The sequence below is a fragment of the Cryptomeria japonica genome, chromosome 9, assembly GCF_030272615.1.
Source record: "Cryptomeria japonica chromosome 9, Sugi_1.0, whole genome shotgun sequence".
NCBI classification, from domain to species: domain Eukaryota; kingdom Viridiplantae; phylum Streptophyta; class Pinopsida; order Cupressales; family Cupressaceae; genus Cryptomeria; species Cryptomeria japonica.
Genome location: NC_081413.1, coordinates 544,316,285 through 544,604,642, shown reverse-complemented (window position 1 = coordinate 544,604,642; position 288,358 = coordinate 544,316,285). Strand labels below are relative to the sequence as shown.

General features: G+C 37.4%; 1 protein-coding gene across 1 annotated transcript; it reads right to left on the bottom strand.

The window, feature by feature from the left end:
• Positions 1–59,496: 59,496 nt before the first annotated feature.
• On the bottom strand, positions 59,497–263,210 carry LOC131061011 (thioredoxin-like protein AAED1, chloroplastic). Its single transcript, XM_057994517.2, has 9 exons — positions 262,872–263,210; positions 220,721–220,862; positions 220,501–220,546; positions 181,201–181,260; positions 121,145–121,181; positions 115,908–115,987; positions 115,471–115,562; positions 114,771–114,831; positions 59,497–59,905 (listed from the first exon to the last, which is right to left on the bottom strand). The coding sequence occupies exons 1-9, from the start codon at positions 263,074–263,076 to the stop codon at positions 59,843–59,845; spliced, it is 786 nt and encodes a 261-aa protein (XP_057850500.2). The 5' UTR covers positions 263,077–263,210; the 3' UTR covers positions 59,497–59,842.
• Between the last annotated feature and the right edge of the window lie 25,148 nt (positions 263,211–288,358).

The following is a 288,358-nucleotide window of genomic DNA, read 5'->3' as shown; positions in this document are numbered from 1 at the left end:
TGCAATATCAAGGAATTGGGTGTGAACCACCTAGTGTTGTGGCTACTAAGTCTGAATGCAAATCTCCTCTAGTGGTGCAAGCATCTTTTGATATCAATAATCCTAAGAGTGGTTCCAACAAAGAATCTATTGAGCGTATCACCAACCCTCTTGAGAACTCACATAGCCTTACCATATCATCCACTCATTCCATTTCCACTTCTCTCCCAGACTTGGATCAACAAGAATTACAAAAGCCCTTACTCATTGGGGATGACAAATCAAGCTTTGAAAAGAAAAATCTAAAAGTCAAAAATAAAGAAAAGTCCTTTAGTCCAAATCAAAATCAAAAGCTATTGGACTCTGCAAAAATAAAGGTCAAAGATAAAAATCCTATGAAAGAAAAAGATCAAGAGATGATCTCCCCTAATACCAAAATAACTGGGGGCAAAAGTTCTACAATTCTAAGTCAAAAAACATACTTGTTGATCCTAAGTCTCCATCATGCTATCCTACTCTCACTTCTTTTCACAATCATAAGCCTTCATCACTCATCCACTTGTTCTACAGATCCATCCCCTTATGGTGATACATCGTGGACATTTAATGGAGCTTCCTCAAGGGACTTTGTTATCAGGGATGCCTAAACTTCTTTAGGTGACACGCATATGGGCTTGTGTAGTCCACCCGCTAGTAATTCTATCTCAGTTCCCTTATCAAGGAAGACAGTCACTCAAGCTACACATCATTCAATCAAGGAACGATGCAGCTACAATCATAAAGTCAAGCCTCACACATTTGAGGTAGGTGACTTGGTTCTCAGAGAAAATCCTAAAAATCAACAAGACAGAGAGAAGAAGGACAAGTTTGAACCGAACTGGCTTGGTCCTTACATCATCATAGCAGCATTTGGATCTGGAGCATATCAACTCTCAACCACAGAAGGTGAACCTTTGGAGGATCCTATCAACAACATGCACCTTCGCAGGTTTTACACATAGCTCTTCAGAGTATCCTAATTAAAAAATACAAAAAAATCAAAAAATTCAAAATACAAAAAAAATCATAAAAATTAAAAAATACAAAAAAAATAATAAAACATAAAAAAAATCGTTACTTGGTGAAAACCTGGCAAACAGGCACCTTGTGTGTATATGGTGAAAATGGATAACAACAATATTGAAAGATTAAATGAATTCAACCACAAAACCCTAGCCTAACAACAACAAAGACCCACCATAACATATGAAGATTACCTAAGACAATGGAAATCAAATGAAATCACAAAGATTATACCATCACATGTCCAATAGGGTTTGAATCTCCATTCTTCCTATCTCCATTGATCTTCCTTGATATATTTGCTCTCAGATTTTATGTGTGCACAAGAGCTCAACAAAGAACGGAAATGTGGTTGCAAGTAGGATTGCATATGAAAGTTCGAAAGCATAGTCAGGGTTGAATGCATAGTGAGTTAGTTAGTGAGGATGCATAGATTGATTAGGGTTGATAATGAAGGAAGTATCTTCTTATATAGAAGACACTATATGAAATGGAGGGATAAGATTGAGAGGTGTAAAAGATAAATGGTCGGCTATGATTAGAGGGTAGGTAAAGAAAATAATAAAATAATGAAAGGGTAGGTAGTGTAGGAATTAAGAGATGAATGACATGTGTCATGGGTAGAAAAGGTTAGTGAATTAATTAAATAAATCGATCAATTAAATAAATAAGATATTTATTTAATTCAGGAAAAGGATAATTTAAATAAATAAATGTATTTATTTAAATGAGAAATAAGGCTAGAAGAGGATAAATGAATGAATTAAATAAATAAAGATTTATTTAATTAATAGAAGAATTAGGCTAAAGTAATTAATTAAATAAAGATATCTATTTAATTAGACATGACAATTTTAGGTGTCTACATTTTGCCTCTCTTTGAGACAATGCAGCTTGTTGCGTTGTTTCAAAGAAGATAATATGAACTGATACAAAGTTGCCCCAAGATGGGAATGATATGCCCCCTCGAGAGATTGGATGAAAATATCTGAAAAGATCGCAGATAATCTCTCGATAAGAAAGAAAGGCTAGAATGGATTGACAAGATAAAGTGACAGAGTCACGGGATAAAGAAGATTGACTCGGGAGACGAGGGCTAGGGCTAGGGCTAGGGTAGTCTATAAAATAGACCACGAGGGGGAAACATCCTCATTGTTATCCACACATCCAAGAGATCAGAGTGCAGAGAGAGAATAGAGCAGCAACAGTCAGTAGCGATGGCATTGGTGCATAGATTTGATTGCGTTCACTGATTTCAAAGGCCAACAGATGTAGGAGAGCCAGTAAGTACCGCAAAACCTCCTTGTACTTTGTCGCAATAAATGTTGTCATAAATGCATGTTAGGTAGCACAATAAATGCATTTTATAATATGTCAAAAAATGTCAAAAACGTGTAGGCGCATCTGGGTTGGCTAGGCGCGTCTGTGTTTGTGCCAGTCGCATCTATGAATTTAGCAGTGTTTATGTCAGATGCGAACTCGTCTATGTTGTGCAGACACGTTTTTGTAATGTAGGTACATCTGTGCAGGATAGGTGCGTATGTGCAGTCTTTAAGCACGTTTATGTCATGAAGGCGCATTTATGTCTTCAAGGTCAAATTGGCAGTTCTGTGATGAACATACGCTGTCGATTGGATAAGCTGCTGAGAGGATACACTCAAGCAGGTCCTCTAGGGAAGACTAGGATAGCAGACAGGGCTAGGATTGACAATTCTGTGATAGAACATACGTTGCCAATTAGGAAACTACTCAAGAGGATACACTCAAGCAGAGGCCCTAAGATAGGATAAATCGAGGCACTTTGTGATGAACAGGGAATACCAAGACATAATACTTTGTGATGAACAGGGAGTATCAATAGGAGCAATACTTTGTGATGAACAAGGAGTGCAAAACACGTAGTACTTTGTGAGTACTTTGTGATGAACAGGGAGTACCACTAGGAGCAAAAGCAGCACTTTGTGATGAACAGTGAGTGTCACTAGGATAGAAGCAACACTTTGTGATGAACAATGAGTGTCACTAGAATAGAAGCAACACTTTGTGATGAATAGTGAGTGTCACTAGGATAGAAGCAACACTTTGTGATGACCAGTGAATGCTACTTTGACTGACATGATCAATTTGTTTGACTATAGGAGTACTTACCTATGTTGGAGTCACGGGAGAGATTACCATCGACTCAGAGGTTACGACCAGAGTTGACATTTGAGGACTGAGCTGCCATTGAGGTTATGGATCTGAGATATATTCTGTATGTGCCCGAGTTTCGGGTGAACATGGGGTTGCTGACTGCACTGGCTGAGAGGTGGCATTCAGAGACATGCACTTTTCATTTGCCTATGGGTGAGATGACAGTCACCTTAGAGGATGTATATAGGATACTGAGGATATCGATTGATGGGGAGTTAGTACCCTACGATCGAGATGGAGACATGGATGCACTGAGACGAGTGTTCCAATATCTAGGACTGGAGATGAGGGTGAGACACGTGGCATGGGACACGATGATAGCGACCGGACTGGCACTACCAGCAGTGTTAGGAGGAGTGATTAGTGGGTTCTTATGTATCAGTTTTGTACCATTTTGTATGATGATGTAGACACCTTCGGGTGATTGTAGCCATATGATTTTTGACATCATTGTATCATGACACTTATGATTTTGAAATATATATAAGATGATTCTTTGCAGTAGCTATATGCATGTGTACCTATGTGATGAGATGTTTCATGATGTATGTTTCTATGTGATGGTTATGATATGGATGCAAATATATACATGATGAAATGCAATATTTTTCTTCTTTTATGTTTTATATGTTATGCATATGTGAATGTGAATGTATGAAATGCAGATGGATATGACGATGCAAATAACTATTTACATGATGAGAATGTAAGATTGCTTACATGTGTTGTGTGTAGGATATGGTGCAATTGTGATATCTATATGTATGTATGAAATGCTTAATATATGGTAATGCAGGTGCAACTACATGAAATAGAAATGTTTTTGGTGTGTCATTATACTCAGTCGTGTGATAGCAAGTGACGTGGACTCAAGAAGGATGATGGAAGTGAATCAAGAAATGGGGATGGAAGATAGAAGATATGAAAGTGAAAGAGCTTCTTGTGCGTTATCATCATTGAGATTTATTATGGCAAGTAGGTTATGACAATCGAGGCATATGTTCGACCTAGAAAGTCATAGTACCTGTTTGCATAGAGATAAGACATTCACAAACAAGGAATGCCCCAGTTCACGCTAGACTCACAGTGTCCTCATATCCTTGGACAAGTCATAGCATTACTAAGAGACAATCCACAGACAACAAAAGAAAAATAGGTGACGATAGCCCATCCTTGCCTTTCTAGTCACAGACATCCTGGAGATAGAATCTCTAGTCAGAGACATCCCGGAAAAGCTAAAAGACATGTCACCAAAAAGATAAAATCAAAAGAAAACCAAGACTCGACACCAACATCCACTGTAGTCCTCAAGTTTAGTGTCTCTTGTCACTTGTATAAGTCTTATTTGATTCTGGTCACAATGTTTACTTTCACAAAAAGGATAGGTAGCACTGAACCATATGTTGTCTGAGTCTATTGAAAGATTTGATTTTGTTGAAGTCCATTGTTGCTGTTGCGTCTCATCTGATACTGGCTGAATCCATGAAACTGATACTTTATTGTGAAGAAGACAAAAATTTATTGCGGATTGGCGATGCAAGTGTTGCTTTATTACAAATTGTGCGTGAATAAACTGAAGGAAACTGGAAGAAACTGTACTCCTTGCAACGTGTGATGCTCTTAGTTCCACACTCATTACAAGACGTAGGATTTGCCTTAGCCACAGATAGGAGCTGATTTATTATGGATGGAAAGGGGTGAAAAGGGAGGTTTATTATGAATGGCTAACCAATCTTGGGTAGATCAATAACAAGCCATGATGGGAATGGGTAAGTTTTATTGTGGATGAATAGGCTATGAGTGTGTGCAAAGTGAAGGATGAAATGGAATCCTGAAGGAGGGAGGAGGAATGTCTCTACGCATGGCGCCGGTGACCCGGTTTTCACCATGGTACTTGCCCAGGGCGCCACCGAAGTGTTTTCACTGTTGGACGAAATGCTTTTATTTATTTATTTATTTTTTTGGTTGTTACAAGGCGCCTGTTTGCCAGGTTTTCACCAAGTAACGATTTTTTATATTTATGATTTTTTTTGTATTTTTGACAATTTTTTGATTTTTGATTTTTTTAATTAGGATACTCTGAAGATCTATGTGTAAAACCTGCGAAGGTGCATGCTGTTGATAGGATCCTCCAAAGGTTCACCCTTTGTGGTTGAGAGTTGATATGCACCAGATCCATATGCTATTGTGATGATGTAAGGACCAAGCCAATTTGGTTTGAACTTTCCCTTCTTCTCTTTGTCTTGCTGATTTTTAGGATTTTCTCTGAGAACTAGGTCACCCACCTCAAATGTGTGAGGCTTCACCTTATGATTGTAATTGCATTGTTGCTTGACTGAATGATGTGTAGCTCGAGTGACTGTCTTCCTTGATGAAGGAACCGAGATAGAATTACTAGTGTGTGGACTACGTAGGCCCGTATGCATGTCACCTAAAGAAGTTTGGGCATCCCTAATAACAAAGTCCTTCGAGAAAGTTCCATTAAAGGTCCATGATGTATCACCAGAAGGGAAAGGATGTGTGGAACAAGTGGATGAGTTATGAAGGCTTATGATTGCAAAAAGAAGTGAAAGTAGGATAGCATGATGGAGACTTAGGATCAACAAGTATGCTTTTTGACTTGAAATTTTAGAACTTTTGCCCCCAGTTATTTTGATATTAGGGGAGATCAACTCTTGCTCATTTTGCTTCATAGGATTGTTATCCTTGACTTTGATTTTTGTTGAGTCCAGTAGGTTTTGATTTTGATTTGTACTAAAGGACTTCTCTTTATTTTTGACTTTTAGATTTTTCTTTTCAAAGCTTGATTTGTCATCCCCAATGAGTAAGGGCTTTTGTAATTCTTGTTGATCAAAGTTTGGGAGAGGAGTGGAAATGGAATGAGTGGATGAAATGGTAAGGCTATAAGAGTTATCAAGAGGGCTAGCGATACTCTCAATAGATTGTTTGTTGGAACCACTCTTAGGACTATTGATATCAAGAGGTGCTTGCACCACTAGAGGAGATTTGTATTCAGACTTAGTAGCCACAACACTAGGTGGTTCACACCCAATTCCTTGGCATTGCAAATTTTTTGTAGATTGTTCCTATTGACTGAATGTCTTTGGAGATAGTGGGAGTTGATCAACATGAAAGATATACTCACCGCATCCCAGGTCTTTAATCTTGAACTTTTATTTGATCTCTGCTTGTTTTGATGTAAAAGCTTTCAAGGATTTTGGATCCACATATGCTGATGAAGGAATAGCTTCTCTATTAACTGGGATTGTTATTTCTGATCTAGGTCGCAGATTGTTGCAATATATGAATGGATTTGGGTTAGCTTTGACAGTCACTTCAACTCCATTGTGTGGAAACTTGATACATCGATGATATGTAGATGGTACTACGCTCATCTCATGAATCCATGGGCGTCCCAACAATGTGTTGTATGTGAGATCTAGGTCTAGGACTTGACAAACCACATCTTTTGTAACCAATCTAACTCTGAGAGGCAAGGTGACTGTGCCTTTGGATGAACGCTCTTCATCATCATATGCATTGATGGTAATTTTGTTTGTAGAATTCACATCTTTATCAGAATATCCCAATTGTTTAATAGTGCTCAATGTGCAAATGTTTAGACCTGCTCCTCCATCTATCAGGACTCGTTTTATTTGATGTTTGTGTATGAAGGCTTCAATGTGTAAAGGTGCATTATGTGGCTGACTTACGGAGGCGTCATTAGCTTCTGTGAATGTAAGAGAGTGTGGAATGGAAAGGTATCCCACCATGGCTTGAAACTGGTCCACATTCAGATCAGTGGGGACAACAGTGTCTCTCAAGATTTTATCAAGAATGGCTTTATGTGTGGGGGATATACGTAAGAGCTCAAGGATTGAAATAAGCGCAGGTGTCTTCCCTAACTGTTCTACAAGATCATACTCAGGCTTGGTTGATGAGGAAGTAGTGTTTTTAGCTGGAGCACCTTGCAAAGTGAATTTCCCTCGATGAGTAGTGACATTACATTCAGAAGATTCAATGCCTTTTAGGACAATCTTGGGTCTTTGGGTAGAATTCTCAGGTGTTTTGTCCTTGATGATAATGGTAGAGACATAATTGTCCATCGAAATATGATTGATAGTTGAATCATAGTTATAGGATGCTCTGGTATAGTTGGTTTGGTCATCTGTGGTTGCAACTTTTCCCTTGTCATGTTTTGGGAATGGTTCCTTAAACATCTCATGTTCTTGGTTAGATGAGTGTCCTTCAATCTCAATGTCACCTCTATCAATGAGATTTTGTATGATGTTCTTCAATCGATGACAATTTCCTATTTTATGTCCCTTGCTTTTATGAAATTCACAATACTCATCATCATTCCACCAATTTGGTTTAACCTTTGGTTCATATGGAGGAAAATCTGGAATAGTGATTACTTTGTTTGCCACTAGTTTCTTGAAAACTGACTCAAGTGGTTCTCCCAATGGAGTGTACTTCCTTCGTGACTTTGAAGTTGTTTGAGTATTCACTTGATTGTTTGTAGAGCTTGATCAAGAAAAAATGATTTTTGGCCGTATTGTATTGGCATCAACAACACCATCATTGACTGTGTTCTTGTTTTTGTTCCAAAATCTTGGCTTATCTTTTCCTTTAAAGTCATCTTTGTTTTCCTTGAATATCTTAATGACTCCTTGTTCAATTAGGACCTTTTCTGTCACTAAGCCTTTTTCAATGATGTCCTTAAAGGAGGACTAACAAGCTTTTCTTAAGTCATAACCAATGTCTTTGTTAACATTTTGGGTGAACATTTCTACCATTTGTTTTTGTGGAATTTCACAAGAGCATCTGCTAGCTAGATTCTTCCATCTTTGTAAAAATGATGAAAAAAATTGTCCATCCTTTTGCTTGGTGTTGCATAAGGTAGTGACTGATATGTCTGTCTCTATGTTGTATGAGAAATGTTGGATAAATGCCTCTGCTAAGTCACCCCAAGACTTAATTCTAGGTGGGAGTTGGGAGAGCCATTCCATAGCTTGATCACCTAAGCTTTGTGGGAATAATCTCATCAAATATGTCTGTTCTGCTGCTACCTCAATGCAAGTTGTGAAAAACTATCTTATATGTGCCTTAGGATCCCCTTTTCCTCTATACTTATCAAACTTAGGTGTCACAAAGTGTGTAGGAAATGGAGGCATTGGAATGCTTTTGTCAAATGGATAGGGACATATGTCTCTCATTGTGTAAGTTGGCTTCAGTGTATTTATGTCCTCCATTTTCTTTTGTAAGTCCCTGATTTTTTGCTCCAAATTGTTCTTAGGTGGAGATCGACTTCTTGGACCATACCCCATGCTTGAAGCACCATGTGGAGGAGGAGCATGTTGCATATATGGATGATATTGATCATACACATGTTCATATGGAGGAGGTCTATAATGATGCTACGTATATGGACCACTTGGTATAGAGTCATGATGAGGAATGGAATATCTGCTTTGTCCAAATTTTGAGCATGCCTTTGAATATCCAATTGCCTTGGTGGTTGGTTCTTAGCATTGGTATGTGATTGAGTATATTTTTCTGCATAAGACTTCCATAATGGTCGGTGAAGGTGAGTATCATATGCTTGACCATGTGTATGTGGGACCTCTAGTTTTTGAAACAAAGATGATGGTGACTCAGGCACAAGATGTGGTCCTCTATTGCCTCCACTATTAGGCCTCCTTTGATCCATGTTGGAGTGAGTTTGTTGCAAAGGTCGATTTTCCATTGTTTGAGACATGTCAAAATCATGAGGTATCTTGGCTCCACTTTGTGCCATCATTTGTAAGAAATATTGTCTATCCCTCCTCATTATTTCCTCAACCAATCGATTGAAACGGGGATCCATAATGGAGTCTTCCACTTCTGCTCAATGTATTGAAATGTTGTCCATATTGTCATTGTGTGTATCATTGTTGTTTAAACAATGTCCATGTGCTCAACATTTTGAATGTTTCTATAAGCATCCATGTCAGGTAATGTAGTATGATCAGAATTGAAAAAGATATCATTGTCATACTCATAGGCACTCATGTTTCTGGACTCTTGAGCCTCTTTAGTTTCTCTCTTAGATTTTTGGGAACGGGTTTCAACCATGAACTAGGTATTGACCAAGATGTGTGAGACTAGATGTAAATGGAAAGAGTATGGAAGACCAAGAGTTTGGATGGAATGTAAATGAATCTGAGGTGTACTTGCAATGTCCAAATTGTAAGACCAAGTATGTATGTAGTAGAGTAGGTGTGGCTTCCAAAGAGGTGACAGTTTCTCTTGATGAGGTAAGTTGACCTTGACTCTAAGTAAGACCAAATGAGACCCAAAGGTGATAGACCTTGATGAGGGACCACTTAGCAAAGTGTTGTTGTATGTAGTGTGTTGACTAAGTATGATGAGGACAAGCAAGCGACCTTTTGACTCAAGTTTAGACAAATATGAATGTAATGTAAGGTGTAAAGCAATGATGGACTTTGTGAGATCCAAAGATAGGTTGAATGCTAGAAGAAAATCTAGAGAAATAACTCAGGAAGTTCAAGAATTCTGAAACTGATTACTCTTGTTTGTTGAACTATAAATTTTTCCAATTTGTGAAGTTGTTGTTGTGACCCAATCTGAATTTTTGACTGTTTTTCCGTGACAAGAGGACACAATGTTGATGAAGACTCAATGTTTGCAAGCGTTTAGACTAAAAAATGACTCAAAGAAAAGTGTGTTGTTTGATGTAAAAAATTGTTTTGCATACACTTGAAGACACAAAAGACACAATGTTTTGCTGTTTGGTCTTGAATGTTTGATTGTTCAAAATAAGCCAAGCACAATTCTTATGGTTGGCCAGGACAATAGTTGTTGATCCCACATGGAGTTTCCCCGGAGGCTACGCTATTCAGAGCGGATACTTAGATGCTTGACCCCACTGGCTCCACCCTCGGTACTCACTTCTCGGGGCAACCAAGCATCAGTCCCCACAAAAACTCCTCGTGGTGAACTTTGTATCTCTACTAAGAACCGTATGTGTGTGGGCCGCTACTAGAGGTTCGACCTCCTGCCCCAACAACTAGAAGGATTTTGGCTTCTAAAACAAAAAGGTGCTAGTAAGGGCATTCGCTCATGTGGCCATACATGCGGCACTTTCAGCTCTGTAAATACAAAAGGCTCCCAACCGGTAGGGGTTACGCCCTACAAATGATCAAATAAATTTGATCAAACGGGTTTATGGGGAGACATAGTGTCGGTATGAACTAATCAACACACGTTATCCATAGTTTTCACCATGGATACAGTTGTTTATAGTGGTTCAGAAGAGGTGGGTTTTCCTCGCTACCACTTGGGTCGTTCTCTCCTCACTAGTAGTCCTAATGACCACACGGGGATACAGGCCCTCTAAAGATGAAACAAAAAGAGCCTATTGCCCAAGACACAAAAGACAATGGTTCAATTTTAGTGCACCAATTGAAGTTTTTGCTAATCTATGAAAACAAGGTACACAATAAAAATAAAAAACCCTTGCCAAGGTCTTGCAACAAAGATCTATTAGTAGTTTGGATTGTTTGAAATAATCACCCCTTCCTGCAAGCACACAAGTTAGGTAAATTTTAAATCCAAAAGACTTTGTGAAATAGGGGCCTTCAACAATGCATTTTGTTGACCAATTCAAAGAACTGATTCATCATAAAAAAAGACCACTTGTAAAATTTTAAGAGATTTCCAGAAATGTAAGAAAATCCAAAAAATTTAATAATTTGCTCCAAAAATTAATTTTTTATGAAAAATCATAAAAAATTCATATAAAATACAAAATCAATCCAAAAAATGTGAAATTTTTATTGGAGAGTTCCAATGGTCTTCCAAACTTCCATAAATTTTTTTTTGCAACAAATCCAAGCAATTTGTGAGATTTGAGTAAAATAATGCAAAACCCTAATTTTCAAAGATTTGATTTTTGAGGTATGATTTTGTATCAAATTTAAAATAAAAAAGAATATATATTGTGTATAATTTTGAGATATTTCCAAAAATGTAAGAAAATATAAAAAATTCGCTAATTTTCTCTCAAAATTAATTTTTTATGAAAACTCATAAAAAATTTATATAAAATGAAAATTTGATCCCAAAAATATGAAATTTGAAATTAACACCTCTAATAATGTTCCTAACTTGCGAAAAAATTTTTATCCCAAAATTTGAAGTTATTTGTGAGATCTGATCAAAATGAGGAAAAAACCTAATTTTTAAAGATTCGATTTTTAGGGAAATATTTTGCATCAAAATTAAAATCACAAAGAATAGATCCTATGTATAATTATGAGATATTTCCAAAAATGTAAGAAAATCCAAAAAATTCGCTCATTTTCTCTCCAAATTAATTTTTTATGAAAATTCATAAAAAAATCATAGAAAATTAAAATATGCTCCAATAGATCTGAATTTTAATTTTGAGAGCTCCTGATACTGTCTTCAACCTACAAAAAAAATTTGGTGCAAAATTTCCAAACCATTTGTGAGATATGATCAAATCTCTCCAAGATCTTGATTTTGTGTCCAAAACCCTAGCTGCACAAGGTTATTCTCCAAATTGTTTTACAAAACAACAATATAAGGTTAGAAAAATCTACAAAAAACACAGATCTAACAAAAATCCAATTCCCACTGGGCGTGCCAAAATGTTTATGGTGAAAATGTGTAAAACAATGTTGAAAGACTAAATGAATTCAACCACAAAACCCTAGCCTAACAACAACAAAGATCCACCATAACATATGAAAATTACCTAAGACAATGCAAATCAAATGAAATCACAAAGATTATACCATCACATGTCCAATAGGGTTTGAATCTCCATTCTTCCTATCTCCATTGATCTTGCTTGATATATTTGCTCTTAGATTTTATGTGTGCACAAGAGCTCAACAAAGAACGAAAATGTGGTTGGAAGTAGGATTGCATATTAAAGTTTGAAAGCGTAGTCGGGGCTGAATGCATAGTGAGTTAGTTAGTGAGGATGCATAGATTGATTAGGGTTGATAATGAAGGAATTATCTTCTTATATAGAAGACACTATATGAAATGGAGGGATAAGATTGAGAGGTGTAAAAGATAAATGGTCGGCTATGATTAGAGGGTAGGTAAAGAAATTAATAAAATAATGAAAGGGTAGGTAGTGTAGGAATTAAGAGATGAATGCCATGTGTCATGGGTAGAAAAGGTTAATGAATTAATTAAATAAATCGATCAATTAAATAAATAAGATATTTATTCAATTCAGGAAAAGGATAATTTAAATAAATAAATGTATTTATTTAAATGAGAAATAAGGCTAGAAGAGGATAAATGAATGAATTAAATAAATAAAGATTTATTTAATTAATAGAAGAATTAGGCTAAAGTAATTAATTAAATAAAGATATTTATTTAATTAGACATGACAATTTTAGGTGTCTACAATTTTCTCTTATATATTTTTTCCTTTTCTCATATTTTATTGTTGGCAGAAAATAGGGTTTTGAGACACCACATATGTCATTTGGATAGTTTCTAGACACATATATTCATTATATATCCCTTAAATAACCTTAAAACACCTCTAATATGTTTAAATAAGCTATAAAAGAGTAAAATATTATAGAATTATAGCCAAATTCATGGGAATAAGATAACTAAGAGTTATTATGAAAGGGTGTAATGGAAAGGCATTATGAAAAGGCATTAAGAGGCTATATAAAGAGGGAAAAGTGGTAAATACGACTATGAAATAGTGTGGAAACATATATGAAATAATATGGACCAAATATATATGTGGAAAATAAAAAAGTGTGAAATATGTGTGTGTGTGTGTGTGCGCGCGCTTTGTTGTCATTGATGTTAAACAATGTGGCCCAGATATGTTTTGGTTCAGACATCAGCTGAGTTGGATACCTTGTTGAAGTATTTGTAGTTATGCTTTTAACTGGAGGTCGGTATGATGGGTTTTATGGTTTGATGTAGATAGGTTGCATTGGTAGTTGATCCAATTGATGTTAGCTTGTTTTTAATGGTGAGGATAGTTGGAAGCTTTGGCTATGTGTTCCAGGTGTTGTTTGTTTTGTTCCGGACTCTTTCATTTGTGATATAACTAGTTCATGCATTATGTCATGATATGGGAGTTAGATGTATCATATATTTGTTGTTTTGGTGATTGCATGTGAAGTATTCTTTTGGTTCGGTGTTGCACGTTGGATGTTGGTTTAGGTCCGGTTCATGTTTTATGTGTTTCATATTTTGGTCTGGTTGTATGTCTTGGGACTAAATTGTGCATACACGTTACAATATTTTATTTGGTCGACTTGGTGAGGATATTTTTTTGTTTCCGCTTGGTATATATATGTGATGATTTGTTGAAAATAAATATATAAAGATGAAGATGAGAATATAGAGTTTGGTTATTCAATGAAGTAATGCGTATGATTCAGTGATAAGTTTGTTAGAGACTTGATGTGATTTGAATTGTTGTGTTAGATGGTATTGCAATGCAAAAGTGATAGTTGATGTAGTTGCAATGATCAAGAAAATCTGGTGGTCCGGGTATTTCAATAAGGTCAAAGATTGTGCTATAATGGTGACTGTAATCAACATATTGAGATGCTTTTATTCATACAATTCTTTTTTTGAAAGTTGTAAATTTGTATGTTGCCCTGTTGCAGTTAGCTTTAGGTTTTGCAAGTCCTCCTTTTGCATCTTTCCATGTTGCAGTTAGCTTCAGGTTTTGCAAGTCCTCCTTTTGTATCTTTCCTTGTTGCAGTTAGCTTCAGGTTTTGCAAGTCCTCTTTTTGTATCTTGCCCTAAAAGAAGTTAGCCTTGGTCTACAAGTCTAGAGTAGTGAGCTCCCTCTTTTGTAAATCATTTTTGTGAGCAAGTGCTCATTGTGGTTTTCCCACATATAAATTTTGGTGTTCATGTGCAATTGATGTGAATTATTTTATGATTGTTTAGGAAAGTTTGTCATCTGAAATAAAGTTGCTAATTGATAGTTTAAGGTTTGGAATATGGTTTATGTTGATTCAACCCCGCCCCCCCCCACTCTTAGCATCTGATGTGTGTTCAACAATTGGTATCAGAGCAAGGTTCCCTTTGTGTAAGCTTAACTGCTTGAGGTAGATTCAGAGTCTTGAACATTATGTTTGAAAAAGAGTTGAATGATATGGATTCTTTAGATCAAGGTGATTGGGATGATGTTGAAGGCATTCTTTATATGGAAGGTGAACTGAGATCTGCTTTGGCTGATCTGGATGAGTACAGAGACAAATATAAGAAGGTAGTTGAGAAGATTAATTTCTTAAGGGGATCATTGGACAAAGGAAAGAAGGTCATTGATGAATATGAAACGAAGCTTGATGAGAAGACCAAAGAATGTTCAAAATTAGAAGTCAAAAATTTGAAAAAGGAACTCAAAGATGCTAAAGATCAGATTAGTAATGACTTAAGTCTGAAAGGTGGAAAAGAGATACATGAATTTGTCTTGCAGTTTCAAAATTATGGAGAGTTTGGTGAATGCTCGAAGATCAATGAAGAAAAGGGCAACATAATAAAGAATTTACTGAGGATAAGAAGATTTTTCATGCCTAATTAGAATATCTAGAAGTCTATGATGGACCAGACACCTCCTCCTATTTCTTCTAGGTATTTATCGTTCAAAGAAAATTCTTTTTCAAGTAATCAAGTAGGGCATAAAGAAAGTGGATGTAGAAATCAGATAAGGAATTACTCTTTCATTGAAAATTGTCATTATTGCAACAAGTTTGGAATGAGTCTAGTGTTCATGTAGAAGCATAATGAATATGAAAATAAATGTTAGATCTTTCAATGGATGTTGCTATGTTTATAATGGATATGGGCACAAAGCTGTCAAATGCAAGATGAGTAATAATTTCAGAAGAAATGTGAATGGGAGTACGATGTTGAATGGTCTGGTATGCTATAATTGTAATATTGCTGGACATATTGCAAAAAAAATTCAAAAAGGTAGGAATGCTAGTTTGAAGAATGCGATAGACTCTAATGGAAAACAAAAGAAGTTGTGGGTAAAGAAATCAAACGAGAAGACTGAAGGAAGTGTTGAAGGTGGTTCAACATCTATTGTGGATGCAGTTCCTCCTTTCGGTAATTGACTCAGACAACATGGTTAGAGGGGGAGCTTCATTGAAAATATCTTTCGACCCCTCTTGGTTTGATGTCGATTTTCCTCTCATCATGGCAGATTTGTGGTGATTTTCTATAGGTTTTGAGCATATATTGTAGTCTGGATGTAATTCTTGAAGGTTCAACAAATGATGTATTAGCTATTTGAAAACCTAACTTGTGACTATTTATTTTGGCAATTACAATCATTTGTGCACTTTTGATTTGAGAAGCGAAGGTGAGTGAAGGAGAAAATTCAAGAAAAAGTGTGAGAAAAAGGATTTCAAAGCAGTGATTTGGCAAAATGGCAAAAAATGTAAGTATCAATGATGAACCTAGACCTGAGCATGAGTTGAAATATTTCATTCTATCGGATGTAGACCTTGTTAGAGCTTTTTATGGAATCAATGATTGTGTTATTCATGAGAAAAATATTTGTCAGTATATTCATATTGTTTTATAAGAATATGATCATGAGAAGATTAGGGCTTTCAAGCACAATTATTTGGCTAACAATTTGCAGAGGTTGAATAATGAATTTGGTAGCCTAGGGAACAAGGGTTTGGATACTTGGAATTGCTTTATGATGTTTGGCGATGAAGATGTTATTAGAATCTCTCTTAATAGAATTCATGGTGAATATATCTGACTTGATAAAACATACTTGATTTTGAAGGAAGTGCTACAACTTGTGATAGGGTTATGTGCGACTAGAGAAGTATCGATGTTGAAATTTGTAAAGAATATTGAGGTGAATCGATTGACCGAAGTAGTTCTAGATGTAAGAGCGTTAATAATTGATACTATCAAGGATGTAGACTTCGGGTATGCAACAATGGGAATATAATACAAAGTGTCACAAGAATAAATAAGGTTCTTATGCATCTACCAGAGTATATGTGGCTTACAAGATGGTTGAGGAGAATGTAGAGTATGATTTGTGTGAGATTTTATGGCCGCAGTTGTTCGACAATATCAAGATGACAAAGAGTGGTATGTGTCCATTCCAGTATGGTTCTATGATTGTTTGTTTGGTTTTCTATTTTCTGAATGATTTGCCTAGTGTTGAGAATATTGCATGGATGGGTGATATGATTGTTGGATGTCAGATTAAGGGTTACTTATATGGATTGGATGATAGCTTGACAATATGCAGAAATTTCTTTGATAAGCTCCAAAGTGCTTTGATCTTGAGGAACCAAATTCCTACTAAGGTTTTGGATTGGTATGAGAATGACATTGTGTTTTTGGTAGATAAAGATAGTTGCTTTTTAGAAGCTGTGGTTTCGAGATTTTCTTGGATAACTCCATTATCCTATGAAGCGTCTGAAAATGAGCGTATGAGATTAGTAGAAAAACTTCTGAAGATGCTAAAGGATTTAAATACGAAAAGGTTCAGAACGAGAGAGGAGATTCTAAGAAGAACCAAAGTGATGAAACTAGAGAACAAAGAAGAGAAATCTAGAAGACTATTTGTAGAGGCTTCTGCCTCTAGTTCTAAGATTCAGAGAAGAGGAAAATAGTTTTGGAGAAGAAGGATATTGAACCAATGACTATAGATAGTGATGATGAAGAAGAAGAGATGAAAGAAGAACACAAAGTTGTTCAAAATGAGGAAGTGGAAAAGGAGCAAAAGGAGTCTGAAGAAGTGTTTGATGATGATGAGATTACAAAAGAAAAGGTGCTTAAAATGATTACAAAGCCTAGTGGAGTGTAGTTTGTTGGTGATTCTTATCATAACTATATTTCTTATGAGAAAGATGTCATTGAGAAAGCATTTGTGAAATATTTGGTTCAGAATGATTTGGTTGGTACTGACATTGGTGATCATCTTCCAAAGGAGCTTGTGGAAATTCTTGTTAAGAAAATGGCCAAAGATGATGACAATGGTGTGAAGGAAGATTTTACATAAACAAATTTACAAGAGAAGATGTTAGAATGATGTAATAAGGCACATTAGGTGATAATTCTTAATTTATGAATTTCAAGAAGTCTATGGAAGCAACTAAAATCTTAGACGAATTATGTTTGAGGTGGCCTACTGCCACACAAAAGTTCAAAAATGAAATTAATCGAATTGAGTCTCAGTTAGTGGAAATGGCTAAGAATTACAAAATTTATGAAGATGTTTATGACAAAGAAAGAGAAAGGCTAGGGAATTTAATGCTTAGTTAGCATTGAGAAGAAGTCAAATAGATGATTACATAAGGATGTTTGGAGAATTGAGAGCTAACATTAAATTAAAAATTTCCTCCTACTCAAGGATGTTGGCTGATGTAGAAAGTGTGAGAAGGATGCTAAAAACATAAATTCTTTTGATGATGAGGTAAATAAGTGTATTGACTATGAATGTTAGAGCAGTATTCTGGCTACTGATACTTGTGCTTGGAATGCTTTGGTAATCAGATTGAAGAAACAATTCAAAGATATTTGATCAAGTAATGTTGAATGATTTCGATGTTTATAATGTCTTTTGTTTTGGCCTTTGTCTTTGATGGGAAAGGGGGAGACAAATATAATAAAAAATGTTTTATATTTGTTTTAGAGACATTCTTGTTAGGGGGAGTTGAGTTGTTATTGGTTGCTATCCAAAGGCTTATTGTGTATGAAAATATTTTTGGTTGTTTGCCATCAATGAAAAAGGGGGAGATTGTTACATATGTGTGTTTTGTTGTCATTGATGTCAAACAATGTGGTTCGAATATGTTCTGGTCCAGACATCAACTGAGTTGGATACTGTGTTGAAGTATTTGCAGTTATGCTTTTGACTGAAGGTCACTATGATTGGTTTTATGGTTTGATGTAGACAGGTTATGTTGGCAGTTGATCTCATTGATGTTAGCTTGTTTTTTATGGTGAGAAAAGTTGGAAGATTTGGCTGTGTGGTCTAGGTGTTTCTTGTTTTGGTCCATACTCTTTCATTTGTGATATATCTGGTTCATGTATATGTCATGATATAGGAGTTAGATGTATCATGTATTTGTTGGTCTTGTGATTGCATTTGAAGTATTCTTTTGGTCCAGTGTTGCACATTGGTTCTGCGATTGGATGTGAATTATAAAACATCACAAAAAACTCTCCAAAGTACATAATCAAAACACCTCAATGGTACAAAAAAGCCTCATTACAATACATGATACAAAAGATCATAACACATGTATCTTGAGATACATTGTTAGAAATCTAAACGACATAGAACATATAAGTCGAATAGAAAGAAAACATATATGCTAGTAGACATTAAAATTTTTTTTTCTTGAAAAAGTTTCTATAAATCTATTTGTTATGCTTTGGATTCTCTTTCATAGCTGATTCCATGATCTTAATGTTATAGCATTGTTAACAAATTTGGATTCTTTAAATTTTAATATATCTAGTAGCATTTAGTTACACTTTATTGCAACCTATTTTTTTTAAAGAATAAAGTTTGGATATAGAACTAACATTTTTATCTCAAATCAGGATTCCCTCCAAGAATTTCTCAATAGATCAACTTAGATTCAAACTTATAAAGAGTTTCAAACTTGCCAAAAACTTGCAAATTGTATGTAATTTAATTTTATTCTAAAATTTTAGTTAACTTTACTCTCAAATTTGATTGGATTATTTTTAATCCAATTTTTAAAAATGAGAAGGGTTTATAAAGAGAATTTTCATGATTATCGAAATGTACTTTGTTCCTCATTACAACTTTATTATTGTATTATTAATTATTTCTTAAATATATGGAAATGTACTTTGTTCCTCATTACAACTTTATTATTGTATTATTAATTATTTCTTAAATATAATATTTTAATAGGTCTAATAGATTTATACATTGAAAAAATCATAAATTTCAATTTATTTATTATTTATAAAACCTAAAAGTTTGGAAACATTCTAAACCTTACTTCACATATATGTTTTTAAAAATTGAATTTCATATTTTCTTGATTAAGTCAGGCCTAAATTTTTTTTTCCTCATTAATATTTTGTTTTCTATTAATTATAAGGAGAAGAAAATACAATCAAAGTGTCCACTGTCAAAGTGCAATATATAGTCTAATTAGAGATCCTAGATCAGCCAGTTCACAAAAAATACATGAGTGATACTGTGTATTACAATTTCTTCCACAAAAAATATTAATATATCACTGTGTATTACATTTTTCCTCCACCTACAACAAAAAGGTATACTACTCAAAACCTTTAGGGATTTGTGTCCCCATTGTCACAGATGTCAACCCATGTGGTCCATCCAGAGGGTCCCTCCATCCATCTCAACACCGTACCCCATATGAAAGGATCAACATATGGATGATTCACAGACACTACAACTGGTATCTATGGGTTAATCTGACGTACGATCCTTCCATCCCTTCTATTGAGCTCTTTGATGAAGTTTTCCAAGCCTTCTCCAAAGAAAGACCTCTCCTGAGTGGTTTTGAGATATCTCTCTGGTGTACACTCTGACTATTCCATCTTGAAGCAAGGTTGAAAATTTCTTTTTAGTGATCCTCAGAGCTATAGTGACCTACACATTAATATCACAAAAAATTAGTCTCCTTAGAGACTCAGTAAGTTATCTAGTTCTACAACTGAAAATATCATTATTCCTAAATTTCCTCATAATCCACAGAATCTCAAGAGAAAACAAAAGACCAAAAAAGGTTGCCATATTTTTTAATACCAGAAATGTGACCAAGAACAATATTAAAGGATTGAACATTAACTCCAATGAACAACCCAAAAGCATTCCAAATTTCCTCAGCAAACAAATATGCTCAATAGTCTCGGGAACTCTACAAATAGAACAAATGGGGGGTCACCATTGGGGAGATTGGTGGGGAGCCTATGAAGGATGAGATTACATTGAAATTATTTCTTCTTTGGGTCCACATGTTTGCGCCAAATAGAATCAAAAGTTTTATGTCACTGGGAGGAGGAACGGGTTAAGGACTAGTAGGAGTTAACATGTTCAAACACAAAATCATTATTAACTAGGGTATTATAGACAATTTTATCTTTGATGTTAGGCAAGGGGGTACCGTTCGACCAAAAATAGTCAGCAAATCTCAGATTAGAGGAAACACAAGGTTTGGGTAGGCCAAGGGGGGAGAAGGCTTCCCTGAGGATAGTATAAGTCTTCCATCGGGAAGGAGGAACACCGTGAGAATGCACAATGTCATTCCAACTCAACAAATCTCCATCCTTAATAATGTTCGAGAATTTATCCAATCCCTTGAGGCCCAAGCTTTAGCTGAGCAACCTTGCAACAATGGCAGTGTTTTGCCCTTGTGTTTTAAGTTCCACCACACTGATCTTTCTCCCCTAATTTCCTTTCTAGGCCCAATAATATCATTGCCAGAGATGCAAGATCTGACCACATCCCATGCTTTCCATAAAGATTTAAAAATAGCAGAATCCACTGGTCTGTCTTCAATATGTCCTGCAATTATGTCACTAAGAGAGATTCTTATCCAATTTGGGATTCTCTTAGGGACATAACTGGATATATTATATTTGAGTAAGACATTCCATGGTTCATCACCATGCAGTTACTTGAATATCCATTTAGTAGCCAAAGATATTCCTTGCCATCTCAAATCCTTGAGACCGAGTCCTCCTTTTCTCTTACTCATGCAACACCATTTCCAATTCACCGCATGTCTCCTTTTCCCTCCCTTACCATCCGACCACAAAAAGTCTTTGATCTGCTTTTGGATATGACAAAACTGATAATTGCAGAATAACCAAGTAGAGGAAAAATAAATGTTGTAGGATGAAAGAATCTTTTGACATACTTGGGCCCTTCCTACTAAGGATAGATACCTCCTATTCCATTTCCTCAACTTTCCATCTATCTTATCTTTGATCCATTCCCACATTCCTTTCAAGTTAGGGAAAACAGCAAATGAGATACCAAGATATCTAACCTGAAATTTGCCCCCCTCCCCCCCCAACTAAATAGAGTACTTACTAAATGAGCTAGGAGGTTTCTCATCCCAACCCATCATGATGGATTTGGGCAAGGAGAGTCTACTTCCCGAGGCTTCACAAAAAAATTGACCTTTGGACATTATAATCTTAATGTTATCTTCACTCAATTCTATAATAATAGTTGTATCATTTGCAAATTGGACGTTAAAAAATTCATCACCATTTGGAAGTTGTATTCCTTTAGCTTTGGGAGAGATACTCCGATCTCTCAAAAGATAATATAGGGCATCAGCTACAATAACAAAAATGGTAGGAGCCAGAGGACATCCCTGTCTGATAAACTTGGACAATTCAAAGGGCTCATATTTCTTACCATTGACTTCCACACAAGCCCCGACCCCATTCATGAGAGCTTTCACTATTTGGCATAAATAAGCTAGAAACCCCAAAGATTCAAACATCATATTCACAAAGCTCCATTCAATCCTATCATATGCTTTCTTAAAATCCAACAGAAGCATGGAAACTGACTGCCCATAATTTTTACCTCATTCCATAGTTTCCTAGCAGGTTATCAGATTTTCCAAAATGTACCTACCCTTAACAAAGCTACACTATGATAGATTGATCACTTTAGGTAGAATATTTTCGGTAGTCACATAAATCTGTCCACTTAATTAAATGAATACTTAGTATTTATTTGATTATTTAACCATCAATTAATAATTAATTAAATTAATATTTAATTAATTCATCTTAACCCTCTTCTCCTATTAATTAAATAAATTATTCAATTTATTTGATTTAATTCACTTAACCAAATTCATACCATTAATTAAATAAATAAATCATATTTGTTTAATTAAATCTTCTCTCACATTTAAATATTTATTTAAATCCCCCAAAATCCCACCTCTTACATTTAAATAAATTAATATTTATTTAAATCCCCCAAAATCCCACCTCTCACATTTAAATAAATAAATCATTTATTTAAATCACCTTTATCCTCCACCCACTTGTATTTTCCTACAAAAGCAAGTTGCACAACTATTTTAAATAAATTATTTATTTAAAATCCTATTTATCCTCACCCACTTGAAGCCTTTAATGGTTTCCCTTAAAGTATTCAAACTTGATGGCTTTAAAGTCTTCAAACTTGATGGCTTCCTTCTATAGTCTTCTTAAGACTTTAATGGTTTTCCTTAAAGTCTTCAAGCCTTTAATGGTTCCCCTCAAAGTCTTCAAGCATTTTAATGCTTTATCTTCCTTTTTCTCATTTAAATAAATTAATATTTATTTGAATATTTATCCAAATACAACTTGCACACATTTATTGAAATAAATGAATTTTTATTTTAATAAAATCCTATTTTCCCTCACCCACCAAATCCACTTGCAAAATCTAATCCCCTTCTAGATTCTTCTAACCCCTTCCTAATTAGCCTAATCCATCCCCTAATTATTGTCACATTCCTAAGCAAAATGGAGTCACTTCTCAAAGCCTAAAAGTCTTTGATAACCATTAAAGGCTTTCAACCTTCAACCACTAAATGTCTCAAAGTCTTGGATAACCTTTGAAAGCTTCCAACCTTCAACCACTAAATGGCTCAAAGTCTTTGATAACCATTGAAGGCTTTCAACCTTCAACCACTTAATCCCCAAAGTCTCCAATAACCATTAATGGTTACCTCAAACCCTCCCACATGGTTGAAACATTTGTTTTGACTCAACCTCTACCCAACCCAAGGGTCTCATCAAACCTTTAATGCTTTGACCATGATTATCTCTTAATCATTTGCACAAAGGTTTATCCTTGCATTAACTCCTAATCCAGTGGGTAATCCTAATTTAGGCTTGACCCTCACCTTCTAGATAACCATGAGGTCTCCTCAGGCATTTAATGCCTCCAACCTCTTCTCTCAACCCAATCTTATGTTGACACTTGTCACCATTTCATTGGTGCAAATTGTGCACATGGATCCCCAACTTTCAAGCTTGACCCTTGATTAAACCTTTCAATCCTGGCCATCCATTGCTCCATTTTTCCTATAAATAGAGCCCATTCCTTCATAATCCAGATCCTGAAAACTTGTATGCATTTAGGCTATAGACATTTTTAGAGAGCATTTAGCATAGCATAACTAAAATCTTGTCTTTTTGGTAAAATCAATCATTTTAGCATCAATAGCATAGTATTTAGCTTTTCATTTTATATTTGAAGCTTAATATTAAATCTCAATCCTCCATAAGCATCCATAGTGCAAAAAGCTGCTGAGAGCTACACTCATTCGGGACTTGGAGAGGAGAGGAACAAGGGAGGAGCAACTATGAGCATCTTGATTAGCTATTTCATTCTATGTTTATATGCTTTCTATTTCATGCTTAATATCTCTCTTGATATGCCTGTTTAGGATAATCTTTTGTTGCTAACACTAACGTTTGTTTCTTGTGCTCTTGTGTGTGTTGCCATCAAACAGATTTTCTAATCCTTTTTGCAGAGCATCATTTGGTGAACCCGACGTGAATCCAAACACCAAAAAGATCAACTTTTTTTTTTTTTAACCAATAACATGTTTGAATGTTGAAAATGTCACACAGGTTGCGCTTTTGACACTGATTTGGTGCGTTTGACATTATTTTGGCGCTATTCACCCTGTTTCAGTGCTTTTTCCTTCTCTGTCTTTCCCTTTCTTTTAGTGCGTTTGTGTTAAATAGTGCCTCTGTTCAAACGCAGACTAGCGCTATTGTAACAAAACGTTGTACAAATCACCTTGTAACAAAAAAAAAAAAAACCAAAAAAAAAAAATTAGGCTTGTAGAAGCCCACCAAATAGGCAGATTTTACTAACTATTTTTCTCTTTTGTGCAGATTTAAATTAGATTACAAAGTAGATTTATATTTTTTACTAACTTGTTTTTGAAGTTGGTTTTAAAAATGAATTCACTTTTTATTTTGGTTTAAAATTAACTTCACATTTCAAATTTGGGCTTTTAAAAAAAGAATCACACATTTGTTTGGGGCTCTTAAAAAGAATTTCATTGTTCCAAGGTAAAAAGAACCACAAACTTATACAAAAACAACTTTATTTTTTTTTGCAAGTTAGGAAACAAACTTCGTTTTGGTGCTTAAATTCAACAAAGCAAATTTTATTTTTTGCATCAAGATAAAACTCACAATCCACACTTCCATTTTTGGTGCACATAAAATTCACAATCAACTTGTCTCATTTTTAAAGCAATTTTACTTCATGCAAACGTGTTTTTCATTAAGTTGACCAGGATTTTCAAATTCTAGTTTACTCAAACAATTGCCTTTGAAAATTAAAAAGAACACCATTATTGTTGGAGCAACATCTCCAAATAGTTAGATCACATTGCAATGATAGATTAAAAAGAACAAGTGTTTTTCGTGCTTGGCACACTTGTGCAAAGAGTTGGTCGAGTGGTCCTACTTCTAACACACACTATCCTCTCCCTTAGCTTTCGTGGTCCTAGGTGCAAGAGAAAAGTGTTAGTAACACTCAAAATTTTATCTTTTTAAGAGAGGCCTGCCAAGAGACACATCACTCTTGGGAACGACCTTGAGCGGTAAATCCTTCGAGCCGCTATAGAAATCAGGTGTGAGCGAAAGCTGTAGCCTTGGGTATAGCTGTTCCTACAGTGTAACTGGCCGAAAGGACAAATGGGCCCCACCACCAGTTACAAGGCTCTTAAGTGAGTCACTGCAGAATGAACTTATGTCCAAAAACATTGAACATGACTAAACACTTTTAAGTAGTAGCCCACCCGTTCTATTGATTGAAGATATTTGCGATATAATTTAGTGCAAGAGCATAGATGGTTTTGCTCCCAAGATACTCACCATACATATTTCCTTGAGTAGAAACATAGCTTTTTGAAAAGTCACTTGTGGCTTGATAAAAGTGGTGACTCCCCCATCATAGGGATCATCTATTTGTTATGCTTGTGCAAGACTTAGTATATCACATCCTTACCTGCCAAGGCGGGATTCATAAGGTATGTAGTACCAAAGTCGAAGAAATATCAAGATGTGGGCTAAATTTATCACAACTGGCCATTTGACCTTAGAGATAAAAAGTGTTTGAAGTGTGTTCGTTTTACAGACCCAGTGCAAATTGAGCCAACTTCAGGCTTTGGAAATACACCTTAAAATACATCTAAAGGAAGGGTCATATACAAGTCCAAAGATTGGGTTGATCTAGACCCATACTCATTTGTGCCTTTGAGGCAACATTTTGGTGTTTGTGTGCTTGCTTTGTTTTCTTGTCAAAGAAACATCAAATCAGAAAATCAATCCCAAAAACAAAGTATTCATCCAACCAAACATCTTTCAAAAACAACCAAAAACATCAAAAACAAAGTGCAAACAACAAAAGAGTCAAAATTTTTATGACCATTCTTCACATCTTGCGAAAGAAGAAGTGTCATCAAAATATCAACTTGAAAAGAAGACAATTAAGCTCAAAGGCTTTGATCAAATGAAGGAAATTCTTCTATATCAATAGACAAATCTTTGTCTCCCATAGAGTTTTCTTGCGTCACATGTGTCTCTATCTTCAAGGCAAAACAAACGAATTTGATTCCGAATCATTGAACCGTAGAGCTTTTATGCAATATAGAGCTCTGAGTTATCACAAAAACCAAGGAGGAAAGATTAATCCCAACTTCTTCCCAAACATCTGTATCACATACAACACAGCTCGAGAAATACCACCAACACCCGAAAGGGAAGAGGTAGAGTTTGTCCCATTTGTAACACAAAGTTTTTATTGAAGTTGAAAACATTTCATCCATTATCTCACTCATACATCATCACTTCATCATCAATCCGTCCCAACTCTCAAAACATTAAGAGGTTCTTGTCCCAAGTTCTCTTTTAGATATTGCTTGAAATCAAACACATCACATCACTTTTTAGATTGTTTCTACATCTAGGATAAGCTCATCCTAAGAGACACATCTACGCAGGTTAAAACTAGTTCATGAGTGAATCCTCTCATTACTAAGTAGTTAAATCTGTAACACATCTCAGATTTCTCTACACCTTATCACATCAAAACTTATCAAACAAACAAGCAATTCAAAGAAGGAATTTTGGTTACATCCACCTTAAAAGTGCTAGAGATCCACGTGCAACACAATTCACCAACCATCAACCTTTCATTTCATCAAAAACTCATCATTATTTTCATACAACTTCAACAACAGCTTGCAAGCAAAATGGCTCAAACCCGATCACAGTCAAGGCAATGAGAAATAGAAAGGGAAGAAGAAGAAGAGGAAAATCTCAATGAATTTCAAGAAGCACTTGGAGGAAATGCAGATGATGAAAACCCAAGTACTCCCACTCCTGCAACAATAGAAAGGGCTCAGCATAACCCTCTCTTTAACAGATTGTTTGACGAAATACTCAGGAGTAATGCGGATGCTCACTTCTTAAGACTCGCTCAAGAAGGAGCAAAACTCCCCTCTGACTTTGATCTTGCCCAATTAAGACAAGCATCAGAAAGACAAAGTCGCCATGAAGAGGAAAGAGGTAGAGATCCCATCAGATATAACATTCCTCGAGGTAACCCACCACCTCCTCCTCCAAATGAAATGGAGATGTTGCGGCAACAAGTCGAGAATCTCGCCCAACAGCTTCATAGTGGTGTCAAGACTAACCAATTCTCACTCAATGACATTTGTCCCTATCCTTTTGATAGGAATATTTACATGCCACCATTTCCACGAGGATTCGAAACACCCAAATTTGAAAAATATAGAGGAAAGGGGGATCCCTGTGATCATGTCCGAGAATTTCATTCTGCTTGTCTTGAAGTGGCATATGAAGACACATACCTAATGCGCCTTTTTCCCCAAAGTTTGGGAGGAACAACCACATCATGGTTTTCCCCACTACCGGGTGGCATTAGAACATTTGAGGAACTCACCCAGAAGTTCCTATCTCATTACTCTCATAACATTGAACGTGACATCACCATGGCTGATCTGTGCAACACCAAACAAAAACCAGGTGAACTATTCTCAGTATTCCTGCAACGATGGTGCCAAATGTCTAGCAGACGTTCTCTTCAGTTACCTGAACGAGAACTAGTGGAAATTTTCATTTCCAACTTAAACGAAGAAATGGAATTTCACCTGGATGTCAAAGACACAGACTCTTTTAACGATATGATCACCAAGGGTTTAAAATGTGAAAGGGCACTCATCAAGAAAGGACTCATCAAAATCTTTAAGGAACCAAAAGATGGTCCTCGCCCACGCTTCAATAGCGATAAACCAAACTTCTGGAATAAAAACAAGAATATCGTCAATGATGGGGTTGTGGATGCCCAGACTATCCAAAATGCACAACCTGTGGTTCGATTTGCAGGACAAAATCCTCCACCTCAGAATAACACAAATGTTCCTTCCAATCAAGGTCGCATCACATCTCATGATGAACCAAGACCTCATCCACAAAAACAAAAATGCGCATATACTCCCTTAGGGGAACCCATTGAAACAGTGTTGCGACAACTCATTTCTCAGAATTTGGTCACTCTACCTAAACTATCCAACTACGAGCCTTAGGTCAAACCAGCATGGTGGAGAGATACTGAACACTGTGAGTTCCATCAAGGAAGAGGACACAAGACAAGTAATTGTCACCGATTGAAATATCTCATTCAGGATCTTATTGATCGAGGAGAAATTGAGATTGAAGGACATGACCCCAAAACAACAAATAATGATCATCTGATGTTCAAAAATCCACTTCCATCACAAGATCAAAGGGGTCCTTCCACTTCCCGGTGAGGCACTGATACCACTGATTATACTCAGGCTACGTATAACTACACTGTAAATCACCTGTATGATGCCAATGAACAAGTTGCAACTATAACCTTCAAAAATCCGAACTCCAATTGCAATGTTGTTACGCGTCGCGGCAAAGTTACCATAAAGGCAGCTCCACAAGGCACCACCTCCATCCCAAAGCAATACAATCTTGTGGAACAATTAGACAAAACCCCTGCGCTTATATCCATTTTAGAGCTTTTGCGCCTATCGCCATCTCATAAAAAAATCTTGGATCAAGCACTCGAAGAGGCGTCAGTCCCTGCAAACCTGAATACGGACCAGTTTCAAGCCATGGTTGGAAATCTAAAGTCATCACCTTGTCTCACTTTTTCTGAAAGTGACAACTCTTCTTTCCAACAACCTCATAATGCTTCGCTACACATTGAAGGCTTTATCAACCAACACAGGATCAAGCGAGTCTTGATAGATAATGGAGCAGGCCTAAACATTTGTACACTATAGTTGGTCACAGCATTGGGATATGCAATAGAATCAGTGGATCCTCGCAAGAAGATCACCATCAAGGCCTATGATGATGCAGAATGTTCATCCAAAGGAGCTGTGGTACTACCAATCCGAGTGGGCCCTGTGGTAAAGCACATCATCTGTCAGGTTCTGGACCTTCCTCTGCCATATAATCTATTATTAGGGAGACCTTGGATACATGCCATGCAAGCTGTTCCATCTACCTACCATCAATGTATCAAGTTCCCACATAACGTTACAAAGATCACAATCTTGGGCGATGCAAATCCCTTTGCATTTTGCCATAATATCAACCATCAACCAGAAATTACTGTTCCTAATAATAGGGAAGCCATTTCCTTCACATCATATGTAAGTCCTGCCTCTCTTGCTAGTTCGAACACCCCTATACCCAAGCAAGAAAAGCTTAAGATGAAAGTAGCAGAGGAAGGTCCTGGAGAATACAACTTGAGTCAGCGCTTTTGTGTGGGACAAATGCCCACTTCTCCTAGAACACATGGTAAACCACAGCAGTTACTCCAGCAACCACTAATCACGCTAGCATGTGCCTTGATGCCTTTCATCCTTGGAAAGAGTCAAGAGGAAGAGACACAAGATGAGGACCTAGCGGAATGGATCTATAAAGATCCCATCACCATTGATAAACCGCAAGTTACACTTCCTACGGAATAGTATGGCAAAGGCCTCCTCTTTATGCAAAGAATGGGATATGATGGTCAGAGTGCTTTGGGATACTGCAAACAAGGACGACATGAACCTCTGCTACCAGAATTAAAGCCCAAAGGTAATACAGGCCTAGGCTTTGAAAAAGAGATCCTTCCTAAACTCAGATTCAAAGGCAAACCCAGCAAACCATTTTGCCCACCTACTACAAAGAGGACACCTTTCATAATCAAAGCACCATCAAAAACTATCCCCACTGCCCCATCGAGGCTCACAAACCCACCGCAACCATCTACAATACCAACCATCCCACCAAACGAACCAGTAATCCCATCAACAACACCATTTGTAGCAACAACTGTATCAGAACCCGCAGCAGCATCTATGGCACCAGCCATTCCAACAGAAGCCACTAAATCAACACTGCTGATACTTCCAGTGACAAATCCTTTAATCCCCATCACGGTTCCTGCAGCATCGATCACTACAAAGATACATAAACCAATCACACCTGCCGTGTTTAACTCCAAAGACATCCCAGTATGGTATAGCAATCGGATGCTGGAGAGTGATTCAGAGACCAACTCACATGAGTGGGAATTTGATTCTGTACAACTTAACACTTCAGATGAGGAAGACACATCACCACCTCCACCACGCAAAGATATCCCTATTTACGAAGAAGCACAGATAAAGACCATTTGGGTTCCTGAGCTGGAAACATCTTCCACAGACCCTACGTCTCATCCTACGCCTGATTCTGACAAGGAGAGTACCATCAACGACCTTCATCATAATGTCTTAACCCTCACTGATACATCTAACGCACTTAACCTAATCGATGAAGTAATGCCCATTATCCACCCTGAACTCATCGAATTGAACCAACCAAATCCCCCATGTCTTGACCTCTTCCAAAACGATGAGGCCATCATTGACTTTTTGGAATTAAGGGATAACCTACCAAGCGGGGATCACAAAGCTGGATTTGCCATTGAACTTAATAGCGCAGCATACTTCGGGGCGGATGCCAAACCTTTCAGCTGCAAAAATATAACATTAAAACATGGATCTTCTAGTGAAAACCACACTGTGGCACTGTTTGATCTGACAAAAGTAAAAAGAAAGAGCGTATCCAATGGTGAAAACCTCTCTGAGGTGCCTGAGGATGAAGGGTTTGACATTCTCCCTGATAGTACACAACAGGAACGATCAACGATTCTCATCGAGGAAACCAAAGAATACAATGTGGGGACTCTTGAAAATCCTCATCTCATACATCTGGCATCTCTTCTCACTCCAGAGGAACAGCCTAAATTTATAGAGTTCTTCCAGAAGTGTCAGATCAACTTTGCATGGTCATATGCAGACATGCCTGGGCTTGATCCTGATTTAGTCATGCATCACCTCACCGTAGTAGAAGGAGCCAAACCTGTCAAGCAGAAGCTTCGTAAGATGCATCCTCAGATTGCAGTGCTAGTCAAAATAGAACTCAAGAAACTCCTAGATGTTGGTTTCATTAGACCAATTGATTATGCAGAATGGATCTCCAATATTGTGCCTGTCGGCAAACCAAAAGGGAGCATCCGCATTTGTACTGACTTCAGAGATCTGAATAAGGCCTGTCCTAAGGATGACTTCCCCCTTCCAAATATCGACATCATAGTGGATCTGACAGCTGGACATGCCATGCTTTCACTCATGGATGGCTTTTCAAGATACAATCAAATAAAGATCGCACCAGAGGACCAACATAAGATAGCCTTCGCATGTCCATGGGGCACATATTGCTGGAATGTAATGCCTTTCGGTCTAAAGAATGCAGGAGCGACCTATCAAAGAGCAATGACCACCATCTTCCATGACATGATGCATACTATGATGGAAGATTATGTGGATGACTTACTAGCAAAATCACTCACTAGAGAAGGTCATTTGGACATATTAGAGATAATCTTTGATAGACTGGAACAATATCATGTTCGCCTCAACCCAAAGAAATGTGTCTTTGGAGTAACCTCCGGGAAGCTTCTAGGATACATTGTCTCAAGCAAAGGTATTGAGGTTGACCTAGCAAAGGTAAAAGCAATCATGGACATGCCACCTCCAAAGAATATCAGTCAACTAAGGACACTACAAGGATGGCTTCAATCCATCCGAAGATTCATTGCACAACTGGCTGATAAGTGTCACCCATTTACACACCTGCTACACAAGAACATCCGCTTTCAGTGGGATGCCCGATGCCAACAGCATTTCAGACGCTTAAAGACTATCTCATGAATCCACCATTGCTGATGCCACCAGATCCAAGTAGACCATTGTTACTCTATATCTCGGCAACAAGTACAACATTGGGTGTACTACTGGCACAACATAATGCAGAAGGCAAAGAGTGTGCTGTTTACTACATCTCTTGCACACTAGTAGGCTATGAACTCAATTACACCCCTATTGAGCGAGCTTGCCTAGCAGTAATCTTAGCAGCCACAAAATTGAGACACTATCTGTTAACACACAAGGTACAACTCATTGCAAAGATTGATCCACTCAAGTATTTACTTAACAAAGCAGCATTGATAGGCCGCTTGGCCAAATGGGTGATGATTCTAAGTGAATATGACATTGAGTATGTAGACCGTAAAGCTATCAAAGGTCAGGTTATTGCAGATCAGTTGGCCGATGCACCACTCACAGGCGATCATCCTCTTATTTCCAATTTTCTAGATGAGGAGATATTCATGATCACAGCAGCACAACCATGGAAACTATATTTTGTTGGTTCATACACTAGGCACGGCTCGGGGGCAGGCATTCTGTTTATCACACCTCAGGGTCATAGCATCTCGAAGTCTTATAGGCTCACATTTCCATGCACAAACAATATAGCCGAGTATGAGGCCTTGATCACAGGACTCAGGTTAGCCATCCAATGGAAATTACAAGAACTGCAAGTATATGGCGATTCCCAACTAGTCATTTGACAAGCAACTGATGAATATCAGACCAAAGATGATAAAATCATGCCATATAAGCAAATGGTGGACACTCTAAAGACATCATTTACTACTATCACTTTTGAGCAGATACCAAGAGATCAGAATCGAGCTGCTGATGCTATGGCTACCATCGCATCTCTCCTAGATCTTCCACAGAATTCAACACGTTATGAGTTCTTGGTCGAACAGCTTTGGATCCCCGCTTATGATATCCCTGAATCCGAGATGATATGTCGCCTTGTCGGTCCTAAATCCTGATGGTACGGTGAGTTCTACACCTATCTTCGCGATCATACCCTTCCTCCCAACCAATCGAATAACCAACGAAAAACCTTCATTCGCCAAACTGCTCGATATACCATTATTGCCGAAACCCTATACCGACGCGGTCTTGATGGTACTCTCCTTCGATGTTTGGAACAAGGTGAGATAACAAAGGCTTTGGAAGAGGTACATGAAGGAATTTGCGGGACTCATTCAAGTGGTCCATCACTCGCCAAGAAACTCCTGCGAGCTGGATATTATTGGCCATCTATGGAAAAGGATTCCTACTACTTTGTCAGAAAATGCAAGAAATGTCAAGTTCATGGCGACCTGATACATGCACTAGCTCAGGAACTGCAACCAATCATGACACCATGGCCTTTCTGTCAATGGGGCCTTGACCTTGTGGGTAAGATTCATCCATTTTCATCCAATGGCCACAAATTCATTATTACCGCCACTGAATATTTCACAAAGTGGATCGAAGCTGTTCCACTTACCCAAGTCACCGGCAAGCAGATCGCCTCATTCATCCTCAACTACATCATCTGCCGATATGGTGTGCCCATGTCCATCATCACAGATAACGGTCTCCCTTTCAAAAATCAGGATGTCCGTGAACTTTGTGAGAAATTTCATATCCAACACCGCTTTTCCACCCCCTATTACCCACAAGGCAATGGTCAGGCCGAAGCATCCAATAAAAACATATTAAGAATCCTCAAAAAGACAGTCAATGATGCCGGCCGTGATTGGCATGTTCAACTAAATCCAACGCTATGGGCATATCGAACTAGCATTCGAACCCCTATAGGTGCAACTCCTTATTCATTGGTCTGTGGTGCAGAAGCTATCTTGCCTATTGAGGTCGAGATACCATCACTATGGGTTTCCTTGCACAATCTCATTGATGATGAAGCTTACAGAGTCTCACGTCTTCAGGACTTAGAGTTACTTGATGAGAAACGACAAGTTGCATACAATCACCTCAAAGCCTATCAGCAGCGCATGAGCAGAAGCTACAATCATCGAGTTAGACCTCGTACATTTGAGGTAGGTGATCTTGTTCTATGAGAGAATCCTCGCAACCAACCAAACCGAGAACATCAGGGCAAGTTTGAATCAAACTGGCTGGGCCCATATGTTGTCACTGCTGTGTTCGAGTCCAGGGCATATCAGTTGGCTACATCAGAAGGAGAACCGCTTGCAGATCCAATCAACAACATGCACCTCAAACGGTTTTATACCTAAGCTGTACAGAGCATCAGGCTCCCCTACATACCAGAAAATACCAAAAACATTCAGAAAAATGTCCTGAAGAAAATACAAAAACATTCAAAAAAAGTAAAGAAAAATCATGCATCCAAACGGTGAACAACCACTCCGGTGGCACCTTGGGTAAGTACGATGGTGAAAACCTGGCAAATAGGTGCCACTCGTAAAGGCTATGGCTCCATTGTCTTTCAGACTTGTTGCGATCACATCTACTTCATACATACATCCATCCATCCAAAAAACATGGCTTGTTATTCCTCTGCAATTATGATAGTACTCCATACATCTTGCATCCCGCTTTTCCATGGTCATGTCTAAAACTGGGGGCAATGCCTTTAACCTATTGATGGAAGTGGATTCTACATTGTCTTATGATTCATTAAGTTCTTCATTCAAACAATCATCAAAAATCCAAAAACATTTAAAAATATCTCGCAAAAATACCAAAAACATTCAAAACAATTCAAAATCCAAAAACATCGACAAAACCATTGAAAAATCACACAAAAACATGGCAACACCTTGTACATACCCATCCATGCAAATACCAAAATAAACATTGACAAACTACTCACACAATGACCATTTACCAATCAACCACACAATCAACATCAACAATCAAACTATCTTCAACAAGGATGCATCCTTCCTTACCAAAACAAAGACAAAAGTGACGTTTTCTTTGACAAAAAAATTATGTTAAGCTATCAAATACTTGGTTGATTCGTGAGTAATTCATTTGTTTATCTGTATCGGGATCTTTCAGCATTGTTTTGTATCGTTTGCGCATTATTTCCGATGAAGTTCTGGGGCATGTACTAATGGTGTCTACGTGGGAAGTTCACTAAGCTATGTAATCTTATGCCAAATACAGTCATAGATCATTACGGCTTGCTGACTACAGCATATACCTCGACCATATGAGCATGAACCATTACCAAGGATCCATATTCTTTTATTCTTTATGTATATACTATTTGTTTACAGGTACAATGCTCATTCTTTGGTTCCTCCTCATCCAATTTGGATAAAGGTTTTTATTTCTTAGTACGGTATGCACTTGTCTCAGGATATGATCAGCCTAAGATCAAGGAGGATGATCCAAGTCATGCATGAACGGAGATAATCCTTGTCTGTTCCACAAGCAATACTCAGGTCAACTTGATCCATTATATCAAGTTGCTTGTATTAACTTGCTATATCAAATCCATGTAAGAAATACTCTGGTCATCTTGAATCATTATGTCAAGATGCTTGTATTCTCTTCCAACATTTTAAAGCTCAATGATGAAAATAGAGCACTATGGATCGTCATTCCATCTCATCTATATATACTGCATTTCGTTGCATTCCAACCATCCATACATTCATAATAGTTGCATATCATGCATACATAGTCATAATAATGCATACTCTATTTTCCTCTTCTTCCATAGGAATGAGTCATAAGTCCTCCATATCTTCTATCTAACATCAAATCCCCCCACACCCTCCCTATCTTGATCATCAACATAAATCTGTCCACTTAATTAAATGAATACTTAGTATTTATTTGATTATTTAACCATCAATTAATAATTAATTAAATTAATATTTAATTAATTCATCTTAACCCTCTTCTCCTATTAATTAAATAAATTATTCAATTTATTTGATTTAATTCACTTAACCAAATTCATACTATTAATTAAATAAATAAATCATATTTGTTTAATTAAATCTTCTCTCACATTTAAATATTTATTTAAATCCCCCAAAATCCCACCTCTCACATTTAAATAAATTAATATTTATTTAAATCCCCCAAAATCCCACCTCTCACATTTAAATAAATAAATCATTTATTTAAATCACCTTTATCCTCCACCCACTTGTATTTTCCTACAAAAGCAAGTTGCACAACTATTTTAAATAAATTATTTATTTAAAATCCTATTTATCCTCACCCACTTGAAACCTTTAATGGTTTCCCTTAAAGTATTCAAACTTGATGGCTTTAAAGTCTTCAAACTTGATGGCTTCCTTCTATAGTCTTCTTAAGACTTTAATGGTTTTCCTTAAAGTCTTCAAGCCTTTAATGGTTCCCCTCAAAGTCTTCAAGCATTTTAATGCTTTATCTTCCTTTTTCTCATTTAAATAAATTAATATTTATTTGAATATTTATCCAAATACAACTTGCACACATTTATTGAAATAAATGAATTTTTATTTTAATAAAATCCTATTTTCCCTCACCCACCAAATCCACTTGCAAAATCTAATCCCCTTCTAGATTCTTCTAACCCCTTCCTAATTAACCTAATCCATCCCCTAATTATTGTCACATTCCTAAGCAAAATGGAGTCACTTCTCAAAGCCTAAAAGTCTTTGATAACCATTAAAGGCTTTCAACCTTCAACCACTAAATGTCTCAAAGTCTTGGATAACCTTTGAAAGCTTCCAACCTTCAACCACTAAATGGCTCAAAGTCTTTGATAACCATTGAAGGCTTTCAACCTTCAACCACTTAATCCCCAAAGTCTCCAATAACCATTAATGGTTACCTCAAACCCTCCCACATGGTTGAAACATTTGTTTTGACTCAACCTCTACCCAACCCAAGGGTCTCATCAAGCCTTTAATGCTTTGACCATGATTATCTCTTAATCATTTGCACAAAGGTTTATCCTTGCATTAACTCCTAATCCAGTGGGTAATCCTAATTTAGGCTTGACCCTTACCTTCTAGATAACCATGAGGTCTCCTCAGGCATTTAATGCCTCCAACCTCTTCTCTCAACCCAATCTTATGTTGACACTTGTCACCATTTCATTGGTGCAAATTGTGCACATGGATCCCCAACTTTCAAGCTTGACCCTTGATTAAACCTTTCAATCCTGGCCATCCATTGCTCCATTTTTCCTATAAATAGAGCCCATTCCTTCATAATCCAGATCCTGAAAACTTGTATGCATTTAGGCTATAGACATTTTTAGAGAGCATTTAGCATAGCATAACTAAAATCTTGTCTTTTTGGTAAAATCAATCATTTTAGCATCAATAGCATAGTATTTAGCTTTTCATTTTATATTTGAAGCTTAATATTAAATCTCAATCCTCCATAAGCATCCATAGTGCAAAAAGCTGCTGAGAGCTACACTCATTCGGGACTTGGAGAGGAGAGGAACAAGGGAGGAGCAACTATGAGCATCTTGATTAGCTATTTCATTCTATGTTTATATGCTTTCTATTTCATGCTTAATATCTCTCTTGATATGCCTGTTTAGGATAATCTTTTGTTGCTAACACTAACGTTTGTTTCTTGTGCTCTTGTGTGTGTTGCCATCAAACAGATTTTCTAATCCTTTTTGCAGAGCATTATTTTCCGCTCTCATGGCTAGAATTTCAGCTAAAATCCTATAGGGTACATTTAGCACTGTGATAGGTCACCAATTTTTTATTAGTGATCTATCCCCTTGTTTGGGAATGAACTTAATGAGGCTACAATTTATCTCTTCCCCCAGACAACCCTTATCAATGGCTTCATTATGAACCTTGATTAAATCCTCCCCAATGCATTCTATACACTTTGTAGAATTCCACAGTTAGCCCATCTGGGCCAAGAGCTTTGTCATTGCTAAGTGATCTAATAGCCTTATTGATCTTTTCTATCGTAACCTCTTTGTTAAAGGTCTCTGATTCTTCCTTCGAGATGTTATTAAAAATGATCCTTCTAATTTTTTCTTTGGCCCTAAGCTTATCCAGATTATTATCCTCTGAGGTGAAAAGTTGCATGTGAAATTGTGAAAAAGCTTCTAAAATTTCTAATTGTTTAGTGATAGTAGCACCACCCTTACAAATACTGTCTATATTCTCCCTAGTCTCCTTGCATTTGAGGAGTTGAAATAAATACTTAGATCCTTTGTCTCCACCCTCTAGCCAATTTAGTTTGGCTCTGATTTTGGCTCCATGCACCTTGATGTTTTGAATTCTTCTGAGATCATCCTTTGCCTGACATAAGGCATCTAAGGCATTGGAATTGGAAGGATCTTCTTGAATGGCTTCCTCATCTCTAAGGAGCTCCAAATGGGCTTTGATTTCCCTCTTTCTTGTATCTTTAGCTCTTTTCCTCCCCATTATTTGGAAAAGATTCCTCCAACTACTTACACACTCATTCTATCTGTTGATAGGGTTACTGTTCTTGACAACCTAAGTGTTGTACACCCTAATGATAAAGGTAGATTGCATCAAATACTCATCTTGCACCATCCTAGAATTGAGGGCAAAATCCTTCAGATCTCGATCCCCCCTCACAGGGGGTTTGTTGTGCCCGATATCTGTTAAGATTGGGTGATGGTCCAAGAGGGTAAAAGGTGAGACTTTGACAAGAATGTCTCCATCTCCTCTAATGTTCTTGAAAAACTCAAAATTGAAATAAAATCTGTCTAATCTGCTATAAATCCTTTTGCTCCCTTGTTGAAAATTACACCAAGTATACGAAATGTCCTTGAAATCTCTCTTCCTGCTTGCTGAAGAAGCCATAAGTCTGAATTTATGAATCATCTTATACTAGAAAAAGCTTTCATCACCTTTCCATTCAAATTTTGACCCACCATTTTTATCTAGGGGGTTTCAATCATATTAAAGTCACCTCCTACTATCCATGCAATCTCCTCCAATTGATACATCCACCTCCAGAACTCAATTCTTTCTCTGTGATCATTGGGGTCATACACAAAGCATACTCCAAAGATTTGCTCTTTATATTCAATAATGAACCATACAAGTATGTTACAAGGTGAACATCCCCATCTAGACACAAACTTTCCCTACTTGCTATTGAGCAAGATAACCACACCCCCTTTCCCTTTGGAGTGATTTGTGGCATAGTATTCTACATCCTTCCATATACATTTCATATTGATATCAAGATGAAATCCAACTGCTTTAACCTCCCACATGAGTAGGATATCCAGCTCTTTGTGGATTCTCAAAAACCTCTTAACTATGTACTTTTTGTTCGGGGATTCTAGGCCCCTAACAGTCTATGAAGCAAGTTTTAAATCCATAATATATTAGGGGCCAATGTCCATTGGGGCTCTAAAGCTCTTAAAGCAGTTGGGGAGTGATCCCTTGGCGGCTCTCTTAGCCTAATTGAAAGTAAACCCACCACTGGGCCTCCCTCTCTTCCTTTTAAATTCAAAAGTCTGGTCAACTCCTAACTTAGGATTGCTCCGTTTCTTAGTTTTTTTCTTTCCTTTCTTTTTCCTATTAGCATTTCTCTATTCCATCAATTTCATAGCGTCATCCATAATATTATCATCTGCCATAGCCTTATAGGGGACAGTAGCCCACACAATAGCTTTTCCTTCATCAAACATTTTATCCTCCTTAGGGTAGACCTCCATACCCTTTTGTAATTCCCCATCACAAGTTTTCTCAGTACCTCCATCAACGGCTACCATCACTCTACTGAATTTCAGACCAAGAGAGAAGGGTGGGGGTGGGGTGGGGGGGGGGGGGTAGGAGTGGGTATGCTAGGCATCAAGTCTTTAGATCCATGTCCTGGAACATCAATGGCCCTTATAATTTCAAACAAAGCTTCATTTGGGTCAACAAGGCTCGAGGAGGTGTCCTTATTAGAAATAACATTTGATACCCTAGCTACCCTCACCTTCTTCGACTTGCTCAACACCTCAACACTGCCATGAGAGTTGTTATCAGGTGTACTGCTCAAGATTATGTTGGGGGAGTTTGAGAGATTTAGGGTGGGGCTAGGGCCATCGAGATTTCGCTCAGCCTGATCAGCAGAGAGGTTACCCTCTATAACCTTTTGAGCTCTATCTCTGGAATCCACCATGTTTTTTCAAATTTTCTAGTATAATTTGTTGGGTAAGTGCACCAAGATGGTAAACAAGAAAAGTGGCCACATGCCAAAAAAAAAACCAATTTTTCATAACCCATGCGAGTTCTAAAAATTCAAAAACAATTTAAAAAACAAAAAGTTCCTCAAAGTACGGGTTTTGAGGAACGTTTTGTGTTTTAATAAAAAATTAAAAGTACGGGTTTTGAGAAACATTATTTTTTTGTGTATGCCATGGGTTTTGGCCATTTTCAATGCCAAAACCTGTGGAACAACAACAAGAGAAAGCCAAAAATCTACAGAACCCACAGGGGTTTGTAATTATTTTGGATTTTCCCAGCATTGAGAGCAATTTTCAACAATGGCACCCCGTCGAACATGTAAGATTTGATTGGTTTGATTATTTTTATTTGCATTTTAATTGAAATCGGTTTTTTTAATTGATTTAAGTTTTGCTTTTATTAATTTGATGTCAGATCCTTCAAGCAATCTCTAAAAATGAAATAGACAACAAAGACCTCCTCTTGCACAAGCAACACAAGCAAACCCTGTGAACATTGCACATGAGCAACAAGAAAACCCTCAAGATGTTTCTCCACAACCACAAAATCCTCAAAATACTTCTCCTCAACAAAACACAAGAGGATCTCATCAATCGCCTTACACAAAATAGTGTCCAAATTTCTATATTGGTGAATATGTTGAGGTCCTCTAGTCTTGAGGACCACTCAACCCTTGTCAGAACACTAGAAAACAATGACCAATAGTGCAAATAAGGTATATAGGGAGGTTACAAAATGGGGTTCATGGAGGGATAGATGTTGAACATTTTATGCAGATGGGTTGTCATATGATTGAGTGAAAAAAGGGTGTAGTTAAAGCTGACATATGTGCTCTTTTCACTGATCCTATTACTAGTAACAACCTACAACTAAATACGACTCAGTTTCCTATACATTGGTGTGTTCATGCTAGGATGAAAGAAGCTTTTTGGGATAGGTGATATGTGGTATTTGACCAACCACCTTGTAATAATTGGGAGGTGCCTCTATATTTTTTGAGAAAGTTGTATTGTGAGTTTATCCTCGGCGAGAAGCCGAATTACTTTGATATCTGACAATTTCAGGGTAGAGGGAGAGGCTTTGTGTAGGATAGACCTAGGGCCCATAGGGTGGTAGAGCCACAACATAGGAGGTGTATGGATCCTAAACCCATGGTTCATGTCACTGTCCCTATATCCTTGAAGGAGTCTATGGAATTACAGACTCTTTAGGTAGCTACATCATTGATTGATGTCATTGTTCAACATGGCACACAGTTGGTCGGAGAAGAGGATGTACCAGCACCTACGACACCTCCTTCATCGGCAACACCTCCTTCATCAATAACACCTCCTTCATCAGTGACACCTCCTTCATCAGCGTCACCTCATGCATCATTTGGCATGCGCCAACCCATTCAACATATGTGCCCCACTTGCCAAGGTGTATGTTCTGGTGTAGACACTGACGTCGACAAGGATGGTTCAACATCTCATTCATGTACATGTTGCGGGAGTAGATGTCATGCTTCCACTACAGAGAATGCAACCCTCACCGATGAGCCGATCACTATGTTGTACCTTCTCTATCAGACACAGGTGCGTTTAATTCTGTTTATGACATTTTATCACTTAAGTAACTAAATCTTATAAAAAGAAATGAATTTTATTTTTAGAACAATTTAAAGTGACATATAAATAAAATGCATTGCAGGGTGCAGCAGGTGGTGGGAGTACACCACATACTTTTCAGTCAACTCCATGGTCACGAGTAGTTTTGCCACCATGAGGTAAAGATTTGTAAATTTGTTAAAAAAATAATAATACATTGGTTTCAAAATATCTCTTGTTAATTATATGTATCATTACTTAGTGTTTTATAGGGCTTATGAGGGGCTGAGATGTCCCAACTTGATGATATCACACTTTCGGCCATTGACTTTGGCCAAGACAACTATGCGGTACCATTTAGATTTATATATTTTTTACTTAAGTGATATATTAAATACATGCTCTTTTCCCTTATGTTAATTTTTTTATGTTAGTTTACCCCACCTGCCTCAAGGACATCTCGTGTGAGAAAGCCATCCTCTAGCACTCCGAGGCAGAAAAAGATATCCTCTCGAACACCCAAATGACATAAGGTAATTCAGTACAATTTAAATTCATTTGTTGAAATGTATTATGATTAAACATGTATATGTAGATATTGATAAATGCACTTAATTTATTTGTTCTATATATAGAAACATATGGGGTTTACATAATTAATGAATGAAATTGATGTCGATGAGGTTCAACAGAGGGAAGAGGTGATATCTTCATATTCACTTTGGATTGCATTCTTGCTTGTTCAAAATAACTAAATCCTTTTATGTCTATATCATATGTTATCATTTTTCATATAGGAAATGGTAATAGCTACATTAGATTCGACTAGGTCTCCTAAGGTTACAAGAGAACTATACAAGGCTTCAGTGTGCATTTTTTCTACATATGCTAAAAATATTTGTTCTATCTAGTTTGTCAACAACTTTGGGTTATTAACTTGTACAATTGTCTTTAACCTATTACAACCCCTTCTAAACTTCCTACTGATGTTCTACCATTCCATTTCAATAGAAGTCCTACATGTATAATATGGGATCCAACACGACCAAGGGAAAAGGTATGTTTGTCTTAGATCAAGTCTTTTTCACTAAGTGCACAACAGAGTTGAAACCCTCTAGTTAACTCCTTTTGGATCACTTACCATGGATATAGGAAATGACCATAACTGATTCATCTGTGAGTTTGCCTCCTACGACCACAACACATCCATCTGAGGCTCCGGTATGCTTTAGTTTTTTAGTCTATTCATTTTTAGTTATAATGTGTTATTTGACATATATATTATTAACATGTATTAATGTTGTTTTACTAGTTACAATCCCCTTCAGGACATCCCACAGATCCTCAGCCTCACCCAATTGCAGAAGACAGAGATGAGGTAATCAACATTTCAACTTCAAACAATTTAGAGTTCAGTATTTAGTTATTTTGATGTTATATTGCGAAAATATATCTGATTCGATATTTGAATTGTCCTTGTGCAGCCACCTACAAAGCCATGTACTACTTCGAAGAGGCTCAATTTTGATGATCCACCACAGTCATAGATATTGATAAAGACATAGTTATAGTTTTGGTCATTGAAGGACCAATTTTTTATATATTCGACATTTAGATATATATATATCGACTTTGATAGACATGGCACATGCCACATTTTTGTAACTATTATTGATTTGGCATCTATGCCATTTTTTGATATGTACACGATTATTGTTCATTTTGATATATATGAAACTTGATATTTGATCCAATTTGTTCACTGATATATATGAAACTTGATATTCTTGAAACTTAGTTATTTTCTATTGAAATGTGATCAAACTTGTTCATTGTGTATATGTCTTGAAATGTGATCCAATTTGTTCATTTTTTGTAACTCATATGGTGTATACTTTTAAACTATATATTGCTCATATTGTGTATACCCAAGTACCGACACCGGTAATGCTGATATTGTGTATTTTGATTGAGTCCTTCGTGCATGAAGAGATTGGAGTGAAGTTATCATTTCATAAACTCATGCTTATGGAGTGAAGTTCATCATTTCAAGAATCAATTAAGACAAGATTTGAGCGCACAAAGCAGATTTGAAATTTATCTAAGGATGAGTCGGCTTAGGTAAGGTTTTCATTTAAATTTTATTTCATAAAAAGTCAGCCTTAGGGTAAGTGACACACCTATTCATCCAAATTGCCTATAAAAGAAGAGTTGAAACAATCATTTTAACATCAAATGAAACCAATTATCTCTTCTTTCGTAAAAAACTGTAAGTGAGAGGTGGCAAAATAGTGCATTTTTCGTTATGCTCATTGTGGGAATGAATTGTCAGCGTGAGCTCTTCTGGGTGGTCGGGTTTATGCTAGGTGTGCCCTTGTCTCTCTCCCCAAGACGTCTGATCGTTCCGAGCCACCTCGTAGCGACGTTTTCCCTTGAGCACTCAAAGTGGAAAAACCGATCAAACTTTGACGTCGCGTAGCTCAGAGTCCGTGGCACTTATGGATGATCCGTTTGAACCTATGGGGTCGTGTTGTCTCTGCCTAAGAAATCCTCTCTCGGTTTCATACAAATCGATTCCGTTTTCTTGTGGTGAGATTTTTTCTATTGCATCAAAAACCGTCAATGAGAGGTGGCAAAATAGTGCATCTTTCATTCTACTTATCGTGGGAATGAACCGTCAGCATGAGCGCATCTAGGTGGTCACGTTTATGCTAGGTGTGCCCTTGTCTTGCTCCTATAGACGTCTGATCGTTCTGAACCACCTCATAGCGACGATTTCCCTTGAGCGCTCAAAGTGGAAAAAATGGTCAAACTTTGATGTTGCGTAACTTAGAGACCGTGGCACTTATGGATGATCTATTTGAACCTATGGGGTTGTGTTTTCACTTCCTAAAAATGCCTCTCTCAGTTTCAGACAACTCGATTTTGTTTTCTTGTGGTGAGATTTTTTCTGTTGCATCAAAAACTATCAGTGAGAGGTGGCAAAATAGTGCATCTTTCGTTTTGCTCATCGTGGGAACGAATTGTCACGAGCACGTTTGAGTGGTCGGGTTTACACTAGGTGTGCCCTTGTCTTGTTCCCGTAGACGTTCGATCATTCCAAGCCACCTCGTAGCGATGTTTTCCCTTGAGTGCTCAAAGTGGAAAAATGGTCAAACTTTAACGTCACATAACTTGGAGACCATGACACTTATGGATGATATGTTTCAACAATAATTCAAAACTTTTCCGAAACATTTGGAATTTTTTTTGCATATTCAGATACCCATTTGCAAGTTATATAAAATATGTCAGAATCAGACAGAGTTATTTATAATCAAATAGTACAAATTTATAATCAAATGGTACAAGTTTATTACAAATGTATTTATAATCAAATGGTACAAATTTGGGCTCTCAAAATTTGCAAATCAGCTCCATGGGCACTTTTATATATAAAATTTGGCATCTAATATAAATGATCAAGTTCATTACTATTTATATTTATAAAATTTTGCATCTAAATATGCAAATTACAACGTGTTGTTTTTTTATACAAAAATTAGCATCTAGATATGCACATTACAACTCATTGTTATTTTTTTATACAAAATTTAGCATCTCGATATGCACATCACAACTCATTGATGTTTTTATATACAAAATTTGGCATCTACATATGCACATTACAGCTCATATGCATATTACAAATCATATGCATGTAGATCACATCCAAAAAAGCAAAGTTACAACGTTTCGCAAAAGATATATACAAATTTGTCAAAATTATTCTACTATATTGTAGAATTATTCTTCTAGATGGCCCAAAATCAATCAAGTGAACCTTCTGGATCAGCTCTAACCCTTAGTGTCTCAAGTATTGCCTCGTGGTCAGATTCACGAACTTTCCACAAATCCTTGTTAAGAGGTCTACCATGATATTTAATCAAATGAATATTTGTTGCAACAAGAAGGTTTGAGTAATGAAGAATATGTCTACGTGTCTCAAAGTTCTCAAACAACCAGGCATTATAATTTTTGATAGGGTACCTGCATTTTATAGAAGGATAAGTTAATGCCAAATCAATATAACAACTGGTAAATAAATGAGTTTAAGAGGTCTCAATACAAATTGACACAACAATGGTACCTTCTAAGCCATGTCCCTGTCACAACAACGGATCCTATTGAGTACTCAATACTCTCTCCATCAACCACTGTAGAAGTCAATTTCTTTTTGGCCTCAATACAACGACACAAAAAGTAACTTGTTCCTTCTTTGTTGTTCTCATCCACAATAACTACATATACATGACCTGCATTTAATAGAAGGATATAAGTTAATACCAAAATCAACATAGGTTAATACTAATAAACCGAGCTTAAAATTAAAGCAAATTGCAACCCTTTACCTGGTTCAACTATGTTTGATACATGGTCAAAATCCACTGATGCTTCAATCTGGTTCATTTGTAGTGCTCTAGGAAGTTGATATATATCTAGGGTTTGCAAAGGTCTACAAGACCATTGGTCAACCCACTCTTTTGATTCACATTCATCCCACACAAAATGCATACATGAAGAGCAAAATCATGCAATCTGTCTAGTATAAATAACTAGTGATGTTGCATTTTAACTTCTAAATGAATGCATGTCACTTGATTCGGTAAGTGGACAACAATCTAGATAGTTTTCAATGTTAGATTCACGTATTAAACAAAAATATCTAGAAACCATAGACTTACCTGCATTACCTGGTCCCATCGTAGAGTTACACCATTGCACAATTGTTTATGCATCTATTAACATTGCACCACCTTCATACTTCAATTCCTCTCGAGTAAGAGCTCTTTTCACACATGCTCCCACACCATCATGCTCTCCCTTTCCATGCCCTGCCTCAATGAAATTCCAAAAATGTTTCACACCACTTGTCACATGCATCCTAGTCAACCAGTAGAACATCCTTGCATTCTTGAATTGTGCGGTGCAATTGTCCGACCATATTAAGTGTTGGTTGTATATTATATCTCTTTCCCTTAAACTATCATAGAAGACTGTAAAGCATCCTTGCACAAACTCTGAGGAATGAGCATGATCATCGTTGATATAGAAGTGATATTCTCTTATAACCTTTCTATCCTCCTCGGTGCTATCATGTGCATGCATGAATTCTATGAGTACAAAAATTGTAACTTGCGTAGAGTGGTAATACATAGATTGTACTTCATTTTACGGCTTTAGTGTATAATTCTTAGAAAAATCAACAATAAAGACAATAGTGTCGAGGGGGAAAGTGTCCTTACACAACTTGAATTTCTCATCTAACCACCTAGCTCTATGTGTGTGACCTATGTACTCATACACTAGTTTCTCTTGAAACATCTTCATAAAATCAGCTACACATATATCCCTTTTCACTAACTCACACCTCTTTAATTCTTTTCCATCTTTAACACCATATGTGACTGACTTGTATTTTCCAATAGAAACTAGTTCCTTACCAATTTCATGTGTGCTATCTAGATGTAGCCATCTTTGCAACTGTTGCAAACTGCCACATGTAGGACAAAAACCTCTCAAACACATCATCTTATAGTAAATGCACTTGTCATCTCGTCTACATAGTACACTTGAAATAAATTCTCTTGGTGACTTAAGAGGTGCTTGTAGACCACATTCCTGCAAAACATCATTACTATGCAAAGTACAACATATATAGCGATAAATATCATAATGCATGGAAAATTCAACATGGACCCTACAACAACATATAGTATGTGCATGATTAATCGTAACATAAAATGGTTTTGTCATCTAAAAAAGATGACTAATTTTAATGTGAGGAAAGCTTTGAAGAAACCTTTCATAAAATTGTGTTTGAGTTATATCTAGACAATGTTTTGGATGTGGCTCATGATTAATAATTCCAATTCGCCTTCTAACAACATCTCTTTGGTTGGGTGAAACCCTTGTGTTGTCATGCCAATATTTCTCAATTAACGTTCTTAGTGCATCAACAACAACCTTGTCCTTGTGTGGGAGTCTACCCTAGAATTCCCAAAGAGAATTATTGTTAGGGTCCTCGATTTTCTCTCGCCTCTCTAAGGCATAGTGTAATGTGGTTCTACTTATCCTTAATGACTTGCTTGTTTTGCTTATTAAATGAGATTTTTTCATGTCCTTTCCCATTATGGTTGATGTGAGGACACGATGAGTAACATTAGCATCTTTAGTGAGTAATTTCAAACCAATGGCTTGTTATGCATCAAAAATATTTCTCACAATGGTTCTTTCACTATTATTTTTTGGGTGTTCTTAACCCCAAAATTTTCATTGTCTCTCTGAATTTCAGATTTTTAATCATTTCAACAACTAATTGACATCTTCCACTTTGATTTAAGTTTTCAAAATAGTTATTCCAAATTCTTCTAACTGTTCTTCTACAAGTTCTTTTGAAAATTTTATCATGCATTGGCTTCACAATATTTTTCTCAATATCTATTAGGAACTTTGGTTTTCTACGAATTATTCTAAGAGGTGTTAAGATTGGTGCACGCTCTTCATTTTCATTAGGTGCATTATGTGCATTGATCACATCAAATTCAAATGGTATATCTTCTTCAATTTCATTAACATGTGCATTCACCAAATTATTTTAAAATGGTGTATGTTCATTGCATTCACTAGGTGCATTCATCATATGCATTTGAATTGGTGCATGTTGAACATTTTGATTGGGCGTATTCATCATATCAATTTCAATTGTTGAATGTTCATCACTTTCATTAGGTGCATTAGATGACGTACCTTCACGTAATCTTCTCATACACTCCCTTTGTCTTTCCTTTGCTGCCTCTCTTTGTTCATTTGTTCATCTCTTGTTCTTTCCCATTGTCCTACATATAACATCGTGATGACAATCCACAATCAAATAGAAAAAAATAACAAATGATCATCATTTTGTTATAATCTAAAGTAACAATAATAAAATAACTTTAAAGAAAACCAAAATACAAGATAAATCAATCATGATCAAAGCAAAAAACACAAATGATCATCATTTTGTTATAATCTAAAGTAACAATGATAAAATAACTTCAAAAACAATCTAATATACAAGACAAATCAATCATTTCAAAGAAAAAGTGACAAAAAAATATGAAAACCTGATTGTTACTATCCCAGAAAATCATGTGGAAAAGCAGTGGGGCCTTCAAATAACTTGCAATGCTGGTTTTTAGGCTGTTGGGACTAAAATATATTAAGATTTTCCCATAACCCGTACGGGTTATGGAAGCCTTTAATGTGAATGTTCACAATTTCTCATAACCCGTACGGATTATGTAGAACTACATGTTTTTAGGAACCAAATAGGAAGTGGGGAGAGATATAGGGAAAGAAAGAGAAGAGAGAGAGGATGAGAATAGGATTAAGAGAAGGGAGGAGAGAGAGAGAGAGAGAGAGAGAGAGAGAGAGAGAGAGAGAGAGAGAGAGAGAGAGAGAGAAGGATAAGGAGAGGGGGAGGGAGAGAGAGGGGGAGAGATAGAGGAGAAATTGGGAGAGAGGGAGAGGGAGAGGGAGAGGGGGAGAGAAGATGGGGAGAATAGGAGAGAGAGAGAGAGAGAGAGAGAGAGAGAGAGAGTAGGAGGAGAGGGTGATAGACACGAGGTAGAGAGAACGAGAAGGAGAAAATGGTGAGAGAATCGAGAGAGAGAAGTGTGAGGGGGAGAGAGATGAGATAGAACTCGAGGATAATTAGGGCTCAGAATAGATAGAGATAGTGATGGGGGAAGGAAGATGAGAGAGAGAGGAAAAGAAGAGATACATGCATGTATACAAACATATATACATATATGTATATATAATTATAGATATGCATATATACATACATAAACACATATTATATATGTATGTCTATACATATGTGTAGTAAATGCTAGGTTTACAAACATACATTATTATGTCTTCATAACTCGTACGGGTTTTGTGAAACACAAAATAATGGTTTTTTTTCTACATAACCCGTATGAGTTTTGAGAAACACAAAATAATGGTTTTAGTTCTACATAACCCGTACGGGTTATTTAGAACTGCGAATAGTACTTTTTGTTTTTCAAAACCCATGCGGATTTTGGCTTGGTAAGAGGGTTGGAAAATGACCCTAAGGCTTGCAAGCCCATTTTCCCCCCATTTTTGTCCCTTTACACGTTTTTCATCGTGCAACATGATTTCTTGACTTCGTCGTCATCAGGTTTACAAATGATCAAGTGGGTATCTCTAAAACTACCACCATAATCTCACACATCTTCTTAGTTTTCTGACCATATAAATTTTTCTATTTTTGGACAACATTAGCATAGTAAACTTTAATTTTCTTTATCAATTCCTTGACAATCCTCGCAGACATATGTCTACCATTTTTTTTAATAACTTTTGATATACTTGACCAAATTCAAAATAATTACATATTATTGTTCTACACTAGATTATATACACTTATAAAAAAAAGTTTGGATTTTTTATTATTTTGATGCAAGTTATGCCCAGCGCAAGAACATGTACCAAATTTTTAGGATGCAGTCACTTCAAAAAATCATAAAAAAAAATACTCAACGGAAAATTACAAAACAATATACAACTTCTAGATCTCACTCTTACCTATCATCCTACCAAAGGGTTTTGCAAAATACTAAATCTAACTATATATTTTGTGTAGCGCACGAAAACAGCTATGTTATGTTTTTTTTGAAAAAATCAGGAACAATTTTTTGTGCGTGAAAGGTTTGATCGTCTTAATCTTATCCAATTTTAAAAAAAATTAGTAGTTTAGAAACTATATTCAGAGTACTAAAATTCTTATTCTTTTCTCAACTCTTAGTTTTGAGTGCATGGCCTTCAAATATCTCTTTGAAGTCCAGGTTTACCCGTTTTCAGAAAAAAAAAATGGCCACTTATACCCTCCTTTTTGTTCACCATCTTGGTGCACTTACCACATTGTGCATTAAGAGTCCTATGGGGAGGGGGACTCACCTTGTCTCTAGTGATAGAGGGAGCCTTGTCCATAGGAGAACCCCCAGTTTGGCAATTATCAAACCCCTTAGAGAGCCTCCTTATAGCCTCACTACAATCATTTAATTTATCAATCAAGGATTTGTCATTCCCAAGATCCAAAGCTCCTGAGGAATTATTGGGCTTCAGGATCATTATTTAGACAATTATTTTCCCTCGAATATTTATTAGTGTTAATAGAATTATCAACCTCCTTATTCGAGGCTCTGACCTCATTGGGGGTATTATCTTCAATACTATTCACTTTATGATGGTCGTCTTTAAGGTTTGAGGGATTAGAGCTCGTCGAGGAATCAACTATCTTCTTTTTATTCTTAATCAAGGGGCAATTTTTCCTATTATGTCCCTCTCTTTTATAGACAAAGCAAGCATTAATTCCTCCAAGGAATTCCATGGGGAAGTGTATAATTCATCCTTGAATTCAATTTTAATATCCTTCAGAAGATCCTTTCTCGGACAAAAGACAATGAGTAATCTAACATTCATGTGCAGGAGCAGGGTGGAGGTTTCATCCATTTTAATAACCCTACCAATAGGGTCAAGGGCATTGGGAGTGGCAAACCACAAGAAGGGAGAAACATATTGAACAGTGACCCATCTAGGGCTTGATAGGGCCAAAATTTCTTCTGCATTTACATTAGGGTCCCAAGAGATGACTCTAAAACACCCCAGCCCTATATTCCAATATTGCTTTTCAACAACTTTCATTTGACTGGAGTGATCTTTAAAGAAAATAAGGAAAAGCCCTCTTTGCATCATATGACAGAAAGTAAAAGTAAGCACTAATTTTTTAGCCCAAACATTATGAAGCCATGAATTTAGATAGTTTCTATAGGGCATTTTATTCACATCAGTGATAGCTATAAAATGGCAACATGTTTTAATCTAGATATTTCCCTATCAATAACCGTGACCATCTTCTCATTAGGAAAAACAACAAAATTAGAGGCAGAACCAAGCTTACCTCATCCTCCATTGGTTTCGACCCCCTCTTCCTCTAGCAGAGATTTCAGAGAGAATCTGGCACCGACCGATAGGTTAATAGCCTCTTCGAGCACTTGCTTAAATGACTTGTCTCCTCCGGAACTCTTGCTTGTAGATCCTCCCTTGTTGGAGTCATTTGGTGGTCCACTTCCCATACAAAAACCGATAGCGAGAATATCATTAAATGCGCTAGAATGTAATTAACAGGGAGGGTTGTCCACAACAATGTCTATCCAGCCCCTATGATGCACCAACATCTTATGCATATAATACATTTTATACATATATTACATGTTACACATACATATAACTGCATGGAAACGTCTACCACATCTTATGCATACATTACATGTTACCCATACATTACATGTACACACACACACACACACACACAACTTCATATTGCCTGCCGGTGCATCGTAGGGGCTGGGTAGACATTGTCGATCGTCCACACCCACATGACATGAGGGATCGCACGAGCGGACAACCCTACTTAGTTATCGTGACTCCCACTTGCAAAGCGCCCTCTCCCTCGTTAATATTTTAAAAAACATGTCTTAGTTATATTTAATTTTTTTTTAAAATTGTGCTTTGAAATTTAATTAGATGTGCAATGACTATTATTCTTTATGTTTAATTGAATTTTTTTAATTTTGATTAGTGTCTATTTGTAATCTGTGATTTTTATTAATATAGATTAAAATTATAAGAAATATAATAAATCATAAACAATATTTAATATATTACAAATTTTATTAATACATTTTTGATATTTAATAGATAAATCTTTTAGTTTTATTATTTTTGCAACTATCTAAGAATGCTAATTACATTGTCATTCACTTACACTAATTTTTTAAATTAATATCTATTTAAAATATAAAATTTTCACTAAAATGGATTTGATATTTTTTTAAACATAAAAATTACAAGCAACATTCAGAATATTACAACTTTTATTATTAATTTTCTCATATTTTATACACAAATCCTTCAATTTACTACACAAATTCACTACAATAAGATTTTTAGTGTTTTCACAAATATTTAATTAATTTGGATCAACCATCATGATGGCCACATTCTCATTACTTTATTTTTAATTAATGTCACGATCATGATCATCAAAGAGAATTTCTTTCTCTCATTTGATAGATGAAAGATAATTTAATCATTCCTATAAATTAATGATAACAAGGATAATTTAATTATCCCATATAAAATGAATGATATCCATCTTAGGAGTCAAAATTTCTTAGAATATAGCTAGATTTTTCATCTCCTGGAATTTTTTTTAACTATTTGATCTTCTAGAGTGCAACCCATCTCAATTCATGATCCAACTTCAGCCTTTCCAACGACTAAATTACATGTTGTGCATACCACCATCTACAAGTCTTTGATAGGTAGTTTAATCTATCCCAACTAACTTGGCCTAACATTGTTTTTAATATCCATGTTTCAAGGTTAATGACACATCCTATACTTGTCATCTTTAAAAAGCTAACGAATCTATAGATAAAACATGTTATTTAGATATTGTAGTTTTTTTTAATGAATAGTGTATGTATTACTAAATAAGAGATAGTGTTATTTATATTTATATTTAAATAAGAGTGTTATTTTTATTTGAAGTTCAAACGGGAATATAGTCTAAACAAAAAATAACAGGTTGTTAAGTGACAAAGCAAGAACTCCTCAAAAGAGGTGGTGAATCTCGATCAAGTTTCTTCCATACATCAAAAAAGACTAAATTTTTCATGAGAATATTCCAACCATCATTATCATCTTGAATATCTTTATAATAACTCGAAAGAATAATAACAAGAACCACCAAATCAAATCTAATCTTTATTATTAGAATACAATTTCTGAAAGAAATATCTTTAAAAGTTTTCACATTATTCTATACATTCATACAATAACTAACAATAAAATACATTGTCGATTTAGATGTTCCATATAAAGGAGTCTTTCAATAAGTCGAAAGATGGCAATATCAGACTGCTTACGTGGCTAATAATTGAAAATCTGTAACATTAGAATGTACTACAGCCAAAAATTATTTATGTTTGACACAAATCACCTTCATGATATTCAAGACATAATTTTAAACCGTTTGCAAGTTGACTTAATATGCTTATGACGTGGGGAGAGATTGATCTTTTTGAATTTTCATGGTATGATATTATTCTTTGGTTGAAAAATACTGTGACATATTGAGAGAAAATTATTCTGTACATGCATCATATGTATTTATTTTATTTTGTCATCTTTCCAAGTTAATCAAGGCTACCTACTTTATAAGATAATTCTTTAAAGTTCTATTTTTTGTTTTGTTCAAAAATTTCAGGGGACATAAAAGACAAGCGAAAGAAAATAAATTAGATGTAGAGAAAAAATTAATAAGATCCAACATTAGATGTTAATATTAATTGAGAAAATTTCTTTCTATTTTTTTTTAAAGGTAATTCGTATTAGATTCAATTAAGACATCAATAATTTGTTGGTAATTATTCAATTCAAAAAGACGAATCCCAAATTAAGGGTTGCAACGAAGATTACTAAAAACGACAAGAAATTGCAAGAAAAATTTCAAGGGGAAGCTCAAGAAAAGAGGAAGACAATCTCACCAAAGAAAGATTCATGTAGTGTAACAAAGGAGGTTGGAATGACATTACCAATGCAAGATCTAGAAAATGAGACCAACGAAGTTAAGAAGAAATACTTGGAAGACGAAGATTTGATTGTGACCCCAACCCAATCTCAAGATAAATAAGCAAATTCCACTTTGCAAGGGAGACTCCATTTGCTGCATGGACAAATCCAAAGGACTTATGGTACTAAAATGCTAACCTTTCATAATCTTATTGTTTCCAAATTTGATTCTCCATTTAAGGCAAAATTGTAATGGTATGCCCTTAGAGATATCTATTTCAACTCAAATGTGACGAAAGGTTGGACAAGACAAAGCATTAAATTCTAGAGGCATGACTAGATAATAATTGAGAGTATTTCTTGATTGATTCTAAACAAGGATCAACCAATATTATTATAAAAATAAGGTAATCTTACCCCCTAGGAAGCACAAAAATATTTTATGAAAGGGGATCAAAATTCAAGTACCATGTCTTTACCAATAAGAGTACCCTCTATCAAAACCATTGGCCCTAAGCTAATGTTTTATCCTATTAAAGAATGGATTTATACAAAATGACAAAGAACCCCTAGGCATAGGAGCAAATATTAATTATTTTCAAAAGAGGTAACTAGTTTTGAGATTCCTAAGAATGACTCTAGAAAAAAAATCTTGTGATTGTGAAACATGCATATCAAGGCATCCTAAGAAAAGTTATGTTCTTTATCCAAAACATTAGGTCCCAATACCATCATTTGAGTCATGTTGGAGTTACAGATTACACCAATGTGCATAGGGAAAGCAATTTTCTTTTCAACATATTCATCTAACACCTTCATCTTACCAAGCATTTGGCCAAACAATCTTTCTAATGTTAATACTTAAATTTTTTATTCTAAGAACATGCCAATCGTTTAGCATGAGCAAGTGCCTTGTGATACAATTTACCTCCTAAATAAATTCCTCGATAAACTAATCATCATAAGAAAATGAGATAATTTGGGTCCAATCTTTCCCTCCCAAATGTGGTTGAGGTGGGAAAACAACCATGAATATGATGAGTTCAAGTTCCATAGTATATTCAACTTGTGAAAGTTTGAGGAAAAATGAGAGAGAAATTTGTAAGAAGCACTTATCGATAATTCTTGAATAGCTATTCAAAATCTAATATTAATCCTCGACCAAAAAAGAGTCCATTAAAATCCAAGCTTACTAAGTATGACATTTGGTCTAAACTTCATATTTTTAACAATGGAAGGAAAAATAGAGGAAATGAGTTTTAATTTCCTCTATAAGTGTTGTTATAGAATCTAGTCTTGAATAAGAGATTAAGTGTTAAAAATTCTTCATCCTCAAGATCTCTACAAGAAGAAGGATCCATATTCCCAATAATAGGGGAGCACCAAAGGATACATTGAAATCAACACCCGACTACTTGAAGATAAATCAACACATCTTATATTGCTAGCTATTACAACAAATCATATTGTAGGCAATATATCATTAGCAATTATAGTAATGCATAATAATAGCGTTAAGCTAAAGAATAAATTTAGAATTGATAAAGAAACCCACCTTTTTAATATTTTAAGCAAATGTGTGAGGAAAATATTGATTTCATCGATTTTCTTCATGCATTCACACAATGTAACATTATCTTTCAGAATTAATATGATGCTTACATTTTTTCATTCAATTGACATAAATAATTATTAAATATGAAGCACTAATTATATTTTCTCAAAATATGTCAACAACTAAATTTTTAACATATATAAATCTTCATCCAAATTTCCTAGTCTTAATTGTGAAAAAACAAAAAGCTTCCAAAGTAACACTTTCTAAACATTTTCTTAAGTAAAGAAATTCAAATGACTATAGTTGACATCTTTTTATAAATATTTATACAAATTTAATCCAAGGAGAAAACACACGATAATATTTAAAAGACACGGTAATGAATTATTATCACTCCAAATGTCAAATGAAGCATATCCTACTAAATACTATAAAATTATTTTTACTATATAAAAATACAATATTGGATTCTAATTACATTTTGCTATATAACAATACAAAATGGCTCCAAATTGAGAGTCCCTGGATCAAAAAATCTTCAAAGTTGATATCAGAGAAAATTATGCCTATGTTTATTGGAGAATCACTTTGAAAGGCACAAACAAAAGCACTTGTAGTAAGTGTAAGACAAAACAATAAAAAACCAATGATGCCAACCCTAAAACTCTACTTGCTTTTAGATAATAAATAAGAAAGCATCACCACTGACTATAGCCAATTTTTCCAAACAATCCATTTTATGAATGAGTCCTACTGATTGGTATCATAGTGTTGAGATTTGGTCTAACAAAAACGTAGCAGACAAAAACATAGTGTTGAGATCTATGTGTGTGAACTTTGTATTTTTGTTTTTTTTTCTAATTTTGTTTTTGGGAAACTTCGTAAGTCTATGAATTCTCTCAAATCTTAGCAAAGAGCTTGGTATTCAAGCATGGAAGACAACCCAGAATTAAAAATACAAAGAATTTTCATCAAATAATGAAGGCCTAAGGTGATCATATGTAAGAAATCAACGTTGATATGCATGTTGAATAAACTACATAAAATTCAACCAAATTTTCAATAAGACTGGAAATCATCACATATGATGAGTCTCCCAAATGAAGAAGAGATGTTATGCTCTTCATGTGACCCGATATTAAAAAAGGTAGGCATATGCATTTCAAACTCCTCCCAAAAAATCAGGATAGTTGATGTCAATAAATATATTAAATTAAATGATAATAGACATAAAAGGCCACCTTAGACTGTTGGGATTGTAAGGTTTAACCACCATGAATGCCTTTTTAAGTGCAAATTAGCCAAGAGACATGCAATCAGAATGAAGGGGAATGTTAAGCCACTCTTGTGAGGAGAATGTGAAGTCACGTTCAATGTATTAGTTGAAGCTTCTTGGTTTGAACTAGGGGAAGAAATACAACATTAAGAACAAAATTTAATGTAGATTTTATTTACTATTTATTTCTATTTTCCCTTACGATTAGGACAGCTTGTCACTATTGATATCGTACATCAAGGTATTCCCTAGCATAAGTATTTGCATTAATAAATCTAAGGTACACTACTCCAAGATTATGAGAAAGCACCCTGCTCGGTTTCTAATAATGCCCTCTCTTTTAACTTTTGGGTGAAGAGAGCACAGTGCTAATGGGCTAGCTTGGATGTAGTTAGTAAATGGACTTGCTTCAAAATCAATGCTAGCATAACTACAACTGAGTTTTTTTCATTTTGAGCTTTCCATATATTGTGTTAAGTCAAATCTAGATCTGATGCAGCAACACCTAGGTGTTTATATGCTCCTATTTGCCCATCATGAGTTATTTCAAATTTTCAATGTCATGTCAAGATGTAATAAGGTCCTTGAAGACCAATTTGTAATGTCTAAGTTCAATATGTGGTCCTACTTGTCTCATATTGTCAAAATTGTCTTTATAGGGCTGAAGTGTGTCCAAGGCATCAAATGAGGTATTTTATCATGTATGAAGGCTATTTGGGCCTAACTGGATGTATTCATGATGATTTTAAGTCATATAGGTCTCATTTTGGGTTTATAGTCAAGTTGCACAAAATTTGTCAAAATTGACAATGTTGTCAATGCAAAATTTGTTGTAAAAAAAAAGTGCATTAGGAAGTGGTTTGTTGGTAGTTGGTGTTCAAAAGGTGGTTATGAACGTTGGGGGGCTGTAAAAGCCTTTAAATATCTTCATTTCCACGGCCAAGTGCTGGTTGGATCATGTATTGAGGCATAAGCAATAAAATTTCAAAAGTTTACCTTGCATTTTTCTTGTTTTCTGGGCATAGCAGTCTGATACCAAGCATTTTTCACTGTGAAATCCTTATCGTGGACAACTGAAACGTCTTGGACTTGAAAGAGAAATGAGTCTCTGAATTTTTGGCTTTGGTTTTATTCATTTTCACTTTGTTTTGAGCAAAATATCATAAATTTTGTAAAATCAGTCACAAACCTTTGCTAGGGTAACCGGTGACATTAAAATATGTAGTTTTTGGTCATCCCATCATCAAATACTCATGCAAATGGATGGGATGACCCTTGTAAATGTCTATTTTCAGTTTGTCTTACTTGCAGTGTGCCACATATAAGCTTGCACGTGCCAAAGGGTGACACATATCTGAATTTTGTGTCTCAGTCTGATTTTTTCAGTGGAATTGATGTGTTAAGAGTGGTGAATGTGCAAAAGATGAATCTCCAAGGTTTGGTGAGTGTTTGGGAGTATGTGTGGGGTTATTTCAGACCAAAGAGAAATCATTGTGGCCCTTGGATGGCCAAGAAACTCATCATTCTATGACTGTCCTAAAGTGGGGATGTGACTGACCGAGAGAGTTGTTTGACTGAGATTTTGTGAGTATGATGCATTGAATGGGTTTGATGATTGGTTTATGATTGGAAAAGGTGTGTGGATGTTTTGAGAAGCCTTTGAAGGTGTTTAGAGATCTTAGAATGAGGAAATGGCTCAGTTCCTTATGACTGTCCTAAATGTGTATGACTGTTATAGAAAGGCAAAATTGCAGCAGTAGGTCTTCTTGAGATTTTTGGGTGGAAGGGAGGGAAAATAATGGTGTTTTTTCAATGAGGAGGAGTCTCCTTGATGTTGTTATGAAGCCATTGGGGTTGGTGTACACCTATTTAGCATTGTGAGTTGAGTTTATGGACAAGTTGGAGTCCTAAGTGAAGACAGGCTTGTATGAGTGGGCTATAAGGATTTGGTGTGATCTAAATGTTAGAATATTTCAAGTTGACCTTGAACGTATGTAATGGGCCTAATTTGACATGTTTCAATGGTTGGACAAGGTGGGAAGACATGGATTCCCTTTTGGAGTTGTTGAGACCTATTATGTATCTAGTAGCCTTGTGAGTGCCCTGGAAGGCTTGTGAAGAACAATCACCTATTTGAGTAGGTGAGTTGGGAGAAAGATCTCCCTAGGTTGTGTTGTGTTGTTGGATACTCTGCATCAAGATCTGTCTTTGGTATCACATGATCCATAATATTTAGGCAGAGTGGATTTTGCAAAGTTAGTTGGAGTTTTAGTTTAATGTCTTGAAAGAAAGTGCAATGTTGAACATCATATAGAATCTATCAAGGATTGCCGCAAAATTTATTGATAGCTGAGATCCAAACCTCACCCATGTATTCATATTTTCAATTAGAATGCTTCTTTATTTTTTCCTTTCTATATTGTTGTGTAGGTGCAGTGCATGGTGCACAAAATTTCTTCTTCAATTAAATTTGATAATAAACATGGAGGCATAATCTGGTTCATAAAACCCAGTTACAAGTTACATTTTGGAAATGCTTGGAAATAAAAGTGTAGTGTACATCAAGTTCCGCAAATACTTGGGAATAGCTTAGACATAAAAACAAAGAATTGCAGTTGCATTCTTCAAGCCTAAGGCATGTGATAATCATTTTTACAGTTGACAGCTGCAAGTATTATGTGTTTCCAGGTAATAAAAATTTAACTTTATAAAATAAAATTGTTCGATCAAAATTTATTCAATTTCTGCAAGTCACCTTGTAATTTGCATCATCATGTCAACAGATGGTTTATTCAATGGCTATTATGTGTGTGCACATGGTGGCAGGAGGAAAGGCTGTGTGAGTGTGTGTGTGTGTGTGTGTGAGAGAGAGAGAGAGAGAGAGAGAGAGAGAGAGAGAGAGAGAGAGAGATCCCTTATCATGCCAACAAAAGGGAAACCCGTCAAGAAGTGCAACATGCCTTCAGAACATCTTTAACGTCTGGATCATCTCCTGCTTCTCTATCCTGTATAAGAAATCATCATATCAGTTAATCTAAAGATAAAAGTAAATTTTATGAAATGCTACTGTACACGAAAAAGCTAGATTAAGTGTGCTTTGCTCAGTTTATTGATTTGTAGTTCAACACAATATGTTAAAGATAAATGTATTCCCAACAAGGGAGAAAAGAAAATACAAAAAATGTTTAGAACCATGATTAAACATTCATTGGCAAAATAGGCCTTGCCAATATAAATAATAGAAACAATATTCTCCAATTAATGTTCTATATTAAGCGTTTGATTCCAAATAGAAGTAGCATTATGGAAGTTCCTGAACTGGGTATCAATCATTCTGTTGAATCATGGCAGTAATTTTCAGGAACTACAATATAAATTCCTTTCAGCACATGTTACCTTGCTAATAGAGTAGTTAACTTTAAGCAATGGCAGTGGTAATCCTTTTCACTACCATCTATTTTTTCATGATGTAGCATATGTTAAATGAATAAGGCAGATATATATAAATTATTGAGCTCAACACGAGCATTTAATGAAAAACCAAACATTCCTCGTACCATTACACCTGAAGACTCAATTCATGTGACCTTTGAGACGTTTCCAAAAGACATGAAATCCCTTGTCCTTTTAGACCTGATTGTTATAAAAACAGATCCCTTGTCTTTTTAGACCTTGACTGTTAACTTGGGCTGGACATACTTGGTAATTTTCATTAGTATCTACAGATTCCTGTTTAATAACTTTCTGATGTAGCATGAAATGACAAAGTGCTGATAAATTGGTGGCTCACTCCAATAAATGCAGCCGTTCTCCTGTTATATTCCTGTAGTTCCCAATGTATCAGCCACTTGGTTGGCATGTTTTGATGTGTACATGAGATTAATAGATAACATACTTGGAATTAATCCATATCCAAGAGATTATCATTGATTTATTTCTATCAACATGGAGTTGTATGGTTAGTTTTAAGTTTTGTTTTATCATGGTTTGTTTGAAGGGTCATTCAACTAGGTAATCTGGTCATGTTATAGCCACCGTGCTATTTTTGAAAAAAGTATTTCCCCGAGTCAATTGCTCACATAGGTAATACATCTTCATTACGATTTCTACAGATATCACTAGCTCTTAATTCTCTTTAATTAATTGTATTCAAAAAGATTCTTTGGGATAGCCATGATGTTGCCACCTTGAAATGTGTACTGTACAGTGATTTCGAATTCTCTAGTTGTATGGGAATGCCATGTTTGGAGAAATGTGTCTTCCTTTGCACATGTTACATTTTCATTGATTTCATGTAAGCACATGTCAGCTATTTTCTTCACACTAGACCGTAGTTTCAAAGAACATTAAACATCCCTTAGATCTTTTCTGAATATTATATGTTATCTTTCAAGCCAAAGTCCCCAGTGAACAAGAAATGGTATCAGAGACCAAAAAAGTGAGACTGTTCTCTTAAATTTGGTATAGTCTTTCACTTGTTAACATCTACTTACCATTTCAATTTCCTGGGCAATTTATGTCAAACCAAACAATATTTCATTGCCATATGACCATTCAAAAAATAAGTGGCCAATTGTTTCTGATCTATTTAGACAAAGTACACACATGGAGACTCCAGCCCATCTTTTATAAAAGATATTGAGTGAGTCTCTCTACTGACTGATCAACCAGCAAACCTGCTACTTTATCAGCCAAACTGGATTGTGCAAAACCTTACTGTAATAGCTACCCTCAGTTACTTCTGATTTTCTCATAACACACCAAAACATTCAATAAAGCACCAAAAACCAGAAGAATCCAAACAAAATGGTGTTCATCATATTCTCAGTAAAACAAAATACATCATTAACACATGGCCAAAAGGAATCTCAAACCAGTCTGTAGTCCTGTGAATGCCATACTTTTCTCTGAGTTATCAAATCCACCAAACGGACAAGCAAGTTTGCTGATTAACATGGGCTTTTGGTGTGGTGAATATTTAAATCAACCATAGAGACATTAACACTTTCCCAGAGCAGCACAATGGAGAGAACCACCAAGAAAACCCACACTTCTCAAACTAAACTTTGAGTCCTTTCTATTCAAACCATAGTTACGAGGCTTGGACTTAGCTCGGACTCGGCAAGCATGACTTAGACTCTGCGAAGACTTGGCAAAGTGAAAAACCAAAGAAATTCAGAGATTTTTAAGGATTTCAAACTTGTTTCATGCACCCTTTATTAAATAAACCTTAAGAAATAATAACATCATCAAATAGAAGCTAATTTGATCACATACACAAGCATACATTGTAGTTGGCATAAAATGCCTATTGTTATGTTTGATAATATTGGTTACTCAGCAATGTATTAATTGTCCAAATTAAGTTTGTTGCCACTCTTGGGTAGTTAATGTGTTGATTGGTTGACAGTTGTGTTCCTCTTGGCAACTGTCTGGTTCTTTAAAAAAGTTGTGTACCGCCAAGGAAGGGAGTAGGAGAGAGTTAGATGAATTGTAATCCTTGGCTGACCACCTCTGGTCTTCTTCTTTGCAAAAATTTCATGTGCGAATAGAGATATATTTTACTCCTATATCTGGTATGCATTGTTATTCTTGTATTTAATTTATCAGATAGCGGCATACATACATCAATCACATAAGTATAAACGCAAGTTGTAGCTAAAGGAAATAGCACACTCAGATATATAAATATTGTCAAATGTATACAAAAATTACAGAATATGAAATCCATGACATTAGAAGTTCCAAACAAATATCAAAACAATAGCTAGAAGTCTATGGCTCAAAGGAGCCTGCATCCTTCCTACGAAGGCATCTAAGGTAGGTCCTAGATGGTGTAGCAGCCATAATATTTTTTTAACTATGAATATGCACAGATTTGCAACAACAGATATTTATTATGTAGATTTTTATGATCATGATTCATCATGGGCCTATTACTTTCATAGACTTATAGTTTGATGGGGTTTGGGGGGCAACACCAAAATGAGGTTGAGGGTAGCACCCCTTGTGGGGGGTTTGAGGGTGAGAGAGAGAGAGGTAGAGAGATAGGTCTAGATCTTGGGGGAGAAAGGAGAGAGTGAGATAGAGAGGTAGAGAGAGGGGATACAGGAAGAGTGATAGGGAGAGAGATAGGTCTAGAGTTCAAGGCATATAAAGTGAGTGAGATAGAGAGAGTGAGAGAATACTAATAGAAGCCTGTTGATTACTAAAATTTGACTATTTGAAAATTTATAAGATCTTTTAAAACCTAGAATTTGCATTATAACTTCTAGATATTTAAAACCATTCTCAAACATCCTACCAATATATACATGAAATTTAACTTAATGTATAAGCAAGGAAAAACACATATTGAAATGTGACTTATACTTAAATGTTATATTTCATCAGTATTCCACCGGCGTTGGGGACGGGGGGACGGGTTTCCGGGACGAGGGGACCGAGGGCCTAGGTTTGGGGACGACAACGGGGGGTGGTGCTGATATAGTTATACATATACATATAGTACTTGAAAAACTAGTTTTGAAAAGATGTATGATAGTATAACAGTATAAGAATTACATTTCAAACGAAACTATAGGAAATTTGAAAGACTAAATCTAAATTTGAAATACCTCCAAAAAAGTCACTTTTTAAAAAAAAATTAATTTTAAACATTGCATATACGTGGGGGCGACGGGAGACGTCTGGGCGTCTCCCCGTCCCTCGAGAGATGTCTACACATATCTCGAGGGGCAAGGAGATGCCCAAACATCTCCCAAGGAGACGTGGCTTGGGAGATGCAAAGACGTCTCCTCGTCTCCGGCGGCGCTTGGGTGGTGGTGGTGGGGGATGTCGCGTCCTCGTCCCGGAGATGTCCCCGTCTCTGAGATGCAGCCAAAAAGGGGGGGGGGGACGCGTCCCCGTGGAACACTGTATTTCATGTATATTCTAGGGGCATGTTGTAAACCAAAACAGCATTGAAATTTTGAGACTTCAAAAAATAATTGAGTTTGGCTAAGTCCAGGTGACGAGACTCGCCCAAACTCGGTTGAGTTTGAGTTCGAGCCTTTGGGACTAGCCAAGCTTGACTCGACTTGCGACTTGTTGAGTCTGGGCAAGTCCGTGCGAGTCTTGTTTTTATTGTCTTACTCCTTTGTAGCCTTCACCTTTGAAAAAAAATGCAACAACCTTCAAAACCACTTAGAGAAAAAAAAAATGGTGAGAATGCAAGTTTTGTGTTGAAGAAATGAGGTGAAATGACAAAAATAAGGGATGGTAGGGAGAAATTAGGGTTGGAGGGGCTTTTACAAGTTTAAAATTGCTTTTTTTCATTGTGGGACACTTTTTTGGATGCCCACGATGTCGAAATCGCCCAAGTTCACCTAGGGTTTGGTCCGAGCACCCGAACGAAACCCTAGGTAAATCGAGGGCTAAACCCAAACCCAAATTGCATCGAACGAAACCCTAGGTAAATCGAGGGCTAAACCCAAACCCAAATTGCACCCAGCTTTGTACCCAACCCGGATTGAACCTCGGGCGAACCTAGGGCTAAACCCGAACCTAATCGCACCCAGCTTTGTACCCAAACTTAACCAGGAAAATTTGTTAACGTAGATTTCATGTTTGTGTTAGCCTATTAAAAAAAAATGTTTACTTGCCTTGCTAGGTCGCTATTTTTAACTAGATAACGTAAACAAGAAGTTGTAGGAATTGTTTGAGTCAAAAGCATAAAATCCTTTTGACTAGTGTTCAAAGAACACCTTAGCTTTTTACGCTAAGCAAAACCAAAATGATACACATTTATATTTTATTCAGCGTGGATGAGAACCACCCAAGAATCATTGTAAATGTGTGGTTCACATAACATCGCTTATATTATTTAAATTATGGAATATAATACTGTCAATATTGCTGATGTTATTGCATAAATGAAAAGATGATATGAGCTGATGATAAACAATATCTAATACAATTAATTATTAGAAAGATTTAACAAATAATTCAATAATATTATAATGTATACAAATATATGTGTATCTTGACTCTTCATTTTTATAAGCATTTGTGAACATGATGAGGGCAATGGTGAAAGTATTGTGGGAGGGGTACAAAGTATGAGCATCCTTCTAGATGCACCACCTTGAAGTGGGACAAGATGAGCCCACAGAGGCCAAAGGAGTACAAAGGGTACGGTCTTTGGGTCCAGGTGTTAGTTTTAGGATAAAAATGAAATAAGCAGAAATACACAACATAATGGACAATTAACACAACAGTTTACCCTGGGAAAACCCTCCTAATCGAGGGAGAAAAACCTAGCAAAATATATATCTCATATATATAGATATTAGAAGAACAAGAGCAGAAATTTGCTTTACAAGTCTGGCCTTACTCAAGGCTGAATTATTACAAAGAATAATAGCATCACTCCTTGATGTTGAATATGATCTTCCTTGATTAGTTCAATTTGCTACTAAGGTGTGAACTTGAAGTTGATTAATTTGAATTGGATACCAAATGAAGGAGATTGGCATGAGTATATATACATAACTTGGTGTTTCTTCATGAATAGTCGGCCTCATCAAGGAGACGACTTTACAAAATGAAATGAGGCGACTTTCCCATGAGTTGGCCTTAATATAAATAAATAAAATTATTATATGTTTAAATAGCAACTCCTCCTTGAGTCGGCCTTATATCTTTCATTTGATATTTATTATTAATTTCGATTTAAAAGAGAAAAAAATCTCCTGCAGCTATTACATCAACACTCCCTCTTAGCTAGGGAGATATCTTTCCAGATGTCCATGTCATGGAGTCTCTCAACATGACACCCACAATGGCTACACCCATTTGTGGAAGAAGGTTCATCACAGAGTCACTCAACATGACGTCCACCATGGCTACTCCCAGAGGGTGGAAAGAACCACATCTCTGTCTCAGAGATGGACAAGGACTTTCACCTCCAATTTCTTCGTCTTAGAGAAAGAATGCATAACAAGGACTTTCACCTCAAATTTCTGTCTCAGAGAAAAATGCATTAACAAGGGCTTTCACCTCAAATTTCTTCGCCTCAGAGAAAAATGCATTAACAAGGGCTTTCACCTCAAATTTCTCCGCCTCAGAGAAAAATGCAGTAACAAGGGCTTTCACCTCAAATTTCTCCGTCTCTAGGAAAAATGCATTAACAAGGGCTTTCACCTCAAATTTCTCCGTCTCAGAGAAAAGTGCAGTAATAAGGGCTTTCACCTCAAATTTCTCCGTCTCAGAGGAAAATGCATTAATCAAAGGCTTTCACCTCAAATTTCTCCGTCTCAGAGAAAAATGCATTAACAAGGGATTTCACCTCAAATTTCTCCATCTTGGAGAAAAATGCATTAACAACAGATAACACAAATCACTGATGCTAAGCCTCCCTATTAACAAGGGCTTCAAGTACTAGTATCAACCTCCTGACCTTCTTGTCCAAAGTTGCCTCTGTTGGTTTGTTAGACTCCCTCTGAATGTTAATTCTTCCTCTTCAAAGGATGTCTCCAATGAAGTTGTGCCACCAACTTCAGACTATGCAAATATGACTAATATAAAAAATTGTACATCAACTGAGACACATGTACTTGGAAATGAGATATCTAATCAAGCTCTGAAATTATTTTGTTCAGAAACACAACTGAAGTTGATTGTATGCATTCATAAACTTCATACAATCTTCTGTTAATATGTCATATCTTTTTTACAAAATCGTCCAACATCAGAATGTTGTTTTTGTAACTAGGGTGAAAATAAATAGGAGATGGGTTCTAATTGCCGCAAGGCAACATTAGAACCCATCCAAAAGGACTGGGCCCTTTTCTTTGTAAATCGCACCTATTCATTTAGGTGGCGTGGAAACTTAAATAGGGCTGGGCCCTCTAATCTTTGCCAAACGTGTAATACTCCAGCTCAGCGCCCAAGGATAGGGCTTCACCAATATGTAACATGCAAACCTCATTGTAGGGCCAAACCTATAACCGTTACTTTGTAGTGTGTGAAGGATATAGGCCCCAAGTTGGGCGGCAATAAATGTGGTTCAAATAAACCTTGGCGCCAAAACCTCCTAGCCGACTTGGAGGGTGATTAAGGGAGTTTAATCATATATAAATGCAAGCAAATGAAGTATCATTTAAAAATCAGATACCACACACAATCAGCGAACTATCTCTGCTCCATATGCGAAATCTGATTGAAGGAGTACATCATCTGCTGTGCTGGTATGAATACACCTTGAGGATAGCGAACTTGTTCTCCATGACAGCAAAGACAAGAAGATGACTGCGAAGACAATTAGAGGACAACAAATCACCATTGAAGGGCAGTGAAGCACAATCAAAAGGACAACGGATTTCTGTGTAAAGGCTTGCAAATCAGCACTGTGATTTCATGTATTCTAAGGACTGAGATAAGTCTGATCTTATCTATTATCTCCTGCTGTTGTATTGTGCCCTAGCTGGGTAAGTGAATCTACATTTTTCAGAATAATAACTAGATCTGAGGATCTGTTGTTGCTCGGTTTTTTCCTCCAAGAGGGAGGTTTTCCCAGGGTAGCTTTTGTGTTGTGTGATCCTTTATTTGTATGCTTTACTGTGCAACTTTAGTTTTCTGTTTATTGTGGTTAATCTGATCATGAAAACTAACATGGTATCAGAGCCTAGGTTTGCATGTGCAATGATCAGATTTACAGCCTGGACTTCTGTGTGACGGCTAGGGTTTTCAGATGATTACATGCACAGTCAAGGTCCTTCATCTGCATCAATGGATTCCTCATCCTCTTAGCATCTTAGAACCTTCAAAGGTGATGAATCTCAATTTATTTCAAGGGAGATAGGTAAGTGAAGTTGTAGGTGAATTGAAGCTACCTTATTTTGATACTTGCTATCATCCTTATATATTCCTGCTATCATATACCTGCTATCACTTATATATTCAATGTATTCATGGCTGAATAGTGATAGTGTATATATATGGATGTGTATTAACTATTAGGATCCAAGTATAAGTAAATGTCTTCTATCTATATGTCTGAATCTGTGTGTTGAGGGTTTGTAAGGGTTGGTGTTTTGTTTTACTATATCATGTCTCTAAGGTAACCTAATGTCTACTCTTGAAGATAATGTTTTTCAAGTTATGTCTCTTTGAAGAAAGCATTCCTGCATGACCTGAGAAGCCCTACCTCAATCAGATCTTGTCATCGAACTAATTATGAAAGCCTACCTTTCATCTCTCTCTTTTAAGATGCTATGGGTCCACTTCGTAAGTAAGAATGAATCATCAGGTCTGTGAATTCCTTATTTAGATAGGGTTTTAGAGGGAGTCTTGATATCTTTTAATATATCATTTTCATTCTTGGGTTCTAATCATTATGGTTTAATAGAGGAATTGATAATATATATTCCTTGTCTATGGCAAAATGTTTATTTATCATGATACTAACCTCGATACACTGGGTGTATCATCCACCCTCTGCGGAGTGCAAGGTGGTAGTGCTCGCTCACCCTCTGCGGAGTGCAAGGTGGCGGTTATTTCCACCCTCTACAGAGTGCAAGGTGGCGGTTATTTCTCACCCTCTGCAGAGTGCAAGGTGAGTTCACCCTCTGCGGTGTGCAAGGTGACAGATTGTCCTTCTCTGGGAGAAGTTTATGTATCCTCTGCGGTTGTGCATGATTTATGTTGTATGTTCATATGAGTATTTTTCTTGCAGGTGTGCATGAGGAAAGGTCTCTCATCCTCTGTGGGTGTGCATAATGAAAGATCTTAAATCTTGGTGATATATGCAGGTTCTAGGAAAGCATATAGCTATAAGGTTTGATTTCATCCTCTCTTGGCATTCAGTGGAAAGGCTCATATTGCAATGTATTTGTGTGCTCAGATCATGATGTGTATTTTATATTGCTTAGGGCTGGGCCCTATTCTTAAACTTTGTAAAATTTCAGGCCATGGGATTATCCATGTGAATATGGTTTTGTATTTATTTTCCTCCCTAGTTAAGAGGGAGTGTTGTTTTTGTAACTAGGGTGAAAATAAATAGATGGGTTCTAATTGCCGCAAGGCAACATTAGAACCCATCCAAAAGGACTGGGCCCTTTTCTTTGTAAATCACACCTATTCATTTAGGTGGCGTGGAAACTTAAATAGGGCTGGGCCCTCTAATCTTTGCCAAACGCGTAATACTCCAGCTCAGCGCCCAAGGATAGGGCTTCACCAATATGTAACGTGCAAACCTCATTGTAGGGCCGAACCTATAACCGTTACTTTGTAGTGTGTGAAGGATATAGGCCCCAAGTTGGGCGGCAATAAATGTGGTTCAAATAAACCTTGACGCCAAAACCTCCTAGCTGACTTGGAGGGTGATTAAGGGAGTTTAATCATATATAAATGCAAGCAAATGAAGTATCATTTAAAAATCAGATACCACACACAATCAGCGAACTATCTCTGCTCCTCCATATGCGAAATCTAACTGAAGGAGTACATCATCTGCTGTGCTGGTATGAATACACCTTGAGGATAGCGAACTTGTTCTCCATGACAACAAAGACAAGAAGATGACTATGAAGACAATTAGAGGACAAAAAACCACCATTGAAGGGCAGTGAAGCACAATCAAAAGGACAACAAATTTCTGTGTAAAGGCTTGCAAATCAGCACTGTGATTTCATGTATTCTAAGGACTGAGATAAGTCTGATCTTATCTATTATCTCCTGCTGTTGTATTGTGCCCTAGCTGGGTAAGTGAATCTACATTTTTCAGAATAATAACTAGATTTGAGGATCTGTTGTTGTTGGGTTTTTCCTCCAAGAGGGAGGTTTTCCCAGGGTAGCTTTTGTGTTGTGTGATCCTCTATTTGTATGCTTTACTGTGCAACTTTAGTTTTCTGTTTATTGTGGTTAATCTGATCATGAAAACTAACACAGAAAACTAAAAGAACACGTCCCCTGTCCTACTCACGTCTTCAAAAAGATTCAAAAATGAAAGCTTCACAACAGTAAGCACCATACACTATTTAATAGGCTGATAATGGAAACATCATAAACAAATAGGAAGGATCTGCAGTATTACAAACATGCATAACACATTCAACTCATCTCCTTTCATAGTTCATTGCCAAAAGGATAGATTATATTGTACAAAATAATATCCATTTCAAAAACACAAACTCATCTTCCAAAAATTTAAGGCACCACACACACAAAGGCACACACCCGTAGTCATGGCGTAATACACAACTCCACATTACACCCGTCTGAGCTATAAACATTCTAAGTTCTTACAACCTTGACACTTGCTTGAAGTTGTTACATACACAAAGATAGTTGATATATTTTTTCTTGGCCGCTGAGCACATCATCGACCAGCACAACTCTTATAATAAAATTCCCATCCACTTTTAAACCCAAAACAATTTAAACTTAGCCGCCTCCAAAGCTATCAATGATGATGTTCATGAGCCACTAGAAATATAATATCCCCGCAATTTTAAACAAATGTTATCATTCAAAAAATAAAACCGACAGCCTCCTACCTAGCCTCATATGATGCAGATAATGCGTTGATTAAATGAGCATAATAGCCCGACACACAAAAACGTCTCCTTTGAATATAAGAAATAAACACCTGTAGAAGATAATAAAGGCCGACACAAGAAAATGAAGTCGTTGCTGTCAGAAATAGAGAGGAGAATCGAAAAAAAATGATCTTCAAACTACCTCACTTCATAAAGATATTAGCCATCCCTTAAAGGAAATCATGCCACCACTTGATAAAAATACAATGCCATTTAAATAGCCTCCCTCAAACAAATGTCAAACCATTCAACATTGAGATGGCTTAGTTGAATTTTCAAATAGACACAACATGATGGCGATAATTGCAAAGATCTCATATCTCACTCTATTCCTTAAATGTGATAGCCTGAGGTGAACCCAATGGCAACCTTGTCATCCACAAGAAGAAGGTTTGTAGCATTCACCAAAGAATCATATGCTGCTCTGATACCATTTAGTTTTAGGATCAAAAATGAAATAAGCATAAATACACAACACAATAGACAATTAACACAATAATTTACCCTGGGAAAACACTCCTACTCGAGGGAGAAAAACCCAGCAAAATATATCTCATATATATAGATATCAGAAGAACAAGAGCAAAAATCTGCTTTACAAGTCTGGCCTTACTCAAGGCTGAATTATTACAAAGAATAATAGCATCACTCCTTGATGTTGAATATGATCTTCCTTGTGTTGACGTGGGTAAAATCGCATTGCTACGAATCTCTCTGGTCAACGCAGAATAGAATGTACTCGCCGAGTCCTATCCTCTCTTGTATAAGGAAGCCCTAATGTTGTTTTAAATCGATCAAAGGGGACAACCTCAAGGTTCCAAATGTCAGTTCTTGACTGCGGGATAAATCAATGGTCAATGTGTTTTTTGGGAGCATAAGGGGACTTACGTTTGCAACAAGCTGGTATGTATTCTAAGTTGATGTGGGAAGAATAAATGCAAAAGGATAGGGTTAAGAAACCTAAAATTAACAAGACTGGTATGCGGGTAGACGAATTCAACATAACCAATCCCTGCTTGGCCAGAATAACTCACAACCTCGCAGGAATGATGCAATCTTCAAGGGGACTTGGAAAATTTTAAGACTGCAGGTGCACGACTAAGCACCCAATTTTGGCGTAGCTCAGACGAACACCTGCAATTGAACTAAACATGATTTAAAGGCTCAGGGTAACCATACACAAGGATACACAATCAACATATCCTCAATGGTATGAGCCTGAATCCATCAAATACCTACACACCCAAAAAGAAAGATCTATCTAAATTGGTGAAAGAAAACCATGCAAACAGACTAAAACCAAGATGCTAAACACCAAATCAATGTCCATTATATTGATTCTAGCTGCCTATTACAACAATTTCTGCAACATTTCTATGCTACTACTAAAATTTAACCTTCTACAAAACCTAACCTATTCTAACTGAAATCTAAGAGTCTAACAATAATCTAACCCTTTACAAAAGAAAGGCCTCTGCCTTTTATAGATTTTACAATTTGAATTGGTGGCCAAGATTGATTGCATCCAGGGGCCCTAGTTTGCCTTCTAGAAGCTGGCAGCTTTAACCCATGCCAACTCAATTCTCAGTTATCCACCCAACCACTGTCCAACTACCTACCACTATTTGGCTTTAATTTAGTCAATTTGGCAGTTAGACAGAACTTATCCACAACTGACTTGTTTCCCCTTTGTTTCAAAATATCTTGAACGGGGCAGTTTTTTTTACAATAAACAATTTCAGTTTTCAAAACTAAATTTCTGGAATTAAATCCAGCTGTGCATTTCTGAGAATACATAGACTTGTAACATTCTGTGTGCTCTTTGTATTCAATCTCATTGATGGACTTCAACTCATCGTCCGATGGTGGCGCGCTTCCCATGATTGGTGTTGATCCTTTGCAATGCGCTCTGCCTTAGCAGTGTCTGGCTTTGTTGTTTTGATCCTGTGCTCCTCGACATCGATCACGATCAAGTCTTCACTCTGCGCTTCAAGTTGCCGTCAATTTGCACACAATCAATTTCAATCCTGAATTAATTATTTTTGAAAAATTAAATAAATTAATTTAACAAACATTAAATTCATCTTAGGCAATGTCGGGCTTGTTGAAGAAAACTTGGCCCCTCTGGATTAAATGGTTTGACTCTCTTTAACTCAACGTTCTATCATGCCATGACAAAACTTTGACCTTGGGGCAAAAATAATGTGAGATTTCCTATAAGTGCCCCCCCCCCATATTTTCATTTCATCTTTAACTTTGAGGGAGAAATTCGGGTTATTCTAGGTAAAACGTGAGATATCGTTTAATAGTTTGGATGCCCATCATGTCATATAATTCGGCCACTTCGCCTAGAATGGGTGACTAATGGTGAAATTCGGCCCTCTCACATGTTTTGTGCGATTTTACTGTTCTTGCAAATTTGATATAAAAGGCCGAATTTTGGCTTCATATGCCCTCTTGTTTTCTTTTTTGTCCCTTGGGAAGAAACTCACTTTTGAAAAAGTCACCTCTAACTTACCACTTTACCATTCAAAGGGGGCAAAATCGGTCTTTTGAGGCATAATGTGAGAATTGATTAAAACAATGCCTTTGTTTTTTTCTTTTTACTTTTACCCCTTTCACTTTGGCATGCATCCTAGGAAAAACTCAACATTTTGAAAGAAAAAGGGCGACTTTAGTTAATGCCCTCCTTTCCCTTTTCGGCCTATGAGCTGATTTGCACGATTCAAATATTTCTAAGATGCTCATTCTTTGGAATTTCGGGCAATTTGAGTGAAATGCGAGAAGTTTGTGAATGCCCTCTAAGTCAAATTCGGCCAAATTAGGCACTTTGATAGATTTAATTTTATGCCTGTTTCCTTTTCTTCAACAATTTCGGGCAATTTGGGTTAGCAAGTGAGATCTTCCCTTTAAGTTTTTAACACCCCCCTTCACAAACTTCGGGCATTTCAGGCGTTTTGAGAGATTTAATTTTTCTAAGTTATAACGCCCTTCTTGAAATTTCGGGCTGTCAATGCATTTTGTAGGAATTCTTAGACGCCTTTTCGGCGTTTTTGATTTCCGGCCTAATTTGGTCTTTTTGCACGAATTTCCCTTTTTTAATTTCCTTTCAACTTACGAGCCAATTTTGGTTTTCGGCAACTTGGGTCCTGTTGTGACGTTTTCACACATCGCCCCATTGCAAATGGGGACCCTTGCCTTTTTGCTTTTTAGGTTTTGTTTTTTGGTCTTTTAGGGTTTTGTTAGTTAGCCTTTGCAATTTTGAGTGTCGCCAAGGGGATCACATGGATAGCAAGTCCGGCTTGAGTGATGTCTTGATCCTGAAATTTGACTAAGTCTGGAAATTGAAAAACCTCAAAAAACTAGATTTTGCAATATAACTCCTGGAGGTTTGAAACCACTCTCAAACATCCTGAAAGTATATATGGAATATAACTTAAAGTATAAGAAAGAAGAAACATAAAAGGAAATGTCACTTATACTTAAATGTTATATTCCATTAAAATTGTCCTCATACAGAGTTCGAAAAGTCAAATTTCGCTCCTGTCCTTCACTGAGGATCCAGAGCGAATTTCGCTCCTGTCCCTCTCAGGAGGACCAAGGCGAAGCGCTCCTGTCCCTCACCAAGGGACCAGGGCGATAAAGCTTAGTGGAATCATTCCTGACCTTGTTTGGACAAATTGAGACATCAAAGGCATGATGGAGGACAAAATGAGCATGATAGAGCATCCAGACTTGATCAAAAACGATGAAATGATGAAGTTTTTGCCTAGAAGGTCAAATTCGCTCCTGTCCCTCACTGAAGGACCAGAGCGCTTTTCTTTATATGCACATTTTTAGACCTTTTTTTGGACATTAACTTTTATTCATAGCATGACGCAGGATGATATCTTCCCTAGCAAAGACATTTCATGGTGAAAAGTGAAGCATTTGGGCCTGGAAGGCAAAAATCGCTCCTGTCTTTCAGTGAAGGACCGGAGCTCAAAATCAAATATTGCTTTGTCCTTGCAGGATTTTAACAACTTGATGATTTGAAGAGGTCCAAGGAAGTGCATTTTACCAGTTGAATATAATTTGAAGACACAAACATGAGGAAAAATAGACCAAAATGCAAAATCGCTCCTGTCCCTTAGTCAGGGACCAGGGCGAAATCCATTGTAGCTCCCGTCCCTCTCCCAGGGACCAGAGCGAAATTCTTCATAAGGTAAAATTCAGGAAAAAGCAAGCAAGTTTTAAGTTTGAAGGCAAGAAAGGAGGGTGAAACTAGACCGTTGAAGATAAATTTGGAAGTTGGCAAAGTGTAGTTGAGCTTGAAAGTACAAATTCGCTCCTGTCCCTCAGTCAGGGACCAGGGCGATATCCACCATATTTGCCAATTCATTCAAAATTCATGCCAAGTCAAGATTGTACATGGTTGCACAGGGTCTAAGGCGTCTTAAGATGATGATATGCAAAGGTTTCAAACGTCAAAAGACTATCAATTTGAACAAGGAAGCTATATCGCTCCTGTCCCTCATCAAGGGACCAGGGCGATTTTCATTAAATCATTCGTTTTCCTTCAAGATCACGTCAAAGTCAAGGTTCGCAAGATCAAGGATATCATTTGCAAGGTGATGAACAAGGAGTAAAGCTTGAGAGATAGCAAATGTTGGCCAGAGCATGAAGTTCGCTCCTGTCCCTCACCAAGGGACCAGGGCGATATCCACCTTAGAGGGCATTCATCCACCAAATCAAGACGATCAAGCTCGAGTTTTTTGGCAAACATGCCAGTCTCAACGTGAGGATGGAGGTTTTGAACATAAAAGGCAAGAGAATCAAGACTAAACATCAAATTCGCTCCTGTCCCTTAGTCAGGGACCAGAGCGATAGGTTTGTGTCCTTACCTCTTCCAAATTTGGCGCTAAAACATTCTTTAGATTTTATTAAATGCTAGGAAAAAATCGATAAATTTGAAATCCAATTAAAGTTAGCATTTAACATTAGCGCATGGGTCTTTATTAATTAATTTTTGCCTTTTAAAAATCGAGTTTATTTAAAATTATAGGCATTAAATTAATTAATTATAAATAAAATGGGGCGCTTGATTTAAAATTTGTTTCATTTTACAAAGGTCGGCCTTTAAGTTTATTTTAAATTTGCCTTATTCACCAAAGTCGGCCTAGGGTCAATGTGAAGGTGAGCGCCTATAAAGGGAGGTGTTTATTTCATTTTCAAATCATCATTTTATCCTCTTTCATATGCGAGCTTGAAGTTAGAGTCAAGGCGAACTTGCCAAAAATATTGAAGATCACATCAAAGACCCCAAGGGTGACGAAGTTGATAGGAAGGACGTTCGCTTGAAGATCACGTGGAAAAGGCTTCAAACATTAATTTTGCCTAGGCAAATTCCTTGTTTTGCATTCTAGAGTTAGCTCTCAAGTGAGGTATGGCGATATGGATTTATTGTTTTGATTTTGATTGTTGATCGTCATAGCCTTCAAATTTTGAATTTTGAATTTTGAATTGTAATAGCTCAATCGTTTTTTAGGAAATAATAACTCAAGGATTTATTATGAAGTTTCCTAAATTTAATCTCTAATCTATGTTATATATTGCAAAATCATGTTTCTAATTTTGAAATGTTGTGTAGGCATCAAATGGAGATCTTCTCAAGGACAATCAAGCATCGACAAGGACGGCCTTCTTTGGACTAATGTCATCAAGGGTGACCTCTTCCAAATCCAGCATTCCAAGGCAAGGTACATCAATCGTCTTGCACATCAAGGACAAAAGGAGTTAGAACAAGAGTTAATTAAAGATAGCCTCTCAACGACATCAAATTGAATATCTAGCAAGCTACAAGTGTCAGACGAGGTGGCATCCCAGTCATCACTCCTCCAGTCAGTGTGGTCCACCTCAGCATGTCCAGATTCAATGTACCTAACTCATGGAAGGTGGCACAAACTTCGATGTACCTACCCCGGCTATTCATTGGTGGAATTTTCCAGAGAGGACATGTGTCCAAGCAATACAATTATTTCATTGGTCAAGCATTAAATGTTATGTAATGGTTGTAACAAACCCTAATTAGAGTTTTCATTGTAAAATCTTGGCCATTGATCTCGAATTGATCTAAGCCATCGAATTGTATTGTGGGCACTATATAAGCCCTGGCATTTCATTTGTAAAGGCTAATTAGCAATAAATTAGAGAGAGTTGTAAATAATAGAAAGCAGTTAGTAGATAGAGAGTAGTTAGAAATTGATAGAATAGTAATTAGAGTAGAATAGGAGGACAAGGCAAGAAATTGTTGCCATTGATTGTAAACAAACTCCATTTTCATTGAAGTAATGGTGAAGTGTGTCGTTTCTTGCAATTTGCATGGTTTCTTGTTGAGTCTTCAATCCTAGATGGTAGATGATTAGATGAATGGAGGAAATGCGATTGATTAATGGTGGAATTCGTATATCCATACTACTAGCAGTTTGTTGATTGCAGACTTGCCTTGTGTAGTCAACTGGAATCATTCAGCTTAAGCTCAATTTCAATTTGTCGCTTCTTCATTGATATGCATCAACTTGATGGTGTCTATGCCTGCGGTGATGATTTGAACATCATAAAGCTTCCCTTAGAAGATCGCACTAGCCTTGTAGAGATGGTCCATTGATGTCAAAACAAGACCTCGTTAGAGTTTCATCAAAAATCAAATCATTGCTCCTACATTCTTAGTATTAGGATTAGATCTTCTCTTCGCCCTCATCCTTTTTCCATTTTTTCAAATCTAAGCCAGTAAGAGCCTGTGTTCCAGCAAAGCAGATCGGAAGTTCAATCATCAGATGTAAGTCCCCTTGTGATTCCAGCAAATCACATCATACCACTGGAGTTTATCCACACGTAGAGACCCTACTAACCAGAACATTGGAGTCATCCTAACTGATCCTTCATGCGAATCTTCAGCAGTTAGAGACTTTATTCAAGAGAGGATAAGATGCCTTTAGGTATTTTATTCTGTGTATGATGGTGTACAAAATACACGTCAACAGGTCCACAGATTCAAATTTCGGAATTCTATTTGAAAACCGCGCGACTTTCTCTGTGCTTCATTATTACACGCCCCTTCAACAAGCTTGCTAACTCTGGCAATGAGAGGGATTTGCACGATTTTGAATGATTTTCGGCCATATTTAGCATTTTACACTATTTTCATTTTTTGGCCCCTTTTGACAATAATGCGCGATTTAAATATTTTAAGTTCAAATGCCCTTTCATGACAATTTTGGGCTACCAAGCCGAAATGCGCAATTTTGTTTTCCCTCTCTGCACTGTGAAACTTGAAAAAAAGAATGTCGAGTTTTTCACTATGGGATTGCAGGGGCGATATGAAGGCATCCGAAAATGTCTCCCTCACTTCACACTTAGCCCCAATGACCTTGCGCGATGCCCAGGGGGAATTTTTGGCCTTTTGAGGGATTTTGAGAGAAATGGAAGGTAAACTTCGAGCATTCTGCGAATATTGTGCGATTTTTAGACAAATGCTCGACCTCCTTTCTCTGTGGCATCGACACAAGGTTCTGCAGATTTGAGATTGATTATGGCTTCGAATTGCAGGATCTTCATTCTCTCCTACCACGTGGGCAAATCAAACTAAAAATGGGGGTCCCCTGTCCAAGACGGGGTGGGGTGTGCAAAACGCACAACAAATGGCGACTCGGCTGGGAAATTTTCCCGAACATTTCAAGGATGACTATCCAGATCGAACTCCAGAATCTCTAGTATGTACCCCACAAAACAACCCAAATGACAAAGACAGATCCAAAGTAAAAACGAGGTCGCAAACTGAATCAAGTCACCAACCTTGAAAATCAAGTGTGTGCAGTGAAGTTTATTCTTGCTTGAAGAAGCTTGGAATATCATTGTTCAATCAAGACAAGTTACCTTGTGGACTCATACTCCAAAAGCAACCTGGATAGAGCCCCGACGGAGTTATCGCCTGTAAGCTCACAAAGATTGCTCTATTTCTGGTAGATAATTTTTTTTTGTTTTTCGATACCTGCAGAGATGTCTGCATTCCCAATAGCCAAGCTTTGGATATTTCTTTTCTTTTTAATTTCTTTTCTTTCACTTTTTCACATTGGCTGGTAAGCAATGAAGCCTACGTGGGATTGAGCGTTACAGTGGTCGCTAAAGCAAAGCTTCATATTTTTCACTTGCAATGACTTCCCTTCGATAAAACAACAGACTTAAGCAATTTTAAGCATTTAAGGTGCAGTGATTGCAATGTTGGTGACAAAACGTAGTAAGCAACTAAATTTTTAGAACGACTAAGTCTTAAACCAAATGAACTTACTATGGGGGCAACCGTCAATTAGGTGCTCTACCAAAGTTGGCATCCAAGAAACAAACCGGAAAACATTCTAACTTTGTACACCAATGTTGGGAAAAGAAAACAAACCCCACAAAAACGACAGGGAGACAACCCTTTCTAAAACGACACCTATACTATAGCAAAGAAAACTAACTAGAGCAAAAAACAGGACAACTAAGCTAAAAAAAGAAAAAAAAACTACTCTAAAACAGAAAAGAAAACCCTAAACTAACTATATACAAGAAAGACTGACTGTACAAAAGGTGTACTATATGCATGCGTTCCCGACCCAGGGTGATTTCTTAGTATGTGCAGTGGTAACAGGGCAACGGGGACAGTTCTAAGTCTGGCTTGTTTGTCTTTGTATTCTGAAAAGAAAATCTTCAGTTGGCCACTCTCAGAATTAACTGGGACGTCGGGTAGTATCAACAGTTGGGGAAGCTTGTTCAGCCCATGGTTAACCCATTTACATGTTTTCTCAGAATATTCAAAATCAAATTGAACATTTTCAGAATTAACAATAGGAGGGAAAGATACAACTTGGTGTGTATCTGAGTCGTGCGGAGTGTCCTGTGGGAGAAGATCTTCAGTAGCCATATCAGGAGGTCACCACTAGTGGTGCAGCATCCCACTTGCATGCGGCTCATGTAAATCAGCATCAGATTCTTCATCGGGTTGCACAGGCTGAAAAGCAGTTTTGAATTTGAACTCAGGAAAGAGGGGTGCATCATCTGTCGGTGCATCCTCAGATTGCATGTACAATCGGCTTTATGAACCTCTGTCAGGACATCTTCAAACAACAGGGACTCCTCAAGTGATTGATCCTCAAAAACATTCTCGACAGGTTTTTGGATTATATCCTGCATTGGTGAGGCTGCTACAAATGGCTCTTCAACTTGGGGCTGATCTTCGGAGCTCACTTGATCATTATCTTGAACACTGTCTTCCTCAGTTGCAGGGATAATAAAATCATTCGCTGCCACAGTCTGACTATTTCGTTCACCCTGCTCAACACTTTGCAACTCCATCTTTTCATCATCAGGGGATGCGACACTGCTTTGATTTTGCTTTCGTCTATACTTGTCTGCAACAAGGTAGGCACTCCACACCTTGCTGGTGATGCTCTCCTCTGTTTCTTCCGGCAGTCCAAACTGGGTTCTAACTTGACTAACTGCCTCCATGCATAATGAGAAGGTGAATTTTGAGTGTGGGGTGCGGTGAATTCTACACCACCAAGATGACAACACACTCTCCAAGCACAAGTTCACTTCGAGACCAAACTAGTTCTCAATTAGGTCCCTAAATCGTGTAAACTCATCGATGCTTGATAGAGGATTGGGGATATCCGACTATGCTATCTCCTCCGGTTTGGGGATATCCCAGAAAAATATTTGCCCCTATAATGCTAACTTGACTCTTGACAAAAATGTCAAGTAGTTCAACTCTTCGTGCTCAGTTGTGCCATGAATTTTGCAGTGAGTTGCCGATGTGAACTCAGATAACTTCTTTGGATATAGATTCAAACTCAGCCTTTGCTGGAATCGGGAAATGTCGGACTGCGGATAGTCTTCATCAAATGGTTGACCCGACATACTGACTCAGAAATTTTTGGTATTTTCAGATTTTCAGATTTTTTTGGTTTTTCTAGTTTAACAGGGATCTAGCATATCCCAAATATAACATTCAAATGGCGTAATAGACTCGACTTACTGCAAGGAACCTGACAAGGGGCCCTCCTTCTAGCGCCAATTTTGTTGAGCGCGGAGGAAGGTAAAAAAAGGCTATAAGGTTTCTCCTCACAAATATGGATTGATATGACCTGGGTTTAGTTGTTTAGACATTCATCCTATCATGCCCTCCTAGCGCCAATTTTGTTGATGTGGCTAAAATCGCATTGCTACGACTCTCTCCGGTCAACGCAAAATAGAATGTACTCACCAAGTATACTATCCTCTCTTGTATAAGGAAGCCCTAATGCTGTTTTTAATTGATCAAAGGGGACAACCTCAAGGTTCCAAATGCCAGTTCTTGACTACAGGATAACTCAGCGGTCGATGTGTTTTGCTGGGAGCACAAGGGGACTTACGTTTACAACAAGTTGGTCTGTATTCTAAGATGCTACGGGAAGAATAAATGCAAAAGGATAGGGTTAAGAAACCGAAAATTAACAAGACTGGTATGCGGGTAGACGGATTCAACATAACCAATCCCTGCTTGGCCAGAATAACTCACAACCTCGCAGGAATGATGCAATATTCAAGGGGACTTGGAAAATTTTAAGACTGCAGGTGCACAACTAAGCACCCAATTCTGGCGCAGCTCAGACGAACACCTGCAATTGAACTAAACATGATTTAAAGGCTCAGGCTAACCATACACAAGGATACACAATCAACATATCCTCAATGGTATGAGCCTGAATCCATCAAATACCTGCACACCCAAAAAGAAAGATCTATCTAAATTGGTGAAAGAAAAACATGCAAACAGACTAAAACCAAGATGCTAAACACCAAATCAATGTCCATTATATTGATTCTAGCTGCCTATTACAACAATTTCTGCAAAATTTCTATGCTACTACTAAAATTTAACCTTCTACAAAACTCTAACCTATTCTAACTAAAATCTAACAGTCTAACAATAATCTAACCCTTTACAAAAGAAAGGCCTCTGCCTTTTATAGATTTTACAATTTGAATTGGTGGCCAGGATTGACTGCATCCAGGGGCCCTAGTTTGCCTTCTATAAGCTGGTAGCTTTAACCCATGCCAACTCAATTCTCAGTTATCCACCCAACCACTGTCCAACTACCTACCACTATTTGGCTTTAATTTAGTCAATTTGGCAGTTAGACAAAACTTATCCACAACTGACCTGTTTCCCCTTTGTTTCAAAATATCTTGAACGAGGCAGTTTTTTTAAAAATAAACAATTTCAATTTTCAAAACTGAATTTCTGGAATTAAATCTAGTTGTGCATTTCTAAGAATGCATAGACTTGTAACATTCTATGTGCTCTTTGTATTCAATCTCATTGATGGACTTCAACTCGTCATCCGATGGTGGCGTGCTTCCCATGATTTTTGTTGAGCCTTTGCAACGCACTCTGCTTTAGCAGTGTTTGGCTTTGTTGTTTTGATCCCGTGCTCCTCGGCATCGATCACAATCAGTTCTTCACTTTGCGCTTCAGGTTGTCGTCAATCTGCACACAATCAATTTCAATCCTGAATTAATTATTTTTGAAAAATTAAATAAATTAATTTAACAAACATTAAATTCATCTTAGGCAATGTCGGGCTTGTTGAAGAAAACTTGGCCCCTCTGGATTAAATGGTTTGACTCTCTTTAACTCGATGTTCTATCATGCTAGGGCAAAACTTCGACCTTGGGGTGAAAATAATGTGAGATTTCCTATAAGTGCCCCCCCCATATTTTCATTTCATCTTTAACTTTGAGGGAGAATTTCGGGTTATTCTAGGTAAAACGTGAGATATCGTTTAATAGTTTGGATGCCCATCATGTCATATAATTCGGCCACTTCGCCTAGAATGGGTGACTAATGGTGAAATTCGGCCCTCTCACATGTTTTGTGCGATTTTACTGTTCTTGCAAATTTGATATAAAAGGCCGAATTTTGGCTTCATATGCCCTCTTGTTTTCTTTTTTGTCCCTTGGTAAGAAACTCGCTTTTGAAAAAGTCATCTCTAACTTGCCACTTTACCCATTCAAAGGGGGGAAAATCGGTCTTTTGGGGCATAATGTGAGAATCGATTAATACAATGCCTTTGTTTTTTTCTTTACTTTTACCCCTTTCACATTGGCATGCATCCTAGGAAAAACTCGGCATTTTGAAAGAAAAAGGGAGACTTTAGTTAACGCCCTCCTTTCCCTTTTTGGCCTATGAGCCGATTTGTGCGATTCAAATATTTGTGACATGCTCATTCTTTGGAATTTCAGGCAATTTGAGTGAAATGCGAGAAGTTTGTGAATGCCCTCTAAAAGTCAAACTCGGCCAAATTAGGCACTTTGAGATTTAATTTTATGCATGTTGCCTTTTCTTCAACAATTTTGGGCAATTTGGATTAAAAAGTGAGATTTTCCCTTTAAGTTTTTAACACTCCCTTCACAAACTTTGGGCATTTTAGGCGTTTTGAGAGATTTATTTTTTGTTAGTTATAACACCCTTCTTGAAATTTCGGGCTGTCAATGCATTTTGTAGGAATTCTTAGACGCCTTTTCAGCCTTTTGATTTTTGGCCTAATTTGGTCTTTTTGCACGGATTTCCCTTTGTTCATTTCCTTTCAGCTTACGAGCAATTTTGGTTTTCGGCTGATGAGGTAGCTTTGTCAACTTGGTCCACAGATTCAAATTTCAAAATTCTAGTTGAAAATCGCATGACCTTCTCTATGCTTCATTATTACACGCCCCTTCAACAGGCTTGCCAACTTTGGCAATGAGAGGGATTTGCACGATTTTGAATGATTTTCGGCCTTTTTTTGCATTTTACGCGATTTTCATTTTTTGGCCCCTTTTGACAATAATGCAATATTTAAATATTTTAAGTTTAAATACCCTTTCATGACAATTTCGGCTACCAAGCTGAAATGCGCGATTTTGTTCTCCCTCTCTGCACTGTGAAACTTGAAAACAAGAATGCCGAGTTTTTCACTACGGGATTGCAAGGGCGATATGAAGGCATTCAAAAATGTCTCCCTCACTTTGCACTTAGCCCCAATGACCTTGCGCGACGCCTAGGGGGACTTTTCGGCCTTTTGAGGGGTTCTAAGAGAAATGGAAGGTGAACTTCGGGCATTCTGCGAATATTGTGTGATTTTTAGACAAATGCTCGACCTCCTTTCTCTGTGGCATCGCCACAAGGTTCTGCAGATTTGAGATTGATTATGGCTTCGAATTGCAGGATCTTCATTCTCTCCTACCACGTGGGCAAATCAGACTAAAAATGGGGGGTCCCCTGTCCAAGACAGGGTGGGGTGTGCATAACGCACAACACCTTGATTAGTTCAATCTGCTACTAAGGTGTGAACTTGAAGTTGAAGAATTCGAATTGGATACCAAATGAAGGAGATTGGCATGAGTATATATAAATAACTTGGTGTCTCTTCATGAATAGTCGGCCTCATCAAGGAGACGACTTTACAAAATGAAATGAGGCGACTTTCCCATGAATTGGCCTTAATATAAATAAATAAAATTATTATATGTTTAAATAGCAACTCCTCCTTGACTCGGCCTTATATCTTTCATTTGATATTTATTATTAATTTTGATTTAAAGGAGAAAGAAATCTCTCGCAGCTATTACATCAACACCAGGAAGAGATGGTTTCCCCATGGCTCACAAATACAAGAAGTAAAAATCATTAAGGTATTAGGATGATGACTAGATGAGGGTCAAAGGCACCTTATTATAGCTTCCCTTCTATCTCCACATGGATCAATTGTTGAAGTGAATCAATCATAAGAGGTGAGATGTTGATATGATGGAGGGGAACGATGTAAAGCCCTCACTAGGTACGCCACCTCATGATGATGGTTGAGGACCATCTATTAAGGATCACATGGGGCCACAGAGGATAAGATCCTGCTGTTGGGCCTAAGGTAGAGGATACTTGGGGCACCTCATCATGTCTTCCAACTCAACCCTCGTTATGGTTGAGTTTCCATGTAATTGGTGATATTGGTTTATACATATCCTAACCCTAGAACTGGATGTATTTCATGAATTATATCTACATTGTTGTCTAATCTCATTGTGGGTTTCCAAAAGATAGGTTTATCTCATCTTATTCTTAGATGAAGATTATATCCCTAACTATGTTTGCCCTTGTTTCATTCTAGATTTGTGATTTTAGGACAAAAATTAGGGCATTTACAAAAAGGGGCATTACACACTTCTAATTCAAAGAGCAGTTTTACCACACATCTATTTCATTTTATGTTGCACCAAAAGGTGTGAATTAAAATGCTAACATTATTTTATGAATTCATGCATCTCTTATCTTGAGAATAGTGATGGATATTGTATAGGTGTAGGCAATCCAATTTGAAGTGTCACACCATTCTAGTCACAAGAATCTTCATTTATAGCTACAACCTTTGTAAACATCCATAATAACCTATTAATTATTGCTTTTAAATAGAACTAATTGGTTTACTATCTTATGTGTTCAGTTTTCATAATCTATGAACCCCATCCTTCACAAAAGTACTTTATCGCCCTAACCACCTAGGACTCAAATCACTTAGCGACTATATTGATTAGTTGGAGAACAAGAAACTACTATAGGTATGATTTTTTTTGAGTGAATTTATAGGTTATTACATACATGAATGTTTCTAAGAAATATGAAATATCTTTGCAGAGTCTAGTTGTTGGAGTCAATACAACCCAAAAGGGGTTTTGGGGGCCTGTTGACGTGTATTTTGTACACAATCAAACACAGAATAAAATACCCAAGGGTACCTTATCCTCTCTTGAATAAAGCCTCTGATTGCTGAAGATATCGCGGAAAAGGATCAATCAGGATGACTTCAAGGTTCTTGTATGTAGGGTCTCTACGTGTGGATAAGCTCTCTGTGGTATGATGTGATTTGCTGGAATCACAAGGGGACTTACATTTGATGCCTGAACTTCTGATTTGCTTTGAATATTGCTGGAACACAGGATTTTCACTAGCTTTGACTTGAAAAAAGGAAAAAAGATGAGGACGAGGAAAAGATCTAATCCTAACACTAAGAATGTAAGAGCAATGAATGATCTTTGATGAAATTCTAACTAAGTCTTGTTTTGACATCCCAGGACCATCTCCACAAGGTTAGTGCGATCTTCGAAGGAAAGCTTTATGATGTTCAAATCATCACTGCAGGCATAGACACCATCAGGTTGATGCATATCGATGAAGAAGCGACAATTGAAGTTAAGCTTAAGCTGAATGATTCCAGTTGACTACACAAGGCAAGTCTGCAATCAACAAACTGCTAGTAGTATGGATATACGAATTTCACCATCAATCAAGCACATTTCTTCCACTCATCTAATAACATGAAATCAAATATGAGAAGTATAAGGACCATGCAAATTGTCGAATCGACCCATAAATTTCACCATTTCTTCAATGAAGTTACAAGTCTTTTACAACAACATCTTGGCAACAATCTTTGCCTTCTCTCTCTACTCTACTTTAATTGCTATTCTCTCTCTATCTTCTAACTGCTTCCAACTATTCCTAACTATTCTAACTATTGCTAATTATTGCCTTTACAAAATGAAATGCTAGGGCTTATATAGTGCTCTCAATACAATTCGATGGCTTAGATCAATTCGAGATCAATGGCCAAGATTCAACAATGAAAACCCTAATTAGGGTTTGTTACAACCATTACATAACATTTAATGCTTGACCAATGATAAAATTGTATTGCTTGGACACATGTCCTCTCTAGAAAATTCCACCAATGGATAGCTAGGGTAGGTACATCGGAGTTTGTGCCACCTTCCATGAGTTAGGTACATTGAATCTGGAAATGCTGAGGTGGACCACACTGACTGGAGAAGTGATGACTAGGATGCCACCTCGTCTGACACTTGTAACTTGGTAAATATTCAACTTGATGTTGTTGAGAAGCTAGCTTTAATTAATTCATCTGGAACTATCTACTTCTTCAACGAACCCTTGCTCTAACTTCTTTCGTCTTTGATGTGCAGGACGATTGATGTACCTCGCCTTGGAATACTGGATTGGAGAAGTCGCCCTTGATGACGTTAGTCCGAAGAATGTCGTCCTTGTCGATGCTAGGCTGGATCGAAGAAGGTCGTCCTTGTCCTTGCTTGATCGTCTTTGATGAGAACCTGCCGACTTGTAGATCTTTCGAGCTTGGAGTCGCCATCTTGATACCTACACAACATTTCAAAATTAGTAATATATCTTGAAATCTAAAAATTAAACTTTAAAAGGAAGATTCAAGATTTTAATTAGGAAACTTCATGATAAATCTTGAGTTATCATTTCCTAATTTAGGATTTTCAAAGCAAAATTTAAATCTTCAAAAAAATGGTGCCAAGGTGATTACGCCATACCTCCTCTTGAGAACTAAATCTAAGAAAAGATGCAAAATTAAGCAAGTTTGCTAGGCAAAATGTGGATCGAAGTCTTCAAAATGTGCTTCTTCTATCAACTTCACCACCTCTAGCCTTCAACGCCTTGAGGAAAATTCGCTCCACCTCTAGCCTTCAACAAAAATCGCTCCTTCCTAGACCAAATTTCGCACCTTGTTGCTCTTCTCCAAATCGCACTTGAGTGAATGATGGATTAACATCGCTCAAGATACCCCCACTATATAGGCGTTTACCATTGCAATTTCCCATAGGCCGACTTGGAAAATAGGCCAAAAATAAATAAAAATTTAATAAAAGGAGAGGCGGACTTTATAAAAACATTAAATAATACCCCAAGCGCCCCAATTTTATTTTTTAAATTAATAATAATTAATTTTAAATGCCTTTATAATTAAAATTTCGATTTTTTAAAGGCATAAATTAATTATTAAATGTTTTGCGCACTTATTAAATGTCAATTTAATTTCAAAAATATTTCAAGGTTTTATCGAAATTGGCATTTAATGTGTCATAGATGATATTGGCGCCTAGGCATGGCAAGATAATGGACATCAACAAGATCGCTCTGGTCCCTGGGAGAGGGACAGGAGCGCCCTTACACTTTAGCCTTGCAATTCTTGTTTTTCACGTTCAACACTTCATCCTGGACGTCCAAAATGGCATTTTACTTGAAATCTTTAGTTTGATCTATTCAATTTTTGGAACGAATGCTCCTTAGAACCATTTTCGCCCTGGTCCCTTGGTGAGGGACAGGAGCGATTTTGCCTTTTGTCCTTGGTCTTTGTCCTTTAGATCGCCAAATCAAGTTTGGAGGTAAGCAATGACCTTCGTTCATCTCTTCTATGCATGTTCAACCCGCCTCTTCAAGGCAAAAACGTGCTTTCCCAAGATTTTCGCCCTGGTCCTTGAGTGAAGGACAAGAGCGCCATTCAGTTGTTTGTGCATATTCTTGATCTCATCATCCTTGAATTACCTTTAAGGCACAAAACATGCTTTCTCCATTTTATCTTAAGTCGTGAAAATGAGAAATGGTATTTCAATCGTTAGGCTATTAGGCATGTTGAACATTTCGCTCTGGTCCCTTGGAGAGGGACAGGAGCGCCCTAGCCATTTTTCATCAACTTGATGGCCTTTGTTACTTCATTCCTCCGTGAAACCTTTTAAACATCATTTTGACCTTGCGTCTTGACTTGGATTCGTCCGAATTTGGAGAGGAAGGTTAGCTAATGTGTTTTTTGCCCTGGTCCCTGGGAGAGGGACAGGAGCGATTTTGCATTTATAAGCTCACTTGTGTTTTGCTAGCTTCGAAAATTATCTTCAACGGATCGATTGCGTCTTCCTTCACCCACCTCAAACGCGAAACTTGCCTTCCTTTTGCCAAAAACTTGTCTTGAGGGAAAATCGCTCTGGTCCCTTGGAGAGGGACAGGAGCGCCCTGGCCTTTATGAGCTCATTTATGCCTTGTTAACTTTCAAAACTATCTTCAATGGGTTGATTACGTCCTGCTTCATGCCTTTGATGTCTCAATTTGTCCAAACAAGGTCAGGAATGACTCCACTAAGCTTTTTCGCTCTGGACCCTTGGTGAGGGACATGAGCGATTCGCCTTGGACCCTTGGAGAGGGACAGGAGCGCTTTTCGCTCTGGATCCTCAGTGAAGGACAGGAGCGAAATTTGACTTTTTGAACTCTCCATCAGGATAATTTTTATGGAATATAACATTTAAGTATAAGAAAATACTTTAAGTTATATTCCATATATACTTTCAGGATGTTTGAGAGTGGTTTCAGACCTCCAGGAGTTATATTGCAAAATCTAGTTTTTTGAGGTTTTTCAGTTTCCAAACTTAGTCAAATTCAGGATCAGGACATTCCAGACTTAGCCAAATTTTCAGGATCAGGACTTCACTCCAGTAGGACCTACTATCCTATTGATCTCCCCGACAGCACTCAAAAATGCAAAGGCTAACTAACAAAACCCTAAAAGACCAAAAAAACAAACCCTAAAAAGCAAAAAAGCAAGGGTCCCCATTTGCAATGGGGCGATGTGTGAAAACGTCACAACAGGGCCTTAAGGTTATATTTTGAGACTTTATATGGACAAGAGACAAGGTAGAATGCTTATGAAGATCAATGGAGTTTTTTCAATGAGCGTGTAAGAAGTACAATGCTTTCCTACATAAAACATATTTTTTTGAGTGTCACAATTAGTTTCATTTTAGCTAAGGTGTGATTTACGAGTGGACAAGAAGGAAACCTTCTTAGAGCTATGTTAATATTATTCAAGATGTTATAGTTCAAAATAGATATCTCTCTTCCATATCTAAAATGGAAAGACATTGGCAATGTGTATATGGTATGCCTAGGGGATGGCTTGATGGAGGTTAGAGTGATCTCAAGGAGTAGAAGTGTTGGTTGAGTTATGAAGAAGCATGCAAGTTAAAATATTAGCCACAAATGAGAGAAGAAAAAAATTCTCATTTGAGAGGAATTTTAGATTTGACAATAATAAAACAAGTCAAGGTAGCATAAGGCAGTATCAAAGAAAAAGAAAACGTAGGAACATAAGTAATAGTTGTTGTAGACACCCAATTCTGTCCACTTAATTAAATAAATATTCAGTATTTATTTGATTATTTTACCATCATTCAACTATTAATTAAATTATTAATATTTAGTTAATTCATTCTACTAATGTTCCTCTATTAATTAAATAAATTATTCAATTTATCTAATTAGTTCATAAACCATAGTCCGACTATTAATTAAATGAATAAACATCATTTATTTAATTAATTCACATTATCCCTCTTCTTCCTCACAAATCAAACAAATACTTGGTATTTATTTAATTAATCTTTCATCCACTTCTTGCATATGTAATTAATTAAATATTTTTTTGTATTAATTAATTTATCTCCATCCACTTGCCTTCTCCAACTTTTTCCACATGCCCCCTACCCTTTCTTCTAATCATTCCTAATTCACCTCTAATCAGATGCACATTCCTAATATAGGGGATTAGGGAAGGGTCACTTCCTTTGCCATTAATGACTTTCCACTTGTCTTACAAAGCCTTAAAAGCCTTCTCATTTTGGTGAGAAAACCGACACGAGCTTTCTTACAAAGGGTCGCTTCAAGGAATTATTTTATTCTTTTATTCTTTTCTTCCATCCTCTTTGGAGTATGAGGACAAAGAAAGCCTTTATGGCTTGATCTTCCTTACACTCCATCTTCCTCTCAAGCTCTCCCATGTTGAGACTTGTCAACACCTCATAGGTTGAGAAGCCTTTGAACCAACCAAGCCAATAGGAGTCAATCCTAGCCCTTCTTAAGACATTCAATCTTGACCATCCATTAGCCCATTCTTCCTACTATAAAAAGGGGCTCCCATTTCCATTGTAAGAAGGAGGTTTTTGGCTAGCAAGTATAGAGTTAGATCATTTGTATCCAATTGTCATAGTAGTACCACTATTTTTGGTGTTACTATGGACATTCAACAAACCATTGCATAATCAACCACTTCAAATCTCTCATTTGCCATCTTGTGCTTGTGGCAATACTGAGAGCACACTTCAAATAACAACAAGATCTTAAGGAGGAGAAGAACAAGGGAGAGCATAGGCATTGGAGCACACGAGGAAGTAATTTTCATTTGATTTTTTGTTTTCTTTGCTTCTTTGTTATCTTTCTTGATTGATATTTGGAAATGTATGATGAATTCTTGTCTCATTTCTTATGGTTGGGCTCTAATATGAGAGAATTCTATTGAACTAACCTGTCCATTTCCCATATCATCAATTGCAGTAGTAGAAATCACTAGGAAGGGATTAAGTTGCAAAATCCCAACATATATTCAAGGGTAGAATTTGTAATTACATCAGCCAAGGAATGTCTCAATGGTGACATAGATGAGAAAGTATATCATTTAGATGTCACAAGAATTAACAAAAAGACAATCTTGACCATGAGATGGCTAGTGAAGGCCTCTTAATGGATGATTAGAGAATACGTTGTGCTGATGGATAGGAATATAGGTTGTGAGGGATGGTTGGAGATTAGAGGAATGAGAGAGGTAGATGGCCTTAATACTAATAAAACTAGATGGTAGAGGTAGCACTCAAAAAGCATCAAAGTCATGAACTGATGAGTAGAAGACTCTTTAGGACTCCATTGAAGCTAAGATCCTTTTTCAAATTGAACGTGACCCATCCTCTATCTTAGCAACTTGATTTTTCCATACTAGGTGGATAATCTCCACTATCCCAATTGAAAGATTTAAAATTTTACTAGTCTAACGAGGCTCACCTAGACTTACCAAAACTCGGCAAGTTCGAGGGAGTTGGGCTCGACAAGTTTGGGGGAGCTGGACTCAAACAAGACCGAGTCTTTCCTAGACTCGTTGAGTCTATGGAATCACCCAGACTTGTCAAGTCTTGGCGAGTCTGGGCCTAAGACTTGAAATATATATATATTTTTTTAAACTCACAAAATTTCAATGCTTTTTTGGTTTATGAAATGCCCATTCAGGATTTAAAAAAAAGTATGAAAATGGTGTGTGCCATGAAGGTTTGTGTGGTTTTGATGGAAGGGTCTCCACCCCTCAACCCCACTCTATATTGCAATAGGGGAATGCACCAAGGGTGTTGCACCCAAAACCCACAAGGGATGCTGCCCCTTGACCTTGCAAGAGGCATTGCCCCTGGACCTCGACAAGGGGCATTGCCCCTCAACCCTACTAGGGGCGTTGCCCCTAGACCCCCACAAGGGTGTTGATGTGATATTTGCGTGAGATATATTTTTCACTTAATAATTCATGGTTGAATTTAATGGAATAAATAAATAAGTGAATGAGGTCAACTCATGGGATGAGTCACCTCATTCACCTCAATAAAATAGTTTATATTTTAAATAAAGAAAAATTCTTAAGAGGCCGACCTCTAGTGAAGAGGCACCTTATGCGTATTTAAGGATGTAATGGACACCCTAGAATGCCCAAAAACTAAACCAACTGCTGATAGGAATTTAGTCAAACAGTTTGCATCCAACTCCTTATTCCTCCGTTTAATGTTTAAACCTCTTATGGCTTCGGAAATGAAATGTTTGTTTGTTTTTAGGTCTTTGCATAGGTTTAAAATCACATAACATGAACTAGAAGGAAATTACAATAATATGCAACATGAAGATTGAACTACTGCTGATATGATATTATTTCCAGAATTAATAAAGTTAAATACATAGCAGATTTTTCAACTCACTAAATACTCCAAGATTTTTGACATAATGTTCCAACAATGACTTCCCATCTTGCTGCTACAGTAACATGAATAGTGCCATGCTACAGTAATGTGAATAGTGCCATGCTACAGTAGCATGAATAGTGTCATGCTACAGTACGTGAATAGTGCAGCGCTACAGTGCTGCTACAGTATTAATTAGTCTTCAATCGGTCCAATATCTTCATAAAATCATCCCTTCAGAATGGCATAAGCATTGGTCAAGAAGTGAAGAAGGTATGAGCAAAACACCAAATCTGCCTGTAGCTGGAGATGCACCCAATCTGGCTGTTAATGAAGCTGATAGCAATGGATTCCAAAGGCCAAACCCCAAGGGAATGACGTCTAGAATGTCACAAGAGAGGATAGATGTCCTCTAATGCCAAGAACGGATCTGCAACTCACACATCAATTTCTTCTCATATTCAACATGCTGAATGAAGCCACAAAAGCTTCCTTTTATTCTTTCTCCAAGGGTCGACCCAACTCACCTGAGCAATGTGGGATAAAAGATGTGCATTATAAAACATATTAAAATATTCACTTATGTCTCCCTTGGGTGCCCCTTTGATTTTCCCACATCCCCATAAAATAAATATTAAAGTAACACTTTAATATTTTACAATTAAATTAAATGTTACTTTAATAACACTTCAGGCATTAAAATATATTAGCAATCGGACTCCGAATAGCGCGAGTGATAGCTCGTCGGAAAGCTCTCGCCGAGGAGTATCTAATCCAATCACCAAAACTAGCCTCCGTTGTGTCCTGCTGACTTACTAAAACTAGTAAGTATGCTTGAAACTAAGTAAATCAACTCCGTTTTGGCCCAAACTAGAAATGACTAGGCCAAAACACTCCAGGATCCCCTTAAACCCTTTGTTAGCCCTCGGGACCATGTAGAGCTAGGCTAACGCACATACACTTGGTCAACTGCTAAAGTGGGGACATTACAAAGGAGGACGATCTCATTCATACCAAGTATCGAATTAAGGAAGAATTAAAAGGAGCAGAGTAGATCAAATTATCATTATTGCAAGAGCAGATTGAATTGTAAGAGCAGATCTATATCCTCATAAGTGTAGATTGCCTTGTGTAGAAGGCAAACCTATTAGAAGGGTAGATCGATCTTGTTTGAAGGGTGAACTCTCTCCATCTTTCTCTCATTATGCTTCAAGGAATGAAGCAACATGTATTGGGCTTGCACCTTGCTCTTGTTGTACAACATTATTGCTATTCATATTTGATATATAAAGGAGATATACTTTTGTTGGGTTTTTCTCCCTCGAGTAAGAGGGTTTTCCCAGGGTATCTTGTTGTGTTCATTGTTCATTGTGTTTCCCCTTTCTAATCACTCTTCATCTGATCATAAACAACAGAGGGTTGCTACCCTCAACCTCGTTTTGGTCTTGCCCTCAAACCCCCATCAAACTATAAGTCTAAGCAAGTAATAGGCCAATCATGATCTTAAAAATCTACATAATACATATCCCTTGCTGCAAATCTTTTCATATTCACAATGAAAGTCACAATTAAGGATTATCTTGTTTCATATATTGGACAACTTGTTTAGTATACAAGGACCACCATAGGCAAAGTTGGCATGCTACAATCCTAACTGTTGAATACAAGTCATAAGAAATGCCATTTTCATAATGCAAAATGTATCAATAATGTCTTGCATAGACAAATGGTAGAAGAATCCCATCTATTAGTATCCTAGCTAAAGTATAATAGAACATAGCCATTTATCTTTTTACTTAACCACTCCTCTTTGTTAATGAGCTTGTCAACAAAACATGCAGTGTTGAAGGCTTAAAATTACTAACAAATTCCTCACCTGAATATACACATCAATCATTGAGACACAAGCAAATATCATGGCTACATCATCGTCTAGGACCCATCTTAGACGTCAGTACATGACTTGTTGTGATGTTGGGATAAGTAATGCAACCTCCTTTGAGACAAAGTCTTATAATTTTAGTTTTAATATTTGTTTTGATGCCATAGATTTCATATTCCATGAGTTTTGTATACATTTGACAATATTTATATATCTATTGTGTGTCATTTTCTTCAACTATAATTTGCATTTATACTTATGTGATCAATGTATACTTGTGTATGTGATCAAATTAGCTTCTATTTGATGATGTTATTGTGTCTTTAAGGTTTAAATCCCTAAAAATCTCTAAAATTCTTGGGTTTCTTAATTTTCCAAGCCTTTGTCAAGTTTTTGCACCAAGTCCAACTCCGAGTCCAAAATCAGCTTGTCTTGTCCTAGGCGAGTACAAGTCTCATAACTATGAATTTTACATATATTTAAAATAAAAGTGATGCTAGATAAATAAATTCCCTATTAAAGTTTCTAAAACATGAGATATGTTAGCTAGTGTGGATAGTTGCAGAAAATCAATCTAGTTAATTTCTTTAAAGTTCGGTGAGAAGTGCTTGTATTAATTTGAATAAGAGTTCATGTCATATGTTACATCCCTCTTGTGCCCTAAAATTTTGGTTATGATTCACATAGTTTTCTAATACTTTATTCTACAATGGTGAAATATGAATGCCCTAATTTAATGTGAATTTCATTTTTAAAGCCTATTTTAATGTTAATTTCATGTCATTTGAGGCCCTAGATTGATGATAAAATTCATGTTCATTTGATGCCCTCATTTGAGGTTAATTTCATTTGCAATTTAGACTATGATTATGAGATTTTAATAGTCAGAGAGAAAATGTAAACATATATTCGATGTGCATCTATTTCTTTTGGATCTGTGATTTAATGTGAAGACATACATGGTTGTGAATGTTTAAATTCTTGGCAAAGTTATATACTCGTAAAAGAAATGATGGCAATATCATTAATCCATTTGTACTCGTTTTGAGTGTGTGCATAGACTATCATCCTCCGCAGAAGGAGGGAAAATATCATCGGGTACAAGGAATGAAAAGAGAATTCTATGTCTTCTTGAACCAGTCAGTAAGTACACTGTGTTGTTATTATATTCCGTCAGCCAATTTTTGGTCTTGTCAATGTCGATTACAATCAGACTATCCTATCACCTTGGCCTCCTGTCGCCACTCCACCCTATCCTTGGTCAGCTGAATTTTGGAAATGATTCGATATGAATTCATTAATATTTTTTATTTTTTAAAATATAATTAATTGTTAATTAATTAAGGATATTTCTTCAAAAAAAGAAAATAATTATAATAACATTTCTTTTTAATGTTATATTGATTATTAAATTTAATGCTTAGCAATGTTTATTCCTCAATTTAATTAAGACAACATTAAACAATAATTTATTAATATAATTTTAAACTAAACTAATCCAGGCGACACCATCATGTAGTCGCCACCCCAACTTTTGCCACTAAGTGTTTAATTAGACTTTTTTTTTTTAAAACGATAATATATCGTGGATGATAATGTATCGTTTCTTCCCTTGAAGCGGCAGTAAAAATGATGATTATTTGAGCTTAGAATATCGAAAAAGAAATATGGAGTACAACCACTAAATTGGCCAAACAATAACGTATTCCAAATTAATTTATGCATTGGTTTCATTGAACGGAAATGCGAATTAGGTTTTGACGTGTTTGGGCCGAATTTGTAATGTTTTGGCATCCGAAAATTTAAGAGGGAATTGAAAAACAGTTTTCTTATATTCATTCATTCATTCTTCTTTCTTACGGTAGCAAACAAAAATAGTTAGGGATTTCCTTGCTTAAAAAAAAGAGCTGAAGTTGTTGACAGCAAGTGGAGCTGGAACTGGAGATGTTGACAGTAGTAGCTGGAGTTGAAGACGGAGGAAGCAAGTTGAACTGAAGATTTTTGGAGAGCAAATTACAGCTGAAGTTTCTAATAGGTCATGTTCTTGTTACAGTTTAACTGTGTATTGCAACTACTCTATCTTTGTTGAAAAGATTGTCTTCTTACTGATTGATTAAATTTTTTTTTATTAAGCTGAATAGGAAAGAATGTGCAGAAGAATTCTTGTTTGAGCTAGGAGTAATCTTAGTCATTAATGCATATAATTTGAAGGAATTATGTTTGAGGGTTTATTCTCAAATTTTAAAAGATTCATGTGATAAAATATAGTCTTTAATAAGTGAAAAGAAAGAGTCTTTTTCTTCTTAATTCTGAGTGTTAGAAAAGAGTTCAAGGAGAAATTAAGCTATTCAATTCCTAGCTCTGCATGTCTGATAAAAAAAGAAGTATATATTTAATGCAAAAGCTCTGTTTTACTTGGTAGGTTAGAAGGATTAATTCTTTAGCTTTACATGTTGAAAGAATGGAAGGAGATTTATATTCTTTGTTCAACACGAATGAGAGTTTATGCTTTCCAAGACTGTGTGTGTGAAAAGCAATGAAGAAAAGATTGTGTTTCGGGTATCTTTGCATTGTAAAGAAAAGAAGGAACTGAATAAATATTTCTGAACTTGAGGGAAAGAACATTGAACTTTTGAATAATTTCAGTCAGTCCACTGAGCCTTAACTCAGATAAAATTTATGATATTAAATGGGCAGACTTGTTTAGTTTTTTTTTTTTTTAAAACTAGAAACTAGAACAATAGTTGGTAAGACCCTTTCAAGGATTGGAAGAAACTGAGAAATTAGTGCTTGCTATATTAAATGGCTACTCATGAAATTTTGAGACTGAAAACATACATCTGCTTATACCTTCAAGACTGAAATTAAACCAAGGGCAGTCATAATACATTATATGGAACTTGAAATAAATAATTACGTAACTATGAAACAGCAGATTGCTGCCTTTGAAAGAAAACTAAACAACATACATTAATGGGTGTTTCTGCTGACCAATCCCATCTCCCAGTAAACTCACTGAGTCTGTAATATCCCTTGGCTAATCTGACCCTGTTTCGCTTATTTGAACCCCAAGGAATATTGTCAAACACTTGGCATACAATGTTTGAAGCTGCTGTTATGAATTTTTTATTTATCTTCTCTGGGTTTGTAGGCTGCAAATGAAGTTATGGAAAGCTTCTAACAATGCAAGGTTGTTATAGAAATGATATATTAGCTGTTTTAGACCTTTCCACACATATGTAATGACTGAAATTAACTAGTACAGCTAGTTGACATTAAGACAAACACTTGTCATGCATCCCAATGTATACCTACAGCCATTAGGCATTTAAGCAAACAATTGGCATGAAAGCTAAGTGGCTGGTCAATGTTGAATGTTACCATGAATGTGGAATATGCAAATTATATCTCCATTAAACATATGCAACCTCCAAGTATTTCATGATATAATCATAATAGAAAATGATGCAATGAAGTAATGATTTTCTAATACAATGACCATAGATAGAAAACCTGGAATTTCAATGGCTGCCTTGATATATTAGTTTGATTCTCCTCATATGCAAATCCCTTGTCAAATATATATAGCTGTTCAACCTTTCTAAATCCCCTTCTATAGAATTCGAACTACTGTAGCGCACTGTTCATGCACACTGTTCACGACACTGTAGCGCACTGTAGTCTCTTTCAATTTGCAAAAAAACTCTGAAATAAACCCTCCAATCAGCTCAATATTGACTTCTGAATGAAGCCAACTCTCGCAAGCATAATCAGATGATATTGCACACCCTCTATATGCTGTTACAATGAAGAAGCCACGCTCTCCAATGCCGACAAGCTTTGAATCCTGCAGAAACCCTTGGTATTCTACACTTCAATGCTCCAGAGAAACTTCAATCAAAAACTCCAATCACATAATCAAGTTCGATTCCTTTTGCACACTTATATTTCCTCAAGAAGTTCGAACTTCTTCAAAAAGCTCTTAATTAACATTAAAATGTTATAATATTTCATTGGCATCAATAATGTAATTAAACCTTGGGTTATGTGCTCATAAATTATTAATAAACTTGGCCCCCTTCTCATGATAAATAGACCCTCATTTAAGTGCTTTATAATATAAAGTCATTTTATAACTTAATAATATAATCTCCAAATAATTAATGTTTAATTGAGCCAATTAAACATTAATATCTCCATGAATACTTTGTATTTTCAAACGTCGTCTGAACCGGGAGCTAACATGAGGAGACTGCATATGACCATACCCACTTTACTAAAAATAGCAGGGGTCCATCTCTAACATCCCAAGACTTACTAAAAATAGTAAGTAGAGAAAGTAATGTCTGAATGATGCCAAACGAAGACCAAACTAAAGCACGCTGAACACTGGAGATGATACCAATCCTCAAAAGACCCTCTATCCAACACATTAGCCTACGTGGGTCAGGATAATAGGCTAATCTCACAAAATCCAAGTCTGCTAAAATGGGGACATTACAGAGTAGACTACTTGTGAGCGGGCAAGTAATACCTTAACTGGTTGAATGAGTCTCCTAAGCCAACAAGAACTTTTTCTATTTATCACAGTCAAAGTGCAGTAGCACGGGAGACTGATGATAATTGAAAAAGACAGAGACTATGCCGAGCAGGGTGTATCTGACTTCACGACAAAATTTGTGACACACCCCAACTAAAACCTTGGCCAAGGTGTAACTATTGAGTATAGTTTTCAATCAGACATGTACCCAGACTCGCACCCAATTAGGAATCATACTAGTAGGGGATACCTTGGTGTATGATTGATTAGGGAATTGTGTAGGGACATCACCAGTCTCAGGTGGCATTGGAATTCTCTCTTCATTTCTCTGTGAAGGGTCGGGTTCTTCCTTATGGAATGACACTAGGGGACTGTTATGGTCCGTGGTTGGGCCGAAAATCGCCCCAATGATATTTTCCCTTCTTTCGATGGCATCTGTCAAAGAACCAAGACACAATCCAAGACACAGTTATCTAATAAACTTAAAGTAGATTAAATTTTTAATTCTTCCTTAAGTTATATGAAATAATGTTTAAATATTATGTTTCAAGTTGTTTTCAGCATTATTTCCTTTTGTACTTTATTTCATTTCAAAAAAAAAAAATCCTCATTCTTTCTAAAAATAGTAATATGTATCTTTTGTCATCTTTCATTTATTTTTGGAAAGTTGCAAAGTTGTTTAAAATGTTGCATTGTTGTTTTTACATTTTATGCTTAAAATTAGCCTGTTACATCATAAACATTAAGGATTGACCCAAATCAATATATTTGAACTATCCTATGGTCACATTGTTAATAGACTTGATAAGACAAACAATGAAGTCGACTAGGATATGTTTGCCACATAAGTGTCATTGATCTTCAAATCCTTACCAGTTATGATCAATAACCATACTCCACAATCTTTCCAAAATAATTTCAAGAGTATTAATACCAATCAACACTCCTTTTAGGTTGTGATACTTGCAAGCAGGTTTGGATTTTCTACATATTTGTACTCCCATAGGTAAAAATATCAAACATTCCTCAATCAATCACAACGTGATCTTTTCAAGTCATGAACTAATAATATCCAGAAGTTTTGGGGAAATGGATTATGTACATGAGGAAGAAGGATGGGTTTTGTGGAAGAATAGAAGATTTCCATTAAAAGACCTTAATTAGGATGAGGACAAGACACGAGTAGGAGCAAAAATGAGGAGGTGGGAACTGTTGTGAGGTATTCACACATCGCCCCATCGTAAATGGGGATGCCCGCTTTTTTTCCTGCTTTCTAGGATAGCGTTAGAGTCTTTAGCTATTAGCCTTTGCATTAGAAAGGTATAGGTGGTCAAAAGGCCAGGAGTCAGGTGGATAGCGTTGTATGAGGTGTGAAATGAGTGAGTTAGAACCTTCACTTCATGTGCATACCCTCGGGAGCGTACTTCATGACCCTTGGAGCGAATTCCCTTGAAAATCCTTGTTTGAGTGTGAATTGGAGCGATTGAATGAAGATAGCGAGCATGGTTTTGATTTGAGATCACTCATTCTTTAGAGCGAATTTTCCTTCATGCGGTCCATGATAGGAGCGAATTTTGCATTAGCGAACTTCAAGGATCAAGTTACATGAGCAAACTTCACAAAATGGAGTATAAGAGTGAACTTCATGTTCTCAAGAGGATGAGCGAATTTTAAGAATGAAACTACATGGGTGAACTTCAAGATCCAAGACACATGAGTGAACTTCATGAACTCAGGCACATGAGTGAACTTCATGATTTGAGGTAGATAAGTGAAGTTCATATTGGAAGTAGAGGAGTGAAAGGAATTTGAAAACATTTACCTTGAGTTGATTCAATTTGAAACAAACTTCATGAACTCAACAACAAGAGCGAACTTCAAAAATGAAGACACATGAGTGAACTTCATAAACTCAATGACATGAGCGAACTTCAAGAATGAAGGCACATGAGCGAACTTCATAAATTGAGCTACATCAGCAAACTTCAAGAATCAATGCATATGAGCGAACTTCATAAATTGAGCTATATGAGAAAACTTCATAAATTGAGCTATATGAGCGAACTTCAAGAATTAAGGGAGGTGAGCGAATTTCAAGGATCAAGCTACATCAGCAAACTTCACAACTTGAGCCACATGAGTGAACTTCACAAAATGGAGTATAAGAGTGAACTTCATGTTCATGATCTCAGCTACATGAATGAACTTCATGATCAGCATAGATGAGCGAACTTCAAGGATCAATATAGATGAGCGAACTTCATGAACTCCAAGGATCAGCATAGATGAGCGAGCTTCAAGGATCAACATAGATGAGCGAATTTGCCCAAGACAAGATACAAGGCAGCTAATAGATCTTTTCATAGAGCTAATTTGATACTTTAGCATGCCTAAGAGAGAACGATTTTGAATGATGAAAGATGAGTAAGAAGTTAACTTCATGAACTAGAAGGAATATGAGTGAACTTCATGAGAATGAGTTTGAGAGAGAATTTCATGTGATGACCTCCAAGAGTGAACTTCATATGTGTTGTGCATTGCACACGCTCCCTGTCGCCGACAGGGTCCCCCTTCCCTTTTTTGAGCCTTTCGTCTTCGCCCTGTTGAGTTTCGCGCAGAGTGTCTTGCATCCTTTCGAGCGAGCCCGCGACTGGTCTGTAAAGTGATGATGTTGAAAGAAGAGAAGCCAGTGGTTCCATTAGGCTAGTATAGCCCTCGGGCACGAATTCCAAGAGATTGTTCAAATTGTGAAATCACCTTGAATAGGCGTAAGATGATAGAGGTTGGAGAAGCCCGCCAAACAAAGAACAACGCGTCTGAAGGTCGCATGAGGACCCAAAGTTGCCCTTTTTCGCGTAAGAGCGATGAGATAAATTGCATGAGGTTTGTTTTTACGGAGTTTACAAGATTTGAATGAAGGACGATTTTTGCTTGCTGCTAGAGAAGGAGAAGCGAATTTCCTGGCAAAATGCCAAGGTTGACAAACTTGCCCAAGTGCCCAAGCTCGCGCTTCTCGAGGAGAAAAGTTAAAAATCACCAAAATACCTAGGAAGGGCGAATTTCGGACTTTCAGGCCAAATTGAGAGAAATTTGTAAAAACTAGCAAAATTGCCCAGAGGGCCGAATTTCGGACCCTAGGGCCAAAATTTCGGAAAAGTTTGAAAATTGACAAAAACCTCTAGAGGTCCGAAATTCACTTTAAGTTGACAAAATTGTCAAAAACTCCGAAAATTGGCAAAAACCGCTAAAAGGTCCGAAAAATGCTTTAAGTTTGCAAAAACGCTAAAAGGTCCGAAAATGCTAGAGTTGGCAAAATCGCCCAGAGGACTGAATTTCGGACCCTGGGGCCGATATTTCAAAAGTTTAAAAGGTGGTAAAATGCCTTATGGGCCGAATTTCGAACCCTAAGGGCAAAATGAGAATTTAGTGAAAGTTGGCAAAAACGTTCAAAGGTCCGAAGTTTGTGAAAAATTGCCAAAACGTTTGAAAAGTCCGAAGGAGATAAAACGCCGAAATTCCCCAAGGAAAAACGCAGTTTAGGTTTCAAAGGGCCTCCATTCCACCGAAGTTCGCGAATTGGGAGAGGCGTGCAAGAAAGCAAAGAGAAAAAATTGCCAAAATGTCCAAATCCTCTGAAAATGCAGACATCTGAAATCCACATCGCAGCGCAACAAGTGCATTGGGCGACCAAAACGTGAAAAACGCGAAGTTCACAATTTAGGCAAAGGGAGACGTGAAGTTTAAAAGCCTGTAAAATCCCCCCATACCACGCGAAAATTTTTCAAAAACCCTCATAGCTCCGAAAATCGCATTTTAGGGTAAAAGTGCGAAGTGTTTAAATTGGTAAAACGCCTAAGAGTGCCGAAAATCGCGATTTAGGGTGAATGCGAAAGATGTTTTAAAGTTTTAAATGATCTTCAAACTCTCCGGTTCACCGAAGTTTGCCATCCGCAGCCCCTCTTCAGAATCACGTTCAACTAAATCGCCCAAGGTAAAAAGATCGCTTAGTCTAAAAATGACAAATTCTTTTCAAGCAACAATCGCGAAAATTTGAATTAGAGAGATAACCGTTGGAATTCAAAATTTGCAGAGATATCTATTTGTTTTTGCATAGCAAGTCAGCCAATTGCTCGCCGTCCATTTTCATCAGGTAAGTACGCTTTGTCTCTCTTAATCGTCTGAAATATTTACAAATTGGATGCATGCCTATGCAAAATTGATTAAAATGCTTAAATCTTCAAAATTCGCATCTTTTTTTCCAATTATTAAAACGTCACGCAAAGCAATCGAAATTAGAATTTGCTCCTAAGGACTAGCTTGAAATTGCATTTTCAAACTTAGGAGAATTTTTCGAGCTTTGTCCCTTTTGAAAATTAATCCCGAAAATACTTAAGTGTAAATTTGTGATCAAAAGCTCCATGAATACTTTGGTTTAAATCAATCAAGCTTTTAGCTAGCAATATCACTCTGTTTCCAATCTAATTTTTGAAGTAATCCTAAATGCTGGCATATTCTCTATCTAACCCGCCTTCCTTCTTTTATATCGCCTCATAATCCACGTCCGGCTGTGTAGGATAAATGCGTAAATCAGCGGTGGAATCATCAAAGACGCCTGCTATAGCCGAGACATCGCGAGCATCCAAATCAGATATCCCACGCAAAGTCGAAAGGATCAAGTCCCTGTATCAAAGAGGGGGATTGAGGGAGTCAAAAGTTCAAAGCGTCTGGGACAATGTTGGTGATACTAACCTAGGCCATATTGATATCCAAGACTTCAGGAATCGAGTCTTCTCCCCTAATGCATATGGCAAGCCCAGACAGATGGTGGAAAGTGGCATCGCCCAAGCGGCAAGATTTCTTCCAATAGTACAAAACTATGAGTTAGTGGTAGAGGCTGCCCGGCATTATCAGCCAGGTTCCAGATTAGTGCTCCTCGAGAATATGACCCTTGCCAGCTTCACTCCTGAGGCCATTGGTGATGCATTCGACATTCCCTTCCCAAACAATCCCACGACCACGACTATAAATGAAGCACAGGGGGCATATGATATGAATCCGGCTAGATGCAGAACCTTGATCAACGAAGAGTGGTACAAGGAGAGAAGACCTCCAAGCGTCAGAATTGGGAAAAAGACCCCAAGAAGTGACTTTCACAATGAGCATGGGGACATGGTCACATTGCTCAACAGGGTTATGGGACTTCCCAAATCCAACTACTTTGAAGAGTGGATGTTTTATTTCACAAAGCAAGTCTTCACTGGGAAGTCTAAGTTTGACTACATGTTTGCCAAGAACCAACCACTGCCAGGTTTGATAATGAAAGGTGAAATTAGGAATGGGCCTAGCCAGGTAAAGGTATATGATTGTTACCCACAGCTTCACTATCAAGATATAGCTCAGAGAGAAAAGAACAACCCAGCTTATGCGGTTGGCCAGTATGAGCGCGTCAATGATGCCTTCACAATGCGCCTGGTCAGGCTAATGCAGGGAGGATTACACATAAGGCTCTCGGAGCAAGCTACTATTCTAGTACAGAGATACGGAGCCTGGTTCATCCAGTTCCCAAGGTCCTCCTATATCCGAATAGCGGGCTTTGATGGTGCCCCTCTCCGACTTCCACAGTACCCAACCGACAAGATAGTTCTTATGGAGGTTGCAGGGCAGTCACGTCCGACCGACATCTTACTCAGAGACAACAAGCAGGCTGGGTTCGCGTTCCCCATGATTATAGGCAACCAGGATGTCCATCTGAAAACCCCCACCCTAGCAAAGGAATCCTTCGCAGAGCTGGCCTCCTACGGCCTACAAGAGCATTTTCCAAGGAAATGCTTTGATCACGATAATCTGGCCAAGAGGGCCTATGGCAGGCGGTACAAAGCAAAGGAATCAGTTGAGGATTATTGGAAGAACTGCTCTGATGACTACGAGGTCCGGAGGCGTGAATATTATAGCCTGAGTGTGCAGCAAATGCGACTCTTTGAATACCGTCGGGTCCCAGATCAACTCACATATTCAGGGAATTGTCTGCAAGTCCGGGAATTTGAGGCAGTAAGGCATCTTCTGCCAGGCGTTGATTGGTCGTAGGACCCTATCACTGATTTTGAGGCAGTCATGGCAGCCCCAGCAAGGTATACAGACCAATGGTTGCATCAGCAGATTGAGAGACTAATTCATGAAGGAGTCCAGTTCACCTACCACTTAATGGGTAGCCTTGATTCTCAGTCTTCCGAAGATGAGGGAACTTCCAGTGCACCCAGAGAAATTGAGAAACTTGAAAAGAGAAAGAAGGCTAAGGCTTGCAGAGGGACTCAGACGTCCAAGAGAACAAGAAGGGAAAAGATTCCTATAAGAAGAACAGAGGTCACTTCATCGACAAAGGACCCCAGTTCGTCCGACGATGTAGTAGAACTAGACTATATACCCGCTTTGCCTTCCCAGAGTGACATTGATGCATTTGGAGCTGATGATCCTCCCGCACCTGACATGCTAGAAGCTGAGCTAAGAGCCATTGAACCGCCCGAGCCGGGTAACCAAGTTGAGGAAGGAGAGATTCCATTCATTCAGAGGATCAAAGTGCATGAACCCACGCAACAAAGCCGCCATGAACTGCTACTCCATAATACAACCAAAGATGACTCTACCGTTGAAGGAGAGCAAAGGACAAAGGAGACCCGCGAGCTCAAAAGGAATGAAGAGCAACCATCACACGAAGGCACCAGACAATTGTTCAGTGAAGTGGGAGAAAATTCAGCTACAAGCAAGGAACTTGGCACCTCCTCCACCCCTCCGGTAACAGAACAGCTGCGAATTTGCGATGAGTCGGCTGAAAACATCAAAGAACAGAATGCAAACTTAACCATATCATCGGCCCAGACAGTACCTCAAGAATTGTTAATTGCCAGAGCCCAGCGCAAGGCCGTCACTAAACCACCTATTGATATGGAGGACATCTTCTCGCGCATAGACCAAGCTAAAGCTAAGGGGAAGAAAAAGCCCAAGGCATATTCTAGAATGACCAAAGATGAGCAAAGGAACCGCACTCTTCACATTGCACCCCGCTGGTAGACAAGCTAGTAGATCAGATTACACTGGCGGATTATAGTATTACGACTGTCCCGATCGGGCGAGCCACTAAGGTGCAAGAAAAAGAGGAATTCAAGCACTCAGTGCAGAACATACTTAGGCAACTTGAAGAGATAACAACCGAAAAGAGCATGTATCGGGCTCGTGCTGAGCAGGCCGAGGGATACATCAATCAGCTCCTGAGACCATTACACAATGCTTCCGAATCCCATATTCCCCTGACAGAATTAGCACAGAGGACCACAACAGAATTTGAAGGAGTACGGGATACTGCAAACGCTGTTAAGGAATGGATGCAGGGCATTAAAGAGAGAGGGGAGCGAATCTTCAAGGATCTGCGTGAAATGGCCCTCCATAGGGAAGCTATTGTTATCAAAATGTGTAAACTAAAAAACAAATGCTATATCTGGGGAGAATATTTGCACGACGAAGTCGAGTTCATCACTGAAGAATCTAGAGTTGGAAAAGAGAAAGTGATTTCTTAAAAGTGCTTTTTTCCTTTTAAAGCTTGAAAATACACTTTTTGGCCAAAAGGTCATGTTTGACTTCCAAGTCAGCTAAAATGTAAAAATTTATGTATGCACCTTTTTGGATTATTTCTGGATATGTTCTAATTACCTTTTTGGGTAGTTATTACTCCCTTTGGGGTGGTTGTTGATATTTGCCTCCCATTTATGGGTATGGACAACCATGTTTTATGGATGAATCTGGGCCACTTGTTTAGATTAGATCTTGGCCATTCATTCATTTTTGAAGCCTATTTAAGGGACTGGTTTTCCCTCATTTTGTAAGAAGTTCTTGGATTGTTGCGAAAACTCTGGCGAAATTTACAGGATTTAATGCAAAGTTAAGATTATTTCAAGTTTCCTTGTGAGTGCATGGTCTCCTTCTTCATTAGTTTAGAAATTTTTCAGTTATGTTTCTTTCCTTTATATAGCATTTTCAAATAAACATCTGATAGAATCCTCGCTGTTCATACAATTAGGGAATGGCTGATTGTCTTTCCTTCTACATGGTTAATCTAAACCTTTCACATGCTTAGTTCGGTTGTTGAATTCTCATTCAATGAATGTAAAAGTTTTGATGTTGTATTTAATAACATGAAAGTCCAATTTTCCCTTGGAGATCGCACTAGATTGATGCAAGTATTGTGCTTAAATTGCTGGTAATGCTTAATTTAGTTATTTGGAGGTGTCCGTCTATTTACTGAATCTGCTATCTTAGTTAAAATTTATATTTTATGTATCTCTCTCTCTCCCTATCCTTTCCTTTTTTCCCTTTTTTTATCAAGAGAATCCGCAGTCCTTTTGAAGACAGTATCAACCCAACTTAAACCATTTGATAAGCAAGACCATTAAAGTTTTGGGGAACTCATCCAGCAATCGCCTATCTCACCATAAGTCCCTTTATGTTTCCAGCAAAAACACATCAAACCACTGAGCAATCCCGTAGTCAAGACCTGACAAACGAAACCTTGAGGTTGTCCCCTTTGATCAAACGAAGAAAATAGCAATAGGAATTTCCTTATCTCAAGAGAGGATAGGATACTCAGCGAGTTTATTCTATTCTGCGTTGGCCGTATGGAGTTTGCAGCATTGCGATTTCAGACACGTCAACAATATGCAAAGGAATAGTGATTTTGAGTTGAAAGTGACTTCATAAACTGAGTAGGGGAAGCGAATTTCTTCTATTCGCCTTCCTCAAGGACAATTCATTGTGTTTGCATCAATAAATGGTGGAAAGGCTCAATGTTGGAACCTATAGAATGAAGATAAATGAATGAAAGTGAGTTCAAAGGCAAGTTAAAGGTAACTTCATGAATATCAGGGGGTGGAGTGAACTTCAAGAGCTCCTTTCTAAAAGCAAAAAACAACTTCAAGTGCTCCTTCATGAAGGCGAATTCTCTCTAAATCCTCTTATCAAACCTGCAAAACGCATAAAATCAAGGGATATATCAAGTTAGAAGAATTATCAAGGTTACATATTATGTATTTGATATCATGTTTGTTTTGTTTTGTAGATGAAAGAAGATGGTGATTGCAAAGCAAAAGGAGAAAGATTGTAAGATCTACATCATCATGCAAGGAAGAAAACTTCATTTACAAGCATTGGATGCCCAAGAGGAATTTCAACTTTCACAGCACGAGGGAGTCACAGGGAAATAATTCCTAAGAAGACAAGTAATGGTGACATCAAGAGTTCGTTCTAAGGCACATCAATACTTCAAAACCAAGATCTATATCTCGCACTTCCATGATTGAAGTATTCAAGAGGATACTTTCAGAAGAGTTAATCAAAGTTAGAAGATCATCATCATGTAATGTCCCCATTTTGCGAGCATTAGAGTTTGTAAGAATTAGCCTATCATTTGACCCTCGTAGGCTAATAATTATTGATAGAGGGCCTCGTGTGGCAGTTACTTGGTGATTTGAGACATTACTCTTCAACTGGATTCAGGTTTTGGCCTTTGCACAGGTTTTTTGACTCAGATTGGCACACTTACTATTTATAGTAAGTTACTATTTTGGGAGAGTCAGGGTTCCTATTAATAGAAAGACACCTGAGCAGAGCTTATTGGCAGTGTCAACCTTGATTGGGCCTTTGCAGCTATTTCTAGACTCAGTTCCACATACTTACTATTTATAGTAAGTCACTATTCAGGGTTTCTATTTTTAGACAGGCATCCAATCACATGGAGAATAGGGAGAGTCGACTCCTGGCTCAGACGGCTTAGCAATCAGACAAGTACATCAAGAGATATTAAAGTTTAAGTGACTTAAGTGATTTATTTAATATTTTAATATTATTATAAAGTTCTAAAGTAACTTTATAATAATAAAGTCACTTTAATATAATAAAGTGCATTAAGTGAATAATTTAATGTGGGAATAAATCTTTTATCCCACATTGGCCAGGAAGGTGTTTGAGCTCTCTTAAGGAAAGAATAAAAGGAAAGGCAAGAGTTCATTCTCGGCATCCAGTTGATGAATAGTATTTTGATTGATTTTTATTGTGGAGCCTAGGGCTTTCGCAATTTTCTTCTTTGATCATAGGAAACGAAAACTTCCTATTGATAGCAATTTTGAAGGTGTGAAATAACACCTGAATTATTGCAGTTGTGGGAAAGAATACTTCAGTTCTTTCATTTGTGCAAATTGGTGAAGTTTTCTACAAGGGTTTGAAGTTTATTGTTGAAGAACATTTATAGTTGGTTGTGAATCATCCTTCTTTGGCACATGGAGTTATATCATTCTTGTTGGGAGAGATTATCAACAAATTATTCAAGGTTTTAAGAGCAGATTGCAAGTTTGTTCTTGCTGCTACAGTGCGCATGAACAGTGCACGTGAACAGTGCGCATGAACAGTGCCGTGAACAGTGCGCTACAGTGCCATGAACAGTGCGCATGAACAGTGCCGTGAATAGTGCGCTACAGTGCCGTGAACAGTGCACATGAACAGTGCGCTACAGTAGTTGGAGTTCTATAGAAGGGGATTTAGAGAGGTTGAACAGCTATATATATGTGACAAGGGATTTGCATATGAGGAGAATCAAACCAATATATCAAGGCAGCCATTGAAATACCAGGTTTTCTATCTATGGTCATTGTATTAGAAAATCATTACTTTATTGCATCATTTTCTATTATGATTATATCATGAAATATTTGGAGGTTGCATATGTTTAATGGAGATATAATTTGCATATTCCACATTCAACATTGATCAGCCATTTAGCTTTCATGCCAATTGTTTGCTTAAATGCCTAATGGCTGTAGGTGTACTTTGGGATGCATGACAAGTGTTTGTCTTAATGTCAACTAGCTGTACTAGTTAATTTCAGTCATTACATATGTGTGGAAAGGTCTAAAACAGCTAGTATATCATTTCTATAACAACTTTGCATTGTTAGAAGCTTTCCATAACTTCATTTGCAGCCTACAAACCCAAAGAAGACAAAGAAAGAATTCACTACAGCGGCTTCAAACATTGTATGCCAAATGTTTGACAATATTCCTTGGTGTTCAAATAAGCAAAAACAGGGTCAGATTAGCCAAGGGATATTACACATCATCATCACTGAAGTTAGATAATGTTGAGTATCAATAAATATTCCTTCATGATGATCTATCAAGCCTACAAGTATAAGTTGAGGTGGAATCCTAGTCATCATCCCAGTCACCACTCGCCAATCAAAGAAGTTCCACATCAACATGTCTAGATGCAATGTACTTGACTCATACATGAAGGCACAAACTTCGAGGCACCTACCCCTATTATCCATTGCTCAAATATTCTGGAGATGATGTGTGTCAAAGTGTTGCAATTATTTCATTGGCCATAATAGAGTTTGTTTAAACAAACCCTAATTAGGGTTTTCATTGTAAAATCTCGACCATTGATCTCAAATTGATCTGAGCCATTGAATTGTATTTAGAGCACTATAAAAGGCTTACATATCTTATTTGTAAAGGTTAATAGAGAAATAGGTGAAAAGATAGCTAGATTAGAATAGAAGTTAGATTAGGAGAAAGCAAAGATTGTGTCAAAGCCTTGTTGTAAAGAACAATTGATTTCATTGACGTTATGGTGAATATGATTTGTTACTTCAACAACTAGCATGATCTTTACTTCTCAATTTGCATTCTTTCTATTAGATTGAATGGAGGAATTTGTTGAATGCATTTGTGTGGGATCCGTTTAGTCCATACCACTAGCCTCTTGCTGATTGTAAGTGTGCTTTGCGTGGTCAACTGGAATGATATGAGCATAACCAAAAAATGTTATGCGTCAATTGTTTATGCATTAACTTGAATGGTGAACAATGTTTGATGGTTGATTTGAATATCTTTGAAATGCCCTTAGAAGATTGCACTGAGCTTGTGTCAAATTGTTCAAGTTGATGGTGAGACCTCACCCAATAGGATTCCATCTAATCATTCATCCATCTTCTTACATTCTAGGTCTTAGAATAGACTCTCTCAACCCTTCATCTTTTTCCCTTTTTTTCATCTCAAGTTAGTTAGGGTCAAGAAGCATCACAAGATTGCAACATCAGATGATCAAGTTCCAGCAATTCAAGCACTCGACAATTCAACATAAGTCCCCTTGTGATACAAGCAATCACATAAACCAAGTGTGCTTATCCACACGTCAAGACCTGACATCTATAAACCTTGGAGTTGTCTCAAGTGATCCTTAAGCCAATCTTCAGCATTTGAGAAGCTTTGTTCAAGAGAAGATAAGATACTTTTGGGTTTTTTATTCTGTGTTTGCATGTGCGTAAAAAACACATCAACAGGAACCTAGTGCAATTTTATAATTGTGGCCAGTTTGGAAAGTTTGTATGTTGTCCAAGGGTAAATGCTTGTACCATAGGTTCTTGGAGTTACTTAAAAGTTAAATGAATGCAAGATAACTATGGGGTTGACCCCGAGTGAAAAGCAAGTGCTTTCGGGGATTTTAATCTGAATGAATTTGCAGATGTTTAAGTGAGGATTGTTCATTTGAAGAATAGGTTGTGAAGGGAACAAAATTGATAGAATGGATCTTGAAAAGAGATTATGTATTGGAAGTTACTATTACCATTGACCCCAAGATCCTTAATTTTTTAAAGAACATCAATTGATGGAGTGAGTTAATAAATGTTTGATTAGTTGGGGCTTAAATCAAGTCAATTCTTGTAATATCCCCAACAATTTTTTTTATTTTTTAACAGTTTTCAACACACCAGACACCCGTTAGGGTTAGAATAATGCAATCCAAACCAACTGAAAGGAACCCTTCCACCTTTTGATCGCCGAGAACCCAATCTGAGAGGGTGAGAGCATACAGTGTTGAGGGGATTGTTTGATGCCTATAATTGAAAATGATTACAATACTCGGGCGGCAGGCCAACCCCTTCCGCTTCTATAGAGGGATATTGAGAACAATGCAATCACTTGGCGATAAACCAACCAAGGACAAGCCAAAGAACTGAAGAATGCAATCACTCAACCGCTTGTACATCAGGAGGACTAGAAATGGAAATTAATATCAACTCCACCGCTTATTTAGCGGGAGAACAACATTACAATCAACTCAACCACTTATGCAGCAGAAGGACAGTATTACAATTTCAAGATAGGCGGCTAAGCTAGCCTCTTCCACTTACATAGTGTGGACAAATAAGAAATTTGAGAGGATAGCTGTTAGTTTTACTAACCAGCTTTACAATTCATTACAAAGATTTCAGAATTTAAGAAATATTGTTAATCTATGGTAGGCGGCTAAGCCAACCTCTTCCACTTATGCAGTGGGACAGCAGAAAGCCAAAAGTTGCTGTTAGTACTACTAACCAACATTACAATGAATATAGAATTTGACAACCAAGTGCTGATTAAGAATTGACAGCTGCAACAAGACCTCCAAACATCCTCTAACAACCCAATCAACTCACACTCTCAAAAACACACCCAAAATCCAACTTCCGAAAATCTGATATATAAGACAGCAGGCTACAAATGCATAATCAGCAACACCAATCCACACCAAAATGCTTCTAACTCACTCAAAACTCACTCAAATCGCCCCACAACACACCCAAACTAACAATATACATTAAGCGACCAAATACAAATTGGAAGATAGCATCAACATGACCTCAAACCAACAACACGCTTCCCAATGCACACCCCAAATAAGTACGTCTAAGATGAAAGGTAATATTTGCATTATAAAATTGAAGACTCAAAACTAGAGGCTGAAAACTTACAAATCTCATCGTCAAAAGCATAGAAACATTTAGAGACAATACCCAGAAACAGCAGGAGCCCGCACAAAGACTTAGGAGTGAAAATATGCTTCAGCCATGACACCCTCCAGCAACTAGGAACCACACACAAAAGAGAAAACCAATTGATGCAAACCATTCTCAATATGCTCTATCTATTCCTCTGAGTGAGAAATAGTCTCGCCACAACTAGGTGCTATATCTCAAGCACGAAACTGACATAGGCTAGGAAGCTCGCAACTTCGAAGCACAAATTTGGCACCATTCCGGCAACACTTCATTATACAAATTTTCATGGATACCAAAATGAGAGCCCAAGGCCTGTATTTATAACTTTTTGCTAGCCAAATTCAAATTCAAATGCTCTCCAAATGCGCCCAAACCAAATGCCATTCCATTTCATCCACATTTGGCATTGCATTTCATTTCATTTACTTGCACAAGTTTGCCCATCTCTCTTTCACCCAAAATCGCCCCTTTTGATAAATATAACTCATAAAATAATATTGATGAAATTGTACTTTGGTGTCTCAATATGAAGGTGGAATATTTCGCCAAATAGACTTAGGATAAAAATAATATTTCCCTTCTCTAAGTCGTCCAAGATCATAGCAGAGTCACCTTATTAAGATTGCCAGTAATGTGTAAAGTGAGTGTTCAACAATGACTTATAAATAATAATATAACTTAGGCAATCTTACTTAGAAAATCGTCCAACTTGCCTTAAGTTATAATTTAATTAAAAACACCATGGCGACCCCTTGAAGTCACAACACAAATTATGCCTAGGCAATGGGGAATAATAAAGTATTAAAAAATACCTTTTCTTCCAAAAACTGAATACTGCCAAAATGAGCTGAGGCCAAGGTAGTGAACTGCATTGCAGAAAATAGTCATCTGAGTTCGAACACAAGATCTTGCCAAAAATAACATTGCTAGACGAGTTGAGCTACAGAACCCCTGCCAAAAATAGCACTACTAAAATAATACTTACTATAAATAGGATACTACTAAAAATAGTAAGTGTGTCAAAAGTCATTTTTACCACATTCTGAGCAACAGTCATGACTTACTAAAAATAGTAAGTCCGGAAATCATCTTCGAAGAATTTGTATGTCAAACCATGCTGGAGCTCTCAAAAAACCCAGAAAAACCCTATAAAGCAAACAACTGCTTGTCTATCGCAATTTACTAAAAATAGTAAATTCATAAATCTTCTCTGATTGGAATGCATGTTAAACCATCCTGAAGCTCATGAAAAACCTAGAAGAATCTAGAGAGAAAACTTAGAACTCCTACAAACACCTCTTCGAAAACCTTCCTGAAGACAGAAACCCTAATTTAGTCTCTGGTTAGCCTACGGGTTTCCAAAATAGGTTAAGACTCCATCCATCAGTCTAGAACTGAGAAGGGGACATTACATTCTGGTAGACTACGGGTTTAACCTTACCCTAGTCAAGTTTAGGCAAAGCTATTTCAAATGTGATCATATACATGGAGTTATTAAATCGTCTAGTTTTTTGTACTCCTCTTATTGCAAATTTATTCCTATACATGTACTCTTCTTCTCTAATGTTTTTCATTTATTGTGCATTACTTGCTAATGCTAATGCCATCTCCACAAGCGTTGTATTTGTCCTAGATCACATTTGTTTTAAAAAGGTTTTGTACTACACTCTTTATTTTTTGCTTATCACCTTCACTATTTCAAGGTCATAACACGTTGTTCAAGGAGTGTCAAGAAAAAGAAAGAGTCAAAGAAACAAAAGAAAAAAACGAGAGATGTTTCAGCAACAATTGTGTCAGCTCATCATTCTATTCCAAAGGCCTTACAACAACAGTATTGAGCTTTCCCTATGTTTACCTTAATCTAAACAAAGCTTTAGAGGCTGAAGGTAGCATATGCTCGTTATTTCTTTCCTTTTACATTACACATATTAGCATTAGCATCTTGCAAAGAGAGGTTTCTTAATAACTCATACTTCAAAACGAGGAAAGATGTAAATAGGCGCATTCTTATCACCATCTAGTAGCTTATTATATGAAAAACCAACTCAGAATTGCCTAGCACATTTCAAAAGTGGATCACCTTGCAATATACATCCAAATTTTTATACACTAATTTTTCCCAAAGTGCTTGAAAGTAAAATTTGTGGACTGCTAAAGATTGGTTTACTACACAATAAATATATTTATCCAGCCTTTAGATAACTAGCTTTTTTTTTCTTTTATCATTGTCGGGGAGAAAGAGGAGTGTGACTTTGTTTCTATTTGTGACTGAAAAAGAGAGGCCAACCTTGTGTAAGTACACAATATTGTTTTCACCAGGGCCTGCAACAAGTATGCCTCCTTGTTGCCTGTAAATCAATAAATGCCACATTAATTATCCGTACCATTTTTTGAATCAACCATCAATACTAAACAATGAAACAATGTGATAAGTATGTTATTCAACAAAAGATTATACTTTGATTGATCACCTATTTAATAAATTCTCATAAATACAACTGGTTGAGCAAACAATATCACATAAGACCATATTATATCTAGAAGAAAAAAGAGAAAATAAAGATCTCAATATAAAATTTCAACTCATTTTTAATACTTTGAAAGCCACGAGACTCTGTATGACTGTAGGATTCAACAAACAGATTATCTTTATGGACTTACGTCGCACTTCAAAAAATAAGACTTTGGTTTCCCTATAATATTTATTCATGCTAAGAATAAATAAATGATAAATTCCACAAGAAAACATATATAGGTAGTAATTTCAGAGGATTGTATAAGTGGGAAATGAAAACTTATAGCTGTATACCAAAAGTAGACCTTAAATTCCACTCACTCATAGCAATCTCTAAATATTGCAGCACACAACAACATTGAATCCATTAATTAACTTCGCATTTTGACAAAAAGGGCTTCTAAACAATATACAAAACCAGTAACATTTCATTTATGAATTGAAAATAAGTTCTTCAAAACCAAAAAGTTACCAGCTGCCTCTATTCACAGTTTCCTTTTGGAATGATAGCCTCCAGTCTTGCCTGTATCCTTGAAGATATGACTCAATTATTTTCATGCCAGCCTACAAAAATTAAGTAGCTTCAATTGAAGATTCAAAATATTTTTCTCAATTATATATGCTGATAGTTAAAGTAATGCTCTAACAAGTTGCAATTCATCTATTATAGCAAAAAAGCCAATTGATTAGGGAACCAATTTTCAAACTGATCTCATTTAACCACTGGCAATGCATTCAAAACAGCCAGAATTTTTTTATGTCTCACTTTCTTTTCCTATCAACATGATACTCATATATTGATATCATAGAGATTTTATTTCCATTCCTGTCTCTGCACCAAGATACAATGAAATATTTGAAGTGGAAGATCAACTAGTTCATGCTTTTGATTAAGAGTGAACCACATACCAATGGAGTGAAAGTAGTCGAAACTCCAGAAACAAACTTCAATGCATCAAAGGTAGAATGGCTGGGATCAGCATAAACTTCTGCAATAAGAAATTCTAATATCTTGTTAAAATCGATAAACAGTGCAGAAAATAAGCAGTGGTGTTCAATATTATATTAGAGGAGTTATTCAACTACAGCTAACAAAAAATGATATTGTACAAAAAATCTTAGCTATTTGTTAAAAAATATTCATATTTCCTTAAGCTTGCTGTATTACCATAAAATCAATTCTAGCTATGAGTTTGTACTAACATATTCAATTACAATTTAACCATAATTTAACTTAGAAGACCTTCCACTGTAATCTGATGGCACAACTGAGGTTTGAGCTAATCAAGTTGTGATAGTCATCATGGAAGCAAACATAAAATAGTATATGAAATTTATTATATCTCACTGATATTCATACAAGAAAAAATTGTAGAGGGATAAGCAAACTTAAAACTTCATCCTTATTTTTGAGAACCCTAATGAAGAAAGGATAAACCCATGAAAAATGAGAATATAGAGAATGATCTCTGCTATGGTTTCTAGCTGGCTTGTTCTCATTGGGCTCTTTTTTGGTTAATCTTGTGTCTAAGATTCCATCCATTCACTAGGTTTTCTGTAATGTCCCCTTCTCAACAGTAACCAGCTCAGTTGACCGTTAGCCTATTCCAGAGACCCGTAGGCTAGTTGGAAGCAAAAATTAGGGTTTCCTACCTCTGGGAGGATGTTTTAGCATTTTTGTTGGCTTACATGTTGGAGTTTGTCAGTTTTGGTTCTGAATTCCTTCTAGGTTTTCAGAAAGCTTCGCAATGATGGTACATGCATAGCAAGCAGTGGAGTTTGGCAGACTTACTATTTTTAGTAAATGGAGGCGAGGGCAGCTTATTTCTCTTGGTTTTTCTAGGTTTTCAGAGGGTTTCGCGATGGTGTAACATGCAAATGAATTTGAAGACCTATTTCTGGACTTAATATTTTTAGCAAGTACGACAGTTGCTCAAATTGGGGTTAAAATCACTTTGGAAACACTTACTATTTTTAGCAGTATGCTATTTTTAGTAAGTACTATTTTTGGCATGGGTTCTATAGCTCAGTTCAGTGGCTATTTCTGGCAAGGCAATTCTCCTAGTTTGTTTCCCCATATCCTTATTTGATGAAAATGGTGTTTTTCGTTAAATTATAACTTAAGGCAAGTTGGACGATTTTCTAAATAGGATTGCTTAAGTTATATTAATATTTAAAAGTCATTTCCCTCAGTTTATGTTGAGCGCTCACTTTATATATTATGGCATTTTTAATAAAGTGATTCATCTATGCACTTGAGCGATTTGGGAAGGAGATGGAATGAAATGAAATAAAGGGCAAATTAAAAGAAATTTGAATGTCAGTGTTTAGTTCCATATTGAAGGGAAAAGAAGTTCGATTTGGGGAGAAGATTATAAATAAAGGCCTTGGGCTCTCATTTTGGGTATCTATGAATATTGCAACGAGTGCTGCCGGAATTTCGATTGAATGCTTCGAGGAATGCTTACCTCCTAGTTGAATGCTTAGCTTCTCGCTTGAAAGATAGCGATTAGTTGAGATTGTGAGACTATTCTTCACTCAGGATAATAGATGGAGTTCATTGAGAAATGTATGCTTGATGTTTTCTAATTTTTGGTGTGGTTTGTGTGAGTTGCAGCTTGCTGGTTTGAGTGTGGCTGTAGGTGTGTTTTATTCATAAGTCTTTGCGTGGTTCTCCAATGGTTCTGGGTATTCACTCAACCTTTCCCTATGCCCTAGGTGATTCTTCATGTCAGTTTTCAAATCTTAATTTGGAGTCTTGACTTTTATATTGCAAATTGTACTTTCTGCCCTAGTCGTACCATGCTGGAGCTGTCTTGGGATGCATGCAAAAATGTTTGGGTGAGTATGTTGCATTTTGTGGGTCTTAGCATGATTGCCTACCTCCCTAGCTTTCATTTGCAATCAATTTTGAGTCATTCCGTGGAGTATTGATTGAGTTGTGAGCATTTTAATGTGGTTTAGTGTTGTTGATCTGCGTTTTCCAGCTGCTTGTTCTTGCATATCAGATTCTGAAAATTGAAGTGTGTAGTGTGTTTTGAGAGTTGTTAGTCTTTGTAGCTTTGGGAGTGCATAACACATCATTTGCAGTGATGGACAGTAATATTCTCTAATCTGAAATTCATGCTATGTAATGTAAAGCTGATTAGTAGTACTAATAGCTATCTTATTCTAAATTGTATCACAAGACCCACTGAATAAGTGGAAGAGGCTGGCTTTGACGCCCAACATTGTAATTTCTAGTGGATTATTGAAGCTAACAATCCCCTTATCACCATATGCTCTCACCTTCCCACATTGGGCTCTTGGTGATCAAAAAGTGGAAGGGTTACCTTTCAACAGTGTTTTGATTATCTTTCTAACCCTAACGGGTGCTTTATGGTGTTTGAAAACTGAAAAATTTGAAAAAAAAAGTAAGAGGATATTTCATTTTTCCTCTATGGACCAAGCTTGGGGGTTTCTTCTGCACCTTCCAGTGGTTCTTTCAAAGATATGGTGGCCAAATTAGGCTCATCCTTGTAGGTGAAGGAAATTGATACAGTAATAGCTGCAAGGGATATTTCCAATCTTTGAGAGTGCCAACTGATATTTCCAAAACTTTTCATGGCAAAGGCGACTCAGTCTATGCCAGACTTTGCATGGAGCTATATCTTGCTTCTCCCCTCGTAGAAATTCTTTCCCTACAAGTAGGTTTATATGTGTGGATCCAAAGACTTGACAATGAGAGTTCCAACTTTTAGATGTAGAAGATGTAACAAATATGGATGTCTAATCAAACAATGAATGGCTGATCAAAACCCTAACCATCCTATTGAAATCCATGAACTTGGAAAGGATGAAGAAGGGTTCATCAAACCAAAAAGGAAGAATACCTTGAAGAAAAGGAACTTGAATCAAAGAATATTGCAAGATAGGACAAGAAGCCAATACCCAAGAGGGGACAAGATAGTCAAAGAAACACCATTGTAGAAGTTAGATATCAGAGAAGCTGTAGTAACGATTGTGGAGTATGAATTCAAAGGCGATCCAGAAAATATCTTTCAAGGGTCTGGGGAAAACCATGACATATCCTATCCAAGAAAAGGAAATAAACCTCCAATCCAAAAGCTTTCCCTTGTGGGAGAAGGATAGATCAAGTCAAGCAAGCACCGATAGCTCTTTGAAGGATCTAATCTAAATCAAGAAGGAAATGGGAAATCATCAAACTGTGAAATCTCTTGAAAGAGAATGGAGAGTTTGGTAGTAATAAGCTACGTAAACCTGATAGGTATGTCACTCTTCAAACTGTGGCCTTAGCCAAAGTTGCAGCTAACCGGCAATCACAACTAGAGGACATCTTGGCAAGTACCAAGAGATAAAAAGGTCTCATGAATATTTTCTCCTATAATATTAGAAGATTGAATTCCCTTTGCAAGAGGTGTGTGCGTTGAAGACTCTAAAATAAGAATAACCTGAATCTGAAATTGTTGCAAGAAACCAAATTTAGCAAAGCTAATGCACTCTATGGTTTTATCCATGGAAGATTAGGACTGGTTAGTAAAGAGGCCAAAGGCTCATCTTAAATGCTAGGGTAGACTCCTCTAAATAGAAAGGGGGCATTCAAAACATAGAAGAAAATGAGAGCTTCACCTCCTATATCAAGGATTTAGGTTTTTGGGATGTCAAAACCCATTGACAGTGGTTTACCAAAATTCATCGAAGAAAAAGCAAGAACTTTATTGCAAAAGGAATTGGTAGATTCTTGATGTCTAAATCCTAGCTTCACAAGGATGTCGCTCTAAGATTGGAGGTCCTTCAAGAAGCTGGTTCAAATCACTGTCCCATTTCCTTGGTTTCAGACAAGGATAAATTCCCTAGAAAAGTACCCTTGAAGTTTGAAAACATGTGCATGTATCATCCTAAGTTGGAAAGGATTGTTACTGCTTATTAGATTGCACACAATAGTGAAAATGGCTACAAGATGTATCTTCAATATAAAGTTAAAATTTCTAAGTCTCAAGCTAAAAGAGTGGATGAAAATTTCTAAATCTTCAAACGTCATCATTTCAATCCTTGAATCCTCAAATGTCATCCTTGTGCAAGGATGAAAAGACTATCCAGAAGAAATAAATCTAGCACCTCCAATCAAATAGCCCAATCCTTGAGTCTTTGATGAAAACAAATTATCAAGTTGTAGCCCAAAACATATGAACTTCACATTAACTGTAAGTCTCACTATCTCAATCATGGCTATGCATTATAAGCAAGCGAGAACATGACCCCATCTAAGTAGGCACAAGTGGTCCATCAAAATAAAAGAAAGAAACCATAACAATAAGATGGTATAAGATGTTATAGACGAGTTACAAGGTCACTACCAAAACAAAAGATCCTTCAATAAGGTTCTACATAACTCAGTTTCTTAAGCTCTTGTAGCTCTCCCTATGATTTACCATCATAGTATTCCACTTCGAGAGAAATCCATGAAAACCCATGATATTGAGAGATTGGTAATGTTGAAAACCCCTAATTACCAATGATAGCTGGGTGATTGGTCATTGCCAGAAATCCATTTCAGAATAGTGATAATTAAGTGATTGGGTGTCTACAAAGACCCAAGTTAGTTGGTTGATTGGGTAGTAACTTGTGTAGACCCATGAATGCCACCTAGGGATACAAGTGCACCATTATAAGAGATTTATTGCTCATTTCTTCTCAGCCCTCAATTTTAAGAGTAGAAAATTATGGATTACTAGTTGCCTCAACTTTCCAATTGTCATTCTCTCTCCTCATCTAGGTCTTATATTCCTCTCTTTTGGTAACTCCCTTCCCTTTTTCAAGATTTATAAACCATTTGTACTCTAAAGTCTAATGAACCTTTCCACCTAAAATGGAATCACCCATTCCTAATATCTAAATTTACATTAAAATCTTACAATTCCCATGTTTAGATGCCTTTAATTTTTAAAACCTTGCAAAGATATAACCTTAATTTGACTAAATTTTATCCCTACCCATAATAATAATTTTTGAGGAATATTTTCTCTTGAATAGAATATGAATGTCTAAATGCAAAACACAAAGACAGAATAATTAAATAATCCATATTTAGCACACATAGCTAAATAGTATTTTGGCATCCAAAAGTATCTATTGGAACACCATACCTCCTGGAAATTGAGTTTGCTTAGCAAATTCCTTTGCCTGTCAAATAGCAATGTAAACTTTGTCAAAAACTTTAAAAAGGAAAGAAAAAGAAATTCAATTTTAAATATATATAGTCAATCTCACTATAGGTGCTGAAATTAAGAGGGTCTAAGAATGGCTACATGTAATGTCCCCACTTTGAAATAGAATTTAATGATAAATAATAATAATAAAATTAAAATATTAAAGAATATAATTAAAATTTAATTAAGTTAATGAATGGTCAAAAGACATAAAATGAAAAGTTGTGACTCCCTCAAACATGAGATATAAAAGGGAGAAGAGAACCTCATTTGAGGGGGAATAATTTGGTAATCAGAAGTGCATATCTGATCGTGAAAGGTTGTCCCCCTTTCAAAGGGCAGAAATAATAACGAGTTGTACCCTTTCAAAGGGTGCTAATGGTAAAAGGGTGTGTCTCTTGCCAAAGGGCATACATGATGAAGAGGTGTGACCTCTCCCTCACATTGAGAGATATAAAGGAAAGGAATCAAAAGCCTCTAGTGATATCACCATCAATCAGATCAAACCAGACCTGTTATTAAGTTACGGGCAGTAACATCCTTGTTCATGGTGGTATGCATGGGGATGTGCTTAATTTGTATGCTTAATATACGATGCCTGATAATCTTCTTATGCGGAATTTAATAGTAATATTAATATAGACTGCAATACGTATGACAGTGTAATAATTCCTTTCTATCACTAACTATTCATATGACGATTAAGTAAATTATATGATGGAGTCTGTAATACCTTTCAATCTCACCATCCAATTATGGAGGGAGGATACAAGGAAGCAAGAGCACTAGGCTCCAGCAGGTACGCCAACCCCGAGTGTGGGCCAAGAGGCAAAGTTGATGAGGTCCTTGGTGCTCTTGGGCTTGTTGGAAAGGGATAGACTTGAGGAGCCTTATCTGATTCTCCTTGAGCTCCATAATGGGGACATGTGTAGGGGGAGAAAGGGTTGTTGACTCCTCCTTATAAACTAGGAATATATAAAGAACGTTGAATAGATGATCTATCGTAACATAATGGAAATGTTGACTAACCTGTTGTGCAAGTTCCAGTTAAGTTTTAGTTGACAATAGTGTCCCTCTATTGTATTTACTATGCACTAAAATTGTGATTCTAGGTCAGAATATAATAGGGTTCCATTAGGGGACATTACACTACAAATATTTTTGAAGCAAAAATTGAGCTTTTTAACATTAAATATTGTCCCATTTAGAAAAAAAAAATTACTTTCTCTTTTGAGTTTTCGTTAGACCAGCATCAAAGTTTATTCTTTAAGGATATTTCCAAATCTTTGTATTGAAGATATATGGGAACTTTAAAGTGGCAAAATATCTAGTAATTTGAAAATATGGATCAAGTGAACCTACATGACCATAGTCTTAGAACTCAAAACAACTAATTAGATTCCTTAAAGATAGCTTCCAGATTTTTCACATGGCAGGTTTTTTATTTCCTAAAATTCCATATCTTTTTAGACTCTAGAAAAATTAAAGTATCTCAAGTACCCAAAGTTAAAGAGGAAAATTATAGTAAGAATAAAGTACTTGGGGGCATTTAGTATGCAGTGAGGCACCAAATATACTAAGTTCGATTATTCCTCAAACTTGTTCTAAGTTTAATAGAGTATTTTGAGAAGGTATCGACAAATGTGCATGCTTTGATGATAAACTTATATATGGGTGCACTCATTGCCAATTACAAAATCATCAATATAAATGAAGCTATATCATTTGCTTGCTATTTATTCTTGTTTTTACATACGTAGCTAATCTTTCATTTCTTTGATCCTTTGTTATTTGAATATGTTGTTATAATACTATACCATACTTTGCGATATAAGATGAAAAGAACACACTAGGATGTCTAAATATAGTCATCGGTGACCCTGACATAGCAGTATGAAGAAATTTTACGTCATTATTCATGAACAATAGTTTTGAGCTTCAAAAGAGCATATCAATACAATGCAAATCAAGAAATTCCTGTTTCTGAAACAGAAATTAATTAGTTGTCAGCTCAGATTGGACATCTTGAAATTTCACAAACTGAGCTAGGGAAAGGGGAAACGGTTTTTATTATTTTCTAAGAAAGATTCAATTTCTATGTGGCCCAAAGACATGGTTTAACTTGTCTCCTATAGGGGGTTTTGGAAATGTAGGAATGGGTTGGACTTATCCTTATACCTAATTCTAGGAAAAATTCAAAAACATTTCCAAAACAAGGAATTTTGAGCAAGGAATGGCTAGTTATCCCCAATGGCCTAGACAATATAAAAGCAAGATTAAGAGAAAAAACCCTAAAAAATGGCGGGATGGAGGGGCCCGCAAAGACCCCCACACTTCTTTATACCAAACCTGAACCTAAAACAGACACACTAACAATTAAAATAAAAAACAAAACTTGTTTTGTCATTTTGAAAATTGTGAAGAGAAGAGTTGTGAGAAGAGAAGAGAAACAACAATGTAATGTCCCCTTCCTAAGCACTTCGGTTTGGTGGACTATTAGCCTATTGAACGGGTTCCTGAAGGCTAATAAGTTGGGTTAGAGAACTCATGATGACAGTTTGATCTAGTAGTGACAGGGGTTTCCTTGAGCTCGGGAGGTTGAGATGTGTGCAATGCCCTTTTCTGGAGTGGTTTTGGATGGTTTTCCCATACTATTTTGGTAAGTCAATTCCGGGGACTGACTAAGCCAGTTATCAATATTACTATTTTTAGTATGGTCGGTGGATGCAGTTAATGATGATATATCTATATTTGATAAAGTCGAGCTTTTAAATTAAATACTGATAAGTTATTAAATTATAGTTAAATTAAGGATTTAACTTTATCATTATTTTAATATCTTTTAATAAACGACTCTATGATGCCCAAATATTAAAGCAAGTGTTTTATTTAATAAAGGGGCCCTTTTGGGATGTGCGCCACTTTGGGAGACATAAGTAAATTTAAAATCAAATTAAAAGAAAAAGGCAAAGGGGGCATAGCTTTTGGAGGGATATAAAAGCAAGTTTTATGAGCTTGTTTCATATGCTTGCTTTGATTTTTTGAAAATCCTCTTTGCTAGTTGAACTTGTTCATCCTGTGGCTTTGTGAGGATGGAAACCCTTGCAAGGAGCATCTTCCATGTTGGTGAGAGAGGCAATTTGGAGGATTACTTAGTTATTTCATCCAAGAATCATAGTTGGACCTATTTGCCAGAGATTATGGCATATCAGATTGGTGAGGATCTATTTGAAGGGAGTTGAGAGATTGTTTTCTGATTGTTGCTGGTTGTGCATCTTCTTTAGCTGGTTGCACATTCTTCCTGGATGGCTACTTGCTTGGAAGTGGCATGAGGGTTTGGAGTGGAGGTCGATTGAGGTTTGAAGGCAGATTGCTGTTGTTTGGAGGCATTTTGGAGCTGCACAATCAGATTTATCCCTATTGTGGCTTTGGGAGGTGATTCTAGATAGTGGTGCTCAAGTTTTCTTTTTCCAGTTTGTAGATTTCAGTGCCAGATGAGACTTATGTATTGTTGGAGTTAAAGAGTATGCTTGAAATGTATTTGTAAATCATTTTATTTATCTGGGTATTGTGCATTTTAATGATATATTGTACTCTCCATTCTGAAAATAAATCTGAGTTATATCATCATGTGGAGTTTTTTGAATATTGTCATTTCCCGAGTTATTATATTGCTGCAAGTTTTATTATTGTGAATCAAATATTCTGCTAATCTCTCTTCTTCAACAAACACACAAAAAACAGAAAACAAAACAAAGAAAAGAACAAGGGTGTATGTTACAAAATACAAACAATGAAAGGAAGGCAAGAAAGCATCAAATCTACATCATTTGAGGTAAGTTTACTATCCATTGTTTAGTTGCATAAAACTCTTTTGCACTTGAGGAATTTTTTTTGTTTGTTTTTATTTTATTTTTGCACTTGCAGTTGTGTTTTGAATTGTCAAGAAAAAAACACAATGGCAATAGCGAGGGTAAAGAGGTTCAAATTCAATAAAGTGGCAATTGAAGTAGTATTGGGGGTTCTTCTAAGAGTGGGAGTGTTGCAAGGACTGTAAATTCAAATAATCCATTTGAATACCTTTCTAAATTCCTCAAAACTTATGCAAAGGGCCATTTAATCCAAAACAACCTATGTTACTGGGTATTGCAGTCTTATCCTGAGTAAGCATTTTGTGTAATATCCCTCGCTCATATAGGACTAAAAATGCAAGGAATATTATTAAACAATTGGCTGACAACCTTCTGTTTTAACTCTCAGTCTCTATAGCCTGCGTGTTATGCAGTTTCTGGACTGCTAAATAACTCTGCGTGTTTTGCAGCCCTTGATATTTGTCAAACACTTTACATATGACTGAAAAAAAACTTCAGATTGCTCCTATGGTTGTTTGCTGCTGAAAGAGTATGTTTGCTTGTTTGTTCATATAGGTGTAATGCAATGAGCAGAAAGACAGATTGACTAATGAAGACTGTAGTACCCCTACTCGTTTGAACTCATTAGACTCATATTTTATTATTGTTTGTTTTCAGTGGATACATTACCATGATGTGTTATTCAGATTTTTATGACATTATTTCATGCTTTATCTAGATATGAGATGCATAATTTATTTGCAGTATTTCAGTACTTGTGATTTATGGCATTTTATGGATTATTGTTATGTACTGACATTTTACTTTATCTATGCAATGTGGAATTATATGTTGTGTGTCTGAGAGTGTATCGGATGCAAGGGGACGATTTTCCTTCACTCATTTCGGTGAGACAGGGAACGTCACGATTCTCCTTCATTGGTGTGTATGTCGTGTTTTCTATATTGTATATATGCATGTGTGGTTCAGTGATGCAGGATATTGCAAGTACAAGTGCCGGGTAGGTACGGGGTATTGTCTCCACTTGGCTTCACAGGTCTGAGCGTGCCTTCTATTTTTCGATGGAAGTGGAGGAGATAGTAGTTGACCCTATTTTACTCAGTTACACTCGTGTGAGTGTCGTCAGTTGGTCGTCCTGTCAGTTTGTTCGGCCTTCATATTTTGTCGTTTGATCTTTGTATGAGTATTTGCTTGAGATTTGTTCAGTTTGTGTGTTTTAGTGGATTTGATTAATTAATTAAGTTTATGGAGTTATCTCATAGTTGAATTTTGTATGCATTGAGATTATAAATTTAATTAATTAAAAGAAGTTATTAAATTAAGTTGCAAGCTGCATGATATTAGAAATATATTTTATTTAAATTTTAGTGGAAAAATAAATTAGATTACTTGTATTTATTATTTCCTAGAATCGTAAATAAATAAAAGAATAAATAAATAAATGAATGAATAAAAGAATTCAATAAAATTATAGTATTGCTTTAATTTCTTTATTTAGAAAATTAATTAGAGTTGCATGAGAAAAGAAAAGAAAGAAAAATGATTTTTAATTATTGCATGTTAACTTATCCTTGATTAGAATATTAGAAAAGAAAAGAAAATTGCTTTTATTCTAAATTTAGGTTTTTGGAGAAAAAGATATTCAACCTAAAATTTTAGTTTAAAAAGGGGAATAGGTCATTACTTTAGGATACACAGGAAACAGGTCAGGGATTTAGGTGAAGAAATTTATTTGGAAGCTTGTTGAAGGATTGGTTCTCTTCTACAAATTTCTTCCAGGAAAGCTACACCAGGTTGGGTGGCTTCTTTTGATTGTTTGTTTTTAAGAAAATATTTTTATTTTTTCTATTTTTTTGAATAATGTGTGTGTAAATTATTTGTCAGATCCAAAACCCTCTTCTGGTTAATTCATGTTCTTGATTTAAAATTCATGCCTGAAGTTAATTTCTAGTTTATGGGAAGAAGTTAATTTTGAGAAAATTAGGAAAATTATTATGGAAAATTTGACAAGATTTTTATGGTGCATGGAAATTGCAAGATTTGAGAGAAATGGTATTTACTAGAGAAATTATTCTCTCTTGTTTGATTTGTTCCGATAATCTTTTAAATAATGGTATCTCTGTGAAATTATTTATTTACTTTAGAAATAAATTTAATTGTTAATTAAATTTATTGGGTTATCTAATTTTGCGAAAAATAGTTTACTTGATTATTAAAAATAAAATAAAAAATAAAATAAAATTCTGTGGAAGTGGATTTTATTGGCATTGGGAATTTATTTTTATATTTAAAAAAATTATAAAAATAAAATAATTAATAAACCAAAAAAAGAATAAATAAAAATAAACCATTGGTAGCCACTACCGATGGTAGTATGGCTATCGTACGGTAGCAGTACTACCGATGGTAGTATGCTACCGACGGTAGCCTTTGCTACCTACGTACCTGCAACCGTGCGGTAGCATGTGCTACCGACGACAGCACGTGTTACCGTGCAGGATAATTAATTTCGCCTTTTTTTTGTGTGTTTCGGGTAAAACAAAATATGAAGTTTTCGGAATTCTATGTAGTTATTTGATTTGATTCTTTTTAAATTAAATTGATATATGTATATATATGTATATATATGTATATATATATATATTCATATACGGGTTTATTTTAATATGGCATTATATTATTTAGTACGATGTATATATATTTATTCATATAATTATATTAGATATATATAATTAATTAAGAGTGTTGGTGTTTTTAGAAAAGCTTGTAATTTTTAGATTTTATATTTATGCTTGGAAACACATTAGGAGATTAATTCATATGTGAATTTATTTAACTTTATTGGACAAATGACAAGATTGATTTATTTGTATTAATATAATTGTATTTTCTTATTTTATGGAAAATCTTTAATTGCAAGTTATTTATGCATTTGGCTGTTTTAAGAAAAGATTGTCTGTATTAGGATCTTGTGTAAATGGTGTTTGCAGTCAAGCTTAATTCCATTGCAATTCTGGTTGAGTTGTTGTTATGTCCTATGTTATTATATCTCCTTGGTCAGGTGTTGTTGTATAACCTTATTGATGTGAGCCATTGTGTGTTTTGTCCAAATGGTCAATCTTGGGTTAGTGATTGTTAATGCATTAGTAGCTTCTACAAGATAAGATTTTCCTAACTCGTTAATCTCCTCTATTCTGTTTTGGTTTACTCATCTATGCTATTAGATTATCTGATTTATGCTTTCCGAATATGTTTATCAGACTGTAACTTTGATCTTGATTATGATATTGATATTGGGTAAAGATAGATTAGATCGACGGCCTGCTTAACATAGTTAAGCGTTGATCTAAATGCTATCGGGCTAGTAACCCGATAGCATTTAATGCTATTAGTTATTGTTATTGTTTGCTTTGACACCGATTCATTATCGAGTGTGTTTATATCGATCTGTTATCATTTGCTTTGACACTGAGTCATTATCGGGTGTGTTTATAGCGATCTATTAACATTTACAAATGGCACCGATTAGTTATCATAAACACCGAAGTGAATCAGTAGACAGTCACGACCAAGTGACATCTTGGTCGGACATGTCTAAAAGACATGTCCGATCAAGGTGCCACTTGATCGTGACTGTTTTACTATGTATACATCATTCAAAAGAAAAGGAATGACATTGAAATTGATACATGTTCATCCTTCAGACCTGCAGAAAAGAAAGACGATAATATTATTGTCATAGTAATAATACCAAAATTTTAAATACACCATCTAGCATATAACTTGTTCATTAAATTGGAAATTGCAATCACATTTACATGGTATCAGAGCCAAGTTGATCGACCTTGAGGCTGTTCAATTTTGTGAATAATTTAAGAACAAGGTTATATACTACATCACATTTCTCCAATGGCCAGCGCTATCAGATTAGAAGACAGACTTGGAGGTGGCGATGATTTTTCAGCCTGGAAGTTCAGAATCCAGATGATCTTAAAAGAGAACAAAGTAGATTCATTTGTTCAAACTAAAAATGACCAACCTGAAAATGAACTTGACAAAACAACATGGATTGAGGGAAATGAAAAGGCCATAAAAATAATAGTTGATGGGGTGAGAAACAACATAATGCCCATCATAAGAAAACATCAAACAACCTATAAAATGTTCAAAGAACTTGAAAGCACATTTGAGATATCAAATGCAAGTCGAACTCTGGCATTAAAACGAGAAATAAATCATATCACCATGAACAAAGGGGAGACAATCAACGCCTACTTTATGCGGATATCAATTCTAAGAGACGAACTAGCAACTCTGAATTACAAGATCCAAAGCAAAGAGTTAACACTCATTGCTCTAGATGGGTTGCCTAGTGGATGGAATACATTCGTCCAAGGCATCAGTGCAAGGTCCAAGTATCCTAAGTTTGAAAGATTAAGGGATGATTGTCTCCAAGAAGAATCAAGATTGAACAAGATGGGAATAAAACAAAAGAACATAGACGAAGACCTTCAAGTTCTAAATACTAACACAAATAAGACAACCAAGAAGAAGCAATTTAGGAAGAGGAAGGGTCATCAAGGCAAGAACACTTCAAAGAGAGACCTATCACATATTCAATGCTATAGGTGCGATAAGTTCAGACACTTTGTTGCAAAATGTCCAGAGAGAGCCAAATAAGCCACATTTGCTAGAGCAGGAAAATCTAAAAGAGAACATGACTCCCAGAACTATGTCCTCTACTCAGTACTTACAAGCCATGCATCAAATAAATCTAACTCCTGGGTGATCGACAGTGGCTCACCCAGACACATTACAGGGTTTAGAGAAGTGCTAGACTCCATGACAGAGGATAATGATGAGGAAGTAACCATCGGAGATGATTCCTCACATCCAGTTAGAGGAATTGGTTCCTGCACCATCAAACTGAAGACAGGCATATCATTGCAACTCGAAGGAGTACTATATGTCCCCGACATCAAGATAAATCTAGTCTCCATATCAGCCCTAGAAGATAACGGATACAGAGTAACCTTCATGGAGAACAAGGTGTTGGCTTGGCCAAGAAATTCTTCCATCAAGAAAGCTAAAGTCATTGGTCAAAGACAAGGCTATTTGTATGAGCTGTGCACAGAGCCCAATCTAGCCATAATTCATGAAGCAACAAATGCAAATAAGGTTTGGCATAGAAGACTAGGCCACCTAAATTATAGAGCTTTATCATTTATGGGAAACCTTGTCACAAGTTTACCTAAGTTGCAGCAATATCATTCAGAGGCATGCAAGGGATGTGCCCTAGGTAAAAATATCAAGGGTGCCTTCCATAATAGTACTAGGAAGACAAACAAAGTTTTAGGGTTAGTTCATTCTGATGTATGTGGACCAATGTCAGTTCCCTCTCTAGGAGGATGTTTGTATTATGTAATATTTGTTGATGACTACTCTAGGAAAACTTGGATCTACTTTCTGAAGTGTAAAGAATCAGAAGAGATCCTTAGTAGATTTAAAGAGTTTAAACCACTGACGGAGAACCACTCAGGAAATAAAATTAAAATCCTAAGGACTGACAATTGGGGGAATACACATCAGAATTATTTAAAGATTTTTGTAACAACTCAGGGATTAAAAGGGAGCTAACAATACCTTATAATCCTCAACAAAATGGGGTAGCTGAGAGGAAAAATAGGACAATTGTAGAAGCTGCCAAAGCCATGATTCTTGATCAGAATCTAAATATCAATCTGTAATGTCCCTTTCCGCCCAGCTCAATAATATATACCATTGCCAACCTATTTTATTTCCATAGGCTAAGGCATATAATAATAAAGGGAATAAATTAATAATTAATAAAGGGTGGTCTTTGAATTTTAAGTTTATAGGATATTCCTAATTAATTATAACTAGGGGACCAGTTCATTAATAAGCCAGGTGGCTAAGCTTTTTGGGTGATTTAATTATTATATGCCTAAGTCAAGACTTTAATGAAAAGGGTGACTTACTTATCTTGAGCAGCTAATGAACAATTGCATGGACCGTCATAAATGAACAATTTTCATACTTCTGAAGACTCAAGGACTGCAACTATACTTATGCATTCACACTGAGAATTTACGATGAAAGCTACTCGTAAATGAACCTGATAATGATGCCTTGAAGAAGAAAGCAATATCCAATGTCCAAGACCCTCTAATGTGCCAAATCGGTCTTCTTCCAAAATCGCCCTTGCTGTTGCAATGTGAAGTCTGAGATCTCAATGAATGGCAGCCAAAAGCACTTCAAACCTCCACCAATAGGATCGCCTTCAATGCTGGGATGTATCGCTACTTTCGATGTAGAGTTTGGAAGACAAATCGACAAGCTAGAGGCAAATACGATGGGCCATGGCAGCCTAGGCTCGGTTCTGATTTTAATTCATAAGGGGCCCATTCCTCACCAATCCTCCCTTAAATTGTCATAAAAAGAATCGTCTAAGTCTCTTATTAAAATCGCTGACCTCCATATGAAACTTCAATGCTTCAATGATGCACAATGAGCAAAATCAGAGGTTAGGAATATGTGGATCGGTCTTGGTAAACAACAATGGTGCTCTTCCTGATTTTGCTCTTTATGTATATGCAACCAGTTTATGCCAATAGCACTTGCTCACTTGAGCGGTCCAATAAGGATGTAAATAAAATAAGAAGTAATCTGCTGCTCCAGAGAGAATGGATTTGATATCCATTATATATCTTGCAATATTGAAGGGATTGAATCTCTTGAAGGTCTAAGGGGCATATCTCTTCCGAATCGCACCTCTTCCTAGCATAAATAGATTGGTTTATTATACAAATCGCATCCCTTCATGATACCAATTAGTTTATTATGCAAACACTTTTCATTTGTATAATCGCTGCCCTCCATGATTAATCATTGCTTGTTAGTTCTTGTCTTAATCGATATTGTTTGGTTGTTACTTAACATTCTATGGGTCGATCCTTACTATGCAGCGATAATTGATCCAAAGCAATCGGATGCTTATAATATCTTCCTTTATCGGATATCTACTTAATGCTTGCTGGTTGCTCATTCATGTTTATCATGTCAATACCAATGATGTTTATTATCTGATTTATATATTAACCAATTCATATATATTAAGCATTATATAAAATCGATTCATATTAATTATCTCATAGAATCGAATCATATAATAGTTGATTCATATACATAATACAATGTATATTAATTAGTGAACTAAGTTGACTCGGTTAGTGTAATATATTCAATATATCTATTTTATGTTTTAATGGTAAAACTTCTTTAATAGTTAATATAATATTAATAATTGAAATATGAACGTTACATTAAAATAAAACAATAATAATAAATAATAATCATAACAAATAATAAATATTAATAATCATATATTAAAGGAAAATTGTGAAGTCTCATAAATGAGACGATTTTCCAATATCATTAAATGTTAATTTATAAATGTTTTAATTATCGTATTTATTTAATCCAATGTCCAAAGAGGGGTTATGACACAATCTTTGGGCAGAAGCAACTAACACTGCTGTATATATACAAAACAGATGTCTTCACTCACATCTTGAAGATAAAATTCCTGAAGAAGTATTTACCAAACTAAAGCCAGATATCAGCCACCTTAGGATATTTGGGTGTCCTGTCTATATACATGTACCTAAAGAGAAAAGACTAAAACTAGAACCTTCTGGAAAAAGAGGAATACTTGTAGGATATAGTGAAACATCCAAGGCCTATAGAATATATATACATGGTCAGAGAAATATTGAACTTAGTAGGGATGCAATTTTTGAAGAAGATTTAGCTTTCAAAAGAGCCCTAAGTACAATAGAGCCTGAAATCTATATCCCCACTCCTAACATAGAAGAAGATCCTACTCTTGAGCTTCAGAGGGAGAATCTTGAGGAAACTATAGGTGAAACTCCAATCCTACCTGGAGTAAACCTCAAGAAAAGACCTCTATGGGCCACCAGGATTGTAGCAGAAGCTCATAAGTTTGCTTCTCCTTCAAGAACCTTTAAGGAAAGCAAAAGACCTAATAAATTCACTAGCTATGTTGCTCTTATGAATGATCTCTCAAGGCTGAACCAAACAATGTATCAAATGCACTTAAACATCAAGTATGGAAGGATGCCATGTCTGAAGAGTATTAGTCCATTATGAAGAATGATGTTTGGGAGATCGTTCCTAGGCTTACTAAGAAATCAGTTGTTTCATCAAAATGGTTTTTTAAAATTAAACATGCTGCAGATGGCAGTATTGAAAAGCACAAGGCCAGATTTGTAGCTAGAGGGTTCTCTCAAAGGGAAGGAATAGACTATGAAGAAACCTTTCCACCTGTGGCCAGATATACCTCAGTAAGAACAGTACTAGCCATTGCAGCAACAAAGGGGTGGAAGGTGCACCAGATGGATGTTAAAACAACATTTCTTAATGGTGAGATCTCAGAAGAAGTCTACCTAGAGCAACCTGAAGGATTTGAAATTCAGGGTGCAGAGTCTCATGTGTGCAGACTCAAGAAAGCTCTCTATGGGCTTAAACATGCTCCCAGGGCCTGGTATGAAAGAATTGACACCTATCTCTCTAAACTAGGCTTCTCTAAAAATGATGCAGATCCAAATCTCTACTAAAAACAAAATAAAGGTGATATGTTAATATTGATTCTATATGTTGATGACTTACTAATCACAGGAGAAGATCACCTCATAAATCAATGTAAGAAAGATTTATCTAAAGAATTTGATATGAAGGACTTGGGACTCCTTCATTACTTCCTAGGTTTGGAAATATGGCAAAATTCTGAAAATATTATACTAAACCAGGGAAAGTATACCTTGGACATTTTGAAGAGATTCGGAATGCATAACTGCAGACCTATGAACTCTCCCATGGAAACAAATTTACATAAACTTAAGGAAGCATCAACAAAGTCACAATCCACTGACCCTACTCTCTACAGACAGATGATTGAGTCTCTGATGTATCGCGTGAATACAAGGCCAGATATCTGTTATGCAGTCAATGCCTTAAGTCAGTTTATGTGTGAGCCTAAGGAAATCCACTTGATTGCAGTGAAACACATTATGAGATACTTACAAGGTACTCTAAATCTTGGTCTCAAATATGAGAAAGTCGATCTAGACCTACACGGATTTACAGACTCAGATTGGGCTGGGAGTGTGACTGACAGTAAAAGCACTTCAGGGTGTTGCTTCAATTTAGGATCAGCTATGATTTCTTGGATCAGTAGAAAACAGTCTTCTGTAGCACAGAGTTCCACCGAGGCCGAGTACATTGCAGCTTCCATGGCTGCTCGAGAGGCATTATGGCTTAGGAAGTTGCTTGTGGGACTATTTGGTGAACCCATGAAACCCACTGTCATTCACTGTGACAACCAGAGCTGCATAAAACTTTCTATAAATCTAGTATTTCATGACAAATCTAAGCATATTGAGATTCCATACCATTATGTACGAGACATGGTAGACAAAAATGTGATCAAATTGGAATATGTTAGTACAAGAGATCAGACTGCAGATATTCTGACCAAACCACTTTCCAGAGTGAAGATTGATCACTTCAGAAAAGGTTTAGGTATGATAGAAAGGTAATTTGCTTTGTAAATAAGATGCTTAATGTGCAAACTTCTTTTGTCATGTTGAGATATTATGGGTTTCACCCCCTGTGTTCATATCTAAGAGGTGACGATCTCTCAGATTATGAACACTTGTATGTAGACATCATAAGGTGACGATCTCATGATTCTCTAAACCAGTTATCATGTTGGATCTCTGGTATGTCATGGATGTGCCATGATGGTGTTGTGATAAAATATTTGTGTAAAATGTTTGTGCACATATCACAGCCTGGATAAGATGATAATCTAACCATCCTCATATGTTTATCCTTAATATTGCATGTTTAGGCAATACTGATATCACGTGTTTAGATGATATCTTGTCATAATGAAAAGATGAATCTTTTATATCACATGGTTAGGTGATACTCTATGTCACATGCTTAGAGTGATGTTTTATATTTGTATATTATGTCCTGATGATACTTCATATCATATGTATAGATGATATATATTCTTGGAGATTGACATTATGGAAAAAAAAATGTGATGCAGGTTACTTTATCTATCTTCCAAAGCTAAGAGGGAGTGTTAATGCATTAGTAGCTTCTGCAAGATAAGATTTTCCTAACTCGTTAATCTCCTCTATTTTGTTTTGGTTTACTCATCTATGCTATTAGATTATCTGATTTATGCTTTCCGAACTGAATATGTTTATCAGACTGTAACTTTGATCTTGATTATGATATTGATATTGGGTAAAGATAGATTAGATTGACGACTTGCTTAACATAGTTAAGCGTCGATCTAAATGCTATCGGGCTAGTAACCCGATAGCATATTAATGTCGATTCATTTATGAATCGGCATTAATATACTATCGGGGTATTAACTCGATAGCATATAATGCTATTAGTTATTGTTATTGTTTTCTTTGACACCGATTCATTATCGGGTGTGTTTATATCGATCTGTTATCATTTGCTTTGACATCGATTCATTATCGGGTGTGTTTATAGCGATCTATTAACATTTACAAATAGCACCGATTAGTTATCATAAACACCGAAGTGAATCGGTAGACAGTCACGACCAAGTGACATCTTGGTCGGACATGTCTAAAAGACATGTCCGATCAAGGTGCCACTTGATTGTGACTGCTTTACTATATATACATCATTCAAAAGAAAAGGAATGACATTGAAATCAATACATGTTCATCCTTCAGACCTACAGAAAAGAAAGACGATAATATTATTGTCATAGTAATAATACCAAAATTTTAAATACACCATCTAGCATATAACTTGTTCATTAAATTGGAAATTGCAATCACATTTACAGTGATTGTGTATCCTTCACCTGTGGTTTGTCAGGATTATTTATGGTTGTCTGTTTCACCATAGAGTTCTCGTAGAGAGACCTTTCCTGTTAGTGTGCTATGAGAGAGAGTGGCTTTTGAGCGGGGGCCGTGCTCGAAGTGGATGACAGGATAACCCGTCGAAAGTCAGTTAAAAAGTGATAACCTAATAATATATTGGGGGGGAGTGAAATAAATATTAATTAAGATAATGTACCTCGTGCATAGGTGCAGTGCTTGTACAAGGCTCATAATGTTACGAGAAGGCCTGGAATGGCAAACTTACCACCTTGTCTTCACAAAAGGATTGGTAGGGTCCGCATGAGACTAGTTGGAGCCGGAAGCCGGGAGAGGTTACCAGGACAGAGAGCCGGGACCTAGGAGGCCTACCATGGTAACCATCAAGCTATGTGATGACACTCTCTCCTTAGAGTCACTAGTGTTTTGTGAGTTGAGTCACATGGATGTTTGCGGAGTCTTGTAGTTCTTTTGTACTTGTCTTACTTTGCTTGTTTGAGGGTTTTCTACTATCTCCTAGCACGGTGGGGTGGTTCCATTTCGGGATCACATGGTCGGGTGGTAGTGCCACTTCCCATCGGATGTTTTGGATTGTATCTTCAAGCGAGGAAAGGCTTCGCTAGTATTCTTGGTTCGTGATTCATGTACCAGCTCATGTTCATGATCTTTGTTCAGTTGAGACCTTGTGGTCATTGTATCAAACTTTTATGTAACCTTGATATTGTAACTTTGTAATCCGTGGTATTATTGGAAGCCATGTATTTATGGATATTGTAATGTTATGACAGTGGAATGTATGTTAATTCAGTTGCTTTGATCTTATGTATAAATGATTTATGAAAATTTGAATGTATTGGTATACTTGATTCTTTCATTATGGAATTTAGATGTATGTGTAGTTTTGAGCTTAAGCATTTACTTTATCTAATTTAAATGGACAATTGGATTAACCATGGTGTTAATATAATCTACGATTAATCTTCATTGGTAACCCTTAGGAAATCATGTGTTAGTCTTCCGCTGTGTTATCAGACGTGCAATGGTTATAATTAATGTACTTAATCTTAAATTTTTTTTTATTTCACCCTTTAGTTGCCTAGTTGTGTTGTTTTCCTTTAGGGTTCCTGGTGGGGCATTACAAAGACAAATAAGAAACGTCTCAATTTAACATCCACAACTAATTGTCATTTCGTCATACAAATGGCAGGCATCTTCAGATTTAAAACAAGACTTATTATGGCAAATATAAAGCTCATAAACTGATCCCTTATTTGAATGCATCCCAATTTACAACTATCAAGCTCTATGGTTGCAAAAATATGTGTATTATCCTCTATACTCAGAAATAGAAATAATCATCTATGGCAGCCACACCAACAAACTTTATAGGCAATGTAATTATAACAAAAACAAGGTATGAACCTACTAAAATAAATCGCCTATTGCTGTAGATGAGGAATCAAGTCATAGCTAAGGTAATATGCCCTTCCAAGGGCCAAATCGAGCTCCTTCCTCAGCCGCCCCTATTTCTGATTGCTTCAGTCTATAGAAAATAATATGCTGCTGCTGTATCCTCTTTCAGTAAATAAAAAGCATCAATACCCCCTTAGGGAATAAGCGCTCCAGTTAGAGGGTGAATCCGTGGCATTAATGAGGCTCCATGAGCAAATATTGTGGGCTGCTGCAGAATTCTGATAATGTCCCTAATGCAGATCAAAGCTTTCAAATTCCCTTCAAAGTCAGCAATGGCACCCTAGAAGTGGGGTGCTCCAATTAGGTATGAAATAGATGCCAATATGGGTTTCTATGACAAAAATTGTGGCACCTTCACACAGTTATGATGTCTGAAAAATAATTGAGACAAAACTCAGCAAATGGAATTTGCAATCAGCTCCACATAGCAAAAAATTTTTGAAGACACTTGATGCTGGAAATGTCTCCAATATGAACCCAAGTGAAAACTGGCCCTTGGCCACCAATGAAGCTCAATTGAGATGACTGAAATCACCTCCTCAATGCAACCCCTCGAGAGATCTTTCATTCCCTTAGTTATGCTATCAATGGGAGTTTTCGTTCCCAAAGACAATATTCTACAGAAACCCCTTGGCTCTACAAAACTCAATCAATATCAAAATCAATTCCCAAGCTGATTAGAAGCTGAGCTAAACCCCCTTTCATACTTTTTTAATCCATCATCCAAAAGCTTCTAGAAATAATATTAATTTAATATTATTTCACTTAAATGTCTTTATGATATAATATTAAATTAAGTCACTTTATTAAATTAATTAAATATAAAGTCATCTTTTAATTTTTTATTTATTTGATAACTTTATAAATAATTAACTTAATATTATTAATTAAAATAATTAATGAAGCTATCCATAAGAAATATGAATAAAGTTAACAAGGGCTTGCACCTCAAACTTCTCCCACAAAGAAGAATGCATTAACAAGGGCTTGCACCTCAAACTTCTTTCGCATAGAAGAATGCATTAACCAGATCTTCATGATGATGTGGCTCCCTATGAAACTGATATCAACCTTCTGACCTCCTTGTCCAAGGTTGCTTTTGATGAAATGTCAGACTCCCTCTGAATCAGATATCAACCTTCTGACCTCCTCGTCCAAGGTTGCCTCTAGCTCTTCCTTCCTTAAGCAATCTCAGATAATTAATTCATCATTCATTTGCTTCTCGATCTGACCTGCATTTTAAAAAGATTAATAATAGTTTATATAAAAGAAATCAAACTACAAGTGGAGTATGTAGCAAATATCATTGAAAGATCAATTAAAGAAATAATGGAACTTATCTTTGTTGATCTTGAAATCTCTTTCTTTCATCTTTACTACTCTCGGAAGTGCAAGTCTCAGCACAAAGGACAATCTGCTCAACTCAGATTTCTTAGACGCATTATGCAGCTAACATAGTCAATATAGAATCAGGCCTCTCAAGGCACCATCACAATCCATGCCCATAGAGAATGGACTCGATGTGACCAACCAATTTTCATTTCTGAGACACTCATAAATATGATCCAAATAATCGATGTCAGATAAACTAAATTTTAGCCTTGAAAGGTTATTCCAAGGATACAAGCATAAAGATACTTATCTCTTATTGTTGGTACCCATGGATTTAGTCCTGAAACTGTGTCTCATCTTTTCATCTATAGAGACTGAGACACTCAGTCCACAAACATCACTCTTCAAGTCTGAGACATGCCAACCCTTTCGGAGTGCTAAAACTCATGATAAAGAACTTGAAATGGATGAACCTACTATTTGTAACTCATGTACAGGCTTCCTAGCCTTAGGCAAGTTCTCTTTAATGCAAATCTTATGCCCAAACCTCATGAGAGGGCTGCAACAAAACCACGTAAGGCAGATAGGAGTCACATAGCCTCACCTCCTTCATAAACCCTCATGAATATGCTACAGGTTTTGAAGTAATCTTCAGCCTCTAATATATTATTCAAACCCTTTGTTCAGTCCCAATAGCAATGCAAACTTAGAACCGACAGAATATGACAAACTCTTCAAGTGCTAACTTCTCCTAGCTGGAAGCTCAACATCCTTGAGCGAATCATATAGAACGGATCAAACTCGAAACTGCATCCCCCTCCTTGCATTCTCTGATATATAGCACCATATGGAGAGCTTTGTTGTCTACGAAAAGATCAATATCATTGTCATAGGACAACCAGCAGCCTTCAACGACATCCTTTGCCATCTTATTCACTCATCATGGATGAACTAGACTGTTCTAACTGCAACATTCTGAACAACAATTATTGAAATAACATCCCCAACCCTCTGGATTCTCCAAATGAATTGAATTTCTTCCGTGCAGGATCTTCTTCCAATAGCTCTTTCTTCATATTTTATTCCTGCCATTCGCCACATGATAGATATCATTGTTCGCAGATCTTGACGGGAGCCTCGAACTCCAGCAAATTGAGTTCGCTTATAAATATCTTCTTCAATGTCACACATAATTGCTGAATCTCCGCCTCGGAGCTACAAACATTAATAAAAACGGCCTGCAAAATGTAAATTGTGGCCTTCAATATAAATGCTCCAAAATGGAATCATGGCCTTCTGAAAATCACAGCCATTTTCAAACACTCAAATTGTGATCAGTTCATATCAAGTCACAGCCTGTGATGAAAATGGCCTGCCAAACAAAAAATCGTGGCCCTTTTGAAAGTGGTCCAAATATCAAATGCATTCCTTCACACCAAAAAGTTACTGTTAGAGCCACGACCCAGGGAAAGGAGACTCGATAGCCAATTGCAACTGCATTAATTTGACTCTCTAACCATAATCTGCAATAATATCTTTTGTCACAATTGACCCACTCTGATACCATGTTGTTTTATGATTAGATTAATAGAAATTAAGCAAATTAACACAATGAACACTGAAACACACCAAGATACCCTGGGAAAACCCTCCTACTCAAGGGAGAAAAACACAGCAATAATTTCTCTTCTATATTGAATCAATTCAATTACAATGTGGCCAAATGATGGAGCCAATCACAGTATTCTGATCTGCAATAATGATCAGAATATTAATCTGCTCTTAATGATATATGCTCTGCCTTTGTTTATCAGTTCACCCTTCAATAGAGTCAATCTGCCTTTCAATATCTGACTGTAATATTATTCTCTTGAATCAGATCTGCACTTGTATTGGTTCTGCTCCTTGTATTTCGCTGAATGAATAATGAATTGATTGAACCAAGAACAATTTCCACCTTGCATATAGAGGGAAGGAGTCCCAATCTCCAAGGGTCGGCCCTCTACATGAGTCGGCCTTCTCAACAATAAACAATATATTATATATTTAATTGTTCCTTTAAATGACTAAGGCCAAAGGTCAATTAGGGATTTTTGCTGAGTCGGCCTTAGAAGGCTCCGACCTAGCTACAAAACATCAACACTTGGGCCTATTTGTGGAGGTGGTTTCCTAGCGCCAGGTAACAAGTAATTCCCCTTCCTTAGTTAGGGTTGATGATTAGGAAGAAGTAAGGATTGGGGCTTAAATATAGTAACTATTGATTGCATTATGAATACTAATGGTTTTCTAGCTTAATGAACTGATTTAAGACTTAGTAATATATAATGACGTGTGTTAGTTATTGGGAAATTGGCAGCCTCCTAGTAGAGGACATTACATTGGGAACCTCCGAAGTGTATATGCGCCTAGGAGATAGCTAAAGTGGTCCTAAACTACTTTCTATGTACCATGTAATAAAACAGATTTAAACGACTACAAAACATAAAATATATTGATCTGGTATAAAATACAAAGTATTAGTGCCGGGAATTAGAAAACTGCAAATTAAAATGCTTCTGAAGAAATTAAAAATCAGAGTGTGTGCGCATAGAAAATAACTTATCTAGAGACAAGAATAGGATTAGAAGGCAAGAATACTAATCGAGTGAGGTTCTTGGTCTCTATCAGATGGATTTTTGAGAAACTAAGCATTTTTGTTGTGCTGCCTAGCACTACGGCTGAGCAGGAGTCTTTTCATTCTACAACTCTACAGCTTTTAGATATCCTTCAACTTCAGCTCCTAGTTCCTTTTCTGTGAATAAAACATTGACATTTGCTCTTAGTTGTGAGATATTTTGAATTAAATACAAGGATAAGGGGGGAAGTGTGTTGTATAGGAGAGTGGCTCAATCAATCCCGAAGAAGGTTTATTCCAACACCCACAAAGCACTATTAGAATTAATCATGATATGTGTAGACCTAGTAGTGATATGATGGTGGTGTGTGCAACAACGGTGGTCACAATATCAAACCCTAGAGGGGACAAAAATAAGAAGTGGTGTGTGAAATGTGATGGAAACAAAAGGGATGTCAAAATGGTCACAAAAGGATGTCAAGTATGGTAGAATGGTAATAATGGAGATTTGTAGAATTGAGGTTGGGTGTGGAGGGGGAAAATAATTTCCAATCGCTCACCAATGAGGGAAATAGATAGAAAGATGGAAGGGAAATTATAGGGATTTCTTGGCTTGAATACTCAAAGGGGTCTCTACACTCTCAGATCTGCAGCTCGTAACTTTCTGCCTATTGCTCCAATCGATTTCTTGCAAATCACCTATATTGGAGGATGAATGATACAAAGTTTTATCAATTGCATCTAATGAGTGATTGAAGGGAAAATCAGATTATAAATGAACCTATACTAAGTTTTTGAGAAAATTACCATTGAAAACATAGTAAGTTTAAAGGCACGGAGGGCTAGTAAACATCACTTTTTGGTGTTTAAACTTGAACTCCTACACTGGGGTATGAAAATGAACTGAACACCTATATTGGGGGGCACGATTCCTTGCATGGTGTACTTTCAAAGTTTTGGGAAGTGTTTAGAGGACATATTTCTAATAGTAGAGGCACTTGTAGTATTTTTTTGTGATTATAGGAATGTCCATAATTATGTGGAAATAGACCTAAAATACTAGAGGAATGGGCTTCAAAATGAGTGCAAAAGCATAAGGCAAGATTGTAAAGTAAGCAAAATTCCAAACCAAAATTAGATAAAAAATCCACGCTAGGACAAAAAAATAAACTTGTAAAGTGACAATGTTGCAATGTCATGGGATAAATAATGTGAGTATGCTTCCTCGTTAGATTGACTAATCAATGAAGATGATTGACCAATCTTAACTAAGTGAAAGAGGGAAGAAAAGGAAATTCTAGGGTACATGTGATAAGAGAACAATAGTAGAAAGAGGGGAACATGTAGATGGTGCCCCCAATGATAAGAGATGCCCCAAGGTAGGAAGAGTATATGATGTAGATAAAAAGTGTCGAGAATCATAATTGATTGATGAAATGAAAAGAATGTGAAAGGACAAGGTGACTAAAGTAGAAAAGACACATATAATTGAAGTGATGCCCCTAAGTCCAAAGGATAAAGATGAAACAAGATACCCCCAAGGAAGAAGTGTGCATGATAGAAACAATAAGTGTCAAAAGACGTGGAGGAATGATTAGGAGGTGATTATAGGAAAAAGAAAAATAATTGAAGGAAAGGGGAAGCATGTAAATAAGGGGAAGTGTGTAACTAAGGTGATACCCCTAAGCTGAAAGGAGTGAGATAAGATGCCCACGAGGGTAGGGCAAGTGTTATATAAGAGGAAAGAGAAAGAATGCTAGGAATAGCACAAAAGTGATAAAGTTGTAAATGAGGAAGAAGTGAATGAGGAGGTGGTCAAATAAAAAAGAAGTGTTGACTGCTATATCTAATTAATAAAATACAAGAAATAATAATACAAATAACAATGCATACTAGACATAGGAGTAAAACATATCTTTATTTGCACATGAAATTATTACAAATAAGAGGACTAGAGATGGCCGGCCAAGGATTACAATTGATCCGATTCTATCCTACTACCTTCCTTGGCAGTACACAACATATTTGAAGGACCCGATGGTTGCCGAGAGGAACACAACCGTCAACCAACAGATACATAACTACTTGAGAGTGACAACCCACTTAACACAAATGATAAATACATTGTTGGATAACCAATATTATCAAACATAACAATAGGCATTTTATGCCAGCTACATCATCCCCCCCAAAAGAAAAAGTCGTCTTCCAAACGACAAGTATAGATCAAGTAATATTTGGGAAAACTAATGACAAGAGTGTAGACAATGACTTGTGCTAGACAACCCCAACTGGTAGTGTACTCCCCAAATCAAATGGGGGTCAAGAGGCAGCGCCCCTTGCGAAGGTCTGGGGGCAGCACCCCTTGCGGGGTTGAGGGGTAGTGGAACTCCACAACGCACATCAATTTTCTGATTTTTGAAGACGACAAAAATAATGCTGGTGAAGCCAAAAAATAGAGATTTTGGAATTTTTAACCAACAAATGATTTCAAAAAATATAGTCGAATTGTACTCTCCACTTCAAAATTAATCGTTGTATTCCATTGTAAGATGCTAGTGGCATCCTATGCTCACTACACAAGAACCTTACGAAGGGGACTAATAGCCATATGGTCGTAGTAGCATACTCGAACTGTTGAGGTCATACTAAAAGAACCCATTCAAGAATCTGTACACTATGCAGTTGAAGTGAGTTCTAAAGCCGTACAGATACCAACCATACCAAGAGTCGATTTGCTAGCCGTGCGGGACAATGTGAAGTACGTACCAAGGGCAGCCATAAACTACAAGTAGAGTGTCATACACATGGGCTAACTACTAACCATACAAGATAAAGTAACTGCAAGGTTCATATAGGAGGATGAGATGGGCGTATGGGATATGGGGATGCCGTAAGTGGTGAATGTTGTAAGGGTTTAGAATGGTGTATTGATGAGTGGCTACCATCCGTACATGATATAGGGATGTTGTACATGATGAATGCCATACGTGAAAGTTATGTCGTACGTGATAGATGCCAAGGTGCCAAGATGCCAGACTATCGTACGAGTTTAGATACAACTTGCCTATCGTGGAAATGACCACCTTGTCGTACAAAATTCAATGGATGTGAATTTACGGTTGCATGCCACCGTCGCACGGAGTGGCCAAAGATGGGTTGTACTGTAATATCCCCAACAATTTATTTTTATTTTTTAACAGTTTTCAACACACCAAACACCTGTTAGGGTTAGAATAATGCAATCCAACCCAACTGAAAGGAACCCTTCCACCTTTTGATCACAGAGAGCCCAAACTGGAAGGGTGAGAGAATACAATGACAGAGAATTGTTAGATGCAACACTAAAAATGCAGATTACAATATTGGTCAGCAAGCCAGCCCCTTCAACTTTCTAGCGGGTAAAAACAAGGAAACTTGGCGGTAAACCAGCCAAGGAAGCAAAACACATTCAAACACAAATCACTCTACCGCAATATTTCAGCAGGAGGACTTTTCACTAAACAAAACTCAACTCAACCGCTTATGCAGCAGGAGGACAGTTACACACAAAGATCACTCGACTGCTTATGCAGCAAGAGGACAGTTACACAAAGATCACTCGACCGCTTTTGCAGCGGGAGGACTGAACTACAAATAGAACTACAAACAGAATTGCAAACACTGAAGGCGGCCAAGCCAGCCTCTTCCACTTATGCAGTGGGAATTACAATGAAGTTCTTCAGATACGATAGAGGTTAGTACTACTAACCAACAGTTACAATGATGAGTACACTGAAGTATCAATGAACAAAACACTGAAAACACAGAGAATTACAAGCTAAAACACAATTAGACAAATCTGATATAAATACCAGCAACTCTAGCAATGGACCAAAAACACTGAAAGTCTCACAACTCCCCAAAAACAGTTCCAAATTGCACACGAACACAGGTAAATGAAAGGCATGACCAAGACGCCCAAGATAGGAGCACAAAACCACACCAAAAATGTCAAGGAGCGGCACACAATCTGAGACCCCTCCAAAAAGGGTACATCAAGGAAGTTCGACTTGCTACTAAAAATCAGAATCCACACCAAAAACAACACCCACACAGAAGAATAACCGCCCAACCAATACGCTTCCAATGAGCTACTACCTAGAATGATCGATCGCACAGGCAGGGAGATATGAACAAATCTTCGCTTCAGCCACACCAAACCAGCAACACAGGAAAACACTCTACACTCTGAAATTCTAAAACACACACACTGAAAACTAGAAACACACTCACAAAACTTCTCCAATAACACACTGATCAGCTAGGTACTATATTTCAAGTACGAAACTGTGCAAGCTAGGAAGCCACAACTCTGAAGCTCAACTCAATCACCATTTCGGCAGCATAACGTTATACTTATAATTTCTCCAAGATCACCAAAATGAGGCACCCAACCCTATATTTATAGATTTCTGAATCTGAAATTCAAATGCAAATGGCGCTGAATTCCCTCACAATTCATTTCATTTCATTTGATGACCCCTTCCATACTTGGCGTCCACCCTCCAGACCTCCTAGTCAAACTTAGCCAAGGTAAACAAGTTTGAATCATGGAAAACATTATAAAATATGAAATGACTTCATTTTTTGGGCGCCCACTTGACTTAGGAAATAAAATATGACTTAGGATAAATGATATTATTTTTTCTTCCTAAGTCGTTCCTCCAAAATTGATCAGTAAAATAATAATATTTAATTAATCAATTATAAATCAACCACTGATCGCTGCCAAATCAACCATGTGAACTGAAGTGCAGAAAATACTAATCTAAATTGGATTGGAGCTCTGCTCAAGACTACCAAAAACAGTACTGCCTGAACTAACACTTACTAAAAATAGTAAGTCATGAAAACAACTTCGAAAAACATGCTCGTCGAACCCTAAGAATGAGCTCGGAAAACCCAAAAAAACCTCAAAATCCAATCAGCTGCCACCAACTTACTAAAAATAGCAAGTTTAGAAACCACTTCAGAGAAAGATGCATATTATACCTCTATGAAGTTCTCAAAAAACCCAAAAGGAATCCACAATCAGAATCGAAGAATTCCTACTAGATCATCATCAATTTGCTCTCACAGAACTCCACAAAAATAGGAAACCCTAATTCCTCATTCCAGTCAGCCTACAGGTTTCCAGAATAGGCTAATGGACCACTGGTTACTTCCTACTGAGAAGGGACATTACACGTACAAAAAGAATAGAAGATTGTTGTATGGCGGGAAACTGTCGCACGATGTGGAATGAAACAAGCTGCCATTGTACGGAATAGTAAGGAGTCTATATAGGTGCAAGATGAAATTGCCACACGCAATGTCGTATAGGTGCAAAATGAAACTATCATACAAGTGCAACATGATACTGTCGTACGAGGAAGTTGGGAGTATGATAATTGATCTTCTTATAAGTTTCCACAACATTTGATATTTTATTATTTGGCATCTTTTTTCCCATATAATCATTTCTAATTTTCTTTTTTCTTCCTTGTAAATTTCTTGTGAGGTTGATTTTCCTTGACAAGTATCTATACACTCCACATTACATATTTTTCTCTTCATATTGTCAAATGTATCCTTCATAACTTTGCATTCTTTCATCGGTTGCTCTTCACCAAGAGTTGTAGCTTCAAGAAAATTACATGCAGGTGAAAATATCTCATAGGGACCATTTGCTAGTGGAATAATCCATTTAGGGAACTCATCTCATCTTCAGATAGTCTTCCAACTTGAGCACCCCTTCATTGTTAGGTTCCATGCCTATTCTCCCTTTATCCATACCTAACTGTAATGTCCCCTTTTCTAGGTGACATGAGATGAGCAGGGGTTGACCTACCATTCGAGTTCCTGTAGGTCAACAACATGGTTAGGGGACTCATTCTGAGGGTCATGGAGCTTTGCAGGGTCTCTGTGAGCCGTTTCGGACCTTCGAACGAGGTCTCCTATTTTTTAGGGAGAATTGGCAGTTGACTGAATGACCACCTGGGGGACCAAGGAGTAGAGCAGGATCCTTTTGAGCAGTTATAGGTGTTTGAAGAGAGGTTCCTACTTTTTAGGGAGATTCCCTACCTTTTAGGAGGTTGTGGCAGTTTCCATAGTTGAGGTTCCACGGGACCATACTATGGTTTCAGTTTCTGGAAGATTGGGTGTGTTTCCTAGTTTCTAGGAGCATCCCTAGATTTTAGGGATGGGACTGCCACTTAGCTTAGCTTTTCCAGCATCGGTCACAGATAGGTGACAAAGTTATATTCATGATTGTTTGGTTATTTTGGGCTGTTATTTGATATCTGGAGATATTTTAATATATTTAAATATTTCCTAAGTTAGCGATTAAATAAATTAAAATAAGGCTATGTATTTAGTCATTTCAAAGTAATAAGGGGTTTCTGGCTTCATCTGGGTTGATATGCCTATGTGTTATATCTCGTTGGAAAGGTCTTGAACTTTGCTACATGATTCTCACCTTCTGGAGTCTTTTTGGATGCCTGGCGCTATTTATTTGCAATTTAGTGTTATTTTCCTATAGTTGACGCCATAATTAGAAAATAACACTCTTTTCATAATGCGCCAACTTTACTCCCTTTTAGGGTTTGGCTTGAAAAGGAAAGGAGATATAAGGAGATGAAGACCTAATTGTTCATTATCTTTTTACACAATCAAACTTATTTTGTGAATTTGCTCTGAGTGAGTGATTCTTCATCTGGGACACAAACCCCAAGATCTGGACTGGCTGGGACGTAGCCCTCAGTAGTTATTGGCATTGGATTCTTCAGGCAGAGTGCATAGTTGACAGAGATTGAGTACGCCATTCTTCATTGTGGATTCAGGCTGCAGAGTAAGGGTTTCAGCATGGCAGATTGATTCTTCAGCTTGGGCATGATCCTTGTAGCCTTAGGGCCGCCATTTGCAGCAGGTGCGTCCCACATGGAATGTAAGGAATGCATGTATTCAGCCTTAGAGGTATTCTTGATTCATGATATATTATTTTGTGAAGAACTTGGAAGTTGCAGGTCTGCAATTTACAACAGCAAGCAGGTTTGAGACGGAAACCTCAGATTTGGTCTTTAGGAAGACGGACTTCCTTCTACAGGAGGCACATGGAACACATCAGAAGCTTGTTTCAGGCATATTGAGGGTCATTTCAACAAGAAAACTCAGTAGTCATTAGCAGCAAGGTCATTACATCAGATCTGAGCAAGAATACATTCAATTTCAGTGCATTACTTATTTCTTTTGGCAGCTGTACTGTTTCCCAAGGGGGTCGTACCATTACAGATGGCTGTGGAGTGATAATAAATAAAAATGGAGGGTTTTAACTCCATTTCTTGTTCTTAACTTCATTGTTAGGATCAGCAAGGACTGTGTAGAAGAAATCACAGTCATTAGGCTTGAATTGAGATCAGGGTGAGCAAAACAGTGAGGATTTAAGGCTAAAATTGTATAATTTTGCTTGGCAGAATTTGGATTTCCAGTTGGTAATTGGGTTTTTGGCCCAATTTGTTATTGGTAATTCATTTGGAGGTAGTATAAGTGTATTGGTACATCTGGACTGCCCTTGTACCTTCAACTCATGCCTGTATCCATTTTTGGATAGCAAATCAATGACAAACCCCAGCGCTGGATCCATGGTATGTTTCTAATTGTTTTGGTGAATGTATCTTCACTCCTAGTCGAATGTAATCTGCTGTCATAAATAAAATCAGAAGCTGATATCTTATTTTGAGTTGAATTCTATGTTATTATTGGTTAATGGTTGCAATCCCCATCACCAAAAAATAAACAACACTTTCTGCATCTTCTATCTAGTCTCTAAGAACACCAAAAGGCTCTGAAAGATAGTTTATTAATTAAAACTTATCCAGGGCAGCAAAGAACCCATTTAGGGATCTTTCACTAACTTTCCACCCTTGGACTCTGAGTCGAAGGATGTCAGTTCTTTATTCACCACCTAGTTCCCCAATTCAATGACGTACTTCCTCCTGTCACTCTCAATCGAGTGTGTTGTGCTTCCAATTATGATTCGCCTTGGCCGTAACAACCATCCCCTCCCAAGGAATGCATCATAAACCTTCTTTTGCAATGAGATGACTACAAAGTCCAAGAAAAAATTGTTGTGTCCCAATCATTACTTTTTGTGCCATCAATGTTCCCAACGGCTCAATGTCATGTTGGTTGGCACCTACTAAGTGGAAGGTTGATGGCCAGAGTGTTGGTCTTCCAAGGCATTTCTAAGTATCTTTTGGTAGCACGTTTCCTCCCAAACCTCCATCGATGATGTTGTTTGTCAACTTCTCCCCATTATTTCCATTTCAACAACTGTCGGCTTCCTCTCGATGCTCACCGTCAACAACATTGGATCACTGGCTTCATTCCCTTCACATGGTGGTTGACCTATCGGCTCCTCCTGTGGTTTACATTGTCTTTGGCTAATTGTGTTGTCATTGGTCATGTTGGTAATTACCACTCTCACTTGCAACATAGTTTGAAGGTCTGTCACCTTGATGGGTATGGTTGTCTATAGCACCTGCCAAACTATGTTCTTTGACTCTCGCAATGACATGCACTTCCATTGGAAGTTATTCATTCCTTCGTGAACACTTGTTCTACTTCTGCTTTGGCTTCTCGGACTCATTCCTTCTCCGTACAGGGGTCCAAGTCCATCACCTTCTTCGTTTGTGCTCTCATGATTGCCAAAATTGCCTCATCTTGTTCCACCACATCTAGCATATTAATACCCTTTTGCTTTGGGCAGTTGGTGTCTTCATGATTCCCCGATCCACACCATTTGCACAAGAATTGTATGTTGTCTTTCTTATTCTGACAATCTCTTGCAAAGTGTCCCCATTCACTACATTGTCGACACTATATGATAGGACATCTTCTGGAGTCGTACTATATTTAATTTCGCCCTCGTTGATTTCCATCACCGCCTGGCAATACATTCTGTGGTTTTGATGGGCTAGACTCTGTGTGTGTGAAAAGTACTTGTGTGCCTCAAGTCTTCAAATTATATGGACACTCCTTTATTGAATGACCCATCACCTGCCAAATCTCACAAAACATCTTTTTAGAACAAGTACCTTTCGTGTGCCCCTCAATTTTGCACCCAGTACACCATAGTTCATTACTTTCATTATTGGTTCCTTTCTCGACCTTCAATTCTTTCATCATTCTCAACATATCTCGTTGAAGGGCTTGAATCATTTTAGATTCTTCATCACTACTACCTTTGGAGCTCTTGTCATCGTCGGTCTTCCTCTTGCCTCGAGAGGATGTTTTGTTTTCACTCTCGATGTCCATCGTCCAATTGTAAGCATCGGTGTACGAGGACAAAGGCACTACTTTCATCTTCTTGCACAACTAGGGGATCAATCCCTCAATGAACCACCTCTTCTTCAACCCGTTAGTTGACTGGTTTTCCATCTTACTCAACAACTCCCCGAGCCTACGATTGTATGCTCGTACGCTCTCATGCTTCCCTTAATTGGTATTATAGATTTCTGCAACAATTTCATTGTCGTCTCTCACCAATTTAAACTCAACCTGAAATGCTTTCTTGCAGGGGTCTTTGATCATCATATTTTTTCACTAATCAATGGATATAACCTAAATGTAGCAATCGAATTATTGTTAATTAATGAATGTTTATTTATTAATTTAATAAATATAATTTGAATATGAAATAAATGAAACAATTATTATTAATTAATATTTATTAATGAATGTTTATTTCATATTATTATTAATTAATTAATATTCATTTATTTATTAATATCTGAAATTATTATTAATTGATTAATATTTATTAATGAATGATATTCATGAAATGTTTAATGAAATAAATTAATATTAATATATAATAGTAGTGAGCCCCGATCCTCTAAGAGTCCCGCGTAAGGCAATAAATCCTTGGAAAAGGGTCACCCCACTTGAATGGCGGTGACTCTTCCTTGACTCACCACTCCCCCCTTACTCATATAAAGCATCGTGGGGGCATAAAATAAAGGAGAGAAAAAAAATATCAAGGCACAGAAATAAAGGAAGAGGGAAATACGGAAATAGCAGCCCAGTCAGTTAGAGGGAAACTAAGGGAAAAGGAAGCTTACGGATAACAGAAAAGAGACAGCAGCAGGTATGTTAATGGATGGTATTAAGACTGATAATATATGAAATATTAATACTCACCATCAATCAGATCAGAACTGTTATTAAGCTACAGGCAGTAACATCCTTGCTATCGGTGGTATGTATGAGGATGTGCTTAATATGTATGCTAATATACGATGCCTGATAATGTTCTTATGCAGAATTTAATAGTATTATTAATATAGACTGCAATATATATGACAGTCATAATTAAATATGCATTCATAGTACAGTTACACAAAATATTTATATAGTACAGAATAAGGATAATAGATTTATATATGATAATGATGTTTGCAAGATTTATAATAGCATTGACATTATATATATATATTCTCTAATGAGAACAATAAAATGTGGATAATTCACATACAGGTAATTAAGGACTAAGTAAATGATTGATAACATATTTCGAGTAATGCCATATCAAATGTAATTCTTAACCTATAGATTGTAGTGATCAGAGTCTTCGTCTTTCTCTAGTACTTTAAAGGATAGGGAGTGTGTGGGGGAAAGGCAGAGTAAATTGGTCACTCGGCGAAAATGTCCCATGATAGGTAGGAAACCTTGAGGGAGCCGCATGTAGAGTATGTTATGTGCCCTTGGCACAATAATCTTCCATCTTGTAAGGATTAGCAGAATAGGGGAGAGGAGCCTTGTGCAATCTATGGGAAGTAAATCATTCAACAAATTAACAATCTTTTCATCTTGATTAAAATAATCTTAACATTTCATTATTGGCATAAGTAAATGACTAATATGTATGCATAATATTAGCTATGGTTGGAAAATATGAAAAAAGTCATTTTGTATTAAGGATGAGCTCCTTTTCCTAAATCCTAAAATTATTGCTAATTTATGTTTTTAGGGTGAATTTAGGAAGGGGTCATCACAAGTGGTATCAGAGCATGTTCCTGCTAGCCTACGAGACAAACCTATTTCATTCTCTTAAGTTTCTAGTAGGCCAATGGTGTATTTCTATATGGGCGTGCCTTCAACTATTTTGTGTCTAATGTATGTTAAGCGTGCTCACCTCAGGTGTATGAAATATTGCTTTACATGTATTCAAGTGTGTGATTCATGAGTATGATATATTGCCTTATTTATATTCAAGTATGTGATTCATGTATTCATATGTATTATACATGCCTTATGTGGATGCTTATGACTTACGAATTACCTACATACATATATATTGCTTCACGCTTTACATGTATGTTGCTTCATGCTACATTCGTTCTTTATGCCTTGAGTGTTTTATGTGTCTACTTCATACGTTACATGTATGCTACGGATTCATGTATATGTTCCATGCTTCATGTGCTACATGTATGCTCCATGCTTAGGTGCTATGTGTATATTCTTCATTCTTTACATATTTCATTTATGCCCTATGTATGATAATGTATTCGTGTCTTACATATATTCAAATGTGTGATTCATGCCTTGTGTGTATTCAAGTGAGCAATTTATGCCTTACGTGCGTTCCTACTGTATTCGTGAAAATAATTCATGCCTTTAAAGTGTATACTTCATGCTTAATGTATGTTCTTCATACATGTATTCATGCTCTACCGTGTATTCGAGTGTATGAATCATACCTTATATGCTTTGTACGAGTGTTGTTTTTGTGCATTTATATGTATACTTCATGCTTTATACCTTATGCATACGTATGACTTATGCTTTACATAGTTGCTTCATACCTTATGTGCATTATTTCATGCTTTACATATACACTTCATGTTTTATGGTATTTATATGTGTTACTTCATGCCCCATATATATACTTTATGCTACGTGTATTCACATGCCTTAAATGAGTTCATGGGCATACTTCATGCGTTACATGTATTCATGTGAACAATTCATGCTTTACATATATTTATACCTTGTGTATACTCCATGTTTTATGCCTTATGTGCTTTGTGCTTTACATGCTCCATGTTTGATGTATTAAATTTATGCATAAAGTGTTTCATATCTATGATTTGTGCCCCTATGTGATGTGTACGCTTCGTACCTTACATGTATTTATGAGTATTACTTCATGCATGTATACTACAAGCCTTATGTGAATGACTTAATGTGCATTTATGTGTGTCCTACTTGGATGCTTCATGTCTTACATACTCGTTTATGCTTCATGCCTTCCATGTGTTTATTGTGTGCTTAGTATCTTATGAGATTGCTTCTAGTATTTTCAGCATGAGTGATATTTTTGGTCTTGTATGGATGCTTCTTACATGTTTCAATGTGATTATTTCACATGTGAGTGTGCCTCCTTGAATATTGTAATATTCCCACTTATTTTTTCGGTTTTCAAGCACAACAAATAGTACAATGCACCCGTTAAAGTTAGGAAATATAATCCCAATGCTACTGAAAAGTAACCCTTTCACTTTCTAATCACCAAGTGCCCAATGTGGGAAGGTGAGAGCATACGGTGATAAGGGGTTCGTTAGCTCACTAATCTGCTGGAAATTACAATGCAAATACAATACCGAGCGGCAAGCCAGCCCCTTCCACTTTTTAGCGGGATGAAGAACAAGAACTTGGTGGTAAACCAGCCAAGGCAACAAGAGCATAACAAGACCAAATCACCCTACCGCTTATCCAGCGGGAGGACTTTTACATAAAACCATCACTCAACCGCATATCTCAGCGAGAGGACAATATTACTCAACCACTTGCTCATTGGGAGGACAAAACTGAGTTACAAAACATACAGGTGGCTAAACCATCCTCTTCCACTTGTTCAGTAGGAAATGCAGCATAGAATGAATTGGTCAGTACTACTGAAGCAATTCTTACAATGATAGAGATGTGAAAGAAGATAGAATGAAGTACATATCTCAAGAATTCACTACCACACTCTAACCAAAAACGCTACTTGCTGTTTTGAAATTGGATACAAGGAAAAAGTAGAACCAGCCATCCCGAAGCCCACTAAAACACTTGTAACTCTCTCAAAACCCAATAGAATCATGCCAAACCAGAAGATAATGAAGCGTATGACATAAGCAAACAAAAAAATACCTTGAAACTACAACTGGAGAGCATTAACAACAATGCACGCAACCCAAGGCAATTCTGGAAATGGCATTTTGGCTGAATAGTTCGATCTGCAACTGTAAATTGGAGAGTTCTCCAATTGCCACACCAATGTAGGAGAATTATTGTCTCTTCGATGCTCTTCCAACAAGCCCTCACCCAGAATGATGCACTCAACACACAGGTAGCTACGAGCAAAATACACTTCCAGTCGGCACACACCAGCAACACCAAAAAACCAACAACACACAACTCTTCACCAACACACCCAAAAAGTCACAAAATAGCTCATAACTACAAACCACAGCTACGAGTGATATCTCACACTCGAAACCGGAAGGAAGGATCTAGGAGGTATTCACCCTCGAAGAAGTCTGGAGTCATTCCGACAGCATAACGATATATTTTCTCTGGATGAACAAATGAGGAGCCAAACACCTATTTATATAGCTGATCTGATTTATGAAAACCAGATTACAATACCTAGTGTGATACTTGCGGTATTGTAGATTTCAACACAAAAAAGAAATTGACAACAAGAAGATTGCAAACCAAAAACTGTCTCCATTCTATTCAAAATTGGAGTTTATACAAGTCGAATGTATCCCAAGGGTCACACAAATCCCTTGGAATTTGAAATGAAGAGTCATCATAATGTTTATTACAATTAAACTATTAAAACTATCAAAATTAACAAAAAACTAAATATAAAATTTCAGTCCACTTTGAGAAGGCATAACTTTCTCATCCTAGCTCCGAATTACAAACAGTTTGATGCGTTGGAAAGGTACTCAAATAATCTAGAACCAAATTTTGGCACCATATTTGTCCAAAAATGCACCAAAGACCCTCAAAATTGCAATTTACTAAAACATATAAAATTTTGGAAAAATTAGATTTCAATATTTTCCCAATTTAATCCTAATCATTCCTCCCCCCTTAAGAGGCAATGGGCCCCATTGCACTAATCTGCTGCAACAGATGAGGAAATTGTTCTTCAATTTGTTCCTTAGTAAGCCACTTGCCTTGATGAGAATGCTGACCAACTCGAACCACCCGATACAAAGGGATTTTCTGATTTCTCAAAGTCTTTAAAATGGCTTCAGTAACATGGTCACACTGGACTGGAGCAGTAGTAGAGGGGTTTAACTCTGCAGCTTGAATGTATTCAGTAGCTTGGGAGATATCCAATAAAGGAGGAAAATAGGGTCTCAACAACTCCACATTGAAAACTGGATGCAGTCCCAAAAAGGATGGCAAATTAAGTTCAAAAGCATTCTCACCAACTTGTTTCACAATAGTGTATGGTCCATAACGAAGAGGTCGAAGCTTCCTATTTGGTCCATGCAGGCGCTTTTTGTGAAGATGTAACCATATCTTGTCACCAACCTGAAACTGATGGGGAGTTCTATGTTTATCATGTCTTTCCTTATACTTCTGATTACTCTGCTCCAATATCTCATAAACTTGTTGTTGTAGGTGTCTAATGTTATCAATGAATTTTTCTGCTTTATCTACCTCCTTGTCACCATTCAATGGACTACTAGACTGTAGAGATGGTATTGCTACATCCATAGGTGCCAATGGCTGGTACCCAAGAGAAACCTCAAATGGACTGTGCCCTGTAGTACTATGGAGTGCACGGTTGTAGCTGTGTTGCACATAGGGTAAGCTTTCATCCCACGTGCGAGGATGTTTTGAATGATACATCCGTAAAATATGAATAATCATTCGATTCACCACTTCTGTCTGCCCATCTGTTTGGGGATGGAATGCTGTGGACTTTGTCAGTTTCGTGTCCATTTTAGCCCATAGTGTAGACCAAAATTTGCTGATGAACCTGCTATCCCTATTAGAAATAATGGTTTTTGGCAAACCAAAATGAACCCACACATGTTCAAAAAATAGCTTGGCAGTATCTTCTGCAGAAATCATCTTTTTACATGCCACCATGATAGCCATTTTAGAAAACCTATCTACCACAACATATACACAATCATGCCCCCGCCTGGTAGTTGGAAGCCCAGACATAAAATCCATTGAAATAGACTGCCATGGCTTATCAGGAATAGGTAATGGTAAGTATAGACCCAACTTACGGTTTGCTGGTTTTGCAATCGCACAGGCTGCACAAGCTTGTATATGTGAAATGACATCTTGCTTCATTTTTGGCCAATAGAAATACTTTTGAAGGATAGCAGTAGTCTTACCAATACCAAAATGTCCTGCAACACGACTGTAGTGAGCTTCCCATATCATTTTCTTCCGTTCTTCGGTGGGTACACATATGTGACCATTATGGCAAAGAAACCCATCCTGCAAGTGAAAATCAGAGACAGATTTTCCTTCTACCAAATTACTATAGATGTTAGCAAAATCAGGTTCAGTACTATATAGTTGTTCCCAAGTGGATGATTGATGACCGCATGAATCCAACACTATTGTCAAACCTGCAATTGGAGGCCTACTCAAACAATCTGCCACCTTGTTACTGCTTCCTTTTTTATGACGAATGTTGAGGTGAAATTGTTGTAAATAGACTGACCACCGTTGATGTCTATCATTCTGTAGCTTTCCTTGTGTTTGCAAGAATTGGAGTGGTTTATGGTCTATATGTATAACAGTTTCTTTTCCCAGTATATAGTGTTTCCATTGTTTGCAAGCCTGAACAATGGCATACAACTCCTTATCATAGGTGGGATACTTACGTACTGTATCAGAAAAAGTTTCACTGTGATAGGCAACAGGATGCCCATTTTGTGTGAGTACCGCACCAAGAGCATAATCTGATGCATCTGTTTCTATCTCAAATGCTTGGTGTAGATCTGGAAGGACCAATACTGGTGCTGAACATAGTCTTTTCTTTAACTCCTCAAATGCTTGTTGTTGTGCCTCTGTCCACTGAAATTTTGCTTGTGCTCCACCCCTGAGTGATTGATTAAGAGGCCATGATATGTGTGAGAAACCAAACACAAATCTACGATAGAAGTTGGCTAAGCCCAAGAAGCTGCGAAGCTCTGTGAAATTTTTAGGGGATGGCCAATCTTGAATTATTTGAATCTTTGCTGGATCAACATGAACACCCTCATCGTCAATGATATACCCTAAGTATTGAATACTCTGCATACCAAAAGAACACTTCTCAATGTTGGCATAAAGTTTGTGTTTTTGCAGAGTTGAAAGAACTTGTTCAACATGCTGCAAATGCTCAGACCAAGTTCTGCTAAAGATGAGTATGTCATCCAAATAAACAACTACAAAGGAATCAATGAATGGTCTAAGCACATCATTCATCAATCTCATAAATGTGGCTGGGGCATTTGTTAGGCCAAAAGGCATGACCAACCATTCAAACAAACCTTCCTTAGATTTAAATGGAGTCTTCCACACATCTGCTGGATCAATTGGTACTTGGTGGTATCCAGACTTCAAGTCAACTTTTGTAAAGAATTTAGCCCCCCTAAGTTGGTCCAACAAATCATCAATTCGAGGGATTGGATATCTATTTTTAACAGAGATTTTGTTTAATGCTCTATAATCAATACAAAGCCTCCATGTCCCATCTTTCTTTTTAGCAAGGACAATTGGACTTCCACAAGGTGAAGCACTTGGACGAATGTGTCCTTTCTGAATCAACTCCTGAATTTGTCTCTTAATCTCATTATTTTCCAAAACTGACCTCCTATATATTGGCTCATGTGGTAGCGGTGTGCCTGGAATTAAATCAATAGAGTGCCTGACTTGACAGTGTGTTGGTACTCCCACCGGTGGTGTAAACACACTGTGATATTCTTTCAAAATTATATCTATTTGATTTTGTTGATTCTCTGTTACCTTAGCATGTGTATTAAGAACAACTGACTTTGTTTGTTCAGGGTGAATCATGAGTACAATAAAAGCTCTAGTTTGAGCAATCAAGCGTTTACATTGTTTAGCACTAATTAAAGATGTAGTTTGTGTTGGACATACCTCTGGTATTCGGTACCTCTTCTCACCAAGCTTGATTGTAACACTACGTGGCCTTGACTCATACACCCCATGCCTCTGATACATGTATGGCTGCCCCAACAAGACATCGCATACATCCAATGGTGCTACATCACATATCACTTCATCCTTGAAAGGCTTGATTGAATATGGCAAACGACATTGTTGATTGATTTGAATATCTTGTCCCTCATTCACCCATCCCATAGAGTATGGTTGTGGGTGTCTTGTTACTTTCAAATTTAATCTTTTGACTGCCTCCCTAGAGATCAAATTCTTTTGACTCCCACTGTCAACAATAAAATGTAGAGGCTTTCCATCAACCCACATCTGTGAATGAAAAAGTCTCTCTTCATCTTCACAGGGAAATACTTTAGCAGTTCCAACTACGGCATATGGGTTTGCTTCTATGATGGAATCATTCTCCTCTTTCTTAGAATTATCTATTGGTGACGATTCAGGTTCAGCTTCCTCCCCTCGTATTTCTGTCATCAAATTTTTAATACTTCGACAATCCTTTGTATTATGGGTTGGGGACCTATGCATCTCGCACCACATGCCTGTGTCTGTCTTTTTAGTAGACCACCATGTGTTCTTGGGTGAATTTGAATGAGGTTCCTTGGTCATCTGTTTCCCTGCAAATTTATTGCCACCTTCAGCCCTTGGCTTGTTGTTTGCAAAGTAGTCCCTCTTCCCTCTTTGCTTGGATTTTTCTTCAATTTTTGTAGCATATTTATAGGCAGTTGCCAATGTCTCAATATTTAAAAAATCCATCTTTGTTTGAATATACCTGTGAAGTCCACTCCGATATTTCAAAATTCTATGCTTCTCTGAATCATTAATACCAAGTTTTGCTGAAAGTGAATGGAATGTATTGGTGTAATCTTGCACAGACTGATCCCTCCTTTGGCGAAGAAGCTGCCATTCTATGTATTTTTGTTCATATACATCCTCCGGGAGGTAGGCTTCTTTGATATATTCCACAAATTCTCCCCATGTGGGCTTCTTATCAAGAGATAGTATAAAACCATCTTCAGCAACTGATTCTTGTTCTTTATTTGCTACTTTGGTTTCCCATGCTAATTTCACATGGGTTTCAGCTTTGAGGAGAGCAAATGTTATCTTTTCAGCATCTGAGAAATTATTTACAGAAAAGTACCTATCCAACTTTGATAGCCAGTTATCAACAGCTTCAGCATCGACCTTTCCTTCAAAATTTGGGATGTCGAAATTGACCTGCACTTTGAAAGGGGTATTTCCACGAAATGGTGTTTCAGATTCAGAGGGTTTTTGCTTCTGTAGGAGGTATGAAAATTGACTCATCATCTCCTCTCGTTGCTTATTTAAAGCTTCCTCGACCAACTTCTTAACATCATTGTCTGACATCTTCGATTGTGTGCGTCTCAAAGGTGGGTATTTTGACAAATCTTGTGTATCCAATCCTAATCTTTGGTAGAAAGACCTTGTGTAAATTGGCATAAAGGAGCGTTCCCGCTCTGATACCACTAATCTGATTTATGAAAACCAGATTACAATACCTAGTGTGATACTTGCGGTATTGTAGATTTCAACACAAAAAAGAAATTGACAACAAGAAGATTGCAAACCAAAAACTGTCTCCATTCTATTCAAAATTGGAGTTTATACAAGTCGAATGTATCCCAAGGGTCACACAAATCCCTTGGAATTTGAAATGAAGAGTCATCATAATGTTTATTACAATTAAACTATTAAAACTATCAAAATTATCAAAAAAACTAAATATAAAATTTCAGTCCACTTTGAGAAGGCATAACTTTCTCATCCTAGCTCCGAATTACAAACCGTTTGATGCGTTGGAAAGGTACTCAAATAATCTAGAACCAAATTTCGGCACCATATTTGTCCAAAAATGCACCGAAGACCCTCAAAATTGCAATTTACTAAAACATATAAAATTTTGGAAAAATTAGATTTCAATATTTTCCCAATTTAATCCTGATCAATAGCTTTTCCATTCTGAAATTCAAATGAAACTGCCTCCAAATTCGCCTCATTCAAATTGTGTTTCATTTCAAGTGGTGGACCCAAAGTGGCGCCCACTTTCCTAAGTCCAAACATCGCTCCTAGGAAGAAGACCACGATTTTGGCATGATATAACTTTGGAGTATATCGAAAATAAAGTCTCATATATTCATTAAATAATTCGCCTAGGCAAGACTTAGGAAAAATATCAATTTCTACACAATTCCTCATAACATCAATCAGTAATAAATTAATTAAATAATAACCTTAGGATAAGGAATAATCTTTAATTAAATTGCTTATAACTCCAGTACTAATTATCAACAGAATCTGGATGAAGCTGACCAATAAGGATCACTGAATTGTGCTAGAACAGGACCAAATCCAGGACTGCCAAAATAGAATGCCCCAAACTACTACTTACTAAAAATAGTAAGTCATGAAATAATGCTCCAAAAATCATTATCTTCGCAACCAGAGAAAGAGCTTGGCGAGCTTAGCAACTCTGTACCATCCCGACGGCCAAACCCTAACTTCCTAAAAATAGTAAGTTCACATTCCACCCCTGACAAGTCTGGTTGGAACTCCAAGGAACATGGGAACCCTTAATTCACCTTTCCACATAGCCTACGGGTCACTGGAATAGGCCAATGGACCATTGAATGCAACATCACAAGGAAGGGGATATTACAAATATGCTTACTATGCTTACAAATGTTCAAACGGGGTCCTCCTTTGTAAAATGAGTCTCATACCCATAGTAACATAGGGACTACAGATACTAATAGGGAGGAAAAAAGGGTGTGAGAGTACAATTGCTATCTTTTCAAAGAATAAATAAAAAGAAAAAAAAAAGAGAAAAAGAAAAGAAACAATGAATCATTCTAGTCAATAAGAAGGAATCTAAGCATATGTGTATAGTGTGTATACTTCATGTATGCTACATGTCTTCATACATTCAAAGTGTATACTCTGTGTTTTGAAGTGTATGCTTCGTGTTTGATTCATATCTAATGTGTTTGTCTACTCCATGAGTGTCTATGATTACTATAGACATTTTTATTTAGGAGCATTGTATTTGAGGTCATAGATGTGTGTCATCATAAGATCTTAACATTAAGAAAATAAGAAATAATGAGGACAGGAATGGGGGAAAACTTGTTAACCCCCTTAAAGAATATTGAGAGACAATTATACCATGATGAAGGGAAACCCTCAAGAGTTAGTTCAACTGATTTGCTTGAGGACAAGCAAATTTGAAAGAGGACTGTCATGCCCTGTCCTTGATCATCATATTTTTTTGCTAATCAATGAATATAACTTAAATGTAGCAATTAAATTATTGTTAATTAATGAATATTTATTTATTAATTTAATATATTTAATTTGAATATGAAATAAATGTAACAATTATTATTAACTAATATTTATTAATGGATGTTTATTTAACATTATTATTAATTAATTAATATTCATTTATTTATTAATATCTGAAATTATTATTAATTGTTTAATATTTATTAATGAATGATATTCATGAAATGTTTAAAGACAAATTAATATTAATATATAATAGTAGTGGGCCCCAATACTCTAAGGGTCCCACGTAAGGCAATAACTCTATTTACCACTAAAACTGATAAATTAAATACAAGAAATAATAATGTACATGACAATGCATACCTGACACAGTAGTAAAATATATCTTTATTCACACATGCAATTATTACAGAGAAGAAGACCATAGAGATGGTCGGCCAAGATTACAATAGATCCGACTATCCTGTACTACCTTCCTTGGTAGTACACAACATATTTAAAGGACCCAACGGTTGCTGAGAGGTACACAACCCCCAACCAACCGACACCAAACTACCCAAGAGTGACAACCCACTTAATACAATTAATTAATACATTGTCGGATAACAAATATTTTCAAATATAACCATAGGCATTTTATGCCGATTACAAACTCTTTGGAAAAGGGTCACCCCTCTTGAATGGCAGTGACTCTTCCTTGAGTAACCATTCCCCCCTTATTCATATAAAGCATTGTGGGGGCATAAAATAAAGGAGAGAAAAAAAAATATTAAGGCACAGAAATAAAGGAAGAGGGAAATATGGAATTAGCAGCCAGTCGGTTAGAGGGAAACTAGGGAAAAGGAAGCATATGGATAGAAGAAAAGAGACAGCAGCAGGTATGTTAATGGATGGTATTAAGACTGATAATATATGAAATATTAATACTCACCATCGATCAGATCAGAATTGTTATTAAGTTACAGGTAGTAACATCTTTGCTCTCGGTGGTATGCATGAGGATGTGGTTAATATACATGCCAATATATAGATGCCTGATAATGTTCTTATGCATAATTTAATAGTAATATTGATATAGACTGCAATATGTATGACAGTCATACTTAATTAAATATGCATTCAGAGTACACAAAATATTTTATATAGTACAGAATAAGGATAATAGATTTATATATGATAATGATGTTTGCAAGATTTATAATAGCATTGACATACATACTTGAAATAATATCAATAAGATATATATATATATATACACACACTTACTGTAATGATAAAATGTGATAATTCACATATAGGTAATTGAGGACTAAGTAAATGATTGATAATGTATTTTGATTAATGCCAAATCAAATGTAATTCTTAACCTATAGATTGTAGTGATCAGATTCTTCGTCTTTCTCTAGTACATTCAAGAATAGGGAATGTGTGGGGGAAAGGCAGAGTAAATCGGTCACATGGCGAAATGTCCCAAGATAGGTAGGAAATCTTGAGGGAGCTGCATGTAGACTGTTTTATGCGCCCTTGGCACAGTAAATCTTCCATCTTGTAAGGATTAGCAAAATAGGGAAGAGGAGCCTCATGCAATCTATGGAAAGTAAATCATACAACAAATTAACAATCTTTTCATCTTGATTGAAAGAATAACATTTCATTATTGGCATTATATAAATATATATATAATTATTGTAATGATAAAATGTGGATAATTCACATATAGGTAATTAAGGACTAAGTAAATGATTGATAATATATTTTGAGTAATCCCATATCAAATGTAATTCTTAACCTATAGATTGTAGTGATCAGATTCTTTGTCTTTCTCTAGTACTTTCAAGGATAGAGAGTGTGTGGGGGAAAGGCAGAGTAAATCGGTCACATGGTGAAAATGTCCCAAGATAGGTAGGAAACCTTGAGGGAGCCGCATGTAGACTGTGTTATGCGCCCTTGGCATAGTAAATCTTCCATCTTGTAAGGATTAGTAAAATAGGGAAGAGGAGCCTCATGCAATCTATGGGAAGTAAATCATACATCAAATTAACAATCTTTTCATCTTGATTGAAAGAATCTTAACATTTCATTATTGGTATAAGTAAATGACTGATAGGTATGCATAATATTAGCTATGGTTGGAAAATATGAAAAAAGTCAGTTTGTATTAAGTATGAGCTCCTTTTCCTAAATCCTAAAATTATTGCTAAATTATGTTTTTAGGGTAAATTTATGAAGGGGTCATCACACTTCTTCAATTCGTTCCATGTCGCCTAGTGTTGATCTGCTAGGTCTTTAACCAATCGATGACAATTCCTTGTAGCCTGGTGTGAAATGCCTTCAACCAGTAATCATGGCCGTCCTAACCATTCGCCTCCCATATTGTTATGCAAGTCTTGCAAACACGAACGGGATCCTATGATTCGTCCCCTGTGAACTTTGACAGTTTCTACACATTCGGACTTGGAGGAGTCACCATCTTTCTCACCTACTTACTCCCTTGTGTGTCGGACCTAGGTGGATTGTTTTGATTGTTATGCTCCAGTGCTTTCCCTGCACTCTCTCCCATGCGCACGTCCTCTACACATCCACCTCCAGCGTCTTGTTGGTGTGTTTTTTATGCACATGCAACTCAAAATAAAATACCTAGAGATATCCTATTCTCTCTTGATCAAAATCTTCTATGTGCTGAACAGACGGACTGTGTGATCACAAAGACGACTCCAAGGTTCCAAATTCATGCGGATAGTCTTAGTTGGTTCGTTGTGATATGCTGGTAATCTCAAGGGGGACTTACACAATTGTTCAAGGATTGAATCAATCATAGGATTTTGCTAATTGTTGACACTTGTAACTTTCTTCTTTTTGAAATGATTTTCCAATAAGCTCTACTTCTACTATGATTTTGAAAAAAGGGTAAAAAGAAGAGGGTTCAGGAAGCTACTTCTAATCTTAAGCTAATCTTATGAACTCTAGAGATGGAAATTGCAAAAGTGGAATCCAAAACCAAATCTTGCTTCGCCAAATTCAACAACTACACAAGAAAGGTGCAATATTCTAAGGAATTCAAAAGATCTTCACATCACTCATATTCACCAACATCTTGAACAATGAATAAAGCAATAGAAGTTAAATTTCTAAATGCTGGTTCAAACTAACTTGGCGACAATTGAAAATCATCCAATTATCAAAAGTATGAACACACAATTCCACATTAAGCAATTCTATCAAGTCCTTCATTCAATCTATCAACTTGGAAACAAAATCTATTCTAAGGAGAGCCAAGAAACCATGCTAACTTGCAACAATAGACCAGATTCACCAACAATTGAACAATGAGTTATGTCTTAGCACTTAGGAAGTATTATTACAACAATTTCTCAGAAATTTCTCTCTTTACAAATGAGATGAGGGTATATATAGGCACCCCATTACAAATCAATGGCCTAGATTGATCCAAGATCAATGACGAAGATTAATAGATAAAACCCTAATTAGGGTTATTTGCAAAAATACTCATTTTGACCAATGAGAAAATTACAACACTTTGGATAACCAATTAGAAAATAGGAGCCACTTGTTGAGTTTGGTTCATTACATCTAGACACGTCTGACTTGGAACCCTTGGATTGGTTGATTGATGACTGGGATGCCACCTTAGCTTGTCTTGCAGATTTGATTCCTCATCACGAAGAAGTGTTGATACCTTAGGCAATATCTCTTGTGATGCAATCAAGGTAGGGAGATCCAATGAAGGACAGCCCATCCTTGCAGCCTAACACAAACACCATGCAAGATATACCGATAACCGGTAACACAATGCCAGATATAGCAGAAAGAACAACCGGTAACATCACAGAATACATAATCAGTAAACAATATGAATAATTCTTATTACAGTATGAAGAATTACATATGCCACATGCTGGATCGCAGCCCAGGATTACAAAACTCTTAGAACTTAGATCTATGATCCGCAGATCATCCTCTCAACAAATCATCATCCGGTAACAACTTCCACTGTTTTGCACTGATCCAGACCTCAGCCATCCCGACTTCAGTCTCCCCGGACCAAAATCTCACCGGAATCATTATACAAATCTAAGATCTGCAGATCTTATGCTCGACGAATAGGTCTCCAGTAACAGTCTGCACTGATCCGGACTTCAACCATCCCGGCTCCCGTCTCCCCGGACCAGAATCTCTCCAGAAACTACATCTTGGTCGATCTCGAACTCTGTCTTCTCTCTTTTCTCTTTTGTCTTCTCAAATGATTCGCAAACTTTAATTTATATCGTCCGCAAATAATAATAACTTGATCAAGTCGGCCCAAAGACCAACCGGTTCATGAAACGTGTAGACAATAACAAGTCGGCTCAAATCATTAAGAACAACTTCCAATGCACAAAACATCACGCCGTCTTCTGAGAACATCAAAAAAGACCCAAGAAACATAAATCAACGATCTGCAAGTCACGGAGATCAACCGCAACCCGGTCCAACTTCGCTCAACACACTGCCAGACTAACCGGTAAGAACATATCAACCGGGTCAATACCGAAATCCATATCTCACCGGAAACAAATCCAAATGCCATGAAACTCGAACATGATAAAGATCACGAAGTCAAGGGAATAAACCCAAATCCACAATGCTAAACTCTCAAACACGAAGAAATGCCACGATCTCCAAGCAATTCCACTGCTAACTGCCCAACCGGTAAGAACCACACCGGTGCTCCTGCATCATCTTGATACTCAACATTGTTCCAATTGCATCATGTGATGAAGCATACTCCGAAATGATTAACTCTTTTGAAATTCCCTGCCTTGGACTTGGGAGATTGATGTAGAGCCTTTCATCCTTGGATGACTAAATCTTCTTGAATTTCTTGATGAAGTGTGAGTCCTTCTTTGTTCCATTCATCCTTGGATTCTACCCTGAAGCACGAATGTTGTCCTTCCGTCATCTTTTCAACTGCTTCTTTGTTTCATCAACACCTTTCTGGAGATCCCTCCTTGTGTGGACATATACTACCTGGAAATATGAAAAGTTTCTAAGTTAGGGAAATAGGCATGATGTCTACATGACAATTTTCGAAACATAACTCTGAGAACATGCCTGATAATAAACTTAGAATTGAAAAACAGACCTATATATATCCTTGAAACTTGAAATCAAACTCAAAAAATCATGAAAATTATGGGTCAGAGCCTGATTTGAACTTGGGATAAAAATTTGAAAGGATCCTGGAAATCAAAATCAGACCTTATACACATTCTGGAAATCCAAAATCAGACTCAGAAAACTTGAAATTTTGAAATTTAGTCTGATTCAAACTTTTCAGAGGTGAAAATCAGACTAAAAGAGGCCCTGGAAATCAAAATCAGACTTTATGCACATTCTGGAAATCTAAAATCAGACTCAGAAAATTTGAAAATTATTCTGATCAGACTTCATGAAGGATTCTAGAACTTAAAATCAGACTTGGAAAGACCTAAAAGTTATGAAACCAAGTCTGATTTCAAGGGTTTCTGCCTATGAAACACAAAAGCAGCCCTGCTCCATGGCTGAAACTCGAAAATTTGATGTAAGAAGACTATGCACTGGTCTGATAATGAGAATTTAGAAAGAAAGAAAGGAATTTGGAGGCCAAAATCTCAGAATTTTGTCTTGGAAGTGTTGTAGACCTGGAAGAATTGAAGAAATTTTCAAAGAAAAACTTTTGATTTGTCTTTGAAAGCTTGAATTCTTCCCTAGAATTTGTTGTGAACCTGCAAGTATACTTGAAGTCCACCTAGAAATTTTGGAAAAGGTGCTTGGAAAAGTTCGAATTCCTTGAGCATGATAAGAAAGTTGTGAATAGTAAATTTGCCAAAGCCTATATTTATAGGGAATTTAAACTTGCCCTTGCCTTGTTTTTTTGTTTTAAAAAGTTTTGTTGACAATGTAGTCCAATTTTTCTCTTCAAGTTGAACCTCTCTTGTTTATCCTTGTTTTTTATTTATTGAAAACTCATGGCAAGTTTCCCTCTTTGCTTCCTTCTAGAAACCTTTTTTCTTTATTTCCTTCTTTTTTTCATCTGATCCAACACTTAGACAAATTGTGCTTTATTTTTTACTTTCATATTTCCTTGTTGAGCAAATTGCTTTGTTCAAACTTCATCCTTGTCCACCAAGGGTGAACTTTGTGATGGCTTAGGGATTTTTTTTTTACATTGTTATTTTGTTTTTCTTTGCCTAGGTGGACTTTGATGCTAGCCACAGAATTTTTGACTATGGCATGAGTGGACTTTGCCAATGTGCAAGTAAGATTCACCATGAGGTAAAGCGGACTTTGCACGTGGCCAAAGAAGTTTTTAATCATGCTTGGGCGGAGTTTGCACAATGCCAAGGAACTTTTCTAACCACCTAAGGCGGACTTCATGTGTTGATGAGGAACTTTACCATGCTTGCTAGTGTGGACTTGAGGTTGGATTAGGAATTTTTATACTTAAACCAAAATTTTCAACTTTTCCTCTTCCAAGCGTCTATACTTAATCACCTTTATTACCCCTTCTTGGGTGGACTTCACGATAGGATTTGGAAGTTTTCCACTTGCCTTGGGTGGACTTTGCTTACCCCCAAAGAAGATTTAGATTTTACACCTTCCTAGGCGCACTTCACTACTAGCCAAGGAAATTTCACCATGCCATGATTTTCACTTGAAAATTCTCCTCTTTCTAGGCGACCTCCATGATTTGAACAAGGAAAATCTTGATTTTGGTTTTGGACAGCCATTTTTTCAGATCTTCAAATTAGCTTTTTAGGAACACATCTTCTGAATTTGAAAACTATTTCACAATTGGTGCATTCTAGATGAATTACTCTAACTTGACACATCTTCTGAACCTAAAACCATCCAAAACCTTGAAAAAAAGCAAAAAGAAACTTTCAAAAGAAAGCAACTTTCTATTTTTTAGAAAAAAGATGGCTGAAAAAGCAGGTTCCCGAATTGGCCCCCAAATGCAAAAAAAAAAACTTTCTAAATTTAGAAAAAAGAAAAAAAGCAAATTTCCTAAAAAAGCATGTTGTCAGAATTGACCCCGAGAAATTGCGATTTTACTCCTTCGTCCCATCTCTGAGACCATCCGTAGCATTAGAACATTCTTTCGATCGTTCCTTCACTTTTTGACTCTGATGACTCCTCCAAATTTCATAAAATCATTTGCAGAGACGAGAAATTGGAGACAAAAACCCTAAACTTAAAGAAAAACAAAAAAAGAGGGGGTCCCCATTTGCAAAGGGGCGATGTGTGAAAACGTCACAACACGTCCCCAACACTCCAAGTACTTCTAGGCTCTGACTCGTCCCTGTGCTCGCTCTGGTCGAGGGCTGATAGTTTGGATCCTCCAAATCTTAATTCTCCTAAGATGGATAGTCAGCAAAATACATTTGTGAGTTCAAGATTTCCCTCTTAGTATTCCTTGTCTGGCGTTGGCTATACGAACAAGCTGTCTAATTGTCCGATTGGATTTTCCGCAAATGTTTCTTGTAATCTTATTCTTCATTGTCTTTGTTCTACAATCCTTAAATATCACCTGATCCTTTGGTCTTGACCACCCTGTGGCCTCTTCTCGCATTTATTGGGATCTAAGGGCATGAATCATGCAAAGCTGACCCGATTTCTTTTAAGGTAACGACACCAAATGTTTACTGCTATATTTGATAAATTAAATACAGGAAATAATAATACAAATAATAATGCATAATAAACACAGGAGTAAAATATATCTTTACTCACGCATGAAATTATTACAAAGAAGAATACCAGAGATGGTCGGCCAAGGATTACAATTGATTCGACTCTATCCTACTATCTTCCTTAGCGATACACACCATATTAAAAGGACCCGACGGTTGTCGAGAGGAACACAACCGTCAACCAACTGACACATAACTACCCGAGAGTGACAACCCACTTAATGCAAATGATTAATACATTGTCAGATAACCAATATTATCAAACATAACAATAGGCATTTTATGCCAACTAAAAGAAGTCACAAAGTAATCATGACAATAATCATATATGTGAAGATGTATGAATATGGCAAGATTATAATGTTCCACAATCTATATGAACTAGAAAGAAGGTGCATGAGTATGGGAAAAGTTTAGCATTTGATATATATGTGAATTGTAAAGAAGACAAAATGCACTCATGCAAATAGTAAGGACAATAGATCAATTTAACATAGTCAAGAAGCACAAGAAATAAAAGTGCATATCATCCGAAAAGGAAAACATAACATGAATAATTAGGATGAAAAATATGAGAATGGGAGAGATAGAAAAGAGAAATTAAAATCAATAGTATAAAAGAGACAAGGGATATACAAATAAAAGTGAGCACAAAGAGATCAACAAGAATGGGGTAGCCCTACTAAGGATTCTACATATAATGATCTTTGTTCTAGGATCATCTTCCTCTATCTTTACAAAACAACACAAACATATAGGAAGAAAAGGGTAGAAACAAAATACATACGCTAGATTGAACAAATGTCAATTTTGGGTCAAAATGAGAAGTGTTTTGATGCCCTAACTCTTTGCATCATCCTCAAATGATATATGAGGAAAGGCAAAAAGAGTGATCACAACAAATAGTGGAAAGGATATGGAAGAGATACAACATAGAGAAGGAAATAGAACACATAACAATTACATCCTACAATACTTGGCTCAACATGAAAAGGGATTTGATGCCTTAATGCCTTACATCCTCCCAAAATATTAGAGGAAAAGAGTAAGGATCATAAATATGTAAATTGCTAACTATGACATGCTACACCACTAAATATATGTGTTCACCAACTTTGTAAATGGCCAAGCGGGTCTTGGGTGGAAAGTGATAGTGTTAGAAGATGGAGGAGGGGGGAGAGCAAGAACAAAAGAAGGCAGAGCCAACAAATAAGTATTCACATTTTCCTTTCAATTTGTCCTATTGTTATTAAAAAGTTTTCTTGAAAATTTTAGAAAAACTATGAAGTCAAAACAATAGCTAGCTCATTAGAAGCATGTTACAATTTTCCCATCTTAGTAAATCATAATGATGAATTGTAACACAAATCAACAAAGCTAGTATATTTTTGGAATATGAGTTTCTCCATAATAGATGGTGACAAATTGTCCATAAAAACTCATTGAATCTTGATATCAAGTAAATGATAATGCATTTTAGCTAGGGATCAATTGAAAGCACGACACAATGTCATTTACCTAGCCTGAAATTCATCTCCAAGATTATTTGTAATTGGAAGGGGCTCACAAATGTTTGAGAGACCATATTGAAATACCAAATAAAGCCATGTGGAAAAGAATTGAACTACTCAAGGTCATGATCCATATGGGGATGATAAAGTAAAATGGCTCGGGGTGTACCTGAGCTGAACTAAGACTCGTTTCAGAACCATACGGGGATGGAAGGGTAAAACAAAGGACCCAATAACATAGGTACTAATAAATAGGGTTCAATATGATTCTCACATATCCATTGATGTTTAATGAATTTATGAATTAATGAAGGAGCATCCACAATTTTCGCAAAATGCAACAATAATACATCTCTCAACTTATCAAAAAGAAAAAGCAATTGTCTGGAGACCAAAAGATACAATAATTGTTAAATTTAGTCAAATTCTGTGATCAATATAGTTTCAATCAAAATTCAGAGTTCTAACTCCAACAATCTAATTCGAATGATTATTGTTTCAGGTATTCCTTATGCTGATCAAGAGGATAGAAGAGATGAAGATATAATCTGAAATCAAATCCAAACTGCTGCAGTGTGAAGGGAAGGATGCACAACACTTATCGATCGCTGTATTGTTTTTCCTCCTCACCGTATGAATGTTATATATGTGAATAAGAGGGTACGTAGTGAAGAGATATGTCTTCCCATGTGAGAAGACACATCTCTTCCCTACGTACCACTCATGATAACACAGCACTTAACAAACACTAAGATCAGATCGCTTGCTTGACTGATCGCAAGGAATGCGATTTACCATGAATCGCTAATCACAGCCTTTGTTAACTCATTAACATGAAATGGTGCAATCGGTGGCAAATACCATAACTCATATTTGATTTATCTATTATTATATATGTTAACATTTAGATTCATGTAATCAATTATCATGCATCGGAATTGTATGACCGACGCTACAAGAATTAACACTCCCTCTTAGCTAGGGAGGACAAATTTCATGTTAGAGAAAACATCACAATTCATCCATTGATTGTGAAGGGAAGAGATATCACACCATAGTGACATTCAGAGATATGGTTCAACAATGAATATCAAGTCTCATGATACTCACCATAACTCATAGTTATCAAATAAGGTATGTGCACTGGCATCAAGTCACATGATGCCTACCATATTGATAACGATTCATGGCATGTCCACGAATATTATGTCCCTAATATTCACCATGAAGATCTCTATCATAATTATGGTTTATTTAATGATATCAACCAACTGATATCTACCATAATGTCTCAGAGATATATACTATCATGACATGTCCATAGTTATCAAGTCACATGATATCCATCAAGATAGATAAATTGATAATTGTAAAGTCGTCACCTTACAATATCAATTTGATACAAGTGTTCATTATTGAAAAGTCGTCACCCTTCAATAATGTTCACAGGGGGGCCATGAAGTCATGGAGTCACACACATGACAAATAAAAGAGTTTACACATTAAACATCTTAAATATATTAGTATATCAGAATAAATGAGACTATCTCTCAAAATTAAATTACATTTTCAACCATACCAAGTTTATCTCTAAAGTGTTCAATCTTGATACTAGAGAGAGGCTTGGTAAGAATGTCTGCAATTAGATCACCTGTACTAATATAATCCCGTCGGATCACATTCCTTTCCACCATATATTGAACATAGTGATAAGGAATCTCAATGTGTTTAGACCTGTCATGAAATACTGGATTCATTGAAAGCTTGATGCAACTCTAATTGTCGCAATAGATGACAATAGGATTCAAGGGCTACAAGCAATTTCCGGAGCCATACTGCTTCTCTTGCTCCTATGGAGGTTGCAATGTATTCAACTTCTATAGAACTCTGAGTAACTGAAGACTGTTTTCTACATATCCATGAGATCATTGTTGATCCTAAACTGAAGCAACATCTTGATGTGCTTTTCCTGTCAACTATGCTTCCAGCCCAATCAGAATTAGTGAATCCAAGTAGGTCAAGGTCTACATGTTTATATTTCAAACTAAAACCAATAGTTCCTCGGAGATATCTCAGAATATGCTTTGCAGCAACAAGATGTATTTCCCTAGGTTCACACATGAACTGACTTAGTGTATTAACATCATAACATATATCAAGTCTTGTGTTTACCAAATACATCAGAGATCCAATAATCTGTCTGTAGAGGGTAGGATCTGCAAACTTTGATTCTACAGCTGCTTCCTTTAGCTTGTGCAGATTTGTCTCCATAGGTGTGGTCATGGATCTACAATCCATCATTCCAAATCTCTTGAGTATATCAATGGTGTATTTTCCTTGATTAAGGATTATACCATCTGCCCGTTGCCAAACTTCCAATCCGAGGAAGTAGTGAAGAATTCCTAAATCCTTCATATCAAACTCAGAGGCTAATTCTTTCTTACACCGAGAAATACGATGATCCTCTCCTGAGATTAGTAGATCATCAACATAAAGAATAAGAATTAATAACTCACCATTGATTACCTTGTAGTAGAGATTTGGATCTGCTTCATTCTTGGAAAACCCTAATCCCAAGAGATAGTGATCAATTCTTTCATACCATGCTCTGGGGGCCTGTTTCAGTCCATATAGGGCTTTCTTTAATCTGCAGACATGCAATCCAGCCTTATGAATCACAAAACCTTTAGGTTGCTCCAAATAAACTTCTTCAATCTTACCATTCAGAAAAACAATCTTAACATCCATTTGATGGACTTTCCATCCTTTAGATGCTGTAGTAGCCAAAATTGCTTGGACAAAAGTGTATCTGGCAACAGGAGCAAATGTCTCTTCATAGTCAATACCTTCTTTTTGTGAGAAACCTCTGGGAACAAACCTTGCTTTGTGCTTCTCAATGCTACCATCTGTTGCATGTTTGATTTTGAAGAGCCATTTAGAAGATACCACAGATTTGCCTTTAGGCCTAGGCATAATATCCCAGACATCATTTTTCAGAATTGACTGATACTCTTCTGACATAGCATCGTTCCAAACTTGATGCTTGAGAGCATCTCCAACACAGGAAGGTTCCGCATCAATGATCTCACTCATCAAGGCAGCATAACTGGAAAATGTGTTAGTCTCTTACTTTCTCTGAAGGTCCTCTTTGGAGCAGCATAATTTTCAGCTTCTTGAAGCATCTTTCTAGCCCAAAGTGGTCTCTTCCTAGTTTTAGGATAAGGTTCTTCTAAAGGTAAGTCTTGAACTTCATGCTCAATGTTTTCAGGGGTCTCCCTCTGAATCTCAAGGGTGGGATCCTCATCCATGCTTGGAGGATGATCTTGGTGTTCTAATTCATTAGAGCTTTTGGACCTCCTGAATGCTATGTCTTCTTCAAAGATGACATCTCTACTTAGTTCAATTTGCCTTTGTCCAGGTGTGTATACTCTGTATGCCTTAGAGGTTTCACTGTACCCAACAAATACCCCTTTCTTTCCAGAAGGTTCTAACTTTGATCTCTTTTCTCTAGGAACATGGACATAGACTAGACACCCAAAGATCCGGAGATGACTTATGTTAGGTTTGTTACCAGTAAAGGATTCTTCAGGGGTTTTATTATCAGGAAGAGAATGAGGACATCTATTTTGAAAGTTCACAGCTGTCCTAGATGCTTCAACCCAAAATGAGGTTTCTATATTTTGGTCAAACAACATAGCCCTAGCAGCTTCTACTATAGTCCTATTCTTTCTTTCAGCTACCCCATTTTGTTGTGGGTTATAAGGTACAATTAACTCCCTCTTAATCCTAGCATTTATACAATAATCTTTAAACATATCAGAAGTGTATTCCCCCTCATTGTCTATTCTTAAGGTTAAGATTTTCTTACCTGTCATGTTTTCTGCATGAGCTTTGAATTCCTTAAATTTATTAAGGATTTCTTCAGACTCTTTGTACCTCAGAAAATATATCCAGGTCTTCCTAGAATAATCATCTACAAATATTACATAATATAAAAATCCCCCAAGGAGGGTACAAACATGGGTCCACATAAATCAGAATGAACCAATTCTAATACATTTTTGGATTTACTATTGCTAGAATTGAAAGACCCTTTAGTATTCTTTCCCAAGGCACACCCCTTGCAAGCTCCTTCAAAATTGTGACTTAGCTTGGGTAAGCCAATCACCATCTTCTCTATCTTAGGTAGGGCATGGAAATGAAGGTACCCTAATCTTCTGTGCCAAAGTTCATTCGAATCTGGAGTCTCATGAATCAAGGCTTCATATGGAGTGGTGCAAAGTCTGTAGAGGCTCCCTTGTCTTACTCTAATGGTGTGGGCTTTCTTGATGGTGGAGTTCTTTGGCCAAGCAAGTACCTTTCCTTCCATAAAGGTTAATCTATAACCCTTATATTCAAGTGCAGAAACTGAAACAATGTTTCTCTTTATACCAGGTACAAATAGAACTCCAATCAGCTGTAGGGATATGCCTAACTTCAGGTTGATATTGCAAGTTCCTATTTCCATAACTGGATAATTTGAGTCATCACCAATTGTCACCTCTTCATTTGAATTTTCCACAAATGTATCTAGGTGCTCACGAAATCTAGTGATGTGTTGAGATGCTCTGATGTCAATCACCCATGTGTTGGAACTAGAGGTGACTTGACTAGAGAGGGCTGAGTAGAAGACTAGTTTCTCGGAATCACTCCCTTTCTTAACTTCTACCATGGAAGCTTGTTGCTTGACTGTCTGGACACTTCATTGCATAGTGCCCATACTGGTCACATCTGAAACATTGTACTTCAGAAATGTCTCTCTTCTTCTTTGAAGACCCCTTTCCATTTGAGCCTTGTCCCTCTTTCTCTTAAAGTTTTCTTCTTTCCTTTCTTGTGGGAATTAGAATTTAGAACTTGAATGTCCTCATTACCATTGTTTTGTTTTACTCCTCTTGTGACAAGCCGAGATTCCTCTTGAATGCAATCGGTTTTCAATCTATCAAACTTAGGAAATTTAGAACGAGCATTGATTCCTTGAATGAACGAGTCCCATGAGGTAGGAAGTCCATTTACGACCATCATAGCAAGTTCTTTGTTGTCTACTAGATGTCCAATAGTGGATAGTTGATCCCTAAGCTCAATGATCCTCAAGAAATAGGATGTAACTGTCTCTCCTTTATTCATCTTTATATGGTGTAGTTGATTCTTCAAGGTGAGAGCCCTACTAGTGTTGTTGATTTCATAAATGTCAACTAGGGCTTTGAACATCTGAAAAGCCATCTCATATTTAGAAATAACTGGGACAATGTGATCTCTCACTAAGTCCACAATTATCTTAAGAGCCTTCTCATTGTCCTTGCTCCACTGAATTTTCTTTCAGGAATTTCACTTTTGACATAGGAGTCAATTTTATTTTCTTTCAAAACAAGCATGATCGTGAATTTCCAAGATACAAAATTGGATGCTCCATCTAGTCGATCTTCAAACCTAACTCCGGTTGCCATTAGGATTATAGGAATGTGATCTACTAAGAGCCGGGTGAAAGTCTATATGATCGTTACAGAATTTAATTTGATCTTTCTGAACTTGGCTCTGATACCATATTAAATTTAGTCAAATTCTGTGATCAATATAGTTTCAATCAAAATTCAGAGTTCTAACTCCAACAATCTAATTCTAATGATTATTGTTTCAGGTATTACTTATGTTGATCAAGAGGATAGAAGAGATGAAGATATAATCTCAAATCAAATCCAAACTGCTGCAGTGTGAAGGGAAGGATGCACAACACTTATCGATTGCTGTATTGTTTTTCCTCCTCACCGTATGAAAGTTATATATGTGAATAAGAGGGTAAGTAATGAAGAGATATGTCTTCCCACGTGGGAAGACACATCTCTTCCCTACGTACACGCATGATAACACAGCACTTAACAAACACTAAGATCAGATCGCTTGCTTGACTGATCGCAAGGAATGCAATTTACCATGAATCGCTAATCACAGCCTTTGTTAACTCGTTAACATGAAATTGTAATGTCCCCATTTTGCGAGCATCAGAGTTTGTAAGAATTAGCCTATCATTTGACCCTCGTAGGCTAATAATTATTGATAGAGGGCCTCGTGTGGCAGTTACTTGGTGATTAGAGACATTACTCTTCAGCTGGATTCAGGTTTTGGCCTTTGCACAGGTTTTTTGACTCGGATTGGCACACTTACTATTTATAGTAAGTTACTATTTTGGGAGAGTCAGGGTTCCTATTAATAGAAAGACACCTGAGCAGAGCTTATTGGCAGTGTCAACCTTGATTGGGCCTTTACAGCTATTTCTAGACTCAGTTCCACATACTTACTATTTATAGTAAGTCACTATTCAGGGTTTCTATTTTTAGACAGGCATCCAATCACATGGAGAACAGGGAGAGTCGACTCCTGGCTCAGACGGTTTAGCAATCAGACAAGTACATCAAGAGATATTAAAGTTTAAGTGACTTAAGTGATTTATTTAATATTTTAATATTATTATAAAGTTCTAAAGTAACTTTATAATAATAAAGTCACTTTAATATAATAAAGTGCGTTAAGTGAATAATTTAATGTGGGAATAAATCTTTTATCCCACGTTGGCCAGGAAGGTGTTTGAGCTCTCTTAAGGAAAGAATAAAAGGAAAGGCAAGAGTTCATTCTCAGCATCCAGTTGATGAATAGTGTTTTGATTGATTTTTATTGTGGAGCCTAGGGCTTTCGCAATTTTCTTCTTTGATCATAGGAAACGAAAACTTCCTATTGATAGTAATTTTGAAGGTGTGAAATAACACCTGAATTATTGCAGTTGTGGGAAAGAATACTTCAATTCTTTCATTTGTGCAAATTGGTGAATTTTTCTACAAGGGTTTGAAGTTTATTGTTGGAGAACATTTATAATTGGTTGTGAATCGTCCTTCTTTGGCACATGGAGTTATATCATTCTTGTTGGGAGAGATTATCAACAAATTATTCAGGGTTTTAAGAGCAGATTGCAAGTTTGTTCTTGCTGCTACAGTGCGCATGAACAGTGCCACGCTACAGTATTTTGCTTGATTCCGATTGCAACTTTCATCTCCATCATTAAGCATCACTATTATCAGGTTCCTCTTGCAACTATTAGTAGCTAGTATTGAAATATTAGGCATATAATTTTGCTGTTGTAAGTGATAACTTAGAATCAGATTTGGCATTGATGTAGTCTTTTTGTAAGCCAATTAGTCTTGGCAAATCCATAGCAGCATTGTACTTAGGAATGAATTCAATAAAGAAGATATATGTTGCATACCATTTGTTTGACGAAATGTCTTTTTAATAGCATATATGATCAGCATAATAGTTGCATGCCAGTTGTTTGTCGAAATGTCAGTTGGCTGTAGGTATGCATTCCATATCTAGTTTTCATGTATATGCATTAAAAATACCAAAAAGAACTGCACACGCATACTAGTTCATTGTAAGAGGTATTGTCAACATCATTGGTGAACTTCCTAAATTTCTTGGCAACTTTCAAAGTGTATCAAACAATCTGAAATACAAAAATCAGAATAGAGAAAGACAACATACAAAGTGTTTGACAATATTCCTTGAGCCAAAATCAGTCAGTTTGGGCAAGGGATATTACAGAAATGGTGCGATTGGTAGCAAATACCATAACTCATATTTGATTTATCTATCAGTTAATGTTAACGCATATAATAATAGTTTATCTATTATTATATATGTTAACATTCAGATTTTGTGTAATCAATTATCATGCATCGGAATTATGGAATTGCACGACCGACGCTACAAGAATTAACAATAATTACATGAACAGCAAGAAAGAATAATAATTTGAGATAACGTACACTTGATCATTTCTATAGCAATAAAACCAATTAAAAGGAAGAGATAATTTAACAAATTTCCTGTTCTTCAAAGTTTAAAGGTTCTTGACAAATATGCAAGAGATATAGTTGAAGATGTTAGGGGTACATTTTAAATTGCAATGCTTATAAGTAAGACAAAAAGATGATAAGACCACAATTGTTTGGCATCTTCAATACTCCTTAACGCAAGGTAGGTTTGTTTCACCCTTGAGGGCCTAATTGTTGATTTTGCCAACCCGTATCCGTAGGAGTTCCTCCAATTCTATACACAAAAGATACTACAAAACTTATTAGAGGTAGTTTGTAATATGATAATATCTCATGGTGATATTTGAGTAACCAAAGAGTAAATATCTATATCAGGCAATCTATGCTGCTTCAAATCAAATCAAAGCCACAATTGTCTAACGTCAAGTCCTCTACTTTCCAAGTTGCCTTGATTCCAATACGAGATGAAGTATCATTTTTTGCTACATATAAAATCACTTAATCATATTTTCCACTATTTATCTACAACACATGAGGGTAAATATTTGCTTGCAATTGGATTTTAAGCGTTGTTGCCCAAAGATGTGTTCCTAGGACTAGGACATTTGGGAATAGAAGCCCTCTTCCCCACTCTCATATTTCTTATACTAAATGAGTATATCCCCTTAATTTTGTATTAAAATTGAGGATGTCCTGGCATTCCACTGCACCCACAACTTTTAAATGGCAACAAAAAGTGGAAGGCTTTCCATAAATTTGTCGTAATTGAAATCAAACCTTCTTGGGTGGAGTAGATAAGAGGGGGTCAAATCTAGGTAGCCTTTCAGATTTAGTGAAGCTAAATTGATAGCATCCACCTTCTGGAAATAGTCTCATATGGTTCTGGTCCATTCACGTGGGAACTAGAAGACTCCAAGAATCAAGCAGGTTATGTGATTCTTTGTCAAGGCTATTTTTTGAACAATATATATTTTTCAATCCTTAGACAAAATTCAGCTGAACCAAATTTCATTCACAAAAAAATGGATAAACATCAATTCCTTGGCATACATTTTATTTTACAAGTAAGAACAAGCAGTGAAGGGCATTGCTGGTTAGAAGCAAGGAATAAAAGACAACCATTAATGGATGTTGGGGACCTGCTGAATGGAAAGCAAACTTGTGATCTCATCTTATGGATGCTGATCAAAAGTTTCTTAGAATGCCAGCCAAAATCCTTGTTCTAGAAGAGATTCCACCATTAAAGCATGGGAGGCCGGTCACAAGAAGAGATTATTAATTGGTTCTGTTTCAGTCTGGCATTGACTCACAAACCTATGTGGTTGCTCCCTGTCACAGTAGTTTTCAAGCATTTTACACTTTGTATGAGCTTGTGGTAATATTTTTAGTAGATATATTTGAACATTCATATTTATTTTAATTGAAGTTCTTTTAGTTTTTTATTTTTACATATCTTAAATTTATTTGTATTTTAAAAATACAAAAAGTAATTTTATAAATGAATTTAATTTCCACCCCCCTGCCATTTCCAAAATTCAAAATCATTTTGCCATCCCTGAATCACAGAGAAACAGAGATTCCTCAAAAGTTGGTTCAAAATCATTTTTGCTGCCTTGAAAACAATCAAGAAACATTCAACAGTGCTTGTTCTTGGGGAGTGAGTTTACAGATAGATTCTGAGGGAGGTCCAATAGCTGTATTATGATTGTAGCTTCCCTCTTTTCTAGGGATTCTTCTAATGACATGCTCCTTGACTGTACCACAAATTATTCTATCCATTGATTTTATCATTTTCTACTTCCCAAATAAGAAAGACAGAGATTTACAGGTAAAAGGTAAGAAATATTGTATCGTCATTGATCCAATGTTCAACAAATGCAACAAACTATGTTGAAACTCAGAATACACATACACATGCCTCACAGAGGTTTCTAGAAACATTAGGAAGAATGCAGATTAAATAGCCATGAATAAAGTTAACCACAAATAATCAATCTTTAAATTGGTTTATGGTTCATACTGAATAATATGCTATCTTGAAAATTGATTGTTTTTTTAAACACTGACCTGATCAATGCTGCCAGGTCCAATCAACACGAGTGCCACCCCTGCAGCATCCATGCTTCCCTGTATGATATAAACAAACAAAAAGGATCGAATAAATTATGGCAGTAATGGTACTCTTCTATTGCAACAAGTTGGTGCATGTGAGAGAATGGGATGAAACCATTAATCTCAATCTCGTGACAGAAGATGGACTAGGAAGCATATATAAGTGGAGTACTCAGGACATCACTGGAGTCAACTGGCCAAGAGATTTGTATTTAAAATGGCTCCAAACTGAGAAAAATATGTACCTATTGAAGTTAGATCAGAATCTTATCCATCTGTTGAGTTCAGAGATGACCCACTCTTTCCCTATTGAGAAAGAAGAAATGCCAGCTGAGTGCTCTCACATATATAGATGTATGACTTCTCAACTGATGCAATATATACAGTAATAATATATGGTGGTATCTGGATATTGTCATAGGCTCAATTTGACCCTGGGCAGTAGGAGTATTGACGGATAGGTAGTCATCCCGATGGTAGAGCTATTTACTCCATCAAATGAATCATTCATGTTGGCCAAAAGGGGTACTAATTTTCCTTCTAGAAGCTAATTATCTCACAGGGGATCATTGAACACCATGAAATTACTTAAATTTTTAAACAATTTTAGGATTTCTAACTCTAGTAGTAGCAACATCTTAAGTAAAATTTGAAAAGACTCTAATGTAGTGAAGAATAATCATGTGGATAAGAGATAAATGTTTTCCTAATAAGAAAAAGAAATATTTGGCGTGGATTTCTTACATTCAATGTATAAAAGCTTTTAAACACCAGATTCTACCAATCATGCAGCACTATGAAAACAACTTCAAAAGAAATTTATAAATAATATTTATCTTTCTATAGGAAAATTTGTACAAATACTGCTTGACAGTGGTTAACTATAGCTAGAATAACCAAGCAGGTAAACTACAAACCTTGGAACCATGACTCTAAGAAAAGGACATTTTCTTAAGTATTCTGTTACTTCTTATAAACCTGTAGACTTCTGTGGATATCCAACATGAATCTGCAAACACTAGCACTACTAATGTGCAAGACCCTAAATAAAAAATACTGAATTTTCTTTTGAATTCTCCCGAGGTAACACGAATTAACTAGAGAAGTGCAAAACTTCCACCATTTCAGTATTAAAAGATATTCCTGGATATAAATATAAGTAGTTAAACTTCAATTGCATTTAGAACAGTGTAAAAGAAGTTCTATGGTTGAATTCAGCTCTGCTAACATATGGTGGATGTTCTATAAGTATGCTGTCATTTGGGACTGATTTACTTCTTGAAGTGCCTTGCTTTGTAAGAAACCAGAATTGCTTGATCCCTAACCAATAGTTTGAGAATATTCACTTGCATGGAAGATAATTGGAGGGTGAAAACTGGAGCTGAAAGCAATATGTTTAAATTTAGAACCCTTCCTGTTAGTAGGCTGCTGCAAGAGTGATATCTACATCTTGTTTAAGTCACTTTGAAAGGTATCTAATATAGGATTTCAAATAACCATTGCTGGGTTCCCGAAATCTCTAATTGTATCTTGTTGACCATTTGAGACAGAATTTGATACTTGTTTTGCAGCTCATCAAGCTGCCACTCAAAAAAATACACATATTCCACTGAAACCGCACATAAATTAATGAAATGATAATGTCTATTTAGATCATATGAATTTATTCAATTTTCTTCTTGTGATTCTAGGGGTGGAATGAGGAACCACTATTGGCAATTGTGAAGCATTTTGAGGAACCACTGAAAGATCCCAAATGGATCCTTTTGCTGTTGCTGCTGTAAATTCTTAATTAAACATACTATATTTTCTGTAATTTTCTGGTGATCTTATAGAATAGACAAAAATTGCAGAAAGGGATTGTTTCTTTTTGGGTTTTGATGTTACAAGTAAAGTAATTGATAAATAGCAACAACTGTGAAATAAACAGTAAACAATGTTCATATGTAAGAACACTTGAGCAATCTGAAAATACTGCAAATCATACCAGGCAAATAACCTAGTTTTGTAATCAGCAAGAATCCATGCATTTATTTGGAGCTGTTCTCAATCTGGATTGATGCCAGATGGAGGATTATTACTGGCAATGAACAAGGAAGACCAAATAAGCTGAATACAACCCTTCAAGCCAACATACAAACAAGGCGTGGTTGCAAAGGAGGCGTGGAAGCTGCTGCAAATCACGTGCCAGCTGAAATAGACCAGCTGCCCTGTTGAAACCCCCAATATGCACTCTGAATCTTCAAGCCAAGAAGATGTGTCTTCTACCTCTGACAATCTCTGTGCAATCCTGGATAAATCCACTGTCAACTCCTGCTGAAGGCTACGTCCCAGCAAGCTCAGACCTAGGGTTTGCGTCCCAGACCAAAAATCACTCTTCCAGAGCAATTCCCAAATTCGCAAGTTTCAAAATGATCAAAGATGCTATCAATTAGGTTTTCATCTCCTTATAACTCCTTTCTCTTTGCAAGTCAAACCCTAAAGAATAATAAAGCTTGTGCTTTATAATTAAAGTGACACTTTCCCAATTATGGCGTCAAACTATAGAAAAATATCACTTTATTGCGAATAAATAGCTTCAAGTATCCAAAAAGACTCCGAGAGGTGAAAATCATGTAGCAAAGTTCAAGACCTTTCCAACAAGCTATAACACATAGGCATATCAAACCAGATGAAGCCAAAAACCCCTTATTACTTCGAAATGGCTATATACATAGCCTTATTTTAATTTATTTAATCGCTAACTTAGGAAATATATTAAAATATTTCCATAGATCCAATAATAGCCCAAAATAACCAACCAAACATGAATCTGACTTTGTCACCTATCTGTGACTGATGCCAAAGAAGATGGGCCAACTGGCAGTCCCATCCCTAAAACCTAGGGATGCTCCTAGAAACTAGGAAACACACCCAATCTTCCTGAAACTGAAACCATGGTATGGTCCCGTTGAACCTCAAATATGGAAACTGCCACAACCTCCTAAAAAGTAAGGAATCGCCCTAAAAAGTAGGAACCTCTCTCCAAACACCTGTAACTGCTCAAAAGGATCCTGCTCTACTCCTTGGTCCCCCAAGTGGTCATTCAGTCAACTGCCCGTTCTCCCTAAAAAATAGGAGACCTCCCTAAAAAGTAGAAACTGTTGTCTGAAGGTCCAAAACGGCTCACAGAGCCCCTGCAAAGCTCCATGACCCTTAGAATGAGTCCCCTAACCATGTCATTGACCTACGGAAACTCGAATGGTAGGTCAACCCCTACTCATCTCATGTCACCTAGAAAAGGGGACATTACAGTTGTTGTAGGGTCCACAGGATAAAACTTGCTTTGAAGACTATCTCCCAATCCATCCACTGAGCCACACTCAAGCATCAGTAGATGGATTGAACAATCATAGGTTGAATCTTCATCTGGATAATCACCGCCATCAAGGTAGTCCTTTTACTAATTTCTTTCCTTAGTAAGTGCTCTTTACATCTTCCATGTGTTTCAGAATTCTGAGAAAGAATCTTCTTTTGCCCCACTGTAATTGCTACAACTCGTAGCTTTGTTGTAGTCATCAATGCAACTTAACCATGTCTTCTTCTGCTCTATGTCATTCTTGCTACAACTCTTAGCCTTGTTCTCCTACTCTGTGTTGGCGGCAATATTGTACATGAAAATAAAACTAGTTAATTAAGTTGTAATTGTCTTGGTTAGTAAGCAACCGCGGGGTGGTAGTTGCGGTGCGACGGTTGGCGCTCGCACCCCCTCGGTATCTTTATATACTTCCGAATGTAACTTGTGACGAACGAGGATTATGAATGGAATAACATCTCTTATACTTTATCTGATATCTATGGCATTATTATTCTGCATTATGTGCTTTATCTGTATGGTTTAAGTTATTCACCTGAGAGGGCAAACATTTGGCGCCGTTGCCTAGACATACTCGGGAACGGAAGACGCGGATGGCACACGGACACGATGGGCCTACCCGTTGGTGAGATAAACCCAGAGGCCGACGACGCGCAAACAAAGCTCTACACCGGAGAAGACACTGCAACAAGGGAATTTTCAATTCTACTCCAGGTAGCCATCGAGACCTACATCCGATGAGAGGCGACGGAGGCTAAAATCCCACCAAGTGACGTGTGGACAGGACTGGAGGTTATCCCGGCAGTAAATCGGTTGATGAACGTATCTGACGAAATGAATTAATAAAGGCGTGTTCTGGTTTATGTGTTGTGAATTATGGAAATGTATAGGAATTAATGCCCAACCTATTAAATAAAGATAGAAATAAGAAAGTAGAAACGAACAAGTGAGAGGCCGCGCAGAGGGCCTTGATTCTAGAACAACGGGTAGAACGTAGACGGAGGCTAAGGCAACTTGCCGAAGGACGACCTACCAAGGGGTTGCCCGAAGGCAACCAAGGAGGTGTCACGGAGGGTGCAGAAGCCAAGGGAAATTTCTACGCGTCGCCAGAACACCATAGGGTGAGGAGCCACGAAGAGTTTCTGGAGCAAACAAGGTTACGGAGGAATCTAGTCGAGGAGACTCGGGATCAGTTTAGAAACTTATCCCTTACGCCACGAAGTGAGGATCACCAAAGGGAGTTAGGAGTGGGTGCGGATGAGAACGAAAGGGAGGACAACCGTACGGTTGCAGGTGCCACACACAGCAGGCAAAGCACCGTACCTCCAGTCACCCACGCAGGACACACCACCGGCGCCGAAGGGAGCGACGCACAGACGTAGCCATAGCCACCTCCAAGAAGACGACCCCCATCGATGGCGGGCAAAACGAATTTGCCTAAATTCAACGAAGATGGCAACGATGACCCCGTACGGCACTGTCGTACATGTGAGACAATATGGTCAGCCAACGAGGTAGTTGACAAAGCGGATTGGATGGTGCAGTTCCCGGCCACCTTGAGAGGAGCAGCCATTGATTGGTACCCTAATGCGGATAAAACAAAGGTGGGAACATGGGATGACCTACAGAAAGCTTTTGAGAAGGAGTTTCGACTCCTTCGAGATGATAATGAGATTGTGGCGGAGATATTAAGCACAAAGCAGGGAAAGCACGAAACAGTACGGACATACAACCGACGGTTAAAGGAGTTACTGGGGAAGATGGAGAACCAGCCGGCTGACGGACTAAAGAAGAGATGGTTCGTGGAAGGGTTGCGGTCATCCCTGTGGAGGAAGATGAAAATTGTACCGCCCACTTCATACGATGACGCATATAACCGCGCGATGGGTTTGGAAAGTGAAGACAAAACATCGTGGAAGAAAAAGGACAAGTCCTCTATAGAAGAGGAGTCCTTGGGAGAAAGCAGCAGTGACGAATCATCAAGTAAGAAGGTGCAAGCTCTTCAAAAGGATATGCACCGTATGTTGAAGGAATTTAAGAATATGAAAGGAAGCATGAGCAAAAACGAAGATGTGTGGTGCACTGATTGTAAGGAAGAAGGTCACACAAAGGGCATCTGCCCAAAGAGGGCATTCTGCGAAATTTGCCAAGTGATGGGACACTCCATCAAGGAATGCCCATACAACATGAAAACCCGAAGTATGCAAATGAGCCAAGTGTTGTTCACTGAGCAGGCCACAACATCCGCACCAGCGGGTACGGCCCAGCAAACCAGCACAACAGCATCATCTGGAGGCTATCGGGACAACAGACGCCACAGTGGAAGGAATAACAACAATAACAATAACGGAAGCCATATCCAGTATGACGCCAAGGGTCACCCAATGATCCAATGTAGGGCCTGTAATCAGTGGGGGCACTTCGCCCGTGATTGCACGAAGGAAGCCACCCCTCAGCACCTCTGCCGATGGTGTGGGCCAGGCGACCATGAGGACGCAAATTGTCCAAAGGTAGGGGTTAATCTCCTCAAAATTGAGAAGGCTGAGAAGACTGGTGAGAAAGAAGTACTGGCGATCACCCGCTCTCAGACAAAAAAGGCCACTTATTCCGACCCCCGTATGGAGTAGAGATTACAGGAGGCAAAGGCCAATATTGAACGTGAGATGATGGCCGAACGACGGAACAACGAGGTGGTGAGTACATCATCCTGTACGGAAGCTGAAAATAACATCATTAGGAAAGTACTGCAGATGGAAGTACCTATAAGGGCAAAGGACGACCTAGAAACAATGCCACAGTTAAGAACCGCCATTTTTTGTTCCATACAAACCACTATGCAGGCACCTTTGCGTGCCACACGGGCGGAAGTTTCGGTCAGCCCCTCGGCTAACCCAATGTTGTTGGCCTTAAATAGTGGTCAGCATCCTGTTGTAGTAGAGATGGGAATTCTCGAGGAAGGACACCATCGTGGATGGAGGTTCGGGGGTGAATGTACTGCCAGAGGATACGTGGAAGAAGCTGGGGAACCCAACACTATGGCCACCCACGTTCAACTTGGTAGGTGCAGACCAGCACGGCATCAAGCCACTCGGCACCCTAATGGCCCAGCCGGTCACCATCGGCATGCAACCCTTCATACTAGATTTTGTGGTAATCCCACTCAAGAAGAAGGGGTACGACGCCATCTTAGGCAGAGGGTGGCTGGTTACAGCAAAGGTGAACCATGACTGGAAAAAGAACACCCTTTCTATGGAGAAAGGGGGGGCAGAAGTACACCATTGATCTGAGGACCCAGGTTGTCGGCGAGGAACTAGCATCATCTTCGAAATCGGAGGGTGAAGGAAAAGGTGACCTGAGGGACGAAGGACGGAGCTGCAAGGAGCCCAACGACGAAGGGATTCTCAAACTAGGAGAGTGCTCTGAGGATGAGATAGGGTCATTGAACGAGCTCTTCCACTGACAGATGGAGGATTACGAAATGTTCCAGAGTTACAAGGTCGAAGTAGAGGAACCAGAGCGAGTAACAGAGGAGGTGTACCTGCCAGAATACAGAGAATATTGGAAGGGAGACGCCCCAAACCTCGGTGATGTAGATAATCCCAAGATCAATTGTGTCGGCAACAATTGGAACCCTGTGTGGAAGGCCACGGCCTTCAAAATGTTTATTATTCTTCTTCTTATGTACGGGAAGGAGACTGTGGTTCCTGTAGAATTTATGGTTCCAGGTCTTCGGATGGCCACTAAAAATAAACTTGCCACCAACAGGTCCAAATTGAAACCCTACCACGAGAAGAGCGCAAGGGACCCGAGAGGCCAGAAGGACACCTGAGAGTCCGGAGGGGAACCCGATAAGATGGAAGGGGACCTGAGAGGCCGCGCAGGCGACTCGAGAGGCACAGGACCAAAGCAGGAGACTCTCGGGCGAGGCAAACCGAGAAAGGGTGATCCCAGAGGCATGAAACCCGAGCCGAATCTGGACACTTAGGAAAAAATTTTAAAAAAAGAAAAAAAGAAAAAAAGAGAAGGAAGAAAGCCACGGTGGGCCCATTGTACGGTGGTACCATCGTGCGGTGGCAACACCGACGGTGGGACCATCGGCGGTGGAACCACCGTGCGGTGGCAACACCGACGGTGGAACCACTGTACAGTGGCACCACCATGCAGTGGATATCGCCACGCAAGGCATAAAGGCACAAACACGCACACGCAGCCGCACAAACACACACTCAACTGCACAAACACGCAGCCGCTCCGTTGTCAGTGGTCCACCGTACGGTTGAACTGCGGTTGGGCGTGTGGAAGGAGGCCCGTACGGTGTGTACGGTTGACCATGTTGTGCGTACGGTAAGAAGGGTGTTGACCGCACGGGAAGGTCGCCGTACGATTGGAGGTGTCAGTGTTGTTGTTGACCATACTGGGAGGTTGTATGGTCGGGGTGCCATCAGGGACATTGTAGTGGAAAAAAAAAAACAACGACGACCAAATTGAAAAATTATTCGATGACATCTGGAGCCAGGACGCTGAAAAATATTAGAGTGGAGAAGAAGGGTTTTGACATCTTAAAATATCACAGAAATGATGTGCGCCATGGACTTTCGTGTGGTTCTGAGGGTTGTAAATTGGTGTTGGCGGCAGGGGTGCTGCCCCTCGACTCGATTGCAAGATCCATATGTGGTAAGTGATGCTTCGGCGAGGGAAATCGACTATTCAGCTCTGGACTACTTAACAGCTATGTTTGTCTGACAGTCACACCCCGCACCGACCACATTAACTGAAGCCTATGCTATGGCTATGGAGATCAGTAAAGGACTAGGCCAAAACATCGCCGGACCATTGGTGCAATTAGGACCTCCCGCTATGCCTAACCAAATTCAAGAAATCAGCCAGGCTTTGGCTCACCAAATGCCTATTATGAATCCAATTCCGCAATTGGCATATCAGCCTCAGCAACCTACAAATCAATTGGTGCTCCACCCGGGACCACCTATATCCCATATCCCTCCTAAACAGCCCATATATTTGCAGAATACCACAGTGTCGTCTAGAACCCAAGAGGAGAAGGATGAAATGCGGGAGCTAACTAACCAAATGAAGAAGCTTTCCTCTAAGGTCACTTATCTGCAAAATCAGAATAACCAATTGCAAAATAGTCAGAGGAACCAGCAACAAGGTCAGCACCAAGGTCAATACCAAAACCAAGGATATCAACGACCCACAAGGACGTGGAACACCCGTCCCAACAACGGAGGAGTCCCCACTCCACTTGATAACCCGCCGGCATCAGAAAACAGGCTAACAGATAGGGTATTTTTGGCAGAGGCAGCTCTTTCTAATTGGTGCAGGTTGCATAATACTAGCCAGCACTCAGAGCTGCAATGTGACGAGTTTCAGGTTGCAGCAAATATATTCCAACGAGAAGTGGAAAACACAATGCCTCAGCCAGTGCTTCCTCCCACCAGATTTGAAATAGTATCGTCACCAAGGTACAATACAACACTTGTCTTAGAAACCTACATTCCCCCGTTCTTCTTTCCTAATCAGGATGAAAATGAGGTTGCAGAGCCAAACCAACCTGCTGATGTGAATGCATTTCAGCAATACCAACGCGGCAATCGGGGATATTACAACAACAATAACCAGAACAACAATAGTGGCCCTTACACTACTTCCACACCTCCTAAGGACATTCAAGTTCCTCCAGATCAGAATGCCAACAAGAACCCAAGTTATCCTAGGGCATCGCAGCAGTATGCGGGCCAAGGTCAGCCGCAAAAGGCGCAAGCCCCTCCGAGAATACTTACTCCTCAGAATCAGCCGACCGCTGCCACAAACCAGAGCTCCAGTGACAAGCCATCTAGCAATATAGAGATTACTAAACTAGGCCAGTTGGTGGCAGATGAAATCAAGAAGATCAAAGTCAGTTTATCCCTTGCTGAACTGATGAAAGTCTCCAAGGTTAGGGACGTGGTCTTGGGCAGCCTTAAGGAACCCTTGCCAGTTCAGTCCAAAGGGACCGATGAGAACTCCGGACCGAGAGTACCACCAGGGCAGCTCCAAAGGGTCAGCAGTGAGGTAAGAGCACTAACAAATCCTAGGGGTGCAACAGTAAATTACGCTACACCGGCCGAGTTCTCAAATGATCAGCCTATGGAAACTGGTTTTGGAGTGCATGCATGAGGAAGAACTCAAGACATCTTGATCATGAACAATGACACCCTGCCATCAGAGCCTACTATTAGTTTGTTCATTGAAAAGCTAGAACCCCCGCCTTTCCTATTAACTCTCAGAATCTTTGGTAAGAATTTGCACAATTGTCTAATAGACTCAGGAGCTTCAGCTAATGTTATGCTTCTATCAGTATGCAGCGCTCTAGGCCTAACCCCCACCAAGACTAACCGAAAGGTTACTCAATTAGATAAATCTGAAGTGATGGTAGTGGGGGATTTGAACAATATACACATGCAATTGACAGCAGATCCGCGTATCCAGATGTACATTGATATCCAAGTAGTAGACATCCCGGGAGCATATGGCATGTTGCTTAGCCGAGATTGGACCCGAGTCCTTAACAGCTGGTTGCATTCTAGTTTCACTCATATGTGGCTACCATGGAGAGGGGTAGCAAACCAGATCCGGATTGAATCTGAACCTAGGCTTAAACTAATGATCACCGAATATAACTAGGCCAATGAGACCCTGTTTCTAGAATCGGATATGGGCACTTACAGGGCTCACATAGACTCAACAAACGAAGTTTTGTTGGTACAATGCTCAAATCCAGTCCAAAATATGGAAAGAATCGCAGAGAGTTATGATAAAGAGATCCCGTCACCAGAAGAAAGTGAGTTGTTCAACAGCTTGAGGGAGTTTTTTTGCAAGCACACGGAGCAGATTCTCCATCTCAACCGTCAAGATTCTATTGAGGATTTGCTTCTAACCGGCTGGTGCAAAGTTCACAATACCGCCCATTCAGAAATAACATGTTCATTATGCAGAACAACATTAAATCAAGCATGGAAGAGACATTCAGAAGTGCTGCAAACCCACACTCTCAGGCCAGAAGACACCGCTTTCCCCGAGATTCCTGAAAGGAGGCCTCCTAAGCAAGAAAAGTATGAAATGATAGGTCTGACAATCGCAACCAATAAGGTTGCCAACCCAAATCAAACTTGGACTCTAAGGTTTGATGGTTCAAAGTCCAAGCGAGGAGATGGAGCAGGGGTAGAACTGATAAGCCCTACCGATGAAACCTATTTGGCCTCCTACCGACTACAGTTTCACTGTACTAATAACATGGCAGAGTATGAATCTTTGATTCATGGATTGCTGCTAGCCATCAAGAAGGGAGCTCAAATCTTGCATTGTTTCGGAGATTCTGAAGTGGTAGTCCGACAAGTTCGAAAACAATACACCTGCCATGACAAGAGACTTAGCGTCTATCGCAACCGTGTGTGGGATATAATTGAGAGTTTTGATGCTTTCAACATCAAGGCCATATTCAGATCACAGAATCAAGTTGTTGATTCATTGGCACAGGCTACAAGTACGCTCGAGCCTCTGTCAATGCAAAGTTTTAAAAAATTCACAGTGGAGTTAACATCAGTCCCATCTGTTCCGGACAATGTTACTAATTTTCAAGTGTTCGATGATGATAAGCACATCATTGACTTCATTACAAGCTCAGATGTGTTTGCGACACAGATTATTGATGAGGAAGAACCTCGAGAGGCCGAGATTGACATAGAAGGAGTCTTGAATCTCAGGACTAATACCATTCCTAGAGGTATGGTACAGTTGGAAAGGATTTTCGACTGGGACCAGCTCAAATCTCACAAGGAAGGTACTTTTGAAGGAGGCGCCTGCGATAAAATCAACGTTGGCATGCAAGAGAATCAAAAGAACGTGCTGATTGGCAAGGTATGTACATCTCAGGAAAAAGACAAAATCCTCAAGAACATGAGAGAATTCGCAGATATCATCGCTTGGAGGTATGAGGATCTCAAAACTTATGACACTTCAATGATAACTCATACCATACCTCTTAAGCCGGACTAAAAACCTTTCAAACAAAGGCAGTGGCCAATGAATGCCCTCCTCGAACCTTTAATCTACCAAGAAGTAAAGAAATTGCTGGCTTCTCGCATCATCTTCCCAGTACGACATTCTACCTGGGTCGCTAACCTAGTTCTCGTGAGGAAGAAGAGCGGTGAAATCAGATTATGTGTCGACTTCCACAATCTAAATAAAGCAACAGAAAAGGATAACTACCCGCTGCTCTCACTTGATGAAATCCTGCAAATGGTTAATGGATCCCAAATGATGTCTTTCCTAGACAGTTATTCCGAGTATAATCAGGTAATGGTCGAGTACGAGGACCGACTGAAGACCGCATTCACCACTAAGTGGGAAATATTTGCTTATAGAATGATGACTTTTGGTTTGATTAATGTAGGAGCTACATTTCAGCGCGCCATGGACATCACCTTTAAGGATCTCGTAGGCCGGTGCATCATTATCTATATGGACGACTTGACCGTTTTCTCCAAGCAAAGGGCGGATCATGTGAATGATCTGCAGAAAGTTTTTCAGCGCTATCACCAATTCGGGATATCCCTGAATCCCAAGAAGTGTATGTTTGGCGTGACCGAAGGTAAGCTTCTCGGTCATGTTATCTCAGAAAAAGGGATTTCAATCGATCCCGATAGAATCAAAGCCATACTGCAAATCAATCTCCCCGCCAGCAAAAAGGAACTTAAGTCATACTTCAGGAAGATAAATTTTGTCAGAAAATTCATAACTGGATTTGCTGGAATAGTTCGCCCCCTCAATGACATGCTAAAGAAAGACGCTAAGATAGAGTGGACCCCAGTGACCAAGAAGGCATTCGAAGAAATCAAACAAGCTATCGTCCAGGCACCAGTTTTGGTAAGCCCAGACTACCTAAGGCCATTCTACATATATTCCTTCGCTTCTAAACACACGTGTGCAACAATTTTGACTCTGTGAAAGGAAGAAGAGGGAGAGCACCCGATAGCATTCATGAGCACTCCGCTGAAGGAGGCTGAATTAAGATACCCGAATATTGAGAAGCAAGCTTATGCGCTAGTCAAAGCTATCAGGAAATTCTGGCATTATATACTGAGTAAGGTATATGCCATAGTGCCGGACGTAGCAGTAAAGACATTGTTGATGCAGAATGAGCTAGGTGAAAGGAGAGGCAAATGGGTGACCATCATCCAGGAGCATGACATTGAAATCCAGCCCATGAAGCTAGTACGAGGTCAAGCTTTGACGCAGACCCTCGCGTCTGAATGCTCAGGAATCGTGCATCAACAATACCTGATTGAACAAGTGGTATGATGACATAACCTTCTATCTTCTTAATCAAAAATTTCCATCACACCTTAACCCAGTACAGAAAAGGGCACTGAGGATGAAGAGTAGCCGTTTCATGCTGCAAGGTGTTGTCTTGTATCAAAGAAACCATGAGGGCATCTACCTAAGGTGCGTGAACAGAGATGAAGCACGCCAAATTATAGAGCAGTTCCATACTAAGTTTGGGACAGGTCATGGGGCAAGCTATTATTGGCCTACTTTATTCCGTGACACCCATGACCATGTGAAGATCTACCATATTTGCCAAGTATCCGCAACTAAGGAGCGAACTCCAGCCATGCCACTCCAACCAGTCATAGAGGGAAAACCGTTTGGCCAGTGGGCGCTCGACTTCATAGGTACGATCAACCCACCCTCCTCTGCGCAACACAGGTGCATTCTAATCGCTTCTGATTACTGTACGAGGTGGTCTAAAGCTCAATCTTTGAAGCAATGCAATGCTGATGCTGTTATTAAATTTTTAGAAGAGAACATTATTACACGTTTTGGCTGTCCTCATGCTTTGGTCTGTGATAATGGTTCCGCTTTTGCATCGTTAAAATTCTCAAATTGGGCCTTTGATTACGGGATTACCTTAAAATTTTCATCTAACTACTATCCCCAGGGTAACGGTTTAGCAGAATCCACTAACAAGAACCTGCTGCAAGTGATCAAAAAACTTCTCGACAAGAATCCAAAAGATTGGCACACCCAACTCCGATTTGCCCTTTGGGCAGACCGCACCAGATGTAAGGCCGCCATTGGAACTTCACCATACCATTTGGTATATGGCCTCGACCCCATCTTTCCTATACAATTGAGAATACCAACCTTGCAATTCATGAGAGAATATCTAGGAATCGACAACATCGTGGAGGCCAGGTTGTCCCAGCTGTTATATTTGGAAGAAAAGAGAGACAACGCCATAGATAATTTTGCCAAACACCAAGAGGTGGTCAAGCGTTGGTTCGACAGAAGGGCGAAAGTAAAAGCCTTCCACATTCCTGACCTCGTCCTTTGTTGGGACAAAGCCCATGAGCGGAAAGGAGAGCACGACAAGTTCGATAATCTGTGGCTCGGTCCTTTCCAGATTTCTGAAATTTTGGGAGAGAATGCATTCCGACTCAGGACCTTAACAGGTGAGGACGTCCCCTTGCCTGTGAATGGTCAATTCCTCAAGCATTATTTCCAACCTTAGGTTTCTTGAAGCCTTTCCGCTGTATATGATAGTTTAGTTTTCCGTTTCCTGTTTTAGTTTAGTTTCCTGCTTTCCTGTTTTGTTCTCGGACCCCTGTCAATTTTGAAAGGAAGCCTATGCCATGTACAACTTTGGTGCGATGCTGGATTTCTGTAACCTTCTACATCTAGAATCCAAGTTCGGGGAGGGCTCTTGATTGATGGAGCACCCCATGATGAGGTCGGTTTAATCTAGATGACCTTTCTCTGCAAGATCTTGTTTTTGTCAAAACCTATCCCCGATATCGTGATTACTACACAAATACATTTTAAAATCGCATACAATTAGTTGTTAATCAAAGGGACACTACATCGATGAAAGGTCCGAGGCTATGCTTCAGCAACCACTGTTACGCTCAATCACGCGTAGGCTTCATTGCCTGCCATGCCAAAGGAAAATAGAGAAAAGAATCAAGAGAAAAGCGCTTTGAAATCAATTTAATACCAACATAAGGTTGGCAAATGGGAATGCAAGCATCTTTGCCAGTACAGAGCAAAAAGGGTAAAACTTTCTTGTCGGAAACAGAGCAATCTCTGTGAGCTAACAGGCGATAACTCCGTTGGGGCTATGAACGCTCGCTGGCAGTGGGGCTCTATCCAGGTTGCTTTTGAAGTATCAGCTCACTGGGCATCTCGACACGGTTAAACATTGACGCCTCAACTTTTTCTAAGCTGGAATAAACTCCACTTGCACACACTAGTTAATCCGATTTGCATGTGATTCGATTTGACCCTTGACACTATCTCGTTTTGAAAGGCCTTTTCTCCTTTTCTTGTCTGAATCGTGGTGTTTAACCAGAGATCCTGGGTTCGATCCGGACTTGCGTCCCCGAAATGATTGGGAGCATTTCTCCAGCAGAGTCGCCATTTGTTGTGCGTTACAAACGCTCCCTGTCGCCGACAGGGTCCCCCTTCCTGTTTTTGAGCCTTTTGTCTTCGCTCTGTTGAGTTTTGCGCAGAGTGTCTCGCGTCCTTTCAAGCGAGCCCGCGACTGGTCCGTGAAGTAATGATGTTGAAAGGAAAGAGCCAATGATTCCATTAGGCTAGTCTAGCCACTGGGCATGATGCCAAGAGATTGTTCAAAATTGTGAAATCGCCTTGGATAGGCACAAGATGATAGGGGTTGGCGAAGCCTGCCAAGCAAAGAGCAGCGCATCTGAAGGTCGCATGACGACCCAAAATTGTCATTTTTTTCGCGTAAGAGCGATGAGATAGATCGCGTGAGGTTTTGTTTTTTTTGCGGAGTTTACAAGGTTTGAATGAAGGACGATTTTCACCTGCGGGTGGAGGAGGAGCGAATTTCATTTCAAAATGCCAAAGTTAACAAAACTTGCCCAAGTGTCCAAGCTCGCGCTTCTCGAGGAGAAAGTTAAAATTGCCAAAATCGCTCTAAGGACGAATTTTGGACTTTCAGGCCAAATTGAGAGAAATTCTCAAAGTTGGCAAAATGGGCCTAAGGTCCAAAAATTCGCTAAAGTTGCCAAAACCGCCCAGGGGGGCGAATTTCGGACCCTGGGGTTAAATTCTCAAAAAATTCAAAAGTTAACAAAAGCCCCAAATACTTCGAAAATGCCTTTAAGTTAACAAAAACATCTAAAACTCCAAAATTTGCGAAAAGCCTCCCAAGGTCCGAATTCACTTAAGTCATCGAATTTCGGACCCTGGGGCCGAAATTTGAAAATTTGGATAAGTTTGCAAAAGGTGCCTTAAGGTCCGAAATTTGGGTAAGTTTGCAAAAGGTGCCTTAAGGTCCGAAATTTGGGTAAGTTTGCAAAAAACCCCCCCAAGGTCCGAAATTCACTTGAGTCGTCTAAATTCGGACCTTGGGGCCGAAATTTGAAAGTTTGTTAATTTGCAAAAGCGTTGAAAACTCTGAAATTCCAAAAGGCATTCAAAGGTCCGAAGTTCTTTAAAAATTTGCCAAAAGGCGTTAAGTCTCCGAAATTCGCCAAAAGGCGTTAAGTCTCTGAAAGTTGCCAAAAACGTCTAAAACTCCGAAGTTCGCAAAGGGCATCCAAAGCTCCGAAATTTCAAAGTTTAAAGTTGCAGAAGGTGCTTTAGGGTTCGAAATTCGTATAACTCACAAAAAAAAACGGAAAGCCCCGAAAATCACCAAGGTTCGAAGTTTGCAGAAGCTGCGTGAGTGCCGAAAATCGCGAAGGGAGGGAGTATTGCGTGAGAGTTTTAAAGTTTGCAAAATCGTCCAAAACGCCTAACTTAGGCGACAAGCCAAATGGTGCAAAAAGTTCATTAGTTTTCAAAACCTCCCCAAGCTCCGAAGTTCGCCATAAATCCTCAAAGTCGCAACGCGTAGGGCAAATGAAGGAATTCGAAATTGGTAAAACCCCTCCATTCCTCCGAAGATCACAACGCCATAGCTCCGAAGTTCGCGATTTGGGAATGAAGCGTGAAGTTTAGAAGTTTGCAAAACCCCTCCATACTGCCAAAGTTCACGTAAGGGAGGATCGCGTTCGATTTTGAAAGGGAAGCCAGAGAGTAGAAATTGCATTCAAGCTAAAACGCTGACACAAACCATTCCAAACATTCAAGTTCAGATTACCAATTGCCCAAGGTAAAAATCACTTAGTCTAAAAATGACAAATTCTTTTCAAACAACAGCCGCGAAAATTTGAATTGAAGAATAACCATTGAAATTCCAAAATTTGTAGAACTATCCATTCGTCTTTGCACAGCAAGTCAAGCAATTTCTCGCCATCCATTTTCATCAGGTAAGTACGCTTTGTCTCTCTTGATCATCTGAAATGTTTTTTAAATTGGATGCATGCCTGTGCAAAATTGATTGGAGTGCTTAAGTCTTCAAAATTCGCGTCTTTTTCCGACTATTAAAGCGTCATTCAAAGCAGTCGAAAATTAGAATTTGCTCCTAAGATTTAACCAAAAATTGCATTTTTTTTAAACTTCGGAGAATTTTTTGAGCTTTGTCCCTTTTAAAAATTAATCCAAAAAAATGCTTAAGTATAAATTCGCGATCAAAAGCTTCATGAATAAATGTTTTGCTCAATCAAGCCCTCGGCTAGCAATGTCACTCTGTTTCCAATCTAAATTTTGAATTAATCCTTGAATGTTGGAGTATTCTCTATCTAACCCGCCTTACTTCTTTTATATCGCCTCGTAATCCACGTTCGGCTGTGCAGGATAAATGCCTAAATCGGCGGTAGAATCATCAAAGACGCCTACTACAACCGAGACATCGCGAGCATCCAAATCAGATATCCCACGTAAAGTTGAAAGGATGAAGTACCAGTATCAAAGAGGGGGATTGAGGGAGTCAAAAGTTCAGAGCATCTGGGACAATATCAGTGATATCGACCTAGGCCATATTGACATCCAGGACTTCAGGTATTGGGTCTTCTCCCCTAACGCATATGGCAAGCCTAGACAGATGGTAGAAAGTGGCATCGCCCAAGCGGTGGGATTTCCTCTAGTAGTACAAAACTGAGTTAGTGGTAGAGGTTGCCCGACGTTATCAGCCAGGTTCCAGATTGGTGCTCCTTGAGAATATGACTCTCGCCAACTTCACTCCTGAGGCCATTGGCGACGCATTCGACATTCCCTTCCCAAACAATCCCACGGCCACGACTATAGATGAAGCACAGGGGGCATATGATATGAATCCGGCCAGATGCAGAACACTGATCAACGAAGAGTGGTACAAGGAGAGAAGGCTTCCAAGCGCCAGAATTGGGAAAAAGACCCCAAGAAGTGACTTTCATAATGAGCATGGGGATATGGTCACATTACTCAGCCGAGTTATGGGACTTTCTAAATCCAACTAATTTGAAGAGTGGATGTTTTATTTTACAGAGCAAGTCTTCGCTGGGAAGTCTAAGTTCGACTGGGCCCAGATCATAAGCGACAACATCCACACTCAGTTGATAGAGCTTGAAACAAAGAAATACTTCACTATGACCTCTTATTTGGTCTACATGTTCGCCAAGAACCAGCCGCTACCAAGTTTGATAATGAAAGGTGAAATCGGGAATGGGCCTGGTTAGGTAAAGGTCTATGATTGTTACCTGCAGCTGCACTACCAAGATATAGCTCAGAGGGAAAAGAGAAGCCTAGCTTACGCAGTTGGCCAATATGAGCGCGTCAATGACGCCTTCACAATGCGCCTGGTTAGGCTAATGCAGGGAGGATTACACATAAGGCTCTCAGAGCAAGCTACTATTCTAGTACAGAGATACGGAGCCTGGTTCATCCAGTTCCCAAGGTTCTCCTATATCCGAATAGCGGGCTTTGATGGTGCCCCTCTCCGACTTCCACGGTACCCAACTAACAAAATAGTTCTTATGGAGGTCGTGAGGCAGTCACGTCCGGCCGACGTCCTACTCAGAGAAAGCAAGCAGGCTGGATTCGCATTCCCCATGATTATAGGCAACCAGGATGTCCATCTGAAGACCCCCACCCTAGCAGAGGAATCCCTCGCAGAGCTGGCCTCTTATGGCCTACAAGAGCATTTTCCGAGAAAATATTTCGATCACGATAATCTGGCAAAGAGAGCCTATGGCAGGCGGTACAAAGCAAAGAAATCAGTCGAAGACTATTGGAAAAATTGCTCTGATGACTACGAGGTCTGGAGACGTGAATATTCTAGGTTGAGTGTGCAGCAAATGCAGCTCTTTGACTACCGCCGGGTCCCAGATCAACTCACAGATTCAGGAAATTGCCTCCAGGTCCTGGAATTTGAGGCAGTAAGGCATCTTTTGCCCGGCGTTGATTGGTCCCAGGACCCGATCACCAATTTCGAGGCAGTCATGGCAGCCCCCGGCAAGATATACAGACCAATGGTTACATCAGTAGATTGAGAGGCTAATTCATGAGGGAGTCCAGTTCACTTACCACCTACTGGGCAGCCTCGATTCTCAATCTTCCGAGGATGAAGGAACGTCCAGTGCACCCAGAGAAGAAATTGAGAAACCTGAGAAGAGAAAGAAGGCTAAGGCTTGCAGAGGGACTCGGACGTCCAAGAGAACAAGAAGGGAAAGAGATTCCTATAAGAAGACCAGAGGTCACTTCATCGCCAAAGGACCCCAGTTCGTCCAACGATGTAATAGAATTAGATTATATACCTGCTCCACCTTCCCAGAGTGACATTGATGCATTTGAAGCTGATGATCCTCCTGCGCCCAACATGCTAGAAGCTGAGCTAAGAGCCATTGAATCAACCGAACCGGGTAACCAAATAGAGGAAGGAGAGATTCCATCCATTCAAAGGATCGAAGTGCATGAACCCACCCAACAGAGCCGCCATGAGTTGGTGCTCCACAATACAACCAAAGATGACTCTACAGTTGAGGGAGAGCAAAGGACAAAGGAGACTCGCGAGCTCGAAAGGACTGAAGAACAACCATCACATGAAGATACGAGACAGTTGTTCAGCGAAGTGGGAGAAAATTTAACTGCAAGCAAGGAACTTGGCACCTCTTCCACCCCTCCGGTAGCAGAACAACTGCGAATCTGTGATGAGTCGGCTGAAAACATCAAAGAACAAAATGTAGACTTAACCATATCATCAGCCCGGGCAGTACCTCAAGAATGGTTGATTGCTAGAGCCCAGCGCAAGGCCGCCACCAAACCACCTATTGATCTGGAGGACATTTTCTTGCGCATAGACCAAGCTAAAGCTAAGGGGAAGAAAAAGCCCAAGGCATATTCTAGAATGACTAAAGATGATCAAAGGAACCGCACTCTTCACATCGCCACCCCGCCTGTAGACAAGCCAGCAAATCAAATTACACTGGCAGATTATAGCATCACGACTGTCCCCATTGGACGAGCCACTAAGGAGCAAGAAAAAGAGGAATTCAAGGACTCAATGCAAAACATGCTCAGGCAACTTGAGGAAGTAACAGTTGAAAAGGATATGTATCGAACCCGTGCTGAGCAGGCCGAAGGATACATTAATCAACTCCTGAGACCATTACACAATGCTTCCGAATCCCATTTTCCCTCGACGGCATTGGCACAGAGGACCACTATAGAATTTGAAGGAGTACGGGACACCGCAAGGGCCGTCAGGGAATGGATTCGAAGTCTCAAGGCGAAGGGGGAGCTAATCATTAAGTATGTAAAGGAAATGGCCCACCACCGAGAAACCGTTTTGGTCAAATTATACGAGATGAAGCGGGAATGCCTCATAATTCACGAAGCAGTTACTACAACTCTTCCCCTCATGAAGGCTCTCTTCTAGACCCATCCGCAAATTCCTACATTGTCTGACATCTTGGGCCCCCACGACGTCAACATTTTTAAAGAATAGTACTGGGCTATCAGCATGAAGAATGAAACAAAGGCCACCATTAACAAAGAGCAAGAGACATGCGAAGAAATTCTGAGAAACACAAGGGACCTTGGTGGAGTAATCCTCCGATCCATGGTTTTGGGTTGGCAAAACAATCTGTCCGATCCCATAATCCATCCAGACTGAGAGGACAGATAAAAATAGACAAGGTCGCCTACTCTACAGAGGACCTAGATTTTGCTAGTAAATTACACTCTGATATCTTGAGTTTTGAAGCTAATCGGTCCAGCTGGCAAGACGGTTTGAAGCACATAGATCATTATCTAGAGAGCATGCAATACAAAATTCATCATCCCCCTATGCCTCCATTCAATCTGCTATTTCAATTATGCATCTGGTTCCAGGTGTATGTTCGCGAGGAACGTGCAGCAGGTCGGGACCTTTGGCATGAATATTTGCATGGAGAGGATCAATTCTTGGTAAAAGCATCTGAAAATGGAAAAGAGAAGTGATTTCTTAAAAGTGTTTTTTTTCCTCTAAATCTTAATAGTGCACTTTTGCACCAAAAGGTCATGTTTGACTTCCAAGTCAACTAAAATGTAAAACTTTATGTATGCACCTTTTTGGATTATTTCTGAATTTGTTATAATTACCTTTTTTGGGTAGTTATTGCTCCCTTTGGAGTGGTTGTTGATATTTGCCTCCCATTTATGGGTATGGACAGCCATGTTCTATGGATGAATCTGGGCCACTTCTTTAGATTAGATCTGGGCCATTCATCCATTTTTGAAGCCTATTTAAGGGACTAGTTTTCCCTCATTTTGTAAGAAGTTCTTGAATTGTTGCAAAAGATTTGATGAAATTTACAAGATTTAATGCAAAGTTAAAACTGTTTCCAAATTTCCTTGTGAGTGCATGGTCTCCTTCATTAATTTAGAAATTTTTCAGTTATGTTTATTTCCTTTATATAGCATTTTCAAACAAACATCCAATAGAATCCTCGCAGTTCACACCATTGGGGATTGGCTGATTGCCTTTCTCTCTGCATGGTTAATCTGAACCTTTCATATGCTTAGTTCGGTTATTGAATACTCACTATGAATGTAAAAGTTCTAATGTTGTAGTTGATAACATGAAAATCCTATTTTCCTTTGAAGATTGCACTAGATTTATGCGAATATTGTGCTTAAGTAGCTGGTGATGCTTAGTCTAGTTATTTGGAGGTGTCCGTCTGTTTACTGAATTTGCTATCTTAGTTAAAATTTATATTTCATGTATCTCTCTCTCCCTATCCTTCCCTCCTTTTTCCCTTTTTTCATCAAGAGAATCTGCAGTCCCATTGAAAACAGTATCAACTCAACTGAAATCATTTGATAAGAAAGATCATAAAGATTCCAGGGAACTTATCTATCAATCACCTATCTCACCGTAAGTCCCCCTTGTGTTTCCAGCATAAACACATCAAACCACTGAGAAATCCGGCAGTCAAGACCTGACAAACAAAACCTTGAGGTTGTCCCCTTTGATCAAACGTAAAAAATAGCATTAGGGACTTCCTTATCTCAAGAGAGGATAGGATACTCAGCTGGTTTATTCTATTCTGCGTTGGCCATATGGAGTTTGCAGCAATGCGATTCTAGACACGTCAACACAACTACGGGGTGGTAGTTGAGGTGCGACGGTTGGCGCTCGCACCCCCTCGGTATTTTTATATACTTCCGAATGTAACTTGTGACGAAGGAGGATTATGAATGGAATAACATCTCTTATACTTTATCTGATATCTATGGCATTATTATTCTGCATTATGTGCTTTATTTGTATGGTTTAAGTTATTCACCCGAGAGGGAAAACACTATGTTTCATTCTTGCAACTTTAATAGACCTTTTGAAAGGATTTTATCATTTTCTTCACTCATTGCCAAGATGGGTATTTAACAGAATAAATCCACCGAGTTAAGGCTCTTCCTGATAATCAAAAAGCTTGCCTCCCCAACCTCCTTAAGGCAGCAAGTCTATTGCTTAGTTCCCATCCTTAAAAGTTTTGAGATCTTTAGTTTTAAAGTGCTATGATTCATGATTTTCTTTTCCTTCTTTTATTGTGGATTCATAGATTATTTTGTAGCACCCCTTCAACGTCAAAATGCTAGAAGTCCTTACCAATTATTAGACAATGTAACAACACTAAAGACTCAACTATTTTGTTTATATTTTCTCCCATGCTATCCATTCTGGCATTACTAATATGACAATCATTAACACTGCAATGTCGTAAATTGTAACCCTTTACAATTTTACACTGCTTTTTGTGTCCTTGCCTTAGTGTGTTTTCTCTGGCCCTTTTCCAATCCTATTTTTGGCCTTTGCACTATCAAACTGACATCATATGACCGCACGGTGATCCGGGTCTCTATCTTGAGCCTGAGTGCACCTGAAGCACCTTTGTTGCAATGGAATAGGGCGCTAGGCGCGCTAGGCATCCTTGTCCCCCCCGATTGGGCCCATTTTGAAAGATGTCAGTGCCTTGGTTCCCACAGGTTGATCACCGATCTTGATAGTTCAATATGACTATTGGAGGCCGGCCTAATTTATGAAATACCCTAGGAACCCTATCTAAGAGCATCTTTTCAATTCATTTTCATATCACATCCATAAACAAGCATCCATCAAGCATCATTTCATCCCACCAATCCTTCAAGAGAAAGCATTCTTTCAGATCTGAACATTATGGAGCAGCAAGATACACACCTTCATCACCAAGGAGATATCCTTTAAACAACAATGCACATGCATTCCAAGCTAAAGAGGACACAACTCTTTTAAGCAAGGAAGAGATAGTTGTAAAAAATATATCTTGCAACTATTAGAAATGTATGTTTGGTTGTCATTGATGTCAAACCCGGTGATCTGGATAGGTCCGGATATACTGAAGTCTAAGACAGTGTAGAAAGTGGAGGTGATATAGAACAGTGGAAGATAGGTATGTATGTATGAAGATGAAGAACCTTGTTGTTATGTCAGGAAGCTAGTGTTGCAGATGTGTTATAGTTGTTGCAAATGTGTTTTCCGGAAAGATGTTGCTCCAAAAATGTGTGTTGGCAATATGTGAATATGTTTTTCTTATTGACCAAGTCTTGGACTCAGTTGTGGCAATTGGATTTGGTGCTCCGAAAGTTGTGCTCTAGAAGTGTATTTAGCAATGGTGATGTTCGACAGTGTTTGCAGTGCTCTGCATTCCTCCGCATTTTGGTTTTTGATAATGATCTTTTGGCAATACATTGTTCATGACCTTAACTTCTTTGTGTCAAGTTGGATCGAGTTTTTGTGCTTTGGAAACATGCTTGCAGAAGTGCGAGGATATGATCATTCCGGGTCTAGCTGACCTTGAATGTTTTTGGTTTTTGTTTTTGCTCCGGTGTTTGTAACGTGTGATCTAACTGTTGGAAGATTCTTGAAATAAAATATGTAGAAGACCAATGGAGAAGTATTCTTGGGGAAAGTGTTCTTAAGGCCGACTTGGTGCATGTACCCTAAGTCACCACGTTCATGTTCAAGTTCGAATTCGCCAACAATGAAATTCGGCAGGAGGAAAAAATTCAAAAAAAAATTCGCCATTAAATTCGCTTTATATAAATTTGATTTATTTTTAAATATAATAATATATCCAAAAAATATCATAATAAACAATATTAAATTTGTTTAACTATATTTATTTTTATTTTTTTTCTGTCAAATTTTAAATATAAATAATTAAAAATTTGAATTAAATAATTAAAAATATTTAATTTATAATATATTAATGTTAAATCGGACAACTTTTATAAGAAATGTTAATATATTAGTTAACATTTATATTATATCGGGCAACAACATTATACTAAAATGTTTTCGTTATGGGTCAATCTTATCGGGCATTTTAGTTCCCATCGTATCGGGCATTATATCGGGCAAGATTATAAAATTATATTCTCTGTCTTCTGACACCGCTACAAAACCTACCGACGGTCGGGCATACCATCGACCCGCGGCCCTTTCGAGGCCCCTTCACAACCCCCATACCTGCCGACTGCATTAATGAAGTGGTCACCCGCCGACGGAAAAAACCACTGCCTTATCCAACGATTTTTTAACGAATTTTAGCGAATTTCATACAGTTTTTATAAGTTTGCTGGATATCGAACTCGAAGCCGAAAATTTGGCGAACACGGTAACTTAGCATGTACCTATCGGTATTTATATATATTATGGTTTGCTTGGTATGGACAGATAGTAGATAGATGTGTGTGTGGTTTTATGTGTGTAGGAATATGAGTGTGAGAAAGAACGAATTGATGTTACAATGGATGTATGTGTGATTGGAATAGACGGATTGCAAAAGAGTTGCAAAGATTCTTGACCGGATTTGCTACAAGCAGTTATTTAGTTCTCTGAGCTTACTAGGAACTGAACCTATGTATATGTAAATGCAATTTTTTGTATTCATATTTGTTTCTATCTCTTGGCAGTAAGCCTTCCGACAGGAAGCTGTTGTAATTTGGGCAGTGAGCCCTCCAACAATGACCCTGGTAATCTCATATAACTAGTTATATTATCTTGAGAGTTATTTCTCCATGGTTTTTCCACATACAAAAATATGATGTCTCTCTTATGTTTGTGTATCTCTTGCATTTCAATCATGTTGCATGCATTACGTTTGTGCTAAGATTAATTGAGAATAAAATAAGTTTCAGAAGTTCTATTTTTTTTAAAAGGGAATGCTAATTCACCCCCCCTCTCAGTATCCTAGACTGTTCAACAATTGGTATCAGATCTTGGTCCCTTGTTGCTAGCTTAACCACTTGAGGGAGATCTTGGTTGATAGAATTGATGGCAACTATGGATATGGTAGGAGAATATTATTTGGATGAAGAGTTGAAGATAGCCCTTGAAGATCTGGAGAGTGTGGAATTTGAGAATGAAGAATTGAAAGAAAATATCAATGAAGCAAATGAATGTGTCAAGAAATTGAGGGAGATCTTGGTTGATAGAATTGATGGCACCTATGGATATGGTAGGAGAATATTATTTGGATGAAGAGTTGAAGATAGCCCTTGAAGATCTAGAGAGTGTGGAATTTGAGAATGAAGAATTGAAAGAAAATATCAATGAAGCAAATGAATGTGTCAAGAAACTGAAGCAAGACATCGAGAAGTTAACATAGAATTGAAATAAGCAAATGAGACTGTTGTGAGTCTGAAGTTGCAAATCGAAGAGAGCAAGAAAGTGGAAGAATATCTAAAGGGTATAATCAATCAAAAGACAGAAGAACGTGGGAAGCTGGAACAAGAATTAATGAAGCTAAAGTCAGAGGGAAAAGTCAGTGTAAGCAGTGCATTACTGGATAAACTATTGACCATGCATAAATCTCATAAAGACAAAGAAGGATTAGGTTTTCATTCCGGCGAATGCTCAAATTAGAATGACAAAGGAAAAGGCAAGGAGGAGGTGGAAGCATAAAAGAAATCTAAAGATACAAACAAGGTTTGCAATCAAGAACCTGTTGCAAGAAGACCTCTGGTCTGGCAACCAAATGCTCAAAGGTACCCATCATTCCATGGTTATTGTTTTCATTGCAATAGTTTTGGACATATAAAATCTAGGTGCAAAATAAAGCAAAATACTCAATGCTTTAATTGTAAGAGTTTTGGACACAAGGCTAATAACTGCAGTAATCAAGTTATGAATAGAAGCTATAGACCGTTTGTGAATGGATCACTTATGAACATGATGAATAAACCCTTTCATGGTTATTGTCACCTATGCTATGTTTTTGGTCATAAAGATAATCAGTGCAGATCTAGAACAACTTCAATGAATTCGAGATAGAAGAATATCAAGTGTTATGATTGCAACAAGTTTGGACATTTTGCTAATAGATGCAGGAATGTGATTGCTCTAGTAAAATCAAATGAACCTAAGAAGAAGAATGCTATGGTATGGAGAAAGAAGGAAGCGACTGTGTTTGTTGTACCTAAATCCGATATAGATGCTTCATCCTTCGGAAAGTGATATAGGAGCTTTGGCTTAGGGCGAGCTTAAAATAAAATCTATTTGTCCCCCTACGCGAAGGACATGCCTGTTGTGGCCTCAGCATGTTGGTGTTGATATTATGTAGTGTTCTTTGGTAGATTGTGTATGCTGAAATACAGATGATGGCGTCATTGTGACAAGACAGTTTTTAGCAGTAGAACCCTAGGCATATCAAACAAGTTAAATATCTATTTTTCGTGATCATTTTGACCTTATGTGTTGAAGAGTCTAAAGAGCAAAAGAAGTTAAAGAGCGGAAGACTAATCTGAGCAGGGTTAGCATAAAAGAGGTATTTTTACATCTTTTCCTATGGAATCCAAGATGATAGTAATGAGCGAATCCAACCGTAGAGATATTTGAAAGTTGGTAAAGGTACAATTAGATGAATTTGATCACAAGAAAATCAAGAATCTTGAAAGTTCCTTCACAGATGAAGAATCTCAGAGAGTCAAAGAATTAAGGCACAGGTTTGGACATTTGGGATGAGTTTTTGTGGTTCACCAATGAGGATTCAATCAAGTTCATTTTGAACCGTACTCAGGATGGTTGCATGATGTTGGACAAATCCTATCAGATTACAAAGGAAGCTATCTCAGTTATTTTTGGTCTTTGTAGTGTTGTACCTATTCTGGTAAAGAGATTGGTCAAAAACAAAGAGGTTGAATCCGTAACTGGCATTACAGGAGATCAAAGGGCATTACTAATTGATACAATCATCGACCCAGTGGTGAGGTATGTAGCTTATGGTGTTCCTTACAAGATTTATTTCCGAAACAGAGAAGGATCAACTTCTGCTATAGCTGTGTACATTGTACACATCAAATGGTAAAACAAGGCAAAGATTTCGATTTGTGTGAACTATTACGGATACAATTAATAGAAATATCACCATGAAAAAAAATGATGGATATCCTTTCTGTTTTGGTTCCTTATTATGTGCTTGATGCTTTATTTCTTAGGATATTTATTATTTACCATTAAAGGAGAAAGTTGTATGGAAGTCAAATGCCCCTATTGGAAAACAGATTTATAAGTATCTAGGTTGTTTAACAGATAAAGATAAGGCATGTAAAAATCATCTCATGAATCTTCAGAAGATGTGTTTTGGTTTGGTTCTTGGTGTTGTTAGCAATCCTAAGGAGAGTTCCTCCTCCGGCAAAAGAGTTTTGAAGAGAAGAGTTGCAGTTTCCTCTCCGGAACTGAAGAAGATGAAGAAAAGTGGAGAAAAGAAAGAAATAGTTAACCTTGATGATCCGGAACCTTCTAAAGAAGCTGAAGGAAAGATCGCTAAAATTGAAGAACAAGAAGATAGTATGGATGAAGATGACCCTTACAGGACAGCAAATATATTAAGTGTGCTTGAAGAATAAGATGGTATGAGGAAAATTGGAGATATGTGGCTTTCATGTCCATCCTATGATCAGGTTAAAATTGAAGAAGTCTTAGTTGCTTATCTGCTTCGGAACAACATTACTTTAAATAATATGGTAGGTATTTTACCGAATGTCCTGTTTGAGCAACTCGAAGATCGCTTGAAGCATTCACCTGAAGAAATTGTTGAAAAAGATTAAGTACAAGAAGCTATGGAGAAAAGGTGTGTCAGAGAACAAAAAAGATTATTAGAAAGCATAAAGGAAATGAAAGAATGTGTTGAAGAAGTGGCCAAAGTGTATAAGTACTATCTTCGGTGGCCTACTACTATTGAAAATTTTGGAACTAAAATTGAATCCATTGAGTCCGAGCTGAACTCCCTTGGTAAACCATTTAATATTTTCAGTGATAAAGATGGTGCACAGAGAAAAAGGATAAATTTTTTACAATTTGAGCTTATATCAATCCAAAGACAGCGAGAAGATGCAGTGAATACTTTCTGGAAAGTAAAGGAGGTAGTTGAAGCTAGATTGGAACATCATTTCAGTCTCCTTGTTGAAGCAGAAAAGTGTGAGCAGAATCCTTTCATACCCGATTTCTTATTTGATGTTATTGACTTGCTAGTGGAGAATAACAGTTTGTGTGAAAACCTCATAATGGCTATGAATTCCTGGATCACCTTCCTTCTGGAACTTAAAGAGAGTTATAAGAGAATTTTTCATGTGAAGAGCAATTGAAACATCTTTTTGGGGAGCATAGTTTTTGGTAACCTTTTCTTGTTGTTACACTTTGTCCTTGATGTCAAATGGGGAGAAATATAGACATTTTCAAAGGGGGAGAGATATGGAAGAGATGTACAGATGTATAGATAAAGCAGTGAATAGAGAATCAGTATCCAAGGGGGAATAATAAGTGTTTATAAGTGTTTTGCCATCAATGACAAAGGGGAAGATTGTTAGAAATGTATGTTTGGTTGTCATTGATGTCAAACCCGATGATCGGAATAGGGTCCGGATATAGTAAGATAGTGTACAGAGTGAAGGTGATACAAATGGTGGAAGATAGGTCTGTATGTATGAAGATGAAGAACCTTGTTGTTATGTCAGGAAGCTAGTGTTGTAGAGACAGTTATTGCAGATGTGTTACAATTTTTGCAGATGTGTTTTCCAAAAGGATGTTGCTCCAAAAATGTGTGTTGACAGTATGTGGATATGTTTTTCATATTGACCAAGTCTTGGACTCGGTTGTGGCAATTGGATTTGGTGCTCCGGAATTTGTGCTCCGGAAGTATATTCAATGATGATGATGTTCAACATGTTTGCAGTGCTCCGCATTTTTGTTTCCGATGATGATCTTTTGGCAATACTTTGTTCATGATCTTAACTTCTTTGTGACAAGTTGGATCGTGTTTTTGTGCTTGAGGAAGTTCGAGAATATGATCATTTCGAGTCTAGCAGACCTTGAATGTTTTTGTTTTTTGTTTTTGCTCCGATGTTTGTAACGTGTGATCTAACCGTTGGAAGATTCTTGAAAGAAAACATGTAGAAGACTAATGGACAAGTATTCTTGGGAAAAGTGTTCTTAAGGCTGACTTGGTGCATATACCTACCGGTATATATGTGTGTGTGTGTGCTATGGTTGCTCAGTAAGGACAAAGAGTAGATAGATGTGTGTGTGGTTTTATGTGTGTAAAGGAATAAGTGTGAGAAAGGCCGAATTGATACAACAATGGATGTATGTGTGATTGGAGCAGGCGGATTGCAAAAGAGTTGCAGAGATTCCTGACCAGATGTACTGCAAGCAGTTGTTTAGTTATTTGAGCTTACTAGGAACTGAACCTATGCATATGTGGATGGAATTTTCTCAATTCATATTTGTTTCTATCACTTGGCAATGAGTCTTCTGGTAGTAAGCCATTGTAATCAGGGGCAATAAGCCCTATGGGTAGTGAGCCTTGTAATCTCATATAACTAGTTATATTATCTTGAGAGTTGACCCTCTCCATGGTTTTTCCATTTTGGGTTTTCCACGTACAAAAATTTGGTGTCTCTCTTATGGTTGTGTATCTCTTGCATTTGAATTATGTTGCATGCATTACTTTTGTGCTAAGATTAATTGAGAATAAAATAAGTTTCAGAAGTTCAGTTTTTTTAAAAAGGGAATACTAGTTCACCTCCCCGCTCAGTATTTCAGACTGTTCAACAATAACAACTGTAAAGGGATCCTTTTGAGGGATGCATGATGAAAGGAGAAAGAGACCTTTGCCCAGAGACATCTACCTTCAAGAGGATATCTTTAAAAAAAAATATCTTTAACCAAAGGGGAGGGGAAAGAGACCAAGAATGCACACCTTCCCTATTGCTAGGAAACATGATTCTTGATGAACGAATTACATTCGACACCAAGGAGAAATTATTTATTAAAAAAAACACTTTCAAGCAAGGAAGAGGTCCTAACAAAGGAAACACACCTCCAAGCAAGGTTAAAATCACATGAAGGATGAACAATTCTATGCAAGAAAGGATAGCTTTATAAAAGATGCAACTCAACAAAGGAAAAGAGAATCCTTAGAAAAGAGAGAGAAAAGATTGAAAACCATTCATGCCCCCCAAGCATGGAGACAAGAATTCCAAGGCTATTATGTTGCTAGTTGTTACCCCAACGTTTTTCGCTTTTAGCTTGGGTATTTTAGTTAGTTCGTCTTCAAGCTTGGTGATGGTCGTAGTTGTTATCCTTTGCTAGTGAGAGAAGGTATGTTGGGTGAGTGTCAGGATTGAGGGATGTTGTCAATGATGCAAATGTTGTCAGTCTTGCTAAAATTGCTAAATTTGTCAAAGTTCTCAAAATGTTGCAAGGCGTCAAAGGTTTGTAAAATGTTGCCAAAGTGCAAGACATTGTTAGAGTGGATTGAATAGTAAGGAGTGGTAAGTTTTCTTGCAATTCTATCAGTAACTGCAAGCACAATTCCTAGGGTCATGAATTATAAGTTCACATTATGTAAACACCTAAGTAGGAGAGGTATGAAAATTTGGCTAAGGGATCAACCCCCTTGTTTCATGTACAAATTTGTGTAGCATAAGGTATCAAACCCACCCACCTCTTTGTGCATCAAAACTATCAAAATCCACTCAGGCTTGAGAATTGTGCAAGCATGGACCTTGAATCCATTATGCAAGCTTAGACCTAATTTGCGGCTCAAGGAGGGAGAATATGAAATGCTCTAAGTCCAAGCTTTGTGCAAGTGACCCTCCTATTGTCGCCCTTCTTGTAATGTCCCCTCCTCATTAGTCCGCAGATATTCACGGGATTGGCCTATCACTTGACCCTCATAGGTCAAGGAGTTTGATTAGGGGGTCGGTTGGCAGTGATTTGCGGCTTCACATTTTGTGTCTACTTGACTTTATGGAGAAATAAGGAATTTACACGTATTGCAAGACGTGTGCACTTTAATTATAATGTAATAATATTTTAAAGTGCAATTAAATTAATTAATGCGTAATAAAATAATAAAGTGTAACAACAGGATAAGAGAAGAATCTTCTAGAAGGAACCAATTGATTGGTTGTGAAAAGAATAAATAGAGGTTGGTTCATTGTTCATCATCAGTTGTTTGGATATCTTCTCTTGTGTAGACTTGTGGAGCTAAGGGTTTCTGCAGATTAATCATTTGGGAACGAAAACTCCCTATGATTCGCATAACTGAAGAGGTGAAAGATCTTCCGAGGGGTTGCAGTTGAGAGTGGGAGATACTAGGTCTTCCATATTGTGTCTATCGAGTTATTTGTAATTTTCATGGCCAATGGGATTCATGATGTTTTCAGATGATCATTTTGGTTGTCCCAAATTGAAATATCCCTTGCAATGGATTGACTGAAAATACAAGGGATATTTGCTAACAACCCAACTTTCCAATCTGCATGCTATGCAGTTTTGATTTTTGCATGTTATGCGGATATGTTGTCTCAGAATTTTCAGATTGGTGTGGAGTTTAACAAACACATACTTATCATGAAAGATCAGCTATAAAAGACTTCTAATTGATAAGACAATTACCAAAGATGCATAGGACACTAAGTTATAGTGTTCTATACCAATTTAGACACAAAAACATACACCTATAGCTTGCTGTCAATTCATGAAACAGTTTGCATGAAACCTCAAATTATCATGAACTCAGAATGCAACCTTATTCCTCCTTTATTTCAATAGATAATGATCAAATAACTCATACAAAACATCTTCGCCAATGACTAGACACTTATCATCTAATACTCAGAATTTTTTGAGGACAATGTACAGCAATGGAATCTTACAACTATTGAAAAGGGTGTACAGAATGTTGTCAAAGGAACCTGAAAGAGATCGCCCAATCTGATACTTGAAGAAGCAAGCAATATCTTGCAATTTGAAGCCTTCAAGCTGCCAAATCAACCTTATCCAAAAATCACCCCTGCTGCCATATAGGTGGTCTAATAACAATGGATGGACAGTAGCTAACTTACAATCTTTTCACCAAAAATAATGGCCATTTACCCTTGAGTGAAGTGCTGTCCTCTTTGGTGCAATTTGGTGTCAAAACAGTAGATGATAAGCAATTTTGTTAGGAATGGCAGTCTGATACGATTTTGCTTCAGACTTATTTTGTCACTGAATTCCCCTTCAAAGCTCCTTCAAAACACCTCCAAAGGTAGTGCCCTTCTCTTCTAATGCTATCGCTTCCTTCCTTTGTATAATTCGATGCTCAAATGATGAAGAGGAGCAAAATCGTGGGTATAAGGGTGAAACCCGATTTTGGTTCAGACCTGTAATTCTTATCAGCTTTCACCAAATTAGCTCCTCCAATGATCTTAGATGAAGATCGCCTTCCCTCCTAAAAGAAATCGATGGTGTTAGGACTTCCAATGTGCTATTCTGAAAATACCATGAACTCCCACCACCATGACAATGAAGCAACACCTCAATAAGCTCAACATGGAAGACTGAATTGTCTCCCACTCTCAGCTGCAACCCCTCAGAAGATCTTTCACTTCCTCAATCGAATCATAGCGAGTTTCCATTCCCAAATGATTGTCTGCAAAAACCCTTGGCTCCAAAAGTCTACACTAGAGAAGATATCTAAAACAACTGATGATCAACATTGATCCAACCTCCTTTATTTATTCTTTTCACATCCAATCAATTGATTCCTTCTAGAAGATTCTCTTCTTATCCTTTTGTTACACTTTATTATTTTATTACACATTAAATAATTTAATTGCACTTTAAAATATTATTACATTATAATTAAAGTGCACACATCTCGCAATACATGTAATCTCCTTAGTTCGCCATAAAGTCAAGTAGACTCAAAATGTGAAGCCACAAATCACTGCCAACCGACCCCCTAATCAATCTCCTTGGCCTACGAGGGTCAAGTGATAGGCCAATCCCGTGAATGTCTATGGACTAATGAGAAGGGGACATTACACAAATGCATCGATTCCTATTGAAGTAAGAAGGCTATCTTATTGAAGAATCATTAGAGGTGGAAATCAAGAGTTGCTGATCAAATTTCAGATCTCAGACAAATCGTATATTCTGCCCCAAACCCACAACTTGGTTCATATTTCATCATAAGGGCATTGAATCATCCTCATGAAGGCAGCGATAGCATTGGTGAAGGAAGGCGATGCTTTGGAGAGACTTTGAAGGAGTATTTAGAGAGAGATCAGTGGCAAATCAGTCTGAAGCAAAATCGAAGCAGTCCATCCTTTCCCTTCGATTTTGCTCATAGCTTCCCATATTGGCATCAAATCACATCAAGAGGGGTAGCGCCACACTTGAGGATTGAAGGTGATCATTTTGGAAGAAGAAATTGAAGGCTAGCAGCTGATCTTCATATATCATCTGACCATCATTGCTACAGTAGGGGCGATTTAGTGATAGGTTCGATTTGGCAGATTGGTGGTCTCAGAATTCATGGTATTGCTTGCTTCTTCAACTATCCAACAGGGTGGTTTCCTTCAGGTGCATTTGACATCATTCTATGTACTTTTGAGATAGTTGTAATAACCATGGCTGCCAATGTCCTCAGAAATTCTGAGTAACAAGTGGGTTGAGTTTTGGTCATTAGCATTGTTATTGTAAAGCCCTATTGATCACCATTTTGAATAAGGGAGAACAAGATTGCATTTTAATTACATGAATTGTCTAAGGTTACATGCCAACTATTTGATATAATGACAGCTAGCTGTAGGTGCATGTTTGTGCGTCTAGTTGGGTGTAGAACACTATAAATTGGTTGTATATGCATTCTTGGTAATCATACTATCAATTACACGTGATTGTAGTTGATCTTTCATGAGAAATGTGTGTTTGTTAAACTCCACACCAATATGATAATTCTGAGACAACATATCAGCATAACACGCAGTACATAAAACCGCATAACACACAGATTGGACAGATAGTTGTTAGCAAATATTCCTTGTATTTTTGAAATATCCCCTACTCATAAATGACTTTATAGGCAAGAAATATCGTCAAACAAATAGCTAACAACCTGCTGATCTAAGACTCAGACTGTATAACCTGTGTGTTATGTGGCATCTGGACTGCAGGTTAACTTGTGTGTTATGCTGTTTGTGGCTCAAGGGATTTTGTCAAACAATCATTCACAAAGTCTCAGAAATTTCCAGACTTGTTAGAAGTCATTGACCATACGTACGCACCAATGAATGACTAGCAAATTGCTTCTTATTGATGGGATAATTCCCTAGGATGATTATGCCACAAGTTTATAATGTCATCATACCAAATTTGGATACAAACCATGAATTTACAGCTGACTGTAATTATATCAAAGAGTTGGCAGGAAACCTCAGACAACATACAATTTATTACAATAGACAAAAATCAAACAAGTACTTACAATGTCCTTATTAATGGCAACGTACTAAGTATTCTTTACTCAGAAAATCTGAGGACATGTGGCAACCCTGAACATTACGAATTCTCTGAAAGTACATAGGAAATGATGCTAAGGAACCTGATAAGAATGACCAAGATTGATTATTTGAAGAAGCAAGCAATATGACCAATCTTGAGCCTCCAATGATCAAAATCGACCCTCTTTGCAAACCACCCCTGCTGCTGTTGTGAAGGTCTGAGAATGATTGATTTCCAGCTCTAACTCCTCTCAACTCCTAAAAATGATCATTGTCTTCCTTCAGGCAAAGCGCTATTCCCAATTGCTAAGTTTGATGCAAAGTGGGGTGGCTAGGAGCAAAATCATAGGTAATAGGAACCTGGTTCGATTGGTTCTCAGATCTGATTTGATCTCTGAATCTTCTTATTTCTTTTCCCAATTGCCCTTAAGGGAATCGCCTTGTATTCCCAATCCAAGTGCTCTCCTCCAATTAAGATTATGATGCTTCAGCAAGTAGATAATAGCAAAGTCGTGGAAATGAAGAGGAGAACTCGATTTGTCTCAGACCTACTATACATTCAGCTATCTCCCAATTCCTTCCTCAATCAATTTTTCCCAACAGTTCCTTCAATCACCGGCTATACGCTCTAACTGTCTCGTGTTTTCCTTTCTTCGTACTCAAGATTTCTGCGACGATTTCATTGTCGTCCCAAAGGAGTCGAAACTCCATCTCGAAGGCTTTCTGTAACTCGTCCCAAGTTCCTACCTTCGTCTTGTCTATATCAGAGTACCAGTCGATGGCTACCCCACATAGGGTGGCGGGGAACTGCACCACCCATTTAGCTTTGTCGGTCACTCCATTGGCCGACCAGATCGTCTCACATGTACGACAATGTCGTACAGGATCTTCCTTCCCGTCTCTAGTGAATTTAGGCAACTTTTACCTATTTGCCATTATGCTCCTTGGTTGTGGCCTAGTCTACCCTCTAGAACTCGAGCCTCCAAAAACTGGCCCTCCAAAAATTGGTCCTCCAGAAACTGGCCCTCAAGGACTTGGTCTGCCGGAACTTGGTACGTTGGGTCCCACCAGGTTACTCTGACTTCCCGGGTTTGATAAGCCTGAACCGAAGAGATTGCTTCTACTATCGTGCCCTTGTGTCCTCTCGACACCTTCGGCTGCACCGGTTCCCACTTCTCCGTTCTCAGTCTCGGTCTCCTTTTCTCTCCTAGTCTCGTCACCTCTAAATGGCGTGTACGGCTCTACCATACTCCCGTCGCCAATCTCCTCCAACGTGAGGGAAAGGTCCCCCAACCTCTTCCTAGTGGTTTCTATTAACACGGAAACTTGGCCCTCGCCACTCAAGCCATCATTGCCATTCCCGTTTCCTTCTTTAGCAATTTTATTCAATCGTTCGGCTTGTTGCTCCAACCTTAGTGCCCTCATTGTTGCCTCGTGCCTATCTTCTTCTTGTCCCTTCGCCACACGGTTTCTGTCCTTATTCAGTGTCACGGGCATCAATTCCTTCGTTCCATGGGATTGAAGGTTTGTCGGCGGCTTTCCTCACGTTCTTCCTCCTCGCACCGACTCCTCTCTTCGAACTGTTGTAAGATTTGTTGCCACTGGTTCTCACAGTATGTTTCCTCTTGGCGGTTTTCAAGGGCAAGGAAAGCTTGTGCCAATAGGTTGGGCAAGTTGTTCATCAACTGGTTCACTGCGGGGCTCACTCCGAGGGAAGTCCACACAGCACTCTCGGGAACATCTTCTCGTGCTACTTCCCTTCGTACGTGAGTTTTAATGGACGCTTGCAGTATGCACCTAAAGTCTACTGTCAATGCCCTTTCCCCTTCAAACAATTCTTCGGGTTCTTCTTCCTCAGGGCTGCTCCTCCCTTCATTCAATGGTTGGCCCATTATCGTTGTGCCATGTAGTATACTCTTGTCATTCCCAGGTTTAACTCGGCAACGGCACCAGATGTTTGCCCTCTAGGCGAACAGTTTAATGCATGCAGATGGAATACATAACAAAGAACAGTACTACCATAGATTTCAGATAAACACGGTCATAATATATTAAGTCACACAATGTATATCAATCGCTAGCCAACAGAAAAGATACCATTCCATTCATAATCCTCCTCCTGGCAAGTTACATCACATGGTATATAATGGTACCGAGGGGGTGCGAGGGACAACCGTCGCACCCGTAACTACCTACCCTCGGTTACATCACTAAACAAAATACTTCCTAATTACTTATTATTCCCGTACATACAATATGCTGCCAACAGCATTCAATTCACATTGTTTCAAAATCATTTTCAACTCAAACAAGGTAAGTAAATTACCATGTTCAACTCCTTTCCCAATAGGTTTTGAAGTTGAACCCATTGAATTTCCTTAACCTTAATGTTATGTTGTGAAATAGGTTTAATTCCTAGCTTGCATGCCTAAACTAGCGAATCTCATTTTCCAACCTAATCAAACACATGCAATGCCTATAATGATGGACACCCCCCAGGTTCTTTTGGCTAGCTCCATAGAAATGTGTTTGTAGCTGCACAGCTACCTCTGCTTTCATACCCCATTTAGTGGTTCAAATTTAGGTTTATATTGTAGCTGAAAGGCTCGTAAGGGGCTCTAAGTTCCTTTTACACTATTTTATTTCTTTCTAACCATTTGATCCAGCAAACAAATAATGGCATAGGGCATGATGCCAATTGTACATGTGATGACCCCACCTTACTCTTAAACCATTATTTTATTGAGTCCTTTGGTTCATTTGATGTCAAACAATTGCTTGCATTCATTCCCTTGCAAGTAGACACACAATTTCAAAACAAACATTTCATTTGTTTCCTCTTATCTCTCATATGCATGGTATGCCCAAGGATGGGCCCTTCCATCTTTTTTTAATAAGTAAGCCAGTTGTCAATGTTTTTCAAACAGGCAAGATGAATGCATTTTCTTTAGCCAAGATGTATTATTCCAAGGCTTCTGCCATGTGTCTTGTGTTACAATTGGTACATCCTAGTTTTTTAGTAATTTATATAGTCTCTTGGTTTTCAAGGAATAGAACATGTATTATTCCAAGGCTTCCGCCACGTGTCTTGTGTTACAATTGGTACATCCTAGTTTTTAAGTAATTTATATAGTCTCTTGGTTTTCAAGGAATAGAACTTGTCCATTTTTTTTTCATTAATTCTGCTACATTGTGGTATGTCTAGATTCGTAATATCTAACAGCTCATGATTCTGTTTTGTCAGTATTGTATCTTGTTGATTCTGCCTCATACAGTCTTTTACTCGCCTTGTCCCTTTTCCTTCCATTTCTTTCTATAGTGCTTGATAGATTGGATTACACCAAGCCTTTTGTACCAGTCCATTTATCAATCTACAGACCTATTGTTTTGGCATACATGAGTTCCTAAAATAGAATTCATGGAAGTTGTTGAATTATTTTGTTTATATGCTTCCATATTCCACATCTTTTTCTTTGGTAAATAAAAAGCAGGGGTTTCTGAGGGCAGCTCCCCTCTTACATCCACACCTCAACTACCTCACCCTCCTCTCACTGTCCTACCTCCCATACAAACAAAGCTGGGCAGACAAATAGGCTTCCAAAAAGAATATGTCTACAATGGTAGCATAAAGCTTGGCAAAGGAATGCACAATCATGATATTTTGAAGCTAATGCTATATTAGAATCAGATATATCGTCTACTTCAAGAAAGCCATGAACAGTGTCTCCATGGAAAGAATGTGTGAGACCTGTGCAAACCATTTCATTAACATGCAAGTAATGTGTCCATAGGACCTACTCCAATCTTCAAAAGTTCAGCATGCAGTCCTTAACTACCTCACCCTCCTCTCACTGTCCTACCTCCCATGCAAACAAAGCTGGACAGACAAATAGGCTTCCAAAAAGATGATGTCTACAATGGTAGCATAAAGCTTGGCAAAGGAATGCACAATCATGATATTTTGAAGCTATTACTATATTAGAATCAGATATATCATCTACTTCAGGAAAACCATGAACAGTGTCTCCATGGCAAGAATGTGTGAGACCTGTGCAAACCATTTCATTAACATGCAAGTAGTGTGTCCATAGGACCTACTCCAATCTTCAAAAGTTCATCATGCAGTCCTCCTCCATCAACAGCTATACCAAAACATAAATTTCAAATGATTAGCAATAAAGTTATGGCAAGTTGTGGGTGGCAAGGGCTGAGGAGAGGAGAAGTGGCCACAAATTTTTTCTTTGTGATATCATGAGTAGAATTATGGGTAAGCCAAGCTCGTGTGTACATCTTAAATGTCAAAGGACAGTTTTTGTCAAGGTGGGTGGGCCAACGTGGGCAAACAGGAGTGTGCACCAAGAAATAAACTGATAAATGAAAGGAATTAATAAATCATGTTCCTTTATTTCTAAAATAAAAATTTGAATCAAAATAATGACTCGGAGCCTGATCTCAGCATTTGAATAAATCTTGTTTCTTTCATGGTACAAAACCAAAATGCTCTAAATATGATAGAAACACAAGTTTTATATTTGAAAACCACTGAGAATTGAGAAATGCCAGTAATTATGATGGTACCACATGACTATTAGTTTAATAGTTAAACAAGTTTATTTTCTAAATTAAAAATATTAGAGTATGATCTCCAGATATTTTACCTTTTGAGATGCAAGAATGTCTGCTCTTTTGCGACAGAGTACACATCTGCAAATGCAAGGATCAAACTTGATTGTTTAATCAGACCTATTATCAAAAATTATAGATGGTTCTTAACGAGTGAAGAAATTTGCTGAAACGAGCATCCAGACAAGATTTCCAATACAGTAAAGAAGCATAGATAACAAATAACAACTGAAATTTCAGACATAATATGATCACCCAAAATGACGAGCAAAACCCACTACAGCCTTCCGTTCTTTCCATAGATCTGTTAAGCGAACTGCTTTTCCACTTAAATCAAATACTTCAGCCATTGCTAGTGAACTTTCCACATCTTCAGATAATACATCAGGCATTTTTCCTGTAATATGTAAAAGAGAAATCAGTATACCATGCTACTCAATCCAATCCAAAGAATGTAACAGTTTCACTTTTTATCCTTTAGAGTTTGGACTAGAGCAGAACTCATTGCTTCAGCAATAATAGAACTATACTAAGAATTGTTAAGATGCATAATGAGAGTAAAACAAGAACTGAAAAAAGAAAGAAATGGTAATAATGTCCAAGAATGAGCAAAATAACACTATACAACTTGAAATCACAAGAAGCTACAATAGAAACTGGAAGCTCTAAAAGGAACTCCAACAACCCAAAATCTAACTAAAAAATAAAACAATAAAAGATCCTTACTGAGGGTGACGAACCTTGTTTATTGGTGGAACTGGAAAAGCATTATAGACAGTCAAGACTCATAGTAGTGATTCCTCTCTTGAAAGGAGACTTGTAGTCTCCCCAAGTTCTCTGGGTTGTCAGTTCTCAGCTTTGTAGGATGACTCAGGGAAGATGAAATGTTTTAACAAGGGGCCTGATGGGAATCTCTTCAGTTTTTCTCACAAGTCATGTTAATCTCAGTTTGAAGGGTAGCTGCAGGGTTACAATGCATATTAGATGGACAATGAATGCAAAGCATATATGAAACACTTGCAGCAAACTAAACTAAATTCTCTATTGGTAATTAAAAAATAAAAAGAGAGAGACTAGGGTGAGAAGGATAGACCCTGAGGTTCGAAAAACATTGTTCTACCAGAAGAATAAACAAAAAGTTAACCAAGCTCTTTCCCAATTTGCAGTTGCACAATTAAAATAGGAATTGGTGTTATCTTCAAAGGAAATTTCAATAACAACCATCATACACGATTTACATGCATAGCAGGAGGGTTTTTGCACCATAAATTGACAAGATTCAAAGGAGTTTCTTTGTATTTGTGAAAAACAAGTGTTCACTTCATCTATAGCACAGGGAAAATAATTGAAAAGAGCAAGGCCCCAATGAAATTCTAGCCTAAAAGGACTGAAGTTGCAGAGCTCAAACTACTTCTATCTCTTATGCTATCCTCTATGCTCATGAATTGTTTTTGCTCGGTTACATTGCCTTCAATGGAGGAGACATCCTCATCAATTACATCACATTGAACAACAAATCGTTTTTAGATTCATGGATGATCCCATGTTGTTTGGTCATAGAACAAGCCCACATGTAAATCTACTCATCTAAAATTCTAAATCTGTAAGAACAACCTTGGAGAGTGTAAATTTGTCTTGGAAGAAGTATAGATCAGGTATGGTGGAGTACAAAGCATATTGTTGTTGAGTCAAACAGAAAAATTTCTCTTCTTCCTATGTTGGAGATCCCTAGGGCATTGTTAGTCATCCTTGCATTAACTTCTCCATCAGCCAAATCATCCACTAGAGTGTTTAGAACAAATCTACCATTGAATCCTACATGAACAAAAATCAAAGGATCAAAACCATGTAATTATCATTTAAATCTGAATTTCAGGTCGTAGGATTTAAATCCACAAGTAATTTATAAGATTGCAGAAGAGGTGTGCAAGTCCATAGGAAAAGACTATGGAGAAGAAAGATGGAAGAGCAAGGAAGGTATGCCAAGAGATCTAGTCTTGAAGACCCGAAATCGAAACTCAAGGGATCTAAATAAAATCACCATCAAAAAATGCTATCTTATCTGAAGATAGATCATTTGTTTGACCAAATCCAGCATGCAAGGTACTTCACTCATCCATAAGGATTAGGGTGAATAAAAACTTGAACAATAAGTTGAATTCAAGGAAAAGACAAAAAGAAACCAAAAGATAAAGGCATGAGCTTGCAAAGATAATGGAGATGATCCCGCACACTAGGTCATTGCACCTATAGAGACAAATCTGCTCAATAAGGAACCACATCTATGCGGTTGTACCCATAGCTACAAAATTGACCCCCAACTATTGAATACTCAAAATTGATATGAAACAATTTCCTTCAATTCTAACTTCATGAGGATTATGTTAGGGCTTAGAAGAATGCTCCAACATTACCAGAAACTATAAAGAGGTGGAAAGCATGTGTTTTGGCATGAGAGGAAAGATTTGAGTGTTGTAATTTTGAAAATTGAAGAATTCAATTGTTTATAGTTTGTACAAGTTTGGAAAAGTAAAGGAACAACTATTGTTGTGTAATGTCCTAGCAATTATTTTTAATTGAAATCCTCAGCAAATATTTAGTATTTGGGACAATTAAGTTTTGGGTTTAAATATTTGGTGTAAATTTGACAAACCTAGAATACATACACTAATTTGCACTCATTGAAGCCCAAGATTTACATTTGGTTACAAATATAAAATACTTGCAGAATCTTTCTTACATTCAATGGGCTGTAATACATTACAAAATGCTGCTACAACAACTTCAATGAAATATAGATCCAACACATACATCCACGACCACATGCAAGTCAATCAAGCTTAGCCCAACTAGTAGCCACCACCATGAAATCTCCAATGCCTCCAAGTGAGATCGTCCTCCAGTCAAAGTTGTTTCCTCCTTTGACTTGCAGGACCAAAAGGGTTTTTGTTCTATAATTGTCTATAAATTTGAGAATTTTTTTCCTCAAATTTGGGTGTTCGAATACAAATTCCCAAAACAAAGTTCGAAATAGAGTTTGTGTATTTTTCATCATTATGCTTATATGCCAACTTTGAATCCTTAATACCCCATAACAAAGTTTTAAAACTCGGACTCGCCACGGACTCGGCAAACCAAAAAATTGGACTCGGACTCGGACTCGTGAAAGACTCGCGAAAGACTCGGCAAAAAAAAAACCATAGTTATACCAAAAAAATAAAGAAATTAATGCATTTAGAGAACATAAGAGCCATAATTGAAACATTACACATGTCATATGATCTCCAAACACTCAATATTTGAAATTTCATTGTTCGTACTCATAGTTTCAAACTTTAAAATGTAAAGTAGCAACATAAGTTTATAAATGTTTACAAAATTACATATAATGATAAGTCTAGATCTTGGGGGAGAGAGGAGAGACTGAGATAGAGAGTGGTAGAGAGAATAGAGGAAGAGTGATAAGGAGATAGATAGGTCTAAAATTCAGGGCAGATAAAGTGAGTGAGATAGAGAGGGTGTGAGAATGCTAATAGGAGCCTACTGATTACTGAAATTTGACTAAGTCTGAAAATTTAAAAGATTTTCTAAAACCTAGAATTTGCATTATAATTCCTAGAGATCTAAAACCACTCTCAAACATCCTGCCAATATATACAATACATGAAATATAACTTAAAGTATAAGAAAGGAAAAAAACATATTGAAATGCCACTTATACTTAAATGTATTTCATGTATATATTCTGATGAAGAGAATGAGACTGCCCTTAAAAAAAAAGATGTAGATAATTTTTTGACGTGTTTTCTGGGTTGCACGAATCTAGTCAAAAGACTCGCGAGTCCAAGCAAAAGACTTGCGCGAGTCAATTAGAAAGACTCGCAAGTCTTTCAAAAAGACTCGCCAAGACTCGCCTCGCGAGTCCATGGCAAGTCGACTCGTGGCGCCCCTAAACTCGCGAGTCCGTGGCGAGTCCATGAGTTTTTAAACTATGCCCCATAATGTTGAAACTTGCATTGAAGTCTACAGACATCAAAAAGGTAGGAAAATGTAGATGCCCATACCTATCAAACCTTGTTTTTCCTTGAATCATGCACAAAATTGTGCCCATGTGTTCAAATCTATACTTGCAAGTCATGGGAATGAAATACCAACAACTTGCAAAATCATTAAGTAATAATGGTGTGAGGTCAGGTTCAAACCTTAATCACCAAATAAATAGTGGCTAAGATTGTTTTCTCTATCTTCATAGTTGGAAGTACACATAGATCTATGCCTTGAAATAATGTTTATGGGCGGAAGGGAGACCTTTCCTAGAATTTACAACATCAAACTAAAACATTAATGGTAATTTGAGATGTGCCTAGAGATAGGTGAGGTGAATAGAGAGAAAAGGAAAGCATTCCAAACTTTGGAGGTTGGCGATGGTGAGGAGTTCATACCATTGAGATAGGAAAATGAAAAGGAATTTTGAACAAGCAATCTCAACGGGAAAGGATAAAGTGTTGTAATGTCCCCATTTTTGGGTTCTCTAGCACTAGAGTTGGCTTTGACCTTCTTGGTGGGTGTCAGCCTTGTCAAAGGGGTTACTTGATGTTGTTATGAGCTCTGAAAGTCTTGAGGACACTTATACATCTTTTTGAAATGATTTCCGACTTCTAGTGTGTTCTCGAATATTCTTGGAGAAAGTGTCTATTTACAATAAGTCACCTAGTCGGACGCAATTCTCATTATTCATCATCAATATCACTCTTGTGCAATTAAATTTCAATTCCGATACTTTTCGACAGTTTTGTAATTTGGGTGTATTAATGGTTTTATTTTAGTTATTTTACTAAGATTGCTTAAATTTTATTAAAATATTTCAAAAGCACGTTGGTATAATAACTCGTCGGAACAAGAACAAAAAGTTTTAAATGTTGGATGCTAGTAAAGTGACTTTATGTACCGAGAATGTTTTAAAAATAAAATAAATCACTTTTCAAGGATATAAGGCTTATTTTATTAATAAAGTGATTTTATATTGAGTTTTCCAGAAAGTTCTCAAAAGCTTATAAAAGAAGGTTTGGAGAGCTCTTTTGGCATTATGCAGTTTATTCTATGTTCTCTGATTGAAACTCTTGTGGTTCAAGGAGATCGAACTGGGTTCATCTCAACCTTCTAGAGGACGAAAAACCCTCTTGGAGAAGATCAATTTCGATGGTGAAAGATTCCTCCCTAGTTGGTTACAACGGAAATCACTCCGGTTTCTCATTTGGATTTGTTGGTGTAAATAATTATTCATCTTGGATATTATTACACTTTATTTAAGTTTACTTAGGAAATGCATTTCGTAGTAGTTTGGGTATGAGACACTTGGGTGTTTGTGCCACATTGGGATAATGTGTGTAGGAGAATTTCCACCTTTTATGGTGTTGATCTTGTTGTTACACTCCACATTCAGTGGGTGATCCACCTCATGTGGAATATTATATTATTTCTCCTACCTACCCACACCTATTTCCTACCTACCCTTGTTTCTTATTGAGCCACATGTCATGTTTGTGTGCTCACATATCCATATAGCCTTGCCTATATAAGCAGTCTTATATTCATTGTATGTAATGCTTGATGATCCAGTTGATCATATTTTTCATCTTGATAAAATACAGTTTATTTCTATCATCTATTTTGTTCTCTCTTATTTGTGTTTTCCATTGCCTCTTGATCTTGGCAAAATCTCACATGGTATCAGAGCTGGTCCATGTCTCACATGGTATCAGAGCCATTAGAGTGTCATTGGTTTGCTAATTGAGAGAAATTTGATGTTATTTGGGGTTTGCATTTTGGATCTTTCTATTGCAGGTTTTTATTGAAGCTTGATGGGTCAAATCTGAGGTCATCATTGGATTGAAGAAGTCCAAGAAAGTCAGTTTTGCCTTTTGTTTCATCCAAATCAGACTTCGGAGGCCAAATCTAGAGGCATTTGAAGTTTGACACTGCGACGGAAATTTTTCAGAAATTATAATTTTGCAGGCGATTTTCAAATAGCGATATCTCACTCATCCGAACTCCTTTTTTCGAGCAATTTTTTTTGTTTTGGGGTAGAATTTCGTGATCTATACAATGGTGGAGGATTTTTCTATTTCTCGGATACAGGTTTTTCGAAAATCATGAAATCCAGATTTTTACAACTTTGGAGGCTTCATTTGGGCTCATATGGACTCCTTTTCAGGTGCCCTTTTTTTTGAAAGTGCATATTTTTTCATCTACTTTCATAATCTGCCATTTGTTTGCAGTAATTTTAAGTAGAAATTGTACTTTCATTATTTGGCCATTTTTGGCATATTTGGTACTTGCATTTTGCTTGGATCTCAGTTTAGATCACTAGCAGTATTTGTTGAAGTCTCTTAGATCTCATTTTGAGAAGTTGTAAATTGAAATCAGAAGTCCACTTAGCCTTGTTTTGCAAGTGGCCCATTGTATATGCACTAAGTATAAAGTGTCAAAATCACCATTTTGGAGGGTTTCTTGATTGAGTGAATTTGGGGGGGTGTCTCTTGTGCTTTTGTGCTCTTGTGTTCCTTCCTTTTTTCTGCTATGGGTTCTTCTAAGTTTCCTCTCTTAACTCCTCATAATTATGCTACTTGGAAAATTGATGCATGGAGTAAACTTATGGAAAAAGGACTAACTCATTACATTGATGGAACTATTGTTGCTCCCGCTGATCCTAAGGTTGATCTAGTTGGTCACTTGGATTGGCTTACTAAAAATATCATGGCAATTGGTACCTTAAGAAAGTATGTATCAAAGGATCTCATTTTTCATATTGAGAAGTGTACTCTAATCAAGGACGCTTGGAAAAAGTTTCAAGACTTGTATGGTCAAGTTGATGAGATTAGGGGATATCAAACTGATAGTGATCTCACCATGTTGGATCCCAAGAACTTTGATACTATACAAGATTATGTCACTAAGGCAAATGAGTTGAGGGCACAACTCAAAGATTGTGGCATTGATAAGAAAGATACTCAATTGATATTCAACTTGATATGCAAACTTCCACAAGAATATGCAACATTTGTTTCTAGTTTCCAAACCCATAGGATGACAATGGGTTCAAGCTACACAATGCCTACATTTGATGCTTTCAATGAAATGTTGATAATGGAACAAACTAAGTTGATAAGTATGGGCATTCTTAAGGATTCTAAGTCTCAAGCATTAGTGGCGAATCAAGGAAACAAAGGAAATCAAGGAAAGGACAACTCAAACAAGAAGAAATGGCAATCAAAGCCTAAGGACAAAGCACCATCTTCTCCACAACAAGGAGATTCATCCTCTTCCAAGAGGGATAATTCACCAAAGAGGGAGAGACCTACTTGTGCCTATTGTAAAAAGTTTGGTCATGAGGAGCGTCGTTGCCATTCTAAGAAGATTGATGAGCTCACACATATCCTCAAAAAGCATAACATTGATTTTCCTAATGTCTACAAGAAGGATGATTCATCAACTTCCACTTCCTCACATTCAAAAGGAAAAGGGCAAGCATTCATGGCTTCTACAAGTGGGAAGACTCACTCTTTTGGGACAAGAAAAGGAAAAGCTCTTTGTGCTACTATCAGTCATGATTCATAGAGATGGCTTCTAGATTCAGGGGCTTCTCATCATATGGCATCTTCATAGTCTATGTTCTCTACATTTGAGCCTTGCACCATGCCGCAAATTTTGATGGGCAATCATACATACATGGATGTGATTGGGAAAGGATCTATTGACATTGGGGATAACTCCTTCAATGATGTGTTGTGTGTACCCCACTTGACAAACAATCTCCTTTCCATCTATCAAATCACAAATGGCACAACTAAGAGAGTTGTGGAGTTCACACTTGAGTCAATTTTCATTAGAGACTTGGAGACTAGAGCTATCATTGCAACTGGGGTGGTTGATCATGCATCTCGGTTATACTCCTTTTCAGATTTTGTTGATGATGACGATTTCACTTTTGATGATTCTACACATGATGATCACACTTCTTGTGATGGTTCAAATTTTGAGGAGAACTTTGGGCACTTGAACATGGGGATTCTCACATGTGAACCCATTCTTGAGTCTTGTATTTCATCTCCTCATTGATATCACATCACCTATTGCACCTGATGATGCAGATAGTGCGACAGTTTTGCCTTCATGTGATTCAGTGCAGCAGGATATTCATTGTCTTCCAGCTTCAGATTCATGGGATGATTACTTGACAGACATTGCAAGTTTGTTTGTGGAATCCTACATTGCAGATTTGGGAGACATCATTGATGACATTCATCTTCTCTTTGATGAAGGTGATCCTTCTTCAATTGTTGCGAGGGAACACTCTGTCCCTCTTGTTCATTCTCTACATGATCATTCTTTCGAGGTTGACATGATTTTGGATACTTATGTACAACAGTTGGAGGAGGTCTCTTTATCTTTTGAGGAGACATGTGAGTCTTTAGGACATGTTCTACATCCATCTCCACTAGATCTTGGAGTGCCTTTTTCAGCAGTGTGGCACAATTTACCACCTTTGGAGGGGGTATCTTTCAGCATCAACATGGAGACACTTGAGCATTTTTCAGAGATTCCTTTCATCATGAGTTTTTTTCATACATCTTCCCTTCATGATTGGGGAGACTTCATGGATACACCTTTGGTTTTGTTTCTTCCTAAGGGGAGGAATGTTGTTCGACGTTCGTGGAGCAGTTTCTTCATATATCGAGCTTCTATCATTGGTGCAGATTCCACATTGAGGGGGGGCTTCCTAGCTTCTCTTCTTCTCTCATATGGGGGGGACTTTTTCCTCACATGGGGTTTTGTCCTTCACATAGTTATATGAGAGTTCTTTGTATCTAGTTTTTCATCTCTCGTTTGGGGGAGGGTTTTTTCCCATTGGGTTTTTCTCTCTTTCCCCACTTTGTGAGAGATTTCATTGCATTGGTTTTCATGCATTTGCATTTGTACATGGGTACCTAACATGGCCTAGTAGCCGGGACTCATCTTGCATTGCTTAGTTGCATTGTAGACTTAAGTGCATTCCCCTAAGTTGCACTTAAGGGGGAATGTTGGTGTAAATAATTATTCATCTTGGATATTATTACACTTTACTTAAGTTTACTTAGGAAATGCATTTCGTAGTAGTTTGGGTATGAGACACTTGGGTGTTTGTGCCACATTGGGATAGTGTGTGTAGGAGAATTTCCACCTTTTATGGTGTTGATCTTGTTGTTACACTCCACATTCAGTGAGTGATCCACCTCATGTGGAATATTATATTATTTCTCCTACCTACCCACACCTATTTCTTACCTACCCTTGTTTCTTATTGAGCCACATGTCATGTTTGTGTGCTCACATATCCATATAGCCTTGCCTATAAATGCAGTCTTATATTCATTGTATGTAATGCTTGATGATCCAGTTGATCATATTTTTCATCTTGATAGAATACAATTTATTTCTATCATCTATTTTGTTCTCTCTTATGTGTGTTTTCCATTGCCTCTTGATCTTGGCAAAATCTCACAGGATTCAAAGGTTGAAGTTTGGAAATTTGTGAAGTCTTTTAAAGACAAATTTGGGATTATTGTCTATGGTTGAATGCCAAAGGTTGGTTGAATGCCAAAGGTTGGGCACCATTACATGAGGAGGTCGTGGGCATTGCAAGGTATGGACTCCTAGTCGCTTAGTAAACTTTTAACATTTATTCTGGTCACCATTGTTTCTCCCAGTAGGGTGTGCAAAATAGGAAGTAAACTGGGCGATTAGCATCAAGTTTGGGTGCTTACCCTATGGATAGCAAGGAATAGTGACTATGTCATGGCATGAGATTCCCAACAAGCAAGGCAATTGCAAAAAAGGGTAAATAGGAGGCATATCTGCTAATGTATGCAATAAAATTGGTGATTGGGGCATCAGGATACACTGCATAAGTCGATTGGGGAGTATTCATTTCTTTGCCTAATGGCATGAGGGTTGAGTGAAATACTAGGCCTCATTTGCTAGTGTTAGTTTATCCCTTCTATTGGAGTAAGATTTCATAATATTAGACTGGGTTTTCTCTTTACTGAGGCGGTAAGACCTTAACCCTGTTGATATAATTATTTGGAGAGCTTCCTTTCTCTTGCACATGGTTATTCAAGCTGGAAGTCACTCTACACAAGCTGAATACTTTTGTTATTTGATGATGAGTGTAGCATGGACTTGTTGTGACCATTTCACACATCGCCCCATTAGAATGGGGACCTCCTCTTTTTCTTAGGGTTTTGCTTTCCCTTGGTTAGTTTTTCTCTCTGCTTGCTAGGTTTTGAGTGAGTGAGTGGTTGCCTGGGCCGGCTAGATTAGGGCTAATCTTTGAAAGCTCGTTTTAGGGTTTCTTTCAAGCTGAGTCTAGCCTAGTTTTGGGAGGTCGTTAGTTGTTTGCCTGGAACCTTAAGTTTGCCTTAATGAAGTATTTCCTTTCAGGAGAATCAAGATGGTAAGATTGAAGAAGAGGGTGAATAGGTCTCAGGTCAGGTCAGGTCTGGGTTGATGGTTTTCTTGTCGGAGTCTTGTTTGCTTCCAGGTCTGAGTTGATTGAGCAGAGTCAGTGATCAGAAGGAGATCGAAGTGGTGATTTCAGAAATTGATGAGCAAATGCACCTGATGATGATTGAAGGAGTTTTGGAAGAATATGACCAAGATTGTTGACTTTTGAGGCATAATTGAGAAAGTTGATACATTTTTGCCTTGAAGGAGAGTTTTTAGGCTTTGAAATGATGAAAGCCAGTCTAGGAGGAGATTTTCGCTCCTGACCCTTCCAAAGGGTCCAGAGCGAAATCTCCCTTTCCTGCCTTCCTTTGGCCCTGAAAACCCAGTTCGACCTTACCTAGACCAAATTGGATGGAGACTTGTCTTGATTGTGAAGCAAGGGAGTTGATTTGATCAAGTTTGATGGAGAATGAAGTGAACCAAGGTAAGGAACTAGCCAAGAGGATGAATTTCGCTCCTGACCCTTCCGAAGGGTCCAAAGCGAAATTCTTGAAAGCTCTCATTTTTACTTGGCTAAAGGCAGGATCTTGATGGGGATGCGTGAAGGAAGGATCTATGTTTGCCTCTTGAAGAAAATTGGAGTTCAAAAGGTCAAGAATCAAGCTCAAATCTTGATTTCCGCTCCTGACCCTTCCAAAGGGTCCAGAGCGAAAATCCTTGTTGATGTCATTTTCTTCTCAATTTGGCTAAGTTTTGTTTTCTAAGGCATGTTTGAGGATGAATTGATATGTTTTTGCCTAGAGATGGAGTTGATTGATTTTGAAGAACAAGATTTTAGACCTAAAGGAGAATTTCGCTCCTGACCCTTCCAAAGGGTCCAGAGCGAAATTCATCATAAACCTTGTTTGTTGCCTGTTGTGACCATTTCACACATCGCCCCATTAAAATGGGGACCCCCTCTTTTTGCTTTTGTTTTTGCCTGTTCTTCTCTCTGCTTCTAGGATTTTGAGTGAGTGAGTTGTCTGAGTTAGGGCTAAGCCTTAGGGGTTTCTTTTGGACATTTTCAAGCCAAGTCCAGTCAAATTTTGAAAGTTATTACGCATCCTCTCGAAGATTGAGATTTTTGAAGTGGGGTGAGTCTGTCACGAGGTCGGATATGTCTCAGGTTAGGTCTGGTCAGGGTTCTTTTGGGAAATTTCAAATTTGTCTAAGTGTTAGCATTTTGAAGATAAAATTGTACATTTTTGCCTAGGTAAATTTTGATCAAATTTTGGAGGCAAGATGATGCCTGAAACAGAGAAAGTGCTCTTGTTCCTCCCTGAAGGACCATGCCACTTTTCAAGATAACTGATTCCTAGCCTTGAAGATGACCTAATTATGCCTTGTGAAATGATTGAAGACCTAAATTGTGGATATTTTAGCTTAGAAAGGTGAAATCGCTCCTGTCCCTCTCCCAGGGACCAAGGCGAAAATGTTATTTAGTGCATATTTGTCCCTGACTTTTTTAAAATTGTTTGTGCAGGGTCTCCAGGGGAGCTAATTGGACGTGATTTGATGATTTTAAGGATTTTGAAGGTTTGAAAATGATGAAATTTGAAGGATTAAGATAAATTTGCTCCTGTCCCTCACTGAAGGACCGGAGCTTGAATTTCAAAATTTGCATTATCCTTGCAAGATTAAAGTGATTTTACGATTTGAAGAGGTCAAGGGAGGCATGTTTTGTCCGTTGAATATAACTTGAGTGAACCACAAAGGAGGGAATCAACCCAAAAGACAATAATCGCTCCTGTCCCTCTCCAAGGGACCAGAGCGATTTTCTAAAAAGGTAAATTTCTTGCAAAGGTAAGGCAAGTTTCGTGTGTGAAATGAATGAAAGAGGGCGTGATTGGTCCATTGAAGGTAATTTCGAAGGCTAGCAAAGCACAGGTAAGCTCATGATTGCAAAATCGCTCCTGTCCCTCTCCAGGGGACCAGGGCGAAAAAACCTAAAAGACTATCTCTTTTTTCCAAGTTGGGACGAACCTAGGCAAAGGTACAAGTTTGGAATGATACTTAAAAATGCTTCAGGGTGGAATGGAGTTAGAAGGACCACAAATTTCGATGACAATTGGCTAAGTCGCTCTTGTCCCTCTCCAAGGGACCAGAGCGAAATTCCCACATTTGCTTATTTGCCTAACATTTTGAAATGCTATTTTTTGTTTCCAAGACTCGAGAAAGAGTGGGGAATGATGTTTTATGCTTTGAAGGTAATTGGAGGTTGATGTGATCAAGAGTTTGTACAATGAATTAAAATACGCTCCTGTCCTTCACCAAAGGACTAGGGCGATTTTTATAAAATCAACAATTTCCCTCCAAAATCACGTCAAGGCAAGGTGGTGCAAGAGGAGAAATGCTTTTTTAAAAATGGTGAACAAGGAATTGCTTCCAAGAATTGACAATCCTAGGCTCAAATGCAAAAATCGCTCCTGTCCTTCACTGGAGGACCAGGGCGAAAATCTTGGGAGAGCTTATTTTGCCTTGAGGAAACGAGTTAAGCATGCATAGAATGAACAATGGGGATCATTGCTTACCCCACAACATGAATTGGCAATTTAAAAGATAAAGATCAAGGACAAAAGTGGAAAATCGCTCCTGTCCCTCACCAAGGGACCAGGGCGAAAATGTCCTAAGGCACACTCCTTCTAAAGATCAAGTGAATTAAACTCAAAGTTCCAAATAACAATGCCATTTTGGACGCCAAGGATGAGGTTTTGAACGTGAAAGCAAGGAATACAAGGTTTAAAACGCAAGAGCGCTCCTATCCCTCTCCAAGGGACCAGAGCGAAGTTATTGACATTCGTTATTTTACCATGCTTGGGTGTTAATATCCTCCAAATCGCATTAAATGCCAAGTTTGCTAAAAACTTCGAAATATTTTTTTAAAATTTTTAATTAAATTGGCATTTAATAAAAAGTGCATGGGTATTTAATAATTAATTTGAGCCTTAGAAAATCGTTTTTTTTTTTTAATTGAGGCATTTGAAATTAATTATTATTAAATAAAAATTAAAAGATAGAGCGCTTGAGGTATCATTTTAATATTTTGTCAAGTTGGCCTTCTTCTTTTATTAATTTTTGTTTATTTTGGGTTCTATTTTACCAAGTCGGCCTATGGAAAATGAAATGGTGAGCGCTCTATATATTTGGGGCATGTTTTCATTATTCAAATCATTCACTCATTGCTTCAAGTGCGATTTGGAAGAGCAAGAAAGAAGTGCGAAAACTGGTCTAGTTGGAGCGAACTTTGTTGGAGGCTAGAGGTGGTGGAATTGATGCTTGTGAAGACTAGAGGAAGTACATTTTATTAAAGGGAGGACTTCGATCTATCTTTCGCCTAGCAAATTCTCTTATTTTTGCATCATTTCTTAGAATTAATTCTCAAGTGGAGGTATGGCATGATCATCCTTGTCCCAATGTTGAAATTTTGAATTTTGAACTTCAAGTTTTTTTGAAATTGCATAGTTAATTAGGAAATGATAACTCAAGATTTATCATGAAGTTTCCTAATTAAAAGCTTAAATCTTCCTTTCTACTCTATATTTCTACGTTGAAAAATATATTGCTTATTATGAAATGTTGTGTAGGTGTCAAGATGGCGACCCCAAAGGCAGGAACATCCACTAGTCGTCCAGCTCTCATGAAGGAAGATCAGAGGAATGAAGAATTGGAGACCAAGATCGTGTCAAAGTGGAGCAACATTGGAGATACCAACTTGGGAAACTTCAGTGTGAAGAAGTTTCGAGAGGTCCCTTACATTGGAAAACCATCACCTGTCGCAAAGAGAATAATTGAAAGTGGCATCATCAAGGCGGTTGGTTTCCCTCCAGCAGTCCAGTGCCATGAGCTAATGATCGAGTGTGCTCGCCATTATGACCCACAATCAAGATCAATCGTGTCCAAAGAAGGGAACACTTTGGCTTACCTTTCAGAAGAGGCTATAAGTGAGGCTCTCCATCTTCCAGAACATAAGGATATGATTTACAAAAGCTTAGAGGGAGCCAAGTCCATGTATGAAGATGATCCAGACACTTGCTTGAGCATCATCAATAAGAATTGGTTACTCAAAAGTCGTCCTCGCCTGAGCAAGAATCCCAATACACCACATAGGATCGACTTCCAGGAGGAATATAGAGATTTGATAACTTTACTCAATCGAGTTACAGGGGCTCCTCAAGCCTTCTATTTTGAGAAGTGGATGTTCTACTTCATCCAGGTAATAGTTCAAGGAAAAGGAACAATTCATTGGGCTAGAATTATTAGCCATTGCTTGGACGTGCAGTTAAGGAGACTAAAGCCTACCAAGTCATTCCACATGAGCTCGTACATCATATATGCCTTGATCAGGAGTTTCGAATATGCAGGACTACCTCACAGAGGAGTGATCGGAAGAGGACCCGGGGAAGTCAGAGTTTGTGACTCTTATGTTCATTTGAATCATCCACCTGGAAGTGACTACAAGTTAGTCAATGATACCTTCACGATGAACATCACCAGGATATTGCAAGGCAGGATTCACAATCGGCTATCTCAAGATGCACAAGAGCTTGTAAGGAGGTATGGTGCTTGGTTCATCCAATTCCAAAAATTTACATATATTAGAGTTCATGGGTGTCCTTCACCTCCCTATATGTTGCCGAGATATCCGACAGACAAGATAGTGCTACTTGAGGTGACTAGGCAGTTGGCGGCTTATGCGAAGGCATTCAGACACAGGCATGGAAATGGAATTCCTGTGCCTATCATACTAGGGAATTCAGTTGAGGTATGTCCTAATGCTCTAGCCTTGGATGATGCAAAAAGGGAGTTGGCCTTATATTCATTTTCATTCTTTGCCTTGAGGGAGAATTTTGATCCTTATGGGTATATAGAAGAGACAGTTGGTAGAAAGTACAGGCATAAATGTTAGGTAGAGGACTTCTGGATGAATCTCTCAAGTGATCTAGAAGTAAAAAGAAAGATGCATTCCAGATTGCCTTTAGATTTCATCAGGAGATGCAAAGTTTACAGAGTGGCCGATCAAGCTCAGGACAGTGGCAGACATCTCCAATCATCTTATGACCGAGAGGACAAAGCAGTGAGGATAGATTGGAATGAGCCTGAGGTTTTGGACTTAAAAGCTTTGATGGCTCCAGTTTTGTCATGTACTCGCAAATGGGTAGATGTACAACATCAAAAGTTGAGAGAACAGAATGTACCAATGACTTTCACTTTGGAGGAAAGGCCAGGAGAAGGAGGAGCAAGCGCAAGTGAAGGCAATCCTCATCCTAGAAGCGTAAGTGAAGGCAATCCTCATCCCAGAAGCGCAAGTGAAGGTAATCCTCATCCTAGAGGCGCGAAGAGGAAAGAAAGACCTGAGAAAAGGGAACCCTCCAAGAAGAAGCAAGAGGCCAATCGAGATCGCTCATCAAGTACATCTTCTCGACATGAAAAAAGGACGAGTCAAGTTGTAGGACAAGAGAAGAAGGTACCTGAAGTCGAAGAATCTATGGAATCAATGGTACAGAATGATAAACACGAAGAAGGGCAAGCATCTCAATGTTCATCAAGTCAATCTCCCCAAGTCAATGAGCTACATGACGACAAGAATGATGATGAAGTGACATCTCCTCTCCGAAAAGAAGAACCATTGCCTAAAGAGATACAAGTTAGAGAGACAAGATCTGCCATTCCAGATTGGTTGAAGGAAAGACTAACAAAGGTGATTGTGATCAAGGATGAAGATAATGTAATTGACTTAGAGAGCCTTGTAGGAAACTCTCAGGAAGTAACAGAGAAGAAGAAGGCCACCAAGATGTCCAAGATGATCAGAGATGAGACAGGGTCCAGGAAGTTGCAGATAGCTACACCAGCAGTGGACAAGTATGAAGGTGAAATCCTTGCAGAGGAGTATGATGTAGAAACATTTGAACTTGGTCCACTCACCGCTGAGCAGACACTGGATGAGGCAACCGATTCATTTGAGGCACTTAAAGACAAGCTTAAGGAAGAAATGGAAAAGAATAGAAAGCTTGAGCGAGAGGTCGGTGCTTGGAGAGGCTACTTTAGCCATCTCAATCAGCCTTTGGGACGTCAGGATCCAGCAGTGTCTCCTGTACAAGCACTTCCCCTTGAATCAGTTGGCGAGGCAGAAAGAGTCAAGAGCTTGGTTCAGCTTATGAGCTCTTGGATTGACAAATCCCACACAGTTGCCGTTGAATTTGCAACAAGAATGATGCAGACAATCCATCGAGCTATCCAGGTCCTTGAGATCATCCACAACCTAATGATAACAGTAGCCGCCTTTGCCCATACTAAAGATGTTATCATTCCTGTTCTACAAGTAATTAGGCAAACACCAAGGAAGATCCTAGCACAAGAAAAGATAATGGATGGAGGAGCTCATAATTTACTCCAGTGGTCAACTCTACTCCAGATGAAGGAAGTTCTTTTCAAAGACATCAGCACCAAATGCAATCAAGTTGAAGAAGTCATCCATCCAATTCAGGACAAGGTGTTTGAGGTGTTATGTACTATTCTTGGCAGGAGGATTGAAGTTGAGACAGATGTGGATCTTCAAGAGTTGGAAGAAAAGGTCAAGGTCATCTTTTGCAAAGATGAGAATGTTATCACAGATGAGCAAAGGGATCAAATGTTCGCTACTATGCTCCTGATTGAGAAAATCAAAGAACTCGAACCTAGATGGGATGCGGCTCTTCTCAAGGCCTTTGATCAGGTTATCCACTTGGAGGAACGAATGAGGAATCTTCCCGAGATTCCTATTGCTGAGATTGAAGGAATTGTGTCTAGATTCATTGCATATGCTAAGAAAGAGCATTGGAAAGAGAATAAGGTTCTAGAAGAGAGGTTGTTGTAGATGATGTAGCACCTTAATTATCATTGGTCTATGTTTCCTAGATTTTTGTGCCAATTAAATATTTGGCTATGCATTTAATATTGTTTAGTAAAAAGGGGACTTTTTGTAACAAACCCTAATTAGGGTTTAGGTGTCAATATCTCAGCCATTGATCTTCTTTTGATCTGGGCCTTTCATTGTAATTGAGGATGCTATATATACCCTCACTCATTTTCATTTTGAGAGAGAGTTAGAGACTAGATATTAGAGGAGATATTAGAATTTAGAGAGAAGAAAGTTATTTTGTAGCAAGATTGAGCATTGAAGTAAGAATTTCAAGCAATTGTTGTCTATTTTGGCTTTGAGATCAATAAAATATTGAAGTTATGGTGTTTTATTGCAATTCTTGTGGCTATTTTCATGGTTGTTTACTTTCTTGAATCATTCTCAGTCGAAGTAGTATTTAAGTTTGAAGGACTAAGTGTTGGGCTTGATCTTTGGTGAGATTCACATCCCAAACCACTAGCTTCTTACTGATTGTAAGAATGCCTTGTGTGGTCAACTGGAGATATTTGGATTGCTTGAACTTTCAATCATTATTGAACTATTGATATGTACCTTCATGGTAGTGTCTATAATTCTTGATGATTTGAAAAATCATTAGTCACCTTAGAAGATCGCATCAGTTCCAGTAAAGTTGTAATTCCTTGGCAATACTGAAATTGGTAGAATTTTACCAAGTCTAGCCTACATCGAGTCATTCTTAGGATTAGGTTAGAATTCATCTCTTGCAAACTCTACCTTTGGATCTTTTTGAGAACTTGTTAGTTTTAGGAAATTCTGTTCCTACAATTCGGAAACGTAAGGCCCCTTGATGAAACAACATTCACAACGACCACTGGTGCTTATCCACATGTAGAGACCCTACATCGAAGAACCTTGGAGTCATCCTGATTGATCCTTTTTCGCAACATCTTCAGCAATCAGAGGCTTTATTCAAGAGAGGATAAGGTACCCTTGGGTATTTTATTCTGTGTTTGATTGTGTACAAAATACATGTCAACATTGCCTTGGATGGATTAGAAACCTTGTTCCTAATGTGGAGAATGATCTAATTTTGCCTTGTGAGGTGGTTTGAAGCTTGAAAAATGAGCAATCTAGCCTGGAATGAGATTTTCGCTCCTGACCCTTCCAAAGGGTCCAGAGCGAAAATCTTCTTGAAGCTCATTTCCTCCTAAATTTGACTAAATTTTGATTTGCAGGGTATCTTGGAAGGAAGGTCGGACATTCTTGTTGCCTTTGAAATGTTTGCAAGCATTAAAGAATGAAGGATTTTAGACCAAAATGGAAATTTCACTCCTGACCCTTCCAAAGGGTCCAGAGCGAAATTCCTAAAAACTCTTATTTTTGCAATGAAGAAGGTCAAGTTTTTGATTTGTTATGACGTGGATGGAAGAGAAATAACTTGTCTTTGCCTCTTGAGGTCGTTTTGAAAGGGAGAAATGAAGAATCTAGCCCAAGTAAAGATTTTCGCTCCTGACCCTTCCAAAGGGTCTAGAGCGAAAATCTCTCTAAGAGACATTTCTTGCCTTATTTGGCCAAAACTTGATGTCCAAGGCATGATGAGATGAAGAATGAACATGTTGGAATCCTGGGGGATGTTTGGAAGTTATGAAAATGAAGGATTCTAGCCAGGACAAGAAATTTCGCTTCTGACCCTTCCAAAGGGTCCAGAGCGAAAATCCTAAAATCTACTTATTCCTTTCAAATTTATGCTAAGCTATGCCTAGACCAAGGCAAAAGATGCCCTTGAGATTGCCTTTGAGTTGATGTTTGTCTCCAAAAGTGATGATTCTAGGCCAGAGGAGGAAAATCGCTCCTGACCCTTCCAAAGGGTCCAGGGCAAAAATCCTAAAAACTCCTATTTTGCTTTACAAAATCAAATCAAACTTGGATTGGGTGAAAGAAGAGAACTATTTCCTAGCCTTGTGAGGTGGATTGAAGTTGGAATGATGAAAAATGAGCTACAAACAAAGAAATTGGCTCCTAACCCTTCCAAAGGGTCCAGAGCGAAAAACCCTAAAGTCACCTTTTCCTTCAAGATTTGAGTTAAACCAGGCCTAAACAAAGGTGAAAGAGACTATTTAGAATGCCTTGAAGAAATTATGACCTTCAAAAAATGTGAATTTTGAGCTCAAGTGAGAATTTCGCTCCTGACCCTTCCAAAGGGTCCAAAGCGAAATTCTAGATAGGTCCTGTCCCTGGCTAGGTTGTTGAGCAAAATTGACCTTTTTCGCCTTGAGAGGATCAAACCAATGCTAGCAAATTGAGAAGTGGATTCAAACTGAAGGAATTTGATGAAAGGGTTAGGAGCGAAATTCTAGATAGGTCCTGTCCCTGGCTAGGTTGTTGAGCAAAATTGACCTTTTTCGCCTTGAGAGGATCAAACCAATGCTAGCAAATTGAGAAGTGGATTCAAACTGAAGGAATTTGATGAATTGAAGTGAAGGAGATTGGAAATTTGGCCTTAAGGGTGAATTTCGCTCCTGACCCTTCCAAAGGGTCTAGAGCAAAATTCCCAAAAATGCAGTGTTTCCTTCAAAATATTGTTGAGCCAAGTCAGTGGTTGAGATGAATAGACCCTGGAGATTGCCTTGGAGAAGGTCATGATCAAGCAAAGGTGAATTTTGACCTAAAAAGAGAAAATCGCTCCTGACCCTTCCAAAGGGTCCAGGGCGAAATCCTTGAAAACACCTATTATTCACCTTGTTTAAGCTAAGTTGAAGGCAAGTTGCAAAATTGTGAGGGCAAGAGCATGGGAGATTGCAAATCTAGGTTGTGAAGATTTCGATTCGTGAAGTAAACAAGCCTCGATGAAAAATTCAATTAAGCCTTGAAATAATTTAAGCCTCCATCACTTTGAACATTTTTAATGCCTAAGGAGAATAAAAAAATTCATCAAGTCTTGATGAAGCCTTAACATTCCTAAGCTAGCCCATAATTTTTCACTAAATTTGCCTATTACAGCACATTTGGGAGATTGAAACAAGTTCGCATAAATTAAGGCATTTATAATTTGATTAATTAATTTCTAAGCCTAAAATACATGAAAAATCCAACTTTGAGCTTTGGAATTAATTTTAAAAAAATAAAAAATTATGCTTGAGCGCTCAATATTTCATTATTTTGCCTTTATAAGCAAGTCGGCCATCCTTCAAGAGGGGTTTTATTTTATTTTATTCCCTATTTGCCAAGTCGGCCTTGAGGGAAATCAAGGTGAGCGCCCTATATAAGGGAGGTGTATTTTGACAAATTCAAATCATTCATTCATTATCCCTCATGCGAACTTGAAGAGCAGATTTGGAGGTGCGAAATTGAGCTAGTTGAAGGCAAATTTCCAGAATTTGGAAGGTATTTGAAGGCTAGTGGAAGGCGAAATTCTTTTTGAAGGCTGATTGGAGCTTAATTCATCCAAAGGAGGGCCAGAAATTCAGATCAAACATCCTTGTCCAGCAAATCCTCATCTCCCTTCATTCATTTTTCAAAGGTTAATAGCTAAAAATTCAAGGAAGAGGTATGAAGAATCAGATTTTTGAAGTTTTTATTCAAGATTTAGTTTGATTTTCCATAGTAATCATTTGAAAATCTAAGTCTTGTGCAATCTGATTTCTATTCCCAATTAATATTAATTTGAAAATTCATAATTTTAGGATTTATCATATCATTTTCAAATTAATATTTAGTTAATTCCTTGAAAAGACTTAAATCTCCTATAATGAAGATATTATGCTCAAACCCTAACTTTAAGTTTTTGTGTAGGTATCAAATGACGACCCCCAAGGCTGGAGGATCCATTACTCGATAGGCTCTCATCAAGGAGGATCAAAGGAATGACGAATTGGAGACCAGGATCGTGTCCAAGTGGAGCAATATCGGAGACACCAATCTAGGAAACTTCAATGTGAAGAAGTTTCGAGAAGCGCCCTACATCGGCAAGCCGTCACCTGTTGCAAAGAAGATAATTGAGAGTGGCATCATCAAGGCTGCAGGTTTCCCTCCCGCAATCAAGTGTCATGAGTTGATGATTGAGTGTGCCCGACACTATGATTCACACTCAAGGACGATCGTAGCCGAGGATGGAACTATCTTAGCCTATCTTTCGGAGGAAGCTATAAGTGAAGTTTTTCATCTCCCGGAACATAGAGACATGATCTACAAAAGTCTAGAAGGAGCTAGGTCTATCTATGAGGATGATCCTGATTCCTGCTTGAACTTCATTAACAAGAATTGACTACTCAAGAGCAGACCTTGCCTGAACAAGATTCCCAATACACCGCACAGAATCGACTTCCAAGAAGAATTCAAGGATTTGATAACCTTGCTCAATTGGGTCACGGGTGCCTCTCAAGCTTTCTTCTTCGACAAATGGATGTTCTTCTTCATACAACTAATTGTCCAGGGAAAGGGAATGCTCAATTGGGCTAGAATCATTAGCAACAGCCTGGATGTGCAGTTGAGAAGACTAAGGCCTACCAAGTCATTTCACATGAGTTCATATGTTATATATGCCTTGATCAAAGGTTTTGAGTATGCAGGACTACCTCACAGAGGAGTTGTTGGAAGAGGACCCGGAGAAATGAGAGTTTGTGATTCTTATGTTCAACTACATCATCTGCCAAGAAGTGACTACAAGCTAGTCAATGACACCTTCACGATGAATATTACCAGGATATTGCAAGGTGGGATTCACAATCGACTGTCTTTGGACGCACAGGAGCTCGTGAAGAAGCATGGTGCATGGTTCATTCAGTTTCCAAAATTCACATACATCAGAGTTCATGGGTGTCCTTCACCTCCCTACATGTTGCCAAGATATCCTACAGACATGATAGTACTACTTGAGGTGACTAGACAGTTGGCAGCTTATGCAAAGGCATCAAGACACAAGCATGGAAATGGAATTCCCGTACCCATCATACTAGGGAACTCAGTTGAAGTATGTCCTAATACTCAAGCCGCGGAAGATGCAGAGAAGGAATTATCTCTATACTCATTCACATCGTTTGCCTCGAGAGAGAATTTTGATCCTCATGGTCATATAGAAGAAACAGTCGGGAAGAAGTACAAGCATGAGTTTTAGGTGGAGGACTTTTGGATGAATGTCCAAGATGATGTAGAGGTCAAAAGAAAGATGCATTCCAGGTTACCCTTGGATCTCATCAGGAAATGCAAAATTTATAGAGTAGCCGATCAAGCCTTGGATAGTGGTAGATACCTCCAGTCATCCTATGAGAAGGAAGATAAAGAAGTGAAGATAGATTGGAATGAACCAGAGGTTTTAGACCTAAGAGCTTTGATGGCTCCCGTTTTATCTTGCACTCGCAGATGGGTGGATGTACAGCATCAAGAGTTGAAGGAGCATAATGTATCTATGACATTCACCTTGGAAACAAGACCAGAAGAAGGAGAGGCAAGTGTGAGTGAGAATACTTCTCATTCCAAAGGTTCAAAGAGGAAGGAAGGACCTAAGAAAAGAGAACCTTCCAAGAAGAAGCAGAAAATGAATCCTGATCGCCCACCAAGCACATCTTCTAGGCATGAAAAGGAAGCAAGTCAAGGAGAAGATCAGAGGCAGATAGTATATGAAATTGATGAGTCTATGGAATCCATGGTACAGAATGATAAACAAGGAAAAGGACAGACACCTCAGCATTCATCAAGTCAATCTCCCCAGGTTGGTGCTAATAAGCAACAAGAAGAAAAGAATGATGATGAAGCAACATCTCCTTTCCGGAAAGATAGACCTCTACCTAAAGAAATACAAGTGAGGGAAACGAGATCTGCCATTCCGGATTGGCTGAAAGAGAGGCTGACAAGGGTAGTTGTGGTTGAAGAGGAAGAACATGCATTTGACTTGGAAAGCCTTATAGGAAATTCTCATGAAGTAATAGAGAAGAAGAAGGCCACAAAGATGTCAAAGGTAATTAGAGATGAGATAGGATCCAGAAAAGTGTAGATAGCTACACCAGTTGTGGACAAATATGAGGATGAGATTCTAGCAGAAGAATATGATCTAGAAACATTTGATCTTGGTCCACTTACCACCGAGCAGGCTATGGAAGAAGCAACTGATTCACTGAAATCTCTCAAAGACAAACTCAAAGAGGAAGTGGAAAAGAATAAGAAGCTTGAAAAGGAGGTTAGTGCTTGGAGGAATTATTTTAGCCATCTTAACCAGCCTTTGAGACGACAGGATCCAGCAATATCTCCTTTACATGCACTTCCTCTTGAATCAATAAGTGAGGCAGAGAGGGTGAAGAGCCTAGTTCAACTCATGAGTTCTTGGATTGATGAATCTTACAAGGTAGCCATTGAATTTGCAACAAGAATGATGAAGACAGTTCATCGAGCTATCTAGGTCCTTGAGATTATCCATAATCTAATGATAATTGTAGCTGCATTCACTCACACTAGAGATGTTATCATCCCAGTCTTACAAGTGATAAGAGAAACACCAAGACGGATTCTGGCACAAGAAAATATAATGGATGGAGAAACCCATAGCCTCCTGCAGTGGTCAGCTCTGCTCCAGATGAAGGAAGTTCTTTTTGAAGATGTCAACACCAGATGCAGCCGAGTTGAAGGCACCATCCATCCAGTTCAAGACAAGGTGTTTGAGGTGTTGTGTACCATCCTTGACAGACGGATTGAGATCAAGACAGATGTGGACATCCAAGAGTTGGAAGACAAAATCAAGGTCATCTTTTGCAAAGGAGAGAACATTGTTACAAAAAGGCAGCGAGATCAAATGTATGCTACTATGTTCCTGATTGAGAAGACCAAAGAACTTGAGCCTGGGTGGGAGACGACTCTTCTCACTACTTTTGATCAAGTCCTTCACTTGGAAGAACGAATGAAGAATCTTCCTGAGATTCCCATTGTTGAGATTGAAGGAATTGTGTCCAGATTCATTGAATATGCTAGAAAAGAGCATAGGAAAGGGAACAAAGTTCTAGATGAAAAGTTGTTATAAGATGATGTGGCAGCTTAATTCCTATTGGTCTATGTCTCCTCGTCATTTGTGCCAATTTTTATTGGCTATGGATTAATAATGTTTATCTAAATGGAGACTTTTTTGTAACAAACCCTAACTAGGGTTTAGGTGTCAAAATCTCAGCCATCGATCTTCTTTTGATCCGGGTCGTTCATTGTATTTGAGGATGCTATATAAGCCCTCACTCATTTCATGTTAGGGGGTTAGAGAGAAAAAGGTTAGAAAAGTTAGAAAGTTGGAGACAAATAAGTTTAATTTCGTTAGTAGCAAAATTGAGTAGTGAAGAGAGAAAGTTGAACAATTGTTGTTTATTTGGCTATGAGATCAATGAAATATTGAAGTTATGGTGTTTTGTTGCAATCCTTGTGGCTACTTTCATGGTTGTTTATCTTCTTGAATCACTCTTAGTAGAGATTGCATTTAAATTTTAAGTTGGAAGGACGAATGTTGTGCCTGATCTTCGATAAGAATCACATTCCAAACCACTAGCTTCTTACTAATTGTAAGAACGCCTTGTGTGGTCAACTGGAAACATTAAGATTGGTTAAGAGTTCAATCATCATTAGAAGTATTGATATGTATCTCTCTGATAGTATCTATCTCCTTGGTGATTTGAAAATCGTTGAATACCCTTAGACGATCGCACCAATTCCAGTGGAGTTGTAATCCTTTGGCGATACTGAAATTGGTAGAATCTTATCAAGACCAGTCTTCATTAAGTCATTCTTAGGATTAGTTTAAATATCTCTTCCTCGAAACCCTTATCTTTTGATTTTTTTTGAAAATCCGTTAGTATTAGGAAAATCTTGTTTCCTCATTTGGAAAGATAGTAGCACGAACAAGCTTTCTTTGAAAGTACGTAAGGCCCCTTGAAGAAACAGCAAACACAACAACCACTAGTGCTTATCCACGAGTAGAGATCCTACAAAGCAGAACCTTGAAGTCCTTCTGATTGATCCTTTTTTTGCGATATCTTCAGCATTCAGAGACTTTACTCAAGAGAGGATAAGATACCTCTGGCTATTTTATTCTGTGTTTGGTTGTGTACAAAATACACATCAATAGGACTATGTAATGGCAAAAACACTACAATGAAGGCAATATAATGCTGTCAATAAAGGTCAGTATTGAATTACTTCATTCATCTATAAGCTGTTTAAGATTTAAATTTCTTATGGATGCCAAATGTGATTATTGTAAGCAGCATGTTATTTATTTTCTGTTAGGCATTAAATATATGCACGTTAAATATTGCACCCATAACATAAGCATTACACAATCAAGCACTAGACAAAAAATTGAACAGCAATATGCATAGAAATAAGGAAGTAAAAATCAGGTAAAGAACTTTAAAAGTGTCGAGGATTGAGGATGAATCATGCCTAGTACCACATTTTAGGTAATACAACATCACTAACTACCTAGAAAAAGCATCAAAGCTTGCCCTGGAAAGAACAATGTACCTATGCCATCAAAGGTCGTGATAGGATATATTATGGAGAAAGAACAAGCAGATGAATGGGAAGCCCATAAATCAGGTCACCCCTTAAAAAAAGATAGAAGGAATGCAACCCCTATCTAATTCCGGTATTGTGGTAGACAATCATCCATTTTTGGCCACTCCTTATCTTCAAAGTGAAATACCCATTACAAACAATAGATCAAAGGGACCTTTGGAAATTGTATTTCAGATTGAGAGTCGAGACATTGCCGGCCAACATGTAGCAAGATGTATTTATGCAAATGGGTTGGCTTTCAATGTTGTTTGCTCACCATATTGGAAAGAGATGTTGAAAATGTTAATGAAGCTCCAAAAGGGTACAAGGGCCCAAGTTATGAGGATTGTGGTACCTTATTGGAAAAAGAGGTCAGGATGGTTGAAGATTCATTGAAACCCATAAGGGATTCATGGATTGAAACAGGTGTATCCATTGTATTAGATGGGTGGAAAGATTCAAAAACTCGACCCTTGACCAATGTCATAGCAGTGTCCCCTAAAGAGGAAATGTTTTTGAGAGTCGTGGATTGTGAGGGTAAGATAAACGATGGACAATTTGTTGCTGATATTCTCATTGCTGCCATTGAGGAAATGGGACCCCATAACATTGTTCAAACCATACTAGAAAATGCAAAGAATCGTTGATTTGTTGGGTTGAGGAACAATATCAACATATCTTTTGGACAACTTGTGTGGTCCACTCACTCAATCTGATGCTACAAAAGATTGGGAATAAAATTTATTGGATCAAGGAGTTGTATGCAGAAGCTAAGGATATCCAAACATTAATCACCAACCACCACGTCTCAAGGAATTTTAAGATCATTTTCAAAATTGGAACTATTGAAGGTAAATGAAGTAGTATAAAATTTTACATTTTCATTATTTCATTGTGTATTCTAATTCTTCCTTAATATTGTTTTTAAATTCTAATCATTTTTTTTAATTTGTAATAGGTTGCAATGACTCATTTTGCCTCTAATGCAATCATCTTGAGATGAATTGTGAAAGTAAGAGAGGTACTTTCTAACATGGTGATTAGCCAAAATAGGTTTGTATGAAGGCAAAGCAGCACCGATAGGACAACAAAACTTAAATGGATGATATTAGATGTCTCATGGTGGGATCATGTGGAGTATCTCCTTAATTTCACCAAGCCCATTCTAAGAATGATTCGCTATACTAACATGTACATGCCTTGCATTGGGGAGATATATGATGGCAATCTATCAATGATTGAAAACATGAAGTGCATAATAAATGCGAAAGACCAAGACCCTAAAGAGACTTTTATCAAACAAGTGCACACAATTGTTGAAGAAAGATGAAACAAAATGATCACTCCATTACATCTTGCCTTTTCATTGTCTCCAAAATACTATAGAAGTCAGATTATTTCTATTCCAAGAAGGCTTCCCCCATATAGAGATTTTGAAATGACCAAAGGGTACAAGGGAGCATTCATTAGACTCTTCTCTGAAATTGAATTGCGGGATATAGTCATGAGTGAGTTCATTGATTTTGTGCACTCAAAAGGTCAAAGTATTTAGGCTCTTCATGATAGGATGTTGAAGAATGCTCATAGTTGGTGGTTCTTCAATGGCCAATTCTTCCAACACCTGCAGCCCCTCGCAATCAAAATTTTATCACAAGTTTAATAAATTTTTAGTTTTTAGTTTTTAAAGTTTCATTTATAGTTTTTTATTTTTTTAAATTTTATTTTTATAATGTATAGCTCTAATTGTTTACTTTGTCTTCATAGGTTGCTAGTTCATCTGCATCTGAGAGGAATTGGAGCACATATTCTTTCATCCACTTAATGTGTATTCCAACTTGTGTCTCCTTTCACACAAACAACATGACTACAAAGAAGGGGAGACAAAGTTGTGGAATATAGAGCCAAAGCATACTAACTTGGATGCTTCCACTTCCCACCATGCTGCATTTGAGGAGCTAGAAAGCCAGCACAGTGCAAGTAGCACTAGCATTGCTTGTCATTCATCTAATGTTCCTACTCCTAAATCATCTAATACTAATGATGATGATCATCATCATCATATTGATGATTTTGCAAATCCATTTGACGATCAAAAGTTAAAACTAATTGTTGAACTTCATATTATTATTTTAATATTGAACTCGAAGCTTGAACAAGGAATATTTCTCATAGATGTTTTAGATCGCATTCAACTTTTTGGTGGTTTTGTTTTTTATTAAGCAGAGAAGGGCCTTGATCCCATATAGTTAAAAATTCAGAAAGCAGACACTAGCTCAGAATAGCTAGAAGCACACAAAGACCAACCATCAACCAAACATAATCAAAAACATAAACGAAAAGTCCAGTAGGTAAACAACATCCAAACTAAACTACTAAAGATAATAGCTAACCAACTAATCATATAACAAGCATGTAGGCCATTAAAGTTCATAACATAGAGTTTGACTAAAATCATAATAGAGATATATAAACCTAAAACAGAACCCTCCCAAAAAACTAAAGTAACCCAAATCCACAGACTACTTTTTTACTTTTAATGAGATCCCAATTCTTTTCCACGATTGTAGGTTAGTTTTCCAGTCTGCATCATCGAGATTGCAATCTTTGGAAACCTCCCCTTTCTAAGCGCTCGAGCCTGCATTCTTCTTGTGTTGTGTCTGTAGTTTTCTCTAGCCAGAGACCACCCCCATCACCGCCTTCCCCATCATCCCCTTTGTTATCAAAGTTAGCGAATCAACTGTATGCATCACAAACTTTTTGTCTACTCTGAGGCCCTCTACTCTAGATTCGAGGCCCTTCATTCTAACCTGGAAATCAGAAACTTGAGCTTTAAGGTTAGCCAACATTTCATTGTTAGTAGTAGAGGTATTTTCCATGGATTGAGTGTTCTCATCTATCCCTTGCTCCTACATTATTTCCATATCCTACATCCCAAAATCTACCTCCTTTTCATCTTCATCCTTCTTGACAACTATGTCTTCTTTAAATTCCTCCATTTCTATTTCATACTCACTTCCCTTTGACTCCTCATTGTTATCATTGTTCTCTAGGAGAATTCTTCTTCAAATGGGGACTCTAAATCCTCTTCCTCCTTTGGTTTATCTTTGATTTTTATGTCCTTCCTTTCAAGTCTAGTAGACCTTCTGCCCCCTAGCTAATTTCTTGTTTAGCAATATCCTGTTTGTGAACCTCTTCTACAATAGGTTTGATATTCCATATCATGCAAGTCAATTGTGACATTTTTGGATTTAGTAGCCTTGTCCATCTTTCTGGTTTTGGAACCCCAAGGTTTAGGGCCGACAGACTTTCTTTTCTCAGGGATTGGCTTAAGGAGTCCATCATCCTCCTGAACCATACTAGGGCTATTCACTTTCTTACCTTTTTTCCTCCTTGACGAACTAGGCTTCTCGGGGGAATGCACCTTACTTTCAATCAGCTCGATAATGACAGAGCTAGGAGGCTTATTAGGGCTTTCACCTTGAGTAAGGAGCCTATTAATTTTAGGGGTAAGACTAGACATGCCGCTATATAGGGAAATGATGAGGCCTTGGTGTAATGGAGGATTGGCACCTTTAACTTCAACATTAGCACACAAGGAAGTGAAAAGGAACAACAGGATACTAATAAACTATGTGTCTGATATGGTTTAGAATAAGAAAATGGTACCGATGAATGGTAGTGTAACGACCTTCTAAGGTAAAATAGTGCATAACATGATAGCTTACAAGGGCATAAGGTGGAGGAAGAACTGACCTTTCAAACCCATCCAATAGAACAACAACATTCTCTCCTCCTTCGAAAAATTTGTTCATAAAGAGCTTGTAATCGCCACAACTTCTCTTGATAAGACGTAATCCTTCACATTTCAAACCCGTTGCTTTAGAATTAGCTCCAAGGAGACTTGAAATTTGATGCTACCAATCGACACTTCCCCCTTCTTCCAGGAATTGTAGAATTTGGTAGTTAGAATCCGATTATACCCCCTCGTGGCTTCAATAAAAGGAGTAAAGCCAGCCTCCAAAAACAAACTCCATAATTGCTCATTCTGCTTCAATTCATTGCAATGTCCAAGCTCTGAGCGCTTCAACAAACCCCCCATTGTATTTTTTCTATCACAGTTTGAAGAAGCCTTAGCAACACAACTAGTCTTGAGCAGATGCAAATTCAAAAATGAACAAAAAATCCAAAGGTTGGCTCCTGTAATAATTTTTGGGAGATATACAATCACATAAAATCTCCATTGTCACACAAACGAAATGTCTTTTAATCAACCTTTCCTTTCTCCAAGGCGTACCTTAACATATCTCGCCATCATTACACCTGCTAATATAGGAAATTCATTTTGGGAATGAAAGCCTTCCCTCTCCGTTATCAACATGGCAAGGTTGCTCATGTAGAAAAGACATCCAAGTAGGGCAGACGACCACAACATTAAAATATTGTTATAATTATCCATTGATGCAAAAGGAAAAATTAACCTGTCACTACTAAAGTTCCCTTTATCATTAGCCATAAGTTCCTTCACCTTAGGAGAGCAATTAGAAAACTATATATTTCTCCATTCATTTAAGCCAAGAGCCCAAATAGATACTTCATCCGCAGTTTTATTAGATTCTCTATATACATGCATAACTTTGGATTGAAGAAAGCTCCTGAGAATGATTTTACTCTCCATAGTGATTTTTCTAATATTCCACGGACTATCCACCTCTCCATTAAGAATATCCACAATTAACTTTGAGTCCCCCTCTAGGACAATTTTCTAATAGTTTAGTTACTTCATTCATTTCAATCCCCACCAAGCATCTAAGGCCTTCACATCATTGCTAGTGCCTATTCCTAAGTTTTTCCCATAACATTCTATAATTCTTCCTTTATTATTTCTTATGACACCTCCCGCGCCAAAGACCCCTGGGTTGCCATTGGAGCACCTATCAATAATTACATTTGACCCACCCTTCCTGAGGGGGATGCCATTTACTCATTCTCCTTAGGAAGATTTTGGGCCAATTAACCTTTGTGAGATCTTGTTCTATCCCCCACACTTGTTTCACTCTCATCTCTAAGTAACATGGCAAAGATTTGGAAAAAACATAGGAAGCGGCAATGATATTTTCTCTAATTTGTTGTTTTATAATCTAAAACAAGTTTGTAGCCGATTTGGATTGGTCCTTGAAAATCCAATTATTTCTTTCTTTCCATAGCCCCCAACAAACAAAAGGGGGGATTTGTATCTACAAGTCAGCAATAACTGGGTGTGAAAAGGGGCATAAGCTCTAAGTATCCAAGAATAGTTTCATGCTTCTTGGGATAATCCAGCACACAGCCAAATCAGAGAGAAAAACAGGCCATAAATCCTAAGCAAAGGGGCAGTGGAAAAAAATGTGTTCAATACTGAAGAAGTTGAGAAAATACAACTTCAGAGATCCCAGGAGCACCCACAAGAAAAATACTTTTCACAAGAGAAGATTGGAAACAAAAGGGGTGTTTTTTTTTAGTTTTAGGTGTTCTGATTTTATGAAGTAAATTACAGAAAGTAATAAAATAGCACCCCCCACAAGATGAAAAACCAAACCCCAGTACAATCTGAGAGCTAGAAAGAAAGGAAAGAGCAAAAAATAACTTCAAACGAATATCTTGTGTATTTGGTAAGATTTCTGGAAAAATGAACTGCAAATCTAAATAGGGCTCTTCAAGACCTTTTTGATGCCTATTCGTTTGCCAGAAACGGAGTCCGTTTGCCCAAGTTATGGCTCCTGGAGTGCAAAAAAGAGCTCTGACTTTGACGGCAAAAAACAGGTACAAAATGAAAAAATCAGCAAATATCACCTCCAGATCTGAATAGAGCTCAAAAAGAGCTTTCCAATGATATAATATTTTTCAAAAATTGACTCCGTTTGCCCAAGTTATGACAAAAAAACCAATAGCCTGTCAAAAAACCCTTTAAAGGAAAAAAAAAGGCCCCCCTGCTAGTGGCAGAGAGGGGGAGTTTCGGTTGAGCAACGGTGGCTAGCGACAGCCGCGCGGAGCAGCAGCAGTGGCTAGCGATGGTCGGACGGAGCAGCAGCGGCAGCTGGGCTGAGCAACGGCGGCGGCCAGGCAAAGCGGCTGGCGACGGGCTGGCCCCAGGCGGAGGGCAGTGGCAACGGGCGGCTCGCAAGGGCGACGGTGATTATTGACCGCCATGGTGACAGAGAGGCTAGGGCCGGTGGTTTCCGACTACCGACAGTTTAAAGACCGCCGATAGCAGTCAAAGGAGACCGCTTGGTGCTGGTGGGTAACTCCCAGCCCGCGGTAACCGCCAGGCTGGCCCCAGTGGGTTACAGACTGTCAGCGGCTCAACCGTGACCGGATCGGCCTAGGCAAGCCGTAAAACTGCCTAAATAAAAATTTAAAAAAAAAAAAAAATTTGAAAAACGTGCCCTTAAAGAGCCAAAATAAATAAAAAATTCCCAAAGCCAAAGTTGTCCAAATTGGACAAATTTTATATGAAAATGGGGGCTTTTGGGTGTTTTGAGCTCAACGGTGAGGTTTGTTTGAGCTCAAAATGCCCAGAAACAAAGAAGCACCCCAGATCCAAAATAAAACTCTGAAAAAAAAAACTAAAACCCTTGCCTCCAAAAAAAATCTTCTGAAAAAGCAGGAACAAGCAGCAGCAGATGTAGGCTCTGATACCATGAAGAAGTTGAGAAAATACAACTTTAGAGATCCCAAGAGCACCTGCAAACAAAATACTTGTCACAAGAGAAGATTGGAGACAAAAACACAATAATGGCTTTGAAAAAAAAGATTATCATTCAGACAGGGAATAGAATAGAAAAATACAATACAATCCTTATAAAAGGGGAATATGCAACCCTAAAGAAACCCTAAAGGGATAAAGTGTATTTGAATAATTATTAAATACCTACCATATTATTAAATGTCTAAGTTTAGCTTAAGTGTAGAGTATAATAGACTAATAATTAAATAAATAATTATTAGCTAATACAAGATAACTCTAACAAATACTTTCAGCATCCTTATAGTAGAGACAGCATCTGTTAACAAACATAAACCCCCTCCTATTCAAGTTGTCAATAGTTAAGATGTTATGATGGAAACTAATCCACCAAAAACAATTGATTTTAGGAATTATCTTTGAAATCCAAACTTGTTGCCAATTTAAGGAATCATCGGGAACATTTTCAATTAAATTGTAGAGTGATTTCAAAAAGTACCAAAGGGGATGGCTTTCTAGATTCTTTCATCCTTTCTCCCAAGCAAGATAAAGGAGCAATCTCCCAAATGATGATAAAGAGCAGCCACAGTGTTATCCCTAACAAACCTGCAAGGGACCTCATTGGGAGGGATGTTATTTAACTGCACTCCAAAGTCTCTCCATCTAGATAAATCATTGTTCCAATCCACATAATCAACCAAAAAATTGCCATTGCATGTTAATAGGGCCGCTCTAATATGCAAAGGATCATTAACAGAGGATAAAGCATTATCCTTAATCTACACATCCTCCTAGAATAGGGTATTTTTGTCGTTACGAACCAACATTTGTTGAATTGGTTGAATGGACCGGAATACTGAGGAGGGGGGGGTGTGAATCAATATTCCCACACTTATAAAACTTTTGCCAACTAACTTCGACAAATAATCTCATCAACATGAAATAGCAAGTGCAAAATAAACAAATAACACATCCACAAATTGAACACCGGATTTTATACGTGGAAAACCCAAATGGAAAAAACTACAAAGAGTGTTAGCTCTCAAGGTAATATAACTAGTTATATCGTATTTACAAAAAGGGTGGCTCACTATCAGATGGATCACTGCTAGATACAAAAGCAGCTCAATACCGAAATGCTCAATTCATAAGAAAGTAAGTGAACTGGGAAAAATTGCATCTCCTAATGAATTTAGTTCCAAGTTAAGGTCAAACAACAACTCACATAACTCACAGCTGATCCAGTAAGGGATCACTATAACATTTTCTACAATCACCTGCAGCAAGTCTGATAAGGGATTACTGCACCGCTCTGCCGAACCAACTACTTGCAACAGATCCGGTAAAGTATTACTGCAACACTGTCCACATTTTGACTCTTCTTCACATACCTTCGCTCATACACTGTATACTTCTCTCACTGCAACTACTATGCTGTCCACAACTCTACTCTTCTTCAATTGTCACACTATGTATTATGTTCCCACATTCTCACACCTTCTACATATATGTCAGTAAGCACATATACCAAGATACTATGTCGGCCAAGCATAAATGAATTAAACAGTAATACATTGCTCAAATCAACACATTATCGAAACATGCCTCAACCATAAAACAAGATAACCAAGTCGGCCTACACCAACCTCTTACACGCTTCCTTCATGAACTTCATTTACTGAAATGTACGCCTTAATAGCCTGAACATACAAGAGTCAACTGGACCCATAGATACAGATCCATAAGCACAACTTCCAAGCACAACAACACCCAACTCCAAGATACAGATGCCACAGATTTCCATGAAAATTTAGCAACACAACATATACAACTGATATGATTGATGTAACTGATAGTTGATACCAGAACTGGATACAAACCAAGATAAGAAAATCACACAATTCTGGAGAAAAGAATCTTTCAAAAATGACTCCAATAGATCATATATACTTCACTGCAACATATCACATACATACCTATCTTCCACTACTGCTCAACCTATAATACTAAAATGGATTCCAATGTCATAACAACATACCACATCCGGTCCTAATTGGATCACCGGATTTGACATCAATGACAACAATGACAATATTCACACAATTCTAACAACATTCTATTACCTTGTTCAACAATATTCATTATCTTCAACAAATTGTTCCAAACCACCGATCCACAAGGGAAAGTAGCCTCAAAGATAAATTGGTTAGACCACCCATTATTAAGACATTTATCTCTTATAATATTGACCCAATCCTTACCACCTTCCAGAATTTACCAACCAATTTTAGCCAAAAGAGCTTTGTTGAAGAATTTGATTTGTCTTATTCCCAAACCACCATGTTTCTTTGACCTACACACCCTCGCCCAACTGACTAAGGAGATCAGGGATTTTTTTTCAATGCCCGTCCATAAGAATTTCCTCTAAATTTGTTCAATTTTCTCTGCCAAATTAGCAAGGATCTTAAAGAGAGATAAATAGTAAACATGAACATTTTGTAGTGAAGCCTTTAGGAGTTGGAGTTTCCCTACTTGGCTCAAAAGCTTGCCCTTCCAACCAGCCAATTTCTTTTGAATTCTTTCAACAATTTAGTTCCAAAAGTTGCTAGCTGGAAGTTTAGAGATAAGAGGAAGCCCAAGGTAGGAATCTGGAAGAGCAACAAAATTATATCTCAAGATATTAATAATTTTTCTTTGCAGAGTGGGAGTAGTATGAAAGAAATAGATCTTACTTTTGTCATAATTAATGTGCTGGCCTGAAATCATAACATAACCTTTGAGAATTTTCTTCCACCATTTGGCTTCCACAATAGAGGCTTCTCCAAATATGATGGTATCATCAACAAACTATTGATGGGATGGAGGTAGAGAGGAAGCAACTTTAACGCCTTTAAGTAAATTAAGATCCATGTACTTCTGAGTATTTCTTCCCAGAACCTCAACAACAATGATGAAAAGGTAGGGGGATAGAGGGTCCCCCTGCCATAACCCTCTTCCAGAAGAGAAGTAACCCCAAGGAGAGTCATTAACCAACACAGAACAAGACAGGGTAGTCATGCTTTCTATCAAAAAATTTAGGAATCTTCCTGTAAACCCAAATTTCTTAAGGACCTCGATGAGGAATTGCCAAGAGACTCTATCATAAGCTTTTGAAATATTCAATTTAAAAATTATACCAGATTTCTTATTGGTTTCCATGGAGTGAATCAATTCATGAGTGGTGAGAGCAACATCCAAGATATGTCTCCCTTTAACAAAGCTTTTTTGATTGGGAGAAATTATCTTATCCAAAACCATTTTTAGTCTATTGACCACCAGCTTGGAGACAATCTTATATAAGGTATTGAAAAGGCTAATAGGTCTAAAGTCTTTCATAGAAACAACATTCTCAGATTTGGGGATCAAGGCAATGGAAGTTGCATTAACTTGTTTAAGCAATTTACCAATTTTGAAAAAATCCCGCACAACGTTGAAGAGGTCAACAACAATAAAATCCCAGAATTATTGGAGGAAAGTCGAAGGAAACCCATCCGGACCTAGAGCTTTGAAGGCTCCAAAGGAGGACACAACATCTTTAACTTCCTGAAAGGTCACTGGCTGAGTCAAATTTTTCAAATTATGTTCATTAATGACTTGGGGCATGACTTCTAACATTTCCTCAAGGTTCCTATTATGATTATCCCTGTAGGCTTGAAAATTAGCAAAAAAAGCAACAGCAATCTCATCTATCTCTCTCTCCTTCATAACCACAGTGCCATCTTCTTTTTGAAGGCTTCAAATTTTATTCCTACTCCTATGTTTCATAGTGGATTGACGAAAGAATTTGGTATTTCTATCACCTTCAATAAGCCATTGGATCCTTGACTTTTGTTTCTAGAAAATCTCCTCCTCTTTGGACAATTTGAACCATTGAGCTCTCAACTTCCTTTCCTCCAAGCACAGATCCGTGGAATCAATACCATTATCCAATTCCATGAGGTGTTGTATCTCATTGAGCTTGTCCTCAAGACTCTTTTTTCTATAAAATGTATTCCCAAAAGAAATTTTGTTCCAGCCTTTAACTTTCTGTTTTATGAATTTGAGCTTTTGGACCATTTAAAGCATTGGTGTGTCGTAAAAGGGGTATTCCACCATTGTTCAATCAAATTTCTAAAATTTGGATGAAAGGTCCACATAATTTCATATCTAAAAGGAAAAGGGCCTTTTCTGGAGTGATCTTCCTAGGAAAATAGAATTCCATTATGATTAGAGTTTATCCTTGGGAGAGCCTTCAAAGAAAGGTTAGCATAAATATCCCAACTATTAGAAATCAGAAACCGATCCAGCTTAACCTGGATAAGACGATTACCTTGACATCTATTAGACCAAGTAAACATAGAACCTTCAAGGTCCACATCAACTAAACCCGTTGCAACAATAAAGTCTGCCAAATTCCCCATCCTGTCAGTGAAATCCTCTATCCCTCCAAGTTTCTCTGAGGGGATCAAGGGAGTCTTAAGGTCACCCCCAAGCATCCAAACTTACTAAGGCCAATTATTAATAAGATCGGCCAAGGAATTCCAAAGCTCGGCTCTTGAAGATTTAACATTAGAAACATGTATGTTTAGCATATTCCACTCTTGATTAGTGATATTGTCTTTGATATGAACCGACAAGTTGTACTTGGAGACATGATAAGTGCTTCCAGTAAACCTAGCAGGATTCCATAAGGTCGCCAAACCTCCCGAAGCACCTTCAGCATCACTAACTGAAAATTCAGCAGTAGGCCAAACAAATTTGACCACATTCGCACAAGAGTTTAACTTCATCTTTGTTTCTTGAAGTAACAAAATATAAACATTATACTCCAACAAAGAGAATTTCAAAATATGATGTTTGGTTGGGCTATTCAGCCCACTAATGTTCCAAGATAGTATCTTCATGGAGATATCAAAGCATCACTACTCATCCTAGAGCAGCAAGGTGATCCCAAATGGGGCACCCAACTTATCGCTTTTTCTTCCTACATTCTGAGAGGCCATCCAAAGTTCTTTGCCTCCCATTGGCTATTTCCTTTGCTACATCCTTGTTCCTTGTTCCTTGTTCCTTGTTCCTTGTTTCTATTTGTGAAGGAGGTCCTGGTTTCCCTTCAGCACCCGCATTTGGTTTCTTTTTCTTTTTAGGTTTCCCAACAACTTGAGTCCATTCCACCTCTAAATCCTCTTCATCCAAAATAGATTTTTATTTAGTTTGAGGGGAAGTAGAAGCAAACCCCAAAAGCACCCGATTTTTCTTTAGGTCTTTAACCCCCACCACCAAATTAGACTTACTCTCCTTAAATGAATTGGCTTTTGCCACACACGGAGAAGATTTAGGCAAGACATTCTCTGATAACACCTTAGGGACATTTTCCTTATCCACTTCTATTGGATCCGCCTTCTATTGATTCTGCATCATTGATTTATTAGGATTAGCAGGAAAGTTTGTCTCGATGGCTTGGTTTCCTGATGAGTCATACAACTCAACCACCTCCTCCATATGATTCACAATATGAATTTGGAGATTAGGATTATCTGCAGACTTCTCGTGAGGAGTCTACAGCTTCCACCACTAGGATTGTCTTCAGAAATTGATTTCTCCCCATTGCTAGGCAAGTCAGTATTAGAACATTTAGGAGTAACATCTCCCAAATGAACTTCATTCTCTTCCTATAAATTTTCAATCGATCCCTCAACCCTAGCCATAAACCCTTATCACCCTGAGGAGGACAATCATCCTTCAAAGGGGGTTTTTTCATAGGGCATTGGACTTTGCAATCGGGGCTTTGGCGACCATATTTCCTGCAATTAGTGCAAAAGGTACGGGTAATCTCATATTCAATGGTTTGGAGCCAGCACCCCATTTTTATTTCAATAAGATGAGTAGGAAGAACCATATTAACTAGCACTGAGTGATTCTATCCACTATTAACTAGCACTGAGTGATTCTATCCAATACCCTTACAAACGCCAATATTCCATAACTCTAGCGGGAGGGCTAGGAGGCGGATCCAAGTAGAGGCCACAAACCCCAGATCTACAATAGGATCAAAGCCAAGGTTCCATTTACACAGAGACAAAAAGTTACAGGAACTCCCAAAAGACCAAGGGCGTCCAATTAAGATTTTGATCAGATCTTCTTCAAGAACAAAGCTAAAAAGGAATAGACCTTGAGCCATAGTAGAGATCTTAACATCAGCTTTTAATGACCAAGCAGAGTCAATGCATTTCCTAACTTGGTCGATACTAGGGCAAAAGGCAAGGAACTTACCAACTAAAGATAGCCACATCTCAGCATAGACACCTAAAATTGTCCTAGCCTAATTAACTAAATATTTTTATTTATTTAATTATCCCCTTTTTCATCTATTAATTAAATATTTTTACTTATTTAATTAATTCACTAAACCTTTTTTTAAGCCCTTTTCTATCCTAATTTAAATAAATATTTTTATTCATTTAAATTCCCTTTTCCCAAATTAAATAAATATTTTATTTATTTAATTTATGTAGCCCCCCTCTATTAATTAAAGAAGTTCTTTAATTTATTTCATTAATTCATTTATCTTTTTCCCCTCGTTTATCTTAACCACTCCCTTTATTTTATCATTTACTCTACCTACCCTTCAATCTTAGGCAACCATCTTTTATCCCACCTCTTAATCTCAGCCCTTCATTTTTAGGATGTTTTTTTTCTATATAAGAGACTTCCCTTTCTTTTCCATATATAGCAACCTTGGAGCATACTTACATTCTGTCAAATTGACATAGCCTACATCAAGCTACATCATCACAACCACATGCTTTCACCATTGAGCTATTGTGCAAGCATAAAAATTTGAGAGCAACAATATCAAAGCAAGAACAATGAAGATCAAACCCATGTGAATGTGTTAAGGTATCATTTGGATTATTTTATGATTTTGCATGTTTTATGGTTCTTCATTGATGTGTTGTTGAATTTCATTGTAGACCTAGGGTTTTGTGGTTGGAACTAGGGTTTGCCATATTGAGGGTTCAAATTCAACATATACAGTCACATATAGAATTTTGTCAGGAACAGTCACTTCAAACCCTTGAAGCTTGCAAGATGGTTCAGTCAAATCCAAAGAAGCGGCATTCCCCATTCTAGAAGGACTACTACCAACCAGCTTTTCAACAAAGGAGACTGGCTCCTCTTCAGCAAAACAGAACCCAGGGAGTATGGCAAAGAGGACGGAGCTCCCCCTTGATTATTGTTATTTAAAACACATTTGCCCTTACCAAGAATATCCTCGCTATTTGGAGAGATCCGTACCCCCCCCCCACTGACAGGACCATCAGAGAACAGCAACCAACGAGCAGCAGACCGCAAACAGAACCCTAAACCCTAGCAGAAGCAGCGAACACTCTACCTATTCCCCAATAACAGTGGTTTTGTTGTTTATAACTTTATATGATGCTATCTGATATTCTAATCCTTATCTTCTAATCTTTATTATACATGTTTTTTGTATGAACGAACCCAAACCCCCAAAAAATTGGCCAAACCCACAAACCGGATACACAAAACCAAACCAGGATCGGTACCAAAACTAGCAACTTTAGTGTAAAGTTGATTTAGTCAAGATTGAATAACTGTCTTGTATGAATTAGAAAGATAGAAAACAATAAATAGCAGTCATCTTTTATTCATCTTTCTAGTACTATCTGTTAATTTTAAATATGTTCTGTCTAATAAAGTGGCAATTATTCTTCCAAAGTTCTTTTTTCAAGACAATGCCTACCTAGGTAGTGCAAACCCTCTTTTTCAGTTCAGATAGGTGAGACTACTGAACTTTACAATTCATAAGAAAGGGACAAATCCTCCTGCAATGAGGCGAAGTTTTCTGAATCATCTGGATTGCCTACATGGGACTAGTGGTGCATTTTCCCCACTAGGTACTTTCTTTGCAATCAAGATTTAAACTAAGGGGCCCCGAAAGGCATGGTTTACTTTTGAGCTCCCTAAGCCTCAACAGTTTCAAAAGAAGTTCATCATTCTTCTCCGTTACAAATGTCATATCATCAGCAACTCTGGTAATATGTCCTGAAACAAATGATTTTGGAAAAAAAAATCATTTATGTTTACCACAATCTTATTCAATTGCCTCTAGGCTCAAAAAGTTAAAAAGATAAAATAAAATGGCACATGCCTAGCTTTATTGGCTTTGTATAATACTAAATCCCATTTCCTACAACTTCTTGGCCCAAGTTCAGAGACAAAGTTTGTGTAATATCTGAACAATTAGTAAAAAATGCACAGCCATCATGATTGCAGTCAGAGATTTCTGCCCTGTGTTATCAATTTTCAAGTCCTATCACCATGTAGGTAATTCTGATGATCTAGGAGGTAACGGGTGCTTATTGATCAGGTGCCAGAACTGCTCAAGTATTTCCAGTAATCAGCGTGCTACAGACTCTGTCAACAGTCAAACAAGCATACCAGATTGAAACAGAAGGATACTGATGACAGGCACCATTGACCATCACCACAATAAAATGCCTCCCACCGCCCAATGCCGGAGCCAAGGTCACTTATTCCATAACAATTTTTTTATATTCCACAAACTTTTATGAATATGTCCATATGCATTCAAATTATGATGTATTGAAAAGAATGTTCCAAATCTTGTATCTTTCTTTAATAAGAATACAAATGTCATTTCTATAACTAATTTCCACTGGAATTTTCTTTCAGTTATCACACATCTAAGAGTATAGTCCTCCATAAATTTACTGGACCAAATCATTTGGATTCCTCCAAAATAAAAAGTTAAGAGACAAATTATAATATGGGATAATTTCGATTCTTGGTGAATCAAGAATTGGAACTAAAGTATACAAATGTGCATGACGAACACAAATTCTTCCCCCACTTTCATTATTCCTCTCGTTAGCATGGAGTGTGGTTTATTAAAAGAAAACCTTCAAGCCATACATTTTTGGCTAGAAGATTATTTAAAACCTCATATCAGAATGTTACCTCTAACCTACTAGAACAACATCACTTAGTTACGGTTTCCTTAAGAATCAGAAGTGTGGATCGTTCTTCCAACCATTTGGGGAGCTTCCTACTTGGACGCAATCGAAATGCATAGCAAATAGCCAATTTCAATTGTCACCAATTGAATTCAAATTTCAGTTAAAAACTTACAAAGAAGCAGAATGTTGTACATACCTTGAGAATTCTCCTTGTTATCGAAAATTCCATACTATTTGTGAGGATTTTTATATAGCTATATGATGGTTCCTTTTAACTTTTACAAAGTATTAAATTTTGGAGGCTAATATTCATCAACTGGATAAATATGTTAAGTCTTAGCCGTAAAATTTTACCATTTAGAAAATACGATTCACTTTCTTTTTAAAAAAATCAGTTTTTTCAATTTTCTTTAAGTAATTTAGGAGTAATCTCTTTTCAAGATTTATTCGGCACTAAGAAAATTAAGAAAATAAAAGAATTCATTATCAAGTACAAAATCAACTCTTCACATAATATCCCATAAACTATCTTTGATTTCGAGACGTTAAAAATCTTCTTTTCTATTCTATTGAAATTTCAAAAACATCCTCAGATTACAACATGAACATCTAAGAATCTACTATGAAAAAAGCTTCACCATAATTTCTCTACTCCTAAGAACATGAGATTACTTAAAATTATCCCTCTCCATAAAACTCATTTGGAACAGATAAACCTTTACCGTTTAATTACATTTCAAACTATACGAAAAAAATTACCGGGACTAGCTGAAACAGAAGATGAATCGCTTGCTCTGATTCTGCATTCAGAACCCCTCTCCGGTTTTAATTTCAAATAAGAAATACTCACTTCATTTATTTTGTTAACTTTGACTGGGAATTTGTTTCTTTTGTTAGGCGGTGGCAATTGAGCGCATCTGGTGAGTATGTGACCAGAAAAAATTGCAGTTGATGCCATTGCCATGGAAACAAAATAAAAAATGAAAATGGAACGTGTATTTTAAATGTATTTTATAGCGAAATCGAAATGAATTTAAATTTTTATTCAATTCGTTCTGGTTGTAATGCTTGGAAAATCGATTTTACTTTTTTTTTTAAAGGATTATAATACCAAAATGATATTTTCAAAAATAACGTGCTCCTATTAAATATGTGGTGCTCAAAAGCTCGAGGATCAAAGTAAGTTTTATCGCTTGGATTTGAGCTCTCGTTTATATTTATTCCCCCCCAGTAGGGGAAGATTTCTAAAGATTTAGAGTGCACTTCTCCATCAATGAGATTCACTGTTCTAAACCATAACGAAGTTCTTTTAGCGGAAGCGGGTATGTTTTCAATTGAAGCTTCGACAATCATTCGACTATTATGCTACTTAAAAAAGATAGAAAATATGGATAAACATCGGTGTTCTAATTTGGTTGTTGAAGAGGACCTAAACCATAGGAAAAACGACTTGGAAGAAACAAAATAGCAAGTGGATGAACAAGTGGGACATAAATTTACATTATTGTTCTAGCAGCAAGGAAGAGATAAATTAGGAGCGCCATGTGGACAAGACAGCTAGGGAGAAAAAAAGCCTACTATATCAAAGAATTCAATCCTACTTGGGAACATGGGGAAAAAGTTTACTTAAGATCTACGATTAATACAAAGGCCAAAATTCTAATTGCACAACTAAGGACATGATCTCACCATTTGAGATGTGAAACGGGTAGATGGAAGGTGCCCAAAGAAGATTGGGAAGAAAGGGCATGCATTTTTTGCAACAAGAGGATAGTAGAGACAGAATGGCATTTTATTAAAGAATGTGCAGCATACGAAGATATTCACAGTCAATTTGATAATGAATTAAAGGTGGACAGTTTGAATGAGATTTTTGAAAACGCAAGGCTTCACAAAACAACGAGTTTATTACTCAAGATTCATAAGAGAAGAATCAGCATGGAAAAGAACCTGAAAGAGGGCTAGCTTCGTACATCTTGGTCCCTTAGACCATTGGGTCTTGTGGACGTCATTAAAATTCCTTCATTCATTCATTCATATGTTTTTTTCACTGCTTTAGACACTATTGTAAAAATATGGTCATAGTATCAAAGTAAACTGTTGTTTTCAGTTAAGTTATAAAGTGTGACCTTATCTATGGAGTGTGTCAATGTATAAGTTCATGGCATTCAAATTTTGAATTTCTTCATTCTGAATTTGATCTTTTGGAAATTTTACAAAATTTTAATCAATTTTTACTTACAAATATTTCAAGATGAGTGATTAGGATCATATATTTATATTTAGTCTTAGGTTAATAGATCTTAGTTGAGAATTATATTAGAAAATATCTAGAAAACATACTTGCAAATATGGAAATCAAAACACAAAGAGCACTTAAGAAGTACATTCAACTCTACTACACCATCATTAGATATTATATTATTGTGTTACATGCCTACAAATTTTACATGGCTCTAAAGGGATTTGACTACTAGCAAGGGAGTTTAGGGATTACAATATGTTCAATAGAAAATATCATTGTGTTTGTTAGTACAACTCTTTGTTTGGGGTAGATACAAAGACAAACAAATTGCAAATTTTGCATCAATAGCCAATGAGGGTATGATCTTAGGTCCAAACCATGTAGTGTGATTCAATCCTAGAGCAAACTGCATGGTGCAACTTACTTTGCATCAAGACACAATCTATACAGAAATTCGCCACATATTATATATTTTAAATTTATTTGTCAAATTTTAAATCTTAACTGTTAAATGCAATATATTAGTGAATCGACATCAAAACTCAAAACTCAATGTTGATGAATTAATTTTTACATGCATATACACATCTTTTTCTAATTCTATTAGACTCAACTCCTTTCATATAATTATAACGGCATTAAAATCCATCTAAATTTTCCATATGCATACTTGGTAAGTCCCAAAATCTTCATTTAAAGCCATCCTTTAGAATATGTGTAAAGTGAAATAAATTATAAAACTCTTTTTTTCCTTTTATTACTTGTTTGTACCATCATTAGCTTGATATTTCACTAAATGTATAGCAACTCATTGAAAAGGCGCCTCCTTTATTATAACACAATTTTATTTTATTTTGCTCTCTTAGGATAAGAGCTTCATAAATATATTCAAATACTATTCTATTCTTTTTGTATTAGTTAGAATATCAATTGATCTTTTTTCATTTTTAATGTTTTTCCTTCAAAACTTTACATGTGTTTATTTTTTTAGTGTATCTTTCAATTTTCAAATGAGAAAGGATTTTAAGTACAAGCAATCATAATTATAATGTTGATATAAGGAACATTGAGAGTGCAACAAAAAGTACAAACACATATAAAGGCTAGTGTCGTGGAAGGAACACTCACTTGACACACATCATGAGGCTAATGTCATGGAAGGAACACTCATGTGACAAAGGTAGATGGTAAACAAAGGCAAACATCAAACCCCCCATGACACTTTATAATGGAGTGTGAGTACAATAAGGCACAAGATATGCAAGATCCCAAGCATGCAAAGCATAGTGGCACTTTATCTCAGTGTGTTTGCAAAAAAGAAAATGCTTACAAAAAGATGTATACAATGCTCAAAGAAGACAAAAAGGCTAGAAATATATGAAGAACAACCAACAACAAGTCATCCCACCCAAACAAGAAGTTTCCATGAGCTCATATGTCCAAGTAATTCACCAGAGTGTGAAAACACAAAAAATTGAATAAAATGTACCTAGAGTAAAATCTGGAAAAAGTGCATGGATGGATGTGAAGAGCTCTAAAACACCATCCCAACGCCACGGGAATCGTGAAAAACAGAGAAACTGGTGAAAAGATACGAGCTTGGGACTGAAAACAGAACCTCTGACTTCAAATGGCTATAGAATGTACCAACACAAAAACCAGGTGATGAAACCCACAAATCTAGAAATTAGACTAGACCAGCTTTCTGACGATATCTCGTTTGCTAAAAACCAATATCGTATGCCCAAATTATGGCCAAAAGAAAAAAAACCCTCTTTTAGGGCACAAAGAGGGTCTCAAGGGCCATGCAAAGGCTTTCGTACTGCTGACGTTAGCAGAATATTCCAAACAAATTCCCTGCCTGTTGAAAAAAAAAATCTTTGCGGAAAAAATACCATCGAAAATTTTTCCCAACGCTGGAAAAAACTAGCAGGCACCGGTAAAGGCTCTAGTCGGAAAAAAAATCCGGTGGGTGGGGGCCTAGGCAACGGTGGCCCAGAAGTCATGGCCGAGGGTGGTCGCAGTGGAGGGTAGGTGGGGCCCAACAAAAGTCGATGGCCCTGCTGCGGGCCGAACGACTGCAGCAGCCCCCCCTCCCCCCCCCATTTTTAAAACAAAATTCTTTGCATTTTTATTTTTTTAAATAATATTTCTAGAAAACAAACCTAGAAATTTTTTTAAAATACCAAAAAAAAATTCTCAAACTACATGCAGGCGACTATACACCCAAGGAGGGAGAGCAAGGCCCAGATGCCTCTGTCACCTAAAATAGTCGAATTATATATCAAAATCTGTCCAATCAGCCTCCTGAGGCCAACCGTGAGGTTTGTTTGAGCCCAAAATGTCCAAAAACAAAGAAGCACCCCAAATCCAAAAAAAAACTTTGAAAAACTTGAAACCCAACCTCCAAAAAAATCTTCTGAAAAATCAGGAACAAGTAGCAGCAGATGTAGACTCTAATACCATGAAGAAGTTGAGAAATACAACTTCAGAGATCCCAAGAACACCTGCAAGCAAAATACCTTTCACAAGAGAAGAATGGAGGCAAAAAAACAATAATGACTCTGAAGAAAAAGATTATCATTCAGAGAGGGAATTGAAAAAAGAAATACAATACAATCTTTATAGAAGGATATTTTGCAACCCTAAAGGGATAATGTGTATTTAATAATTAGAATAATTATTAAATACCTATGATATTATTAAATGCCTAAGTTTAGCTTAAGTGTAGAGGATAATAGACTAATAATTAAATAAATAATTTTTAGCTAATACATGATAACTCTAACAATTAGTATATTTGTTAGCTAACATGCTTATTTGTAAAATACTTACATAATATTTGTGACTTGTGCATTATATCTTGGTTGTTTTATAGGTTTTCCTTTTGGGGTATATTTATGCATCCTTGGATAAATTTTATGATTTTTATTTTACTTTAGCATGCATGCTTAGTATAGTTGTTGTTTCCTATATCACAACCAATCATATTTTCCTTTTAAATGATTCACATCTTTAGTCTTTCAAATATTATGAAAAATATTGGGCATTGTCGAAATTGGATTATTGAAATGAGGGTTTGACTAAGGCATGCCTCTCAAATAGCCCCCACAAAATATTTGTCTTTCCTTTCCTTTGTGTGTAGGTTTATTTTAAGACAAGAAGCATATATCAATGATAAATTTTATAACTCTTCTTCTCAATATTGAATAATTTCTCCAAATTTGAGTATATGAAGGGATAGTTTCATTTCTATTTTTTTATTTGATTATTTGATGTACTTTGCAAACTGGATATTTTTATTATTTGCATATAGGGATTTCTTTCTAACCCAATCATACTTTTTTACATGTCTAGGCTAAATGATAATGTGTGAGGACATCTACATAATGCATTGGTGTTTGAGGCAAAGACTTCTAGAAAGTTAGTGTAGGATCCTTGCGATTAGTACTTTCTATTTTTTTGAAATAAGTTTGTAATTCATTTCTTGTAGAGAGATTTTAAATCACTAGTTTGTTATAGTTGAATAATTGTTATTATAACTTGTAGTTTTTTAGTTTAGTTTAAAATATATATAAATAGTATAATTTGAAGTTTGTTTGAAGTTGTCAATTCATCCTAGTTTAAAAGTGGATTTATTCTCAAGAAAAGTTAGTTTTTCTTTATAAGAGTAAATTTCTATTCATCACACACTTGACCCTAATTGCTACATTCATGTTTTCTATATTAGAGAGGTTAACTCAATCAATATCAAATTGTTCATCATATAAAGGTAGATTGTTTGATTAATACACTAAGTATTTGAAACTTGCACAAATTCTTAATGTTGTGTACTTCATTACGGGTCCTTATAGGGGTAATGTATGTAACCATATTAAATTTGGAACTTCCAAGAAAGAGGCACATTAAAGATGGCAATTCTACATCTTATTAGTGATCCTAGACTAAAATTGAAGCATGCATTTCGAGGGAAACTAATGAGAAAATCATCTGATTTTAAAGTCATTGATCCCTAATACATTCACCTATGATGGTGTATCATGTTTCTGACTGACACACATCATTTCTACATATTCTATAAATAGAAAAGGTTGATAAGATTTGAGGTGGTAGGAGAAGGTACATAATAAAGTAATAATTTGAATAAGAGATTAGGATAGTGAGATCGCTAAGATCTAGTTTGTAAGCAAAAGGCTAATGCATAACACATATAAAAATTCTACAACGATTCAACAAAATTCCACTATATATGAATTATTAAAGTGTTTGGTTAGATAGTCCTTTATTAAATTCTTTAATCTTGATCATGTTACCATGATCAGCTTCATGATGGATCAACATGCTAATAATATATTATTCCTCTTATATTTCATAATATCCCCACCAAATTTGAGTGCTCCATTTTTTCATGCACTCTATTTAGAGTATGCTCTTTGATGTATCATAAGCTGGTCAAAAATCAGTCTAGTATGCAACTCCCTTCTTACATTCTCTTATGTACATCATGATATTGTCATAGTATCTTTAACAAATCTTGCAATACAATGAGATTCTCTAGCACATCTTCATGACATAGTTTCTCTTGCAAAAATCATAATATGCATTATACTTGGTAAAGAGTGCCACCTCAAAGTGGGGTGCCCTTTTTCACTCGGGTGTAATAAATAAATAAAATAAAAAATATCAAAATTACAAGGTGTGTGACATTTATACCAATAATTTCAAGGCTATATATAAGGTTATACATTATAGAAATAGGGTCAAAATTATAGGTGCAAAGGTCAAAATTGTAAGTGTGGGATTGGACTAGAACAAGATGAAGACCATTTTCTAGATTGTTAGAACTTCACAACAATAATGCTGATAGAAAAAGGTATCCTTAGATAAAAGTAGGTGCATTAAAATTTATCTTTCACTCAATGCATCTAAGGCTAAATACCTCTATCCATCTATGTCAAATTTGTAGCATTATTTAGTACTATTTTTGACCCTCAACATAATTTATTTAGGTTAGTGATGTTTTAATCAATTAATTGATTTATCAAACCTAGCAATCACTTAAATTAATTAGCTTACCTAATTAATTACAAAATGATACTTCTATTTATGTTCAATACTGTGATATCCACATAATTATAATCATGATTTTGTCCCTTAGACAAGATCATTGGTGTAACCATGCCCCCATTCAAATTTACTTTCCACCTATTTCAATCAAACTTAACTTCAAATTATGATTCTTGTCCATTAGCTTGTGCATCAAATTCATTTGAATTGAGGTCTAGAGTCATACTTAAGGACATGACACTCAAGACCTAGAGTTATCAAGCTTGATATAAAATTTGATTATATCACTATATTTATGATTGCTTGTACTTGAAATCCTTTCTCATTTGAAAATTGAAAGATACACTAAAAAAATAAACACATGTAAAGTTTTGAAGGAACAACAACATTAAAAATGAAAAAAGATCAGTTGATATTCTAACTAATACAAAAAGAATAGAATAGTATTTGAATATATTTATGAAGCTCTTATCCGAATAGAGCATAAAAAAAAATAGTGTTATAATAAAGGAGGCGCCTTTTCAATGAGTTGCTACACATTTAGTGAAATATCAAGCTAGTGATGGTACAAACAAGGAATAAAAGGAATAAAATAGTTTTATAATTTATTTCACTTTACACATATTCTAAAGGATGACTTTAAATGAAGATTTTGGGACTTCCCAAGTATGCATATGGAAAATTTAGATGAATTTTAATGGCTTTATAATTATATGAAAGGAGTTGAGTCTAAACGAATTAGAAAAAGATGTGTATATGCATGTAAAAATTAATTCATCAACATTGAGTTTTGAGTTTTGATGTTGATTCACTAATATATTGCATTTAACAATTAAGATTTAAAATTTGACAAATAAATTTGAAATATATAATATGTTGCGAATTTCTGTATAGATAGTGTCTTGATGCAAAGTAAGTTGCACCATGCAATTTTCTCTAGGATTGAATCACACTACATGGTTTGGACCTAAGATCATACCCTCATTGGCTATTGATGCAAAATTTGCAATTTGTTTGTCTTTGTATCTACCCCAAACAAAGAGTTGTACTAACAAACATGATGATATTTTCTATTGAACATATTGTAATCCCTAAACTCCCTTGCTAGTAGTCAAATCCCTTTAGAGCTATGTAAAATTTGTAGGCATGTAACACAATAATATAATGTATAATGATGGTGTAGTAGAGTTGAATGTGCTTCATATATTGGCATGGCAGATAGAAGCACGATTTGATTAGTTGATTCCTACGTGGGAGTGCAAGCCACTTATTTTTCCATATTTCCATTTTTGTTCTACACCTGGTGATGAGTTCTTCCCACAACTCCGACCGAGAGGCGCCTGTGAACATGGGAACTCAAAGATATTTTGATGGGAGCGATCCTAAATTCCATCCCAGTTTCTACTAAATTTTGGTCTGCAAAGATTTCTTCGTGTTGAAAAGGAATAACTCTGTTTTCTCATCATTGATCTTTTGTCCTGCTACATTGGCATACATTTTCAATGTATCTTTTATTACCTCTACTTCCCGCAGTGTAGCTTCTCCAAATAAACTTGTGTCATCGATAAATTGGGAGTGGGTGATCGGAGCCAAGTCCTCATGGATTACCAGTCCCTTCTAAGAGTTTGACTCCCTTTTCTTATGAATGAGTCTGCTCAGAGCTTCTGCCATTACTACAAAGAGTGTTGGGGAGATAGGGTCCCCTTGCCTCAATCCATTTTTGCTCTTGAAGAAACCAAAAATGGCTCCATTAACAACCACTAAGAAGTGAGCGGAGCCTAGGAAAAACCCAATCATCTGTCTCCAATTCATATAAAAACCAAACTTCCCCAACACCTTAGCTAGAAAATTCCAATGAACTTTGTCATACGCTTTTGATATATCTAACTTGACAACCATTGCTTTCTTCTTTTATGTAGTGATCTAGTGAAGGGCTTCAACTATGAGTATGATTTTGTCCGCAATTTCTTGGCTAGGTTTGAAACCATTTTGTTCTTCTAAAATGAGCTTTGGTAGAAGAAGCTTGAGTCTGTTGGCAAAGGCTTTGGTTATTATTTTGTATATATTGTTACAAAGCGTAATTGGCCTGTATTCTCTCAATGATTTAGCACCTGCCTCTTTGGAATAATAACCAAAAATGTGTTGTTTATTTTCCTCACAAGTCTCCGCTTCTTTCGCACATCCTCCATCACATTCCATATATCTTCCTTCATAAAGTCCCAACAATTTTGATAGAAACGGGCTGGAAAACCATCTGGCCCTTGGGCTTTGCCCGAGTCCAGATCAAACACTACCTCCCTGACTTCATCTTTAGTGAAAGGGGCCATCAACATTAAGTTGTCTTCAACAGTAACAAGTTTGGGTATTGCCTCCAGAATTTCCTCGCTCACTCTTGCGGGATCGTTGTCCCCATCGTTTAGAATGCCAGAGAAATAGTCAACTGTAGCCTGTCCAATGTTATGTTTGTCCTGCAACCCGTGTCCATCCTCCAAGGCAATTTCATTTATCTGATTAAAGGCTTGCCTTGCTTTAACAAAGGAATGGAACTATTTCATGTTTTTATCACCATCTTTAATCCAAATCTCCCTAGCCTTGTCCCTCCAGTAAATTTCCTCCCTGGTAAGCAGTTCTACCAACCTTTCCTTCAAATTCTTCTCATTCATATAATCCTCCTTGTTCATTCCTTTATCTATAATTTTCTTGTTTAGTTCTTCTAATTCCCCTTCCACTCTTTCTTTTTCTTCAAATATATTTTAGAATGTCTCTTTATTCCACACTTTTAGTTTATTTTTTATGTAATTTAATTTTCTAACGAAACAAAAACTAGGCGTACCTTTGATGTGCGAACATTCCTTCCACCATCCTTCAATGGTTTCCTTGAGCGATCTATCTTGCCACCACATGTTCTGGAATTTGAAATATCCTCCATCCTAGTGGGTTTCAGAGCCAATCTCGAGCATGATGGGGAAGTGGTTCAACAAACTGTATGGAAGAGTCTTCACAATGATTGGTATGCCCTCCATAATCCATCTTGTTCCCGTAAAAAATCTATCCAAACGTTCAGCTATATTAGTAAAGCCCAAACTCCTGTTTGTCCAAGTGAACCATACTTCAGATGGAATGCAATCCACAGCCTCAATCCCTTGGATAAAATCCCTAAAGCCCATCATATCCTTGTTAATTTTGTTTATACGTCCCTTCTTTTCAGGCAGGTCTAAGATAACATTGAAATCCTTGCTGATAATGTAGTTATTGTTTCCATTTAGTTTAATTCATTCACTTAGCTCCTTCCATAGTTTACCTTTCTCCGATGACTATGTGGGACCATAGATATTCCATATTGAGAAGTGGGTGGATGATAGTTTTCTCTGAGCATGTCCTGAAATCCAATGTTTGCTTTTACCATTAATAGCAAAATTGACAATATTTGGGTTCCATAAGATTCCCAAACCCCCCGATAGCCCTTTCGGGTCTTAGAAAGAGCCAGTCCAATTTCTAGAATACTTGATAAAGCTTTCTCCTTCAGCTACTCCACATTTTGTCTCTTGCAGCATAACTATGTCACAATTTGCTTTTACCAGATGGTGTTTTACCATTCGATATTTATCAGGGGCCACCAGACCCCTGACATTCCAGTTGAATATCCTCATTACTTCCCAAGGGAGCCTTGAACTCCCTTGGTACTCTTCCTTTTAAGAAATGCAGCCACACTCATCCATCCTTTTTTGACAGCCTCCTCCTCTCTTTTATATATGTTAGTCTTTCTCCCTTTATTACCTTTTATGTGCATCCCTTCAACCGACACAGATTGCCCGATGCATCTGGTCTCAGTGATGTCAATTCCATCATCTCCTTCTTCCTCCTATGATTCCCATATCTCCTCTGGCTCATGGTCGATTTCTTTATTGACAATAGATGATGTACAATTCTCCTTGATTATCTGCGAAATCTTAACCTCATCGGTCCTAATTATATTACCTTCCACCAAATCCAAAATAGGTTGAGAATTGATAATACGGGTATCAATCACATTTACTTCTATATTAGAGGGTGCCTTGTTCTATTTCTGGGAGGCTTCCGTTGACTCCTTCTAGTTATTTCCTATTAATTGTGTAGGTCTCCACACCTTTCTATCTCGTGAAGGTTTCCTACATTTTTCAGTCAGGTGATTCCGCAATCTGCAATTCAGACAGTTAAACTTCCCCTCCTCTATTTCTATTGTCTGAATCCACTCCTTTTCATGGGCAAGTAGTCTAATTTCTAGCGGAACTGCTCTAACTGATGCTAACCGAAGTTTAGCATATAGGTAAGAATCTCCTTCCACGATTTCAGTATCAATTTCTATAACGGTTCCCAGTGATCTTCCTATTTTGTAAAGCACTTCCTCCATCCAATATTCCATAGGCAGATTGTTTAGTCGGATCCAAACCAGTTTCTCATACGGTTTTGTAATCAGGGGATTGAAATTTATGTGCCATCTTTGAATATATAGCGAGGCCGGATCCATATACTAGACTCCGCCTTCCAGTATTTTATGTCTTTCTTCTACCATTGCGAAAACAAAAATAAAGAATCCTCGTGGGAGGAATTTCGTAATTTGGGGAGTTTTCCAGGTTTCATCAATCCACTTGCAAATATTTTTCCTCTCCACCCTTTGGCCAATAAATCTACATATTATTGCTAGGTCTTTTAAAAACTCTAGATCCTCTTCAATTTCATCTGTGACATCTATGGTTTTTAGTTTTTTGCCGGTCTTGGATCCCTTGGCATCCGCTTCCATGTTGCCATTAGCGCACACCTACGTTTTTTTTCTCGCACTCACCATTTATTATCTTCAAGGGGCATACACACACACATATATACATACACACACATATATATGCACACACACACACACACACACACACACACACACACACACACACACACACACACACATGTATGTGTGTGTGTGTGTACATACATACATACATACATACATACACACACACAAATATATATATATATATATATATATATATATGATGGATGATGATGTTACAAATATAGAGAAATTCATAATATTTTATCTTCTATGTATACACATACCTACAAGGATATCATGAGTCCTCTAGGAGAGATTAATGAACATTACCAAGCAAGTATGAGGGATCACAAAATAAACAAGAAAACATCTAAAATCTACATACACGAAGGTATTGTTCAAAGGATCTTTATCAAATAGATCATCATCTCAATCTCGATCATAAGGGAAGGGAGGTCAAGCCTATAAATTAAGGATTGTTAGAACAATCTAGGCATCTCATCTATAGTAATAGATAATTGGTCTCCACTATATACATAAGCTTGGTGCAATATATCATACACTTGGCTCGGTCGGATTGTCCAACAAAGTAACCTAATGTCCTAAGTAGATATTCATTTAATTATCAACCAAGGATGTGTCTTCTTTGATGATTTTGGCACTGTATGTGCACTAGGGAAACCATATAAGTTGTTCTATCGGTTGTGTATAGCAAATAAACTGAATTGAAAAGATAACAATGCTGGAAATAAATCTAACTACACAATAGTGGTTGTGGGCTAACTAGTTCTTTGACACAATAGTGGTTGTAGGCTAACTATTATAAAACTAAGAAAATTAAATATGTTGAAACAAAACATATCTTAAATAACTGATCACTAATAGTAAAGCATAATAAATAACAATCTAAGCTACTACAGATCTAACTATTATGGAGTCGTAGTTCCTCAAGTGGCCCTTGCTTGAGTGGCTTCAATCTTCATTATGCAAGCTTCATTGTTCAACTTTTCTTCTTATTTCAAATCAAATATTACATGGACTAGAATACCAGACTTGTTGATTGAATAAAATACACTATTAACAAGACTCAACACTGACTGGTTGCTCTACCATTTTCTCAACTCAATAGGATCCAATATTTTGTAGAGAGGATATTGGAGTTGGATTAATTTTAAACTCTAATCAACTTGTAACAAATGTCAATTCTCCCACATCAACAAGGATATGACTTATTCCTCAACAAACTATTAATAAAAGACTTAACTAAATAGAGTTGATGGTTTCACAATCCCAATCAAACTCTTACAACAACAAAACACAGTTATGGCTGAAAAAAATGTAAAAATGTGTCATAATAAATATGAGTCATGCTATATGATTCCACAGGTTTCTCCTTTGTTCCTCAACTTCAATAAATCCAAATCCATGAGATTAGATAGAGATAGAAGATTCCAAATAGAATTAGAACTCATTCCTTAATTTTTGTCTCCAAATCTACCAGTTTCCTGAATCATCTCAAATGCTATAATGGATTTTTAGATCTCCTTGTAATCTTTATAAATCATTTTGAATATCTGAATTTGGTTAAGAAACAAGGGAGATATGCCCATTCATTGAAACTTATTTTTTAACTTTTTATGCACTACCAATCAACAACTACATCTATCAATTGCCAAAGTGTTCCTTCTTTCTAGCTGCATGAATGACTCAAATATCTCAAAAACAAAATTTTAATCATTTCAAAATAATTTACACTTAATAATAACCATTTGTCATAATATGTTACCATTATTTAGCATTAACTAGCTAGACATACAAATGCTAATGAAACATCATTAATCCTAGTTAATGCTTCATATGATCAAGGTAATGTTTGGAAATATATCGAAATAATATTATAAATATGAGGTAAAGTTTTGTAAATAATGCAATAAACATGAAAATTTATAGGCTCCTCACTCTCCCCAACTAAAATATTGCTTGTCCTCAAGCAAGAACTAGACATTTGTTATGCATAGAAGCTACTAGAGCATGAAATTTTGTAACTTTGCTTTCCCTCTTCTTCATCAATAATATAATCATTTTTGTATCTCCATCTTCTCTTAGTATCTTATATTTTAAGTCATTCTTGAGATAACCATTTGATTCCATTATAATATTATTGGTATTTTACCCAGTTATCACACTAACATACTATTGATTGTCATGGACAAACCTCTACATTTCTATAAAAACCTCAACAAGTCTTTCCATCATGCTAGTCACTATCTTCATCTCAGCTTCCTTCCTCTCAATATTATGGTCTCTTCTCTTTTTTATTTCTCCACATGATAGACATTTTTTATTGTTTTTTTCCATTATTGATTGTTGAACTTGAACATTTTACAATCTGAATTCTTGTTGCAATCTTGTACTTTACTACTTTGATAATTTTGAAATTCTTCACCTCTTTTTGGTGCAGGAGCACCTAGTTTTGAGTGCAATCTCTTCATTTTGGTGTGTTTTTTCATAGTTTGGCTTGGGATGGTGAATAAGATTCTTGTCATAGGTCCTCATATGTTTTTGAAATGCTTTGGTACGTTGAATGTCCATAGGACAATGCATTTGCTCAATTTTGGCTTGTAAGCCTAAAATGGCATAATCTTGCATTTTGATGTAAAATGTCTTTAATATCCTTGTTTGTCATTGGGACATGTTAAATTAGTGGGTTTTAGTATTCCTAGATGGTTTCGAGAAGGAAACAATGCATGTAATGCAAAAATGCATTTTTTGGCAAAAGTTGTCAAAGTTGCTTGACAACTTTTTGCAACGTTGAGCAACTTTTGCATTTTTTGAGCAAAAGGTTGGTTAGGAAACTGATGGGGAGTTAGTTAGGCCAAAAATGGCATATAAATTCCCTTAGCATGAATTTAAGAAGGTTGGAACAGATTTGAATACAATTTGGAGACCATTTTGAGTTTTTACCTTGTGTTTTCTAAGAATTAGAGCAGCAGTCTGTACTTAATGGATTGATTGCATTGTTGTTATTTTATCATTATTTTGTACATGTTCTTGTAGCTATCAGGAATCATTTTGGTTAGTTTTATTGCAGGGTTGAATTGAGATCTCAAATATGTAAGTTCTCGGCTTGAGTAAGGGTTTGAGAGGCCCAAACATGGTTCCAACTTGAAGTCCTTTGAGTTCTTCTCAATAACCCTTGGGACTCGAGCCATGGAACCCTTTTATAGTGTACATAGAATTTATTTTCCTTTGGAGGTCATTGAAAGACCATTGAGCATCATTTCCTAGGCGACCTCAGTCATAGCCCAGTTAGGAAATGAATGAAATTATGCAAATACTTGCAGGGATGAGAAAAGTTGGATTTGTAGAGTGTTTGGCATGAACAAGTGGGGTGTGGAAGAGCATATGTGGGAGTTTGGAGGTGTGGAAGATCAGGGAAGACACCAAACCCTTGGAAAAAGACCAAAACAAGCCTAAACCCATTAAAACAAGCTATTCTCGGGTTCCATACCTGTACGATCAGACTGAGATTTCTCAATCCATAAATCTTGAATTAATTCCAAAAGGGTATTCATATCACCAAAGATTTTGTGTGGGTCTTTGGGGAAATTGTGAACAAATCCACAAAAACCGGTTAGGTAGGGCTAATTGGGGCTCTAGGGCTACTAGGCCTAGAAAATAGGGAAAGGAAGGAGCGATGGGGAAATGGATCAAACCCAAACTCTAAACCTATTGATTAGCCTTGGAAAACATCATGAACACCCACTACAACCCCTGCAAGCATTTGTTAAGAGTTTTGGGAGTGTAAGGTTGGATTTACCCTTGTGAATCTCAACCATGCCCGAGCAACCAGTGAGCGCATATTGATTGGGAGAACTCCTAGAGAGTTGGGATGCCTAATTTGTTTGTTAGGACAAATAAAAATGAAGGGAGCCCACTAGGACAACACTTGAGTGCCCTTTGACAAGGAAATTGACTCTCTTTGAGTGGATCTCCCCATCATAGTGGTATGAGAGCAACCAAGATTTGGGAAGAAGCCAGTACATGATAGACACTAAATCAGTAGGAGAGAATAGTCTAAGGATGGTGACCAATGCAGAGTTAGCCAAGAAGGTAGAAGATCAGGAGGAAGAAAATAGGCTCCTCGGAGAAAGATTACTACAACTAGAGAGCAAACTAGATGCAGTTGAAGACAAAATAGAGAAAGTGCAATTAAGGTCAATGAAGGGAAGGGTAAAGAAGTTGTAGAAGAGGATAGGACACCTGAACCAGACCCTATTCTACCTAAAGAACCTTTCCTTAAAGCAATCAAAGCCTTAGGAGGAAAATCCCTGGAAGGAGTGCCACTTTTTTGTGGAAAAATGGAGCCTGAGGTAGTCTTGGAATGGATAGAGGGATTGGAGAATCACTTTGAATGTGATGGAATCAATGAGGCACAAAAGGTGAAGGTGGCCAAGTCTAGATTGAGAGGAGCAACATTGACTTGGTGGAAATTTATCCAAGAAGAGAGGCAAAAAGAGGGTAAGAACCCCATAGCTACTTGGAAGGGCTTGTTAGCCAAGGTGAAAGAAGCATACATCCCTGAAGATTACGATATCCAATTGCACAAAAGGAGACAAAATTTGAGACAAAGAGACTTGGATGTGAGCAGCTACACTGAGTAATTTCAGAAGTTGTGTCTGAGATCCAAGGTGGTAGAGGATGAGAGCATCAAGGTAGCCAGATACTTGAATGGCTTGAGATGGAATATTCAAGAGGAATTAAGCTTGTTATACCCTAATACCATGCATAAGTGCTATAAATTGGAACTGAAAGTGGAGGAAAAGAGCAAGAAGAAACAAGAACAAAGCAACAGAGGTAGAGGTAGGGGAAGAGATGGTAGAGGTCAGAGAGGTAGTTTGGTGGAAGAAATATAGACCAAAGATCTCAAGGGGAATCCAAGTTGGTTGAGCAAAGTGGGGATTCCAATAGCAAGAGAACCTATAGAGGAAGGGGATCTAGCAACTCAAGTAGAGGAAGGTCTAGTGGATCAAGAAGAGGGTCCTATTTTGCCACCATGAAGTGCTACAATTATCATCAACTTGGACACCTGGCTTATAGATGCACTAAGAAGTCTTTTTCATCCCAAGGAGGTGAGAGGAGAGTAAATTATGCTCAAGAGGATGCAACAAACATGAAAGCATCAGAAGTAAGTTTGGATTTAGAGGTTGAAGAGAACCTCATGATAAGAAGAGTCTTGATTAAATAACCGGTTAAGGAGGAACCTAGCCAAAGGAGATCCTTGTTTAGAATAAAATGCAAGATCATGGGAAAGGTATGTAGAGTGGTGGTGGATTTAGGATCCACAAACAACATAGTGTCAGAAGAAGTGGTGAGCAAGCTCAATTTGCCAAGAATACCACATAGTAATCCCTATAGAGTTACATGGCTCAACAAGGGGCAACATGTTCTTGTAAATGAATAAACTTGGGTGGAGTTCACTATAGGAGGATACAAAGACAAAATCTTGTGTGATATCTTTCCCATGGATGCTTGCCACCTACTCCTAGGTAGGCCATGGTAGTTTGATAGAAAGGCAATACACCATGGAGAGAAGAATGCTTATACCTTCTAAAAGGATGGAACCACCTACAAAATCCAGTCCATAGGAGACCAAGTGGAGGGCAGATCCAAAGGTTCTAATGTGCTGCTAGTTGGTGAGAAAGAGTTCATCAACACACTCAAGGAGGGAGAAGGAGTGGGGTTTTCCATTGTTGTAGAGCCAAAAGAGGAGAACAAAGAGAAGAAGGTAAACATTCCTAAAGAAGTGCAGCAGGTCCTAAATTAGTTTAAGGAAATCATTAGTGATGGAACACCAGCTACATTGCCTCCTCAAGGTGCCATAAGTCACCAAATTAACTTTATAACCAGAGCTTCTTTGCCCAATAAGGCAGCTTAAAAAATGACACTGGATCAGAACAAGGAGATAGCCAAGCAAATACAAGAACTCCTAGACAATGGACTAATTAGGAAGAGAATCAACCCATGTGCAGTACCCACCATTTTGGCTCCAAATAAGGGAGGTACTTGGAGACTTTGCACCGACTCTAGAGCCATAAACCGGATTACTATCAGGTATAGATTTCCCATCCCAAGAATTGAAGACTTGATGAATTGTTTGGGAGGTGATGAATACTTCACCAAGATAGATCTCAAGAATGGTTACCACCATAATCAGAATAAAGGAGGGTGATGAATGGAAGACAACCTTGAAGATTACAAAAGGACTCTATGAATGGCTTGTTATGCCATTTGGACTCACAAATGCTCCTAGCACATTCGTGAGACTCGTGAATGAAGTACTCAAGGACTAAATTGGTAAATTTATTGTTTTTTAATTAGATGACATCTTAATTTTTAGCAAGTTTGAAGATGAACATCTTAAGCATATAGAAATTGCATTGAGTAAACTATGTGATGAGCAACTAACCATCAATTTGGAGAAATGTCAGTTTATGAAACAAGAGTTGGTGTACCTTGGTTTTGTAGTCTCAAGAGGTGATTTGAAGATGGATACCTCTAAGGTGGAAGCCATAATCAGTTGCCCTACACCTAAGACAACAAGTGAAGTAAGGAGTTTCAATGGCTTGGCTCAATTTTATAGAAAGTTCATCTGAGGGTTTAGTGAAATATGTGCACCCATGCTTTAGACAGTCAAGGAAGGTATGAGAACCAAGTTTGTATGGACAAAGGAAGCACAAAGGGGATTTGATCTCTTGAAGAAAAAGGTGGCTACTCAACCGGTACTTATCCTACCAAGCTTTGACAAGCTCTTCACCATTGAATGTGATGCAAGCAACATAACGGTTGGAGCAATTTTGAGCCAAGACAACATACCAATTGCTTTTTTCAGTGAGAAGCTCAATGATGAAAAGAAAAGGTATTCCTCCTATGATTTGGAATTCTATGCACTTGTCCAATCTCTTAGGAAATGGAGGCATTATTTGTTGTGTAAGGAATTTGTGGTTTACACTGATAATCAAGCTCTTAGCTTTCTTAATTCTTAAGAAAAGTTAAACCATAGGCATATTAAATGGGTAGAGTATTTGCAGTCCTATACCTTTACCATCAAACACAAGAAAGGCCAATGTAATAAGGTAGTTGATGCATTGAGTAGGAGGTTACTAACAATGCAGGAAGTGCAACTCAAAAGCATTGGAGTGGATAGTTTCAAGAATTTGTATGAAGAAGATGAAGACTTTGTTGCTGCCTACAAGGTTTGCCAAGAGTTTGGAAACCATTTTCATAGTGAATATGCAGATTACACCTTGCAAGATGGCCTTTTATTCAAAGGAGGATAGATATGTGTGCCTAAAGGGTCTATGAGAGAAAAATTGATGCAAGAAAAGCATAATGGATGCTTGAGTGGACATTTTTGGTTTGAACAAGACTTTGGAACTTGTCCAAAGGTTCTACTATTGGCCTAAAATGCAAAGAGATATCAAAAGATATGTGGAGAAATGTGTGGTTTGTCAAAGAGATAAGGGTACATCTACCAATGCTGGTCTTTATCAACCTTTACCTATTCCCAACTGACCATGGGAGCTTGTAAGTATGGACTTTGTTGTTGGTTTTCCTAAAAGCAAATTAGGTTTTGATAGCATCTATGTTGTGGTAGATAGGTTTAGTAAGATGACTCAATTTATTCCATGCAAGGTCGCTCATGATGCTAGCCCCATTGCTCACTTGTTTTTCAAAGAGGTTATTAGAATCCATGGTTTACCTATCAGCATTATGTCAGATAGGGATGAAAAGTTTATTGGTAATTTTTGGAAGACTTTGTGGAAAAGATTAGGTACTAATTTGTCTTTCAGTTTAGCCTATCATCCCCAAATAGATGGCCAAACTAAGGTGGTCAATAGAACAATTGGATATCTACTTAGATGCCTGACAAAAGAGTATGGTCAAGCTTGGGATCAGATCATCCATCAAGCTGAGTTTGCCTACAATGATAGTGTGAATAGGTCCACCAGTAAAAGCCCTTTTGAGTTGGTATATGGCATTCATCTTAGAGGTATTTTGGAGCTTAGAGATGTGGGAAAGATGGGACAGTAGAGTGGACATTCTTTAGACATGGCTCAATCAATGCAAGAGGTTCATGAGCAGGTTAGGACAACCCTATTAGACACTACTCAAAATATCAAGGAAATAGTAGATGAGAAAAGAAAGGACATCCAATTTGTTGTTGGTGAAATGTTGATGGTGCATTTGAACAAGGCAAGACTTCAAAAGGTGTCCCTAGTAGGCTTCAGATGAGGAGGATAGGTCCTTGCAAAGTTTTGGCCAAATATGGCAATAATGCATACAAGATAGACTTACCCGATGATATGGCTTTATCACCCATTTTCAATGTGGCAGATTTGGTGCAGTACTAAGGCACACTTCCAGCAAAATATAGTAGAGTCTTAGAGGTCTCTCAAGCACTTTCAGACATGCCCTTACCAGCTGCACCCATTCCCCAAGCCAAGAAGGTGTTAGATTCTAGAGTTTTGAAGAAAATAAGGCATACCACCTATATGGAGCACTTGATCAAATGGAAGCACCTTCCAACATCAGAGGCTACTTGGATACCTAAGGCAGACTTCTCTAAGCATGGAGTTCCCTTTTCTTTGCTGCCTCAAGGAGTCACTTAACTTCTTTTCATTGGGGGAGTATGGTGCAGGAGCACCTAGTTTTGAGTACAATCTCTTAATTTTGGTGTGTTTTTTCATTGTTTGGTTTGGGATGGTGAATAAGAGTCTTCTCATAGGTCCTCATATGTGTTTGAAATGCTTTGGTACATTGAATGTCCATAGGACAATGCATTTGCTCAATTTTGGCTTGTAAGCCTAAAATGGCATAATCTTGCATTTTGATGTAAAATGTCTTGAATAACCTTGTTTGGAATTGGGACATGTTAAATTAGTGGTTTTTAGTCATCCTAGATGGTTTGGAGAAGGGAAAAAATCATGTAATGCAAAAATGCACTTTTTGGCAAAAGTTGTCAAAGTTGCTTGACAACTTTTTGCAACGTTGAGCAACTTTTTGCATTTTTTGAGAAGAAGGCTGGTTAGGAAACCAATGGGGAGTTAGTTAGGCCACAAATGGCATATAAATTCCTTGAGCATGAATTTCAAAAGTTTGGAGCAGATTTGAATACAATTTGGAGACCATTTTTGAGTTTTTACCTTGTGTTTTCTAAGAATTAGAGCAGCAGTCTGTACTTAATGGATTGATTGCATTGTTATTTTTTTCTCATTGTTTTGTAAATGTTCTTGTAGTTCTCAAGAATCATTTTGGTTAGTTTTATGGTAGGTTTGAATTGAGTTCTTAAATTTGTAAGCTCTCAGCTTCAGTAAGGGTTTGAGAGGCCCAAACATGGTTCCAGCTTGAAGTCCTTTGAGTTCTTCTCAATAACCATTGGGACTCGAACCATGGAACCCTTGTATAGTTTACATAGAATTTATTTTCTTTTTGAGGTCATTGAAAGGCCATTGAGCATCATTTCCTAGGCGAGCTCAATAATCTCCTGGTTAGGAAATGAATGAAATTATGCAAATGCTTGCAGGGATGAGTAGGGTTGAAGTTTTAGAGTGTTTGGAATGAAAAAGTGGGGTGTGGCAGAGCATATGTGGGAGTTTGGAGGTGTGGAAGATCAAGGAAGACACCAAACCCTTGGAAAAAGACCAAAACAAGCCTAAAACTCTTTAAAATAAGCTATTCTCGGGTCCCGTACTTGTACAGTCAAACTGAGATTTCTCAATCCATAAATCTTGAATTAATTCCAAAAGGGTACTTAGATCACCAAATATTTTGTGTGGGTATTTGGGGAAATTGTGAACAAATCAACAAAAACCGGTTAGGTAGGGCTAATTGGGGCTCTAAGGCTACTAGGCCTAAAAAATAGGGAAAGGAAGGAGCGATGGGGAAATTGATCAAACCCAAACTCTAAACCCATTGATTGGCCTTGGAAAAAATCATGAACACCCACTACAACCTTTGCAAGCATTTGTTAAGAGTTTTGAGAGTGTAAGGTTGGATTTACCCTTGTGAATCTCAACCATGCTTGAGCAACCAGTGAGCACATCTTGATTGGGAGCACTCCTAGAGAGTTGGGATGCCTAATTTGTTTGTTAAGATAGAGAACAATGAAGGGATCCCATTATTACAACACTTGACTGCCCTTTGACAAGGAAATTGACTCTCTTTGAGTGGATCTCCCCATCACTTTTCCTTTTCTTTGCACTTGCATCATGACTGTCTTCTTTTACTTACTTTCCATTGCTCATATTTGTAATTTTATGTGACCCTATTACCCACTAAGGCTCTCAAACTATTATATTTATTTATCACTGCCATTAAGGGGTTGTCTTTTGTATTTTGTTGTTTAGATTTCCATTGTCTTAATAGTGGATCATTTCCTTCAGTTTGATACTCTTGGTTTGCATAGTTGGGTCAATAATGGTAAAGGGAAAGAAATGGAAAAGCATGCCAAATTAATGTAGGAGGTAAGTATAAAGAATACAAGAAAGGTCATCCTCCTATAGTCTAAGTCAACAATAAAAGGCATGCATTTTTCCCCCTAGCTGAAAGGTAATTTGTCCTTAAATGACAATGATTGTATGAGAGTGAAAAAATAAATCAGTGATGAATCATGTAATCAAAACAATGACAATTGATGAACTTACTATATGCATAGATAGTCAATTAACTAAAAATGATAAATATTACTATTAAATGGAAATCATAAATGTAAGTACCTTTGTTGATCTATTGAACACCTGCAAACTTGGTGAATGCACAAGTCTGAAGATAGTTGAATGTACAAGTCCCTTTAAGAGTGTTGCATATTTGACATCTTTAGTTATTGTAGGTTTCTTTAAAGCTGGTGCAGATTGATTGTTTAGTCATACTACAGGTAATCTAAACAATTTTAGAAAATTCTCTCCATCCAATGACTTTTAATACAAATTTAAATATTGTCCATTACCTTTAATTAAAATTTGATTAGACCAATTGGACAACATCCTTTGGATGGACATTTTGATCATATGAAGATCGAACCACCTAATGGAAATTTTTTTGATAATATATGTGAATACTCTCTTTCAAAATTGAAGACATGACTAGCCCACAACCTTGAAAAATAAGCGACCTTGAAATATGACAAACGAACCAACTATAAACACCTCTAAGATAGTCATTTAAAGAAGAACTAGGGAACAAACTACAATAGACAGCACCTAACCAATTGTGCTTCAACATTTAAATAAAAACACATCTAAGACATTGTGCAAGAGAACTTATTGAATTAAAACCATATCCTAACCTATTCTAACCTATACTAACCAACAAACAAGATTACTCAAAGAAAACCATTCACTAGTTCTATGAAATAACTTTTATTTCTCATCAACTTACAAAGTTTCACATGCTTATTGGCAACCAAAAAGAGTTTCAATATCAGTAGAATCTTAACAAACAATCGTAATGCTTCTAGAAAGACACTAATAAACTCACTTGCAACTTCATATTGACAATGCATATTACTATTTTGAAATGAATAAGAGAGTTGAAATCATTCTCCTTTAGTTGTAACTGGAAATTTAGCTTCACCTTCAACTGTATCTTCAAACTTGGGTGAAAAATAACTTGTGATGCTTTTTTGCCTCCTTCTCAGCTAGATGTCTAATAGGACATCCATGTGAAACAACAAACTGTGTACCCTCCTTATTGGCTTTGTGTTGATCTGGACTAGTTCTTTATCCTCTTCTTTATTTGTAAACTCCATTTGGTATGATTGATTTGACAAAAATGTAGAATTTCTGCACTTTTCTCATGTTGCTTATGATTTCTCTACAAAAGATACCAATTTAGCATCAAAATTTAAGAAAACATTCTCTAAGTCATCCCAAAAATTGTCTTCTTCAATATCTTCTTTATTTCCCAGCATGAGAGGACTAATTTTGGCTTTATGGCAACTCTCTTCTTGAATTAGGAGTTATGATTTGACATCAAGTTCATCTTGACCAACAAACTTGTGTATGTTAACTCCTTCACTTTGGAAAATAAGGTTGTCTTCATTGGCCTCCTCATAAACCAACACCTTGTTATTAATATATGAACAAAATTCCTCTATGATGCTAGAGAACATGTTTTCATTGATTTCCAAACTTGTTGCAAATGATATTGGCTCGTGGTTGTTGTGCTTCATGGATCCAAAATACATTTCTTTTTGTTGATATATCTTCTTGTGGTACTTGCAAATTCTAACAATACTAAGTGATTTGAATGAAAACTGTGATTTTGAAAAAGCTTCTGAAAACCTAGGGACTATCATAGATTAACATCATCCCCAAAAATGACACCAAAAATTATTGGTCTCCACTATGTACATAAGGTTGGCACAATATAGCATTCACTCAACTTATCTGAGTGTCCAACGGAGTAACCTAAAGTCGTAAGAAGAGGTTAATTTAATTATCAACCAGGGAAATGCCTTCATTGATGATGTCGACATTGTATGTCTACTAGGGAATAATTCTATGGTGCTCCATAAATTGTGTATAGAAAATAAACTAAATTGAAAAGATATCAATGTTGAAAATAAATCTTACACAACAATGGAAGCAGGTTGACTGGTTTTTTGACACACTAGTGGCTGCAAACTGACAGACATAAAACTAATGAAATTTTAATATGTTGAGACAGAACCTATATTAAACAACTAATTACTAACAATAAAACATAATGAATATCAATCTAAACTATTGTAGATCTAACTACTGTAGAGTCACAATTCCCCAAGTGGCCCTTGCTTAAGTGGATTCAATCTTAAACAAGCTTCATTGTTCAACTCATATTCTTATAGAAAATCAAAAATTAAATGGACTAATATCAGACTTGTTGATTGAAAAAAATATACTACTAACAAGACTTGAGACTAACTGGTTACTCTCCCCTTTTTTCAACTCAACAAATCCAATATTTGATAGAATCTTGAAGTTGGATTAATTATAGACTCTAATCAACTTGTAATTTTTTTTAATTCTCCCACAATAGCAAGGAGATGAATTATTCCTCAATAGAATAATAATAAAGACTCAACTAAATAGAGTTGATGGTGTCAAAATCCCAATCAAACTCTTATAACAACAAAACACATATATAGTTGAAAAATATGTATAAACATGTCAATGATTTATGAGTCATGTTATATGATTCCCACATATTTATCCTTTGTTCTTTGACTTTATTAACTCCAAATCCACAAGATTAGATAGAGGTAGAAGAGTCCAAATAGAATTAGAACTCATTCCTTAATTGTTGCCTCCAAATCTACCAACTTTATCTCAGACAATTTCTGGCATGAATGTTGCTCCTTAACTACTGTGAATCAATGCAAAATATTTAATGGGTTTTTAGATCTCCTTTTAATATTTCCAAATCATTTTGAATATCTAATTTTTTCTTGAAATGAGAGAGATATGTATGTTTTACTAAAACTAGTCTTTTTTACTTTTTTTGTACTACTAGTCACAACTACATATGTCAATTGCCGACATGCTCCTTCTTCTTTCTAGCTACATGAACAACTCAAATACCTAAAAAAAACATGAATAATTTGCATTTAATAAAAGCCATTTGTCATAATATACTACCATTATTAAGCATTACCTAGCTAGAGATACAAATGCTAATCAAACATCATTAATCCTAGTTAATGCTTCATATGATCAACGTGATGTTTGGAAATGTATCAAAATAAAATTATAAACATGAGGTAAAGTGTTGTAAATAATGAAATAAACATGATAATTTATAGGCTCATCAATAGTTAAGGAATTAGCTACGAGAACAATGTCCTTGAAAGTGTTGAAAGTGTTAATGACCTTGTAAAGATTGAGGATAATGCTATAATTTTCATAAAGGATTAGAACAAGCAATACTTAGGAGGGGAGGTTGGTAAATCACTATTAGAATAATTAACAAGAGAAATATCCTTGTTAATCCCATAGATAAGAGCAAGGATAGAAGTAGAAGAAGTTTGGACTTCTTTTGTGAAAAGAGAAAATGCAAAATGGGATAGAGGTTGTTGAGGTTGATTTAATT

What these genes read in the sequence shown, in the direction of transcription:
- LOC131061011 (XM_057994517.2), bottom strand. Translation starts at nt 263,076, where the DNA reads ATGGCAATGGCATCAACTGCAATTTTTTCTGGTCACATACTCACCAGA. An exon ending in GGTTTTGCTCGTCATTTTGG is followed by an intron (nt 220,547 to 220,720) that starts GTGATCATATTA and finishes TTGCATTTGCAG; the next exon opens with ATGTGTACTCTGTCGCAAAA. An exon ending in ACATTCTTGCATCTCAAAAG is followed by an intron (nt 181,261 to 220,500) that starts GTAAAATATCTG and finishes TATATCATACAG; the next exon opens with GGAAGCATGGATGCTGCAGG.